This window comes from Equus quagga, chromosome 1 (assembly GCF_021613505.1).
Source record: "Equus quagga isolate Etosha38 chromosome 1, UCLA_HA_Equagga_1.0, whole genome shotgun sequence".
NCBI classification, from domain to species: Eukaryota; Metazoa; Chordata; class Mammalia; order Perissodactyla; family Equidae; genus Equus; species Equus quagga.
Genome location: NC_060267.1, coordinates 56,570,719 through 56,826,441, shown reverse-complemented (window position 1 = coordinate 56,826,441; position 255,723 = coordinate 56,570,719). Strand labels below are relative to the sequence as shown.

General features: G+C 44.6%; 3 protein-coding genes, 1 long non-coding RNA gene and 1 pseudogene across 6 annotated transcripts; 3 read left to right on the top strand and 2 right to left on the bottom strand.

The window, feature by feature from the left end:
- The first annotated feature begins 12,281 nt into the window (after positions 1 to 12,281).
- On the top strand, positions 12,282 to 117,520 carry CACNA2D4 (calcium voltage-gated channel auxiliary subunit alpha2delta 4). Its single transcript, XM_046642079.1, has 38 exons — positions 12,282 to 12,385; positions 15,581 to 15,662; positions 17,511 to 17,627; positions 22,168 to 22,227; positions 23,622 to 23,784; positions 24,158 to 24,289; positions 31,180 to 31,240; positions 31,890 to 32,040; positions 33,797 to 33,871; positions 34,730 to 34,819; positions 34,933 to 35,046; positions 35,517 to 35,595; positions 37,137 to 37,270; positions 39,063 to 39,140; positions 39,908 to 39,988; positions 40,557 to 40,631; positions 43,701 to 43,787; positions 44,332 to 44,403; positions 53,959 to 54,020; positions 55,001 to 55,068; positions 57,257 to 57,302; positions 57,394 to 57,491; positions 59,081 to 59,174; positions 66,858 to 66,953; positions 69,148 to 69,275; positions 75,279 to 75,359; positions 101,961 to 102,022; positions 103,154 to 103,198; positions 103,429 to 103,491; positions 111,046 to 111,116; positions 111,489 to 111,564; positions 112,136 to 112,188; positions 112,539 to 112,594; positions 112,919 to 112,939; positions 113,814 to 113,931; positions 115,877 to 115,989; positions 116,287 to 116,369; positions 117,122 to 117,520. Exons 1-38 carry the CDS (start codon positions 12,282 to 12,284, stop codon positions 117,224 to 117,226), a joined length of 3,294 nt encoding a protein of 1,097 aa, XP_046498035.1. The 3' UTR covers positions 117,227 to 117,520.
- LRTM2 (leucine rich repeats and transmembrane domains 2) lies at positions 78,717 to 120,432 on the bottom strand. Of its 2 annotated transcripts, XM_046642090.1 has the most exons (13): positions 120,349 to 120,432; positions 106,110 to 106,427; positions 104,418 to 104,490; positions 100,673 to 102,222; positions 99,483 to 99,701; positions 97,846 to 97,988; positions 94,636 to 97,646; positions 89,552 to 89,696; positions 87,713 to 87,910; positions 87,067 to 87,207; positions 83,957 to 84,547; positions 80,715 to 81,192; positions 78,717 to 79,772 (listed from the first exon to the last, which is right to left on the bottom strand). In XM_046642090.1, exons 10-12 carry the CDS (start codon positions 87,131 to 87,133, stop codon positions 80,738 to 80,740), a joined length of 1,113 nt encoding a protein of 370 aa, XP_046498046.1. In that variant the 5' UTR covers positions 87,134 to 87,207; positions 87,713 to 87,910; positions 89,552 to 89,696; positions 94,636 to 97,646; positions 97,846 to 97,988; positions 99,483 to 99,701; positions 100,673 to 102,222; positions 104,418 to 104,490; positions 106,110 to 106,427; positions 120,349 to 120,432; the 3' UTR covers positions 78,717 to 79,772; positions 80,715 to 80,737. The 2 variants fall into 2 exon arrangements, with proteins under 2 accessions (XP_046498046.1, XP_046498054.1); XM_046642098.1 differs by lacking the exons at positions 97,846 to 97,988; positions 99,483 to 99,701; positions 100,673 to 102,222; ... (1 more) ...; positions 106,110 to 106,427; positions 120,349 to 120,432 and having other exon boundaries at positions 78,737 to 79,772; positions 94,636 to 94,728; positions 95,993 to 96,771.
- Positions 120,433 to 121,375: 943 nt separating this feature from the next.
- On the bottom strand, positions 121,376 to 241,336 carry ADIPOR2 (adiponectin receptor 2). 2 transcript variants are annotated; one of them, XM_046671474.1, is made up of 9 exons: positions 155,198 to 155,204; positions 150,859 to 150,863; positions 150,084 to 150,089; positions 136,542 to 136,661; positions 132,189 to 132,360; positions 129,146 to 129,332; positions 128,484 to 128,671; positions 126,061 to 126,254; positions 121,376 to 124,263 (listed from the first exon to the last, which is right to left on the bottom strand). In XM_046671474.1, the coding sequence occupies exons 4-9, from the start codon at positions 136,605 to 136,607 to the stop codon at positions 124,135 to 124,137; spliced, it is 936 nt and encodes a 311-aa protein (XP_046527430.1). In that variant the 5' UTR covers positions 136,608 to 136,661; positions 150,084 to 150,089; positions 150,859 to 150,863; positions 155,198 to 155,204; the 3' UTR covers positions 121,376 to 124,134. The 2 variants fall into 2 exon arrangements, with proteins under 2 accessions (XP_046527430.1, XP_046527422.1); XM_046671466.1 differs by lacking the exons at positions 150,084 to 150,089; positions 150,859 to 150,863; positions 155,198 to 155,204 and adding exons at positions 170,454 to 170,709; positions 241,166 to 241,336.
- On the top strand, positions 236,350 to 237,897 carry LOC124243556 (protein SDA1 homolog; annotated as a pseudogene).
- Positions 241,337 to 241,903: 567 nt separating the features above from the next.
- On the top strand, positions 241,904 to 245,076 carry LOC124234909 (uncharacterized). Its single transcript, XR_006887436.1, has 3 exons — positions 241,904 to 242,175; positions 243,410 to 243,572; positions 244,613 to 245,076. It is a non-coding gene; the product is annotated as an uncharacterized LOC124234909 (long non-coding RNA).
- Positions 245,077 to 255,723: the final 10,647 nt, after the last annotated feature.

Genomic DNA, 255,723 nt, shown 5'->3' with positions numbered 1-255,723 from the left:
CTCTCTCTCTCTCTCTCTCTCTCTCTCTCTCTCTCTCTCTCTCTCTCGGGAAATGAGGACACAGCTTCGGCTTAGGAGGATGACCCTCTAGCTGAGAGTAGTTCTAGCTGTGGTTCCCAAAATGCTCTGGGGATTCATCAGAACCAGTAATGCCTTTGTTTCCTCCCCTCCGCCACTCATTCTGCTGCTCCAGAATAGTTGCTGACGCAAGCAGAGGAAAGGCTGCGCAGATGTCACCCACCCCTCCTCCAGGTCTGCGGCTGCAGTCTTCCCAGTGAGACGGGCTGCCTGTGTCGCGGAGCCCAGGCGGGATGACGAGGACAATGACAGGGATGACCATAGCATGTAGGGAGTGAGTGCTTGCTGTGTGCTGGGCAGTGTGAAGCAGGGTCACCTGCATCCTCTCACACCCAGCACCTGCAGGGCAGGTGCCACGGCTCTTCGTTCTGTTGAGGAAATTGAAAGTCAAAAACAATGACTCCAACTCTCATTTACCGCTTGACCTTCTGTGACTTTGTTCCCCAAGGTAGAGACGGGAGCCTGTTCCCCAGTCGTCTGAGGTGTACTCAAGTGCATTGTGAATTGAAACTTTAGCCCGACCAAGGCAAGAACTCGAACTGTCCCACTGGAGGACTGCTGGTCAATGGAATGAGAGTCCACTAACCAGGGCAGGTGCTTGTCACGCAATGTGGAGACCTGATTTGGTTTCTTTACCGGAGTAAATTGACAAAGCTTTGTGCTACTCATGTATTCTCCCTGCTCAGGATGAAGTAGGTGAGAACTTCCTCAGGTCAGTGGGGTTCATTTTAATCTCACATCAGTGCAGTTGGTAAGGCAGTATTTTTCTTACAGATTGCTTCAAGAAAGCCCTGCATATATATCTGATAAGGGTTAATATCCAAAATATATAAAGAATTCATACAACTGAATAGCAAAAAAGTAAGTAATCCAATTTAAAATGGGCAGAGGATCTGAATGGATATTCTTCCAAAGAAGATGTACAATAGCCAACAGGTACATGAAAAGATGCTCAACATCATTAGTCATTAGGGAAATTCAAGTTAAAACCACAAGGAGATATCACCTCATGCCTGTTAGAATAACCATCATCAAAAAGACAAGAGATGACAAATGCTGGTGAGGATGTGGAGGAAAGGGAGCCCTTTGCACAGTTGGTGGGAATGTAAATTGGTGCAGCCACTATGGAAAACAGTGTGGAAAACATTAAATAGAACTACCATGTGATCCAGCAATTCCACTTCTAGGTATTTATCCTGAAGGAAATGAAAACACTAACTCAGAAATATATCTGCACCCTGACGTTCACGGCAGGATTATTCACAACAGCCAAGTCAGGGAAACAACCCAAGTGTCCACTGATGGATGAATGGATAAAGAAGTTGTGATATATGTATATACAATGGAATAATATTCAGCCATAAAAATGAGGAAATCCTACCATTTGTGACAACACAGGTGGATCTTAAAGGCATTATGCTAAGTGAAATAAGTTGGAAAGACAAATATTATGTGATCTCACTTATCTGTGGAATCTAAAAAACAAACCAACCAGAAAACTCAAGAAAAAGAGATCAGATATGTGGTTAACAGAGGTTGTGGGAGAGGGGGAATTGGAGGAAGGTAGTCAAAAGGTACAAACTTCAGGTCCGGCTCAGTGGTGTAGTGGTTGGGTTTGGCGCACTCTGCTTAGGCAACCTTGGTTCATGAGTTTGGATCCCAGTCATGGACCTGCACTACTCACAGGCCATGCTGTGGTGGCAACCCACATACAAAATGTGGAGGAAGATTGGCAACAGATGTTAGCTTAGGGCCAATCTTCCTCAGGAAAAAAAAAAAGATAGAAACTTCCAGTTATAAGGTAAGTAAGCAGTAGGGTTGTGCTGTGCAGCATGATGACTGTAGCTGATACTGCTGTACAACACACAGGGAAGTTGTTGAGAGAGTAGATCCTAAGAGTTCTCATCACAAGGAGAACATTTTTTTCTTTTCTTTTTATTCTCTCTGTATGAGATGATGGATGTTAACTAAACCTATTGTGGTCATCATTTCACAATATAGGTAAGTCAAACCATCATGCTGTATACCTTAAACTTATATATTGATGTATGTCAATTATTTCTCAATAAAACTGGAAAAAAATTTTAAAAAATAAAAAAGAAAGCAAGCCCTGCACAGAGGACCCAGCTCCTGCTGGGTCTCCTCGCTGCATTTTGTCCTGGATAATGCGGACCCTGGATGTCAGCCCCAAGTGGGACTTGACAGGCCCTTCTGGCCCGGAATGCTGTCCCTGGGAAGCTCAGAGTCACAATTTCTGAGCAAGCTTCCAGCGTGGACCAGGTCCGCATCACAGAACGTGGCCCAGCTCTCGAGAAAACCTTCCGCTCCCTGCCAGGGCCAGCCTCTCCACGCCCCAATTGCTTTCCCTTCCACTCCTTCAGCCCGCCGTGGCCTATGGGGCTCTGCACCGGTGCTGCCAGCTGAGCACGCCCGTGTTCCAGCACCTTCTGCCAACACCTTGCTCCAGCTGGCATGGGCCCCAGTTATTCTTCGTGGCGGGGCCAGGTTTTGAGAACCACATTGCCAGGATACAGCTGACCGATTCTAAATTTAAGCTCATGGAATTTTTCAGACACAAGCAGTGGTGTGGCCTGCGGGACTGGCTTCCGCTCCAGTCTTGGCTGTGGGGCCAGGTGCTCGTCCTGACATTCCTGCGGTGGACACCACACATGCCCCTCCTCAGGGCTCTGCCCTTTCGTGGCTGCAGAGGAGCATGTTTAAGGTGAAGAGGACAGCTGATCTCTAGGGACTCTCCCAGGACTCCTTTCTCCTCCACTCTGACCTGCCGGGGCACCCAGAGGTCTCTCCCTGGGGTGCTGCCCGGCCCCTCAGCTTCCCCCCTTCTCCTCCTCAGCCTGGCCTCCCGCCTGCCCTGAAAGGGTTGAAACACTATCAATGGAAGTGACTCAGAGGCTAGTCTTTCTAGTGATGGGATCCTACTGAGCGAGTCTCCTGTGGAGGACAACAGGGCAGTTTCCAAGGGGAACTGACATAGCTTATACTTCTCCACATGGAGAGAGAGCCCTGGACACAGCCCGTTGGCCTGACAGGACGGGAATCGCCAAGCTGACCTCAGGGCCACCTGTCCATCATCTTCGCCCTCTCCTCTGACAAGCCCTTTTACACTGGGTATCGCCTGGGACCATCTTGGCAGACCATGTGCATGTGTTTTATTGTGTGGAATTTCCATTCATCTGTATGTGCCGCATACGATGTGCTTGAATTGGGACTTTGCGCTATGCGGGCATGTGTGTGTGTGTGTGCACTTACTGCCTCCCAACCACGAAGCCCACTGTGCTCCCTGAGGTTGGCACCTTGCTTCTTCCCACGAGGATTTGAATGTCTTGCGTTTGCATGGAACCTCACGTTCTCACATCCACTATCTCGTATGATCCCCTCCGATAAGCACCATATACATTATTGTAAGTAGATGACAAAATCAAGGATAAAGGCTTAGGGTGGCGGGTGATTAGTACCAGGTGGAGACTAGAAGCCAGGTCTTCCGATCCCAGGAGGTGCGGCTCCTTCCCGGGCACCAACTAGGAAGGAAAGCCGGGAAAATGCTCCCAGACATCACGGCCTCGCACCCCGCAGCGGAGTCCTCCTCCAGCCTCCGCCCTTATGTACCCTCGTTTTCTCCTCTGAAGAAGAGGGGGTACACTCCTTGCCAGCTCCCCTTGAAGTGTCCTGGGAGTAAGTCAATCCTTGTATAGGAAGCGAATTTGTGTGCAAGTAATAATAGAGAATGTTTTTGAGTGCCAGATCCTGATTCTGGCTTACCTGCAGAATCTCATTTACTACTTCAGGGAGTGAGGCAGACAAGTTGCCCACACAATACCCATTCTCCTGTTCTTCCTTGATAACAATGCCCAACCCTGGCAAGACATCGTGATTCGTTAGACCAGGTGGGACGATACTTTTCAAATCTTTCCAGCCTACCTTACAGCTCATGGTAACTGTGTGGGCCGCTTTTGGCTGATGGGCCAGAAATATAAGTTTGCTGGTGGAGGGGGTAGTGAGGTTCTGGGGAAAATTTTTGCCTTCATGCTAAGAAAGATCAGAAGCATCTGGCAAGGCCCTTCTCTTTTCCCTTACCTTGAACTCAGACATGATGTTTAGAATGGCAGCAGCCATCTGTGACAATGAGGTGACAAGTCTGAAGATGAATGCAGCATGCTAAGGAGGAAAGGGTGGAAAGGAGGAGCACCTGGACCTCCGTGAGCACCTCAGAGCTGCCGAACCGAGACCAGCAACTGCCCGCTCCAGGCTTCCGGCTGAGTCATTGAGAGCTGGGTTTCCTGGTACCTGCAGCTGACACAGATAGGTTGTGTCATTCCTATTTCACAGAGAAGAAAACGAGATGCCTGGGACCACAGAATATGAAAGAAACAGGCCTAGAGTTCAAAGCCAGACCCTCAGACACCAGAGCCTGAGCTCTCTCATTGCCTGTAGAGCTTGTTAAGCAAATTACTAGTATAAGTGAGATTGCAAGGAGAACGTTTATCCTATTTAAAGGGACAATTACAGGTTAATTACAGACAGTGCTGGAGTCCTCTCCCCGGCCACGGTCACCTGTATAAGCCCTCAGGAGAAGACGTGGGCCTTAGCAGGGCTGAGCAAATGCAAACCCTCTTCAGACACAGGCCATCTGCAGTGGGGCTGAAGGTGAGGGCCACCTCTGGAGGACTCCAGCACCCGGGCTAGTCAAGCCCCTGCAGCCTGCAACGAGGAAGCTGAGGCCCAGAGAGGGGAGCCCTTTGCCCAAAGACATGCCCAGTTCAGGGCAGAACCGAGACAAGGCGCCAGGCCTCCCTCCCCAGGTGGGCACTCTTTCCACCCCCACCACCAGCCGTTTCCAGAGCCCTGTCCTCATGCTACTCGGTCAAGACCTGGACCTAGTTTGAGAAGAGAGCTTTGTGCTCCCCGTCCACGTCCCCGCAGTGAAGCTGCAGTCCGTGGGTGTGCTGGCTGCTTTCTGCGTGGGCAGGGTCACATTGCCACATTGCTCTCATTTCCCTGTTTATTTACTTATTTATTTTTGAGGAAGACTGGCCCTGAGCTAACATCTGTGCCCATCTTCCTCTACTTTATACGTGGGACGCCTACCACAGCATGGCTTGGTGAGTGGTATGTAGGTTGGTGCCCGGGATCCGAACCGGTGAACCCTGGGCTGCCGAAGGGCTGCGCACAAAGTCGACCACTACACCACCGGACCGGCCCCGCATTTCCCTGTTTATATATGGGGGTCCTGGGGCCCACCATGACGTGTCAGAGCTGGGAGTACACCATCCTGGCTCATTGCAAGCCCTTACTTAGTGGTTACATGAGGGAATTCCTGGCTTGTGGCTGCCGCCTCTCAGCAAGCACTTCCTCGCGTCTTCCCTCTCAAAGCCTGTTCCTTGAAGCTTGACTCTGCTCTTGAGGCCTCTCCGCACTCCTGCTGGGGCTGTCACGTGGGGGGGATGCGGAGAGCGGTGGAAATTCACCAAGTGCTTTACCATCGAGTCCTCGCCCAGCGCTTCAAGTCCCTCAGCTCCTCTTCCAGGTTCCTCCTGCCTCAGTACCCCTCCCCCCCAGACACACACACGCACGCACACACACACAACACACGCAAGCGCACGCTCACACACCCTTCCTCTAACAAGCTACCTTCAAGGTGTTTATAGACCCAACGGGTCCCCAAGGGGCCCTCTCTGGGCAGCCAGCTCTAATTAGCCCAGTGCCCTCTGCCCTGGGACTTTGCTCTGCCTCCGTCTCTCCTGGCAGAAGGGACAAATTGGAGCCTGACGTCCCTCAGGTGACTGCATCAGCTTGATGCCAGGCTGATGCTCACGTTGTCACCTACGTCCAAGCTGTGTTTCTTTGTGGTCAGTGGGGCTGGTGTGTGTGTGAGGTTGGAGGAGATACGTGTGAATTACACCATAGCATTTTGCTTAATGGCCTTATTTCTCCCTTCCTCTTCCCTTGTTAAGAGTAAAAATTGGCTGAGCCATGATTAAAGGCATTAGGAACACTTATTCTCCTTTTCAAAGCTCTAGAATCCAGCCAGAACTAGTATTTTGCAGCAATGGATGTTTTAAAAATGGGAAGGAGCCCCTGGGATACAGAGCAGGGGTCCAGACTCCTGGCTATGCCCAGGGCAGCTATAGCTGCCTCCTCTCCCCCCCCCCCCCACTTTTTTTTTTTTATTATTATTTTAAAGATTGGCACGTGAGCTAACAACTGTTGCCAATCTTTTTTTTTCCTGCTTTTTCTCCCCAAACCCCCCCAGTACGCAGTTATATATTTTTTTAGTTGTGGGTCCTTCTCATTGTGGCATGTGGGATGCCACCTCAGCATGGCCTGACGAGCGGTGCCATGTCCGCATCCAGGATCCGAACCGGTGAAACCCTGGGCCACCGAAGCAGAGCACGCGAACTTAACCACTCGGCCACGGGGCTGACCCCCCCCCCCCCCCACTTTTTTTTTAATATTGGTAAAAAAAAAAAGAATCACATAACATGAAATCTACCATCCTAACCATTTCCAGTGTATAGTTTGGCAGTGTTAAGTACATTCACATTATCTTGTGACCAGTCTCCAGAGCTCTTGCAACACTGAAACGCTCCACAGTACCCGTTAGACAGCAACTCCTCGTTCCCCACCCCTGGCCCAGCAACTGCCTTTCTACTTTCTCTCGATGAATTTGACTGCTCTAGGTACCTAATAGAAATGGAATCATATAGCTTTATCTTTTTGTGACTGGTTTATTTCACTTAGCTTGACGTCCTCAAGGTGCATCCATGTTGTAGCTTGTGGCAGAATCTCCTTCCTTTTGGGGCTGGATAATATTCCATTGCATGGATAATACCACGTTTTGCTTATCCATTCATTCTTCCGTGAACATTGGGTTGCTTCCACCTTTTGGTTATTGTGAATAGTGCTGCTGTGAACATGGGTGTATTAGTACTGTAGGTGCCCTTTGTAATGTCTTGTCATTTGAAGACGAAATGAGCCACCCATGACACATTTGCAAAATGAAGGAGAAAAGAAATGCCTTTGCATGGCACTGTGGCAGTTCCCAGACTCAGCACAGAGCCCTGGGGAACCTGTTCAAAGGCCCTGGTTGGGGGGGGGGGGGGGCACCACGGAGCAAGAGGTAGGACTTGGCCTGAGTCCTCACCTCACCTCCGATCAGAGCAACTCCACTTCCACAGCGTATTCATTCCACACATAGTCACCTCCTTGTGCTGGGCGCTGTTTCAGGGCCCAGAACGGACCACAGGCCCTGCCCTCACAGAGCTTACACTTGAGCGGAGGGGAAAGAAGATGAACCCAAGACAGAGGGCAAATCCTGTTGAGGGTGTGTTTATGGCAACGAATAAGGAAAAGAAGGTGCTGGGAAGAGGGATGTGAAATGTCAGGGGCAGGTAAAATTTAGATCCTGTGGCCAGGGAAGGCTTCCCTCATTGAAAAGTTGACTTAAAAAATACAAACGTAGAAATGCATTTGAAAAATAGAAATGTAATTCACGTACCATAAAATCCACATGCCATACAATTGCACATTAAAGTGTACAATTCATTGGTTTTCAGTGTATTCACAAAGTCGTGCATCGCCACCACTATCTAATTGCAGAACATTTTCACCATAAAAGGTGACTTTTTGAGTAAAGATCTTACGCTGGATGTCTTCCATCTGCTCCTCCGTCTACCTGCCCACCCCTGGCCCTGGGAGGAGGACTGGGCTGGAGCGCATTGAGGCTCCTTCCCTCAGCCTTCGGTCCACTCTAACAGCCGGGAGCCCCCACAGGGGGTCAGCGGGAGGGGGAGAGGGGCTGGGGCCTCTACTCCTGCAGCCCCCTCTGCAGCCCCCTCTGGGTGGGGGCAGGAGTGGGACCACCACGGGCTGGCTGCATCCTGAGGCTGCTGTCCCCCTAGAACCACTGTCTCCACGCAGCTCACTCTCTTTCCGAGTTCCAGCGACTTTCCCTCCCCCTCGTCCTGTCAGGCCCAGGGATTGGGTCCCTGCTCATTGCAGCGCAGGATACCCCAGTGTCCCTGTGTCTTCCTCCATATACTCTGTCCAGACCTCTGTAAATAGTCCCTTTATTAAACTCTTTTCAAGTCACCCAATATAAGCATGCCGTCTCTTCATGCCAGGGCCCCTGACTGACAGAGACCTGGTGGAAAAGAAAGAGCTCGCCCCCAGCGGGCAGCAGCGCAAGCAGAGCCGGGGCAGGGGGGCAGGGGCGTGCTGGAAACTCAAAGGCCCTGAGCTGGGCGCAGGCCTGCCATGCTCAAGGAATAGCAAGATGCCACTGTCGGGGGGCCATGAGTAAGGGCAGGCAGAGGAGACAGGCCTGGAAGGCAGCCAGCTCCAGCTCACGGAGAGCCTTGTGGCTGTGGTGGAAATTTGGCCTTTACTCTAGGTAGGATGGGCAGGCACTGCAGGCCTCCGAGCACAGAAGTGATGTGGTCTGATTACGCTCTAGAAAGAGCCCTTGGTTGCCGTGTTAGGAACAGACTGGAAGGGGAGAGCAGAGGCAAGGAGGCTAGTCGTCGGACAGAGGCCCAGCAGGAGCTGGGCGGGAGGCTCACAGTGGGATGATGGGAGGAAATTTCTTTTCAAAGGTGTGGATGTAGAGAAAACACTAGGGTCACCCAGGGCTTAGGGGCAGCCGAGTTGTCACCTCCTTTCAGGTCACAGGAGAGAAGTGGTCACTGCTGGAGCTGTGAGGCTGTGTCTGTGAGGGTGTTTCTGGATGAGATTTACATTTAGATCAACAGACTTGAGTAAAGTACACTGCCCTCCTTAATGTGGGGGGGCCTCATCCAATCAGTTCAGGGCCTGAAAAGAACACAGGTTGACCTCTGCTATGAGTAAGGAAGAATTCCTCCTACCTGACAGCCTTTGAGCTGGGATGTTGGTGTTTTCCTTCCTTTGCACCAAATTGAAACATGACAGTTTTCCCTGGGTCTCAAGCCTGCCAGCCTCTGGCCTGGAACCACCCCACCCACTCTCCTGGGTCTCCAGCTTGCCCACTGCAGAGCTTCCGGTGCGTCAGCCTCCTTAATTGTGTGAGCCAATGCCGTATAATAAAGCTCTTTCTCTCTCTCCACGTGTCCTGTTGGTTCTGTTTCTCTGTAGAGCCCTGAGCACTACAGGGAGAGTGGAGCCGGGGCCCCCGAAGAGGCCCGGCGGTGTGGGTTGGAGAGCTCGGCCAGCCCCAGGACCTTGCTCTCTTCCCCACCATGCTAGCTCCAGGCACCTCGCCCCCAGGGCCTGGTGAGGGGCTCGCCCCAAGCAGATGCCCCAGGGAAGTGGGTTAGGTTGGATTAAATCGTCAGGCGTTTGAGATGAAAGACTGACCCAGAGACAGCCGGAGTCCTCCTCCCCTCAAAGCCCTGACAGACCACGCAGCTTCCCTCCCACCCAGCGGGAGCGACAGCCTCCCTGGCCTGCAGCGGAGGGGGGCGCCCCTGAAGGTTCTGAGTTTCCAAGGTCTCTCTTAAGGACTGAAAATTCCTTAGCTCTAGGCTCTGCTCCCACGTTTCACTCTATTCCTGCGAAGAAATCCCTTCTCTGAAGTCCTCTGCCCTGCCCTCCTCCCCCGGCTCCTTCCACAAGCCCCAGTGCTTCATGGTGGACCCCGGTCAGAGGGGCCGCGGTCCGCAGATGCCAGAGCTGACCAGGCAACGACGCGGACATAGCAAACTCGATTCTGAGTTGTTGAAAAGGTGTTTTCTCAGAACAGCTGGTGAGGGCACGTGTGGGGTGCGGTGCCTCGGTAGGTCTGCAAAAAGACAGGCTATTACTTTACCCACCATTCTAACATCAGTATTTGTCATTCCAAGCACTTGGAAGGCTTCCTCAGCAGGTCTACGGGGCTGGGGGGACCCGGCCACCACGGTGTCAGTGACATGCGCAAAATGGGCACGGAGAGAGCTTTCTGAGCGGCGCCCGTGCCCAACACCCAGGAGGAGTCAGGCCTGCCGGGAGCAGGCGCTGAATGGCAGGAGCGGGTCTGGGGCTCAGGAGCTTGTGTCATTGGGGGTGGTCATCCCTACTAGGAAAAGAATACAAACTACAAATACAAAAATAGATGTAAAAGTGAAAATTTATTTAGGATGAAAAAAATCACTCCAAATTGCAAATTTTAAAAAGTTGATGAACACCACACACATCACAAAATCTAGAAAAATTACATATTCTTTTTATTTATTAATTGCCCCACACACCTCTGTAGTACTTTTTCTAAATTTGGTATGATTTGTAATCCTCAAAAATTTACCTGAAATTAACGCAGGTACAGGAACAATTCAGACGCCTTTAAAAATCACTGCCGGGCCAGCCCTGCTGGCCTCGTGGTTAAGTTTGGCGTGCTCTGCTTCAGCAGCCTGGGTTCGGTTCCCAGGTGGGGACTTACACCACTCGTCTGTCAGTGGCCATGCTGTGATGGTGGCTCACATACAAAAAGAGGAAGATTGGCAGCAGATGTTAGTTCAGGGTGAATCTTCCTCAGGAAAAAAAAAATCCCTGCCACGTTGTATTGAGCCACATAATTGTGTAACCAGATTCCTCTGATGCTACAACGTTGACTTACTGAAGAGTGTGGGGGGGAGTTTGCCACTAGAACACTTGCCTCTCCAGGCATTTCTCTGTGCAGGTGGCCATTCTGCTTGCCATTTTGCTGGAACCAGCAGGTTGCGTCAGGCCGCAGTGCATCGGGCACTCGGAGCAGCACCCTGGCTGGGGTGGAAACTGTGACGTCACCCCCAGTGCTCAGGTGGTACTATTACCACTTTGGGCCCACAAACACAAGAATTTTTATCGAATTCTGTTTTTCATAATTCCTGTCAGCAGGGAGGCCCGTGCGTGGCGAGTTAAGCCGCACACTGGACATGGACTCCTTCCCCCACGGGAGAGCCCCGTCCGGGCCAGGCCATCGTGGGAACCCAGCCCCCTGCCGGCAGGTCTGCGGACGAGCTTCTGGCTCTGTCTTCCAGACTTTCCTTTGCCCTCCCCTCCCACATGCTCCCAGCTAAGGCGCTGCAGGACCCTCACTTGGGTCAAGGCCAGGTGCTGCCCCTGGGCTCCTGATGCGGGCGACTCGCACTGGGTGATGCGGGTTCCCGGAAACCAGTCCCACACCAGGATGGCTGGAGATGACTTGTCCATGCAAGGAAGCGACGGTGAGCTGTGGAAATTATCCCACTGAGCCCACATTAAATGCTTACCCCCCTCAGCTTCCCCTTAGCTGGATCCTCCAAATGCCCACAGCCACTCAAACATCACCCAGCCAGGGGAGATGGGACAGAAGAAGCTGGAACAGAGAGAGCCAGAGGCCTTAGCCAGCCGTGGTGGGACTCACACTATGGCGTGTATTAGGAACATGCTATGCGAGGGAGGGGCCCTGCGGCTTCCCTGGCTTCACCGCAAATGAGTCCAGAGCCTAGAACCAGGAGCAGGTGAGGTGTGGGGGCCCTGGGATGTACACACGGTTTCTGACCTGGCCAAAGGCAGCAGGACTGGAGACATGAGCCAGAGTGAGTCAGCTCTGTCCCCTAGCCTCCCTGTGCCTCCAGGGCCCTGAAAGTAGGGATGATGACCCCAACCTCCCAGGACTGTATGTTTAAAGAGAGGATGTGTAATGGCGCTTAGTAATGTGGAGTGAGGGACAAACAGCTGTTGTCCTGGGTCCAGCCTCACAACGTGCACAGCGTCCTCCTGCCCTCGGGCCGGAAGGAGCAGGCCTCCAGGAACAGGTCTGCCTCTTTAATGCAGGGGGTGTGCTCCTACCCCCAACGGAAGGAGCCAAGCCCAGTGTCCTGAAATGGGGGTAATCCTGCTGAGGTCACCCTGACAGCCCCCCTCCCTGCAGTCAGGCGGGGATTAGAAGAGAGGCCAGTGGATTAACGGGCTCATTTTGTCACCACCTCCCCGGGCGCACCGGCAGCCCCTCCTGGAGCCTGCTCATCGGCAGGGCGGAGAGCAGCCCCCTCACCCAGGGCCCTGTCCCAGGATCCGCCTGAGCGCCAGGGGACCCCAGGCTAGCCAGCACCTGCAAGGCGCAAGGCGTGGGGACCCCCCAAGGATCCAAGCGACAGGCAGACAGGGCTCGTGTCTGAGGCTGCTCTTTCCTCTGCCGCTCCCGGTCCCAGCGCGGGCATCCTGCAGGGACTCCCCGGGCTCCACCAGACACCAGGTCCGCCCACGGCAGGATGCGCTGGGCCTCCCTGCCGAAGACCGCTGTCATGCTGTGGCTGCTGCTGTCCAGCACCTCCCCGTCCCCCGCGTGGGGGCAGGCCGAGATTCCTCTGGAAATGTAAGCATCAAGTTCAGCCCCCACCCCGGAAACCCTTTTGCCCCCCGCCCCCCGCAGACCTAACGCTCTCCTCCTCCTCCTCCTCCGACTTCCCTTCAGGCTCTCTCCTGGGGGCTCCGCTGCCCACTCTCCCTCTCTCGCTGTGAAGACCTTTGCTGTACCCTCCTCTCTTCCCCAGAGCGCCCCCAGTTTGGAGTCCCGCGCGCCCCCCGGACGCCCGACGGTTTCAGGCCGAGCTGTGCTCAGGGCCCGCTCCCGGCGGGACGCTCCTGGGGAGGATCGCTGCGGTCATGCGACCGGGAGCGGGAGCCGTGCTGGCTCTAAATGATCATCGCGGCTCCCCGAGGATTTGTTAGGAAGTTTGGGTTTTGACAATCTGAAAGAGTGAAGCAGTTCTAAACCCACAAAATGGCTCCTGCAACCAGGAACTGGGAACACTGACACGTTGGTAGCCTGAATCTTCCCGTTCTGCGCCTTTCTGCCTCCTTCCAGGCCCGGTTCTACGTCCTGTCATTAAGACCAGCTCCAGGAAAGGATCTGGTATCAGTCATTTACACTTTGGTATAAATTTAAATTACTGTGTGACCCCTCTGGGGTGTTTGGCTTTTAGTCCTTAGCTCTGTGGCGCTATTAAAGAAACTTCCAACCCGTGGGGAGCAGAGCACTCCAGACAAAAGAGGGTTATCTACTCAGTCCATCTCTGAGTCCAGCATGACAGGCCACCAGACCAACGGTAACCTCCCATCCTAGTGGAAGTGGGGATCAGGGAGCCTGAGCGATTGCAGTGTGTGTTCTCAGCCTTGCTGAGCAGCATCGTTTCCATCTAGTTGCACAGCCTCTGCTTTTTTATATGCCTGGCGCTGTGTTAGGTGCCTTACACAGGATGCCTGGGGTCCACACAGACATGCAGGGGTGGGTAACAGCACCCCCCGTTCTGCAGCTGAGGAAATAGCTCAGAGAGGTTGGGCAGCTTCGCCAAGTTCCCGCAGCCAGTAAACGGAAGTGCCGGAATTTGAGCTCCAGTCAGCCTGACCGCGGCTGACCGTCCCCAACTGCCAGCGTGAGACTGCCCGCTGCTGAGGGGGGGATGATTTGCATGCCTGGAGCACACACCAATGGGAAAAGGTGAACTCTGGGCACAGCCTGAGTGCCGAGCAGAGGTGGCTGGGATCCAGGGCTTCCCTGGGGAGAGCCACAGAGGGGACCACCTACACAAAACCTTGAAGGAGTCGGCTGGGATTGACGGCCCACAAACAGCCCACAGCCACCGCCCCCCAACCCCCTTAACCCAGGCCCTTAACCGCCCCCCCAACTGGATCCTTCTCAGTTTTTCCCACCCCAAAGACTCCGAACCTCTCTGCTGTCAAGCCGGCCCTCCCTCCCACTCAGCCCCCGCCTCGCCCCGCCCTGGGCCCTACTGTCCTCCCAAATCTGCCCTGCCAAGCTCACCGGAGTCTCGTTGCCAGATTCTGTGGATGCTTCCGGCCTCCTCTCCCTGGACTCTTGTTTTAGATGCCAGCCTCCCCCTTTTCCTTGGATCTCAGCGCCTCAACTTCTGTAGCGCTGTGCCCTCCTGGGTCTCCCGGGCGCCCGCTACCTTTCATCTTTCTCAGGGCTCCCTTCCCTCTGCCTGCCCCTGAGATTGTTGGTGCTCCCCAGGGCTTGTCATCCCCTCAGATCTTCTCAGGCTATGCGCTCTCATTGAGAGAGCCCATCTACCCTCAGAATTTCAACCCCCGACCCATGTACTAATGACTCTCAGCCCTGCCTCTGCCTGTTAGACTCAGACATCCGTGCGTGGCCTGTGGATAGCTCTTCCTAAACATCATCTGTTCAAGTTTGTGTCTTTCAAGACGCAGAGATTGGTGCCTTCTAGAGTTGTGCAGTACACAACCTGGCCAGCGCACCCTCCCCCATAGCGCTGCAGCAGGAACCTCCCATTCTGCGTCCCAGGCTGCACCATGACCTTGCGCCCTCCCCGACATGCTCCCCCTGAGCTTCCTGATCGTCTTAGGTTTATCCATCACACCGCCTTCAGCTCAACTGCCCAAGCTAGAAACCTGGAAGTCATCTTTGACCCCTCCGAGCTCTTCTCTTCTCTCTGCCTGGAATTCTCTTTGTCCGGCTAGACCCTTCCAAACTTCCAACACTGCATCCAGACCCCGCCTCTCCCGGGAAGCCGTCCCTCACCACCGCTGCCCCTCCAGGGCTTTGCTGGCGACCCAGCCAACGCGTCCTATGCTCCCTGTATGGGAAGGGCTGTCCCTCAAGGGGGCCTTCACAGAGGTCAGGACCCCAGTGTGGCCCCAGCACTGTGTGCAGGCCCGGCTCGCGGGAGGCCGCAGTAAACACTGACTGAGGGACTGACTGAACGCCGACCTTGACACGGCCACACACGCAAACTCCTTTTGCTCCAGCTACAGAGGCTCAGACAGTCCTTTATGCCCACCGCAGGCGCCTGCCGGCCCGCCCAGATGGCGAGAACTCAGTGCCCTTTGGGGGTCGGACGAGAGGTCAAGTATCCCCGCTGGGCAGCCTGCACCAGGGTGGGGGCCCTCATGCCCAGCCGGCCCCTGACCCAGCGGGAACAGCTCAGAGCCTTTCCTCTGCCCGCCTGCCCCACGCTGCCTCTGAGGTTTCAGCAGAGGACTCAGCGCCCACGGTGGCCCTGAGCAGGACATTCTGGAGGCAACAACCCGTGGAGGAGCTGCAGCCGTGCCCAGGCAGCACTCGCATCCGTGCCCCGGGTACTCCCTGCCCTGTGCTGGCGTGGGCACAGCCTCTTCCCCTCCTTCGCTCCTCTCCGTTCTCCACCCACAAACCGCAGCCCCTGGGGGCCTGGGGTCAGGCTTTGGTTTGGGGCTCGTTGACCCTGCCCCTGTGCCTCAGCGGGAGACCCAGCCCAGGGTGTCGTGTGCACACAGAGCAGCCGCTGGGCCCCGGTCCTCCGAGTCCCCTGCACTGGCCGGGGGGACAGTAGCTCTTTGTGTTTTCTGGGTATCCGTCAGTGTGTATGTGTTCGTGTGTGTACATCTATGTATATACACGCATATCTGTATATATTATGTGGGTCTCTGTTTGTGGGTGTTTGTGTGTGTGTGTGCATCAGTGGGTGTCTGAGTATAGACACCTGTCTTCTGTGTGCATATCTGTGTGCATCTGTGCAAGTGTCTCTGTATCTGTGTGTGTGTACAGGGTGAAGCTGTGGGCAGACACCTTCGGTGGGGACCTGTATAAGACTGTGACCAAATACTCAGGCTCGCTCCTGCTGCAGAAGGTCAGTAACCCCTTCCGGGGAGCTCACAGGGGTCAGAGGGCAGTCAGCAGGGAGTCAGGTGGCCCTTCCAGAAGAGAATCCCCAAAAGGCCGTGAGGGGTCTTGGAGATCATCTAATCCAATCTCCTCACTCTCAGATGGGCAGACTGAGACCCAGGGAGGAGAACAACTTGCCCAAGTCACAGAGCAAGTCAGTGGGGGCAGTACAGAGGGGTGGCCAAGAGCGCGGTGTCAGCTCAGATCCCTGGGAAGCTGATGCCGAGATGGAATAGACAGGCAAGAGACTCATTAGGGGGCATTGGGACTGTGAAGAACAAAGGGGAGAGGGAACCGGAGCCAGCAGACTGGGATGCAGGCCTGACACCTGTGAACAGGGAGGGGAAGGCAGGAGGGGCAGGCAAGAGGGGCCTCAGGTGGCCAGGCCAGCCGTGTTGAGAGCCCTGTGGGGGCTGCTCAGGCAGGAAAAGCAGGTGATGGGCCTGTGGAAAGCAAGAAAGCAGGGAGAAATTTCCTTACCTCCAGTCTCAGGACCCCCAGCATGTCCGGGGGGACTGGAGACCCAAATGGGACCCTCGCCAAGGTCTGAGCCCATGCCTGGCTCCTGGGCAGGAACAGGACAATGCGCCAAGCCCCTCGCCCCATTTATTAACTGCTTTCTTTGCAGACTGACACCTAGCCTGTCCTCTTACTAGATTATAAACAACCTCATTTTCCTCCAACATTTATAACTCTCAGACCAGATTTAATAACAGCTTGCCATTCTCTACCATTATCATTTGCTCAGAGCCTTATATTCAGAATTTAATTCTCACCACAACTTCATGACATGAGTATGATCTTCACCATTTTCTAAACATTGCTAAAAGTAAGTCTCAGGCATTTCCACCTACAGGTGACCCCACTGCAGCCACTGCCTCTGCCCCAACCCCCACAGCTCCTCTGCATGGAGGGGGTGGGAGAAGCCAGGGTGGGCCGCCACAGGTGACTGTAGCAATGACAGATCACACCCCCTTCCACCCACACGGCGCTCCTCCACTGCAGACACCATTCCATCCCATCTTCCCATCATGCCCTGCAGCCCAGGTGAGGAAGGTGGAGCAGTAATCATGCAGCCGTTTTGTGTACAGTATTCTCTATGCATTCTAGAGTGCTCTCTAAAGCCATGCAAATGTCACATCTTACACATGAGAAAACTGACTAACTCCCTAAGGTCACATGGCCAGTAGGTTGCTGAACTGGGTCACTGGATGTTGATTATAGACACACTCTGTGAGAGATTGTCTCCCACAGGCCCGGAGAAGAAACTGGAACCCAGCTCTCAACTCTCCTGGGCTGGTGGGCAGTTTGTCAGGTGGTGTCAACTCCTGCAGCCACTGAGCTCTGCCTGGACAGGGAGACTCGAGGCTCACGTGGATGCAAGCAGGGCACACTGATACCACGAGGCGTCGGCAAAGATGAACTGATGTCTCATAGTCCATGTGAGCCGCCCCAGAGAGGCTGCATGACTGCACAAAGAACATGGAAGTCTGGGAAACCTTGCCCATCCCAGGTCCCTGGTTCACTGGCTGTGTGACCTTGGTCAAGTTCATTGACCTCTCTGAGCCTCAGTCTACTCCCTCTTAAGGCTATTAACTTCAATGTGTCCAGAGTCCCTGGAACAGAGAGGACATTTGATAAAAGACAACTATTATTGTTAGTGGAGGAGATGATACGTGGCAGGAAGAGCTGTCCTTGCCCCTGGTTGAGTAGACAGGGTTTCACTAGTGTGAGTGCTCTAGCTGAGAGGACAGAGGCCATGCGTAATCACATCCGAGACACAGGTGACCATCTCTCCCACTTCCCTGAATAGAAATACAAGGATGTGGAGCCCAGTCTGAAGATCAAGGAGGTGGATGGCCTGGAGCTGGTGAGGAAGTTCTCAGAGGCCATGGAGACCATGCTGCGCAGGAAAGTGGAGGCTGTCAAGGTGCTCCAGGGCCTATGATCTGTGGGGGGACTCCTCCTCGGCTCCCATGACAGCAAAATGACCCTCACTGATGAGTCACCCTCCCACCCACATCATCCTTTTTGCTACCTCGCAAACGCCTGCCTGTATCCCCATGAGCCAAAAGATCCTTGCAAAGGAGGAAATGGTGGGAAGCAACGGAGACGGGAGAGGCAGGCACTTGAGCTCTGCCGTAGGGAGAGACGCCCCACACAGTAGGCTCAACCTACAGCGTTGAGAGGGACTGGACTCTGCATCACCACCTCATAGTCAGTGACTGGTACAGAGTGAGGGCTTAGGAGTCACCTGCTGAATGAGCGGATGGTTGGACGGGTGGGTGGTGGATGGGTGGGAGTATAGCTGGATAGAGAGCATGCAAGGCAAGGCTCCCTCCCTCTGCTCTCCCTTCTCTCCTCTGTCCTTTTCTCCTTCCCCTCCTCCTCCCCTTCTGCCATACGACCCAGCTTCGTGGTACCCAAGTGCTCTGCGGGCTGCCCAGGCAGCAGAGGTGCTCACAGTGGTGGGCCTCACGCTCAGCTGATTCTGTCACTGCACCTCCACCAAGCCTGGCTTGCCCTGGTAGAATCAGAACATGACACTTCCTTGGCATACCTGTGGGGACCTGGCTGGTTGGAGAGACACAGTTCCTGCCCCACCCAGATAGACATCTGGCCATCCAAGATCAATATTGTCCCCAAAAGGACTCCCTTTGGGCAGCCAGGAGAACAAGAGAGAGGACATGGGGCCGGGGTGGTAGACCGCGCAGGGGAGGCTGAGGCCAGCGCTGAGGTCGGGGTGGGCTGGCTGAGGTGTTGGGAAGGCAAGCTGCAGCCTGCCGTGTGCCTGCCTGTCTCCCCATCTTCCCCATCGAAGCCCACAGCCTGGGAGGAATCTAGGGTCAAAGTCGCTGGGGCCTTCTTTCCCAGGCGTTACAATTGGCAGCCTCTTTTCTCCAGGCTTAGGGGCAAGGGATCTTAGCATCAGGAAGCAACAAGAAGATACTTAGGGACAGGAGGGCCCATCCTGGGCCACAGCAGGAGGGCACTGACCTCACACACAACCTGCACCAGCAAACACCTGCCTCAGTCTGCAATGCTGGTTAAACCACCTCCCCGGGCAGAGCACAGGCACTGGGATGCAGGAATGGACCACTGCAGGTGCTGGTGCTTGTGATACTAGAGCACAGGGACTCTTGGCACATACCCAGAGGCCAGGGCTCTGGGCTCCCCAGGCTCCTTCCCATGGCTTCAACTGCAGAAAGCACCCAAAGGAGCACTTGCTCTGCCGACCTCCAAACGCCAGTCCCCGCTCCCTGCTGGGGGTCCTGTGGGGCCACAGCCACTGACCCTTATTTGGGGGTCCCATGGAGAAACTGCCTGCAAAGCAGATCTAACATCATCTTTGCTCTGTGACATTTCTTCATCACATCCTGGGACTTGGGGGTTGGGAGGGGGAAGGCAAGGATTTTCTACCCAATTTACAGTTGCACAAATAGAGACCCGGAGAGCCTCAGTGGCTTGCCCCCTGACAAAGCCAGAAAAGGAGCTCAGGTCTTCTTTTTTCGCCCCCACATTTATTGAGGTACAATTGGTAATCAAAAATTATATATATTTAAGGTGTACAACCTAATGACCGTATGATATGGTACATACACATTGTGAAATATTCACCCAACCAAGCCAACCAACACACCCATCACCTCACACAGTTACCATTTTCCTATTTATATATTTGTGTGTGTGTGGTGAGAACACTCAAGATCTATCCCCTTAGCACATTTCAAGTACACCATACAATATTGTCAACTAAAGTCACATTGCTGTACAATTGAAACTTTGTACCCCTGACCAACATCTGCCCATTTTGCCCTGCCCCCAGGCCCTGGGAACCACCACTCTACTCTCTGTTTCTTTGAGTTTTACTAGTTTAGATTTCACATAGAAGTTAGGTCAGGAGGTATTTATTTGTCTACATCTGGCTTATTTCACTTAATGTCTTCCAGATTCATCCATGTGGTTACAAATGAAAGGATTTCCTTCTTTTTTTAAGACTGAATAATATCCCATTATATATATGTGTGTGTTTGTGTGTGTATATATATATATGTATCTCACATATCCATTCATCTGTTGGACAGTTAGGCTGTTTCTGTATCTTGGCTGTTGTGAATAATGCTACAATGAACTTGGGAGTACAGATATCTTTTCAAGATGCTAATGTCATTTCCTTTGGATATATACCCTGAAGTGTGATTGCCAGATCACATGGTGGTTGTATTTTTAACATTTTTTGAGGAACCTCCATACTGATTTCCATAGTGGCTGCATCAATTTACATTCCCACCAACAGTGCACAAGGGTTCCCTTTGCTCCACATCCTCGCCAGCACTTATTTCTTGTCTTTTTGATAGTAGCCATCCTAACAGCTGTGAGGTTATATCTCATTGTGGTTTTGATTTGCATTTCCCTGATGATTAGTGATGTTGAGCACCTTTTCATATATCTGTTGGTCATTTGTATGTCTTCTTTGGAGAAATGTCTATTTAGGTCCTTCACCCACTTTTAAAATCCGGTTGTTTTTTTGCCATTGAATTGTGGGTGTTTCTTACATATTTTGGATATTAATCCCTTATCAGATATATGGTTTGCAAATGTTTTCTCCCGGCCCATAGGTTGCCTTTTCGTTCTGTTGATTGTTTCCTTTGCTGTGCAGAAGATTTTTAGTTTGTTGTATTTGTCTGTTTTTGCTTTTGTTACCTATGCATTTGGTACTATATCCAAAAAAAGACCAATGGCAAGAAGGTTTTTCCATATGTTTCCTTCTAGTAGTTTTGTGGTTTCAGGTCTTACGTTTAAGTCTTTAATCCATTTTGAGTTGATTTTTCTATACGATGTGAAATATGGGTCCGATTTAATTCTTCTGCATACAGATATCCATTTATTGAAGGGGCTATCATGTCCCCATTGTGTGTTCTTGGTACTCTTGCTGAAGATCAATTGACTGTAGATGTGTGAATTTATTTCTGGGCTCTCACTTCTGTTCCATTGTCCTATGTGTCTGTTGTTATGCCACTAACATGCTGCTTTGATTACTATAGCTTTGTAATATAGTTTGAAACTAGGAAATGTGATGTCTCTAGCTTTGTTCTTCTTGCCCAAGATTGCTTCGTGGTTCCATATGAATTTTAAGATTGTTTTTTTCTATATCTGTAAAGAAAGCCCTTGGAATTTTGGTAGGGATTGCATTGAATCTGTATGTCACTTTGGGTGGTATGGACATTTTAACAATACTAATTCTTCCAATCCATGAACATGGGATGTCTTTCCATTATGTGTTTCCTTTAATTTCCTTACTTCCCATGATGCTCTTTGATGTGGCCTCCTTTTTTACTTCTAATTGTGGTAAATCCACATAATATAAAATTTACCATTTTGAAGTGTATGATTCAGTGGCATTAAGTACATTCACAATGTTGTGCAATTATCATCACTATCTAGTTCCAGAACTTTCGTCACCCTCAAACAGAAACCATGTACCCATTAAACAGTGACCCTCATTTCCTCCTCCCGCGAATTCCTGGCAACCACCCATCTGCTCTCTGTCAATGGGTTTTCTTATTCTGGATATTTCACATAAATGGAATCATATAATATGTGGCTCTCTGTATCTGGATTCTTTTACTTAGCATAATGTTTTCGAAGTTCATCCCCATTTGAATATGTATCAGAATGTCTTTCCTTTTTATAGCTGAATAATATTTCATTGTATGGATATCCTACACTTTGTTTATTCATTCATCTGTTGATGGACATTTGGGTTCTCGCCATCTTATGGCTACCGAATATATACATATTGAATAATATGTATACACACACACAAACATTTTAATAGACTTTTTATTTTTTAGAGCAGTTTTATGTTCACAAGAAAATTCAGAGGAAAGTACAGAGAGTTCCCACATACCCCCTACCCCCATAGTACACAGCCTCCCCAGCTATCAACTTTCTGCACCAGAGTGGTACATTTGTTATAATCCAAGAACCTACAGCGACCCATCATTATCATCCGAAGTCCGCAGTTTAGAGTTCCCTCTTGGTGTTGTACATTCCATGGGTTTTGGCAAATGTATAAGGGCATGTATCCACCATCGTTGTATCATACAGAATAGTTTCGCTGACCTAAAAATCTTTTGTGTTCCATCTGTTCATCCATCCCCCCCCCACAAACCTCTGGAAACCATTGGTCTTTTTACCATCTCCATAGTTTTGCCTTTTCCATAACATCACGTAGCTGGAATTGTACAGTTTGTAGACTTTTCAGATTGGCCTTTTCACAGATTATTAGCCTTTACACTTGGCAATCCGCATTTACCTTTTGGTCATTGTGTATAGTGCTGCTATGAACATTTGTGCACAAGTTCTTGTCTGAGTCCCCGTTTTCAGTTCTTGTGGAGTGGAATTTATTGAGGACCCCCTTGCCTCCTTTTGCCAATTCAGTCTCCCCTTTGTGTTCCTTCCCTCAGAATCTGGTAGAGGCTGCCGAGGAGGCTGACCTGAACCACGAATTCAACGAATCTCTGGTGGTGAGTCCTCCTGCTCCTGGAGATGCTGCTGAGAGGTGTCATGATTCGTCTCCCAACCTGACCAAGGGCCAGGGCCACCTGAGTGCAGGATAAGGAGGGGCGGGGGGAGGCACCATGCGATCTTTTAACGTGCACAAGATTTGTATGAACCTACAATAGTTTGATACCGAAATGCTCTCAAGTCTTTTCAGGAGGGATTTCCAGACCAGGTAGGAGAGACAATTCCCAAGACCTGGGGCGCAGAGGGGCATAAAGTGGCCATCGGCTCATTCCGTAGACATTTACTAGCCAACCGCAGTGCGCTAACCTCTGCATAGATAGGAAGTCAAGAAGCTCATAGACCAAATAACTTTAGTACAAGGCGTGTAGCGAGTCCGTAGGATGGGTGGACAGAGTGTCACAAGCACCCAGAAGGGAAGGGAGGAGCACTCAGAAAGCCCTGCAGACGGGGTGGCCGCGTTGGGGCAGGCCTGGGCCGAGGGGCATTTGAGCAGACGAAAGTGAGGAGAAGGGGTTTCTAGACTGAGGGAGAAGAAAAGACACTGAAATAAGCAAACACAAGATTAACCGAGGAAGTTACAAGTGGTCAGCTCTGTGTGTCCAGGGGATGGTGAAGCGGAAAGTGACCATAGAAAGGTAGGAATGTGGCCTTTATTCAGCCCAGAACGGTGCATATTGAGCAGGGAAGGGACAGACCAGATTTGTGCTTTAGAAAGTGTTGTGACACGGGGCAGGACATAGGGGGGCCTGGGGGAGCTGCAAAGGTTAGGGTTAGTGAACCAGGCTGTGTGGAGGGAGTAGGGAGAGGGGAAGAGGGTCTGGTTATGACTCCAAGGGTGGTAATCCAAACAGACCCCCCAACACTGCGGAAGAGCCAGAGACCAGACGGCTGGCTCCACAGCGGGCACGGGCCCTGCCTGAGGCCTGGGCCGCAGGCTGTATCTTGAATAGAGCAGGCTCATCGCTCAGCGACCCACCGTTCTGGGTCCCTAGGAGCCCTGCCACCCTGGAAGAAATTGGTGATGCTGATGAGGCTGCCTCTGTCTCTTCATCTCTCCTTGAATCTTTGTCCACCTGTCTGTCCCCAACTCTGGCTGTGTCCACACATGCTAAACAAAGTGGAGAACAGAAGCAATAATCTAGACAATTTTTACATCAATAACCAATCGAATCAACCCTCCACTCCAATTGTCTGGCTGTGTATTTTCCCCTGGATCATGTGGATCACTGCCTGAGTTCTCCCCAGACGGTGCTTGTATGGACACTGTCAGTCTGTCTGACCCGTCTCTCATGTTTGAGTCCTCTGATTTGTGCCATTTCTCCTTCTCTCTCTCCCTCTGCGGGTCCCTTGTGCCTGCGCTGTCTCTGTCTGGCTCATCCCCTTCTGCTCCTAGTTTGACTATTACAACTCCGTCCTCATCAATGAGAGGGACGAGAATGGCAACTACGTGGAGCTGGGGGCTGAGTTTGTCCTCGAGTCCAACGCGCACTTCAGCAACCTGCTGGTGAACACCTCCATCAGCAGCGTGCAGCTGCCCACCAACGTGTACAACAAAGGTAGCTCCCGACCCGCCCTCGGCCTGCCACACTCTCTTGACCACTGGGAAGTTGCTAGGGTGGTGCTGGTGGATTTTAATGACTTGCCTCCATTTTCCTGAGAAGCCCTGCACGGTGGTAAACTGATTCTCCAACCTCCTTGACTGAGGAGGAGAAGAAAAATTATTTACACAAACCTCGGGGAGAAAACTGTGTTCCCGGATTAGAGGACATGAGTGTGGCTCTCTGAGTGAGATGTAGAGGAAAGTTGTAAACTAACCCGCTGCAGGCTGGGGGTGTATGTGTGTGTGTGTATATTCAACAGGTGAAGAATTGGTCACTGTCGCTTCTGATTTAGTTTCTCCTGCATTTCTTCTGTAATGTCACCCTTTAGACCCAGATATTTTAAATGGAGTCTACATGTCTGAAGCCTTGAACCCTGTTTTTGTGGAGAACTTCCAGAGAGACCCAACATTGACCTGGCAATATTTTGGCAGCTCAACTGGATTCTTCAGGATCTATCCAGGTAGAGACATTGGCAGGTTTCTCCGTGATTCTCTGGGCTTCTTCTCTGGGAATAAGGCAATAGGGCATTGAAGATGGACCCTGGCACTCAAACCCCCAGTGAATGGGCTGGCTCTTCTCTCCAAAAGCACCTCCAACCCACACTTTGACACTCTTCACAACATGATGTACACATTTTCAGTAAATAGCTGTTGAATGAATGAATGAATGAAAACATTGAACACCATGGTAACCAGCCAATAAATGCCCACGTTGAACCCCCGTCCTATGAAATCATCATGGAAGATGCAAAGGAGGATAAAACAATTCTTAAGAAGTTTACATCCCGATTGGAGTAATGAGGCACGCTCACTTGAAGTGTTCGACAGCAATGTAGGAAATGTCACAGGTTACTATAAGGTTACTGGCCAACCTAATAGATGGAGTAGGGAAAGCTCCCTTGTCCGCTAAGAAAAATAGAAAACCAAAACATCTACCACTATGTTTGCAAGAGTTCTACCTTTTTTTTACTTCTCACTTAAAGTAATTTACCTCCACGTTTCACTCCAACCCTATTTTAGCACACTGTCCAGAAGGTCTTAAAGCTGCCCTGTTTTTCTGAAACAGGAAATCAGAAAGGTCCTGAAGGACCCCTCTGTGTCCCCAGACTGGAAAAGCTAGTCTCTCTCTAGGAGTACAAAGGGGCCTTGGAGCCCGTGGAGGTCCCTTGTTAGGTGCTCCTGCTTGTGGCTCTGCCCAGATCCACAACCAGCCATTGGTTCTTTTTCTGTTCTCTGGAGCCTCAGTGAACAAGGTCATCCCTCCTCCATGTAACAGTCCTTCAGATGCCTGAAGACAGCGCACATGGCCCTCAAGTCTCTCCAGGACAGAATTCCTGTCAATATCCTACCTCATGAGGGCTTCCAGAGGCGTCAACTTTGTGTGCAAGCAACACAATCCAGGTGTGAGCCCTTCAGTTCTCACGACCACACCCACATTTATAGACGTGCATCCGCCCTCAGGGCACGCTGCTGGCTTGGCCACAACCCCTGATCATGAGGCACCGTCCCCACAGGCTCGTGCCAGCCCGATTGTGTTTATTTTATTTTATTTTTAATTTCATTTATAACATAATAAATGCCTGTATGTACATCACCAACACAAAGACTAGAATATTCCCAAACTTCTCTCTACCTGTATGTTCCTCCTCTGCCCCACTTCTCACCCCCAGTCCCTCCACTGACCAGGTGATAGCTATCCTGAAGTCTGAGTTTATCGCTATTTGGATCTTTTGACTATTTGTTTAGTTTTTTAGTTTTATTTTATATTTACACACGTACACACAGGCACATGTCTGTTTAAACAATATATTGTTTTGTTTTGCTTGTTTTTGAAATTTATAAAGTTAGTTTCGTATATAGACTTTTAGAACTTGTTTTTTCATTCAGTATTATACTCTGAAGATTCATCTGGGTTGTCACATATGTATCTTGTCATTTTTGTTACTGTATCATGTTTTTGGGGTCAATATATCTGTTTATCCATCCTCCTGATCTTATCTGGGTTATTACAGTTTTTGTTTTCCTTCCTTGTTTTTTACTTTTATGAACAATGTTGCTGTGAACATTCTTAGACACTTCTCCTGAGATACATTATAATGGACTCGTCCATTTCATAGCATGTGGCACAATTTCTTTGTATTATTTCATTGTATGGATGTACCACATTTTGCTTATCCGTTCAGCTGTTGATGGTTACTTGGGTTGCTTCCACTTTTCAGCTATTGTGAATAGCGTTGTTAAGAACATAGGTATACAAATATCTCTTTGAGACCTTGCTTTCAATTCTTTGGGGTATGTACCTAGAATTGGAATTCCTGGATCATATGATAATTCTATTTGTGCGTGTGTGCGTGTGAGGAAGATTGGCCCTGAGCTGACATCTGTTACCAGTCTTCCTCTTCTTGCTTGAGGAAGATTGTTGCTGAGCTAAGATCTATGCCAGTCGTCATCTATTTTGTATGTGGGACGCCACCACAGCATGACTTGATGAGTGGTGTATAGGCCCCCGCCTGGCAATGTGAACCTGCAAACCCCAGGCCACCAAAGTGGAGTGCACAAACTTAACCACTACACCACCAGGCCGGCCCCTGATAAGTCTTCTTTTTTTTTTTTAAAGATTGGCACCTAAGCTAACAACTATTGCTAATCTTCTTTTTTTTTTCTTCCTCTCCCCAAAGCCCCCCAGTACATAGTTGTATATTCTAGTTGTGTGTGCCTCTGGTTGTGGCATGTGGGATGCCGCCTCAGCGTGGCCTGACGAGTGGTGCCATGTCCAGGCCCAGGATCCAAACCGCGAAACCCTGGGCCACCGAAGCGGAGCATGTGAACTTAACCACTTGGCCACGGGGCTGGCCCTGATAATTCTATTTTTAATTTTGGGGGGCATCTGCCATACTGTCTTCCATAGAGGCTGCACTGTTTTACATTCCCACCACCAACAGTGCACAAGGGTTCAAATTTCTCCATATCCTCATTTTTTGGGTTTTTTTTTTATAGTAGCCATCCTAATGGATATGAGGTGATATCTCATTGCGGTTTTGATTTGCGTTTCCCTAGTGATTGGTGATGTTGAGCATCTTTTCATGTGCCTATTGGCCATTTGTAGATCTTCTTTAGAGAAACGCCTATTCATGCTCTTTGCCTATTTTTGAATTAGATTGTTTGTTTTGTTGTTGAGTTGTAGGAGTTCTTTATATATTCTGGATATTAACGTCTTTTTAGATATATGATTTGCAAATATTTTCTTCCATTCCACAGGTTGTCTTTTCACTGTTGATTGTGTCCTTTGATACACAGAAGTTTTTAATTTTGATGTAATTCAAATCATCTATTTCTTCTTTTATTGCCTGTGTTGTTGGTGTCATGGTAGTGTTTTAATTATCATTTGCTTCTAAATATTTTTAAATTTTCCTGTGATTTCTTCTTTGAGCTTTCATTTAAAAGTTATTTAAAAAATAAATTTTTTACATATTTGAAATATATTTTAAAAATACATTATAGAATACATTCAAATTTATAGGTATTTTATAATTATCTTTTTATTATAAATTCCTAATTTAATTGCTTTGCAGTCAGAGAACATGGTGTATGTGGTACTGATTATGTGAAATTAGTTGAGATTTATTTTCATAGCCTAGTATGTCATCAAGTTTTGGAAATATTCCATGTGTGCTTGAGAAGAATCTGTGTGCTCTAATTGTTAGATGAAAAATTCTGCACACGTCATCAGATAGTAGGGGAGGAAGACAAATTCTCTACCCTCTACGTCCTTCTGGCTGGCATAAGAATTAAACTGACGTGAGACAGAATAACAGAAAATCAAACAAAGCTTTATAATGTGTACATGGAGAAACCCAGGAAAACCGAGCAACTCACCAGAATGGCCGAAGACACCACCTTAAATACTATTGCAGCTAAGGACAAAGGAGGATGTTGAGGGTAGTGGTCGAGGCTTCAAAGTTAGGAAGGCAATTTACATGGAGATGGAAATGCAAATGTTTGTTAACTAAGTGTGTGCTGGGCCTTCTGTAGACAACGTTATCTTATGGTATTAGCTCCTTCCTAGAGCGGGCCTTCCATCTTAAATTCGTTTAGGCGGTTAGGGGGGAAGGTCAAAGTTTCTTTCAGAGTCTTTTGTTCTTAAGAGTAATCAAGGCAAAGAGAGACGTTTGGGGTGGGCACTTCTGATCCTTCACAAGATCAAGCTTGGTCATTATATTGTTTGGATTTTCTACGTCTTTGCTGATTTTATGTCTGCTTAACCCATGTTAGTCCTACAACACTTTTTATTTTAAGTCTATTTTGTCTGATATTTATAGAGTGATACCAATATACTCTTGGCTAGTATTTGCCTGATATATATATTTTCCATCCTTTTACTTCCAACTTTCTATGTCATTTTGTTTTAGCTCTATGTCTTGAAAATAGCTTCTAGCTTTTTAATTTTCATCCAAACCAACAATCTTTTTTACTAGATAAGCACATTTAGATTTATTATATTGATATATTTGAACATGCTATTATCTTATTTTTTAAATTTCTACTTGTCCCACTGTATTTATATTTCCTTTATCTCCTTTTTTGATAAATCGCCCCCTCCCCCGTTATTTCTCTTTCTTTTCTATCAGTTTGGAACTTATCGATGTGTTTCTGTTCTTTAAGTAATTACTCCTTCAATTTTCTCAGGCATATTTATCACATGAAGTTGTCAAATAATAAATTAAATGATATCTTTACCCTCCTCCCAATCCACAAAGGAATTTAGAATCCTGAGCTTACAGCCCTTCCCCCACCCTGACTTCCATTGTATTGTCATCTAAACCTCCCCTCTGCTATCCCCATGAATTAGATACTATTCCTGTTATCTGACACGGACATTGCTTGTTTGGAATTAGCTTATCTTTCTTTCAAGCATCTCATGCTGTTCTCTCCTGGAGCCTTTTCTTTCTTCTTGAAGTAGATCCTCCCAGAGTTCTTTACTGTAGGTCTCTCAGTGGTAAACTGCTTCAGTTCATGCTTTTTTACAAATGTTTTCTTTCATCCTCATTCTTTTTTTGTTTGTTTATTTGTTTCTTTTTGTGAGGAAGATTGGCCCTGAGCTAACATCTGTTTCCAACCTTCCTCTTTGTGCTTGAGGAAGATGGTCCCTGAGTGAGCATCTGTGCCAATTTCCTTTTACTTTATGTGGGACGCCGCCACAGCGTGGCTTCACGCGTGGCACTAAGTCTGCACCTGGGATCCCAACCCGTGAACCCGAATTCAGAGTGCACGAATGTAACTGCTTTGCCACCAGACTGGCCCGTTGTCCTCAATCTTGAATGGCAGTTTTGCTGGGAATGCGTTTCTAAATTATTTTCCCTCAACACTTTGAAACTGTTTTTCCACTGTCTTCTGGCTTCCCTTAATCTGCCAGCAGTTTCACCGCTGCTCCTTTGGCAGTGTTCTAGCTTTTCTGGCTGCTTTCAGGGTATTCATTTATCTATTTATTTGCCTTTGGAGTTCTGCAGTTTCACTGCTGTGTTTCCATATGTGGATATCTTTTTATTTATCCTGCTTAGGATATACTGTGCTTCCTGGATCTGTGGATTTGTATTTCTTTTATCAGTTCTAGAACATTTGCCAACATTATCTCTGTAACCGTTGTCTTTCTTCTGTGCCCTTCCTTTTCTCTTTCTACATCTCTGGTCAGACATATGTTAGACCGTCTCATTCTAGCCTCCACAGGATTCTGGATAAATCCTTCAAACGCATGCATTTTCTCTTTACCTGTGAATAATCCACTAAGCATTTATTTTTTTCAACTTAGACACTTTTTCATTTCTGAAAGTCCCATATTTTTAAGGCTATTTCTTCATTCCTAATCATGTTTGTCATATATGCTTCCTTGTGCTTCCTCCAACATAGCTCTCCTACATTTTGGTTTTGGCAGTTTCAACACCTGTAGTCCTTGGGAGGGTACATCTTAAGGCCCTTGCTTCTGCTGCGTGCCTCTCACGTGGGCCTGTTTCCAATGCATGGTAGTCTCCGTTTGGGAGGCCGAGCTACTTGTAATCTGTGGCAGTCCTGCAGGCCTGACCTGGGAAAGCTTCCCCTCAAGAGGATTCCCTTCTGTCTCTGCTTGGAGTTGAGGGTACTCCCACCAGCACCAGCAAAGCCCTCGTCTAAGGTGCTGGTTCAGACTCGGTTTCTCCTCCCCAGTGCTGTTCTAAGGATCAAATCCCACAACCGTGCTGCTATAGGAATGTGGCCCTAGGAAGGCCCCACTTCTCACAGCCACCGGCAGGCCTGCGTCAGAGCCGTGTTGCTCTAGCTACCCCCACACCACCTCCGCCCGTGGTTCTGGTCCTGCTTCCGCCTCCCAGACCTTGGCTCTAGGCTGCCCTGGCCCCTGCCTCTCATCCTTGGAACTCTGCTCCCACTTGTTTCGTTTTGGGGGCATGATCCCTAAAAACCCCTCCTACTTTGAGAGACCAGCAGGGCCTCAAAGGGTGCATCTCATCTCAAGTCCAGCTGCTGTGGAACACGAAGGTCCCTTGGAGCTTCTAGACATTCATGATATTGCCACAATTTTTATTCTAGCCCAGACACACTGTATTACAATTTACCTGCTATTTTTAATCTTCTTTTGAATCCACTCTTCCTCCTCATTAAAGCCTTTTCATATAGAGATTCTATGGTGGATCATGTCAGTGTTATCTATGCGTTGAGTGCATTTATCCGAGTTTGTTGATTAGACGCATAGGACAAAATCTGCCCCAGCGCCCTGCTGGTGAGTCAAGGCAGGACCTTTCATCCGCATCCATTCATTCTTTCCTTCATGTCAAAAGCATTTATGGAACATCATCTCTGCTGGGTGCTGTGTCAGACGCTGTGCTGGCTACTGGGAATCCCTAACTCAAGGGGCTTACGGTCTTAGAGCCAACAGGAGGATTGTGAGCACTAAGGAGCTTACCCTGACTGGAGGCAGGTGGGCTGAAGTCAGAGTGCCTGGCTCTCCCTCCACTTTGTCCCTGCGCTGCTGGATGGTAACGGATGTTAAAAGTCCCACCTCCCTGAGGCTTCCCCTTCCTAACTCGATGAGTCCCACATAGCACGCGTGGAGAGCCCACCTGTGAAAGTAACTCTAACTCGGTCTGGGCGGTTTGGGTGGTGAGTGTCCCCCCATAAGCTGCCACCCTCTTTGCCTGCTGCCTCAGTTTACAGGGAGTCATCTTATGGTCCTACATGCTGTTGCCCACGTCCTCAGCTGGGCCTGCTCCGGGGTTGTGGCCAACCCGGACGTCAGCACCCAGCCAGGGGCTCTGGAGTGGCCTCTCTGAGCTAGTGAAAGAACCAGCCTTCTCCTCCCCAGGCATCAAGTGGACGCCTGATGAGAACGGAGTCATTGCCTTCGACTGCCGGAACCGCGGCTGGTAAGAGCTCCCAGGGGAGATGTCTCTGGTGCTAGATTCTCTCATATCGCCTTGGCTTTTGCTGCTTCTCCTCTAGTCCCTGCCCTGTACCCCCATCCGAGGATCTCAGGTGTGTAGCACCTTAACCCAATACGAGAGTTGGAAGAGTTGCCAACTGCATTCCTCCCTTCCCCCCACAGCTGCCTTGCTCCAGGACTGTCTTTCCTGACCCAAACCTCCTTCCAAGACATCGACCTGTCTCCAACTCAACCCTCTACCAGGCTCTCCTCTCCCCCAAAACCCCTCCTCTGACAGATTTGCAACAGAATCTGAGGGTGGAATCCAGCTCTCTCCCTTCCTGCTGCCAGCCACTCGGGGCTGTCAGCTGGTATAAAAGAAAGAGGAGAAAGGTTACCACTGGCGCTTGACCTTTCTCCCACCTGACAGGCCCATTAGATGGGCACATTCACAGCTATTGCCCCCAAAATGGTTTCAGAACTATGCTGAGTGGCTATGGGACGTCGTGAGTCCTGGCATCACTGGGGCATGGACTGCGCTTTGAATGTACCTGAGCCAGAATCTGACTAGACATAAGTGGAGATGCTTGGTCAGGTGGTTGTGCTGGCTTTGGTTTCCCCATTGTTGGCCTGCCCCTCTCTCTCTGCTGAAGGTACATACAAGCCGCTACTTCTCCCAAGGACATAGTGATTGTGGTGGACACGAGCGGTAGCATGAAGGGGCTGCGCATGACCATTGCCAAGCACACCATCACCACCATCTTGGACACGCTGGGAGAGAATGACTTTGTTAATATCATCGCAGTAAGTGTGCCTTCCTGTTCTAGAAGTGTCTCACTTGTTCTAGAAAAAAACTTCCTTCTGCCTGCGCTAGGATGTTGTATACTTACAATCACTTTGACGCTTCATACTGTAGAAGGATTCTCTCCTCCAAAACTGGGGCTCCTAACCTAGGGTCTGACCAAGGCTGGGCTTTAAGAGGTCCATAAAGTTCCTGAAATTATATATAAAATGTATGCCCACTTTTCTGAGTCCATAGATTTCATCAATTTCGTCAGATGAGTCCGAGGCCTAAGAAAGATCAAGCACCACTGGCCCCGAGTAAATACATAGCTAATCCCCATCATGTGCTCTTGACTGGCACCCATCACTGGAACAGCCTCCCCACTCTGCTGTGGGATGAGTGACCCCTGGCTTCTGCTTTACAAAAGTCCCAGTTTCCCTACTGCCTCATCCCACCCAAATCCAGACCCATCAAGAGAAAGGGGGAGGTAGTGGCGAAGGCCTGGAAAGGGGCCAGCAGACCCTGGTCCTGCTTTTAGAGCAGCTCTTCCTGAGGCAGGCTGCACCTGCACCTGGAAAGGCAATAAGTGCAGGGATAACGCAGAAAGAAATGAGAGAGACAAGTTAGGAGAATGCTTTAAAATGGGATGAAAGAGCGAGCCAGTGCAGCCCTCCAAGGAGGCAGAGTTGACAGCCACCTTGGGCGCATCATTTTGAAGGCCACCTGATCGAAAACTCCACCACCAACCAGCCTGTTTCACTCATCTTGAGTGCGATTTACTTGTCTAGTAAAGAAATACCAAGGCAAGATGGTCTAACTTCAAAACGGTCATCCTGGAGCTGTGAGAATAGCCCCTTTGTCCTTGAGCTGCCCCCTGGGGCCCACGTTGCTTACGCACCTGCATCACTCCTGGACTCCTCCCTCCCTACCTCAATCTCCTCGCCATCCCTGGGCCCAACCTGCAGCAGCAACAGGGCAGCCACAAGCACAGGTCCCGGCCTCCACAAGGGTGGGAGCGTGCTCCTGCTCCGCCCTCCCGCCAGCCCTCGCTCAGGCTCCACCCGGCTTCTCCAGCTGGTTGGGGGTAGCAATTAGGGGAAGCATTCACTCCCATTGTTTCTCCCACAACACCCCAACGTTCCCCCCAGAACACACATGCAGTTCTACCGTGACTCCCCCACCACCTCCCCTTCTCTCCCTCTCTTATTTAAGCAGAAGTAGATTAAGGACGCCTTCAAGATTCGAATTTTAACTGTGGGGAAGTGGAGTGATTAAGAAAAAGGGGGCAGTAATAATTTGTTTTTCTTCCCACTCCCATCCCCTGTTGATAGCTAAAGGACCTTCTTCATAAATTAAGAGCAAAGAGAAAAAAATGCACAAGTTTCTAATCTTCAGACCCATGCATTAGGGAGGGGTCTGCACATGGAAGGCTCTGGAATTCCCATTGAAGGCACTCTGGTCTTGGAGGCAGAGAGCAAAGGAATTCTCTTGGAAACTTCTGGTTCTCTGTGTGCTCCATGAGATGGACACCACTCAGCCAGCACCTTAGAAAATGCCTGAGACCAGGATTTGAGGGGAGGTTTTGAAGTTAAGGTCCTGCTGTTCTCTGTACTCCCTTCTCTCCACTCAGAAAATTTGCCCCAAGCATGGGGTAACCCAAATAATATTGGATATGTGCCTTGGTGACCCTAATCCTGACACCCTGAGAGTTGCCTGAGCTTCGTCCCTGGGCTTGACTTTCCACGCTGACCATCTGTTCTCCCCTCTCGGAACCAGTACAGTGACCACATCCACTACATTGAGCCTTGCTTTAGAGGGATCCTCGTCCAGGCAGATCGTGACAACCGCGAGGTGAGTGTCCATCGGGGCCTGTGATTCTGAGCCCCTGCCCTGGTTGGGATGGTGGGAAGCTGTCTGTGCAGACCCCTGATGGCCCCTTCTACTTATTGGCATGGCACTTGGAACAGGGGCAAAGCAGGTCTGCAGTTGCCCGAGCAAACAGCAAGCAAAGAGACCTTCCGTCTGAGGGGAAGCTTGCTTATTCAGAACTAGTTTTTCCCTCTGTGGATTATCCAGGCCTCAGTTTCCCCCTTTGCCTCCTCTGTGGGCCTTTCCACTATGTCAGTCTTCATGAGAAGCTTCCCGAAAGGGAGAGAAATTGAAACCCATTGGGCTGAGTCCTTTTCAAAGGCCAAGGAGGAGAGGATGTGGCTTCTTTTTTTAAAAAAAAGTTTGAGTTTGCGTGTCACAGATCCTTCCCTCTGTGACTGGGGAATTTGGGCTTGGCTTCCGCTTGAAGCCAAGCCCCTGGTGGGTCCCTAGAGCCCCTTGTGGCCCCTGCAGTTTCTGCTCTGAAATTCCCACCTTGGGGTAAAGGGCTGGGATGCTGAGGATGCTGGGACCCGGGCAGCTGGGTGTTGGCCTGGACGGTCCTCCCGCTCTGGTTGGGCTCACACTGGGTGTTTCCTGCCGGCAGTGGGGATGGATTTGCACTGAGCCACTCACTCTCTTGGTTTATCTTGAGGGTGTTTGAGAAATGTCTGTTGTAGGGGTCCAGCCGTGAAATTAGCTGGGTCATGGGAAGATGGAGCCTGCAATCATGTCCTTCTGGGAAAATAGCTGTAAACAGCCTCAGAAATCAAGACTAAAGATGAAGCTTTCCGGCCCACTTGACTGACTGACCTTCCTCTAATTTCTTACCCATGACAGCATTTCAAACAGCTGGTGGATGAGCTGATGGTCAAAGGTGTGGGGGTCGTGAACCAAGCCCTGACTGAAGCCTTCCAGATCCTGAATCAGGTACCCACACCTGACGAAGCCCAGGATGAGTGAAGCCGTTAGGAGACAAGGTGGAGGTCCCGGGAGGGGCAGTTCGTGGCCGGTAGTCATGGCGCCCCCCCTTCCCCACACAGTTCCAAGAGGCCAGGCAAGGAAGCCTCTGCAACCAGGCCATCATGCTGATCTCCGACGGGGCCGTGGAGGACTATGAGCCTGTGTTTGAGAAGTATAACTGGCCCGACCGCAAGGTTACTTCTGCTGGGGGCGAGAGGGGAGGCGAAGGGTCCAAGGGGATGTTCTTGCACTGCCGTGGATGGGATGGCCCAGAAAAGCAGGCCTGCTCTGAGTTCAAGTGCTCTGCCTCATTAGCCCCATTAGTAAATTCCGAGAGCATGTCCCCAATTGGTGCCACATAAACATGGTGGCCCTGGGCACAGGGGCTCCTGTGAGAGGGCTCAGATGAGAGAATGGAAGGTGGCGGTGAGACGTGGAAACTGCGGACTATGACCTCCATCCTGTGCCTGCCCCAATTCCCATGGCCCCCCCAAGTCCTGCTGCTGCCTGGCCCTCGGGGTCCTTTCTAGTCCAACAGGGTGAAAGTGGAGCATCCAAAGACAGCAGAGCGCTGGGCCTGACACCTAAGACTCAGAGACGACCTGTTGACCCACTCACGGCCGGGAACCACGGCTGCTGAGTCAATCTGCGTCCTGTGCATTAGGTCCGAGTTTTCACTTACCTCATCGGGAGAGAAGTGACTTTCGCTGACCGCATGAGGTGGATCGCGTGCAATAACAAAGGTAGGTGTCTAGAGCAGAACGCCTGAGCACGGTGGGACGCGTTACCCACCTGGCCCAAGCTGCAGACTGGTAGCTTCTGCCTGGGGCCTTGCAGAGGAGCAGCGCTGTGTCGAGGATGACAGTATCCGGCCCCGCTTCTTACTTGGAAAAAGCGAGATACGATGTAGAGTGCTCCACAGAGCCCGAGGCAGCGCTCGATTACTCCTGCGGGGGCTCCAAGTCATAAAGTCACCTGAAATGAAACTTAGAGGGCGTCTGTGCAGTGTTTGCAGAAGAGAGAGCCGGCTCCCCAAATCAACCTTTTACAAACCGCAATCTAGAAAACAGAGTGAGGCAGGGGTGGGACCCACATTTTAAATGAAAGTTCTCTCATGCCCATTGACTCTGGTTCTGCTCCCAGACGAAAAGCAGAGGGTCACCATTTTCTTTAGGACATCGATCTGTGTGCTAACAGTTGTCTCTGTCTCTGGCCAGAAGCCAAGCCCTGGGCCTCATGGTGCCGTCTCAGGCCCTCTTGATCCAACCAAAATTAATTAAGCCGAAATCTACCGTGTGCCTGACAACATGTCCAGGCGCTGGGGAGTCAGCTGTGGTGGAGACAGACTCAGTCTTGCTCTTGCTACTGTCCGCAGGGGGAAAAACAGGGGAGCCATCAATGACCATATCATCCGAGGTGCACTGGGGGCTCTGACTGCACAGAGAGCTGGGACAGCACTGGGAGAGGCTCTTCCCCACTTAGGGGTGGCAGGGAAGGCTTCCTGAAGGAGGGGGTGTGCAAGCTGAGACATAAAGGACTGGTAGGAGTCAGCCAGACATAGAGCACAGGGAAGGGAGTTGCAGACAGAAGGAATAGCATGGTCAAAGGGTCTGAGATAAGAAGCATGCTGAGAACTGACAGCTGTTCCATTTTACTGGAGTGTGGAGTGAATGTTTTGTGGGAGGTGATGAGCAACGAGACAGAGAGGTAAACGTGCTACATCATCCATTGCCTTGTAAACCATCCACTCTTTTAAATCTCGCCATGGCTACAGTGAAGAGGCTGTGGCACCCTCCCCGTAACTGAGGAAGGACAGTGGTCAGAGGAAGGAGGTAGGGGGTTGCGAACTGCTGTCTTAGACGGGGCTCACTGAAACGGACCCTGAGACAGAGCTGCCTGCGGGCGGGAAAGCTCCTGGAAGACAGCCCTGTAAGGAAGTGAGGGGGGCAGTCTTGCAAGAGGGGGAAGCTGACCCACAAGGCCCTTGCAATTGAGGCCTTGCTGCTCCCATGGCAGCTCTGGAGCGGGGAGGGCCCCTCAGAGTTCTCCCAAGTTGAGACAGGGTCTGGGCCTTTGTAGCCAACATCAGCGCCACTGGCCTCCAGCTGTCCCCTGGGAAACAGATAGCCCTGTAGGAAGCAGCTCCTGGTGGCCCAGAGCAGTTCTCAGTGAGGGGCCCCGATGTGAGCCATGAGCAGCTGGGGGAGAGGGTGTGGGTCCTGCAAAGGGGTTCCAAGAGGAACACCGAGCGTCCCACAACCATGTGGCCCTTCCCCACCGCCAGGCTACTACACACAGGTCTCCACGCTGGCAGACGCCCAGGAGAACGTGATGGAGTACCTGCACGTCCTCAGCCGCCCCATGGTCATCAACCACGACCATGACATCACCTGGACGGAAGCCTACATGGACAGCAAGGTGGGGCCCTGACCCCCTCCAGAGCTGGGGACCCCAGGGAGTCAGAGGTGACTTCCTGGGCCAAGAGAGGGGTGAGCAGAGCACCTCCTCAGGAAAGGTTGTGAAGCAGATGGGCACCCTCAGCCCACTAGCAGGTCCACTGCCTCTACGCTGCCCCAAAGGCCCAGAAACCCCGTGAGCAGACCTGCGGGGCCGCCCTCTGTGGAGCTCCTCTGCTCCAGACTTGTCCTGCCTCCTTCCTGTTGTCTTCACCTCCCTCATAGTCCTGCTTCCTCACCTTTACGGGAAGAAAGGAGTCTGACTAGTAGTTCGAGACACTATAGCTTCATCAAGTGTCCCCTTCCTGGGCCCCTGCACTGTCAGAGAGACTGCCTGTAGACGGCAATGACTTACACAAAGGGAAGACATCAAAGGTAGAATGTTGAGATGAGACGAGATGTTTTTGGGCAAGAGGGACCTGCCTGGCACTTCTCAAATCACATTGCATACACAGCCACCTGCTTCAATGATGATGTGTCAGACGGGGATTAAGAGAGACCTGAAAATAGTGACTTAAGTAAGAGAGAAGTGTATTTCTCTCTCAGGTAAAAGAAGTCTAGAAGTGGCTGGCCCAGAGCTGATGAGGAGCTCCCTGGTCATCAGGAACTCAGACCGTTTCCTGCTGTCCCTTTGGCCAGCACTCTCCTGGTCCAAGTGGCTAGTGGAACTCTAGTCAACTGAAACTACTCACTTTCAGAAAACCTTACTTCTGAACTCTAAATTGAAAGGTCAGATGAGGAAGGGGAAAGAGAGTTGATGGTTAATGTCTAATGCATAGAAACAATATTGTCCTATAATTATGTTATATGATAAATATCACTACAAAGGCAATTATATTACAGTATATTAATGTAGAAAAGCAACATGTCGTACACCTTAAATTTATACAATGTTAAACGTCAAATGCACTCAATTTAAACAAATGTTCTCCGCTCTCTGTAAAGCCTGCTGTGGGCTTCCGTGGCTCAGCGGCCACCTTTAGCGGGTCCTGGTGAAGTCTGGCCTTCTCACACACACCGGCACACACCGCTCGTCAGGGCCTCCCTTCTGATAAAGCGGGGTGCGCGTGGGAAGCCCCCTACAAGGGCGCTGAAGGAGCTGGCACAGTGAGATGCAGCAGTCCTGGAGGAGGGCCATCTCGGAGGCCAGGAGTGATCCAGCTCTGGCGTTCTGAGTGGTGGGTCTGTGCCCTGTGTGTGTTAGGGGTGACCCCCAGGCCAGCGACAAGTGCACCAAGGCCTGCCCTTGCACTGTGATTCCTCACGCATGTGGTGTGTTTGCGGGTGGCTCTGTGTCAATGTCCCTCTCCCTCTTAAGTGGCCTGGGCTGCATTTTGTGCCAACCATGGGTCCTTAGCAGAGATTTCTGGAAAAACTCTTGCTGTGCTAAACCTCTTTGTTTCTGGGCATGCAGGGATGGGCCTGTTCCATGAGTTCGCGCTCATCCTTGGTGTGGCCAAGACCAGAGGGCTCAGTGAGCATGCTTGGGAGCTGGGCGCCGGGCTCTGGGGTGCCGAGACTCTCCCCAGCTTGGGACTTTCCTTGCTAAGTGACATCAGCCTGTCCCCCTCTCCAGCCCACCTCTCTCCTCCAGCATTTCTGCCAGCAATCCTTTTGCAGAGAAGGGAAACCTTGTTTGGGGTTTCTTCCTCCCATTGGGTGATGACACTGAGTAGTAGTTGGCATCAGCGACTGTGGGTCCTCTGCACTGTGGACTCTGAGCCCTCCGTCCTTTGCTCTTTCTTTCCTGACAGCTCCTCACCTCGCAGGCACAGAACGTGATGCTCCTCACCACCGTGGCCATGCCAGTCTTCAGCAAGAAGAACGAAACGGTGAGAGGCCACTCCCTGAGAAGCTGCAGCAGGGATCAGATCTTGGGGCCACCGGCCGGCATCTTTAGACCAATGCTTCTTGACTTGGCTGGGCATCAGATCCACCTTGGGAAGGCTGTAAATGCAGATTCCAGGCGCTATGCCTGAGGAGCCACATCAGAACCTCTTGGTCGGGAGGGGTTGGGGTGAGGGGTGGGGTGGGGGTCGGGACTTCCCAAAGCTCCCCCAGTGATTCTGCTCACCAGCCTGGGGGCGTCCCGCTGCTCTGCGCTTGGGGCCACTGCTTCAGGGATACAGGGCTCAAGGGGCTGCCTCCCAGCCTTCCTGCAACACCACACTTCACCCACCAGGGCGGGCAGTCTCTAACTTGTTCGTAAAGTCCTCTAGCGAGCTTTGCATCCTCATCTGGTCAGGAAAGGTTTCCCGACAGCCCTGTGTGTTTCAGGGCGCCCGCAGAGAAGAGTCCCTGGGATTCTGATCCATCAGCCTCTGCTATGAAAATTAATATTTCATTCAACTTTGTATTTCATTTAAATATTACAACTTAAATATTAATACTGGACATTAATCTTCCCAGTAGCTGCGATTACTCCCAGGGCATCTTCTGGGAGGTTCTAGATTTTTTCCCAGGGAGCTCAGCCTAAAATCTAACTGCAGAGGAAGGATCACATGAGGCCCCTCCTGGGCTCTAAGAAGGCAGAGGGTCCAGTCGGGCCCTGTGCAGGGGGAAGCCAGGTCTCCCCCGACCCTGGTGTTTCTCCTTCCAGCGATCCCATGGCATTCTCCTGGGTGTGGTGGGCTCTGATGTGGCCCTGAGAGAGCTGATGAAGCTGGCGCCACGGTACAAGGTGAGCCTGGGTCAGGAGCCTGAGCAGGGTTCACAGGCAGCCAAGGAGCCACCCCACCAGGCTCAGGAGCCCCTCTGCAGGCAGTGCAGCTAAGCCCCGTGCAGGCCAGGGCCCCACCATCCCACCCCTGGAGAAGTGCAGGCACTGAGCATGGGAACAGGGGCTTGGACTCCTGGGACCCTTTGTCACCACCAGCACTGCCTTGCTTTGTGAACTTTAGCAAGTTCTTTCCCTTCCTGGTGCCTCAGTTTCTCAATGTGCTCTGCCATGCCGTGCAGTCCTGTTTTGGGAGTAAGTGAGATGATCCCATCAAAGCACCTGGAGTGTGTGGTGGGAAAGAGGCCAGGTGGTGATTGGTATTGTTACGGTTGCCGTAAAGGCAGAATTTGGAAAGGAATTCCAAATTAGTAGCTGGAAGCACGGCACTTGCTCAGTTATATTGCTATGTGAAAAACTCACTGCTGTGAGCTGCCATCTTTAACCATCCTGTGGTCCCCAACCCCTTCCCAAGTCCAGTTCTCCAATATACGCAACAAGTCTAATGCCCCCCAACCCCTGTCTTTGGCAGCTCGGAGTGCATGGATATGCCTTTTTGAACACTAACAATGGCTACATCCTCTCACATCCTGACCTCCGACCCCTGGTAGGTAAAGATCTTATTTGCCTTGGAATCCTAAGTATAAGGGATTTGGGGGTAATTCATAAAACAGTTAAATTTGGCTCCATTTAAGAACCCAATGGGTAATATGAGAAAAAAATTAAGGCGTAGTCCCTGATTTGAAATTGCTTATAATCTAGCGGGAGAGACAAGGCAAAAATACACGGACAAATTGATGAACCGTCTGGAGAGGATGTAGTGAAGTAAGCAGTTTTCTCTGTAGGACATAGCCGTACGCTCCTGTCACTGCCTCAATTGCTCTACACTCCCTCTTGGAGTCTGACAGTGGTATCAACTCCAGGGGCCCACCCCAGGGGGTATGAACACTGTCGAGTTAATAAAAATGTCAGGGGAGGAATCTCATGGCGGGAGGCAGCAGAGCTGAGGCTCCTCACAGTTTGTCTTAGGATGTGTTCCCAAGCGCTCATCCCTCCTTCCTAGCTCCCTCCGTCCTGATACAGGGGCTGAGGACATTTCCAAATGCATTTAACTATACAACCAATGGCCAAGAGACAGTTGCATCATTTTTATCTAAAAATTCTGCCTCCAGGGCTAAGGGCTCCCTGCTGCCTCTGGTCATGGCATTGGCCACTGTTCATGGCGATAATGGCCACACCTCTCAGTGTGATTGTTGGGGGCAGTGGAGAAAGGGAAGTTAAAGTCCTAGAGGAATTTAGCCCTTTTCCCTCTACCAGACTCACGCTGAATTGAAGACGGCACCTGAGGACAGTGGCTAGCAGAGCACCTTTCCGAGAACCTATTCAGGGGCTCGTCTGCCCCAGATGCCACTTGGAGAGATCAGTCTAAGCCACATTCCACTCTGTTTAGTTCAGATAGATACTGAGTGTCCACAAGGCAACTGATTGAGCTATTTAGGGCAAAATATAGGGGTTCTGAGTAGAGAGAGATCAGAGAACACTGGAAACCACTCTGTCTTCCCAATTCAGACTCTGCTGGGCAAGTATCTGCTCCTATAATGGGTCATTGACCTATACCAGTGGGTTCTGTTGGGGGCAGCCCCAGTGCCAACAAAATTACTCACTAGAGAAATAATAAATATGTGATCCTGGCGCTGACTTGTACAAATACGGGGCACTGATCAGAAACCTATCTGTCTCCATCTATGTAATCTGGAAGAATACAAGGCTTCAACCAATCAATTCATATTGTGGACCTACCATGTACCTACTCTTATAATGCTCTGAAGAATACTATAAACAGAAGTTATAGTTTAATTAAGGAAATAGATGACACACAAAGAGACCTACACAAATGAAACAATTAGAGAATAATACCATGCAGAACATTATTACATAACGAAAGATACAGTAAACCCAACATAACGAGATTCCTAAGGAAAGCACTATTAATTTATGATAGACATTATGGAAAACACTAGTAGAGTTAAAAAAACGAAAAATAATAGAGGATATGCCTAGTAATAAATTGAAAGAGGGTCAAGAGGCATAGTTTTGGCCTGAAATCTTTCTATGTCAGTGCTCAAGTAGGCTAATTAACAAGTAAAATTTTGGTTTTAATTAGAGGAGCTAAAGATGATCTTTCAGGTATCATCAGGAATTAGGAAATGGTAATGAATGAAGAATGTCACACGTCACTCAAAAGAAACACATCGAGTGTAAGAGACAGCAGGTCAGTGCTGTTTGTCACGAGTATGGACATCAATAAGGCCAAGGATGGGAACGTCATCCAAGCGTGAGTGAGGAGAAAAAGAGAAGGATGAGAGGGGGACACTGTTGTGGCAGTTATACTACACATCTCGTGGCCAGGCAAGAATAAGGATACTTTCTTGGGGGGAAAAAACCTGGCAGAAGCAAGATACACAGTGATAGAGGACTTCAGCCATTCGAGCATCTGCAGGGGCCCCATTCTGCTAAAAAGTAGACCCTCTGATTAAGTTCTTAACTTACCTGATGATAAAACTATCCTCTTTCCTCTTTTCATAAGATTGCTAAACTTAACCTGGGAATGCCTAATAGTGGCTAACTTGATGATATCTGTCTTAGCATCAGAGAAAGAGACAGAAACAGAGAGAGAATGAGAAGTCAGGACCAGAAAATAATAATAACATTCAAAGAGTGTTGACTAATGGCTCTGTGTCAAGCTGGAGGGAGGTCTTTATTAGGCACTGCAGAATCTGGCTGTCCTTGGCTCTACCTCATTCAGAAAGTCTATCAACAAGATGAAAACACAGAAGGCAGATGCCACAAAGTCTGGAAGGTATGGCTAGTACAAGTGAGAAAATTAGTATTCAGAAGGTATTCTTCTAAAACAATGGGCTGAAACATATTAGGGATGCATGGAAAGCTCTGCAAAATACTTGATGCTCAAGTATAAGATTATGAAGACGTAATTTAACAGTGCATCACATGAGGAAGGCCAAGGGGATTCCATTGACTGAAAACTCCATTTGAGCTGCCGGGGCAGAGTAGCCGTCCAGGAAGTCCAGCAGAATCAGAGGCAGCAGTCAGAGCTCTATGATATTTTGGTCCATACAAGTCAAACCCTGCACCACACTAGTCAGACCCCATCTGAAACGTTGACTTTGTCCTGGGCACTCTGTTTTGGGAGTGACATTGACAAAGGAAAGCATTTTCCAAGGGAGCCGAGGCATCTGCAAACTGGAAATGTCTAGCTTGAAGAAGCAAAGTCTTAGGAGTGACAAGCACCTTTGAAAATCTCAAGGGTTGTCAGGTGGAGGACGTTCTGTGTAGCTCCAGAAAGAACCAAGACCAACGGGTAAAGTCACAGGGAGACAGACTTCAGCTCGGTGTGAGGAGGCGCTTCCTGGAGGGGAGAGCTGTCCGCAGCTGTGACGAGCTGACTGCAAAGTAGAGGCTCCCCATCGCGAGGACGACACTCAGACCCACAGAGCACCTGTCACAAGCTCTGGCAAGGGAAGCTCTGCCTCGGGCAGAAGCGTGGCCAGATAACCTTGATTTTAAGGGTACACCTGAGAGGCTTTAGAGACAAGAGGAAACTTGAGCAGGCCCTTATGCTGACCTCGTGTTTCTCTTCCTGACCTGCCCGTTCCAGTACAGAGAGGGAAAGAAACTGAAGCCCAAGCCTAACTACAACAGCGTGGATCTCTCTGAAGTGGAGTGGGAGGACCGAGCGGAAACCGTGAGTCGGGGAGAGGAGCTGCTTTGGCTCGACAGCCAATGCACTGGTCAGCTGCGTGGCTGTAAGCTCTTAAATCACTCTATTCCTCTCAGTCAGAGCCTTTCCAAGCCCAAGCCAGAAGCAACTTCTATAATGGGCAATTCTTTCAACAACTTTAAAAATACAACCCTGTCTTCCTGAATCATAAGGATTACTGAGGCTGAATGAGGTCATGTCTATAAGCTACAGAGTTTGAGTTCTAGTGATGTTTTAGTCTGGCTTTTGGTGTTAGTAGCTCATCCTAGAGGAAATTGTGTCTCAGTAATATGACACTATGTGCCCTCATGCATCAGTCCATGTTGGAGGATTATCTTGTGAATGTTTAGAGTTACAAGCTAAAGGGAACCCAGATTAGGTCTATGGGTCCTCCCAGTATTCTGCTCAGAGAAAAAAGGGGAAAACCAAAAGCATCCCTCGGCATCACCTCCAATCTGGTCAGTAAAGCCCAGTGCCCTCCACCCCAGTGCGAGCCAAGGAACTAACGCTGTTATCTTTCCTCTTGAAGCTGAGAGCAGCCATGATCAATGGGGAAACAGGCTCTTTCTCTTTGGACGTGAAGGTTCCGCTGGACAAAGGGGTAAGGTGCTGGAGAGAGTCAGGGTCTGGTCCCAGGAGGCAGCATCACAGTTAGTTGAGCTTTGGGGTGGTGACAAGGGACTTGGACTTACCTGATTAGAGCTTAAGACTTGAATGCTTGCTGCAGCGCAGAGAGCTGGATTGGAGGGCACATCCCAGTGCGCATCAGCCCCAGGGAGGCATCTGGCCGACGAGCCACCACACACGTCAGTGCTTGCTCTTCGGAAGCTACTGAGCCGGGCAGCGGGTTAGCCCGAGTCACTTACAGCTCTTCTTTCTTCCTTAGGCTACCTGCTATCTGGCCCTTTTGTTGTTTATGATGGAAAGGGGAAAAGCGACAGTTGATTTTGCAAATTATTAGCAGCTCTTGTAAAACATGATATATCGGGAAAAGTGGAAAATAATTGCTATTCCCTGTAGCTGATTTTCATCTACTGTAACCACAGACAATCAAGAATCGATGCCCTCACTGATACAACTCGTCTTCACAGACAAGCACATAATGATGATATAAAAAATCATTTCATCTTCTCATTTAAAAGGTTCCAATGCATTCATACGGAATTTGCAATGTCCCTTGACATATTTACAAATGTCACCTCCTCCCTAAAAGCCACCCCCACCTCCTCCTCCTGTTGCCCATCTGCCTCAGCTAAAAGAACACGGGCATCTGTCTGCAACAATTAGACCCAAGTTCTTCCACAAACACAGACCTCCGTGGAAGCCAAACAAGAAAGCACAAGGAAGGAAAAGCAATTCATTGCATTCCTTTTAGACGCATGCGCTGATTCTCACTGGGACCAGTGTCTGCCTGCCCTTTATAAGCTCTGGGCTGAGAAGGGCCTCCTTTAGGCAGACTAGGCAATAGCAGTGATGCAAGGCCAGCAGCTCCTTCTCCTGATCCAAAAAAGGGGAGGTTTCTTCCACACACCTCTGCCTTTACCCTAACCAGACTCCTACTCACATGCACAAAGGAGCCTTCAGCTAGCCCGGCCCTGCCAGAGCATTTAAGGTAGGACTTGTTTTCACGCTATAATGAAAAATTTAACCTGCACTTGGCACACAGCATCTTCAGGACGTTTGGGCGTGGCTGTACTTTATCAGATTCAGAGAGCGGATGCAGCCAGTGTGGTTTGTCTTCCCATCTTTCCTCTCAGTGCCCAGAGTTCTCCTGCTGCCTTCACGTGTCCCAAAGCTACCAAGGGAGAACCCTCACCAGATCCAAGCAGTCCAAACTTCTCCCAAAACCTCTGCCCATTCCTTCGAAATTTGTCATCGCTGCTAATAAGCCACCCAGGTTAAATTTACCATTTAGCAAAGGCTTCCTGGCACGTGGGTGCTTTAACAGAAAGAAGTAGGGTGACAGTGGTCATGATCGTGACCGTGATGGATATGTCATAACACATAGGTGTTCACGCCTTACTCCTGCTACTAGTAATAATAGTAATTGCAATAATAATGGCAGCTAACATTTATGAGAAACTAGACTAAGCTCTTTATAAGTATCCACTCAGTTAACACTCACAACCCTATGATGCAGGTACTAGCCTATCCCCATTTACAGATGAGGAAATTCAGAGGCAAAACTTGCCCAAGGTTGCCTAGATGATGAATTGCAAAGCCCACAAGTGTCTGATTCTACACCACACACTTTTAGCCATTATTGTATAAGGCCTTTCTGTAGGACTGGCCCTGAGTTCTTAACTCACTCACCAGCCTTAGAGATTCCCAGGAGTGTCTTCAGAACAGCATATCTATTCCATCTTTGAAAGTCCTTGCCTTCTCCTCTCCATCTTCCCCACTGTATCATACTCGGCCCTCTTTAACTGGTCATCTCTTTACTCTCACGCCCGGAAGCTACCGTGCCTGGACCGTGTGTAGGACGCTGTGGTGGGATAAAAGCCATACGGAGGGGTCCAGCCTCTCACGGCTCTGATCCACTGTGATGCTTCTCCCCCAATGTTGCTACATTTTGTTCACTACCACCCGCTCTGTCTCCCCTACGTGTCCTCCTTTTTCAACAGTCACATTCGGTCCCGTGGTTTTCTTGCCTGCCAGGCTATCCCAGTGGTGCCCTTCACCTGACAAGCTTGTTCCTCAGTAGAAACACTCTTCAGGTCTAGGCCAAGGGAGGCTTTCTTAAAGCATTGTGGGAATATCTGTTAGCATTCCAGCCATCCTCCTGGCAGCTGATAACCTGTTTTGTTGTTTTCTCCAGAGGATTTTACAGGCATCCTTATTTTCCACAGATCAATCCAGACCTTTCTCCATCTCCACTAAAGTCCAGACAGGCAACAATGGTGGCATTACCAAGGACAGTAGGAGCAACCCCAGCATAATTTAGAGCAGGACTCACAAACTCAAAAACCTTTAGGGCCAGATAGGCCATGTTCAGAAATGTGAGTGAGGGGAGCAGACAAGCCTTGGTACTGGGGTGCTGGGAGCTGTGGAGGACTGGAGAGCACACGGGCTGTCTAAAGGAGCCAGTTAGGAATCCTTATGTTTAAATGTGTGCAACTAATTCCAAAGGCAGTAACAACACACTCTGGGCTGACAGGTAGGATATCAAACTTGTAAGCAGTCCAGCTTTGGCCTGCACGCCTAGATGGCAGGCTGTTTGCCCCAAAATGTGGACCAGTAACAGGCATCATAATTTCTAACCCATCAGTACCATCCTGGTCAGATATCCTGGGACATGTTTAAAAGAACAAACCAGAAAATCAAAGTATCCTGGAGAATCTTCTCCAGGACGCTTTTTATCATTTTCGCGCTGTTTGATGGTTTAGAACAAATAATTAGCAATGAACGAGGGAGAGCGGTAGACAGCGTGTTCTGTGCTAGCCTTCGGGTGCTGACTTGGGTGCACAGGGTGCACACACACGCACACACCAGCAGCTGGCACGGCAGTTAGAGCAGCTTCCCCCGTATTCCTCCAGCGCCTTCTAATCCCTGTGCACTGGGTTTGGGGAGGTGACATCACAGTGCTCTGTGGCACGCTCTCATTCTCTTCTCTTTCTCCCTCTTTCTCTCTCTCCCTCTTTCTCTCTCTCTCTCTCAGCCTCTCTCTCTCTCTCTCTCTCTCTCTCTCTCACACACACACACACTCCTTCTTTTTCTGGCAAAGGTAGGCGATCTATTGAAAGGGGAGATTGTTCCTACACCTCTTTACTCACCTTCCAAACCTCTCCAGCTCTCTTTCTCCTAACAGGGTTCAGGAACACCTTCTCTTTCTCTCCTTCTTTCTTCCTTTTGCTTCACCTTAAAGTTCTCAAAGTTCTGATTCCAGTCGTGAGGGAGTAGCTTGCATTAGACTAACCCTCCGGTAGATAACAATTATAAACCTTGACAAAATAGAAAAACAAACATTTAAAGGCATGTGAAATAGACTAAAAGCCGTCAGAAACAAGGATCTAAGGGGTTTCAACCCTTGAATCAAGAGAACTGCACTGGGTGAGAGACACGTTTACGTGGTTTGTTCCCTGAAGGGCACGCCCCAGTCCATTTGGAATGGAACAGCTAGAATTCAAGCAGAAAGCTGTAGTTACCATCTTGAGGCATCAGAGAACAGAATCTGGGCTCCCAGAGTGCCCAAAAATGAGGGGAGGGACTCTAGAAATGGATCTACAGGTGTGCCAGCCCCAACATATATATACAAAGTCCTCTGAAATTCTGGGCTTCCCTCCAAACTGCAAACACACAGGGAGACTCGAAGTACCCAGTAGAAAGCAACAATTGGAAAGATGAAAATCGGAACAAGGATTTCCGCTACTGCCTATGGTAGTGGGGACAATTGAAAGCCAAATTCTAAGCCACACCAAGGTGGAGAGGCTTGGTAAACACCTCAGGAGTTCCTTTGAAACACAGAAGAGCTACACTTTAGGAGTAAAGACTATGACCAAGACCAAGGGATACACCCCAGACTTAAAGACAACATTGAAACAGACTCACCCTAACAAAAATGTAAATCTAAGCCTCCACAGACTCAAGGTGATCAGCCAATCTTTTACCTGCTGGTTAAAACAGAAATCATCCCTCTTCAGAGGAAGGCAAAGTACCTACAACCCATTCTTCACAATAGCCAGTACAATAAAAATTATAAGACACACGAAGAAACAGGAAAATGTGATGCATGGTTAAGAGAAAAAACAGTCTTAGAAACTGACCCAGCGATGACCCAGCTATTAGAATTAAAAGAAGGACTTTAAAGCAGATATGAGAAATATGCACAAGGAATTAAAGGAAAAGACAGTCACAGTGAGCAACTAGGAGAATCTCAGCAGAGAAGTGGTTAGGATTTGACCAAACAAGCAGAACCACTACAAGTGATATTAATATAGGGTTTTATTCTAGGGGTTAGACCTTATGAAATTGTGGGCGCTGGTGAAGAAGTCTACAGAAGGCTGGCGTCTCGGCATCTAGTGGTGAGGTTGACGTCATCGTAGGGCAGCAGGGCCAGCAGTTGAGAAGGGAAGCTGGATGAGATGTGGGGAAAAGCAAGGATAACCTAGACCCCATGAGAAAAAACAGGAACCCACGAGGACAAACTAAAAACCACATCTGTCTCTCACTACCTCCAAACACAATGATGTGGGTGACCTACAGAAGGAGCCAGTGCCCTTCACATGGAGCTGCCCACTCACTGGGCTCAGATCTCAGAGAAACCAAAGGAAGAGATCCAGTGGCAGCTGAGGGAGCTTTGATTCTGGCTGCTGCCCCATGCCAAGAAGGTAAGACAACAGATGAGAGCAAGCTGCAGCTGCAGATACACTTCAGTAAAGTGGCTGCTACTTCTCTTCTGCCTTATGACCTCATGCAAACTTCTCTTCTGGCCAACCCTAACATGGAACCATACAGGGAAATGAGTCCAGAAATGCAGTACTAGCTTAGTTAATTTGACACAATATAAAACCACCATAAGAACCAAATGGAAATTCTAAAACTAAAGAGTACAACATCTGAAATGAAATTTTTACTGGGTAGGCTTAACAGCAGGTTGGAGAAAAAAGAGAGACAGTGAACTCGAAGATAGATGAATAGAAATTATCCAATCTGAAGAACAGAAAGAAACTTTTGAAAAAAAATTATCCCTGTTACCTGTGGTCTAACATATGCCCTTGGAGTTCCAGAAGGAATGGAGCAGAAAGAAAGTATTTGAAAAATAGTGCCAAAAATGTCCTGAATATGGTGAAAACCATCAACCAACAGAGGTAGGAATCTCAGTAAACCGCAATCAGGATCAAAAGAAAACCATGCCTTGGCGTACCACGGTGCACCTGCCGAAAAAGCAAAGACAAGGGGAAAATCTTAAAGGAGCAAGAGGAAATCAATAATAGATGACGGCTGACTTCTCACCAAAAACAACAAAATAATATTTTTAAGATGCCAAAAGAAGAAAAACCTGTCAACCCAAAATTCTATATAGAGAGAAAATATCCTTCCAAAAAGAGGTGAAGTAAAGACGTTTTCTGATAAAATAGAAAAGCGTTCATCACCATCCAACCTGCACTACAAGAAATGCTGAAGGAAGTTCTTTAGGCTGAAGAAAAATGACACAGATGGGGGCCGGCCCCGAGGCCGAGTGGTCAAATTCGCACGCTCCACTTTGGCGGCCTGGGGTTTCACCAGTTCGGATCCTGGGCGGGGACCTAGCACGCTCATCAGGCCATGCTGAGGCAGCGTCCCACATAGCCGCAGCTAGAATATACAACTATGTCCTGGGGGGCTTTGGGGAGAAAAAGAAGAAAAAAAAGGAGACTGGCAACAGATGTCAGCTCAGGTACCAATCTTTAAAAAAAAAAAAAAAGACAGATGAATACTCAGATCTGAGTTTCCATACATGGGGAAATGAACAGCACTAAAAATGGTAAATATGTGGGTTAATATAAGACTTCACTTATTCTTTTTAACTTCTCAAAAAGACGACTGACTATTTAAAGTAAAAATTTTGACATTGTACTGTAAGGTTTATAATGTACGCAAGTGTAAGAGGTATGGCAACGACGGCACATGGTGGGTTTATCCCAAGAATGTAAGGCTATCTGACACTGAAAAAACTCAATCAATCAATCGAATTCACTACAGTAACAGAATAAAGGAGAAACACCACATGGTCATTTCAATGGATGCTGAAAGAACATTTGACAAAATGTCACTGAGAACAGAAGGAAACCGCTTCAATGTGATAAAAGTCATCGATGAAAAAACTAACTTTTAATGGTAAAATATTGAACACTTTCTCCCTAAGACTGTGAACAAGGGCAGAATGCCTGCTTTTACCACTTCCGTTCAACATCTCACTGGACCTTGCAAGGACCTACCCTTGCAATAAAGCAATGAAATAAAATAAAAGGCACAAAAATTAGACAGAAAGACATAAAACTGTCCTCATTCCCAGACAAAGTGATTGTTTATGTAGAAAATGCCAAGATCTGCAAAACAACTACTAGAACTAATAGACAAATTTAGCAAATTCACAGAGCACAAGGTCAATATTGTTAAAACCAATTGTATTTCCACATATAGCAGAAAACAATTGGAAAATGAAACTATTTTTAAGTTCTAAGTTCAATAGCATCAAACAATGTAAAATACATAAAGTAAAATAAAAACATAAAAGTTTTAAGAATAAATTTAACAAAGACATATATGACACTACACTGAAAACTCTGTAACACTGCAGGAAGAATGTCAAAGAAAAACTAAACAAGTAGAAAGCTGTAACCATGCTTCTGGATTGTAAGGTCAATATTGCTCACATGTCTGTTCTCCCCAAACTGATCTACAGGTCCAACGCAATCCCAAGCAAAATTTGCATAGACTTCTTCTAGATACAGGAGAAGAAGGTAAACAGAAGAAGCTGATTCTAAAATTTACAGGAAAATGCAAAGAACCTAAAATGGCCAAAACTACCTTGAAAAAGAACTAATTTGGATGATCCCCACCACCTGATTTCAAAACTAACTAGAAAGCTCCAGTAAGCAAGCAGAGTGGTATTGACATAGCAATAGACAAAGGGGTAGAGAATCTGGAAATAAATTCACATATTGCCAACTGATTTTCAATAAAGACGCCTTGGCAAGTAACGGAGAAAGAAAAATCTTTTTGAGAAATAGTGCTGGAACAACTGAAGAAACGTGTGAAAAAAATAAATGCTGAGCCGTATCTCACACCACACACACAAATTAATTTGAGATGGATCCCAGCCCTCAACGTAAAAGCTGGAACTATAGGCTTCTACAGGAAAACATAAGAGAAAGGTCTTCACAACCTGAGCTTGTGCAAAGATTTCTTAGACAAAAAACCAAAAGCACTAAACATAAAATAAAATTTGATAAATTGGATTTCATCAAAAGCAAAGTTTCTGCTCATCAAAGGCACCATTAAGAAAATTTGAAAAGCAAGGTACGAACTTTATGCAGAATACATAAAGAACTCCTACAGATTACTAACAAAATGATTAACAACCCAGTAAAAAACGGGCAAAATGCTTGAGCAGACACTTCACAAACAAAGATGTACACGTGGCCAACAAGCAGGGGAAATATGCTTACCATCCTTAGTCATCAGGGAAATGCAAACTAAAACTACAGTGACATTCTATTTCACACCCTCTATGCTGGCTAAAATTTAAAAGGCTGATAACACCAAATTCTGGCAAAGATATAAAGAAATTGGAACTTGTACATTGCCAGTGGAAGTATAATAAAATGACTTTGCAAAATTGTTGGCAGTTTGCCTTTATAGGCAAACATACATTTAGCACACAACCCAGCAATCCCATTCGTAAGTATTTATTAAGAGAATGAAAACATACGTCCACAAGAAGACTTGTTCAAGGATATTTATAGCAGCTTTGTTCATTATAAGCCCCAATCTGGAAACACCCTGGATGCCCACTGACAGGTGAAAGTAAAGGAAAACTAGCGCATCCTCACATTGGAGTACCACTCGGCAATAGAAGGAGAAATACTCCTGCACACTCAACAACATAGACAGATCGCACAGACATTACGTTAAGCAAAAGAAGTCAGACGCAAAAGAATACATACCATAAGAACAGGCAAAACCGATCCATGATAGAATTCAGAACACAGTTCGCCCATGGAGGGGCGGGGCGGGAATGACTGGAAGGAAACAGAGATTTTAGAGGATGCAAACATTGCATATCTTGATTGGGGAAGGTAATTATGTGGCTGTATATGTTTATCAAGACTACTGGAATGGTACACTCAAGATCGGACTATTTTGCCTTTTTCTTTAATTTGAAAAAATGGAAAAATTTAAAAGACGGCCCCCAAATCCGACACTCAAATCAGCCCCACCTTGGAGCATGGGGCTCCCAAGGCCATCACCGCCCTTGCTGGCTCCCAACTGCCCATGACTACTGTGAGGAGAGAAATTGGAGAGAGGATCTGACTGAAGCAGGGGAGGTGGGAGGGCATCACATGGGATGAGGCCGGTGCTAGAGAATCATTCACTTGGGTTTGCTCTAAAGGCGGTTTCCTATAGAAAACATCTTTTTGCTACCCTCTCACCCTGTGTCCCTTCCAACATCTCCAGCTTCCAAAATGGAAGAAGAAAAGACGGAGAGACGTGAAGGTGATTTGAACAGCCCCTATGCCAATTACCACATGTGGCTTTCCCAGTGATGTATGCTTGTGTCTGCCAATAGGACAATCCATAGAGCTTCAGAGCCCAGAGCAAATACTGCTCTTCCCTATGCCCACCCACGTGCATTAAACCACACTCACACCCTCACAGCAAGCTGATGTAGGAGATGCCATTGTTAATCCTGATTTACAGGTGAGAACATTGATGCCTAGAAAAGTGAAGTAACTCACCCCAGAGCACACAGCTCATCAGCAGCCGAGCCGGGCTTAAATCCAGCCGTCCGACACCCAGCCCATGCCCTCAGCCACTGTCTGCACCATCTGGTACCCTAGCCCATACAAATCCAACACCCAAAAGATGGCAGCTTTGAAAGGAAAAAGAAGTTGTGAAGGGTGACTTGGCCCTGGGAAGGGTTTAGTGGAGGGTCGGTGCCCCCAACGCTCCCTCGGCCACACTGAAGAGAGGAGAAGGTTGTGGGGAGGTCGTGCACATATGAGCTCCAGAAGCTTTGAGTACAAACTGGCAGCCTCCTCTCTGGTCCCATCCGAACCCTAGAGTCACTGTCAACACTGCACTGTCCAAACACAGCAGTCTCCAGCCACAATGGAAATCTAAACTCCCATTGACTAAACTTTGAAAAGTCCCTTCCTCAGTTGCACACTTCAAGTGCTCAACGACCGCATGTGGCTAGTGGCCACTGTGTGGGACAGCGCAGGTCTCGGCCTTGGTCCTTTAGTCCAGGCAACCCCCAGGGCTGCCTTCTGCTGGGCCTGGGGGTGATGTGCCCCTGGGTGTCAACAAGACGAGGCGTGTGGTGATCGTCGAGCTGGTGAGAAGGGAGGGAAGTGCACAGAGGTGACGAGACCATGAGGGCTTTGTGGGGGCAGGCAGGTGGCATGGGCAGGTGCTCGTCTCCAGCCAGCCCTTGTCCTTTCTGGTCTTTCAGAGGAGAGCCCTTTTCCTGGCCAATGACTACTTCTTCACGGACATCAGCGACACTCCTTTCAGGTGAGGGGCCTGTTTTTGTTGGCAGGGGGAGGGGTGGGGGGAGCAAGACTACCAACAACTCAGAGTAGAAAAAGATCCAGGTCCGCATTCAGGAAATTTGGTGTCTAGACCTGCTTTGCCAGTGTAGCCTAGTGTGCAGGTTCTGGAGCCAAACTTCTAGGGCTTGAACCCCAACTCCACGACTTACAGGCTGTGTAACCTTAGTCAAGCTACTTAATCTCTCTGTGCCTTAGATGTCTCCTCTTTAAAATGGGGGTAATAATAGTAGCAGCTTCTTGACAGTACTGTGAGGATTAAATGAGATAATCTACTTAAAACTTTTAAAACAATGCAATTGTAAGATGAAAAATCAAACTTGAAGATCTCTTAGGTTCCTTCCAACTGTGTAAATATTCAACTCTAAGCACTATGCAGATTAGGAAACAGAGAGCCTTTATCTCTGAATTACCTCGTTCCTCAGTGAAGGGGTTCCGGGCCCTGACTGCTCAGGAGAACCCCTGAGGAGTATGGAAAGCAGCCAATGCCCAGGCCCCTTCCAGAGCAGCTGACCCAGAGCTCCCGGGCGGCCCAGGCGCCAGCATCTTTAACAGCTCCCTGGGTGGCTCAGACGTTTAGGGAAGGTTCAAAAGCCATGTGTCACCAGGAGAGACAGGGAGGCACGGGGGACTCCCCAGGCCAAAAAGGATGAGGCTGTTGGTAGGACCCTGTGAGACCCGGGGTCCCTGAGAGGTCACGATGTGTCTTGATTAAAACGGGGGCTGGGGGAGCTCATGGCCTGTAGAATTTCCAAGGTCCTTCTCAGGAACAAGGGCTGATGAAACAGTAGAAACGCTGCCTCAGTTCTGGAGGGGACAACCCCCGAGGCCAGGGCAGAACCGGAGCGTGTTGTGCCCGCCGAGGCGTGCAGAGCGCGGGAGGAGGGACGAGGGAGCGGGCGGGGGCGGCGCGGGCGGTGAGCGCGCTGCTCTGCTCTCCCGCAGTCTGGGCGTGGTGCTCTCCCGGGGCCACGGAGAACACATCCTTCTGGGGAACACGTCTGTGGAAGAAGGTGGGTTGACGCCAGGTCCTGGTGGAGAGTTCAGAGGACAGAGTGGATTCTCCTGGGATCGTGGGCGGGCAGAGCTGGTTTGACGCCTCCCACGTCCCCGGCTTGAGAGCAGACTCTCAGAGCAGGGCTGCCTGGCAAGGAGCAGTCTGTGTGTCCCAGGTACCCTGAGCATCCAGGACCTGCCAGTCAGTCGGCAAAACGGCAAAGCCTAAGACTTGGCGAGCATGCACCGTCAGGTTCTGGAAGGCTCTGCCGGCCAGGGGGACGGGCCTCAAGGGGGTGTGTCTCTGATCAAGGCTGATTCTACCTGTCGGAAGACTACCGACGGCTGAGCCGGAAGGCAGGGAAGAGTAAGGGAGCAGATCTGCACTAGTCGGCTAGGCGGCCGTAGCAAAGTGCTGCAGACTGTGTAGCTTGAACAACAGAAATGCCTCATCTCACGGTCCTGGAAGGAGGCTCTTGTGTGTCCTGGTAGCCCTGGGTGTCCGTGGCTTGCAGCTGCGGCTCTTCAGCCTTTGCCTCCGTCATCACATGGCTTCTCCCCTCCTGTGTCTCTATTTCCCCCCCCTCTTACAAGGACACCAGGCGTGTTGGATTAGGGCCCACCCTAGTGACCTCATCTTAACTTGATTACATCTGCCAAGACCCTATTTCCAAACAAGGTCACATTCACAGTAAGACTTCAGCATATCTTTTGGGGGGACACAATTCAACCCATAACAGGGGGCTTCTGGGAAGTGAAGCTGAGCCGGGTGGTGGGAAATGGTGGGGGAGGATGGGAGAGGGGGGCCCCATCCTCCCTAACCCCACCTGCTCATGGCTTGCAGCGACCTGAGCACCTTGAGAGAGCAAAACCTATATCGAGAGCTCAGGGACATCTCAGGAAGTCCCTGGAAGATGTGGCCACAATTCTATTTAATGCTCCCATTCTGTCTGTTCTTTACCATCCCTTGAGTGCGTTTCATCTCTCCATCGCTCTGCCACCACTCTAGACATTGGCACCTCTCTCCTGGACAACCACTGCAGCCTCCAACTAGTCTCCCTGCGTCTCCCTTCCTCTGAACTTCTGCCAGAGGGATCTTTCTAGAAAGGCCAAATCGGACTGTGTTACTGCTAAGGACCTTTCACGGCCTTCCACACCTCTTCCCTCTTCACATGCCGAACCCGCCCTGACCTGCTCTCCTCTCCAGCCCTCCCCCTTCAGGTCACTTTCCGGGAGTTGTCCCCCCTTCCCCACCCAGGCTGGGTAGGTCCCCAGCTACGTGCTTCCACATAACCGCTGCACTTGCCCTTTTGCAGCCTGTGCCCATGACACTGGAACACTCTCCTTCCCTGCCCCCCACTGTCCCCAAAACAATCAGCCCCCAGGCCCCCCTGATGCCTTCTTCCTTCCTCTACCCGGATATTCCCACGTCACATTGCTGCAGGGGGCAGAGGCTGCTGTCCCTGACCCACTTCTGTGAGTGAGACCCACCAGTGACCCAGGGGCTTGGAAGCATGGACCTGACTGGGCTTCCTGGGTTTCCTGTGGGGAATGGAGCATCACCCTTTTGCTATTTGCCTTGTGTCTGTGTCAATTCAGTACCCCTTTTAATGACTCCACAGATGCCCCCTTGGCCTTTCCGTCATCCTTTCCTTCAATTCAGTGAACCTTCATTGAGCATTTATTTATTTTTTAGCACTGAGTAGGTGCTCACTTGGGCATTTGTTCATTCATACATTCAATCAACAAACACATACTGAGCATATGGTCAGTGTAGGCGCCATGCTGGGCATGAGGCTACAGAGATTACACCAAACAGACATGGCCCATCTCTGGGCTCGTCTTTTGACTGGCCATTTAGCTTAGTGGAGAACAATGAAGACAATGAAGCTGACATCACTGGTTTCCAAGTATTAGCTCCTTGGGGGGAGATCCTAATCGGTGGGGTTTGGATATGAGGCAACGGGAAGAAAAGGCATTTCAGGAGCAACGCGGACAAAGGCATGGCATATGCAGACCCCATACTCCATGGATCATACAATAGGACCCCAGCACCATCCTATTGGTGAGTCCGACTCTGAGTGAGAACAAGGGAGAATGAGACCTCCTCTCCCCCGAGGACGCTTCCTGGCAGTTTATGAACAGTCCAGGCGCACATCCTCGCACAGTGGTGAGCACCGTGCCGAGTGTGAACTCTGGTTTCAGGCCTGCACGACTTGCTTCACCCAGATCTGACCCTGGCCAGTGACTGGTAAGTGGGAGAGTTGCTGCCCGGGGGGAGTGGAGAATGGGAGGGAGAAAGGGGGGATTTTCGAGGTAACGTTGACTCCCCTGAGCTCCAGGATCTACTGCACCACGGATATCGACCCCGACCACCGGAAGCTCAGCCAGCTAGAGGCCGTGGTCCGCTTCCTGACGGGGGAGGACCCAGACCTGGAGTGTGAGTGCCGCCTGCCCCTTTGGACTTTTCCTTGGGGGTCCCACAGCTCAGGACTTTGCAGGGAGGGCGGGCTGGGGGCGGCTGCCCTGCAGCCCTGTCTCTGGAGCTCACTGGTGGCTTAGGGAGAACAGGCACAGCCCGATCCACTGTGGGGCCGAGCTGGTGACGAGGCGTTCCTGGGGCTGTGGCAGCATACGTGTAACCCCACGTCAGGGACTGGGGGCTCTTTAAGCCTCTGTCACCCAAGCACTGCCAAGGTTCCAGAGAGCAGCTCGCACAGTGTAAGGTCATCAGCCTGCCCATCAGACACCCCCTAGCAGTGGGCCCCGGAGCCTGTAGCTGATGCTCTGCACCCCAGAGTCCTCATCCCTGCAGAGGAGGGTGTTTGACCGGACGGCCTCTTGCAGCCTGTGCTCTGTGAGTGTTTCTGATGCCTGGGTCTCAGGCTAACCTGGAAGTCCGCTACACTAATGCAACTGGTGAAACCACCGGGCCACACCCTCAGCGTGTCCTTCTCCTTCGTCTTTGGAAGAAGGAGCCAGTCATCCTGTCACATAAATGTCACCCTCGAGAGAGGACCCGCCTCCCCTGCTGGCCCGACAGGGCACTCATTTGTTCATTCATTCATTCCATCAACAAGTCTGTGCTGAGCACGGACTCTGTGCCAGCCCTGGGGCAGGCGCTGAGGCCACAGAGATGCCCCAGACGAGGCCCTCACTCAGAGAGCTTGTAATCTGGTGGAGAAGCCACATGATAAAGAAGCAAGCACCTGTGTGTAGATGTAGGTTATCAGGAATTGTGATAAGTCCCATGAACAAGGTGATGTCTGGGGAAAAAAATGGGGCCTGCGTTAAACGGATGGTCAGGGAAGGCCACCTCTGTCAGGAGGTGTCACTTAAGCTGAGGACAAAAAAGAGCCACCCAAGTGGCTTCGTGAGTATGGGATCTCATTTGGGGGCGATGAAAACATTGTGGAACTAGACAGAGGTGATGGCTACACGTCACTGTGAATGGACTAGATGCCCTTGAATTATAAACGCGAGAGCGGTTGGTTTTATATTATATGTTATATGAATTTCACCTCAATAAAAATAAATAAATTTTTTAAAGAGAGAGAAGGAAAAGAAAGAGCCACTCATGCAAAGAGAAGGGAAAAGAGCATCCACATCAAGGGAACAGTATGTGTAGGGGCTCTGAGGCGAAGTCACACCCACAGAATTGGCAAAAGGCCGATGTGTTGTGAGGGCGACGATTGGGAAGCAGTGTGATGAGAGTTGAGCTGGAGGGCGGGCTGGGCACGGATCGAACTCTGATGTTACTGAGGGGTTCTCCTACTTTACAGAACGGTAGAACTGGAAAGAGCCTTAGAAACCATTCAGTTCTACTCATGTGTGTTTGGGGTGGAGGAAATAAAGGATGAAAGAGGTGAGGTGACTTCCTCAAGCTCTCAAAGATGGTTATTTGTGTTCCAGACATGCATTCATAAGGACACCTTGTTCCCTGAAGTGCAGGGTTCCTGAGAAGGAACCTGGCTGTGTTCCTAACCGTGGAGGAGCTGAGTGGGCTGGTCTCCTTTATTCTGCCCCCAGGTGACGAGGAGCTGGTGCAGGAGGCATTGTTTGACGCAGTGGTGACGGCGCCCATGGAAGCCTACTGGACTGCACTGGCTCTCAACATCTCTGAGTAGGTACCAGGTGGGGCTGACGGTGCCGAGGAGGGAAACCCAGGATTCCCTTGGCTGAGTCAGGGTCCCTTCCACTACCTGGCCAGCGGCTCAGGGGACCACCCACATCCTCTGGCCTAAGATGAACAGTGACAGTGACAAGGGTGGGAAGATGTCAGCGGAGCGAGAAGGACCTTCACACAGCCCCTGTAAAGCAGGGCTTGGCGAAGCTTCCGCACGCACACATGCTGCTGCCCTCTCTCCCCTCTGCAAAAGCTCCAGGGCAGGCCCCCTGGCCCGGCACAGGTCCGAATCCCCCATCCCCACTGTAGCAGCCCCATCCCAACAACCCCTCTCCCAAGGGTGGGCCCTAGCTTGGGCCAGCTGGGCTAGTGAGAGCCCATTAGCCAAAGTACCCTGGAGACAGCAGCTCCAGAGGACTGGGGCCTTGTTTCCAGCAGGAAAGGTCAAGACACCATGAAGGACAAACTTGCCCTCAGTGTTTCCCAGCGTCTCAGACTGCCTCCCTCCCTTTGCGGATCCTTACCTGGCGCCATCATGTTTAGTGGCCAGATGGAAAGAAGAGATGAATGATGTGTGTGTGTGTGTGTCCTCACATGAGTGCTGAGAGGGCGTAAGATATTAATGAGGTTAGGAATAGAGTGGACCACAGCTTGTTCCTGAACAGGGAGTGTCAACAACAGCATGAAGATGTTAAACCTCTCCTAGACATGCAGTAAGGTGATTAATGCTATCCTAGTGAAAACACCAGCAGAATTGTATAGGAACAATCACCTATTTAAAAAAGCAAGAGGCAGAACGCTGTGCGTGGTATGCATCATATCTGTTAAAAGAGGGAAGAAGCATGTATGTGTACATATATATAAAATATCTCTGGAAGGCTAAATAGGAAACAGTGCTCACCAACTGCTTCAGTTAGAAAAATGGGTAACTGAAAGAGAGATGGAAGGGACACTTTCACTGTATAACTTTTTGGTACAATTTTGAACCATGTGAATGTATTACCTGTTCACAGTTAAATAAAACTAAAGTACAGGAAGGACAAGAGTACAAGGTGCCAGGCACTGTTCTAAGTACTTAGCGTATGCTAACCCATTTGATTCTCACAACAATCCTACAGTATAGGTACTATCAGTGTCCCCATTTTACAGATGAGGAAACCAAGGCAGAGTGAGACATCCAACCTGCCCAAGGTCATATTAATGTTAACAACATATTAATAAAGCTAAGGGGGAAAATCATATAATCATCTCCATAGGTGCAGAAAAGATATCTGAACAAATATTCACATCCATTCATGTTTTTAACAACCACTGAATAAAATGAAAATTGACCTAAACCTGAAAGTCAACATCATAATAGGGCCAGGGGCTCTCTCAGTAAAGACAGGAGCAAGACACATGCCCAGTTTGCCTCCTGCTGTTTAACAAGGTCGGGAGGTGGTAGTCAGTGCAATCAAAAGAGGGAACACACCTAGAGGCCATGAGAATTGGAAAGAAAGAAATGTTATCTCTGTTTAAAAGATGATATGATTATATAACTGGAAATCACAAGAGAATTAATAGGAAAACTAAACGGTAAGAGAATTCAGTGAAGTAGCAGTTTATAATATCAACATTCAAAAGTTCATAACCTTTATGTATACAAATAAAAGCCAGATAGAAGATATAATGTGAGGAGGCCTATTTAGGAGAGAAAAAAATGTATATATATATAACAAAATACCTAAGCATAAACCATAAGAAGTGTCCAAAAGCTTACATAGGGAAAGTTATAAAACACTCCTGAAAGACACAAAAGTAGACTTGAATGAATGGAGAGATATTTAGTGTTTTTGGTTAGGAAGACTCAACATCACAAAGATATGAATTCCTCCTAAGTTAGTTTATAAATTTAATGCAATCACAATAAAAATGCTATCAATATTTTTCGGGGTCCGGATAAGTCAATTATAAAGCTCATTTGGAAGAATAGGCAAGAACAGCCAGGAAAACCTTGAAAAAGAAAAGCAATGAAGGAAGGTTGGTTCTACCAAGATATTAAAACATATTACAAAATCTCTACAATTTATAAAGTGTGGTATTGACCCTTGAAGAGAGAGGCAGACCGAGGGAACAGAATAGAAAATCTAGAAATTCATCTAAATGCACGTGGAAATTTAGTATATGGCGAAGGCATCGTGTCGAATCTGTGAGGGAGCGATGGGTTGGAAGCCATATGGGGAATGATAACATCGTATTCCTTCATCACACGGTACACCTGGATCAGGGCCAAATGGCTCGAAGATAAAAGTGAAACTGTGTGAGCGCTAAGAAGACACAGGAATCACTGGCTGTAAAATGTAGGTGTGGGGAGACCCCTCCCACTGACTCCTCCAGTCCAGAAGCCATGAAGAAATGACTGATAAATTTAACAACAGAAAAATTTTTATTTGGCAAAAATAAAAACTTGAGCAGGGTGAAAGAGAAATGACAGACTGGAAAAATGTTTGCAACTTATAAAACAAATAAAAGGCTGCCATCCCTACAGTGCGTCTTCAGGACAGATAAAGAGCTTCAGAAATAGCTAAGGAAAAAACCAGCCTCTTTATAGGAAGGATGATTGAGAGATATGGAGAGTCCATAGAGAATACATGCAAATAGTCCCTTAAATATATGAACAAATGCTCAATCTCGCTCATAATAAAGGGAATGCAAATTAAAACTATACAGAGCTTGTCGCTCACTCGATAGGTCACCACTGCAGTTTGTTGCTGTGCACATTTGGCGAGGCTGCGGAGAACCAGGCACTCTTGTATATTGTGGGTAGGAATACAAAATGTTTCAGAGCATATGGAGGAGAATTTGACAATATTTAACAAAACTACATATACATTTACACTTTGACCCAGCAGTCCCACTTTTAGGAGAATTTATCCTAAATATTCACAGGCAAAAATAGGAAAAGACATACACAGGAGCTATTCATTATAACACTATTTATAACAGTAAAGGATTGGAAATAAAGGAAATGTCCATCAGTAGGAGCGTAGTTAAATAAACCGTGGTAGATCCATATGGTGGGATCCTACATAGCTGTAAAAGATGAGAAAAATCCCTACATACTGCTATGGAATGGTCTCAGCAATGGAGAAAAGTGTGTATAATACCCCCAGTGTTATCTAAAAAGGAGGGAATGCAAATGTGTTTTCACAGTTACTTACGTATATATAAACATATACATTTATAGTTTTTAATGGAACCATAAACAAGCAAACAAAAAAGCTTACCTACAGGCCGAGTGAAGGAAGAGGGGGGATGGGGGCAGAGGCAGACTCTTCGAAATGCGCCTGATTTTGGCTATCTGACTCTGGAACCGTGTCGCTTTGTATCATTACAAAACAAAACTAAATTCTAAAAAATCACGTCTAAAAAACGAAAGCAAAGGAAACAAACTTAGCTGTGTATCAAGTTCATGAAATAACCATATATAGGGGAATTCCTTAAAGGGACTTTGAAACAAAGATCTATAAACACTAAACAAATAAAATCTGAAACTGCTCAATAATCACGTTGCTAGAAACAACATTGGCACTGTTATTCTCAAATTTATCAATATAGATAGAGAAAATAGTATTATGTTAATGTTATTATGAACCAAGATTTTCAGCAAAAGAGAAAAGAGATGCAAATTTTAAAAATCAAAGTCTAGGTATATGCTAAGGATGAATTGGAAATATCCGTTTGAACTCGTGATGTATTTTCTCTTGAAGAAACAAAAAGGGCACCCTAGCTCTGTCCCCTGAAAGGACCGATCTCACTGAACACCCTAGACCCAGATCATGGACTAGCAAAGTCCACATTAAGAAACCCTCGTTAGGGACCCCGTGGCGTAGTGGTTAAGTTTGGTGTGCTCTCCTTTGATGGCCTGGGTTCACAGGTTCGGATCCTGGTGCAGACCGACACAACTTGTCAGCCACACTGTGGCAGCAACCCATATGTAAAGTGGAGGAAGATGGGCACAGATGTTAGCTCAGGGCAAATCTTCCTCAGCAAAAAAAAAAAAGTCCTCATTAACATGACTCTAGTGAGTGACCTTTGGAGAATTGGAGAAATGTCTCAGCCCAGGAAGGGGGCAGGAAATGTACAAATGAGCCAGGAGCATCTTGTCATATCAGGAAGCAAGAAGTTACTAAAGACTAAGGAGTTTGTGTCAACGGGACCCCAGAGCCAACCTGCAGAGGCTCTCACTGGCCAACCGTGGGACAATCAGAGCAGCACAAATAATAATGACTGCAATGGCTTAAAACACGTTAAATATGCTAAAATCCTGTGTTTATGATAATACCGAAAAAAACTCTCATTGGTCATCTTTGGAAGATGTTAGGAAACCAACTCATTATTCTAAAAACTGGTAAATAAACAGAAAGATTCAATTATTTATCCTGCCTCTCCTGGGCCGCCGAAGTGGAGCACACCAACCTTAACCACTAGGCCACAGGGACGGCCCACCAATGGCACTTTTCAGAGTAAATAAATCTAAAATTTGTGTGGAACCACAGGAGACCCTGAAGAGGCACAGCTATCTGGAGAAAGAACAAAGCTGGAGGTATCACGCTCCCTGATCTCAGCCTCTTTGTGTTGTGGTATATGTGTAATGAAATACTACTCAGCTGTAGAAAAAGAATGAAATCGTGCTATTTGCAGCAACATGGATGGACCTAGAGGGTATTGTGATAAGTTAAATAAGTCAGACAGAGAAAGACGAACACCTTATGATTTCACTCATATGTGGAATCTAAAAACAAAATAAATGAACAAACAAGACAAAACAGAGCCAGACGCATAGATACAGAAAACAGACTGGTGGTTACCAGAGGGGAAAGGGCTTCAAGGGGAGCAGAATGGATGCGGGTGATCAGGAGGTACAAACTTCTAGTTATAGAATGAATAGGTCATGGGAACGAGACGTGCACCATGAGGAATATAGTCACTAATATTGTATTAACTTTGTACGGTGATGGATGCTAAATAGGCTTGTGGTGGTGATCGTTTCGTAACGTACATAGACGTTGAATCACTATGTTGTACACCTGAAACTAATATCATATTGTATGTCAATTAAAAAATATTTTTAATTCCAATGGCATTTTTCACAGAAATAGAACAAACAATCCTAAAATTTGTATGGAACCACAAAAGGCCTGACTAGCCAAAGCAGTCTTCAGCAAGAAAAACAAAGCTGGAGGCATCGCACTTCCTAATTTCAAACTACATTATAAAGCTATAGTAATCAAACCAGTATGGCACTGGCATAAAATCAGACACATGGATCAATGGAACCGAAGAGAGCCCAGCAATAAGCCCATACATACATGATCAATTAATTTATGACAAAGGAGCCAAGAATATACAAGGAGGAAAGGACAGTGTCTTCAATAAATGGTGTTGGGAAAACTGGACAGCCACATGCACAGCAGTGAAACTGGACCGCTAACACCATACACAAAAATCAACTCGAAATGAATTAAAGACTTGAAGGTAAGACCTGAGGCCATAAAACTCCTAGAAGAAAACATGGCAGATAAGCTCATTGACATAAGTCATGGCAATGATTTTTTGGATTTGACGTCAAAAACAAAGGCAACAAAAGTGATAATAAACAAGTGGGATTACATCAAACCAAAACAGTTCTACATAGCAAAGGACCATCAACAAAATGACAAGGCAATCTACTGAATGGTAGAAGATACTTATAACTTATTTATCTGCAAGGGGTTAATATCCAAATATAGAAAGAACTCGTATAACTTAACAGCAAAAAACCAAACAATCCAATTAAAAAGTGGTCAGAGTACCTGAATAGACATTTTTTTTAAAGGAGACATGCAAAGGTCAACAGGTACATGAAAAGGGTCTCAGCATCACTAATCATCAGGGAAATGCAATCAAAACCAGAATGGTACATCACCTCACACCTGTCAGAATGGTTGTTATAAAAAAGACAAGAGATAACAAGTGCTGGCAAGGATGTGGAGAAAAGGGAATTCTGGTGCACTGTTGGTGGGAATGTAAAGTGGTGCAGTCACTAAGGAAAACAGTATGGATGTTCCTCAAAAAATTAAAAATATGGGTGGGCCTGGTGGCATAGTGGTTAAGTTCACATGCTGCACTTTGGCGGCCCAGGGTTCGCCGGTTCGGATCCCAGGTGCAGACATGGCACCACTTGTCAAGCCATGCTGTGGTAGGCGTCCCGCAAATAAAGTAGAGGAAGATGGGCAAGGATGTTAGCTCAGGGCCAGGCTTCCTCAGCAAAAAGAGGAGGATTGGCAGCAGATGTTAGCTCAGGGCTAATCTTCCTAAAAATAAATAAATAAATAAATAAAACCATCATATGATCCAGCAATTCCACTTCTGAGTATAAATCTAAAGGAAAGGAAAACTGGGTGTGGAAGAGATATCTGTGCTCCCATGTTCATTGCAGCATTACTCACAACAGCCAAGGTATGGAAACATACCTTGCTAAGTGTCCATCAATGGATGAATGGATAAAGAAGATGTGGTGTGTGGATATATATATACACACTCGCACAATAGAATGCTATTCAGCCATAAGAAAGAAGGAAATGCTGCATGTGTGACAACATGGATGGACCTTGGGGGCATTATACTAAGTGAAATAAGCCAGAGAAAGACAAATACTGCATGGTGTCATTTATATGGGGGATCTAAAAAAAAAAGTCAAACTCGGAAACAGAGGGGAAAAGAGGGTGCCAGGGGCTGGGGGTGGGGGAATAGGGAGAGGTGGTAAAAGGATACAAACTTTCAAATATGAGCTGAATAAGGTCTGAGGATCTAACGCAGAACATGGTGACTATAGATGATAACACCGTATTGTATATTGAAATTTGCTAAGGTAGTAGAACTGAAATGTTCTCACCAAAAAAAAAAAGATAACTGTGTGAGGTGGTGGATGTGTTAATTAATTAGATGGGGGAATCCTTTCACAGTGTATACGTGTATCAAATCACCACAACATACACTTTAAATATCTTACAATTTTATATATCAACTATACCTAAATAAAGCTGAAATTTAAAAAAATTTTAAATGAAGAAGTGATGACATCCACCCTGGTGCCATTGTCATAGCAGCATGGCTTTGAGACTGTGAGAAAAATTAGTCACACTTCAGCTAGCTAATAATTTTTCCCCCAAATCTGGGCAGCAAGTTTGCGTCCCTGGCTCCCTCGGCTCCTCGGGGAACGGGCGCGCTCGCAGGGCTGTCACACCGCCAGGCTCTGCACGTGTGGTCAGGGCAAGTCAGAGCTCGGGAGAGCCCAAGACAGTTTCTCTTCCTGAGTTCTGTCTGTCTCCCAGAGCCAGACACCCCCAAAGCCTAGTAGACAGGTTAGGAGTTAGATCTGAAAAATAGAGGCAGAGGCCCGGGGACCCTGTTAACAAGGGGAGGTGCTGGCGGCGGGGGAGCCAGTGGACCTGCTGTCGGTGAAGGCGGTGCTCCCGGCGGACGGTGAGCGCGCTGTGCAGCCCCGGGGGGCCAGCCTGCCCAGATCCGGCCCGAGTCCGAGGGGCCTGCTGCCAGGGCAGGCTCGGCAGACCCTGCAGGCCTTCCCCGACTCCCTGAGCCCTCTTCCTGGCCTGCACTGCCTGGGTGCTGATGATCCCTGCTCTGTCTGCCCCACAGTGAATCGGAGCACGGCGTGGACGTGGCCTTCCTGGGCACCCGGGCCGGCCTCCTCAGAAGCAGCTTGTTCGTGGGCTCCGAGAAGGTCTCCGACAAGTGAGTCCCGCTGGGCACCCTGGGGAGGGGGTGTCTGCAGGCGTGTTCCTGTGGCCTGTGGGCGGGCAGAGACTTGGACTCCAGCAGGGCAGGAAGCGTGATGGGGTGAGGTTTACAGATTGGGAGAGTCAGAAAAGTAACCCTGGAGGTGTCCCCAGGAGGGGAGGGATGACAGCCCATCAGGGAGGAGAGCAGCCCAGACCTTGAAGCTGGGAGAGTTGATCAGGGATTCACTCCCACAGAGAGACACACAGAAATTGTTTTCCCCCGTGACTGGTCTCTGTGTAACAGGCTAAATCTTCTGGCCGTGTCCCCTCCTTTTGTCAACAACTTTCCCCATGCCCTAAACCAACAGTTCTCAACTGCGGGAGATTTTGCCACCTACCCCAGGGACATTTGGCAATGTCTAGAGACATTTTTGATCGTCACAACTGAGGGAAGGGGGTTTGGCTCCTGGCATCTGGTGAGTAGAGGCCGGGGATGCTGCCAAACGTCCAGCACACAGGACAGCCCCTACAATGATTGTCAGGCCGAAATGTCAGTAGTGCTGAGATTGAGAAATCTCGCTCTAAACAAAGCCCTGATTCTGGAAGAATCCTGTGACACCCAAGGACCAGCCCACCCAGGTATCCTCCTGCCAGAGAGTGCTGTGGCTAAGGGAGGGAGCCAGAGAAGGGTGCTGGGGGCGGGCAGCAGAGCCACCTGCCACTCTGCAAACCAGGAGACTCAAACAGTAGGGGCCAAGAGCCACCTGGAGGAGAACAGCCAGGGGGCTCCTGAGCGGACTGGACCCTGCCGTCCTGGCCTCCCACCCACTCAGTGCTCCTCTGGCTAAGTCCAAGCACGCTCAGCCAGGGGGCGCCATCTTTGAGCTGCTTCCAGGACTCTGTGATGGATCCATGCTTGCTAGAAAGCTGAGGCTTTCTAGGAAAACAAAATAAGTTGCTCTTCCCTCTCCCCACCTCCCCTCGGTCCCTGAGGGGTGGAAACAGAGGAAATCACGCTGTTTTACTGACCCTTTCCATGGCCCTGGTGGGGACAGGCCTGATCCAGTGCCTCAGCTGTGGATTCGCCTGAAGGCCTTGAACGGCCTTCCTGCCTGGCTCACCACCCACTCGTCCGTCCTCATCCCCTTCAACTTCCACCCCCACCAGAAAATCACACATCTGTGTCCTGTCTGGCCAAGGCAGACACACCTGCCCTGTGAAGGGTGAAAGCGTTCTCGGTGTCCCCCGCACCCTCTCTAAAAGGCTCTAAGAATGGAAGAGAATAGAAAATGATGCATTACTCTGTGCACTAAAGTCCTTAAAGCCATTGCCTAGAATGAGTAAGTCTGAGTGGTAAAATACAGACAAATCTGCCCTCCTTTATTTTAGTAGTATAACAATCTCGACACAGACAGGCCTTCCTGAGAATGAACACAGCCACCACAAATGGCTGCACGGGTGGTGCACAGCTCCAGAGGGCTCCCTTCACCTAGATCAGGACGTGCCTGCAGCCCAGGAACCGTGCAACAAGGCAGGTCTGCTTCTGGAATCAGTGTCAGCCAAACACTCTTAGAATCAAACCTCCATTCTCCACCTTGTGGGTTATCCACAAGTAACTTTTTTAATCCCCTGCCAGCTTCTCCCTGCCTCCCACTCTGCTTCTGGATGACACCCCCTTCTGGCGACTGCTGTGTGTTCAGGGAGCGCAAAACCATAATTAGCAAGGTACAGCTGCTCAAAAAAACAAAACTCAGAATGCATTCTAAAACCTAGAGGAGCTGACCTCTGAGGTAACCACCCCGGGGGGGGATTATGCCCCTCTCTTGGTGCAGTGACTACAGTCTCCTCTCTCAGTCACCCCAAGGAGCCAGACAAAAAGAAATCAGGCTAGATCCAAAAGAAATACACCCTACAGGCAAGAGTCTACATGAAGATGGAGGGGATTCTTTCGTCAATAGGCCCTATACCTCTTCTAGCCACTAATGTGCCATCAGCTGCAGCAGCGTTGGAGTCTAGAAAAGGCAAAATGGCTGGAGATCATTTTCTGGGGCACTAGCAGTTTAGGGGCTAATATTTTCTATCTGCAACTCTACCAAAGCAGAGAAATATGGCTCTCTTGGCCCAGCAGGACGACCTTGTGTAAAAAAGAAAAAGAGATGAACGTGTTCCCAGATTTGAGGGGAAGTACCAAACCTTTCTCCTTGTAGGAAGTTCCTGACTCCTGAAGATGAGGCCAGCGTGTTCACCATGGACCGCTTCCCTCTGTGGTACCGCCAGGCTGCTGAGCAGCCTCCTGGCAGCTTTGTCTTCAACCTCCGCTCTGCAGAGGGACCAGGTAAGCCACCCCTGCGCCCTGGGGCTGGGCAGGACCAGGGCACCTGCCTCCCGCTGTACTCTCAGTGGGGAACAGGAATGAGTTATGGGACAGACCATCCAGAGCCCTGGGCTCCCTTCCTCCCTTCCCTCCTGCACACATGAGCACCTCGAGCAGGCTCGCTTATGCCTTTCCACATGGCTGGTCTCTACCCTGAATATCGGGCAGATCATTTTATTCCCCAGCCAGCAGTCAAGGTTGGCATTTAAAATTCTGACATGGAACAAAGGAAAGAGATTTGACCCAAAAATCAAGAAGAGCTGGATTCTAGCCCAAATTCCAAATAGGAGGATATTGGAAGAGTTGATCTCTAAGATTCTTCTATTTCTAAACATCAGAGTGTCTTTGAAAGTTCCTTAAACCATCCAGATGAAAGCGATAGACTTTATAGCCTCGAGGTCTGCTGTCCTTAGAGTCCACTGCCTCACCTCGGCTCTTCCCAAACAGAGAAAGCAGCCCAGTCTCCAGCCACCTGGAGTCCCCCGGGAGCCACACCCTGAGCTTCTGGCCTGCTCCTCGGGAATGCCTGGTACTAATGGGGCACCTCCTGGCTGGCAAGCCACCAAGGGTTCAAAGGGTAGGAGCAGGGAGCCAGGATGGGGCCCCATGGACCACACCAGCAAATCCCTACTAGGCCAAAGATCAGGAAGGGTTTCAGCGCTGCGGGCACCTAACTCCGAACCCCCAGCCTAACTCTGAAAAATGGACATCCCCCCCGGCAAAAAGATTAAGTGACTTTAACAGAGCACCAATGAAACTGCAAAATGTTTAGAACAGACAGGGATCTTGGAGGGTAAATCACCCTCTTGGTTTACAATTGAAGAGACTGCAGTCCAGACAGGCTGAGGGACTTGTCCAGGGGTCTAAGAGTTTGGGGCAGAGCTAGCTTGCCACCAGGTCACCTCTGGGGGAGCCTGACCCCAGAACAGTGGCGCAAGAGGGCGTAGAAAGTATCCACATCCAGGTGGGAGTAAGCCAGTGAGGAGGGAGAGCAGGCAGGAGAGGAAGCATCTGAAATGAGAGGGGCCGGCTGGGAGTCAGCTTGGAACGAAGAGTTGTACTTCCCCTTCAAGACGTCCCTCCACCAAAACCCTTCCAGCCACCACTTCTACCAAAAATGCCCTCAAGCTTCCTGATGGAGAAGTGCCCTGAGCTGACAGCTGGGGAGGCCAGGCCCCAGAGGCTCCTCCTTGGGGCTCCAGGCAGCAAGGCGGGGTCCCCCTCTGTGCCCTCTCGATGCCTTCTTCACCTTGTGCTTCAGCCCAGCTCTCCATCCCACGCCTGTTCCCTCCACCCCATGTACCACTAATATGCTTTACAAAACATTTTTCACATATAACTCACTTAATCTGCACAATCCCATAAGAAAATGTTTCGTTCTTTTGTGCGTGGCTGTCCAGTTTTCCCAACACCATTTATTGAAGAGATTTCCTTTCTCCATTGTATGTTCTTGGCTCATTTGTAAAAAATTAGCTGTCTATATATGTGTGGGTTTACCTCTGGGCTCTCAGTTCTATTCCATTGGTGTGTGTGTCTGTTTCTCTGCAAGTACCATTGGTTACTGTAGCTTCGTAGGATATTTTGAAATCAGGGAGTGTGATGCCTCCAGCTTTGTTCTTTTTTCTCAGGATTGCTTTAGCTATTCGGGGTCTTTCTTTGTTCCATCTAAATTTTAGGATTCGTTGGTTGAATGTCATTGGGATTTTGATAGGGATTACACTGAATCCATATATTGCTTGAGGTAATATGGACATTTGAAATATGTTAATTCTTCCAGTCCATGAGCATGGAGTATCTTTCCACTCTTTTGTGTCTTCTACTTCTTTCAGTAATGTCTTATAGCTTTTAGTGTACAGGTCTTTCATCCCCTTGGTTAAATTTATTCCCAGGCATTTTATTCTTTTTTTTGTGATTGTAAATGGGCTTGTTTTCTTGATTTCTCTTTCTGCCACTTCGTTGTTAGTGTATAGAAATGCAACTGATTTTTATATGTTGATTTTGTATCCTGCAACTTTATTGTATTCATTTATTATTTCTAATAGTTTTTTGGTGGATTCTTTAGGGATTTCTATACATAAAATCATGTCATCTGCAAATAGAGACAGTTTTACTTCTTCCTTTCCAATTTGGATCCCTTTTATTTCTTTTTCTTGCCTAATTGCTCTGGCTAGCACTTCCAATGTTATGTTGAATAGGAGTGGTGAGAGTGGGCATCCTTGTCTTGTTCCTGTTCTTAGAGGGATGGCTTTCAGTTTTTGCCCATTGAGTATGATGTTGGCTGTGGGTTTGTCAAATATGGCCTTTATTATGTTGAGGTACTTTCCTTCTACACCCAATTTATGGAGAGTTTTCATCATAAATGGATGTTGACTCACTATTTTACACCATACACAAAAATTAACTCAAAATGAATTAAAAACTTGAATGTAAGACCTGAAACCATAAAACTCCTAGAAGAAAATATCGGCAGTACACTCTTTGACATCAGTCTTACCAGTAACTTTTGGAATATGTTTCCTCAGGCAAGGAAAACAAAAGCGAAAATAAACAAATGGGACTGCATCAAACTAAAAGCCTCTGCACAGCAAAGGAAACCACCAACAAAACAAAAAGACAACCTACCAACTGAGAGAAGATGTTTGAAAATCATATATCCAATAAGGGGTTATTATCCAAAAAATATAAAGAATTCATACAACTCAACAACAAAAAAAAAACAACTTGATTAAAAAACGGGCAGAGGATCTGAATAGACATTTTTCCAAAGAAGATATTCAGATGGCCAACAGGTACATGAAAAGATGTTCAACATTACTAATTATTAGGGAAATGCAAATCAAAACTACAATGAGCTATCACCTCATGTCCTCCAGAATGGCTATTACTAAAAACACAAGAAATAACAAGTGTTAGAGAGGATGTGGAGAAAGGGAACCCTCACACACTGCTGGGAGGAATGTAAATTGGTGCAGCCACTATGGAAAACAGTATGGAGAGTCCTCAGAAAATTAAGACTAGAACTACCATGATTTAGCTATGCCACTTCTGGGTATTTATCAAAAGACACAAAAACACTAATTCACAAAGATGTACACACCTTCTTGTTCATCGCAGCATTGTTTACAATAGCCAAGACTTGGAAGCAACCCAAGTGCCCATCAACAGATGAATAGATAAAGATGTGGTACATATATACAATGGAATACTACTCAGCCATAGAAAAGATGAAATCTTGCCAATTGCGACAACTTGGATGGACCTTGAGGGTATTATGCTAAGCAAAATGTCAAACAAAAAAAGACAAATACCATATGATTTCACTCATATGTGGAAGATAGATACACAAACACACATAGATACAGAGAACAGACTGGTAGTTACCAGAGAGGAAGAGAGTGAGGGGAAAGCACCTTTACCCCTTTGGGTAAAGGGAGTCATTTGTCTGATGATGGATGGAAACCAGGCTTTTGGTGGTAAACACAATGTAGTGTACACAGAAGTAGAATTATAATGACGCACAGCTGAAATCTATATAATGTTATAAACCAGAGTCCTCGATAAAAAAAAAAAAGTATTCTTCTTACCCCTCTTCTTAACACGGGGGCAATCTGAGGGTCAGAGAGGTTCTGTGGCCTGGCCAGGATCACACAGCTAGGGAGCCACAGAGGCAGGCTAAACCCAAGGTCTGCCCACCAAAGTCCAGGGTTTTTACTGCACTGAGTGTCGGGCAGGGAGGGGAGGGCAGAGGCAAGTGCTGTCATTCCAGCGAAACCCCACCAGGGAGGTTCTCAAAGCCAGGGTGAAGGACCCTTGCCAGCCGACCTTGCCCACCCCGAGCCAGAAAGGTGGTTCTTCCTTTGGGGAACCATCTATAATAGTGCAAAGGGCTCCCCACAGAGGGGCTCCTGCAGCATCGCGGGGAGGTTCTCTGGGGTGAGGCCCTGTCCCTGCCCCTGCTCGCGGAGACAGGCTCCTTCCTGCCTCCCCGTTACCGCGATGGGGCTGTGGGCTGCTTGGGAGCTCTTTGTGGCGGTGAGGTAGGAGGGCAGGTGGGTGGGGAACTGAGCCACAAAGAGAGAGGGAGGCTGGCAACTCCAGCAGGGGACGGCTGGGTAGGGAGGCAGGAGCTGGCTCTCTGTTCACACCCTCGCTTACTGGCTTAGCTGAGGCATATGCTTAGAGACACGTGGACACCTCTGCACACTCCCATTCTCCCCCAAGAAAGAAAATAACAATTTCATTTTAATGAGGGCGGGGTCGGGGGACCCTGAGGAGGCCGGGAGTCTGCTCCAAGGGGTGGAGGTTTCCCTCTGCCTCTCCAGGCTGACTCTTGCCCTTTGCCTGGGGCCTGGTGGGCTGAGTTCTGCCCACGCGATGCTGTCTTTTGCAGTCGGTGCCTGAAAACCCGCCAGCACAGAGCAGAGTCTCACCAATGCCCAGGTGGCTCAGGCCTGTTACTCCTGCTTTCACAGCCCCCCTTCCTGGGCCAGCCCCTGGGCCCTGCCCCCACCCCAGCACTTGGAAGGGTGCTCATCCACCCCAAGTGCTGCACCAGGTAGCTGCTAGGTGACCCAGGCGCTGAAATTCCTGACGTCCCCAGAAACTGCATCATCAGGGCCTTCGCTTGGGTGCTTCCTACAAGCCTGTGTCCATTGGAGCACACGTACGATGGCAGTTCTCCCAGCAGGCAGCCCGCGGGCCTGGAGAATACTGCAGGGGCTCAGCCACATCAGTATCTTCTAGATGCTCCCAGAAGCAAGGTCAGGAAGCCAACTTCTGTGTCCGTTGTGGTCCCTTGCAGCTTCATCGTGGCAAATTCCTAGAGTCAAGGACAACCTTTCTCCTAGAATCAGATTAATTTAGATTTCTGTGAGATATTTGATTACAGCGAGGTGTGATGGGTAATCTTAGCTAAATAGTGGATACAGGAAACCAGTGGTTAATTTAAGTTCCATCACAACTGACACTGTAGTAATCTCCACATGAGATTCTCATGACCTGTTTGATTCCAGCAACATTCGCTGTAAAGTTCTAACAAGATAGTGCTGATAAAATCTTGCCCCTTTCTTGGAATTGTAGTAATGGAACTTTACCTGTAGACAAGAGTGCTTTGAAATCTAATCCAGGTCCATGGACTGATGAAAATTAAGAAGCCCAAGGTCACATACTAGCCTGCACCAGCTCAGAGCCAGAAAGCTCTGTTTTAACGTAGGGCTGAAACTGCCGTCCAAATTCTGCATCTCTAGGGGACTGATTCTCCTAAAAGAGGTGGAAAAGCAACTCAAGCAAGCCCCTTGCCCTTCTGGAGCCTGGCAGAGTGCCCCAGAAGGGCAGTGAACAGCTGGACAGCAGGCAAAAGTCATGGTGGGTTGTGTCGGGTTGGCCACCAATGATCAGGATTTATGGTGTGCCTTGGATGTGTCAGACGCCAGCCAGCCTTCTGTGCCTGATGCAGCCCTGGTGTCTGGCTTCCTGAAGGGGCTGTCAGTGTCACTCTGACTCATGTGACAGATGAAGGACAACCCAGGGTCAGCCACCACCAAGTCCTGGAATGCAGCCTCTCTGCTCAAAAGGATCGTTTGACAAAACACAAGTCTTCTGGGTGGGACGGGTCACAGCAAGGTCCCTGAGCATAAGGTTGGCAGCCGCAGACAGATGTGCTGCCTTGACAAAGAGCAAACTCACAGTGTCCTGGTGGCACTGCCAGCACTGTGTTGTCCAGGTGTCCAGGGACCTGGGTGTCTGTATCTGGCAGGTTCAGAGCTGCACAGAAAGGTGGGCAGCGCCTGACACTTGGGAGGCGCTCTGCCAAGACCAGCAGTTGACAGCACAGAGACAACGTCCCCAAAGCCCACCCACCCAAGGGGCGTCCTCCCCTGGCACTTACACTGGTCCTCTCGGCCTCCCCCAGCCACCGCACTCCCCGATGCTGAGAAAGTGACTCAGCAACTTTTGTTTCCTCAGAAAGTCCAGGCGAGCCGGTGGCAGTAACTGCGAGCACAGCTGTAGCCGTGACAGTGGACGAGAAGACAGCCATCGCTGCAGGTAGGGGCCGCCTTTTGTGTCGCTGAGCCCGGGAGTGAGTCAATGCCAGGAGGAATGCACACAGGAATAGCAGGAGGAGCCCTGCCTGTGGTCTGCAGGGGCCTCAGTCCTCCAGCTGTAAGTTTTCCCAGGTGAAATGTGGGACCAAGGAGGAACGGAGTCTTCCCAAGGCACTGTGTTTATAAAACCCTAAAACCTTAGACCTAAAAGAATTTATGAAGAGAGTGAATGAAGCCCAGAGAGGTTAAGAGTTCTGCTCAAGGTCACACAGGACAGAGACTACAATCCAGACCTCCTTTCCACCCCTCTGCATGCTACCTTCGTCTTCCGTCACCATGGGTCTCATGCCCCAGTGAAGAGAGAACTGAGCTTATGACTCAGGCCCTAAGTAAGAGCTCAGTATGTGTGTTCAGTCCATGCCAGGCACCTCGGGAACTGCTTCCCGCGTGCATTCCCATTTAGCTCTCTGGGTGATCCGATGGCGCCAATACTCTTGGCTCCATTTTACAGATGAGGAAACTGAGACACAGAATAGTTATCTGCCCAAAGTCCTGCAGCTAATAATCGATGAGGCTAGACTTTGAACCCGGATCACCTCTCTCTAAGGCCCAGCTTCACTACTCTGTATTGCAATCTGCCTCAAATGTGACGAGAGCATCCCGTGACCCTCACGAGCTGCCCCTGACTTTGTACCTTCTTGGAGCCTACGAAAGTCCTTGGCATGTGTCTCACTGTCTGGGAGGTGTCAGGCCTGTGCAGTGAAGCGCTCCTCATCCTGGTCTCAGCTTCCAGGTCTTAGACCCGGCTGTGTCCTGAAAAGTTGTGCGATCCGGTGGGCATCAGGCATCAGCCGTGGTGGATCCTTGAATCAGCCCCTGTCTTGCTCGCCCAGGGGCCCCCAGCCAGGGCAGGACGCCTACAGCTGGCGTGGGGCAGGGCAGGCAGGCCCAGGGTGCCTTCTCCCTCCTGGCTGACTTCCGGGCGAAGGGGATGGAAGAAGCAGGCTGGAGTCAGGCAGAGACTGTCCGACTCTGTCTTCCTGCCTCAAGGAGGGCACAGGGCCATCCTGAGCCAGGCTCACGGGCTTCTTTTCCACCCTGGGATGAGAGGTAGGAGAGAAGGACTCTGTCTAACGGCTAGATGCCTTCGTCAGGAAGCACTGGCCTCCTTGCTGCCTTCAGGATGCAGCTCTGGAGGGGACCCATGCCCTCCCCGCTGCCTTTGTTCCCTAGCCCGTGGCATGCTAATTCCAGACCCACATCTAGGCCAAAGTTTGACCCCAGGCTTTGCTTCCTAGAGACTGTTCTGTGGTCCCAGCTGAGTCTGTACCTGTCCTGCCCTCTCCATGACGTGGGCCTTCTCAGCATCTGTGCCCCTGAAAGTCTAGGAAAGAGAAGGGGCCGGGGGTCAGGCTGCTGGCTGCGCTCTCCTGCACTCTCCAATTGTTTGATATCATTTTTAACTCAGAGCTGAATTGGAGCCATGAGGGGTTGCCATAGAAACTGTGTCCTGGTGCCTCTGGTTTAACTCACTGCAGACAACCGCTCTGATGCTCTGGGGCACATGCATGTGACAGGAAAAGGATGAGCCGCTGGAGACTTCATACTTCAATTTTTTTTTTTTTTTTGGTCTCTTTTTGTAATCTCCTCTCCTTGGCCTACGGCTCAGCCTCCCTGATCCGGAGCCAGCAGGGGCTTGTAGCTCAAGGTGGGTAGGCAGCTTGTTTGCTGTCCTGGGAGCAGCTTCCCTTGGACAGTGGTGGCACTGTGTGCATGTGAGCTCCAGGACTGAGTGAGCACAGTGTCTGGTGGGCAGGCCGCACATGTGATCTGCGCACTGAGCAAAGGGGAGAAGATGGGAGAAGGACACTCGGACCAGCTAAGGGGTAGCTCCGGGCCAGGCAGGTGTGTATCTATTGCCACGAGTTCTTGTGGAAGGACAGATGAATGAGAAGGATCATCTTAGTCTCTAAGCAGGTGATTTATCAGCAGTTTATGCAAGATTTCTAATCTGCAAGTGTGTTTCTCTAGCACATGTCTTGCAGTACGCGTGTGCCCCTGTATGAAGGCCTTCGTGCGGTGGGCCTGCTCTCTGGAGCTGCCTGAGGGCTGCTCCTTCGAGTTCCTATGCTGCAAATGGGCGTGGCCATGAGACCTCTGTGTCTGCCCATGGCACAGTGACTTGAATAACATATCTGTGTGCGCCCCAGGCCTGCGCCAGGCTGGTGAGGCCTGCCCTCTGCTCCCGCAGTGGGCTCAGGGAACAGTGGTCTCTCAGGTCTGCTAGAACTCTTGGGGCTACAGGAGGGCAGCACCCCACAATTATCACCACCTAGGAAAGGAGAACAGCCCAGTTCTGCCGGGAGTCCGGCTGAACTCCAGGAATGGGGACCCTGATGGCTCAGGTCTCCCTGGGGTTTGCTCCTGGCTCACTAGAGTGTCATCCAAAGGAAGGCTCCAGGAAAGGAGAAAATTTCACCTTGGTCTCTGAAGACTAATGAACCATCAGTCCAGACCTGGTCAGTCAGAGGCCAGTCTCGGCCTAGGGGTGGGTCCCTCGGGCATGGGACGGACAAACAACCCCAGAGGTCTTGCTCTGCCACTCATCCCCTTTCCTGTCCCCTCATCTCAGCCCTCCAGTTCATAATTCTGATGCCTCACCTCGTGAGCCCTGTGAAGGATCATAAGCCGAGTGTCATCTGCCTGTTCCTAAGGTCAATCTCGAAAGTGCACGATGGTAATAGGTTAACCGGGGCTCCTCCTTCCTGTCAGCAAAGCCCACCAACCTCACCAAGGCTGATAAAAGCCGGTCAGCAGAGGAGCTCCCCAGACTGCTTTTAGGGAGCCCTCCGCAGTTCCCATTGCACAGTGGGGTCCTCTGGGCAAACGCATGCCTTCCTCCCGCACGGGCCCGTCTGTGTGTGACTGCCAGGGTGGGTTCTTTCCCGTCAGGGGGGACGAGCGCCCAAGGCCTGGAGCAGTGATGGGCTCCAGCTCCCCTTCTTCACCCCACGAGCCCCACTGCTCCCCGTGACACCAGCCTGAAGCTCGCGTATCCGTGCTGTCAGGCCAGCAGGTGGGTGAGCCTGCTGCAGCTGCAGAACCGTGCGAATCCAGAACTCGGCCCTCCTCTTCTCTCCCGGCGGTGCCCCACGGCAAGTGTCGGGAGGGAGGTCCTTTGTCTGTCTTATGGAGCTCTGGGCATTGGGGTGACATCTGGCAGCACTTCGAGCAGCTGACTGGGGAGGCGAGGTGGCAGGAAGCCACTCTCCCAGCACCCACATCCCCTCCCCGCCCAAGGAAACTAGGAAGTACATAGGAAAATACAGTCTTTATTGGTCTTCTGAAACAACAAACCAGAAATATAATTTTGCCTTTAAAAATCTTCTGTCTCAGGCTGAAGACACCACCATTGACAACACCCACCCCGTCCCCATTCCCTTTAAGAAATCCCTGGGTCTGGTATCAGCCGGCAAGCCGACAGAGGCAGACTGTGCCCCGCCTCGGGAGGCAGGTTCAGCAGCCTGTGCCGGGGCTCCCTCTGTCTGCCCCCTCCCGCCTCACGCCCTCAGCCACGTGCTCCTCTGTGAGGTGGAAGGGTCGAGGGCTGCGAGGCGAGCTGGGCCTGCCCTGTCCTGCTCTGTCCTTCCCTCAGACTCTTGGCCTCAGTGTTCTGGTGGCCTCTTCCTAAGCCCCCTGTGCCCCCTGACTTAGAGCCAGAAACCAGCCTGATGCCTCCTGACCCTCTGTAAGCCACGGGAAAACCCGTGTCCAGCGGAGGAAGACTTCGTGTCACCCGAGATCAGACTCACGAGGAGGGCAGCCCTAGAGAAGGAGACTAGGGACCCCGAAGGCTTGCTCAGCCCTCTTCTCAGCCGCCGCCTTGTGCAGCCCTGCACGCAGGTCTCTCCGTCCCTTTGGTGTAGGTTACAGGGAAAGAGCAGACAGGACCTCTGGCCCTGTCTGGTTTGGCCCCTAGTCCAGGTGCAATTAGAAAACCTGGGAAGCCAGACTGAGCAGACAAAACCTTGGGAAAGGGCCCCCCATTACTGAAGGCTCGGAGCAGAATGCGGCATCCTTTCCCTGTTCCCAGGGTCTGTTGGGGATATGTTGGCAGGCAGTGAGCTTCAGTGAGGGCCACCTGCATTCCCAAGATGCCACCAACCACAGAGCATGACCCAGTCCCCGCCCCGGGGTCACAGGCCCGGAAATGCTGAAGATGGAGGGGTGAGAGGTACAGAGCAACGGTTCTTGGGTTGCAGGTTATAGGAGTGAAACTGGTGGTTGTCCCCACGGGGCTTGGCAGTGACGATGTCCTCAGGCAGCATGGAAGAAACGCCCAGTGGTAGGTGGCTGGGTTCTCAGGAGGCTGCCATCCGCCCATGCTGCAGCTTCAAGGCCTCGGGCTGCGTCCCTGGAAAACCCAGCAGGGGAGGAGTGAGAGGGTTACCATGGTGACGGGCAGGCGCATCCCGCAGCAGCACTGCGGAGCACCTCCAAGGAACCTTTATGCTGTGGGTTTGGGTTTCTTCCCGTTGACTTGAGAAGATTGCAGTACACAGCGAAAGGCTCTGCGGTCTGAGGGCTAGTGATCCAAGGGGACACACGTCCCTGCTCCTCAGCTCCCATGCCCTTATCTCCATGTGACTCTGTGTCAGGGGGAGGTGTGATTATTTTCAATCAATGTGACTGCACTGGTGATGCTGTGAGTCTGTGAGAGTGGATTAGTGACTCCAGGAGCAGTGTGATCTGTAGCAGATATCGGGACAGAATGGCTTCAGCCCAGGCAGTATGTGCTAATCACAGCGCTGTGTTTCTAAGTGCTGGGTCCGGACACCTTGGCTGGTGTGATTGCACATTACTACCAGCAGGTGAAAGCTGGACACAACTGTCACACTGAAGGGCGGTTAAGAATATCTTCCTGGCTCAGAAGAGAGTCACCAAAATCGACCCTGGCCGCCATATCACTCCCTCCCCACCCTCTAAATGCAGACGAGGTGGGGTTGAGCAAGAGGCAGGGAGAGTCCCCCAGCTGGACTACGCTCAGGGCAGGAAGGCAACAGGGGAATGCTCAGTGCAGAAGCCCCTGCTTGCACACACATCCTTTCTGCCCTATGGCCAGGAGCTTAGGGAGATCCCCCAGGTGTGCCAAAGATTTGGTGGCCCCGAGACGAGCATCAGCGGGAACCTTCAGCACAGTGTGGCTTCTGCAGGGACTTGGAAGTCCATGGAGTAAGCCACACTGTGTGGCTTGTGTGCTGCAGAGCTGGGGAGGAAGGTGGAAGTGGGGGCTGCGAAGGGGGCAGGCCAGCCCTAATGGAAGCGATCCCTGTCGTGTTCTCCCCACTCTTCCTACCTGCGCCAGGTGGGGCTGGGCTCTCACGCCACAGAAGAGATCTGCTTCTGGTCTTCGTGCTCTCCCTCTGGGTCCCCCATCAGGGGCTGGCGCTTTTTGAGCTCCCGGTGGTACTTGGCCATGAGAGAGGCGTAGATGCAGCCATAGGCAGCAGCCACCACCATCATGATGCAGACGATGCCGCAGACGACCCCTGCGATGATTACCGTGCCGATGGCCCGCCGCACGCTCACTGGCCGGTACCTCTGCTTCTGGGGGCAGGCTGTGCTGGGCTCGGGCTCGGGCTCGGCCCCTGGCTTGGGCTTAGCAGGTTCTGGGCTAGCCTTGGTGCAGGGTGGCCCAGGGATATCCAGCCCAGCTGAGCTATTCTCATCCTCCAACTGGGAGCAGTAGTTGAACATCTCCATGGGGACGACCCGCATGTCCTTCCCCCTTAGCTCCTTGGGTAGGGTGCAGGCAAGCTGGTCCAGGCGCCCCCCTGTATCCAGGGGAGAAAAAAAGGAGGGGCTGACCACACATCCAGAACCTGGACTCCCTCTCCCCACCCCCAGGTCTCTGAAACAGAAGGCCCAGAAGGTCTAGTTTCTATCAGCAATGCAGACAGTCCTGGAATCACGTGGATGGGAGAGGAAGGGAGGAGGGAGACTAGCATTTATTGAGCCAAGTACCCCGGTAGGTGAGGCGCATATCTCACGTCACCTAATCCATGCAGAAGCCATATAAGATGGATATTGTCATTATTGCCATTTTATAGAGAAGTACACAACCATTTCAGTCAAGCCTGCTCTCTCCAGAGTCAAACTGAGCCACACGAGGGAGACAGTGCTGATAGGTGGAGGCTCGGGAAGGAGCTGTCAGCGCAGAGAGAGAGCCAAGAGCCCTGCTCAGACTACGGCTCTGCCCCGCTCCTTGACCCTCGGTCTGCCTGCTCCCCCTCTCTGTGAACCCGGGGCACCATTCTCAGCACAGCATCTCACGCCTCCGGGGTTCTTCCGTCTCACAAAAAGAACACAAGTCACATCTGTTGCACAGCCCCCACTCCTCCACGCAGGACCTTTTGATTGCCTAAGAGTACCTCCTGGGAATAGGGAGGAAAGAGGTTGGGCGAGAATGTTTTTCTTTTCCTCTCTAAGAGCAATCCAGTGGCCCCATCGGCACCCCAACCACAGCATCTCTGAGTATAGAGGCATCTTGGGAGGGAATCCTAAAGACTCGTGAGGGCAAAGGAGAGGGGGCCAGTGCTGATGAGGGGTGTGGGCAGCAAGGTGCACAGGCTCACCACGGCCATGGTGAAGGTGGACTCGACCGTGGGGGGAAGTAGATGCAGAACACGGGGGGGTGCTACGGAGAATAGGCTGCCTAGACGTCCCCTAGAGGGTCACAGTCGGATACTGGCCCTGTGTCCGCTTCCAGTGAAATCGAGATGCGGGCAATAGACCCCTGCTGGGTGCACTCAGCTCCTGCCGCTCCGTCTCTGCCAGTTCCCCCTCCTGGCCCAGCTGCCGCAAGTCTCCTCATACAATAGACATCACTCTTTTCCTGAGATGCTGATGAAAACATCCCAGGATTTTTTTCTTTTTGAAGGAGTGCAAGGTTGAAAACAACTCTACTATTGGAAAGTTCTGAAAATATACATTTCCATTCTATGCCCTTTTGTGCTGAGAATTTAGTTCCTGATAAGTGTGTAAAAGGGCAAGGACAGTCCTCAGGGACAACACGTTGGTCTGGTCTGAAGATGCTTGGCCTCTAGGCCCCTGTGCCCTGACCGCCTAGGTGACCTAACGTCCAGTCAGAGCGTCCAGGGCCGCTTCGTGGAGGCAGGAGCTGGTGCTGAGATGGGGCAACCCCATCTTCCTGCTCCAGAGACCTGAGGCGGAATCCTGGCTGTGTCATCTTGTGCAGATTATTTAACTTATTTAATTGTGTATGAGTCTTGCTTTTCTTGGCTGTAAAATAAGAAGGACTATCTCAGTTAGCTGCTGTAAGCGTTAAAATAGATAACGTACATGAAGAGATATTTGTAAACTGGAGACTATACAAGTATTAGTATTTCCCCACTCAAAAACTGGGAGAAATTATCATAGTGACTGTTTTGTGGCACTTTATAGTTTGTAAAATATTTTTAATTAACTAACACATGAGAATGTCATCCAGATAATTGAGATTGTGGCCGGATATGAAACAAAAGGAGCAAGACTGATGAAAAGCATTAGCATTCTGTTCCCACTGATTCATTCATTCAGCAAATAGTCATTGAGCGTCTACCAAATTGTGTCTTATTACGTCCATTTAATATTATGACTACCACTAGCAAAGGAACAAATAAATGAAGAAGTTTGAGGACTTACTTTACGCTGAGTACTTCTCAAGACACTCTACATGTATGATCTATTTACTCTTCATAATGATTCTATGAGGTAGATATTAGTGTTCTCCCTATTTTACAGATGAGGGCACTGCCACAGAGAGGCTAATCAACTTTCTCAAGATCACACAGCTAGTAACTGGCAGAGCCACGAGTCAAACCCAGATCTGGCCCTTTTAACCACTATGCTTACTTCGTTTTCCTCCTTTTCCATCCATTTCATTTAATCCCGTCATAGGTCATTGTAGAACTTCCCCCAGGTTAATGAAAGGGGAAAGGGACAGAGAGTAAAACCAAAGCTATTTGACTGCTTATGAAAAGCTTTGCTAACAAAACTTCTGGGAAGAGGGAATTGAGATCATCATCAAAATGAAAATTTTGTTTTATCTGTAGATTTAAACTCTGTTCTACCCTCCTGAAACAGTGGATATTTAAAAGATCGCTGTATGATTCCGAAGAGCAAGGGCGGGTTTCTTCTTCCTTCTACCGTGCCAGGGCAGCCCAGAGGCATACCTGGTGGGAAGGAAAGAAAAATGATACCATGTCTCTAAGTTCCCTCATGAAACCTACAAAAGCGAGATGAAGTTACTGTGAGTCAGTATGAGAGAAAAACTGCCGAGAAAGGAGGCGGAGAGCAGGGAGGGCGCAAAGAGGCAAAAGGAGAGCAGTGGGGAGGAGAGAGAGCCGCCCCTACCCACCCCCCACCCCCATCGTTTGGAGGCGAGGCCAGGATTCTTCCAGCCCAGCTGGTGGAGAGGTAGGGCCCGCCTTCTCCCCCCGAGCTCAGCCCGGAGTCAGAGCCCAGCCTCTAGGAAATGTGTTGGGCCCAGATGGTCCTCCCAATTCCTCACACCCAAGCAGGGCTGACTGTGCTCACCTCGGTAGGAGAACCACTCCATCCAGTGCTTGAAATCACGCAGGCTACAGTCACACTCCCAGGGGTTGTCCCCAACCTGCAGCAGCTGCAGGCTCACTAGGGGTTCAAATGTCAGCCGGTCCAGGTTCTGCAGGCGGTTGGAGCGAAGTGATAAGGAGCGCAGCGCCGGGAGCCCATCGAAGAGGCCAGGGGGCAGCTGGGCCAGGCCGTTGATGGACAGGTCCAGGTGGCGGAGCCGGGGGCAGTGCTGCAGCAGGTCCCTGTCCAGGGTCCTGATGCTGTTATTGCGCAGCTGCAGCTCCGTCAGATTTGTCAGGTCCCCGAAAATGGAGCTGGGCAGCTGGTCCAGGAAGTTGTTGGATAGGTCCAGCCGCTGCAGGCTGGATAGATTAGCGAACGCCCAGCTTGGCAGGACACTCAGCTTGTTGTTCAAGAGCAAGAGGGTTCGGGTGGCAGCAGGCAAGTCCGGGGGCACCATGGTGAGGCCTAGCCCACTACAATCTACCTCCAGGCTGCGGCTGTCACATTTACAGGAGAAAGGGCAGGCAGGGAGGGCCTCCACAGCATACAGGGTGACCCAGCAGGTGATCCCTGGAGGGATGGGGGTAGGAGGGCAGACAGGTGGAAAGAAAGCAACAGGCTGAGGGTAACCACCTCCCGCTTCTATCCCCACCTTTCTAGTTCATGCCATAATGGCCTCTTGGCTTTATCTCCTTTGGCTCAAGCCACAATCAATGCACAAACATTTACTGACCACATAAGAAGATAATTAACCTGAAACGCTTCTATATTGACATCACACACGGTCAGCAGGGCTCCTTGCCTCTCAGCACCTCTGACAAAGAAATCACTTTAGTGGAGTATGATCCTACAGAATGGCAGGCCTGAGTCCAGAGGACAAGCAGTGCTGGTCCACAAAGATGCCTCAGCTCGTGGGGCCTCCCACAGTTCATCTCCTATGGGAGCTTGGGCCCCACTGACACCAGATGTGTTAACAAAATAAAGGATGTAAGGATGTCAGAGAAACCTGCTCCCGTGTTCCTCTCCCAGTGTCACTGCCAGGAGAAAGTCTCTTTCCAAAAGAAAATGGCCATGCTGCTGCTTCCTTCCCCTCTCACCCCGACCCTCGGCCTGGAGCTGCATCAGGCTGAGACGTGCCATGCATGACGGGGGGAGAGCACAGAGAGGCACACCTACCCCTGCCTCCTGTGACCTCCTGAGCACTGTCAGAGCTGTATGAACCTCACGTCAGATCTCCAAGATGGGGCCAGTAACTTAGTGTGAGGACTGGGAGCCCAGGCCCCCTTGGGGTCCCCCTCCAGAGACCACTGTGGAAATGATGAGGATAAGATGCACAATTCCACTTCCATGTTGGAGAATACCTGGGCACGAGCCACTGCAAATCACGGGGCCCAAGACAAGTTCCATATTTGTTCTAATTCTAAAGCCATCCATGCCCTTAGCCGGGGCTCCTGTTGCTAGGCGTGGCTGCAGGATGGATCCGTTAACAGCATTCCTTTCCAGGACCCTCTGCCCAGGACCCCTCTAAGTAGCAAGCACAGGGCCCAGCCTGTGGAGGGGCTGGGGGTAGCAGCCCTCAGAACAATCATGACAGAGCAGCTCATTTCATTGTCCAGGGGCCCTTTCTCAGAGTGACCTCAAAACCCCCCTTTACTGTCCTGCTGAGTATCAGAGAAGTCTGCTCACTGTGAAAGGGAAAAGGGATGAGCTCAAAATAGTTCAACGCCCCCAAGCCCAGAGGAAAGACCCAGCTGGAGGAGTATTGGGGAAGTTCAGACCCAGCTCATGGCCCCGTTGGCCCCACCCGGAGAGGCAGCAGCCACTCCCACCTGGTGCCCGGATGGGATAGTCTTGAGTCTCTGTCTGATCGGTGTCTGGTTGTCTGGTGTCCCAAAGGACAGAGCCTGAAGGGACAGGATGGCACTGTACCCCTCCTCTGTCTGGAGGATCGATGACAGCTGAGACACACTGCAAGGCTGACACCTGGGCCTCTTTGTTCTCAAGGGGAAATGAGCACAGGCATGGCCATGGAAGCCAATTGGAGGCCATTCCTGACCACGTGGGGTGGCCGCTGCTGTCCCTCACTCTCTCACCCTCTGAGCCCGTCTGTTGCCAGGTCAGCCTGCCCCACTACCCCCGCCACGCCACTTAAAAATCAACATTCTTCAGACTTCACTTTGCCTGGAAGAAAATTCAACCCATCCAGCTTCCTGCAAAAGGGACAACATAGCTGGAAGCCAGTGCCCCCACCCCTGAGAAATTCAGGGTGGCATCAAAGCTCTAGTGACAAGAAAACATCATCCTGTATTGCGAGGTGTTGAGTGATTCTAGAATGAGGTTGAAAGGGGATCTGAGTTGCTCTGGGATCAGCCACTCTCATGTGGTGAATAATTCAGGCTGCTTATGTTGTGGGGCAGCTGTCTCACAGAGCTGACTGTGGCAGGGAGAAGTCAGGCAGAATCATGTCCCTCTGGACCATTTCTTACTCTTACCGTGTAGCCTTGGGCAAACCAGTCCTTACTGACCTCATCCCTTTATCTCATATAAAGAAAATTCTCAGGGCTTCTTTCACCCTAGCAACTTATAGGTTTCCTTACAGGAAACAGAGGGCTCAGTTTCCCCATATGCAGAAGAAGGAGTTGGACCGAATCCCTAAGGTCTCTTCCAGCACCGCATCCCAAGGGCACACCAGTTCCCTCCATTTCAGATTTGGGAAGACTGTGCATAAGGAGGTCTCAGGTTCACCTTGCCGAAGGTCGAGGTGAGACAAGAGGGGATTTTGAGCAACAGGGCTTGCAGGAGCTGGGACTGCTGGGGGTGGGGGCAAACCTCCTAGGGACAAGAACAGCCCTACCTAGGGAGACACAACCGCCTGCCATGGCCTCCAGCTCCCAATCTAACCACTAAAGCTCTCAGCAGCTGCCACAGGTGCCAGTCCCGTGGGCAGGACTATAGCGGGTAAGCCCTGGTTTCCCAGAACCAGGCCTTAGGCATCCCGGGCAGCTCTGTCTTAGGCCTTCCCGCAGACCCGGAGGCTTCGCTCACGCTGTGCCCTCCCCACCGCCCTGACCCCCATCCGCTGTACTCACAGGAGATGTGCCTCCACTGCACGGCCAGCCTGGTCTTCTGCTCGGGGCCACTGCCCGGGGCCAGCATGGTGAATGCCACGGCTCTCACGGCCTGCACCTCTCGGGAGAGAGGAGCCCCTTGGTATGTGCTACCTGTCAGTCCTGAGAGAGAGCGAGGGAGAGAGACAGCATGCGCGCTGAGCGGAAGCAGGCATTCGAGGCCCTGTTCCAGCCCAGGGGTTAGGGAGAGGGCCCTGGTGTCTCTTTACACTCCTCAGCATTTCCTCTTCTGTTCTCAGCTATGATTCCCTGGGTGTGGGGGGAGAAGAGGAATGAGGCGACAGAGAAGCCAGGAAACCCTCAACTTCCTGCGGGGCCTGGGGTGGTGTAGAGGAGCCCCTGGCCTGGGGCACAGTGCTGAGCTCTGGGCTGTGGATGCAGGAATTGCTGCCACGGCCTCTCCCGTGCCCCCCCCCCCCCCCCCCCCCCCCCCCCCACCTCCTCTTGTTGCCTCCCTGTTGTGTTGATCTCTAAGACGTTTTTGGAGCGATATGGCTCCTCTGTGTCTGGGCTTCCCCCACGTCACAGGAGGGGAAATTGACGATGCGTCTCCTATCAGCACTGAGGCCACAGCAACACTGTCCCCCAGTCCCACTGCTGCTCTTACCATGGCCCCCGAGGCGGCAGAGACCAGGCCCTCCGCAGAGTCCGCTGGCCAGTGGGGTGCGAGGCCCAGGCCCCGCTCTCGCTGCTGGGTGGCTCCCTGCTTCCCCTCCACCTTCTCCTGAGAGGTGAGTTGCAAGGCTCCGACTTCGGCCCTCCGGTTCATAAGACTCATCAGCTCAAGGGGTTCATGCTGCAGCAGCTGCCCACGCAGGAGACAGGGACACGGAGGAGAGGGTGAGTGCGGAGCAGGAGGGCTGCAAGCAGGCCGGGGGTGCAGAGAGCAGCTTGCTCTTCTAGCGGGCTCAGAGGGGGGCCTCGTCCTTTCTAGGGTCTTGAGGACCTGCCCTGCCCCACCCAATGACTCGTAAGTGGACACGGGCCCTCCTCTGGTTCCAGTTCCTTCCAGATATGGCCAAGGGCCCTTAGACAGAAGCCACAGCCTCTCCTGTCGCAGCCCTACCCCACCGGAGGGGTAGGAAAGGGGAGTGTCATGGCTTCCACTGCAGCTGGCACAGGACAAGGCAGGGAATGGGATGGGGGGTTGGGGGAAACTGACGATGGCGCAGCCCCTCCAGCTCCCAGAGGGCACGGTAGCCATCAGCCCCCTGCTCCAGGCTGGCTCCCAGAGTCCGACCTTCCTTGGTTGCCACATTCGTCCCTGGGTGATTCTTGGTTGCCCTCTCCCCCCAGCACCCCCCACCACCCCAGGCCTGTTTAAGTCTGGGAGCCTGAAGAGCTGGTGGCAGAGCTGAGCAGACAGCTGAGGAGGTGGAAGGAGCTGCTGGAAAGCTAGTGTGTTCAGCTCTGAAATCTCAGCCTCTGTGAAGTGGGGCTCCCTCAGGCATTTGGGGTCCTGCTGCAGCTCTTGGTGTCTCTCGTTGCCTCCCTCTCCCCCCACCCTTGGTTACAGCAGGGGCACAGAGCCCAGTTAGAACACAGCAGCCCCCAGGGACCTTCCACTGTGCTCCCGGCAAGGGCAGCCTGCTCAGGAGGGAGGGCGCTGTCTGTTGCTCTTGGCTTTCTCTTTCCTCTCCCTGCTTCTCCTCCGGATGGCTCCAGGTTGTGAAGGCCTCGTAGGGACTGGCAGAAAGAGCCGCAGAAGGGGGCACAGACTTGGGGTATGGGGAGCAGCCTGGTCCCCACACTGCCTTCTGGGTGGTGCCTGAGGCCCTGGGCCAAGGCGTGGAGGAGACCCTCAGAGCAATCAGGGTCACTCTCCAGCTGTGACCCAGGGCCAGGCCCCAGCAGGCTCCTGCCTCAGATGCCCAGTCTGTCGGGAAGGACTCTGGGTTCAAAATGCTGTCTTACCACTCCCTAGCTGTGCAACCTTAAACAAACCACGTAAACTCTCTGGGCCTCAGTTTTCTTATCTATAAAAGTGAGAACCATAGTACTTAGAGGGTGGAATTTCTGAGGATCAATCTAGTTAAGGGGAGAGAGTTGACATTTGCTGTATTTAGTACACGCCGCCTTAGAAGCTAATGCAGGTGACTGCCCAGGCTGGACGGCAGCCGTGAAAGACAGGAGGAAACCTCAGTTCCTTCCTCCGTGGGAGTGCCCGCAGCTTACAGCAGGCCTATGTAACATCTCTCTCCTGGTCCCGCTGACCTCACACATGGGTCTTTTCTCTGTTCCTGAGCACACGGCAGCATTCCTGAGCCCGAGCCAGGCCTGGGCACCTTCACGTGATGCTCATTGTGGGGCATGCACACACACGCAGCCGTCACAGACCTCTACCACAGAGGACAGTGTTCACCCTCCCTGTATCCCTTCGGCCCAGACTCTCAGAACAGTCTCTTACTCCAGCAGGAGCCCTCACGTCAGAACTCACAGCACTCACACAGATTTAGGCAGGTCAGCAGCTACCCAAGGCACAGAGACAAAGACCAACTTGCCAAGGTCACACGGAAGGTCAGGGAAGGGGTTGCAGTCTTCTGAGCCAGCTGCTCATCCACTCCCTGGTGACTGTCACCCAGCAATGGCACCTGTGGGGAGACATTTATGTGTGCACAGAGCAAGGTGCACAAACAGGCTCCCAGACACGTGCTTGGAGCTCCCAAAACAGCACGTGGTGCAAACACACCCCGACAGAGAGCATGCAGCTAGGCACGTGCTTACACACACACGCACACATGTGTGCGCACACGCACGCCCTGCCGACAGCCCTCCAGCACTCCTCCTCAGATGCCAACACTCAGGCAGCAGAGTGACATGCCCGGCAGGTCCCAATGCCCCCAGGAGACAGATGCATGGGGACACTCCAGCCTAGAAGGAAGGTCTGGAGAAAACCCTACAGAGCAGTCCCTAACCCAGGACATTTTTCTATACTCAGACTCGTCCTGGGCCTGGAGGCCGAATCCTGGCTTCCGCTCCTCTTCTTTCTAGCTTCCTATCGGGAGGCAGGTGGCAGAGAATCCCTTGCCCCCAAGCCCAGGCCCTATTTCCACCCGAGCCTCCTCCTCTCTTTCAAGTAGGCTCCTCTTTTCCACCCCACCAACCTTCCCCAGCCTCAGTGTCACCCCTATGTAGTGATCCCAGGGGTTGATCACAAGCACCAGTCAGTGGGGAAAATGGCCTTGAGTGTGGGTCCTGATGCCCCTTCCCAGCCTTGAACCATGTCACTTGAACAAAACAGATCAGGCAAGTCGCCATGATGCAAACCCAAAGGCATCATCTTGCCTTGGTGGCAGGACATTATTGGCCCTGGTATCTCTGGAGGCATACAATGACAACAACGCCCTGCACACCCATGGGAATGTAGCCTGTGCTCCCTGGGGACCTGACCCTGCCTCCTTGGGCACCCTTATGGGGATGTGGGGTTCGAGCCCACCACGTCCTAGCTCCTTGGCCCTCTGCCCACCAGCCCACCTCCAACCAGAAGCCCCCTTCATGCCCCCAGAAGCGTCCAGCTTCATTAGGAGAGCGGGTGACCTACATTAGGAAGCTGGGAGAGCAACTGCAGCAGCAGGCACTGGCTGGCTGTTGGAATAAATTAACACCGTCTGGGAGGGATGTCCCCACCCAGGGTCGAGAATAGGGGACAAAAAAGTGTTGGGGGGCTCCTGACAGAAAGATCTCCTGTCTCCAAGTCCCACAGCCTCATGGCTCTGGATGCTGGCCCTGCTCCCAGTCTTCATGGGGCTTTTTGTCCCAGGCCGAGGGACAGGGACAGGGAGAAAAGGGGTGGGCCCCAACAGGGTCCCTGGGCCTCCTTCACTGGCTGCTGAGAGAATCAGGATTGGAGGATGGGGCTGAGGGGCTAACAGCAGTCAGGTGAGGAGCACCCCCAACAACCAGAAACAGAGGGCTCCGTGCCCTAGCTCTTTGCTACTCAAATTATGGTCCACGGACCAGCAACACAGGCCTCATCTGGGAACTTCTCAGAAACGCGGAATCTCTGGGCCCCAGCCCAGGCGAACTGAATCAGAATCTGCATTTTAACAAGATCCCCAGGCAATTCATATAACACATTCACATCTGAGAAGCACTGGGCAAGATCACTTCTCTCCCGCAGACCCTGGACCTGCAGGAGGCCCTGCTGGTCAGTCTCTGGAGGCAGGCACCACCTGGGATGGCAGGACCTGGGCAGAGGGTGAGGACACTGACAGCAGCACCACCTTCAGGAGGCTCTAAGCGGAGAAACAGTTATCACAGCCACAAACACCTGTGCCATGTTCTCAGTCTTCATAACCTCTCTCTGAGGTTAGTATTATTATTAACACCATTTTGCAGATGGAGGAAACTGAGGCACAGGAAATTAAGTAACTTGCCTCAGGTCAGGCCATGGAAGAATGCAGCTTTGGACCCAAGTGGTCTGGAGACAAAGCTACTAACTCAGCTGCCTTTGTAGGCTTCTAGGTCTGTCAAAAAGAGAGATGCAACCTTTCCTTTGCACATCCCTTCACAGTTAATGCAGCATTTCCTCAGCCATTATCTCGCTGGATCTGAGAAGACAGGTGTCCTTATCCCCCTCCTACTGATGAAGAAACAAGCCAGGTCTCCCCTCCCAAGCACCCCTCTTTCCAGTAATATCACAGATGCAGTGCGAGAAGGTCCCAGGAGGCCAAGATCTTATCAGGGGAGTGAAAAGGGCTTTCTAGAAACCCTTCTGGTGGCAGCTGGGTGCTAAGGTGAGGAGGGTGGGATGCGAGCTCCGGGGAAGCCGGGGGTGGGAGGTAGTGATGGAACAGGAGGCAGCGATAGGAGCAGAAGGCTCCGTGTGCTCCTGCTGAGCTGAGTGGGCACGACAGAGACCCAGGGGATGGGAGCTGCTCCCCTGGGGGAGAGCCTCCCTCAGCCCCAGGGCGAGGAGCAGTCTGCCAGGCTCTCATTCCCTGCAAGCCCTCAGGTCAGGGTGGCCTGGAGCCCTTCTGCCCCTTCCGTTCCTCCTACAAATGGAGGCTCACCCTCCAAGCTGGATCGCTCGGTTTCCAGCTAGAAACCTCCAACAGACCCACCACGGGCCTGATTCCATGCCCTTCCTCTGACACTTCTCTGTCATGTCCATGCCCCAACTCATGTGTCCAAGCCTCACAGCCAGTTGAAGCCCATTGTGCCTTGACCTGGGGGTGCCTGACCCCTGGGACACAATGCTGGCCCTGCCGTGCACACCCTGCCCTGGTATCTCCCTTTAGTCCAGTGTCCCTGACTCAAGACCAGGCCTCTGCACCCCTCAGCATCAGAGACTCACAGGACTTCGAAGCAAAAAGGGCCTCCCCAGGCTCCCCCGCACCCTCTCCACTCTGCAGAGAGGCAAAGGCCACAGGCTGCAGAGAGGCAGCGCCAGGATTGGGGCCACTTCTTGGGGCTGCAAGGACAGTGTCCTACCCCCCAGCAGTGGGGAGAGGGACCTGGACAGGGGGCAGCCCAGCCGAGCTCCATGTGGTGGGGACTGTGGGGGACTGGCATAGCTGTCTAGGCTGGGCTCTCCCCCTGCTGCCACCGGCCTGGCCATCCAGGCCTTCCAGGAAACATTCTCCATCTCTTCCCTGCCCGTCCCCCCATGACACACACTGCCCAGGCAGCACGGAAGCCGGCTTTCCAAACCTCTATATTTGTACTTGGAACAGACAAACCCTCCTGCTTCTTTTTTAAACGCATGCCCCATTCTCACCCCCAGCCTCCTGCACTCCCATTTCCTTGTCAAATATTCCCAATCCCAAAGAGACCCTCCGGGAAGTGGCACAGAGAAGCCCCCTGCGTCACTCCTCCCAGGAGCCGCTCTCCCTCCGATGTGAACGAGCTAAGCCTGCTCACTGAGGCGGAGGATCTGAGCTCAGGGTGGAGGCCCAGGCAGGTGGGGGCGAGGAGGCCTGTTCTGGGCAAAGGAGGTGGGGAACTGCCTCTGCCAGAACTCCTTCCTCCCCTCCTGGCCCCGGAGCTGCTCAGACACCCAACCCTTACATAAAACCCCACCCCTGCTGCCTCCCTGAGCTGCCCACTCCACCCAAAGCGACCCTGACATGGCCCCTCAGCTTCGGTGCCTGGGAAATGGAGACAGGGTTTGCTCATCCTGGGCCCCAGACACGGCTTCCAGCCAAACCCTGAAGAAACCAGAGCGGTAGCTTAAGAAATCTCCCTCCTCCTCCTGCCACCCCCGGGCTGGCTTTCCTGGTCTCCCTTTTTTGGCAGTGCCAGAGCCTGTGCCAGTGGGAAGGTGGGGTGGGAAGCTGCTGTGGGTTTCCCTCCAGGCTGGACTTCCCCCGCCCATCTCCACGTGCTCAGCTCCCCTCCCCTCCCCCAGCTGATGTAGTTATCTAAGCTGCCGGGTGTCAATCTGAGTTACACCAAGGCGATGCCCAACACATCCTGACAGCCAGGTGCCAGCCTCACCACCAACCACCCCTGGAAACAAGGACAGCTCAGCTTAGGGAGAAGACAGAGCAGCCGAATGGAACTGAGCTGGGAGGTCGGGCTCCTGGTCACACTGCCCTCTCTCCAGCATTGTCAGAATGGGCCTCGGGGCTGCTAAGAGCAACTGTCCTGCTCCAGCTTGGGGTGTCCATGCCCCACTAGGTCAGGAAGCCAGGTAGGCATGACCTGGCTGCATCCCACCTGCTCCCCTTAACCTGAGTCCACAACCCCTACCAAGGCTTCCTGACTCATTTATAGATAGAGGACCAGTGTGTAGCTGGGGGACCCCCTGAGCGAGTTCTCACAAGCCTGGTTCCCCCACTCCCCACCCCTAGCCCAAGTGGGCTGGGAGCAGGCCTCAGGCTTGCCAAGGAAGAGCTGCAAGGCTCTTCTCTCTGCGCCGCTCCCAGCCACGCCCCCACCAGGGAGCTTCGCCCCAGGCTGCATGGACCCATGTCCAGCTGGGAAGGCTCCTCTGCACACTTGTCCAAGGACAGCCACCTGAAGACCAGCAACCCCACGCTGAGGGCATCCTGTAAAGAAGCTGGGACCCCAAGGTCTACTCCCATGCCTCAGACAGCACAGTCCTGCAGCCTGCCACCTCCATCCCAAGCCATCCTCTGTACCAGCCCTGTCACCAGCACCCGCTTTCCCGCAGCACCCAAGTTCCTCAGGCTGTCTGTGCTGAGCCGGGCACGCAGACGGCACAGGGCTCTTGGCTGGCTCTCCCATGCTGCAGGGACTGGTTTCTATGCCACCCAGGCCTGTCATCTGGCACTGGCACTGTCCTCCTCTCCGCTTCCTTCCCTAGCTACCCCCTCCCCAGCAGAATCCCAGTTCATGTCCCCAACACTGTGAGGTCAGAGTTTCCTGTGTCCTGTGTCTTTGGGCTGCTCAGATGTCCAGTCCTGAGCGCCTCCCCAGCCCCAGCAGTTGCCCCCACACAGGAGACAACAGCAGCTCTCTGTGCAGGGCAAAGAGATCCAGCAAAGATGAGCCCCCGGTCCCCATGCCCAGCCCCCCGCACCCTCACTAGCCCTTCATTCCTTCCCTCCAGTGCACAGCACTCACCTTTCTTCGCCCTGACCGCAAGCTCCTTAAATCAAGTAGCTCTGAACCGTCCAGTGAGCCCCTCCTGGGATTCCTGGAGCAATCCAGACAGCACTGCCAAGCAGAGTGCAGTGGGCACTGAGACCCCCGGTCCACTGGGAGCAGGGAGCTGGCATGCAGCATACAGCACGGGGAGATGGAATGCCTGCCGCTGCCGCGCTGCCAGGGGACGGGGCTGCTGGGTCAATAACAAACTGAGAAGGAAAGAGGGAGGGACAGAGGGAGACAGATAGGAGAGGGGATAAAGGGGAAAGGAGGAGAGAGCGCGCGTGTGCGCGAGCAAAGAGACGGAGCAGTGGAGCGACAGCTGGGGGTACATCTGTGATGACAGCGACAGTAGCGCACGCAGGCGGAGGCGCGCACACAGGCACACACACCAGCGCGCTCGCGGCCGGCCTGGAGGGCAGCGTCACCCTTGAAATGCTCACATTCCGGTGGAAAAAGGCGCCTGTGGCTTAATCGCCTCCAACTCCAGGGAGGGAAGCCGTGTTACAGGCACCTCCGTCTTCCTTCCCCAGCTCCCCCAGCTCCCCCTGCCCTGCTGTGGCCCCTCCTCTGTCTCTCTCCCGCGTGTCCCCTTCCCTTTGGGAAAAGAGGGGCAGGACCCAGAGGGCAGAGAGGGCCCCTGGGAAGCTGGGTCTGTCTCCTTTCAGAGATACATGGGGCAGCATCTCCTGTCCTGCCTGTGGAGGAGGGAAAACTGAGCCTGCCCTTTGTCAGAGGGATTTATTCCCAAGAGGGTAATTGGAAGGGTGTAGAGGGGGCCCATCTGCCTGGCAGTCCTCCAGAAAGGGGCCCTGAGCCACACACAGCTACTGTCACATGGTCACGCAGAGGTCACTGAGGCTCAGTGACCCCAGACCAGGGCTATTTAGGGGAGCGAAATGCCAGGCTGCGCAGGCTGGGCACCTGGGGGCCTGCTGGAGCTGGTTGACGGGTTGTCTGTAGTGCCCTGGGGGGAGCCCTGGAGGAACCCCCACCTCACCAGGCTCGGCTTCTGGAGCTCCTTGCTCTTATCTATATGGGGGGGGGGGTGGAATGCAAAGGGAAGAGACTGGTATTCAAGAGCTCAGAGGCCTCTTTACTAACGAGTCAGGACAAAGTAGCTGGAGAAATTGATATTCCAAGAGTTGGCCAGTATCTGATCCGAAGACAAGGAAGCCAGGACTGAGGCAGAGGAGGAGCCCCGGCCTGGAGCACTGACCCCTAAATGACCCTTCCTTGCATCTCTTAAAACCTGCCTGACAAACAGAAGGCGTGGCGTGTTGGCAGTATGTCACGGGTACCCCAGTGTCCCTCTTCCATTTCGTCTGCTTACCTCAGGGGATTCATCGTCAGGACCCGGGGTGTGGACTGAGAAACCCCCTTGACTCAGGACTTCCCTGGCAGGATGCTCCTACACCCTCCTTTCTGTCTGCTCTGCTGGGCGACACAGCAGCGGAGGGCTTGGTCTGCTGTCCCAGGAGGAGAGAGCATCTTACCTCCCGGGAACTCCCTGCCTCTCACCCTACACAGATGCCACTTGCATCCTACCCTTCAAGCTCAGTGCTCAGCTGCCCCTAAACACACTTCTGCTTCCCCAGCTCCAGGAAAGCAGGCCCTTCCCTGAGTCCGGAGCACTCTCCTCACCCATGGGTAGTGTCCCCCTGCTTAAAACTCAACCAGAAAGCCCCCTCCTTTATGCAGTTTCCCTGGCTAGGCCATGGACTTGACCGTCTCCTTTTCTGATCTATGGCCCTTTTGGGGGCCACTCTTGTGGTTCTTATCACAGAACGTGTATGGCAGCTCTCGGTGGTATGGTTCCCCTCCTTTCCTATACGGCAAGCTGTCCCGGAAGAGGGCCCTGCCTCCCCACACCCCAGTGCCTGCTTGTCAGCTGAGTGAGGACGGGAAGGGCAGAAAGAGCCCAAGCCTAGGCATCAGGGCACCCAGATTCTGGACTCCGTTGCTCATTAACTAGCTGCCAGCTAGTTAATTAACTCAACGGCCCCGGCCTTGGGTTGCTGTCCTGTAGATGAGGAGGTGGAATGATGGAGATCAGGGCCCCTTCCGTCACTGGCGCCCTGTGACCCAGCCGTTCCCTAAGCACCCACCAGTCCCCTGGCCTTTGTAATGAAAGACGGCCCTCCTAGCCTGGCAGCTCTGCGTCCAGTTAAACACACGGTGTCCAGGCTGCGTGTCAAGGTGGAGAAGGAGGAAGGACAACGTACAGATGAGAGCTGGGGAGTAAAAGCTGGAGTTTCTGAGCCCTTGGGAGCGTGGCCCCCTACAGGGACCATTTCTCTGTGTGTGTGCATGTGAGTGTGCATGCACAGCTGTTTTGTTTTGCTGTCTGGGACGACAAAGCAGCACGGAGGTGACAGCCGGGACGCAGAGCAGAGAGGTACATCTTGATGAGCCGTCTGCCTCCTGTGGCCTTATTGAGGCTCTTTGTTAGGTTGTCTGCCAGCCGAGGAGATCTTAAAGAAACCCTGCTTTGGAGGAAGGTCATTGTGGAGAGGCAGGTGAGAGAGGGAGGGCAGGAGGAAGCCCAGCGGAGGGAGGCTGGGTGAGAGGGAGGGGGCCAACAGGAGGAAGGGGATCTGAGATTTCTCCTCCTCCATCAGATTGTGGCAAGTCCCCTGGGGACCAAGGCCAGGATCTAAAACAAGGACCCACCATGCACAGACATGAGGGGGAGGTCTCTTGATAACCCCCAGAGGAAAAGCCCGAGAGGCCAGGGGCCTCACATTCCTGGGGCCCCTTTGATGGATTTCTCTTCCTCCCGAGTTCTGAGCCTGTCAGCACACATGGTAGCGTGAGGTACCATCTCCTGCGCACACAGGCTTACAGGAGGTGCTGTAGGGGGTGCGGCCAGCCTCATGCTCCCCACAGCTGGAGGTCCAGCGAGGCTCTGACAATAGCCGGCGAATGGGGATCCGAGGGCAGCCCCGGCGGGTGTCCCAGGAGTGAAGGCTGGGCTCTCTTTGTGTCTGGGGTGGAAAAGCACAATTTGGGTTGTGAGGCAGGAGTTGAAGAGAAGGGTTCGAAATGATTAAAGACGCGGCAGAACACAGTCAATTTGTTGTGAAAGGTGCCCCCACGCTCCTCACTGCCCTCCCCATTCTACACCAGCCCTGTTCTCAGCGTCCAACAGCTCTTACCATGAGGAAGTTCTTCTTTGTGTCTCACCTAGGTTCCCCGTTTCTTAGTGGATTCCCTCCTAGGTCTTCGAGGGAATCAGAGCACAGCTGAATCTCTAGGCTCTCAAGTCGAGCATCTGTAGGAGGGCAGGGCTCCGTATGGGAGAAGCGAGTACAGCCAGGTCTCGAATCCTGGAGGGAAGGGACAGAGAGATCTTGCAGAATTTGCCTCCCAGTCAAGTGGCTGACTCAATGGAAGTCACGAGTATTTATTTATTTAGCTCAAAAAATATTTATTGGGGCCCACTATGTGCTAGGTACTATTCTAGGTGCTAGAGATCAGAACTCAACCTCCTTGCCTACTGTCAGCCCCCATTCTAATGGGGTGAGACAGACAATAAAGGAGGATAAGACAAATAAATCTTGTTGCTTAGAAAATAAAAAGAGTGATGAGCTAGAGAATGCACGGCAAAGGCGAGGACTGCTCTATCCGGGGTCAGGGCTGGGAGATGACATTTGGGCTGAGATCTGACGGTAAGAAGGAGCCAGCCATGTAAAGGTCTAGGGAAAGGTCATTCCAGGAAGGAGGACAGCTGATGCAGATGCCCTCGGGCGGGGACCAGCCTTAGCATGATTGAAGCAGAAAGTGATTCAGGTTGAAATCAGGGAGATCAGCAGGGCCAGCTGCTCTGGAGTCTTATAGGCCAGATTACTAAGGAGTTGAGATTTTGTTCCAAGAGCAGTGGGAAGGCACTGGAAGGTTTTAGGCAAGGGAGTGACATGATCTGATCTTTAGAAGGGTCACTCTGGTGGTTATGAGACTGCGTAGGGCCCTATGGCATATCCAGGCGAGAGGGATGCTGATTTGGCCCAGGGTGGTAGCAGTGGAGGTAGAGAAATGGGCAGATTTATGAAGTTTTGGAATAAGGTCTGTAGAACTTGGATGGGATGAGGGAAAATTATAGCAATTAGGTAGAAAATGTGCCCCTAAATGGGGAAGTCTCAAGGAGGGTCAAGTTTGGGGAAGAAAGTCCAGAATCAGGTTTTGAACATGGGAAGTTTGAAATGCCTATTGGTGACACAATGGAGCTGTCAGTAGGCAGCTGGAATCTCCTAAGTTTGCAGAGGATCCCCAGAACGTAAAGCACCCAGGCCTTGCCTTGCAGGACTTCTAGTCCAGCCATGAGATGGAACTTGGCAGCAGAGAGTCTGCTTTGTGCCCCGCTGCTCCCATTTTCACCCAAGAGCCTCCAAAACCTGTTTCACTAGAGAAGAGTTAACTTCCACCCTCTCAAGACTCCCTGTGTTAGAATCAGAGAATTTCTTCCAGCTCGGAGAGCCCACGATTCTACGAGACTTGATGCTGAGCAATCAAGCGGAGGGGCAGCCTGGCTTTGGGGCTATTCTGGGAGCTCATTGACAATGGAGGCTAAAGACAGGGGTGAATAAACTCTTAAATCCCAAAGACTTGATCATTCTAAGCATTGATGTGACTACTCTCTGACAGTTTCCAGAAGGTTCCTCTCTTCCACGCAGCCGTTTTCTACAGGTGAAAGAAATCTGTCTAAGTTGACTATCAAGGGTGGCTTTATTTATTTATTTTTTAAAGATTGGCACCTGAGCTAACAACTGTTGCCAATCTTCTGTTTTTTCTGCTTTTTCTTCCCAAGTGCCCCCAGTACATACTTGTATATTTTAGTTGTGGGTCCCTCTAGTTGTGGCATGTGGGATGCCACCTCAGCGCAGCCTGATGAGCCGTTCGTGCCCGGGATCCGAACCAGCGAAACCCTGGGCCGCAGAAGCAGAGCGCACAAACTTAACCACTCGGCCAGGGGGCCGGGCCCTCGAGGGTGGTTTTAAAAGGAAGAGTAAGGGGGAGAGACTGGAGGGCCACCTGCAGCCTCTCTAGAGAGAAATGCGAGAGGGAGGAGAGGGGTGTGGCAGCCAGCGCTGGACCCCCAGCACATGCCCCGACCATGATCACGCGCTGAGTCTGTCTCTCGTCTTTGTCATGACTCTAGAAGTGGCTCTACCTGTCCCCTTCCCACCCACTCCTTTCAACTACCTGGACACTGAAGCAGCAAAGCCCCCAGAGAACTCAAATGTCCCCATATTGTAGGACCTATTCAAGAAGGCCAGGCAGAGCTCCAGCCATAGAATTGCTGTAAGATGCCAAGGGAGGGATGGGTCTCTTAGGGCCTTGGTTTCTTTGTCTGTAAATTCAGATGAGCTCTAGAATTCTGTAGTCCAATATGGTGGCCACCAGCCATGTATAGCTACTTAAATTTGAATTAATTAAAATTAAATTAAAAATTTAAAATTCAGGTCCTCGGTCACACTAGCCACAGTTCAAGGGCCTAATGGCCCCGTGTAACTAGTGGCTACTGTATGGGACAGTGCAAATCTAGAACAGCTCCATCATCTCAGAAAGCTCAATCAGACAGCGACGCTTTCCATCAGCGGTTCCCAAAATATGGTCCCTGGACCAGCAGCATCAGCATCACCTGGGAGCACTTTAGAAATGCAAATTCTCAGGCCCTGCACAGACCTATGAATGAGAAACTCTGGGGACTGGGTTCCAACAAACCTTCCAGGTGATCCTGATGCACGCTAAAATTTGAGAGCCAAGACTCTAGTCTAGAATGATATTCTCACGCATTATCTCATCCGAGCCCCCACGGTCTTACATTCATTCTGCCTTTCTAGGGAAAATGTAATCAGGAAACATTTTGCAACTGAGGAAACACATTCAAAGATCACAGCCCTGACAGACCCATGGCTAGAACTCTGGCCCCCTGACTCTGCCCTGGTCTCTCTTTTTTTTCCCTCATCAAACTTTTCTGGGATCGTTCCAAATTGAAAAAACAAAAGCATACAATTCCGTGTCTCTGTGCCAGACTGGAACTCTAGTCTCTTTTAGAAGAACCAGTTGCATCTCAGGAAGTCAGAATGATTGTGAGGGAAAATCTCTCCAATGGATGGTCACTGAGGTGACGGTTGAATGTCTCATGAACGTGGCATAGTGGCTAGGGACCCAGATCCATCTCCACTTTCCAGAGGAGGGAACAGAAGCCCCAGAGGGAAGTGCTGTCCATGCCTCTCGGCTCCTTCCTTCAGGCCTAGAGAACAGAGAGGTGAAGAGCCTTAGAGACAGACCCTGTGCGTCCTGGTTCTGTAGTTAGGGGCTAGAGGACTTCGGCCAGACATGTAATCTCTGTGAGGCCTCATTTCCTCAGCCGTGACGTCCGAATAAAGTAACAGAGCCCATCTGCTGTGAGGATGCAATAAGCTCATGGATGTAAGGGTGCCTGGCACTCAACACCTTTGCGACATTATTACACCAGACAGTAGGACGTCAGCCTGGTATTTTCATGCTTTTTCTTTTCAATATAACCTGCCTTTTCTTTCTATTCTTTAGCTCCAGATTTCTCTTAGCATGTGAGCACCATCTTGGGTTCTCCAAGCCTATTTGGGAACCAAAGAAGCATGGGTGGCCCTTGTAAGTGGCGTCATCAAAAGAGTAGTTTTTGTGGGCTGGTAGCGTCTCTAGTTTTCTGGAACTTACCTGCAAACGTGGGTAAATCTGATCGTGACTTTCAGGAAGGAAAGAGCCTTCTTACAAAGTAGGGGAGACCTTGAGCAGGAATTGGGTGCAAGAGAGGTTGTTATGTCAGGCTTAACATCTAGGAAGCCCCATGAGTGGCCCAGCCTGCAGTGGCCTAAGTTCCAGTCTCAGCCACCGCTTGGGTCATGCGACCTTGAACAAATGTCTCTGCCTCTCCGCCTCTGTTTTCCTTCTGTGGGACAGGGGAGAATGGTCTCCCCAGGGCACCTGCCTTGACGTCCCGACATCCGAGGATATGGCGTCCTCACTGTTCTCTGGAACCTGGGCCTTACCTTCCTCTTGGGGCATTTCCTGGTGCTGTTTGCTGTGGAGAGACAGAAGCCATCAGTCTCCCCCTCCCGGAACCTCAGTTCACAGGCTGCCGTCTGACTCAGCTCCCCATCCGCTCTCTGCCCGGGTGCTCTCTCTCCCCTCAGTTCCTGCTGATGCACCTCCTCTCTCTAACTTGAATCTATTTTTCTCTCTCATTGTCTCTTCCCTCCCACCACCCTCTCCCCAAAAACACATGGTCTTGCTGCCCTCTTCCCACTTCCTTGCAGCGGTGGGCGTCCAAATGAGGCTGGAGTTCCTGCAGCGCACGTTCTGGGCAGCGACACAGCAGGTGGGTGCGATGGTGCCGGGCCAGGTCAGGGCTGGAGGACACGCCAGCATCTCCGGGGGAGGAGGGGCTGCCCCACTGCCTCTCAGCCAGCCTCCTGGGCTCTCAGTCAGCTCTCCTGGGTCCCTTCCTTCCTTCTCTCCTTTCTTGGTTCCCCATGCCTTTGCTGCCTCCTTACTCCAGTACTCTCTCTCAGCTCAGACCTAGGGGCAAAAGGCAGGACACAGTGTCCCCTCTGCATTTCACTCCATCTCTGCTGCCCTAAAGCCACCACACAGCCCCACCCGCCCTGCCCCACAGGTCCCTCCAGCCAAGATCCAAGCCATGACTGCGGTCCGGGCCACCGAGAGCTCTGCCTTGCCATAGTCCTTCCCATTCCGCCTCTTCCTTTCCCGCCTCTGCTCCCCCGGTGCCCTCCAACTCAGCTGTTCCTGGCTTCCTGGGTATCCTCACCATCCTCCACAAGGGCCTCCAGCCCCAAATCTGTCCCCACGGCACTAAGCCTCCGCTGTTCCGTGGCCCCCGTTCACTTGTTGTTGCGTCCTCACTTTGAGCAGGTTTAGGGAACCATAGAATGAAGACGGAAGGCATGGGAGGGGAGGGGCACCAGCCCTGGAACCTGGAGTCATCATGCAGGATGACAAAGAACAGGAGCCTCCGGAGAGGCCTCATGAAGCCACCCCACGAGGCTTCCAGCGATGCACTGACCTCCTCCCCTCCCCCATGGGCTGCAGGGGCCGTGGCTCCCTCCGAGGAGGCTGATCCTGTGTGCTTGGGCTGCTGCCAGCCAGCAAGGGTCCTGCTTCTCAGTGACCTGACCCCACTGACACACACCCCACATACATACAATACATGCACCCATACACACATCACGCACCACACAAATACCTACACATACAACACAGGCATACCACACACACGCCACATATGCCATACTCAGACACACATCAAACATATATACACTGCACACACGTGCACACACAAGTATACCATAAACACACATCCACCATTCCCTACACAGAAATACACAATGCAGATGTACCACACACTCAACACTCAGACACGCTGACAACCACATATCTCCCACACATTCACACAGGCTACACAATTCACAGTTTCTCCTCTTCCTTCCAGTGTAGCCCTGTGGATGGGCCTTGCCCAAAGAGCTGCCAGGACAATGTAAGTTCCTCCGCGTGTGAAGAGCGTGGAAGCGGGAACCGTGGGCCCTTCGACCCATGTGCTCTCGATGGGCCAGCTCCCCTCCTCCCCTGCAGTGCTGGGCTCCACAGAGGGTACCTTTCCACTGGACATCGAGACCTGCCTTCCCAAACCATCAGGACAGGCAGGAGACCCAGGGGTCAGTGGTCGGGCCTGGCCATGACCTCCCTCCTTTCTGGGTTTCTTCCCAGGACCTGGACTGCTTTGTCATCGACAACAATGGGTTCATTCTGATCTCAGAGATGTCCCAGGAGGTAAGGTCTTGGGGAAATGGAATTAGGGAGGAGTCTAGTCACCCAACAGCCATGTCAGTCAAAGAAAGGGCTGACGGCCCCAGGAAGCAATCCTGGGTTAGAGCCAATCGGAGTAAAAGGCCTGAAGAAAATGGAGTTTCTCCTTGAAACCAGAGTCATCCTAGCAAGGTTACAAAATTCAGACACATTTCAACTCAGATGAGCAGAGACAATGTTACTTCCTTATTTGTTGGTAACTAACTGGTCTTCTCCTGTGGTTGGTGGGGAAATTGTCCACACGATGAGGAGAGGCTGGGCAGAGCTGCATCTCAGGGACCCATGTTTTCGGTGCTGTGCTGTGCTGCCCTCTGGCCTGGCCTTTGGGGGGCCTCCCAGAGTCCTAAGCACCCTCCCACTGTTCATCGTCTCACTCCCTTCTGTTGCCTTCACCCGCCCTCGCTTGGGCCACTCAGGCTGCTATAAGAAAATACCACAGACGGGGCAGCTTCTAAACAACGGGAATTTATTCCTTGTGGGCTGGAGGCCAGGTGTCTGAGATCAGGGTGGCATCATGCTCGGGTGAGGGCCCTCTTCCAGGTCACAGACTTCTCCTTGTGTCCTCACGTGGTGGAGGGGACCAGGGAGCTCTCTGGAGTCTCTTTTATAAGGACACAAATCCCGTTCCTGAGGGCTTTGCTTGCATGGCCTGATCACCCCCCTTACGGTCGCCATGTGGGTGAGGTGTCAACATGTGAATTCGGGTGAGGCACTCAGACCAGAGCACCGTCCCCTCCCACCTTCGTGGGGCCCAGAAGGGCCAGGCCTTCCTCACTGTGTGTCCTCTTCCTGTCTGGACATGCCTTGTGGAAAACTCTACTCTAACCCACCAAGCTTGGCCCTCCCTTTGCTAGAGGGGAAATAAAAGAATGGAGGCACTCCTTTCTCACCTCATAGCTGACGGCACACCTAACTCTCCCTCAGGCTCATGGATGCCCCCGGCCTCTGCATGTGCTCAGAAAGCTATTAGAGAAAGAACAATCATAATTTTGTATTTGCTGAGCCCCAAACTACAAGGCAAGCTCAGAAACTTGGGTTATTTTCTTTCCCATGTTAACCTTGTGGGTACGAGGCAGAGTGTCACCCTAATCCAGGGAAATTTTAACTCCTTCATTCTCAGTTTCAAAATTTCAATTTCATATAATTTTCATGAGTCATGAAATAGTATTAATCTTTTGATTTTTTCCCAACCATTTCAAAGTAGAAAAGCACTCTTAGCTCAGGGGCTGACATCAGTCCCTGGTGAGCCAGATTTGGCCCCAGGGCCCTTGTTGGCTGACTCCTGCTCAAGGCAGCTGGGCCAGCCTTGCAGGGAGTGGGCCCAGGAGGGAAACCAACCGGCTCGGGGCCACTTCAGGAGAGGCAGTCCCCCAAGGGGCCCTGTGCATAACCCATTAGGGCCACTCTGGTCCTCTTCCACCCAGACCACATTTGCTCACGTGTCTTCACAGCCGTGATGTCACTTGGTACAAATATGGATAATATATGGTAACAAACAGTTACTCAGAGACATATTTTATAAATATGGTTTTTAAAAACTTAGCTTATTTACCCTTATTTTCTCAACTATTATATTATCTTTTTGCATGGTGTGTAGTTTTAAAAGCCATCCCTCATCTTATGTAAAGGAAATAAAATTTAATCTTCATAATAGGGTCAGGGCCTCCCAGGGACTCCTGCAGAGCCTGAAGTTCCCCTGGCCCCCAACACACCCCTGCGCCCCGCCCTCACACCGCAAGGCGCCCAGGGAGGCGGGCCTTCCCTCATCATCCCTGCTGATGCTCTTAGTCTCATTTTTATGCCAGGGAACAAACTGAGACTCTGCAAGTTTAGGTTATTAACCCCAAAACTCACAGCTACAGAAAAGCCAGACTTCGAACCTAGAAATATAGGTGGAGAGCAGCAATAGCGAGCGAGGGATATCCAGGAAAGACTCGTGCTGAGGGAAACCAAGCTGGGAGAGCACTGGTTTTGCTGGGACTCCAGAATGCGTGGGGCAGGGCTGGTGGCCCCAGGGAGACTGGCCTTCTCTGGAGGGCGTGGAGGCTGCAAGTCCTGGCTCCTGGACAGCCATTCTCCCACCGAGCCCCTACTGCGGACCAGGGAAGAGTTCATTCACTTTGCTACACTTGGTCCATCTTTCAGAATCAGGACCTAGGCCTCCAGGAGCTGAGCTGCAAGGCTGGGGCCGAGGCTCAGCTCTCCTCCTCACTCTGACCTCTGACCCCACGACCTGAGCTGCGTCAGGTTATGAGAGGCACACAGGGAATGACAGCCAGACCAGAGACACCAGCGGTATAAGCAGCCCCCACACGGTGCCTGATCCTCAGGAGACACTAATAACTGTGGGGAATTGAACCAGCCTGAAAGCAAGGCCTGGAAGCAGCGGGCACTGGCATGGAAGGTGGGTGGAAGGCTGGGTGGTAGGAAGCCTGGTGCTAATGCTGCTATTTCAGCTGTCCGTCCATCCATTTTGGCTTTATTTTTTTTTTAACTCATTCATTCAACAACTCTGTAGTAGGTATCCATTGCTGCGTAACAAATTACCCCAAAAAGTGGTGGCTTAAAACCACAAGACTTACCATCTCACAGCTTCTGTGGGTGAGGAATCTGTGTGTGGCCTCGCTGGGTGATTCTGGGTCTCTCACTTAAGGTATCAGCCAGGGCTGCAGTCACTTCGTGGCTGACTAGAGAGAGGTCAGTGTCCAAGCTCACTCCCATGGGTGCTGGCAGGACTCAGGTGCCACATGGGCCTCTCCACAGGACAGCTCCCTCCAGGGCTGCTCGCTTCATCCAAGTGAGCAAGCCAGGAAGGCCCAGCGAGAGCGTGAGAGCAAGACGGGAGGCACAGTCTTGAGAATCTGATCTCAGGAGAGACTTCCCATCACTCTGACCACATTCTGTTCACGAGAAGCAAGTTACCAGGCTCAGTCCATGCTCAAGGGGCAGGGCTTCTGGAAGGGCACGACTATAAAGAGGCTGGGGCCCGTGTGAACTCCTTCAGAGTCATCCCACCACAAACTCCTACCCACCTACCCAAACCTGCCCCCTCCCCCAGCACACCCAAGTGCTATCAAGGGCAACGTGACCTGGCCACTCCCCCAACCCCTTCATTCCTCCCCCCCCCCCCCCCCCTTTTATCCCTAGGCCTCAGAGCGTGGTGGGGGAGCCAGTAGCAGCAACAGCAGCATCTGGGAGCTTGATAGAAATGCAAGTTGTCAGGCCCCACACCAGACCTAGGGAATCAGAAACTCTGGGGGTGGGGCCCCCCATCTGTGCTGTAAGAAGCCCTCCTGTGAGTCTGATGTGTGAGGAACTCTGAGGACCACTGCCTGGGCCTTAGTGTCAGTGGCTATTAGTCTGGATGCGCTTGCTCCACTGGGCTAATGTGTCAGAAGGTCCAGGCTACTTGTCCCTGCCGAGGTCCATCCAGGGTCCTGGGGAGGGAAACCTGTCACAGATCCAGATCCAAAGATTCTTCCCAAAGTCCTTCCCAGCCCTTCCTCAGCAAGGCCCCTGCTCAGCCAACTGTCCAGTGCAGGAGCCCCAGGGCCCCGTCTGCAGCCTGCCCGAGGAAGGGGCTTGGCTCTCTCCTGATCCTGGTGGGTGTTCCAGGCCTGCTTGTCAGGCGTTTGGCCCCACTGGGCCTCTCTTCCAGCCTGGGCCTCATTCTTAGAATAAAGAACTACAAACGACAGGATTACAGCCTTCTATCTGGGGCCTAGAAAGAGAGCAGATGGCTGGGGCCAGAATAGTGACAACAGCTCCCTGGGTCTTTGTAACGTTTACAGTGGCTCCCTCACCCTGGATCCGGGGACTCTAGGTCCCGTCATTTGCCTGTGGGTAGCTCCCACACATGGGAGCTTCAAAACGGACCTCAAAGAGGGAGTGGAGCCCAGAAAATCAGACTCCCCACCCAGGCAACTTTCCCTGAGGGACTTGGATCTCTCAGAGGGCACAGCACCCGCCCTAGCTCCCCGCTCCCCGCCCAGCCTGCAGAGCCAGGGCTGGCAAGGCCCTCAGATGAGGGCAACGCTTTCTGCCCTCACAGGTCCTCTGGTCTGCGCTCGAGCCTCAGCTACTGTCTCCTTCCGCCCTCCTTCACCTCCCTGCCTCCTTGTACCCCTGCCCAAGCCTTTGTCTCCTCTCCCACTCAGCACGGCGGCCTCCCCTCGTTGCTCCCCGTGCTGTGTGGGGGGTGCAGGAGAAACCTCCGTGCGCCCTGCTGCACGGGCTCCTGACCTGGCTCCTCCAGCCCCCAGTCCTCCCAGCCTGCCTCAGCATGTCCCTGCCCCCTGGGCTCTGGCAGCAGCCCTCCGCTGCCTTCACCGGACCCGGTGCCTCTCCCCAGAGCACCGTGCGCGTGCCCACTCCCCCACGCTCTTGCTGACCCCCCGTGGGGCCAAAGGCTCTTGTCAATACACTGGGCAGTTCAGAGCAGTCAAGTGATGCTGCACACTAGGAAGGAATGGAAGGCAACAGGTCCCCCTAGGAGCCACCCACAGTGAGTTTACTCAGGTACCTCATTTAATCCTCACACCCCTCAAGAAGATGCGTTACCCCATTTTTAGAGAAGAAACTGAGGCTGTCCCTAGGTAAGGAGGCCGTGTGATATTTGCTCCATTCCGTCACCAGAGTCAGGAGCGCCCCCACCCACCCTCTGGTCCCCCTCCTCTCTGGGGACAGCAGCCTCAACCAGGCATGCAAATTAGCCATGCCCAGGGGCTGCCGCCTGGCCAGCAGGATGCTCATCAATTCTGCTTTCTTCACTGCTCCTGCCCAGCTGCTTCCTGCTCCTGACTCCTCGGCGGGACCCCACCTCACTCCCGCCTCATCACAGGCTGGAAACTCAGGGAGCTCAGGCCCCTTTCATCCAGCCCCAGAGCTCAGGCAGCCCAGTGGACCATTGCTTGTTTGTGGGTCACCCACAGCGAAGGCAGAGCCCTGCCCTGGCGACAGCAAGCTGGATGGCAGGTAGAGCTGCAGCCCCTGGTGGTGCCGTGGCTGCCTGCAGGCTCCAGTGCCCGTGCTGGGCTGGGCTTTGGGTGCCACCTCGCGTTCCATCTGGGGGTCCTGAACTGACAGGGTACCCGAGGTTGAGTGTTTGGACCTTGGCTCTGCAGGGTCAAGAACTGATCAATTTACCTATTTGAGGCACTGATTCACTCTGATAAAGTTCCAGTGAAACTATCAGCTAGCAACTGTGTTCTACTGTCAGGACTGAAGTCCCCACTGAAGTGTCCTAAACAAATTAAAGGTTTAATCTCTCACATAAAAGAATGGATGAAGCCAGTCCAGGCCTGGTTGGTATGACGGTCACCAGATGTCCCCATCCTCAGGACCACAACATGGCTATAGGAACTCCTGCCTCCTTGTCCACTTTCCAGACAAGAAGAAAGGGGAGGGCAACAGCTATGAATGAGGTCCCCCTCCTGCAGTCATCTCCCTTTAAAAAGAGTCCCGGAAGTCCCACCCAGTGACTTTTCTCACATTTCATTGGCTGGCCCCAGCTGCTGGGGAGTCTAGGAAATGTAGTCTTGTAGCTGAGCACACTGCTACTATAGTGAAAGTCAGAGTTGCCTCACTGAAGAAGTGGGGATGGGGCGTCTCTGCCAAAGTGACACATCCTAGAAAATCAAGCCGTGCATGCACAGCGAAGCATACATTTTTTCCAGTGTCCGGGAGTTTGTCTTCCTGTCAGGGACCTCCCTTCTCAGAATCAAGTGTCTGAACAACAGCGTTGTTGGTGAATAAGCCTAGAATAGGAAAGAGAAGGGGACAGCCTCGTGGCAATCCGGGCCAGCCGCATCAGGAGCTTCAGTTCCCCCCTGCACTTTTCCCAGGGAGCAGAGTACTCGGAGCGTTCGTTCATTCCCTCGTGCGCTGCTCACATGTGCCTTCAGCAAATATGCACGGAATCGCAACCATGGGCTGGACCCGTGTGGTCTCTGGGGAGCAGCGGGGGGGATTTCTGCCCGCCAGGATCTCGCTGTCTGGGAATGCAGGAACGCACACACGCATAACTGGAATGGCAAAAAGCCGGCCCCAGCTGAGAGGGATGGCTGGAGCTGACGGACTTCAGGGGGCTTCAGGGCTGCACCGTGGACAACAGGCAGGATGGATGCCTCTCCCCTTCCCGCTTGCCCGTCTGTCCCTGGAATGCCCTCAGCTCCTCCCTGCTGCCCCCTGTGCTGTCCACTGCCCTCTTCAGGCCTCCCAGTCAGGACAGATGGCCTTCCGGGCAGAGAGCAGAGCTCAGGCAATATCTCATGATGAATATCTCGTGGCTCCAACTCTCGATTCTCTGCTGTGTGCTTTTGTCATTGGCCTGTCAGTTTCAGAGGCAGAGGAAGGAGGCATTAATTCTGACTGGAAAGGTGAGAAAAGAAAGACTTCTCGGAGGATGGTGAGCAGGAAAGCTCCTTGGAGTGAGGACTGAGGAAGGGTAATCTAGGTGGGGAGAGCCAAGGCCGAGAGCGGCTCCTTGTCTTCCTGGCCTCCACTGACCAAATACCTACTGTGTGGCAAGCATCTGGCATGTGCTATCCCTAATCATTCTAACAACCGGCCCTCGGCCACACAGCAGGCAGTGGCGGAGCCAGGATTTGAATCAAAATCCAACACCTAAATTGAAGCTCTTTCTGCTCTGCTATGGAGAAAGCGCAGAAGAAGAGGCCAGGGCAAGCAGGGAGGACAGCGTGGGAGTGAGGCTGAGGCTGGCGCGGGCCTGAGGCTGAGAAGCGGAGGGACTCGGAGGAGACTGCCCGGCTCGTGGCCCTAGGGGTCATGTTTTGTTCTTTAGGGAACAAAGAAGAGAGTGACTGGATCCCAGCTGTGTTTGAGGAAGACTATTCTGGCAGCAGTGCATGCGGACTGGGAGAGCCCTCAGGAGGGTGGAGTGGGCAGCTGAGGGGACGAGGGCTCGGGTTAAGTCACTGTCATGGAGTGGGAATGGTGCATGGCAAACCCACAGGGCACACTGATACTTGGATATAGTGGGTGGGGGGAATCAAAGGCGGCTCCGGGGCCCCAGCCTCCCCGGCGGAGCGATGAGGATCTGCAGGAGACGGAGCGCTGCTTCTGAACCTTCGACCACAACCCACAGAAAGAAATGCAGTTTAGATCGGATCCAGCGCTCGCCCACACACACTCCCGAACACACGACACATACAACAAATCAAGTTTCAGAAAACCCTGTTTAACCTTACTGCACGGTTCTCACTGAATTGTTCAAAGGAATTCTGGACCCTTAAAAAAATCTGATTGCCACCCCTTGACTGATTTCATAGCCAACTAATGGATTATAACAGTTTAAAAAGCTCTGAGAGAGAGTGTGGCAGGGAGCAGGTTAAAGGAGGGATGGTGGAATGGGTTCAGCTTGATTATGTTGAAGGGCTTCTGCTGGGAAAACCCAATTGGCAGCTGAAGTCTGGAGCTCAGAAATGAGCCCTGGGCTGAGGCGGGAAGTGTGCAAGTCCTCGCTCCACTGCTCTCTCTCCCTCCCTCTCGCCCTCACAGGTGGGAAGATTTCTGGGGGAGGTGGATGGTGCCCTTATGACCCAGCTGCTCAGCATGGGGGTGTTCAGCCAGTAAGTGGGACACGCTTCTCCCCTGTCTGAATACACACAGAAAAGGCAGGATCTGATGCTAAATGGTCCGGACAGATCTCGGAATCCTGACCTCAAAAACCCCCAGCGAAAGCCCCAAAGAGCTCCAAAAGCAACCTTTCTGAAGCCAGGGACTTGACGTGAGGTGGAGAGGGGCCTCAGTCGTGTGGGCCCCTGGAGCAAAGTGCAGAAATGTAGTTCTCAGCACCTGCCGTCTGCTGACCTGCCCGTCCTAACTCACGCCCCCGCGAGTCCCCGTGAATGAGACCCTGCTGCACACTTCCCCTGGGGCAGGGGCAGGGGCAGGGCACAGGGGATAGTCTGGACTCGCTGTTTCCTGTTTCTGATTTTCAGAGTGACCATGTATGACTACCAGGCCATGTGCAAGCTCCAGAATCACCATCCCAGCACTGCCCGGCCCCTGGTCAGTGTGAGTGTCACCCCAGACCTTTCTTCCACCAGACGGCAAGCCCCCTGCTGTCCTAAAATGAGGTCACTTGGTCCCTGTTCTCACCCAGCCTCTGGCCATCTGGCCCTCTCTGACTTCTTCCTGCCTCCCTGCTCTCTGCACTTGGCCTTCTCCCACCCTAGGTCCAGAGGTGTTATCTTTAGGGCTTCAGGGGAATTGTTCTGGCAGCTCATGAAATAACAGGGCCTCTGGTAGAGAAAGTAGACTGTAGCCCCTCTCTTGCTTTGTTCCTAACCTCACCTCTTGGTGCTGTCACACAAGTCATCAGGGATCCTAGAAATGTCGCGGAGTGCCTCATGCACATGAGGGCTTGACCGGCCTTCTCGATGGGTATTGTCCAACCCCCAGGCGTTTGCCCTGCAGTAGGAATTTCCCAGATAACTCAGCTTTCCAACCCTCCCCTGCTGGGAAGGGGTGGGAGGTAGTGGCAGCAGGAGCAGGGAGCCGTGGGGGTTGTAGTATGTAATGTTGATGCCAAGGGGAGCACTGTCACCCAGGCCTTGGGATTAATGGTGTGTCCTTTCCTTGCCAGCCCGTCTCCGCCCTCCTGACTGCTACCAGGTGGCTGGTGAATGAGCTCCTGCTGTGAGTGAGGGGCTGAAGCTGGGGGCTGGGGCAGAGCTGGGGAGGGGCTCACACAGGTGTGGCTTATGAGGGAGCCCTTTGAGCACGAGCTGCCTGAGGTCCCCACAACCCAGGAGGAGGCAGGCAAGATCCCCGAGTGGAACTGGCCATGCACAGATGGCACCTCCTCCCTACACCCTGCTGCCAGGGAGCCCTCTCTGCTCATCCAGGAGCCTCCAGCAGGGCAGAGGGTATCCTGGATGAGAGGGGCTGGAGCGGGCACCATCTGGGGGCTCTGGCACTCCAGCCCGCTCAGGGACCTGGGTGGGGAGGGCAAGCAGGACTCCGAGATTCAGTTCTGTGTCTGACAGGTTCCTGCTGGAGTGGAGCGCCTGGGGTTCCTGGCATGTGGACAGGGGTGCTGAGGGTGAGTAGACGCGACTGCATAACTGAGGGTTTACTATCAATGCCATTTCAGTCAGCTAATTGGACACCTGTCACCTCTGGGTGGATGACAGAGGGGATGGGGGACTCTGGAGAGTTCATTGCTCATATCTCACCCTGCTTGGCCTTCTCTCATCACCTTCCCTTTACTCCTGGCTCCCTGCATCTGTGTGTGTGACATCATACCATCTCGGGATACCACTGCTCCATGTGACATCATTCATTCCATGTGACATCAACACCCTGTGACATCATGACCTCATGTGACATCATGCCCACCCTCTGCTGGGCCTCATGTCCTGGACAGCCAAAGCTGTCTTCCATCACTGTAAGTAGCATCCACTGAGGAGCCCCCAGTGGGTTGGTGGGAGCCACAGAGCTGCAAAGGGCCTGTCCTCAGCTCTCCATCCCAGGATGCATCCAAGAAGGGCTGCGCTCTCTTCATCCTGGGACACCCCTGACCCAGAGGCCCTCTCCCAATTTAAAGCCCCATTCTTAGTGGGTAGCCCAGATCTCATCTCACACAAGTATAGTTATACCCCAGGGAAAATAAAACAGGCCAGCTGTCTCCTCGGGTGAGAATGTTTACGATTCCAAGAGGAAAATGGTGATGTGGTCCAGGGGTTGGGACACGTGAGATGAGCTGCCCCCAGGTCTCCTCACAGAGGAGGAAACAGCAGCGCCTCCAGCTCAGGCACCCTCACTCGACTTGAGAAACGTCACCTGTCCACAGTGAAGGGGAGGGCGAGAGGATTAAGGGGCTGATGTCTCCCCCAAGCCAGCCCTTGGCATTCCCACTGCCTCTGCTCTCCTCTCAGACCCTGCATATCGGTGCTGACACCTGCCCCTCCCCAGCTTGCAGAGGGTGGAAGGAAGTGGCTTTCCCAAGGTCACTGGGTGACAGTGTCCATCACACACCACTGATACCCAAGGCCTCTGAAGCCCAAGCTGCTGCCCCTTCCACTGTGGTGCACTCTGCTCCTTTCCCTTCCCTGTCCTTCTCTCACCCCACCCCTCCTTTACAAGTCCTGAAAACTTTCTGACAAAGGAGCCATCTGCAAAAGACTAGAAGGTGCTTCACTGGTAGTGCCCACACCCACCCCGGAAGTGTTGAAGCTGAGATCCTCACGGGCACGGACTTCTAAGGCCCTTCCAATTCCCGTGATGCTCTTTCTCCCATCTGTGCCTCTGTCTCCCCATAGCCCACAAGCACAAGAAACAGGACACGCTGCAGCCCTGTGACACGGAGTACCCCGTGTTTGTGCACCAGATGGCCATCCGGGAGACCAACGGGGTCATCGAGTGTGGGGCCTGCCAGAAGTAAGACCCGAGGCAGCTCTGCCTGTCCTCAGCCTTGGGGTGGGGCTTTGTCACTGACAGGGAGCCGTGTTTAAAGTGGGGAGAAAGGGGGGGCTCTCAGTGAAAGGGCTTTGTTTCAGACTTTCCTCAGTGGAGGAAACACAGGCTGAGGCAGAGGGTATGAAGTGAGCTGGCCAGCTGGGGACAGTGGATGGCGGGTGTGCTGGGCAGGGAACTAGGGAGAGGTGGTCCTGAGGCCAGATCCTGTGTCAGCAGATCCACCCCCACCTCAGGCCCCAAAGCCACCCCAGACAGAAAAAATGATCCCACAGTTCGGTGTCTGTCTCACACCCGCTTAGGCAGAGGCCAGCCCTCAGCAGCTCCATTCCATCAGGCAAGCCCTCGGAAGGCAACGGTAGATTTAAGAAAGAAACAAGTCAGCTCTCCCTTAGAAACCTGTCCACGCAGAGAAGCAGGAGAGCTCGAGCATGGCCTCAGCAGTGGGTGGGGTGGAGGAGGGTTCCTAGCATTGTCAGACCACCCCTGGCATCTCTACTCCTAGGCCTGGAGCCTGTGTGGGGTCCCAGCTCAGACTCAGGCCTTCTCCCGCTAGATCCGGCCAGCTCTGCCAAGCCCTGGGACAGGGAGCCAGGGAGGCCAGACTAAAAGTCCTCTCCTGCTGACTCCCACCCCCAACTCGGGGACCTCCCCACCGGGAGTTCTGTCCTGGGCCGGGAGGCAGTGGCCTCCTCTGGGGTGTCCCCTGGCCAGCCCTGCCATTCACCAGGGCCTTCCCAGGATGGCCCTGAGCTCCTGAGGCCTCTGCCCTTGCCATCAGACAGAGCCAGCTTTCCACCTCTTACACTAGTGTGCGGTGTTGGGAGGACACTAACCTCACAACAGTGGTTTTCTTGGGGCTATTGTTATTTGCACACTTACCTTAAATCCTTCTTGTGAGGGTAAACTAAATGGTGTGTTGTAAAGCAAAGACTTTAGAATAGACTGATCTGAGTTAAAAACAGGCTCTGCTGCTTCCTAGCTGTGTAACCTTGGGGAAGTTATTTAACCCCTTCTAGCCTGTTTTCTCATCTACAAGAAGGGAATAATACCAACTTCATATGGTGTGGGGAAGGTTAAACATACACCTGTGCTTGTGTACATGTGTGTATGTGTGTGTGTGTAAAATCATGCCTCCTGGAGGAGATGCTCAGTGGGCGGCAGCTGCTGTTATGTAATGCACCGGGCCTTGTGCCTGACAGGCTTCCCATGCTAACCCCTTACTGCCTGGCTCTTCCACAGGACTCCTGGGCAGTGCGCAGGGGCACTGTGCCACCTTGTGGCCAAGCCTGAGCATTGCATGTTCCCCACGTGGCCTGCCCCCACTGCCCCCACGGCAGTTGCCCAAAGCAGGGATAACCACACCTCCCTATTTGCTTGAGACAGTCTTGATTTATGCCAGTTGTCCCTGCATATATTAATAACAACTCCTTTCACTCTTAAAAATGTCCTGGTTTGGGGGCCGGCCTGGTGGCATAGCGGTTAAGTTTGCACACTCCACTTTGGCGGCCTGGGGTTCGCAGGTCCGGATCCCAGGTGCGGACCTAGCACCGCTCATCAAGCCATGCTGTGGCAACATCCCACATAAAATAGAGGAAGACTGCCATAGATGTTAGCTCAGGGCCAATCTTCCTCACCAAAAAAAAGTCCTGGTTTGGTCTTCCTTGCCTTCTCCATTCTGCTAGGAAAGGAGCAGTGCAACTGCAAAGGCTTGTGGGTAAAATAAGCCAATAGGATGAGTCAGTTGCCCAGGATTGTTCCTCTACTTGCCCCTAATCTGACCAGCCTCATTCCTTCCCCTGCCACCCCAACTCCACACTAGTAAGTGTCCAGAAGTTCTTTCCCTAGAAGCCCAGTGTCAAGCCCGCCATGGAGAAGTTCCACGAACCCACCTCTCTCTTTACTGCAGGATCTTTGTGATGCAACAGATTCCCAATAGCAACCTTCTCCTCCTGGTGACAGACACCACCTGTGACTGTAGCATCTTCCCGCTCATCCTGCAGGAGGCTACCGAAGTCAAATATATCCTTCCAGTCCTCCAGAGGACGGGGGGAGGGCTGGGTGGACATGGAGGGGATGTCATTGAGGGGCTCAGATTTTGAGACAGAGGCCTGCCTTCCTCACCCCCACCAGCCCACCCTCCCCCACATCATTATTTGTTCTCCAATCCTTCTCCCAGGCCCCTTGGTGCTGCCTCCTGACCCCAGAAGCCACTTGCAAGGCAGCAGGTCCCACCAGGGTAGGTTCTTCCAGAACTTAAGTCTCCAGAATCACTTCCTGTTGTGAGGTATTCATTCGCCTTAACAGTGAATTCTGCACATAACGCCTCTGTCAAGTGTGACAGGATGCGTTCCCAGAAGCTCCGCCGGCGACCAGGTTCCTGCCACGCCTTCCATCCAGAGGTAGGGACTCGGCGGGGTGAGGAGTGGGCCTTGGCCTTCATCCTGGGTCCTCAGCTCTGTGACTGTCTGTGCACTGGCAGATATGATGCGTCTGGACACTTATGAAGGCAGCAGTACTTGTGCACCTCCTTGGAACATATCCAAACACACGCATTCACGTTTAGGCCCCCGTGTCATTCAAGTACCAAGGCAACCCGGATCCCAGGGTGCCTCTATAAAGAGGTCCACGTTTCCCAGGGTTTGGGCCCTCAGTGAATTAAAACACAGCTTCCTCCTATTGTCCTCATTGCAGCTGCGCTTCACTTTGAATGATCTGAGCAAATAGGAGGAAACCTTATGTGCATATTACTAATGGTGAGCCCCCACCACGCGGCAGGCCCTGAACTGGGCGCTTTATACCCAGTATCATTGTTGCTGGATATGGCTGCCACAAGTAACTCACATCAAAGTGCTCCCAGAGTCAATGGCTTTCCTGAAGTCATTTTAAGAGGATGACCTCACACGCACTCCAAGATGGAGGGCAAGCAGAGGCTTGAGCCCGGCTCTTGAGCTGAGTGTACAGCCTCTACTTTCCCCTAAAAGGTGAGGGTAGAGGAAAGGTGGCAGAGCTTCACTTTCTGGGACTTACCCATTTCCCCAGAGTTTGGGCCCTTATTGGTCCCAGAGACCTTCCTCCCTACTCCTTACCTCCTCTGGCTGGGATGGTTACCTTATCTTGAATGCTGCCCCTCATCTCTGCTCTGGGTTCGCAGGAGAATGCCCAGGACTGTGGCGGCACTTCAGACACCTCAGCTTCATTCACCCTGCTCCTGCTGCCTCTGTGTGCCTGGGTGCTACCACCCCAGCTGCTGTGGTGACACCCACCCAGTCTGACTCCTGTTTTGACAAGGTGATCCATCCAGAGACATTCTAAAGAGTCAGCAACTGATGTGGGATTCAGCTCACTACAGTTGGGTTACATGTGGGTCAATGCTCATCTCTTTCTTGGGCTAATGGTCACTGCCTCCTGAGATTGCTGGATGAAACCAGAAACCACTTCCCCAAGACCTTCCAGGGTTCCTGGTACCATCCACCCCAAGTATCAATGGGCATCCTCCCATCCTTCCTACCTCCTCTTCGGGAGTCCAGCATGAGCTCAACTTGGACCAAGACAAAAGAATTTAGTTGCATCTATTCTCCAGAAGTCCAGACCCAGCCAAAGAAAGGGTCAGCTGTTTCTAAGGAACCTGTTCATTCAGTTGAATCCGAGGACTTAAAGGTACTAAGAGGGAGCAGTAGAATGAGGCCAAGGGCAGAAGTGAGGTGAAGGCAAGAACATGTGCCCCCCTGAAACAGAGCTTCCTCAAAGTGAGATGCATGGTGGAGGCAGCTCAGTTTCCTAGCTGCTGCTCAGAGATCTAACTGTGTGTGTGTGAGAGAGAGTGAGGAGAAAAAGGCAAGAAAGTGAATAGTAATGGGAAAGACCCAGAATAGGAAAAGGTATTAAATCCTTTTACATCAACATGGCTGTATGTGATGTCTGCAAACTGTTGCTATTAAAAACCTTCTAAAAACATCTTTGTAAAGCCCTAAGTTAAAGGAACTTTTGCATGTCTCTAAGAAAAAGCCAAGAGAATGAAACATCCAGCCGCTGCACTGGAAGATGATGCAAGTCCAGGGGCGGTGGGAGGAATAGCTGCAGCCAAGCAGAGAGGTCCCTGGGAAGGGCGGTCCTTCACAGTGGTATGGTGACGGGTCTCCTGAGGGCTGGTTCCAGATGCCCAGGGAGGTCTAGGTCGCATGGTGGTCCTTTTCTGGCCACTAATCTACAAAACGAGCACCTGATTTTGTCCCTGGGGTTGGAACGTTTGAGAACATTCCAATTTCCAAAGCAGAGTCCACCAGAAAGAGAGCTATATCTGGGAACTCACTATCCACATTCACACCTCCCCCAGGGTCTCGAGGCCCTGGGACTGCCTCCTCCCTCCCCCTCAGACCTGGCTCCTGAGAGACGGCCATCTCCACTGTGAAGGCAGAACTGTGTAGACATTCTGGGGTGACCCCAGATCTTTAAGCTTAACCACTGAGGAGGTCCAGCCAAGCCCCATGATAAGCGTGGATGGTGTGCAGGGCCTCGGGGACCCGTCTAGCCCTTCACACCTCACAGTACAAGTTTCCCACCAGCAAATGGCCCGACTTCTCTCTAGAGTAGGCCAGCTCTGTAAAACACACTCATTATGATATCTGTAAAGCGCCTTACAGCATCGATTATACGATGTTACTTTCATTACCATTTAAGTCTCACAACAACCCTGTGAGGGAAGCAGTAACAGACTGTTTCCAGCTGAAGAAGTCGAGCCTCAGAGGAGAGAAGGGATTGACTCAGCCAGCTTAAGCAGCACAGTAACGCTAGGAAGAGCTAAGGTTTACACGGACCAAGTCAATAACAGGCATTAACTTCCTGAATCCTCACAACAACCCTCTGAAGTAGGTACTATTATCAACCCCACATTATAGACCAGGAAACTGAAGCACAGTTACAAAATTGGCTCCAAATCATTGGAAGAGTATTATGAGGTTTGAATGTGATATTCCTATAACGTGCCTGAAACTGTCTGGCATCTAGAAAGCACTAATGACACATTAACTACTGTCATCATTTGAACTTGTTTCATGGAGGAGGGACAAAGAACTTACAGTCTGGATGCCAGAGCAACAGCAAGGTCACAGGTGAGTGAGAGAGCAGCGGGGAGCTGTTTCCCCAGCCCCTCTGCCTGCCATAGCTCAAAAGACCTCATCGTTGGCAGGCAGGGCAGCAGGGCACTTCTTAACAGGTGCTCCAGCCCTTCCCTGCAAGGGCCCATGGCCACCCACGTGCCTTTCTGAGGCACTGATAAATGTTCTGGCCTCCAACAGCATCTGACCTTAACTACTGACTCCTGAACACCGCCTGCTTGTCTCTCTAGGACAGGAATCCAGTGTTGTCTTTTGAAAAGGCTCTTCCCCACCCAACCAGAGAGAACATTTGCAGGCAAACTTATCAACCAGCTTGATCACATAATTTACAAACCAAGCTTAGGAAGTGCTGGGGCAGCTCCCAGCCTTGTTGTGTCTGTTTCATCCCTCTGCCTCTGCATGGCCAGGAGTGAACTATAAAATCTGGAAATCCCTTTCAGAACCAATGGAAGGAAAAACCATTTCTGACAAACTAACCTTGTTCTTTACCTGGGAGAGCAGAATATTCCTTTGATTCAGAGGTCAGAACTATTCTTCCTCTTTCTACTTTTAACAGAACCACCAAAGGACAGCAGGTGGCAGCCTGGCTCAAACTAAAGAGCCATCATCTTGATTTCAGAGAAGCAAAGTTAAAATGAAGGTCATTTAATAAATGACAAGATTCTGGGAGACAGAATCTTGAAATTCCTTTTCTTATAAATGTTGCAAGCCTTTGGATAACCAAGAACTCAAGGCTACCAGGGGAATATATTAACTACTAAATCCACCTAATAATTTTGTTTTAATAGAAGTACTTTCAGGTTAAAATGTTTCAACAATCACTGCATAATGCTAAGTGAAGTTTTGGTTCAGGAGGGCAAGAGAGTGGACATATCTTAAAGTCAGAAAAGTACATTTGGGAGAGAGGGTTGCAGACCACAAAAGGGAGGATTTAGAGCAAGAGTTTGGCAGAAACGCCAATCACTATGGAAAGTTTGAGAAATGTTGATCTGTAAGAGCCACAGCATCTCAGTGAAAGATGCAAAGGCTATTTTATAAGCCCCATTTTAACAGGTGAGAATGCAGAGGCTAGGGAAATAAATGACTTCTGGCCTTTGTCACCTGGCAAGTGGCAGAACTGAGCTCTGAACCTCACTCTTTCTAGGTCAGCATAGCGGCCCAGGGATGGTAGGTGGGCATCCCCCAGCTGGAGTCCCTGCTTCCTGGGCTTCCCCGATCCCCGCTCTGTGCCGTCACAAGCAGAGGTTACAAGAGCCACACTGACCTTGTTTTCACCAAGTCCAATAGTTGAAGGCAGAAAGCTTCATACATTAGGACACAGGGAGTGGGGGTCAACAGTCCATGCACACTGAGGGAAGGAAAATACAGAATGTGCTATAACTGAAGCAAAATATGCTTGAGACAAGGATATTTTTTCTGGAATAATTTTAAAGCAACATCACCCAAAGGCTTCTCTAGAGCACCCAGAGCCCTAGCATTTTATAAAGTCAAAATTCAAACTTGTCCTCATTTATTTCCAATATCCACAGACATCACCTGAGAAAGGGAGCACATAGACAGCTTTTAGCAAAAAACTAGAAAAAACCCAGTGGGTTATTTGTATGTCTCAGCTTATTCTTCATTGAGTGAATGCAATCCAGTGGTCTATACCTGGATAAGTTATAGGGAAACCCTAAAGTTCTACCTATCCTTAAAAATGAGAAATCAGAACGGACGTATTATCCAAATACTGGAAATTCCCCTGGAAAAACTAAATTTACCTAAGGCAAAAGGACTGGGACTCTTCTCCTTCCTTAAATCACATACAAGGGTTAACAAACCCCAAAACCTTTAAGTCAATATAATGAGGCAATTTAATCTGAATTTTCTTCTTAGAGTGCTGGCAAGAGTCCGATTTTGCCCTTCTAAGCTTGTTTCCTCATCCATGAAATGAGAGTGAAATAATACTGATCAGTTCATAGCGTGGTGGTTATGATTATATGAGATATCAAGAGTCCTTTAACACATCCCTTTGCATATGGTGTTCATTACATTATTTTTATTATTTTTACACACCTAATAGTAAATTAGGAACCGCCTTTTGGAGTTAGCTCTCCCCTCCATTCTAACCCTGGTCCCAGTTATGATGAAAGCATAAGGAAGGTTGGGAAGAGTGAATTGGGCATAAGCACTCTGATTTGTGCCTTCAGATTGGGAAGTTTTTGAGAATTTCTTAAGCTTCAAGTAAGAAGTGCCAAAAGCTATTGGGAGGTAAACTGAGACAGTAAAAAAATACACAACAAAAGTTCATATTCCATTTGGTTCTTTTTATTAGAAGTTGAGAATACAGCAAGTAGGGAAATTTCATGGTGAATGGAACCGTCACACAGATGCCTTTCTGGAACCCCAAGCTTGTATGATCCCCAAAAATGTGCTTTGTGGCTTCAGCAATTTATAAAGGGAAAGGGGGAAATACTGAAAAAGGCCACTATTTAATGGTGAAAGAATGAAGCTGTGGAGGTCCTAACCACCTAACCAGCCTGGGGCCAAAAAAGGAAATTAAAAATCTGCACAGAGCAAGCAAGCCTCTGAGTGCTGAGAGTAAGGCGTTCAGGCGCCAGCCTGGTGAGAGTTCTCAGCGAGCACTGTCAGACCAAGTGCACAGTGAGGCTGTTGGTAGTGAGCTGCACATAGACAACACACACAAACGGGCACACGCACACAGGCACGCGCACACACACACTCTAAAAAGGAAGATTTTTACTGGATTATACATCATTGCTATTTTCATTTTTCCTAAGGGTTTGTGCTATGTTGAACCAGATTCAGCTCCTCCTTTGGGTGTGGGGTGGTGACTGGGCCCAGAGACTGCCACTTCTGTTGGTAGTGTTACAGGGCTGCATCTTATACCCTGTGTCCCAAAGTGCATGACCAAAGAGCAAGTCTGGCTTCTGATATGTGCTGTTGTTTCCAAGAAACTAAGTGAGCATCCTTTCAGATGGCCACTGTCCAGCTGACTGTGTTTTCTCAAAGGGAGTAATACTGTTCGTTACTCTGTCAGGCACTACAGTAGTTCAGCCACTGAGTCTTTTGCTGGGTCCACCTAGCACCCGGGGCAGTGACCTCATCCAGAACCAAAATCCTCTTAAGTTCTTTCCAAGTTCTACGACAGATTCTTTCTTCCTGGTTCCCAGCTTTTGCTGAGACTGGAAGGGGAGAGAAGGGAGAAAAATAACCAAGAAAACTCTATACCGAATAAATAGGAGACCCGTCCCATATTCTCAAACACCCACTTGAGAAAGTCAGTTCCCAAGCTTAGGGCCTTGATGTTTAATCCTAATATTCCCAATCCCCAGGATGTAATTTAATCACCTGAAGTCTTAGATGACAGTAAGTAGCCTAAGAATCCACTGCTATTTTGCTGATTCACCTATGAGCCAAGCTCGGAATTCTATCAACCAGATCCCCCTCACCACTCTCCCTGACACCATAAACGGACACACCTCTGCGACATGAGCAATCTTTTTTTTTCACTTCTAGCAGGTCTTTAAACATAGAGCTTTAAGGATTCTACCAGACTCCCTGGCAATAACATACAATTTCCTTTTAAAACTTCCCACTACGCTATCCCTAAAAACTGGGGTTCAAGGAATGCTGACAACTCCATGGTGGGTACTGGACCCTGCTTTACAAGATTTCTCCTGGCTTTCTCGTCCAATGAGAGCTGAGGTATTGCTCACACCTAGACTTACCAAGACAGTGTACCAGAGGTGAAACTCATCTTTCCTAATCCAAAGGAAGTGTTCTCCTAACCTATGAAATGAGCTCAGGAGACCCCTGGACAAGTCAGGATCTCTTCTGCGGCTGGCTCCATGTCAAGAGCTGTGATGCCAGGGAAAGATCAATCTTTATTCCCAGGAGGAAGAAGGGTACATAGGGCAGTGATTCTAACAGAGGGAAAGTTCCAGAGCTCCATATGAAGGATATGGAAAACTCTCACATCCCTACAATCAGATAAAAATCATAACAAACTTGTGAACAGGATGCCAGGAAGTACTCAGATCAGCACATGTGCTAACATTTCCAGAGCTCCTCCTACTGTCTCCACCACCCCTTTGCAACATAACTGACTTTCCCAAGTCGGTGGCTCTGCTCCTTCGAAAGGTTCACTATCAGAGCAGGTAACAAGTGAGTCTCTCAAATGACCCCTTACCTAGAGCCTTTATCTAACATATCCTGGTAGCCGTTCAGGTGCTGCTTCCACTGGGAAAACACACGCCACTTCCTTCAACCTGAGGATCCCAAAGGCTCTCGGGCATGAGAGTGGCCATGTGATCACTGGGCGGGGGCTGTACTCTCTGCCCCACCAGGGTCCAAGGAATGTCAGCCTTTAGAAGGCACCTTGGTGCACCAAGGCATTATACATTCTGGGGCTATCACCTGATCCTCCTATAGTCACTTTGTGCAAAATTGAAACAGTGTGTGGTACTTGCATGTTTCATTCTATACAAAAATTCTCCCTCCCTCCCCTACCCCTATATTTTAAACATTTATATAAATTCTTATTTAAACAGTAAATTAGAAATCTTATTTACATTAATTTCTTTGTTCTCCCAAAAGAGCATCTAAAATCACACTCCCACCTCTTAATAGGATATAAATGTTCACCTAAATTGGTTTGTATTATTGTTTTAAGGAGAGAGAAAGGGAGAAGAACAAACTGCCTGTAAACTGTTTCCCCATCTTCTACAAAGAAATATGATACGGATCAGAAGCCAGTTTGCCAAGGGTCTTACAGAGTTCTCAATTGGTAGATCCCAAGAATAAGTCAGGGTTTGGGCCATTTCTCCTTTTCTCCAAATTGATGCACTCCATCCTTTGAGGTATGATTTATTTTTGTTTTTCTCTTCTCAGTTGTGTACCACGTGGAGCCCCTGGGGCGTCACAAAGCCCATGAGGCTGTCAAAGTTTTGGGGCTCCTCTGGCACTGACATCAATGGCCAGTAAGGGAGGCCAGCAGGCGCTGCCGGCCCTGGTTCAGGGTCACACAGTCCCTGGCTACGAGTAGGTATCACAGTGCATCCTCTTCACTGCAGCCTCCGCCAATCATGAAACGGAACTCCTGGAGGTTTGAGACACCATGGAAGTGAACGAAAGCGCCAGCAACCACAAAGATGTGAAACAGCTGATGAGAGTGAAACTGGAGGCAAAGAAAAAGGGAGAGGGGTAGAGAAAGCCATACATTACTAAAAGAACACTAAAGATTCTTAAGATCGTTTATGCTGAGCAGAGGCAGGGAATGGATGTGACAGAGTTCAAATTTGAGGCGTCCACAGATCTGGGAACATCTATTAGGCATATCACATTCTGCTGAATGCAAGGTTGGCTGCCCCCAAAGAAATCAAGGTGCTGCCAGTAAGTTCTTAACCTGGAAATGTGCTGGAGTATCTGGTGAACCCAGGGGCAAATGACATACACAGACTCTCTTGCCGACAGACCACAAAAGCCCCACGGATTCCCTGATGCCTAGCAGTGGGCCATGGTTAGACATAGGGCTGCCTTTCCTCATTGCTGATGGTCGTTTTTGATGTGGACTAAAGCACTAAAGCTATGGTCATTTAAATGTTGCTCTCTGTTAGAAACACTGAAGGGACTTCCAGGATTGGGTGGAAGGTTAAAACATGGGGGCTAGAGTTTCCTTCAGCTCTATGACTCTGGAATTACATGAACAACATACTCTATCAAAAGACTAGGAAAGCAGGGCTTTTTTCACTTCCTTCTCAAGTCAGAAGCTGGTCTACAGGCATGTGTTATTATTTCTGATTTAATCTGTTCTGTTGATTGCTAGTTCGTATCTTAAAAGGGGTTATCAATTGCTCAGTGCACCAAACATCATTTTCAAAAATTACACTTTTCTCTCATTATAGTTTCAAAATGAACAAGTACAGTGGCAAAACAGCATTTATCAAGGGAAAGACAGTGATTTTAGAAATGTAAACAAGGAGGATCTGAAAATCATGTCCCAAAAGATGTTTCCTAGGAAACCAAAGGGGATTCGTTCTCCCAAAAAGGGGGGAAAAGTAAAAAGCTCTCCACATCAATGTCAAAATTATGATGAGGCAATCTCAGAAAGATAAATTAGTCAATCTGAAGCTCAAAAGATTGCCTAAATTTACAATATCTTCATGTTACAGATAGCTAAACTAAACTTTAAAGGGACTACATAATCAGCTTAGTCTACAATAATCAGCAACAGGCTAAGGAACAGAATTGTAAAGGTCACACTTCACTTCAAACCACACTCCAACAGTGTACTATTAAAAATGTTTCAGGCCATCTTCAGTTATCAAATTTTCATCTACCGGCCCCCTTATATTTTCTTTTCCCCTTCTCTTACCATTAATCACAATCCAGTTATCTCTACGTCCTCGTCCAACCAGAAGTACTCAATTTCTCATTACAAATCACTGAATTTTGGTATCAAAAAGGACTCTGGTAAAAATCTGGTCTATTACCCTAATTTCATAAACGAGGAAACCGAGACAAAGCATGACTAGATGCCTTGCCTGTACAGTGCAGCATACAGGAGCACAGACTCTTGATATCAGCCAAGCTTGATGCAAATTCCACTCCTACTACTTAACAGCCAGGCACGTTAGACAAGTTACCTAATCTCTCTAAGCCTCATTTCCTAATCTGTAAAATGAAACCTTAATAACAGGTGTTACACCTCCTAGGGCCAATGCATTAAATGAGGTAATCTGTGTGAAGTGTTCACTCAGTACTGCACCGGGCACCTAGTAAGCGCTCAATAAATACTAGTTATTATTGTGCTGATTGTCCAGAGAAACAGAACTAATGAAGGAGAGTTAGGACTAGAGTACAGCTCTCTCAATTTTGAGTCTAAAACTTTTTCAATTATTTCACTTCCCAGTCTGCCAGTAACCCTCTAACAGGCATATATGTATCCACATTAACTACTCCTGATCATACTTACCCAGATGTCACACTTGCCAGGAAAGAAGCGCTCAGGGATGCGGGCAGCATACAGGGCAGCTCCCGTGATATAGAGGCTGGCCATCAGCATCAACCAGCCGATCTGTCCTATGGTAGCAGCCTTCAGGAATCCCTCCGAGATGACATAGTGCAAAGTAGGAATGATTCCACTCAGGCCTAGGCCCAAAAACACTCCTATGAATCACAAGAAAAGATTAAGTAAAAATGCATGAGAAATAAGGAAGAATTCACTATTACAGCACAGTACTGGTAATTCTGTAAACTGAATCATTAAAATAGGATGAAACATTAGCTTCTTGTTTGAAAGGAAAAAGAAGGTTCTTCAAACTCTGGGATACTGCTACACAAGAAAGCACAGCTATGTTCTAAAAGATGGAGCTATTTATAATCACAAGGATTCTCCTGCTGAGAGAGGCTTAGCTTAACAAGTCAGTAGTCCTCGAAGGACTTAGAATTATGTTGCTAAGCGTTTTAGGAATAGGCAGCCTTAGGAGTTTGTTTAAACGTCCCTACATGCTGCCTCAATATACAGATTACGATACAGAGTAATTTTACATATTTTATCTTCCCTCTGAAGCAACAGACATTCCTAGGGTGGGAGTGGGGTGGAATGAGAGAGAGACAAGCTTCCAAAAGTACCAATCAGGTACAGAAGTCTATCAGAATCACGACACCACAACCCTACTGCCTTCAGAATCATCTACAGCAGTGGTTTTCAAACTTCTAGATATCACCTAGGTTATAAGATCAACGAAGTGAGTCTGGATCAGCATTTTTTTTAATGAACTAGAGTAAAATAAAAAATACCAGACTGTGTCACAAGTGGAGGGTTAAGAACTAGTTTGTAAAAGTTTTCTAATTTATATATATGTGAATTTATGCGTATATACATGTGTTTAGGGGTGTAAGAGAAAATGTCATGATCAAAAAAGTTTGGAGGTAACTGATCTAAAACCACTTTGAAATCTGTTGTCAACCAAAGCACCACAGGAACTTAGCACAGCAGCCAGTAACTGCTCCTGCATTTTAACACAAAGAGTTAAGAATGACCTTTGCAAAACAAACTGTCATTTGGTAAGCTTTCTCAAAAGACAAGGAACCTATTATTTGCTTTGGACATTACCAAATAAGCTCCTGGTATGCAACAATATATCTATGCACGTATGCATACTCATAAATAAAATGGGCATTTACAAGAGGAAGGGAGAACGGCAATGTTCATCTCACAAAAGAAAGGAATCAAGCAGACCTAAATAAAAACTACTGCCTACCTCTACTCCTCACTAAAGAAACATCATCACGATCCTGTGCTTTCACTTATTCTTTTCCGCTACATGCTAAGCAAAGGCTGCTAATGGTCTTGCTTATCATTGTCTAAGGCAAAGGCTCGGGAACTTGGTTCTTCTGATGTGTATAAATAGCAGGATGTTCAGCTCTACTCAGCAAAGATGTTCTTATCTCACGCGCTCAGGCAGGCTTAACACCACAGTTCAATACACTACTGAAAGTCAACCCTGACCACTGCTCATGTGCTCATATAAACACTTAAAAAGGGAAGAGGGTAGTGTTATAATAGTGGTCATTAACATGAAGTTAATTCTAACCTGTAATCTTTTAGGTAACCGCAGATGAACCATGGCTTAGATTTTAATACTAAATGGCTTTTTTTAAAACAAGGTTGAAAGGAAAAATATTCCTTTTAATACTTCTTGTTCATTCTCAGTAGGCACTGCGTTTGTTGCTGGGGAGAGAAAATTGAAGACACAGCCCTGGCCACAAGGAGTTGCCAGTCCAGTGGGAGACAAAACATGTCTCTGTTAACACCATACTCCTACAGGAAGGCTCAACCTAGGCCCCCAGAGGCTTTTGGCTTTTCACAGGCTCTCCAGTTAAACAGGCATTATCCTAACAATAAAGAGCCTCTCTATCTATATCAGAAGAGATGTATGGTGCCCACTGTAGTAGAACACAACCAGTATGAAGTCTTATTCACCTAAGCAGATTACACATTTTAAAATAAAAATACAAAACAAAAAATGACAACACAAAACCCAATCACTACAAAAAGTACACGCCAAGCTGAGAGAGTAAGAAGAATCTTGTTCATTTTACAAAGTTTACAGAGCCACTGCCTTACGGACAGGGTATGACCATAAACTCAAGTAAACTACACTGCCCAAAATACTCATCAGCTCATACAGCTCACCACTGCCCCTCCACTCTAACAGTTTAAGATAACTAATGAACAACAGTACATTAAAAGCCCCTCAAGAATAGGAACTGTGATTTATTCATCTCTGCATCACAAGTACATAGCATAATGCTTGGCAAATGGCAGACCTTTAATAATAAATGACTGGTAAATAAGTGAATGTCCAGCGGAAAACATCCATGTGCTCTTACCTGCTCTTACTCCTCGATACTGAGGGGTGGCAAACATGTCCCACTGAGAGACTATAATGGCTGCGATGCCCAGCACACAGATGACAATCAAGTAGATGAAGCAAGGTTGTGGGTTACAGTAGAAAGAATAATAAAGCCAAGGAACGAAACTTCCCATAATCAGAAGAGCAATACCAGAGTAATCCAGCCTAAGATAGGGAAAAAAAATCCATTTAATGTTAATAATTATTGCCCACTATAGGTTCTAATTAATCCCCCATGACATGAGGTAGCAATAACAGCTAAGAGGCAAACTGGGATGCTTGCTTTAATTTTTAAAGAAAGTTCCCATCAGATGGTATCAAGAATTCTGCCAACTCTGCTGGATGTTTTTCCCTAACCCACTGACTCTTAAATCACTGATCAAAATATGGTCTTTAAACGGGGCCGGCCCCGTGGGTGAGTGGTTAAGTTTGTCACTCTGCTTCGGCGGCCCAGGGTTTCACCAGTTTGGATCCTGGGTGCGGACATGGCACCACTCACCAAGCCATGCTGAGGCGGCGTCCCACATGCCACAACTAGAGAGAGCCACAACTAAAAATACACAACTATGTTCCGGGGGGCTTTGGGGAGAAAAAGGAAAAATAAAATCTTAAAAAAAAATGGTCTTTAACGATACTTACTTAGAGAAGATTCGGGAGACCCCTTCTGAGTGGCAGTAGACTGTGTGGAAGAGCCATGAAAAAGAAAGGCAGAGAATGGCCCCCAAGAAGAATAATCCAAAGACCACCTTCTCTTGCAGAGGGGCCACAAAAGAGATGTTCGGGCGAAACATATAGAAGATCCCGAGGCACAGGAAGAACACACAACCTAAGAAGAGAGCACAGGGGAGAGAAGAGATCATCCTTCTGAAGAAACAGTGTTATACGTTATGTTTTCAATCCTTCACAATGAGAACGATGTTTGAATTGAAAGTTCCATGAGAAAAATTTGCCAAATAACCAAAGCTTACCCAAAATTCTCATATACTGCAAACATTGCTGGTATCATATAGTCCTCAGCTTCATAAACTGATATACAGAATAACTTATTTATCCAAGAGTATAATCCAAAAAGAAACCAGGCAATGCTGCTACTCCTTAGAAGACTAAATCAGTCCACTTCTACCTCTACATCTAGTAAGAAATTTCCTTTATAAAGTTTTTGGCACATTATGTTGAAGCCCAGCTTTCAAAGGTCCCATTCTGCATTTGCTTTTGCAATGAGTTCCAATACCTCCAAACTGTGCCAACAAGTACAGCTTTCCTCCACCGACAACTGTCAAGGAACATTATGCTTCTCTGGTCCTCACCAGTTGGCCCAAAACTTCAAGAATTAAGGACAGTAAAATGCCTATTCAGGCTATTTCATAACTGGTTTTTAAACTGTGCTTCACAGTAAGATAACATATTTTTATTTGCTTATAGAAGGGCCACTTAACAGAAGGAAGGCACAGAAATTAAGAAGTTAGACATCTGCTAAGTGATTCTGTTTGATCCATTTAATAAAACATTTACCCTGAATTGGAAGTCAGCAATGAACTTGATTTGATTCTCTATTCTACTCTCACTATACTAGCAGGCAGGAACTTGGGGGCACAGTGAAAACCAAAGTAAGAAATACAAGCCAAATGGGTAAGGCCAGAAACTATTCAGTGTATTCAAAAGGCTGTGTAACCATCACCACTATTTAATCCAGAATATTTTCATCACCTCCAAAAGAAGCCCTACACCTATTACAGACACCTTCCATTCTCCACTATCCCCTAGCCCTCAACAACCACTAATCTACTTTCTGTCTCTATGGATTTTACCATTCTGGGCACTCCATGTACAGTAGTCCCCCCTTATACATGGGCAATAAGTTCCAAGACCCCAGTGGATGACTGAAATCATGGATAGTACGAACTCTATGTATACTGTGTTTTTTCCTATACATACATACCTATGATAAAGTTTAATTTATCAATTAGCCACAGTAAGAGATTAACAACAACTAAAAATTAAATAGAACAATTATTAACAAGTATACTTTAATAAAAGTTACGTGAATGTGGTCTCCCTCTATCCTTCTTCCTGTGATGATGTGAGATGATAAAATGCCTACATGGTAAGAAGAAATGAGGTGAATGATGCAGGCATTGCGATATTAGGCTACTGGCTGACCTTCTGACAATAGTCAGAAGGAGTATCATCTGCTTCCAGACCATGCTTGACAGCAGGTAACGGAAACCACAGAAACTTAAACCATGAATAAGGGGGAGAGACTACTGTATATGGATCATACAATAATATGTGGCCTTTTGTGTCTGGCTTCTTCCACTTAGCATAATATTTTCAAGGCTCACCATGTTGTAGCATGTATCAATACTTCAACCCTTTTTATGGCCAAATAATATTTCACTGTATGGATATACCATATTTTATTTATCCATTCATCAGTTAATAGATATCTGAGTTGTTTCTACTTTTTAGCTACTATGAATAATGTTGCTGAACACATTCATATACATGTTTTTGTGTGAACATGTTCTCAAGTCTCTTGAGTATATATATCTAAGGAGCAGAACTGCGGATAAATCTAACTTTCTGAGGAACTGTCAAGCTGTTTTTCATAGGGGTACCATTTTACATTCCTACCAACAATGTGCGAGAGTTCTAATTTTTCCACATCCTTGCCGAGACTTGTTATTTTCTTGATTATTGCCATTCTAGTGAGTGTGAAGCGGTATCTCATTGCATTTCCCAAAATGACTAATGATGAGCATCTTTTCATGTGTTTATTGGCCATTTATAGATCTTCTTTAGGGAAATGTCTGTTCAGATACTTTTCCCATTTTTTAAATTGGGTTGTCTTTTTACTGCCTATTTCTAAGAGTTCTTTACTAGCCTCTTATCAGATATAGGATTTGGAAATATTTTCTACCATTCTGTGAGTTATCTTTTCACTTTCTTGATAATGTCCTTTGACATACAGAACTTTTTAATTTTGGTGAAACCCAATTTAGCTACTTTTCCATTGGTTGGTTGTGCTTTAGGGGTTAATTCTAAGAAACTGTCATGTAATCCAAAGTCACAAAGATTTACATCTATGTTTTCTCCCAATGGCTTTATAGTTTTAGTTCTTATGTTTAGGCTTTGATCCATTTTGAGTTAATTTTTGTATATGGTGTGAGGTAGGGGTCCAACTTCAGTTTTTTACATGTAGTTAGTTTTCCCCAATATCATTTGTTGAGAAGACTATTCTTCCCCTCAGTGTATTCTTTCTTTGATATACAATCGTGATGGAAAATTATATTATAGATCGCATTCTACTTCAAGCTAAATCAAAATTTAATTGTAGATATTCTAAGTAATGACTGAAAAACCAGCTTACTCCTACTAAATAACGACCATCCTCTCAGTACTCATTTAAATATTATACCACATTTTATATGGCATCTTTTCTTTAGCCTAGTTCAAGGACACTGAAAATCTAGTAGAGAAAAATATGACTTAGCTGTAATAGAATCATAGTGCAAGCTAGGATAATCACAGAGTAAACCAGTGCGAAATTGCATCATTAGAAATCAAGAGAACAAAATATCAAATCCCAAATACATTTTTTAAGTTCTGCCCTTACTCTCAAATACATGAAAAAAGGGAATAAAGTGAATCACCAATTCATTACACCATTGATATTACACACCTAAGAGATGGGTCCAGATGTTGCCTGTCTCTGTGTGTATTCTGAAAATGCTCTTAAAACAGGCCCGGAAAGAAGGCATAGGGGGCCGGTGTCCATGTAAAAGGAAGTCGTTATCCTTGAGCCAGTCTGGTAGTACATCATGAGGGATTACTCGCCATCGACCTTCCCAAACCTGGAAGAAGAAGAATGTCAATTTACCAAGACTGGCCTCATACAACTCTCTTACCACAGTGTCTTACAATGATAAAAATAACTTATTTTTAGAAAGAAAAATACATTTAAAATGTATAATGTCCTATATTCTAAGTTTTTTTTAAATGGGGACATTTCTCAGGAAAAGGAAAGAGTAAATGAACTTAAAGAACATGCCCTAAAAGAGCGGTTTCAAGCTTTGTTTTAGTCTGGCTAAAGGTAGGATGAGCGGTCCAAAGTCCCACCCATACAGATTCCCCTCCTTCATCCTCCACAACAGATTTTCTCTCTGAAAAGCCCTGTGATATTAAATATGATCATTTTTATACTTAATATTCCTGTTGGTGTAAAAAGCATACAGAATCACACTTTAACGCCTTCTGCTAAAATCTCTCCCTCTCCCTTCTCTTCTTACTACAGCAAATATGACGAAGTAGAAAAGAAAGTGCATAGGAGTCAGAAATCTTGGATCTCTACCATTAACTAGTTGAATAAGCTTTAATTAGTCACAAAACTGCCAAGCCTAAGTTTTCTCACTCATAAAATGAGGATAACAGTGCTTTGACTGTTTCATAAGGAAGCTATGAGAATCAAATGAAATGACCCAAAGCACTTCATAAGTAAGTCAGCAAATCCTAGCACCCACCCTGACCATCCCCAGAGGCTATTATCTGTCTGAGAGTTAATGACTAATCCACCCTCCTCATGCTGGAGAGATGGCAAAGCAGCTCAGCCTTAACTGCCTTCCCAGTCCCTTCATCCTCCCTTTCTCCCCTTTTTCTTCCCTTCCCCATCAGACCCTAAAAGAAAAGGGAGCAGGAGTTTGGTATTTCCTCCTTAAAAAGTCTGTCAACCTCTGCACTCTGTTCTTTTACGCCTCTCAACCCAGAGAGCTCACATCACAGGATCACTTAATCCTAAACTAACTTGCTTCTGCTAGCTAGAAAGATGTAAGGAAAAATGCCAGGAACATGGTCTACCTACAGGCTTCAGCTTCAGACAACGATCCCACCCCCACCCCCCCCCCCCCCCGGGATCTTGTGACAAACAACAAGGCTTGGCTCTCTGTCTACTATGCAGAAAGATTGTCACTTATTTGCCAGTTACTATGCCCATTCCTTTTGCTCCACAACACTTTCCTGTTTTCTGCTCTCCTTAATCCTTCCTTATTGACATTTGTAAAACAACTGATCCTCTGTGTAACTCCAAAGGAAGTGGGGACTAACAATTTAAGAGCAGAAGTGGCCCTCTTAATACTCTATTAAAACTAACTCACTCTCTGCCCTGCCCCCTTCCTCTCACAACCTTTCAACTCAAAACTTGAGACCTGTGGTTACTGGTGCTAATCTGGCCATTCCATGCTTGTTCCCAACATACAATACAATAAAATAATACCAAAAAGTTAATCTAGATTTTTAATGTCTATTGATAATAGTACTACCACTTGTAAAATCAGCTGTTTGAGATCTTCCATAGGACTTTCTGGAGAGAAAGAGAGACACACCAAGATAACGAATTTCTTCTAATTTCAACTTGGGAAAAGATAGTTATTGTTGGGATTAGCCTTATAAGATGCTGCCACTCTGTTTTACTTTGGGAGAACTTTATTTTCTAAAGGGAGAGGAAGACAGAAATTAATCCTTACATCCTCAAGGTAGTTCACAATGTACCAACAGCTCCACCATGACCATATCAAAAGTGCCACTGTGTTACCACACACAGCCAAAACAGTTAAATGCTCCCTTTTTATAGTCAGAAAGAATATGTGGAATTTCTTATTAGTTATATATGCATATAATGTCAGAGTGATTTTTCCCCATTGTTTTTAAACAAACATTCTACTACTCTAAAAACTGAGCCAAGGAGTTGTACTTTCATAATTATACTGCAATTAGTGTTATGTTCAAGAGACACTGCATTCTCATTCTCAACTTAGAGTCAAGCCAAATGCCAATGCAAACCCCCTGGGAAAAAAGAAGAGGAGCACAGCTTGGCCAAAGATAAAGACACTGCCTAAATCAAACACCTTGTCACTGACCCGTTAGGTTTGTATTAGACCATACAATACACAAAACATAATTAAAAAAAAAAAACTACCCACAGTACACCTCCCATTCCCACACGAGCCTGGCTATGCTGGTAAAACAACAACAATTATAGGCTAGAAAAAAAGAGAGACCAAGATCAAATCTGTATACTCTATAAAGACTAAGTAATTTTATTTCCCCTATTCCTATAAGAAAAGCTTTTCCAAAAGGGAAAGTACACCAGCAAGGTCACAGGACACTTCTTTTTAAACTGTCTCTGTTTACTTGCTACCAATCCAAGAAAACGAATCCTCGCGTCACTAGATATAGCCAGTTTTCAATTATGGTCAGTTGCACTGCCATACCAGGGTGGGACAACCCTGGAGAACACGTTGTAACAAGGAAGCCTCTTCACTTTGCTCTCAGACAAATTGCTAGGGGATGATAAGGGAATGGTAATAGTTTTTTTGCCCACTCTTTTTTCTTCAGTAAATCAGTTTGGAGCAAACAAATGCCCCATTTACTCTGCCATTAGCCATTAAATTGAAAGTCTCATTTGCTTTATTTTTTACTTTCATTAAAGGAGAACAAAAAGGCAGTTAAATTAGCTACAGTACCCCATTGATCTATAAATATTAAAAATCCCTAATGGCCCAGACACTAAATATTCAACTTTTGAGAGATCTAACATCAAATTTGATGTATCCCTTTATGCTAATTCTCCTGGAACAGTGATCACTAGAATGGATCTATTGTTTTGCTTGGCTTTTTCTTCACCAACTTTCAAACACTAAAAAGTTTCCTGGGCTCTAAGTAGACCCACAGATGTTTATACCTCTCCTCCACCACTCCTCACCCGTCCTTTTATCTCAGAAGCGATGTCTATATTCAGATTACAATGTTCTCTTCTCAGCCTCTGGTCCAAAGTATAATATTCTAAGTCAGCTTGCCCCAGTTATTTCTAGTGTCACTGTGAATGTAGGAAAACCTAAATTTAGTTTTCAGGATCTAAAACCATGTGCATAAAAAGTCTTGGTTTCATAAAACCCATGACAAAACTAAGAGTCACAAAAATTTCTCTCTAAATGATCAAGTGTTCTCCAGAAATGTTTAACAAATGAATTTATATACACATACACACATAGACAGATTGACTTATGGTGACTTTAGATCATACTTGCCAGGACCCCTACTGATCAGATTAATCAAGTGACAATAAATTTGCCAGTGTCCCTGACTATTCTCTTTTATTTCTTACTTTTTATTTTGGTGAGGAAGACTGGCTCTGAGCTAACATCTGTTGCCAATCTTCCTCTTTTTGCTTGAGGAAGACTGTCACTGAGCTAACATCTGTGCCAATCTTCCTTTACTTTGTACAGGGATGCTACCACAGCATGGCTTGATGATAGGTGTGTAGGTCCGCACCCGGGATGCAAACCCGCGAACTCGAGGCTGCTGAAGCGGAGTGCGTGAACTTAACCACTGTGCCACCAGGCTGGCTCCACCTGACTACTTTCTCTAAGAAAACAACCCTTAGCATTTTAGGGAGATGGGAAAAAAAAAATCCCCACAATAGGTCCTAATGAATCAGATAATGAATTGGAAGAAAAACCTTACAGACAAAAAGTGTACCAGCTAAACTCTTCAGTTTAGCACACTAGATATTTAGCACACTAGATGTGCATGAAAACTGGGAAATTTCTATCTGAAGAGTAGTGTGATCACCCACAGAATCCTTAGAAAGAGGAGCGCGTACGCCATCACCAACAGCAGAACAGATTCCAGGGGCTTGAGATGGCACTGTAGTACCTCCAGGCACCAACCACCCCCAATTTTGTTCATCCTGTCTTATATGAACTATCAACAAGACATCTACTCTGTTAACCTAGATCAAGAAAGACTTGTTTCCCAGCTGGATATTCTAGTTTTATCAAAATTTTATCACAGCTGCTGCAGGCAAATGAATGTGTTTTGAAGAGGGTTAAAGTCATGAGATTGCTCTGTCTCCATTTTGCCACAAACTATCCATCCACAAAGCAAACCAAAGGTTACAGTACTACCACTCTCCTTAAAGGTTTCTGTTTGGGAAGGGTTAAATATATAGCATGGAAATGACAAGAAAGTGCCTTCTTACCTTACAAACAAACTCTTCCATTCTTTCCATAGCATGATGGGCTTGTAAGAGAGGGGACATGCCCATAAAACCTTCATCTTCCTGAGAAGCTTCACCATTGCACTCATGTTCCTCAGAGCTCTGTAAGGCAATCACAGAAAGAGTCAACAACAGAGACCAGGAGTCAAATGAAACAATCATACACTTTCCTGCAAGAATTATAATGAAATTCTCTAAGGTCAAAACAAGGCCTCTGATAAGTAAAGTCAGTTTATTATAGAATTATGAGTATTAAAAATAAAGAAAAGTTACTTAATTCTTCTCTGACAGACAAATGAGCTACAACAGTACTCCTATGTTTGTTTCAGTAGCAAATTCCTGGGGTGGCCTGAATGGTTTGTTTCTTGTTTTAAGAATCATATTCACAGACCACATAATATTATATATATAAAGGTGTGAAATTACTAAGGAGATAATCTCCAAGATCCCCACCTGGTACATATAAAATAATCAATCATAATACAATGTGGGAAGTGCTCTAGGGGAAAAGAAGGAAAGGAGCAAAGAATACTTACTAAATTCTTTCTTTTTTTTTTCCTGAGGAAAATTTGCCCTGAGCGAACATCTGTTGCTAATCCTTCTCTTTTTTTTTTGCTTGAAGAAGATTAGCCCCAAGCCAACATCTGTGCTAATCTTTCTCTATTTCGCATGTGGGTCACCACCACAGCATGGGTGATGAGTGGTGTATGTCTGCACTCGGGATCCAAACCTGTGAACCCAGGCTGCTGAGAGGGAGCACGCCAAACTTAACCACTAGGTCATGGGGCCGGCCCCTACAAAATTCTTAAGATACGTCAAGCATAAAGGAAAGGACTTTATACAGGCCATCTAACTTAATCCTGATGATCACCTTATTAGATAAGTATTCTTATCCCCACTTAACATATAAAGAACATTAGGCAAAGGGGTTAAATAAATTGCCAAAGTTTAGTTAAAACTAGTAAAGTGGAAAAGTAAAAATCCAACACCCATTGTCTTCCCACATTCTTGAGGAAACAATCAACTTGTCTGGGGAAATGGAGGAATAAATGACAATCTGGTTAGACCTTAAGGGATAAATCACTAAAATTAAAATTTCTGTTTCCAGATCAAGTTTCATACTAGTTTAGACAGACAGATATTGCGAGAAGGGCAATGGACTAGAAGTCAGGAGACCCACATAGTAAGCCTGGTTCTACCACTAACAGCTACGGAACTTTCTACAGCTTCTAAAGCTTTCTGAGCCTCAATTTTCTCCTCATTTCCTCTAAAAGGAGGAGTGTAAACTAAACAGTCTCTACAATCTTCTCCACTCTCTAAACTTCTTGATTCTGTAATTCTTTGAAAAAGGACAGCCTAAGAGAGCTGTAATTCCACATCTAAGAGTCTAGTAGATAAACTACTGCTAACGTGCCTGCCTGAAGAAAGGAACTGATCCTCTGCCTCCCATCAGAAAACTAACTAGTAAGGAGGAACATGCAAAGGCCATAGCTAACCTGTCACACTTGAATCTGAGCAAGTTTAAAAACAAATCCTAACATTTTATTTTCCTATTCTTCACTTTTCAAGAAAACTAGAGACTATAAGCAGCATGCAAAATATATTACACACCCAATTTCAAGTTTTAAAAAATTATGTTCTCCAAAAGAACTCTCTCAAATCTGCTTCTCTACTATTCTTACCAATAAAACACCCTCCCTTCTTCACTTACCTAAATTTACCTATCTACCCTGCAATGCCCAGCCTATCACATTTCTTGTGTAAAACTCTTTCTTAACTACCCTAGCCTAGTGTTTCTCAGCCTTTCCCTCATGGCTGCCACTTTCCCCACTGCCTTCCCAGGAGCATTTTCAGATTGCTTTCTCCCATCCCTATGAAATTTGAATTAACACAGATATACTATCTGTCTGTTTATGTACTGTGGCTCTTTGGAGGCCTACAAACCATTGTTTTTCACTCCCTCCAAACAAGCAGCAATTTCACCAGAGAATGTATGCCCTACCTAACCCTAACAACTGCCTCCTCTTCTGAAATTCTTTAGCACTTAAACTCTATACCCCTTATTTGATGACTAATAATCTGATTACAGCTCTTGTTTGACTGACTTACACTGTTTAATTTTTTTTTTTCCAGGAAGATTAGCCCTGAGCTAACTCCTGCCAAACCTCCTCTTTTTGCCAAGGAGGACGGGCCCTGAGCTAACATCCGTGCCCATCTTCCTCTACTTTATATCTGGGATGCCTGCCACAGCATGGCTTGCCGAGCAGTGCCATGTCTGCACCCGGGATTCAAACTGGCAAACCCTGGGCTGCCGAAGCAGAACGCACGCATTTAACTGCTGAGCCACCCAGCTGGCCCCTAATTAATGTTTGATAAAATTTTACTTTTTTAGTGTATCATTTCCGAAAATAAATTTTAAGTGTTGATGTTTGTCTTCTCCCCCATGGCTCCCAAAACAGCTCTGTGCAATATTTAATACACTTACATAGTGGCTAAATTAACTAATGCTTTAAAAGATTTTCAACAAAAAATTTAAAAAGACCGTCTCTAAGTAAACATAAAAAAAATGATAAAATTCCATTAAAAATCAACTATATGAAAACTGAAAATAGACAACTTGAAATGATTAGCAGACTGATTTTAAAGTATAAAATATAAACTTACATATAAAATATAAAATAGGTCAAATATTTATGTATGTTCAACATGTATCTGATTCTTCACAAAGAGAAACAGAAACAGGATTCAATCTTGATTCTTATATGAAGAAATGTCAGCAGTTTCCAATAAAACTACAAATAAGTACATAAAACAGAACCACTGTTAAACGTTTCCAGTACTATCATAAGTAAAACCTGATTAAGTTGCAATCTGAAATATCAAAGAGATTTCTTACAATCAATTTTGAATATAAGGCTAAAAGTGCCTTTGGATCCATAGAAGACTGCTGATAGGAAAAGGTAAGCCAGCCTCACTGGCAAAAGAAAGGAGATCTCACATAGTTAATCTTAAAGACTCAGATAAGGAAAAATGAGGATAGGGTGCCTCTCTCAGTAGGCACTCACCACTACAGACGTCTACAGGAAGGAGAGATGAATGGTTCAGCGTCCGAATCATAGAGACGAAAAAGGGACAATGACACTGCTGTTGGGGAAGGAACAGCTTTGTGTCTTCAGCAGTGCTAATACAGGTTTATTGAAAGAAAAGAGAAGTACATTCAGAATGCAGCATATATGGTCTGGGTTGATCACAAATTAGGGGCCAAAAACACTGTTTATTCATTTAGTCAAATATTTTTTAGGAAAAGGTGGCTTTCCATAATGGATTAAGAGTGAGATTCAAGCCAGACAAAACTTGACTACTGATAAATTCTGTAATCTTTCACAAGATTACATACAACCTCTCTAAGCATCAGTTTCCTTATCTGTAAATGATTTTAACAATACTGTACCTATACTGCAGATCTGTTTTAAGGATCAAAGGTAATGAACAAAAAGAAACTATCACAGGGCCTAGGACTCAGAAGGCGATAAATAAACGACGGTCTTTATCATTCTAATGATGGGCTAGGTACTGAGAACATTACAGTAGGCATCACGATCTAGTGGAGGAGACATGCACGTAAGCAAGTAACTACAGCAATGAGCTAATGAACAGGATGAGAAAGGTCTGATGCAAAGAGAAAAGGGAAAACAGTGAACTTTGGCACTGGTGGGAAGTTTTCCAGAAAGGTAACATCTGAACTAAGCCCTGAAAAATGTGTAAGAGTTCAACAGATATGACAGGGGAAAGGCATGACAGGTAAAGGTAATAGCATGTATCCAAAAACAGAGAGGAAAGAAAAAGCATGACACAAAGAATATGTAGTTTAGCATGGCTGCAGCAAAAAGTAAATGTGACGTGAGGCTAAAAAAGGTGAGTACAGAAACAATCCAAATGTCCATCAACAGATGAATAACAAACAAAATGTGGCATATACATACAATAGAATATGACTCAGTCATAAAAAGGAATGAAGTTCAGATACATGCTACCACGTGGATGAACCTTGAGAACACTAAGCTAAGTAAAATGCGCCACATACAATAGGGCAAACACTGTACAATTCCATTTATATGAAATATCTACAACAGGCAAATTCATAGAGACAGAGTGTAGATTAGAGGTTACCAAGGACGAGGCTGGGAGGAGGAGGGAATGGGGAGTTATTCCTTGATAGGTATAGTTTCTGTTTGGGATGATGAAAATTTCTGGAAATAATGGTAATGGCTGCAAAATATTGTGACTGTAATTAGTGCCACTTAACTGTACACTTAAAAACAGTTAGAATGGCAAATTTTCTGTTAAATATTTTACCACAATAAAAAAATAATTTAAAAAGAAGGTAAAGAGACCCACAGCAGCATTACTCATAATAGTCAAAAACCAAAAACAACCCTATTGTCTATCAGTAAGAAAACAGATAAACAAGTGTGATATATTTATATGACAGAATACTACTTAGTAATAAACAAGAACTGCTGACATGCAAAACAATATGGCTAAGTAACAAAAACACGCTGAGTGAAAGAAGACATCATAAAGAGAGTGTGTGCTGTAGGATTCCATTTCTATTAAGTTCAGCAACAAGCAAAACAAATCTATTGCAGTAGAGGCCAGAACACGGTCACCTGTGGGAATGGGTGTGAGGTGGGGAGGGGGCTAACTGGACAAGGGCATGACAGACGTTTCCGAAGCAACAGAACCTGAATCTTGATTCGTGTGGTAGTCATACATATGTAGCATCATCGTACTAGATATTTAAGATTTGGGTATTTTACTGTGTTAAATTATTCCTCAATAAAATGATTTTGTGTAAATCATCCCTCAATAAAATGCTTTTAAAAAAAACAGGAGGGGGAGGAATGGAGGTGCAGTTAGGTAGGAACAGCTCTTTAAAGGCTTTTGATACTAAGGGGCTTTAGGCTTTATCTTGTAGGCAAAGCTAAGCATTTAAATTATGTGAGATCAGGCCAAGCTGAGCATTACTAAATTTGAATTTAGAAACTATCACTTTGGCAACAGAGAGAAGGCCACAAATGAAGAAGAGAAACAGGAAAGGAAAGAAACAAATTAAGAAAATACTTAAAAAGTCTAAAGCAGTTCTTCTCAACTAGGGGTAATTTTGCCTTCTCCTCAGTCCTCTATCCTCCCCTCAGACATCTGGCAATATCTGGAGTCATTTTTACTTGTCACAAGTCGAGGGAATGCTACTGGCATCTAGTAGGTAAGGCCCAAGATGCTGTTAAAATCCTACAATGCAAAGGACAGCTCCCCACAACAAAGAACTATCTGGCCAAATGTGAATTGTGGTCAAGAAACTCGGCTCTAAAGAAATGATGAGAGACAGGGACTTTACATCCCAAATTATATATGCCATGGTCCCGTATTATGTGTTCACATCAGAGAAAAAAATATTTTATCAGATGCTCCACTGTGAAAGATGCTAATAATATGAGCTACTTACTATTAAATAGTTACTAGTAACACCAAGGCAAAATAGTAGGCATTCAAAAAATTTAAAAAGTATTACTTGAGCAGCTACCATTTTACAGATGAGGAATCTGAGCTTAAATGATTTCTTCAAGGTCAAACGCTTAGAAAACATCTGAGTGAGAAGTTCAACTCAGGTCCATATAGTTTCAAAGTTCATGCTCTATTCTTTCCATTCAATTATTTTCTAGATATGAAACTGCCTAATTTTGTGGGTAACAGACATTTGGCCAAAAGGCCACAACACACAGAGGCAGATCTTGTTTCGCATGGTAGTGCAGATAGCAAAAATGACTGTGCAAGCCAAAATCAGGTAAAGCAATCTTAATAAACAATGGGGAAAATGACTATTCCATGACCTTAAAGAAATTGTCAAAACATTAAAAACTGTCAGTTTTAAATGTACATGGAAATTTTAAAAAAATAGTAAAACTAGTATTTATTTAGTATGCTCTATTTTAAAACAGAAACATTGAGAATTGTTAATTTGTAAAAAAAAAAAAAAAAAAAAGTACCAATAGTAATTTGAATAGTGCTTGCCGCCTTCTTGTATAACTTACAACACAGAGTGAGCATCTTTTCTCTGCTTTGGCAAACTGTCATACTCCTTTCTAAGTTTGGATCAGCTTTCAACATTTTATTCTTTGTGCTTTCAACGTCATGAAATATCTTTAAGAGTCCCTTAGACTTTTTTGCCTGCATCACTTCTCTGGACATCCTCATTCTTTTTGTCATTTTACTCACTGACATTGACAAGTCTGCCTTCACTAAGCTCCTCTGGCTGCATCTCTAAACTCTTCAATGGTGGCAGTGTCAACACTCCCACAGTCAGCTATTGCGTCTGTAACTCCATTTGTGTTTGATTTGACTTTCACTTTCAGCATTATCATTTTCATTTCTTTGCTTCACTTCAATTTTTGTTAGCCAATTCTCTCTTCATTTCTGTAAAAGGTCAGATGGGTTTATCACTGGAAAGCAACCCAACTATACACTTGGTACTCTTGTACATTAAATGAATAACAGATGCACCATAGCCAATCAGTCCCTGACAGCCTTTCCAAAGACGTGATGTGACTGGCTACTAATCATGATGCACGTCTATTATTTGCACAGTGATCTATGCACTGAAGAGCTAGCAGAGAAGTTTGTACTTTATGCAATTATTCACAGTAAATACGCCACGGTAACTGGAAGTTGAATCATATTGTTGAGGGACTGGTATTATTTAACTAATCCATGATAACTGAAACTCATGCATACCGGAAACTTGCAAAGCTTTACAGCTGCCTGTATTCATCTGCTCATCTTTTAGAACTTCCCTTTCTACCCCAAATGGTTCTTCCAAAAAAGCTAATCTCAATCCAAGAGAATGCAAGCCCACATGTAAGGCAAGAATTTCACTGTAGATTACACTTCTAAGATGTTTTTTAGTTTTTTTAGTCATTTTTTTGTTAATAGATACCACCAACAGTAATAATTCCATCTCTGGTGGTTATGAGGCAGAATGCGATCAGTGGTCAGAAATACATATCCAGTAGAGATAAATACTTCCATCCATCCTGACACGTCAGCAAAATGTCTACATTTTTATCAAAGAATGTTTCCTTCAGAAGTGCAAAGTATCAACATGTCTGTTGATTTATCAAGGATTATCCCCAATTCCCACCCTCCTGTAACACAATACTCAGAAATACGTCCAAAAAAAATCCAATGTCTAACATACTAGACCATAATTAGCTATTTAATGTGTTCCAGCATTATGGAGCTGTTAATTAGGGATCTACAGGGAGTGGGTGGTGGTAACTACAACTCCCTGGGTTAGACATGGGATAACAAGTAGGAATAAAGGGGTAGAGTCAAACACTGGCTAGAACACAGGATAAAAAAACGCTTTCTCTAGGGTACACAGGCAAGTTGATAGCTATGCCACAAAATGATGATTTGGTAAGCCTATGCTGGGCACTATATATAAAATAGTCTCTGTATTCCAATATTAACTCTAAAGAACTACCTTGTCATGAGTCAAGATTACTTTCAACTTCTCATCCAGCGACCACTAAACCATAGTATCCAAAGATCTCTCTTTCAACAGTAACTGCACTGTATTAAGATGATCACATACAAGTGTTAAATACATGCTATGTTCTGCCTCTGTTGTCATATCTCTGACCCTCATCAAAACAAATTATGAAGAGAAACAGAACATCGTGAAAGACTAACAATTAAAACCAAAGGTCCCTAAAATAAAGGCATAAAATTTAATTCCTGAAGGCTTTCAATGAATAAATCACTATATTACACTTACAGAGAGGTCAATGCTCTGAAGGAAGTACAAAGTCATTTTTAGATGTTTTCTCCTCCTACACTCAGTGAAGTCCATCTTGAGAAGACTATGTTAAAGCTGGTTATATTTCAAAATACAATGATATCTGATATGATGATCTATCCAAAGCGCATCCTAAAATGACAATTCTCAAGAGTATATTTTTCCTTTGGAAAGATACACAACGATAATGATAAAGATGAATAGCCTTTAAGATCAGTCTAATATGAAAATAATTTGTGAATCTACTGGGCATTTATCTGTTTTAGCCCAACTCAATTCAACAGAGTAATTCAGTTTAAAAAGTATTTGTTAGGGGCCGGGCTGGTGGCACAGTGGTAAGTTCGCACATTCCACTTTGGCGGCCTGGGGTTCGTTGGTTCAGATCCTGGGCTCGGACATGGCACCGCTTGGCAACCCATGCTGTGGCAGGCGTCCCACACATATAAAGTAGAGGAACATGGGCACGGACTCAGGGCCAGTCTTCCTCAGCAAAAAGAGGAGGATTGGCAGTGGATGTTAGCTCAGGGCTAATCTTCCTCAAAAAAAAAAATTCATTAAAAGGATTTTTTTTTAAAGATTGGCAACTAAGCTGACATCTGTTGCCAATCTGTTTTTTTTCCTTCCTCCTCCTTCTTCTCCCCAAAGCCCCCCAGTACACAGTTGTATATTCTAGTTGTGAGTGCCTCTGGTTGTTCTATGTGGGACACTACCTCAGCATGGCTTGATGAGCAGTACCATGTCCACACCCAGGATCTGAACTGGCGAGACCCCAAGACGCCAAAGTGGAGCATGTGAACTTAACCACTCAGCCACAGGGCAGGTCCCCTAAAAAGATTTTTTAAAAGATGAGAAAAATATAGTCTCTGTCTTCCATGGGCTTACAACCTACTAATGGGCTGAATAAATGAGTATAATAGAAATAAGGTATAGCTAGCTTAAAGCTAGGAAGCATAGAGCTCAGGGAAGGTTGGATGAGGAATAGAACTTCGGAAAGATGAAATAAAAGAGAATAGTCAAAAGGGGAAAGCAAAAGTTTCATTTTGAGGAAAAGAGACTAGTTCAGTGCAGCTGAAACTTAGGACGCATTTACAGGAGTATAGCAAGACATAAATTATATATTTAAATACTAATTGAAGTCAACACAGTACCACAGAGATCCACAATCATAATACCATCCACAGTGAGAAGATAAAGGTTAAAGAAATGACAAAATACCCAGGGCTAGGGGCAATAAATCTTGGGTGAAAATTTGTCTACCTTTACAGATGTTACCGAGAACTGAGACCTGAATTCACAAGCTTAATTATGAGGACTAAGATCCAAGGCTCCTATATCAACATGACTTTATCATTTGTTCCAGGAAATTCTTGCCCAAGAAGGTAAGGATACAAACCATTAAATAGCTTTAGGAACGTCCCCAAAACAACAGATTCCTCAACCAGACCCTTAGTACAATAAATTGCTCAACTAAACAAACCTGCTAGCTTATCAAACAAATATTTAATCATCGAGACTCTCTCCACCAATCCTAAACTATCATATCACAAACTGTGCCCAATGCCAACGTGACTTGTGTTGAAAGACCTGCCTTAAACCACTAGAACCCAGAGCCCAAAACCCTATAAATAACTGTCAATGTCTCCTTTCTAAAACACTACTAGGACTCTTTAGGGCCATGTTCACTCTTACTGCAGTAAGTAATAAATTTAGCTTAATTTGATCAACACGTGATTTTGCTAGTCTTTTTGGAAAGCTGTCAGGTTGAATCCAGCCCTAAATTTAGAAATCTATATGTCATAAGAGCGTTAGCAAGCTGATATAGCTAAATTAAGGTGTCTACAAAAAAATGACAGCTCAAAGAGTAGGCATTGGTGAATGTGTCTGTTATAGTCCAATAGAGTAAGTACAGTATCTAATCTATAGGAACATTCATTTTGGCCTTCCTAGAAATATATATACCCTTAGCCTGTACAGACTAGTTATCGCTACCAAAGCTTGATGGAAAAGAGCTTTAAAATCACCCTTTTTTTAAATTCTTACATAGCAACTCTAATCTTAACTGAATTTCCTAAGCAGGCTTCCTCAAGAAAAGAAACTGAAGTGATCAGCAGACAGGAGTCTATTTACAAGTTAGCTTTTTTATGATAAACTAATATAGAGTGGCTTTCCTATGAGTTTGGTTAAAGTAAATCAGTTCAACAGAATAATCCCTAGGTTGAATGAATAAAAGTTGGCTCCTAATCCCCAATTTATGAAGAAAAATCTGTAGCAGAGGAAAAGCAGGACAACCAAGAAGGCTGCTCTCTTTATTCAACTTAATACCTTGAAAATTCAGAGATGTGAAATAAAGCCATAAAACTAAAAATCAGGGCAACCTGGTTTGAAATGCCTTGTGTTTTTTTTCTAAAGAGCTTATAAAATGCTTAACTATATACTTCAGTAGATACAGTTAAAAGAGCCCAGGCTTTAGAGTCAGAGGCCCAGAAGCAATGGCCTATTCATTTCAATCAATACACAACATTACACATTTCAAAAAGAATTTTGGATGATGGAAGAATATTGGACCAGGAGTCTAGAGCTCTGGATTTTAGGCCCCAACTGCCTAGGCTTACTTGCTACCAAACCTTCCACTCCCTTGTACCCTTGATCCTTCATTCTAGCTATGCTGAACATTTTGCACGTTCAGACATCATTACATATCAATGTATATTCAATACACGTTAGCTATTATCATTACTACTAGTCTCTAAAAAGCATCAGGCTATTTATTACTTCTGAGTGTTCACATCTGCTATTCCCTTTGCCTAGATGCCCTTTAGTCCTTTCTCTTAGCTAACTCTGAAACTCAAGTTTTACCTCTCCAGATCTCCGCCTGTAGGTAGAGTTGCTCCCATAGCACCCTATGCAAACAATCACACAGCACTTACCACAAATGTACTGATTTACTTGTCTATCTCTCCAACCAGACTGTAAGCTGCGTAAGGGCAGAAACTATATCTTATCTTTGTATTACCAGAGGACCAATACATGGTTTAAAAAAACCTAAAAGATATCTGTAACGAATAAATGCGTGCATGCATGCATCTTTACTAAACTAAATGACTCTTGGTATTCCTTCCACTCTGACATTCCAGGAACCAAGTCCGGGTACTTGAAAGAAGCTGGTATTTAATAGAAATTAGGAAGTCAGAAGGAAAAGCTGGTAAGGGAGGGAATAGGCTAAATTAGTTCAATTTGAAAGGGTTAAATGTCCAATAAAGAGGTCAGCACTAATATGACAGATTTAGAAATCACCTTTGTGAAAACTGCTGAAATCGAAGGTAGTTGAGATATATGGATAAGTTCAGGACGTGTTTATCAGGATTTACTGCAATTACTTGAGCACTATCATAAAGGAAGGACAAGGTAACAATTACTATTTACTGTGCACTAACTACATGTCAAACACTGTACTAAATGTTTTTACAAATTAAATAATCAAATCCTCAGAACAACCTTTTGAGATGAGTATTTCTATCCCTATTTTATAATGTGGAAATCTAGATTGAGTGAAGTAAATGAGGAGAGAGAAGCTAAGGGAAGTTACATAGTTCTAAGTGGCACCTTGATTCCCAACCTAATGACATCTTACATGTAGGTCCTTCCTACTATGTTTCAAATCCATGTAGGTGCTATAGTGATTTACAAAATACAAATTCTCTTAAGATGAACTGAATTCATAGTCACTTTCTATCATTTAGTTTTTTCAAACTAATATTAAAAATATGACTATCATGTAGAGGGTCTGTTAAATGTTTCTGACACTTAAAGGAGGAAAGGGGTCATTTCCTGACCCAGCAATTCCACTCCTACATGTATAGCTAAGAGAAATGCATCTATACGTTCATCAGAAGACAAGTACTAGAATATTCACAGAGACACTATTCCTAATAGCCCCAAATTGGAAATAATCCAGATAGCCTTCAACAAGAGAATGAATAAACAAAATGTAGTACAGTCACGTAAACAAATACTATAGAGCGGTGAAAATGAACACTCTACAGCTACACTAAGTAAATACAGATAAATTTCACAAACCTAATGCTGAGTAAAGAAGTCAGATAAAAAGAGTACATATTGAATGGTTCCAATGACATAAAGTACAAACACAGGCAAAACGATGCCATTAGAAGTCAGGAAAACAGTTACCTTTGGGGGAGGGAGCACTAAGGGGACATCTAGGAGTGTTGGTTATGCAGGTGTGTCCAGTTTATGAAAACTTATCACCCTATCCACTTATGATACATGCACTTTTCTGCATGCATTTTATACTTCAATGAGATTTCTGGGGTTTTTTTCTTTTAAGGATCCTCCCACTCAAAAACGTTAGGAAATAACGCTGTAGAAGAGACCAGGGATTCAAATCCGGGTATCTCTGAACCCAAAACCCGTTTTTTCCCTTTTACCAAAGTGCTTCCTTTGAGATTATCCACTGGCACACAGAAATAACTTCACTATATAAAACCAAACATGACATAAGTGACATAAGTAGCCATTAAATAGGGCTGTTCAATCAAAGACTCCTAAGGGACTGATCTATGAAAAAACTAATTATGACCCTCATTCATCTTTTATCCTCTAATAAAAAGTGTTAAAACTATAGCGGGAGGACCAGAGAAATTTGGAGATTGAGAAAACCTTAGGTATCACCTAGTGCAACAACTTCATTTCAATATGAAGAAAATGAGGTCCAAAGAAATTAAGAAAATTGGCCAAAGTCACACAGCTGTTTGGCAACAGGGCCAGAGCTAAAACTCAAGTTCAATCACTCATTCATTTCTTTACTTAAATATTTATTGAGCAAATACAATATTCCCAGACTATTTTAGGTGTTGTCGATAGACATTACGTTCAGGTGAGTGGAGACAAACAATAACCACATCAATCTTTTTTTTTCAGATTTTTAAATTTTTTTCCTTTTTCTCCCCAAAGCCCCCCGGTACATAGCTGTATATTCTTAGTTGTGGGTCCTTCTCGTTGTGGCATGTGGGACGCCACCTTAGTGTGGCTCCATGAGCGGAGCCACATCTGGGCCCAGGATTCGAACCAATGAAACACTAGGCCACCTGCAGTGGAGCACGTGAACTTAACCACTAGGCCACGGGGCCGGCCCCTCTTTTTCTTTTTTTAAAAAAGATGATTACAAAGTCTAATAAGAATGATAATATAAAAACAGGAATCTGATTAACTTTGTCCTTTCGATGGGACAGTGCCTTTCTAAGGTGAAATTTAAGCAAGTCCTTTCTTTTTGACACAAATATACACCCCTCCGATGATGTGCTACATCTGACATTTATTAAGTACCTTCCACGTACCAGGCATTGTTCTCACTGCTTTACATGTACTAACTTATCTTATTCTCACTACAACCCTGCAAGACAAGGTACATACTACTAGATACTCCATTTACAGAAGAGGACACACTCAGCTCTTCTAGGCCTAGCCTTACCCTGCTGGAAATTCCATCAGTCTGGAACCTATACATATGTATTATAAAAAGGAGAAGACTGTAATCATTGGTCCTCGACTTATAAGTGTGCCCCAGAATCATGTCGGGGAGCTTGTGAAAAACAGAGATGCCTATTCCAGAGATTTTAATTTTAAGTATTTGATTTCCAGTCCAGTACTTTTTTCTTTTTCTTTTTTTTCTTTTGAGGAAGATTAGCCCTGAGCTAACATCCACCATCAATCCTCCTCTTTTTGCTGAGGAAGACTGGCCCTGAGCTAACATCCGTGCCCATCCTTCTCTACTTTATATGTGGGATGCCTGCCACAGCATGGTCTGACAAGCGGTGCCAAGTCTGCACCTGGGATGTGAACCAGTGAACCCAGGGCCTCCGAAGCAGAGTGTGTGAACTTAATCACTGTGCCACCAGGCCAGCCCCTCAGTACTCTTTCTTAAATGAGCATTTTGCTTAACAAGGAACCAAACAGATTAACCTCTCCATCACCTCAAATAAAGGAATTCTACACAGAGAAACTGAATGTAACTGTGCACACAGGTTATTTCATTTGATGCCACCTGAGAGTCAATTCCACAATTACAGTGGATCACTATCACCTATCACAGGATCTCTTTTTTCCACAATTTTGACCATGTCTGGAAATAAGGTCCTTTAAAATGTATTAAAGGCAAAAAACCACTGAACTTGCCAAATCATACTTTTGACAATAAACCAATGAAAAGAAAATCCAGCCCCCATGAAGAGAAAAAGCAAAGGATCCTCCAAAACAAGTCCTAGTGTACAACTCATATCAATTCAATGCAGCCTCAGTTTCCTCATCTGTAAAACAGAGATACTACTAACACCTATTCCACAAAGGCTACTTTAGGAATGAATGAGATGATATTTGCAAAAGAGCTTAGAAAATTGCCTCATACATTATAAAGGCTCAATAAACATGAGCTAGCGTTATTCTTCTGATAAATAATAAGAATGAATTTATTCCATTATAGATTAAGTAAGTATGTTAATTAAGTTTTCCCTGAACACTGAAACAGCATTACCCTAATGTTCTCTTCCTGTACATCTCTTTAAGGAAACAACTTAAGGCAATTTAGACATAGAACTCTAAATTGGCTGCTGCTAAGTTCATTCAACAACCATGTATTATATGCCCACCATGAATGAAAGACTGGGCTAGAATCTGAGGATGAAGTGAACAAAAGACAAAATTCATTCCACCAAGGAACATAGAGCCTACAAGCAAAAATAATTATTAAACATCTAATCATATGAATACATAATTATAAGCTGTGATATGTACTGTGATGGAAAATAAAAGGTTGATTAAAGATAACTGTGGGGAAGCTGATACAGAACGGGAACAGAGAATTTGAGAAAGGTTTCCGAGGAAGTGGTACTTAACCTGAATACTAAAGGATGAGCAGCAGTTAGCCAGAGGTGTGGATATAAGAACACTCCAAGCAGAGGAAACAGCCATGTTTGAAGGCTCTGAAGCTGGAGAGAGCCCAGCCTATTTAAGGGAGTGAAATAAGGCCAGTGTGGTTGCCCCTCACGGAAGAAGGAAGAGAATGTTCCAAAATAAGGTCAGAGAGATAGGCAGAGGTGAGATCACGCAGAGTACTGTAGGCTATGGAAAGGAGTGAGGATTTTATCCTAAGTGCAATGGGAAGCAAACAAAGAATTTCTAAAAATGGGAATGGCATAACAAACTCTGCATTTTTCAGAGCTCTCTTTAGCAACTGTGTGAAGAATATATTGGACAGGAACAAGAAACAAAACAGAAAGTCCTGTTCGGAGGGCTAGCCCAATCTTCCAGACGGAAGATGACAGTGGCTTAGACTAAAGTAGTGACAGTATAGATGAAAAGAAATGGACTGTTAGAAATTGAATGAACACAAGGTGAGTTCTATAATAGGTGTGAATTTAGCTTCTACTTCCAAAGTCATCAAAGAGGTTAAATAATTGGAATCCTTAGCCACAGCTAACCGAGGCAGGTCACCTGATAAAAGCTCAGGAGTCATCTGTGACCAAATGAGATACTACTTCACACCCACTAAGACAGCTATACTCAAAAAGACAGACAAAAACAAGTGTTGGCCAGAATGTAGAGAAAAGTGGGACCCTCAAACACTGCTGGAAGGTATGCAAAATGGTACGGCTGCTGCGGAAAACAGTCTGGCAGTTCCTCAAAACGTTAAGCAGAGTTAACAAACGGCCCAGAAAAATCACTCCCATGTATATCCAAGAGAAATGAACACATATGCCCACACATGAATATTCACCGCAACGTTATTGACAACAGCCAAACAGTGGAAACAACACAAATGTCCATCAATTGATTTTGGATAAATAAAATATAGTATTATCCATACAAAGGAGAATTATTCAGCCATTAAAAGGGAATGAAAGGGTTGGCCCCGTGGTAGAGTGGTTAAGTTCAGCGCTCAGCTTCAGAGGCCCAGGGTTTTGCCAGTTTGAATCTTGTGCGCAGACAGGGAACTGCTCGTCAGGACACACTGAGGTGGTGTCCTACATGCCACAACTAGAAGGACCCACAACTAAAAATACACAACTATGTACCAGGGGGCTTTGGGGAAAAAAAGGAAAAATAAAATCTTTAAAAGGGAAGGAAGTTCTGATACATGCTACAACATACATGAACCTTGAAAACATTAAGCTAAGTAAAAGAGGAAGTCACAAAACACCACATATTGTATGATTCCATCTATATAGAACGTTCAGAATAGGCAAATTCGTAAAGAGAGAAAGTAGATTAGAAGTTGCCTAGGGGACCAGACCCATGGCCGAGTGGTTAAGTTCGCACTCTGCTTCAGTGGCCCAGGGTTTCAATGGTTCAGATCCTGGGCGCGGACATGGCACCTCTCATCAGGCCATGCTGAGGCGACGTCCCACATAGCACAACCAGAAGGACCTACAACTCGAATACACAACTAGGTACTGGGAGGCTTTGGGGAGAAAAAGAAGAAAAAAGAAAAAAAGAAGATTGGCAACAGATGTTAGCTTAGGTACCAGTATTTAAAAAAAAAGTTGCCTAGGATTCAGAGAGTGGGGATAGGGAGTGATAGCTAATGAGTAAGAGGTTTCTTTTGGGGTGATAAAAATGTTCTAAACTTAGATTGTTGTGATGGTTGCAGAATTCTGTGAACATACTAAAACCCTTCAATTTTACAGTTTAAATTGGTGAATTTTATATGTGAATTACCTCAATATTTTTTTCTAAACAGTCAACTGTGAGTAAATGGGACATTTTCCTTTAACAAACAGCAAATAAATCTAACTTTATTTCCCAAAGATTCCTCAGAGGACGTATAGTGACTGGTCCCTTTGCAAAGCATTTTCCTGAGAAGTTTTTAATACATTAACTATCTTCAATAAAATAGAACTGCATAACTTTAGGTGTTAGTTTTTTGGGGGATTTTTTGGTGAGGAGTACTGGCCCCGAGCTAACAACTGTTGCCAATCTTCCTTTTTTTTCCTCCTACCCAAAGCCCCAGTACATAGTTATATATTCTAGTTATACATCCTTCTAGTTCTGCTTTGTGGGACGCCACCTCAGCATGGCTTGATGAGCGGTATATAGGTCCATGCCCAGGATCGAAACCAACAAACTCCAGGCATTGAAGCGGAATGCGTGAACTTCACCACCATGCCACCTGGCTGGCCCCAAGGCACTAGTTTTCAAACAGTAGTGAGTATCTTAATCACTTGTGAAGTTTTTAAAAAATACATACATTCAGGACCCAAAGATTCTAATTCAGTAGGTCTGGAATGAAATTCTGGTATTTGTATTTATTTTCGTTAAAGGGCCATATGTGATCAAATAACACTCCTAATAGGTTCACTGATTTAAAGGAACCTGCTGGTAAACACTTGTACAAAAAGACATATCACTCTGTAACAGATATAACTACCTTTAAACCTTATTTTTATAAATTCAGAATTTCACTTAACTTGTTTTTAATTAGAAAAAAAAAAAGACACTCCCCCATTGCCTTTCCTATTACACTTTTATCCTTAATGAACGACTGGCATTCAATGCAACTAGAGAGCCTAAGAGAAACTACCATCATATTTTTAAAAAGTCTACGCAATCTAGTTAAGTTCTACATCTTCAGAAAAAGAAGGAAAAAATACTCAAAGAAAGTGATGCAGAATCATTAGAAATGTGACAGACTGCACTACGATACATCAGGTTTATTTATTTTCAAAATAAAGAGAAAATCCATTAAAAGGTTAGAATGCATCTGAGAAGCAAAATTATCCTGGCCTAACAGAAAATGAGGTGTGCAATAACAATTCTATCAAAAAACAAGTACCAACACTGAATCTAACCTCTGGGCTCAACAGAAATACTCAGGGGCAGAAGTTGGAATTGAGAAACATGAAGTCAGTGTGGTGCCAATTCTCACAAAGGCAGCTCTTTTGAGCAGAAAAAGCAGTCAGAAGGCTTAGCACATGCTCTCATTTAGTCATGTGACCTTGGACAAATAACTCTAAGCTTTCTAAATCTTACTTTCATCTACTTTCAAAAAGAGATCATATTTGTTCTTCCTATTTCAGAGTGCAGTTTTGAGAAGCAAATGGACAATATCTGTGAAAGTGCTACATACAAATTTAAGGCATCATCAGAATTACATAGAAGGATACACTCTACTTGCTAATAGTTCACATACTTCCGCTTCAAAACTGGAAATTACAAGAAATGAATTCTTTCTCCAAAACCAAACAAAAACTCAGTATATAGAACTCTTCAAGTCACTTGAAGATTTAATATTTTCTTTTTCAGTCTCAAAATTTCAGTTTTCTCTAACTCTATCCTCCTTATTCTATTCTTTTCTAGCTCCCATGATTATTCTATACTAACAACCCTGAAATTAGCAGCAAGGAACAGAACTGTGTACAGATTAAATATAGAACCGAAGTTGCAATGAATGGAGAAGGGCCAAGGAAAGACTACAACAAAAGACAAGTTTTCATTGTTAAATGATCCAATAAGTTTTCTACTGAAACCACTTCCCAAGTAGTAGTACATACAGAAACCACCTCCTCTTTTTCAGCAAAGAACTTCCACTCCAAAGAGAAACAAAACACAAAAAAACACATTTTCAATAGAAAAGAACAGTTTCTTCATCAGTAAATTGAAAAAGGTAAACAAGATGGTTTCAGAAAGCCTTTCAGCTCTAAGATTCCACCATCTATGGATAAGATCCTCTCGTTGCTTGATTCCTCACAGAAAATCTGTTAAAACAGACGGGAAGAAAGAAATGGTTCTTTTGTTAAGGCTGTTGGCTTTTGGATTAGCTCTAAGAGTAAAGTAAAATCAAATACAGGTTTTCAGGGCAATATAATGAGTTCACTCATAAGGATGAAAAAAATCACATTCACTTGATTATTTGTTAGTGGGAAAAAAATACAAATACCATATTTGGTAGACTCCACTCTCTCAAGTGAAGATGGTAAACAAAAATAGAAAAACACAGACAATTAATGGAAATCTGATACCAAAGGGACTGGGTGGACAAATTCTCAACTAAATAAACATATTTTACTATCTCATAGCTAAAATGTGATAACTAATATTCTAAAGAGAACTTTGTTGCCATTTTTAATCTCAGTCAAATTGGCTAGCCTAAAATTCCTTCAAGCTTTAAAATTCTTTCGATTCAATAAGCACGTGCATCAATTCTAAATACAGTTAAGAAACAGTGGTACATTAAAATCACATAGTGATAGTCACTACCTACTCAAAATCTCTCTTAAGGTGACAAATGAGAATCTCAAATCTCACATTCTACAACAGAATTCTTGATTTCCCTCCTTTAAACCTGCTCCTTACCAATCTTGGTTTTAGCTCAGTTAAAATATCCCACAATCGTCCTCGATTCCTCTTTTCCTCACTCTCCACATCTAATCCATTAGGAAGTCCTGCTGGCTTGACCTCCAAAATATACCCAGAATCCATCCACTTCTCACCTTTTCTGCTGCTACTACCACCCTGTTTCAAGCCAATGGTATCTCTCACCTATAATATTCCAATAGGCTCCTGTCCTCATTCTATCTTTTCACAACCCATTCTCCACATCCAGAGTGACCTCTGTAAAATCACCACTCTCTCCCTCCTATTTAAAGACCCCAGAGGCTGCCCATTTTACAGCAGACTTTATTAAAATAAAATCTAAACTCCTTCTACATGCCTACATGATCTGGTCCCTCCCTGGCCTACTTGCCTGGTCTCATTTCACTCTTCCTTCTTATTCCTTCTGCTCTAATTGCACTGCCTTTCTCTCAGGTCTTTTTGGAAAAAAAAAAAAAAGGGAGGAGGAAGAGAAACAGAAAAACCTATCCCTACCTTTGCAGCTCTGCACTAGCTTGTTTCCTCTACTTGGACACACTCTTCCCCCAGGTCTTTGCTGATTCCTTATCATTCAGGCCTCACCTCAAACATGCTCTCTCCTTAGAGAGGCTTTCCTTTACCACTGTATCTAAAGAATCGGGGTTGGGTCGAGGGAGCACTGGGTGGGTAACAGGCAGAGCACAGATTTTTAGGGCAGTGAAACTACTCTACATAATACCATAATGATGGATATACGTCATTACACATTTGTCCAAACCCACAGAACAGACAACATCATGAGTGAACTGTAATGTAAACTATGGACTTTGGGTGATTATGATGTGTCAGTATAGTTCATCAATTATAAACAAATGTACCACTCTGGTAGCAGATGTTGATAGTGGGGGAGGCCATGCATGTGTGAGGGCAGGGGGTATGTGGGAAATCTCTGCCGTTTCTCCTCAATTATGCTGTGAACCTAAAAATGCTCTAAAAAAAATTAATCCTTAACAAAAAATAAAAATTTTATAAAAGCACCTAACTACCCCATTACCTTAGCATACTTTTTTCCTCATAGCACTTATCACTGTCTGTAAGTATCTTATTCATTTACGTGTCTCAGGGGTTTGTTGCCTGTGTCTTCTCCACCTCTGCACTTGGCACCACACAGGCAAGAATCATGGCTCTTATTCACCACCATACTCCTAGCACTTAGAAAGGCACCTGGCCCAGAGACTGTGTTCCACCCTTCAGGCTGTGCACAGCACAGCTTAAGACAGATCATTTACATGGATTACAATTTGATGGAATCTCTTGGAGACCTGCAAAATGATAGCCAGGAGTTAGATAAATAGAAGAACCCAGACCTTCCAACTGTCAACCCAGTATTCTGTGCTCTAAGTAGAAAATTCTCCACCATCAGACTCAGCACTGAGAATTTCTATTATGAAGTACATAACCTACGTAGACCCTGGGATGGGGAATGCTTTTTTCCTTTAGAAATTGTGGCAGATCATACATTAAAGTTCTCAATTATTCACTCACTCCTTGACATAAAGGAATACAATCCCCAACCCACTGTCTTTGGACCTGGCCACATAACTACTTTGGCTAATGCAACGCAGGCAGATATAACATCCATCACACATAAGCAGAAACTTTACATGCAAATGTGTAATTCGGCTTGTTTTCTGGGACCTTTGCAATTTGCCATGAAAACATGTCCCAGACAGCCCCCTTCAGCCTGTGTCCCGGAATGAGAAGACACATGTGGCAGACCTGCAGTAGACTGGCAACCTGGAGCAGTCACACCTGACTTACAGCCATCATAAAAGGTGAGTGTATATTGTTGTAAGTCACTGAGCTTTTGGAGGATTTAGTTCCTGCAGCAAAAGCTGACTAACACAAGAACATAGTTTTTGGTACACTAAGATATTCACCTAACTCTAAGTTTCAGTGTATATGATTTTACAAGTTGTAATGATATAAATACTATTTTATCTTCTTTTTTTAACATTACTTAATATGCATATTATGAATGTTTTTAGAGATAAGGAAAATTACCAGAACATCTGTCTGCACTGAAGATACTTGTTTTATGATTCATAATTCACATTTTGATATTTAAATATCACGAAAGTATGGGGGCCTGGAATTGGCCATGCCAAGATACGTCTCTTTGGCATGAGGATTATTTGGGACAGGAAAGGAGGCTCTCAGGAGTGGAACTTGCTTGCCTTTTGTTAAGAGACATTTACATTGTAAAGGAAATCTCCATCTGTAAAGGTCCCTCCCTCTCTGTACCAGAAAGAAGAAAGGGGATGACCTTATCTCTAGAAACTCTTAATCAATGAGGAAGGCAAGAACTTAAATCTGCATTTGTTTATTGTGCTTGTCTGATAACCTCCTGTAACTGACTCCCCCCACCCCCAACATCCTCCTTTGTCTTTAGCTGGATATGATATTTAAGTGGGGACTTCGGCCATTTTGGCAAGTTGCTCAGCTTGCCTGACCTCTCCCATGTAGACGTGTTATAAAGCTTTGTTTAATTTTCTCCTGCTATTCTGTCTCATGTGAATTTAATTCATTCTCCAGCCAGACGAACCCAGAGAGGGTAGAGGAAATGTCTTCCTCCCCTACAAAAGTACGCAGAGCATGGATTCCAAGTATAAGTCCACAGAATCCAGGAAAAATTCTTGACAAATCTAGAGAGTTAGAACATAGTAGGCTTTAAAGTCCTCCACTTTTAGTCTTAAGTATTCCTTTTGTAGTCCAAAAATATGTAAAAAATAAATACATCTACACATGTGTCATCAGTAGACTGCAAAATGTACTCATTTAAGAAGGAATAAGCAAAGAGTTAAAGATTTTATGTAATTCTAATTGTTATTCTGCATGGGAAATCAGAAAGTTTTAAAATAATTTCAGCACACAGAAAACACACTTGGAAAAAAATTCACTTGTTTGAAACATCTTTTTACACAAAAGAGAAGGAAGTGCTTACTACACATGTCATGAATACCTTATCACCTGCTATTTACAATTTGATCTACTCCAATGTCTGGTTTCTGTTCCCACCTCTCCACCAAAATAACTCTTGCTAAATTCACCAACCAAATCCAATGGTTACTTCTCTATCCCGTTTGTCCATGACCTCTTTAGCAGATGCAAACAAATCACTGCTCCCTCCCCTCCTTCTTGAAACACTTTCTTGGCTTTTGTGATGTAATACTTTCCTAGTTTTTCCTCCTATCTCACAGGTTTCTCTTTCTTAGCTTTCTCTACTTGCTTTCTCTTGATGAAATGCCGTATGAATGATGGTGTTCTTCAGGGTGGGTCCTTCTCTTTTCCCTCTCTTCACTCTTCACCTCTTAAGTAACCATAACCATTTCAATATTTTTGAATATCATCTATATTGCTGCTACTTCCTAAATGATTATTTCCAGCACAGACCTCTCTTTGGAATTCCACACTCATACCAACTACTTTCTTGATCTATCCACTAAGATATCTCACAAGCATTTCATATTTAACATGGCCAAAAGTAAACTCTTGATCCTCTCACCTAAACCTGCTTCACCTCCAAACTCAAACTCTACTTTTTCCCGTCTCACAATATATCATACCTCCATCAATCCAGTTATTCACATCATGTCTCAGAGTCATTCTTGTTATTTCCTTCTTCCTTAACCAATCACATCCAATCCACCAGCAAATTCTTTCAAGTCTACCTTCAACACATAGCTCAAATTGATCTACCTCTAGCCAACTCCACCATCACCATCAACTCAGACTGAGTTACTCTCATGAATTTCTGTAGCAGTCTTCTGACTCATCTCCAAGTTTCCCTTCCCCACAACTGCCCCCATAATCTACTTCACATAAGAGCCAAGAAGTGATCTTTTCAGAATGCAAGTAAGAGCTTATCACCCTCCTACTTAAAATGTTCCAATGGCTTCCAATGCACTTTCTCCACATCATGGTCTCTGTAGACCTCCTCACCTAAATATTCTGTCTACCTCAACTCTTACCATCCTCCTCCTATCCACTGACCACAATTCTTAAATATGCCAAGTTCTTTTCAGACTCAAGACCTTACACACACTACTCCTGCTGGTGAAATGCCCTACACACAATCCCTCCTTTCCTCTTCCCCTGCTTTCAACCAGCCTTTACTAAGCATTCAGTTACAGGCTCACTTTTAGAAACTGTGAGAGGTATTACTTTCTTTATCACCATCAGTTCTTTAAATTGGATATGAGTATATTTCAGAATAGTTCAATGTGTACATTCTGAAAACTCGAGAACATTTCTTAATAGCAACAAATTGACAAAAATGTAGAATCCCGAGTGACGTCAGCATCATGGCAGAGTTAGTCTCTCCACACTAAGATACAACAAAACGGACATTCATCAAAACAACAGAGAACATTCACACAACATACCAGATGTCTGAGACATCCATGCAGACATACATCTGAAGATGGAGGTGCGCAAACACCCCAGGAGGCAGTGGAAGGAGATAAGGGGATCTCCTCTCCATCTCAAAAGGCAGCAACCTTGGACGCGGCGGCCAGTGTGCAACTGTGAGAGGAGAGGGGGAAAGGGCAGCCTTCCCTGGGAATGCCTTTGCTCTTGCAATTGTCTCCCAGCCTGTGGGAATGCTCCACACTGAGGAGACTAAGCAATCACAGGGGCATCTTCACCAAACCGAGCAGCCCAGGAGGGCAGAGAACAAATGCAGACATGGAGTATCGGAGAAAATGCACACAAAAGAAAGCACCACCCACACCACAGTATCTGCGTAAAGCAGCAGTGGCCAGCAGGCAAACACAGACTGGTCCTGTCAGCACAGCTTCCAAAGGACAGGCACAGCTGCCAGGGATCGCAGTGGGCTCAGAATACAGAGCTCCTGCCCCTACTCCAGTGGCAGCAGGTGGAATCTGCAACCAGATACTTGTGCCATGTGATGGCACAAGTCCAACCCATCAAAGAGCGTCAACACTCCAGACCAGGACAATGACAAGTACCCAGAAATCAATCCTAAAGTCACAGAAATTTCCACTCTAAATGACAAAGAATTCAAAATAGTTATCACAACAAAATCAGTTACACAAAACTCAGAATGACAGCTCAATGAAATCAGGAATAAAATTAATAAACAGAGGAAATTCTTCACAAAAAGAGATTGCAACTATTAAAAAAATCAAAAGTGTTGGAGAAGAAAAACACAATGGATGAGATAAAGAAGAATCTGGAGTCCTTAAATAACAGAGCTGATATTACAGAGGACAGAATTAGTAATTTAGAGACAGAAATATAGAAATGTTTCACATGAAGGAGGAGAGAGAACTAAGACTAAAAAGAAATGAAGAAATTCTCCAAAAGGCAGCTGACTCAATTACGAAATGCAACATAAGGATTATAGGTATTCCAGAGGGAAAAGAAAGGGAGAAAGGTGCAGAGAGCTTGTTCAAAGAAATAATAGCTGAGAACTTCCCAAACCTGGGGAAGGAGCTGGAATTAGAAGTAGTGAAGCTAAGAGAACATCTAATAACATCAATGTAAAAAGACCAACTACAAGGCATATAGTAGTAAAACTGAAAAAAGTCACTGACAAAGGAAAAATATCAAGGGGACCAAGGCAGAAGAGAATAATCTACAAAGGAACCCCTAGCAGGCTGTCAGTGAATTTCTCAGCAGAAACCTTACAGGCTAGGAGAGAGTGCGATGATATATTCAAAATTCTGAAAGAAAAAATTTCAGCCAAGAATACTCTTATCCAGTAAAAATATCCTTCAGATATGATGGAGAAATAAAACCTTTCCCAGATAAACAAAAGCTGATGGAGTTCATTGCGCAAGACCCCTCCCTACAAGAAATGATCAAGAAGGTCCTTATATCTGGCAAAAAAAAAAAGGGGGGCGCGGGGGAAAGTTTACAAAGCCTTGAGCAAGGAGATAAATACACAGACAAAATCAGAAAACTGCAGCTCTATATCAGAACAGGTTAGCAAACAATAACATTAAAGGTAAAGGGAAGGAAAATATAAAAAATGAATATAATCACTTCATTTTAACCACAAACTCACAACACAAAATAGAATAAGTTGTAACAATAACTTAGACAGGGAAGAGGAAAAGGATGGAACCTGATTTGACTAAGGAAATAAGAGGATATCAGAAAATAGACTATCTCATCTACGAGATCTTTTATGCAAACCTCACAGCAACCACTAAACTGAAAACTAGAACAGAGACATAAATGATAAGTAAAGCAAAACTGAGAAAATCATCACAGAATAGAGAACCACCAAACAGAATTGGCAGTTGGAAATACATGAGACAAGAAACAAGGGAAACACAGAACAACCAGAAAACAAATGATAAAATGGCAGTATTAAAGCCTCATATATCAATAATCACTCTAAATGTAAATGGACTGAATTCTCCAGTCAAAAGACCCAGTGGCAGGATGGATTAAAAAGCAAGACCCAACAATATGCTGCCTCCAGGAAACACAGCTCAGCTCTAAAGACAAACATAGGCTCAGAGTGAAGGGATGTCAGACGATACTCCAAGCTAATGGCAAACAAAAGAAAGCAGGTGTTGTCATACTTCTCTCAGACAAAGTAGACTTCAAGATAAAAAACACAATGATAGACAAACAGGGGCAGTACATAATGATAAAAGAGACACTCTATCAAGAGGACATAAAACTTATGAATATATATACACCTAACACAGGAGTGCCAAAGTACATAAAGCAACTATTAACAGACCTAAAAGGAGAAATTAATAGCAACACAATAACAGTAGGCGACATCAACATACCACTTACATCAATGGACAGATAATCCAGACAGAAAGTCAACAAGGAAATAGTGGAATTAAAAGAAAAACCAGACCAGATGTACTTAATAGATATATACAGAACACTCCAACCAAAAACAGCAGAATACACAGTCTTCTCAAGTGCACACAGAACATTTTCAAAGATAGATCATATGTTGGGAAACAAGGCAAGCCTCTATAAATTTAAGAAGATCATATCAAGCATCTTTTCCAACCACGACACCATGAAACTAGAAATTAACTACAAGAAAAAAATTGGGAAAGTGACAAATACATGGACACTAAACAACATGCTACTGAACAACCAATGGATCACTAAAGAAATCAGAGGAGAAATCAAAAAATATCTGGAGACAAATGAAAATGAAAACATACCAGACCAACTCATATGGGATACAGTAAAAGTGGTCCTAAGAGGGAAATTCATAGCAATACAGGCCCACCTTAACAGACAACAACAATCTCAAATGAGCAATCTTAAACTACACCTAACACAACGGGTAAAAGAAGAGCAAACAAAGCCCAAAGTCGGCAGAAGGAGGGAAATAATGAAAATTAGAGCAGGAATAAATGAAACCAAACCAAAACAAAACAAAACAGTAGAAAGGATCAACAAAACTAAGAGCTGGTTCTTTCTTGTTTGGTTGTTTTTGAGGAAGATTAACCCTGAGCTAACTACTGCCAATCCTCCTCTTTTTGCTGAGGAAGACTGGCCCTGAGCTAACATCCATGCCCATCTTCCTCTACTTTATACGTGGGACGCCTACCACAGCATGGCTTTTGCCAAGCAGTGCCATGTTTGCACCCAGGATCTGAACTGGCGAACCCCGGGCCACCGAGAAGCGGAATGTGAGCACTTAACCACTGTGCCACCAGGTCGGCCCCTAAGAGCTGGTTCTTTGAGAAGATAAACAAAATTGACAAACCCTTAGCCAGATTCACTAAGAAAAAAAGAGAAAGCTCAAATAAATAAAATTAGAAATGAAAGAGGAGAAATTACAATGGATATCACACAAATACAAAGGATTATAAGATAATACTATGAAAAACTATATGTCAACAAATTGGATAATCTAGAAGAAACGGATAAATTCCCAAAACTGAACCAAGGAGAAACAGAGAATCTGAATAGACCAATCACAAGTAAAGAGATTGAAACAATAATCAAAAACCTCCCCAAAAATAGAAGTCCAGGATCAGAAGGATTCTCTGGAGAACTGAACCAAGCATTCAAAGAAGATTTATTATGTATCCTTCTCAAACTATTACAAAAAATTGACAAAGACAGAACACTTCCTAACACATTTTAGGAGGCCAACATCACCCTGATCCCAAAGCCAAACAAGGACAACACATGGAAGGAAAATTACAGGCTACTATTGCTGATGAACACAGATGCAGACATCCTCAACAAAATATTGGCAAACTGAATACAGCAATACATTAAAAAGTCATACACCATGATCAAGTGGGATTTATACCAGGGACACAGGGATGGTACAACATCTGCAAAGCAATCAATATGATACTCCACATTAACAAAGTGAGGAACAAAAACCACATGGTCATCTCAATAGCTGCAAAGAAAGCATTTGACAAGATCCAACATCCAATTATGATAAAAACGCTCAATAAAATGAGTATAGAGTGAAAGTACCTCAAGATAATAAAGGCCATACATGACAAATCCACAGCCAACATCATACTCCATGAGGAAAAATCAAAAGCTACTCCTCTGAGAGCAGGAACAAGACAAGGGTGACCACTCTCACCACTCCTATTCAACATAGTACTGGAGGTTTTGGCCAGAGAAATTAGGCAAGAAAAAGACAGAAAAGGCATCCAAATTGGAAAGGAAGAAGTTAAACTCTCACTGTTTGCAGATGACATGATTTTATATATAGAAAACCCTAAAGAATCCATCAGAAAACTATTAGAAATAATCAACAACTACAGCAAAGTTACACATTACAAAATCAACTTAGAAAAATCAGTGGCATTTCTCTAATAACGAACTAACAGAAAGAGAACTCAAGAATATAATCCCATTTACAACTGCAACATAAAGAATAAAATATCTAGGAATAAATTTAACCAAGGAGGTGAAAGACCTATACAATGAAAACTGTAAGATATTATTGAAAGAAATCAACAAAGACATAAAAAAATTGAAAGATATTTCATGTATATGTATTAGAAGAATAAACATGGTTAAAATGTCCATACTCCCTAAAGCAATCTACAGAGTCAATGCAATCTCAATCAGAATCCCAATGACATTCTTCATGGAAACAGCACAAAGAATCCTAAAATTTACATGGGGCAAGAAAAGACCCCAAATAGCTAAAGCAATCTTGAGAAAAACGGACAAAGCTGGAGGCATCACAATCCCTGACTTCAAGATATACTACAGAGCTATAGTAATCAAAACAGCATGGTACTCAGTACAAAAACAGACACACAAATCAACGAACAGAACTGAAAGCTCAGAAATAAAACTACACATTTACAGACAGCTAATCTTCAACAAAGGAGCTAAAAATCTGCAATGGAGAAAGGAAAGTCTCTTCAGTAAATGGTGTTGGGAAAACTGGACAGCCACATGCAAAAGAATGAAAGTAGACCATTATCTTACACCGTACACAAAAATTAACTCAAAATCAAGACATGAAATCATAAAACTCCTAGAAGAAAATACAGGCAGTACACTCTTTGACATTGGTCTTAGAAGGTTCTTTTCGAATACCATGTCTACTCAGGCAAGGAAACAAAAGAATAAACAAATGGACCTTCATCAGACTAAAGAGCTTCTACAAGGCGAAGGAACCAAGGAACAAAACAAAAAAGACAACCCACCAACTGGGAGAAAATGTTTGCAAATCATGTATCTGACAAGACGTTAATCTGCAAAATATGTAAGAACTCACCAACTGAACAACAAAAGAACAAACAACCCAATCAAAAAATGGGCAGAGGATATGAACAGACATCTTTTCAAAGAAGATATACAGATGCCCAAAAGGCACAGGAAAGAATGTTCAACATCATTGATCATTAGGGAAACACAAACCAAATGGCTATAATCACCGAGACAAAAAACAACAAATGTTGGAAAGGATGTGGAGAAACAGGAACACTCATACACTGTTGGTGGGAATGCAAACTAGTGCAGCCATTATGGAAAACAGTATGGAGATTTCTCAAAAAATGAAAAATAGAACTACCATACAACCCAGCTATCTCACTACTGGGTATTTAGCCAAAAAACTTGAAATCAAAGATTCAAAGTTATTTATGCACCCCTATGTTCGCTACAGCATTATTCAAAATAGCTAAGACGTGGAAGCAGCCCAAGTGCTCAACGAATGATGAACGGATAAAGAAGATGTGGTATATATATACAATGGAATACTATTCAGCCATTAAAAAAAGACAAAATTGCCCCATTTGCAACATGGATGGACCGTGAGGATGTTATGTTAAGTAAAATAAGCCAGACAAAGAAAGATAAACACCATATGATTTCATTCATATATGGAAGATAAACACATGGACAAAGAGAACAGATTAGTGGTTACCAGAATGGAAAGGGGTTGGGGGGTGGGCAAAAGGGGTGAAGGAGCACATACACATGGTGACTGTCAAACAATAATGTACAACTGTAATCTCACAAGGTTATAAACTATTATGACCTCAATAAAATTTAAAAAATGTAGACTCTCATAACTGGGATGGAACACAGAAATCATCTACTGTCCCAATACTTACATGACAAAAATAAATTCAGAGAAATTAGATGATAGGTTTTCTGACCCTGTGTTCAAGAACCTGGTCAACCCTCTTCCACTTCTGTTTATTATATTTCCACTTCTTTAAGATAACCCCAGTCAGAAAAAACAATCCTAAAATTCATATGGAATGACAAAGGACCCCAAATAGTCCAAATAGTCTTGAGAAGGAACAACAAAGCTGGGGGCATCACATTTCCTGAATTCAACACATACAACAAAGCTACAGTAATCAAACAGTATGGTAGTGTTTTTAAAGACAAACATATAGACCAATGAAACACAATAGAGCCCAGAGATAAACTCATACATATTGAGTCAAATGATCCTTGGCAAGAGTGGTTAAGACTATACAATGAAGAAAGGATAGTCTCTTCAATGAACGGTTTTGGGAAAACTGGATATCCATACACAGAAGAATGAAATTGGATCCTTATCCTACACCATCCACAAAAACCAGTTCAAAACAACTTAACTCAAAAAAACTTAAATGTAAGATCTGAAACTATAAATCTCCTAGAAGAAAACATAGAAGAAAAGCTTCATAACATTGGTCTTAGCAATGATTTCTTGGATATGACACCAAAAGCACAAACAATAAAAGCAAAATTAGATAAGTGGGACTAGCCACACTAAAAAGCTCCTGAACACCAAAACAGAGTGGAAAAGTAACCTACAGAATAAGAGAAAATATCTGCAAACCATGTCATCCAGAAGTCCCTAAAAAACATTTTCCATGTCTAATGCTTTGTTTCTAAGTTGTGCTTGCCTATAGGAACCAAGGCAGAACATTGCCAGATGGCCAAATTGCAGAATCGGTCCAAACCAGAAAGGTCCCAGATGGTGACGGTGTGCCATGTGCAAAAGGAAACATGCAAAAGGTACCATGTGCAAGAATGGAAGATCTGCGGATGCCCCAAATGCCCCCTCCCCCTTCACATCCCTTAAGAATCTTGCTCACCTTCCCTTCAGAGAGTAGATGTTTTAGAGCACGACCTCTGCCTCCTCCATTCATTGATCAATGAATAAAGTTTCTGCTCTGCTCCTCCCAAGTGGGTCTCATTCTACCAGCATGAGCAGCTCAGGGCAAAGGCCCACTTGTGAGTCACCAGTCCCTTAGGGCTTGGTAACACATATATCTAATAAGGGGTTAGTATCTAAAATATATAAGTAATTCCTATAACTCGATAGCAAAAAAATAAATAACCCAATTAAAAAAAATGGACTTGAATAGACATTTTTCCAAAAACATACAAATAGCCAACAGGTATATGAAAAAGATGCACAACATCACTAACATCTGAGAAATGCAAATCAAAACTATAATGAAATACCACGTCACATCTGTTGGGATGGCCATTATCAAAAAAGAAAATATTAAGTGTTGACAAAGATGTGGAGAAATCAGAACACCTGTGCACTGTTGATGGGAATATAAAATTGTGCAGCTGCTATGGAAAGCAGTAGAGAAGTTCCTCAAAAAACTGGAAATAGGGGCCGGCTCCATGGCCGAGTGGTTAAGTTCACACGCTCCACTGCAGTGGCCCAGGGTTCGGATCCTGGGCGCGGACATGGCACCACTGGTCAGGCCACGTTGAGGCCACATCCCACATCCCACAACGAGAAGGACCTGCAACTAAGATATACAACTATGTACCGGGGGGTGGGGGGGGGGGGCGCTTGGGAAATAAAGCAGAAAAAAAAAGAAAAGAAAAGAAAAGAAAAAAAGATTGGCAACAGTTGTTAGCCCAGGTGCCAATCTTAAAAAAAAAAAAAAAAAAAAAAAACTGGAAATAGAACTACCTACCATATGACCCAGTAATCCCACTTCTGGGTATTTACCCAGAAGAACTTAAAACAGTATCTTGAAGAGATATTTGCAGCATTATTCACAATAGCCAAGAGGTGGAAACAACCTAAACGTCCATCAACGGACAAACAGATTAAGACAATGTGACATTTACATACAATGGAACGTTATTTAGCCTTAAAAAAGAAGTCTTGTCATACACTACAAGATGGACAAACCTTGAGGATATTACACTAAGTGAAATAAGGCACTTAGAAGGACAGATACTGCATGATTCCACTTATATGAGGTAAACAAACTCACAGAAGGAGAAAGTAGAATGGTGGTTGCCGGGGTGGGGTGTGGGAAAACAGGGGAGTCGCTATTCCAGTCATGCAAGATGAAATGTTCTACAATGTGCACATAGTTAACCAAAATGTACCATACACTTAAAAACTTGTTAAGAGGGTAGATTTCATGTTATGTGTTTAACACAACAAAAAGAAAAAAAATCATAACCCCAGTCACTCATCCAAATCTAGTGATAGTTCTCATTAGTTGAGTAACAGCTGCTTAGGCCTTAGTAGCAACTGAGGGAAACTCAGCTTGCTTAGCCCATATAGGGAAGTCTTAGCTGCGAGAACATATTACTGCAAAATTGCAACAAGAAAGCAAAATCCTAAATGTGGAAGGAAGTTCTTGCCCTAGGTATCTGTCCAACTTCTTTTTAAACGGTAATGCTGGTTTAAAAGCCAAGTGACACTATACTTAGTGTAGGCAAACAGTTTTTTCCAATCCTAAAAACTACTAATCTGTCCTACATATGTGTGGACACATACAAGCACAAGCACACAAATCATCTTCACTGTAACACATCCAACCAAGAGTATAAACTTGATTTATAAAATGTTACAAAGAATAAAAGAAGAAATAACATCAAATTTCTTGCCACAATAGCCTATATTGCTACAATGCTCTGGTGAAATTCTCATAAAAGGTCTGAAACGACAAGACAACCCTCTGGGGAACTCAAACTGACACCACTATTACCACACAATAAACATATGTTTTAGGATAGTAAAGATGCAGTTCCAAGTAGAGGCTTTCAAAATGCTTTTAACTACAATCCATAGTAACAAACGTACACATTATTCCTATCTATATACATATACATATCTATATAAAAGCAATTTCCCCAAGTAACATAGGGTAAATGTATATCACTACACACACGCACCTCAATATCTGTTTTGCTATTTAGCTTTTTAAACACTGCTTACAGTACCGAAATTAATTTCACAAACCACTAACAGGCACAATTTACAGTTTGAGAAACAGTGTACTAGAGGCACAACATTGAACACATGCCACCTGATTCCAATGTACCAAAGCACAGATCAAAATGTCTATGACAATGACTTTCTGATGCTGTTCACAGATATTTATACCTTTGCTCTCTAGGTATAGCTGCTTGAATAATTTAAAAACAGCTCTTTTCTCTGGGAAATGAAAGGAAAGATTAAATCTCCCTTCTGTTCCCAGAATTCTACTAACTCCAAATGTAAACGCTGGAGATAAACCATATCTGAAGAAGTAGATCCAGCATGCAATTAGAAATTCTCCAAAAATATAAACGATAACGTCATAACTAAAGCATGATTGAATTATAAATGTTATATGGTAACTACAAAAACCCATTTCCTTTCTCAAACAAGATAAAAGATTAAATACGATTTTAAGTGTCAGCAGAAAAGGCATAACAATAAAATCAAATAATCCCTAGCTAATTTAAGAATAAGAGACTTCAGGGGCTGACCCCGTGGCCGAGTGGTTAAGTTCATGCACTCCACTTCCACAGCCCAGGGTTTCGCTGGTTCGCATCCCGGGCACAGACATGGCACCGCTGGTCAGGCCATGCTGAGGCAGCTCCCACAACAGCACAATCAGAGGCACTCACAACTAGAATATACATGTACTAGGGGGCTTTGGGGAGAAGAAGAAGAAAGAAAAAGAAAAAAAAGAGATTGGCAACAGATGTTAGCTCAGGTGCCAATCTCTTAAAAGAAAAAATGAGACTTTCAAATTATCCTGAACAAAAACTTACGAGTGCTCAGGTTCCTTTTCCAAACCTCATTCTCTCTCCAGCAATGTCCCCACGCTTTTTTTTTTTTTTTTTAATATCTTCCCTCCAACTGCATCCCCATACATTTTTGTTCTACTAACCATCCTTCAACTTCAACTTACTTTTTTATGAGGGGAAGAAAGAACAGATGCCTCTAAAACAGGCTCCAAATCTCCTTGGTGGTTGTCATTATCACCTCCCTTTGTACCATCAAGTTGGTGCCCTTTTCTGAGCCTTATATCTGGCTCTGGAGTCCTGCTGCACCCCAATCGGTTTTCTGCTGTCTCATTCATGGGATATTCAAGCCTTTCTGACAAAGAGGTCTTTCTTCTGTCCCTTCTTCTTGGGAGGATGGACTTTCAGGATAGTGAGTGGACCCTAAGGAGAGAAAAAGTTTGAATTAACATATTTTAAATAAACACATTAAATGAGTGCTAGGAGATAAGATAGGTTATATTATTATACACTCAAACAATAGAATACTCAGTAGTCATTAAATCCAACCAAACAATAACGTATAAAAAACCCATATTTGCTGATAGTAAAGATTGTTAAAATCTATTTTTTTTATTTTTCTGCTGAGGAAGATTAGTCCTGAGCTAACATCGTTGCCAATCTTCCTCACTGTTGGTTATTTTTTCTGCTTGAGGAAGATTACCTTGAGCTAACATCTGTGCCAATCTTCCTCTACTTTATATGTGGGTTGCCACCAAAGCATGGCTGACGAGTGGCGTAGGTCTGCGCCCAGGATCAAATCCATGAACCTGGGCCACTGAAGCAGAGCATGCTGAGCCCAACCACTACACCACTAAAATCTACTTTTAAATGAAAGAAGCAGGATACAAGACAACATGCATAATATGTTCCCACTTGCATGTTATAAAAATATATAGTCATATATAAGTATATATGCATAGAATAATTATTGGAAAATATTCAAAACTATGCTCTTGATACAGAAGTATAGAGCCCAGGGTCTGGAATGAGAAGATTTACTTTTCATTTTGTTCTGCATGAATTTTTTTTACCATATATCATATACTATTTTTTCAATTAAAAACATACCTAACTGCAGAAAGAATATATGTGGATTTTACACATTATAGCGGGGATTTATATATCCAATCTCATTTAAATATCACAATGACACACATTATTTTTATTTCTACATCACAGGTGAGGAAACCAAAATTCACCATACTTTGTATGAAATAAATAGGACAAAGTCTCTGACTTGTTTAGCACATATTATTGGTAATGTTTTGCATTTAAATTGCTTATGTCTGAGATGTCAATATTTTTGTGTGGTTTCGAACTCTAACTAGACTACCCTGGAAGGCAAGGAACTCAGAACCAGAACATACTCCTTTTATATCCCTGTGAGTTCCCAGAAAGTGCGATGCACATAAACGTTTAATGAATACTTGATAGATTATATTTAAATGTTCTTGAGTGGTAAAAACACTTTCATAAATCATCAATATCTCTCCAAACTGGACTGCAGTATTTAAGTTTCCTAAGAATTTGATTATTTCAAGTCCTCGGCCCTCCACCTCTTAACTCATAGTACAAAAGCTTATTTTAGACATTTAGTTACCTATCCAAATAAGGTGATTATTACAGCCAATCCAACTAGAAATACTAAAACAGTAAGAAGCCAGGGTACATGTTATGCTCATAAATCCCATGAGATTCAAAGCTCTTACCGGGGCAAAGGAGGAGTAGGGTAAAGTAGGAGGGCTGGATAGCATAAAAAGAAAGTAAAAGGTATATTTAGTGGTAAACAGACTAAGAATTAGCCCAAGAATTAGAATTAGCCAACTGTTAGTATCATACATGATGTGAGTTTGCTGCAGGATTTCTCGAAGGGCTTTCAAAGTTTTCAGAGCAAGAACAAACGCAAATCTTTAAGGATCACCAAACCTGGGCATGTGCCTATCACATAAGGGCCTGAGCAAGTATATTATGATACTGAGATTATAAACTATGCTATTAATGCCCAAACTGGAAAGAGAATACAATGCTAATGATTTATATTCATTTATTTACAGCTCACAAAGCTATTTCCCACCCACCACTTCCTTTTGTTTCAGGGAAGAGGGACCTAACATTTATTGTGGATCGACAAAGTTAAATTCTGTACCAGAGAATTTACATGTGCTATCTCACATAATCCTTATATACAGCCCTCTGAAGTATTTTATCCCTCATTTAACAGATGTGGAAACTGAGGCTCAGAGATTAGGTAACTTATTCAGGTCATTAGTCTATAAAGCTGGGATTTGTACCCAGGTCTTCTTTCTGGCCCTCATGAAGTTCATGTGCTTTCTAATAGCCCCAAAAAATTAAGACTAGGAAAAAAAGATAAGAACCTGAACCCTAATGCCATTTGGTTTACACAGCAAGTAAAGTACAGAATCAGAACCATTATTCTCAAACTGTACCAAGTAGAATAAAGCTTTCTGCAAAGTAGCCTTGAAATATGAACATACTAAACTTCTCCTAAGCAAGAGCTTATGTATGAGGGAGTCTTGCTCATTTATGAGAATATAAATGGAATGCTCTATTAGAATTTTTTTTGTAATCCTCAACACAGAAAAACAAAGCAAATGACAAGAAATAAGTTTTCCCAAAGAATTTGTAAAGGATTCTCCTTAAAATAAAAAGAAATAAGAAAATCAATTTCCAGGCAAGGCTTGAGATCAATACATTCCTATCAACAATGTTTTCTAAATTTACAAGTACAACAAAAGAAGAATGAACAAAATAAGGCGCTGTAAAACCTTCAATCAAAAACATTTAATTATAGTAAGTTCAGCACACTCTGCTCTAGCAGTCGAGGTTCACAGTTTGGAATCCGGGTACAGATCTACACCACTCATCAAGCCATGCTGTGGTGGCGTCAAAATACAACACAGAGGAAGATGGGCACAGATGTCAGCTCAGGGCCACTCTTCCTCAAGCAAAAAGAGGAAGATTGGTAACAGGGTTAGCTCAGGGCCAATCTTCCTCACCAAAAAAAACCATATATATATACACTCACTACTTTACATATACTTAAGCAGGAAAGCCTACCAATATATTTTAGAGTTTCAACAATAAAAGTGTAGAAAGCAAGCATTTATGTCAACCCTCAGGTTCCCCAAAGATTTAACAAAATACCCCAATACTAGAACAGTTAAGAGAACTGTCATTTACTATATATTCTTGCTTAGTTATATCTACCTAATGATAAAATGAATTCCTACTAGGATGCCATGACTTGAAACCAAAAGCAATCAATTCTATGCCACAACTAGAAGGACCTGCAACTAAGATATACAACTATGGGGGGGGGGGGGGGATAAAGCAGGAAAAAAAGAAGATTGGCAACAGTTGTTAGCTCAGGTGCCAATCATTAAAAAAAAAAAAAAAGCAATCGATTCTAATAGTGTAAGGTAAAGTTAGAGGTAAAGTAAAGGTGTCCTTTATCACCACCATTATTTAATTCTCTCCTGGAGATTTTATAGAATTAAACAAGAAAAAATGAGGAATATACAACTATAACTATTTATAGATTATATGACACTTTAGCTATAAAACCCAAAAGAACTGAAAAAAATAATTAAAAAATTCATCAAAGTGATTGGATATAAAATTAATACATAGATATCAATAGCCTTCATCCTAGAAGTCCACAATATTTGGTTATTATGGAAGAAACTAATATATCATAATAGAAAAAAAGATACAATACTTCAAAACAAATCTTAAAATGCTACTGAAGATCTACAAAAATTCCTAGGACTAATAAGTGAGTTCAGCAAGGTCAACAGAATATCAACACAACTATTAATCATATTTCTATATGCTAAAAATAAACTTTTGGAAACTGAAATTTAAAACAGTATCATTTAGAATTAGTCCAAAGAAATTTAAATACGTAAGTATACACTTAACAAAATACGTACACAATCTGTTTGCTGAAAATTACAAAATGCTGCTGAAAGAAATCAAAGATCTAAACAAACAGCAACATATCATCTTCATGGACTGGAAGACTCAATACAGTGAAGACGTCAAGTCTCCCCAAATTGTGCGATAGGTTTAATGCAATTCCCATCAAGATCCTAGCAAGGATTTTTGTAGCTAGAGACTAGCTTCTTCTAAAATTTATATTGAAGGCACAGGCCCTAGAATAGCTGAAACAATCTTTAAAAATAACAAGTGGAAAGAATCCCTCTAATATGAAGACCCACTATATAGCTACAACAGTCAAGACAGCGTGGTCCTGGCAGAGGAGAAGACACATAGATTGACAGAACAGAATAGAGAACCAAAAAAAGACACACTAATATGCCCAACTCTTATTTTATAACAGGCAAAAGCACTTCAATGGAAGCAGGATAGCCTTTTGAACAAATGGTGATAGAACAACTGAAAATCCATAGGCCAAAAAAAAAAGAAGTTCCACCTAAACCTCACACCTTATACGAAAAGTAACTCAAAATGGATCATGGACTTAAATGTAAAATGCAAAATAAAACTTTTATAAAAAACATAGGAGAAAATCTTCAGGATCTAGAGCTATGCAAAGAATATTGAGACTTGACACCAAAAGCATAATCCACAGTAGGAAAAAACGATAAAACAGACTTCACCATATTAAGAAGTTGAAAAGACAAGTTGCAGACTGAGAGAAAATATTTGTAAATCACATATCCAACAAAAGACTATTACCTAAACTATATAAAGGACTTTCAAAATTCAATAGTACAAAAACTAATACTCTAAGGGCTGGCCAGGTGGCCTAGCTTAGTTAAGTTCACGCACTCTCCTTCAGCAGCCCTAGGTGCACCAACCTATGCACCACTCACCAAGCCATGCTGTGGCAGGCATCCTGCATATAAAACAGAGGAAGATGGGCACAGATATTAGCTCAGGGCCAATCTTCCTCAGCAAAAAAGAGGAAGATAAGTGGCAGATGTTAGCTCAGGGTTAATCTTCCTCAAAAACTTTTTAAATAAATAAGCTAACACTCCAACTAGAAAAAAGACAATATGAACAGACATTTCACCAAAGAGGATACACAGATGGCAAATAATCACAAGAAAAGATGTTCAATATCATTAGCCATTAGGGAAATGAAAATTAAGACCACAATGAGCTACCACTACAAACCTAATCAGAACAGCTAACATAAACAACAGCAACAACAGAATGACTTCTGGCATGATAGCGTGAGGAGCTCTGCAGACCTGCTCCCCAATGAAAATGATGAAAACTATTTTAAAAACCTCCAATAAAAGCCTCCAGAGGGGCCGGCACCATGGCCAAGTGGTTAAAGTTCCCCGCACTCCACTTCAGCAGCCCAGGGTCACAGGTTCAGATCCCAGGGGCAGATCTGCTCCACTCATCAGCCACGCTGTGGAGGCATCCCGCACACAAAATAGAGGAACACTGGCACAGATGTTAGCTCAGCACAGATGTTAGCTAATCTTCTTCAAGCAAAAACAGAGGATGACTGACAACGGATGTTAGCTTAGGGTGAATCTTTCTCACCAAAAAGAAACCCTCCCTAGAAACAGTTCTAAAGGCAACAAATAAAGAAACAACCGGGAATATCTACAAAAATTCACTAAGAAAATAAAGTGACTGTGGTATCTGAACCAAGATGCCTCTCTTCTTCCCAGCCCCCTCCCAACTCAGGAGCAGAGACTCTACTCCAGACCCTTGCAGTCAAAAACACAGGGCTCCCTCTGCCCCCAGCACCCAGATGGAGGGGTTTCTTCCCCAGAGGAACAGGACATCAGTATTTCTCATCCTGCCTCAGCCACCTGTTGCTGAGGCTTAAGTCTCAGATAAGTAGGTTTAGAAGTAGGGGGTCCTTTCTTCCTACCAGCCCCACTTGTGGAACTGAGGCACTACCTTGACCATGGTATGCTGAGAATACCAGGGCACTGATCATTTTTGATCCGGCTCATGAGGTAGTAGTTCTACACCAGGAAAAGCCAGAGGACTCGAGGCCACTGCCCACTGCCCCACCAAGCACTGATCTAATGTGGGGCTGTCACTCAGAGAGAACTTGCTTTTGTCCCCATCCTCTTATCCCTAGAGCCCTGGTTCAGAGATTTTGCCTGGGAGGAGACAGGGCCTAATCTCTTCTCAAAGGACCAACCTTTATTTGCAACACAGGGTGAAGAAGTTCAAGCCTAATGGCTTTCTACAGAACGATGGAAGTTGTGCTGAAAGGCAAATGGGTGGAGAAAGAAGATACAGGCCAAACTACAGGCAGGTTAGTTTGCAGAAGATGACCAGGGAATAAGACAGCTGGGAGGAACCCTCCTGTTGGCAGAACAAAAATTAAACACTAACCTCAGAAACTATTCCTTCAAAGGAACCAGAATTTGATGGGATTCATCTGTAGAACAATTTATAGGGCAGGGCTTTCTTAAAATCAATAGCAAAATCAGCTGGCCATTAGTGGCAATTAGTGTAGTCAGGGCAAGAGAGCAAGAGAGCCCAATCAAAAATACTATCATCCCAGAGTAACTGTCAGCATATCCAAAACTACATCTCCCTAAGGAACAATATCAGAAGCCGAACACTGGAGAGGAACACACTTTACTAAAACAATCCAGTCAGTCACTGAACAAATTAACAAGCAAATAACAGTAAGAAGCCTGGGGGGGGGGGGGGGGGGGGGAGGCCTCAGTACCCATGATAGCGGCTCACCAGGAGATTGACAAAAGGGAAGCCACATTGTAGACAAGAAACCGTATTCTAACTTTAAATGACCTGTGATTAACCCAGACATGCTCTGTAGATTTTATAGCCCCTCTCAGCTGCTATAAATTGATAACTTTGTTCTTTTGAGTTCCTTAGGAATGTGATGACCCCTGGGCAAAGTCCATGCTGACAGCCATCATCAAGGACAATTGAGAGATCAGGTATAGGTCTCTGATGCACATCCAGCAAAACAAAGGACTATCAGGAACTAAGATCAGATGTCTACCCGCACTGGGAGAGCAGATGCCTCCCCTACCCGAGACCAGCCCCCTATTTAGGAGGCATGCCAACAAACAGGAAAGTATATCCATACACCGGAAAAAAACAGGCAACAAGGTGATTAAAAGGTATAAACTTTCGCATATAAGATAAGTAAGGCCTGGAGATGCACGGTACAGCATAGGGACTATAGTTAATAATACTGTGTTGTGTGATGTGGATTAAGGCTGCCCCAGCTAGAGAAGCCCAAGGTGACCTGGCCTACATGCCAAACTATACGACCCAGTGGACTTTTTTTATGGTATGAATTAGGACTGCCCCAGGGAGAGAAGCCCAGGGCATCCTCACCTACATGCCGATCTATATGGCCAGATTCGTATCTAAAGTTATATGACCGCACAATAACCAGACCCCATCTGCACTGAAATCATTTAATGACTTTTTACATCATCTTTTCTTTTCTCCAGTAAAAATAAGTCACGTACCCATGCCTTATAAAATTAGCCCTAACCCTCAACTCGGGGCAGCAGCAGGAGCTCTGACTGCCCGTGGGTCCTGTCCCCACGCACCAGCTGTGCCTGCCCATGGGTCCTGTCCCCATGCCAGCGGGGGCAGCAGAAGCGGCGGCAGCAGAAGCTCTGACTGCCCATGGGTCCTATCCCCATGCTATTCTATTCTCTAAATAAAAGAGCACTACTGCCAGATCTTAAGAGTCTAAGAAATCTTTCTTTTCACCCTCGGCTCACCGACCCCGCATCATTTCGTACTTGAAAGTTGCTAGGAGAGTAGATCTTAAAAGTTCTCACGACAAAGAAAAAAACTTGTAATAGCAACAGATTTTCACATATTAAGGTTATATAGGGTATCTTCTGGTTCAAAGCTAATTCGGCTTGAACTAAAGAAGGCTGACTTACGGCCTCTCAAACATACATTGTGCATCTATCTGCCCTAACCATTAAAGAATATACTCCCTTGGAAACGCATACTTCCCCTCATACACCCTATGGCCCTATCAGTAAGGCTCATACTAGTCCATTTCCAACATCAGGGTCATGTTGACCTACTAATTTGCAACTCAATACCTCTTTGAAACTTTGATGAATATGTATCCTGCACATGTTTAATGTGTGTCCTCTGTTCTAAAAAGGTGTAAGACTGTACTGAAAACCATGCTTCTCCAGAACACTTTCTTCCTTTGTGGAAATTGCCTTCCCAGGTTATAATCCTCACCCTGGCTCATGTAAAACTCACCTTATCTCTCTTATCTACAGAATGGTAATTGGTTATTTTGTGCCGACAGTAACTGTGTAGAAAAAAAAAAGGCAACAGAAAATACCCCTGAGAGAGACCAATGTCAGTTCTATCAGAAAAAGACTTTAAAGTAGCCATTATAAATAGGTTCACACCTGTGAAGGAAGCCAGTCATAAAATAAGTCACAGGGATGTAATGTATACCAAAGGGAATATAGTCTATAACATCATAACAACTTTGTATGGTGACAGATGGTAACTAGACACATCATAGTGATCATTTTGTAATGCCTAAAAATATTGAATCACTATGTTGTACACCTGAAACTAACAATTCTGTATGATACACTACTACAATTTAAAAAAAAGAGGCAAAGGAAGGCATGATAATGTCACATCAGATTGAGAATATCAATAAAGACAGAGAAATTAGAAAAAAAACTAAATGGAAATTATGGAGTTGGAAAGTAGAATACCTAAAATTTAAAAATCATTAGAAGGGCTCAACAGTAGAACTGCAGAAGAAAAAATAATCAAACTTTGAGAGAGACTGAAAAGAGATTATGCAAGCCACAAAAGAGAGTAAAAACAAGGAAGTAAAATGATGACTCTCAGACGTATGTGGGAAATCATTAATTACACCAACATGTGCATAATGGAAGTAGCAAGAGCAGAGGAAAGAGTAGAAAGAGATATTTAAAGAAATAACATTGTTGTATGGTTCGGCTCCAAAATTTATTTGGTTCCTTTCAATACTTTCTCTGTGTTAAAACAGTAATTTTGTTCATGTATCATTTTCCTGATTTCCTTTAGTTCTTTGAACATATTTAAGACAGTTCTTTTTTTTTTTTTAAAGATTGGCACCTGAGCTAACAACTGTTCCCAATCTTTTTTTTTCCTTCTTCTTTTTCTCCCCAAAGCCCCTCTGTAGATAGTTGTATATTTTAGTTGTGGGTCCTTCTAGTTGTGGCATGTGGGACACCGCCTCAGCATGGCCTGATGAGCAATGCCATGTCTGCACCCAGGATCCAAACTGGCGAAACCCTGGGCCTTGGTTTTTTCCAACTTCCTCATATACACACCTGCATCTCAACATCTTAATTTCCCAAAGAGTCTCACCCCATCTTCTCTTAGGGCCTTAGATGGGCTATTGCTTGCCTGTAATCACTTGCCCCAGGCGTCTACAGGTCTCTAATACCCCTGCACCTTTTATGAGCCATGCCTGCCACTTTCTGCCACTTCTCCCAGCCTAAGATTCATGTTCTGCTACTAATACCCAACTGAGCCTGAACCCCAGTTAGGCAAAACAGAGACTAGTCCTTTAATCAAACCCCAGACAGGTTAGACTATCGCAAGTAGGGTCTGCTCAGCTCCCTCTGATTCGAAGTAAATGGCAACTGGGCTGCAGTCTCCTCCAAACCCGGATCCTGCCACTCCAGGGACAGGATAGGCCAAGTCAAAACATGACTCAAGAAAGTGACGTCAGCAACATGGCGGAGTGAGCGGTTTTCTTTGTCTCTCCCCCTTCGAACTACAACTAAATGGACATTCATCAATCAACAGAGGATACTCACACAGCACCTCAGGATGCCTAAGAGACCCACACTGCTATACATCAGAAGATGGATGGATTATCCCCGGGGAGGAGGTGGAGATAGGTGAGAACTCTCCAGCCCCCAGACAGCTCAGTATGGCAAGCGACTGCTCTCCTAGCTGAAGGCCTCATAGCAGCACCCTGGCCCTGAGGGTGGGCATGGCCCTCGGTGCAACTGTGGAAACAACTGCAGCCCTGAGCCCCCCATGATTGCTCTTTGGTCCAGTGAGAAAATCCACAGTCCCACCATGGCCCCAGGGAGAGACTCAGCTCAGCCCTAGTGAAGAGGACCTGCCTACCAAGCACACAGGCTGGTGAGACCCAGGAGCAGACACAGCACAGCTGCGAGTCCAGGAGAACAAACCCCCAGATGCCTAAAATGCCATAGCTCTGCGATGGTTTGGATGGGGCAAGTGAGATGCAAAGGGACTGTGGGAGAAGGTGGTGACAACCCTGAGCTGCAGTGTGATCACTCCCAGATCCAGTGGGAAAGTCCACATTCCCACTGCGGCCCCAGGGAGTGACTCAGGCTCCATCCCAGTGGGGAGGCCCCACACACCAAGCACAAAGGCTAGTGTGACCTAGGAACAGACGAGGGTGTACCTGCAGCCCAGGCAAAAGTGGCCCCAGCTACCACAAATGTGCATGGTATCACAGCAGCCCTGAAAGGGCAGTACAACTGGCGGGACTATGGGAGCAGATGGCAGAAGCCCTGAGCCCCTGTGTGGATCACTCTCTCGACTAGTGGGGGAATTGACAATCCCATCATGGTCCCACGGAGTGGCACAGGCTCAGATCCAGTGGGGAGGCCCCACCCACTAAGGGCAACAGCTAGTGCAACCAAGGACCAGACGGTGGCCAAGCTGCGAGTCCAGGCAAACAAGTTCCCAGCTGCCTCGAAAACCCATAACACAGCTACAGTCCCTAACGGGGCAGCGCATCTAGGCCAGTCAGTGGGAGAAGGCGGCAGCAACACAGAGCCCCCGTGTGATTGTTCCTACACTTGGTGGGAGACCCCACAGGGCAATTGTGATCCCAAGGAGTGGAAGAGGCTCAGCTGATGGAGATCCTGGTGCACACAGATTACGCAGCTCCTGTCCCATCCCCTCAGTGTCACCAAGTGGAAGCTGTCACCAAATTCTATCTCTATGCGAAGGCACAAACCCACATCATCAAACAGTATGAAAAAATATATTAAATCTCCAGAACAGAAGGAAAATGACAGTGGCCCAGAAATCAATGATGAGGACACAGAAATCTATAAGCTAAATGGCAAAGAATTCAAAATAGCTATCATTTAAAAACTCAGAGTTAAAAGAGAACACAAGTTCAACAGCTATATAACAAAAGAGCTCAAAACTATAAAAGAACCAATAAGAAATGTTGGAGATGAAAAACACAATGGATGAGATAAAGAAAAATCTGGACTCCCTGAACAGTAGTAGGGCTGATATTATGGAGGACAGAATTAGCAGTCTGGAGGACAGGAGTATAGAAATGCTTCAGATACAGGAGGAAAGAGAATTAAGACTGAAAAGAAATGAAGAAACTCTCTGAGAACTATCTGACTCAATTAGGAAATGTAACATAAGGATTATAGGTATCCAAGAGGGAGAAGAGAGGAGAATGGAGCAGAAACCATGTTAAAAGAAATAATAGCTAAGAACTTCCCATACCTGGGGAGATAGCTAGAAATCCATGTGACAGAAGCAAAGAGATCTCCAAACTTTACCAATGTAAAAAGACTAACTCCAAGGCATATAGTGGTAACGCTGGTAAAAGTCAAGGACAAAGAAAAAGTGTTAGGGGCAGCAAGGATGAAGAACATAACCTACAAAGGAACACCTATCAGGTTGTCAGGGGTTTTCTCAGCAGAAACCTTACAAGTTAGGAAAGAGTGGAATGATATATTCAAAATTCTGAAAGACAAAAGCTTTCAGCCAGGAACACTCTATCCAGCAAATATATCCTTCAAATATGATGGAGAAATAAAAACTTTTCCAGATAAACAACAGTTAAGGGAGTTCATTGCCAAAAAACTCAGCCTACAAGAAATCCTCAAGAAGGCCCTCATACATGGGGAAAAAAAAAGAGAGAGAAAGGGGTTACAAAACCCAGAGCAAGGAGTTAAGTAGAAACACAAAATCAGAAAATTGCAGCCCTCCAAAAGAACAGTTTAGCAAATACTTAATTATAACATTAAAGATAAATGGAAGGAAAACACCAAGAATAAATATAATCTTGTCATTTTAACACATACTCACAAGATGAAATAAGATGTCACAATGACAATTTAGAAGAGGAAGAGGAAACGGATGGAACAGGCTTAGTCTAAGAACATAACAGGCTATCAAAAAATGGACTATCTCATCTATAATTTTTCTTTAGTTTTGTTTTGTTTGAGGCAGACTAGCCCTGAGCTAACTACTGCCAATCCTCTGCTTTTTGCTGAGGAAGACTGGCGCTGAGCTACCAACCATGCCCATCTTCCTCTACTTTGTACATGGGACACCTACCACAGCATGGCTTTTGCCAAGCAGTGCCATGTCCACACCCAGGATCTGAACCGGCGAACCCCAGGCTGCCAAGAAGCGGAATGTGTAAACTTACCCACTGTGCCACTGGACCGGCCCCTCATCTATAATGTTTTATACAAGCCACATGGTAACCACTAACCAAATAATTAGAACAGAAACACAAGTTATAAATAAGGGGAAAACTAAGAAAACCAGCATAGAAAACTACCTAACTGAACTAGTAGTCCAAAATACATCGGATGAGAAACAAAGGAAATGGAGGAGAACCGGAAAACGCGCAATAAAATGGCAGTATTAGGCCCTCATATGTCAATAATCACTCTAAACGTAAATGGATTGAATTCTCCAATCAAAAGACACAGAGTGGCAAGAGGATTAAAAAAACAAGACCCAAAAATATGCTGCCTCCTGGAAACACATCTCAGCCCCAAAGACAAACATAGACTCAGAGTGAAAAGACGGAAGACAATACTCCAAGCTATTGGTGAATAAAAGAAAGCAGGTGTCATCATACTCATATCAGACAAAGTAGACCTCAAGACAAAAAAAGGTAAAGACAGACAGAGATAGCATAAAATGATAAAAGGGACACTCCACCAAGATGACGTAACACTTATAAACATATATGCATCCAACACAGGAGCACCAATGTACATAAAGCAACTATTAACAAATCTAATAGGAGATATTAACAACAATACAATAGTAATAAGGGACCTCAGCACCCCACTTACACCAATGGAGAGATCATCCAGACAGAAGTCAACAAGGAAATTATAGAATTAAATGAAAACCTAGACCAGATGGACTTAATAGACATATATAGAACACTCCATCCAAAAAAAGCAGGTTACACATTCTTCTCAACTGCGCATGGAACATTCTCAAGAACAGATCATATGTTGGGAAACAAAGCAAGCCTCTATAAATTTAAGAAGACTGAAATAATATCAAGCATCTTTTCCAACAATAATGCTATGAAACTAGAAATCAATTACAAGAAAAATCTGGGAAAGGAGCAAAGATGTGGAGCTTAAACAACATGCTACTGAACAACCAATGGATCAGTGAAGAAATAAAAGGAGAAATCAAACATTATCTGGAGACAAGTGAAAATGAAAACACACCATACCAACTCATTCAGGATGCAGCAAAAGTGGTCCTAAGAAGGAAATTCATTGCAATACAGGCTCACATCAACAAACAAGAATAATCTCAAATAAGCAATCTCAAACCACACCTAACAGAATTGGAAAAAGAAGAACAAACGAAGCCCAAAGTCAGTAGAAGGAGAGAAATAATAAAACTTAAGGCAGAAATAAATGAAATTGAAACAAAAGACAGTATAAAGGATCAATGAAACCAAGAGCTGGTTCTTAAAAAGATAAACAAAATTGACAAACCCTTAGCCAGATTCACTAAGAAAAAAAAAGAAAGCTCAAATAAATAAAATTAGAAATGAAAGAGGAGAAATTACAATGGATACCACAGAAATACAAAGGATTGTAAGAGAATACTATGAAAAACTATATGTCAACAAATTGGACAATCTAGAAGAAATGGATAAATTCCCAAAACTGAACCAAGAAGAAAGAGAGAATCTGAATAGACCAATCACAAGTAAAGAGATTGAAATAATAATCAAAAACCTCCCCAAAAATAAAAGTCCAGGACCAGACAGCTTCTCTGGAGAATGCTACCCAAGATTCGAAGAAGACTTAATACCTATCCTTCTCAAACTCTTGCAGAAAATTGAGGAAGACGGAACACTTCCTAACACATTCTACAAGGCCAAAATCACCCTTATCCCAAAGCCAAACAAGGAGAACACATGGAAGGAAAATTACAGACCAATATCACTGATGAACACAGATGCAGACATCCTCCACAAAATACAGGCAAACTGAATACAGCAATACATTAAAAAGATCATACATGATGATCAAATGGGATTTATACCAGGGACACAGGGATGGTTCAACAATCGCAAATCAATTGATGTGATACTCCACATTAACAAAATGAGGAACAAAAACCATGAGATCATCTCAATATCACAAAGAAAGCATTTGACAAGATCCAACAGCCATTTATGATAAAAACAATCAATAAGATGAGTATAGAAGGAAAGTACTTCAACATAATAAAGGCCATATATAACAAACCCACAGCCAACATCATACTCAATGGGGGAAAAGTGAAAGCCATCCCTCCGAGAACAGGAACAAGACAAGGGTGACCACTCTCACCACTCCTATTCAACATAGTACTGGAGGTTTTGGCCAGAGCAATTAGGCAAGAAAAAGAAAAGGCATCCAAATTGGAAAAGCAGCAGCTAAATTCTCACTGTTTGCAGACAACATGATTTTATATGTAGAAAACCCTAAAAAAATCCATCGGAAAGCTACTAGAAATAATCAACAACTACAGCAAAGTTACATGTTACAAAATCAACTTAGAAAAATCAGTTGCACTTCTATACTCTAATAACGAACTAACAGAGAACTCAAGAATATAATCCCATTTACAAGTGCAACATAAAGAATAAAATATCTAGGAATAAATTTAACCAAGGAGGTGAAAGACCCATACAATGAAAACTATAAGATATTATTGAAAGAAATCAACGAAGACATAAAGAAATGGAAAGATATTCCATGCACATGGACTGGAAGAATTAACATAGTCAAAACGTCCATACTACCTAAAGCAATCTACAAATTCAATGCAATCTCAAACATAACCCCAATGATATTCTTCATGGAAACAGAACAAAGAATCTTAAAATTCACATGGGGCAACAAAGACCCCAAATTGCTAAAGCAGTCCTGAGAAAAAAGAACAAAACTGGAGGCATCACAATCCCTGACTTTTAAATATACTACAAAGCTATAGTAATAAAAACAGCATGGTACTGGTACAAAAACAGGCATACAGATCAATGGAACAGAAGTGAAAGCTCAGAAATAAAACCACACATTTACAGACAGCTAATCTTCGACAGAGGAGCTAAGAACATACAAAGGAGGAAGGAAAGGTTCCTCAATAAATGGTGCTGGGAAAACTGGACAGCCACATGTAAAAGAGTGAAAGTAGACAATTTTCTTACGCCATTCACAAAAATCAACTCAAAATGGATCAAAGACTTGAAGGTAAGACCTGAAACCATAAAACTTCCAGAAGATACTATAGGCAGTACACTCTGACATCAGTTTTAAAGGATCTTTTTGGACACCATACCTTCTCGGACAAGGGAAACAAAAGAAAAAATAAACAAGTGGGACTTCATCAGACTAAAGAGCTTCTACAAGGCAAGGGAAACCAGGATTGAGACGAAAAGACAACCCACCAACTGGGAAAAAATATTTGCAAATCATATATCCAACAAAGGGTTAATCTCCATAATATATAAAGAACTCACACAACTCAACAACCAAAAATCAAACAACCTGATCAAAAAATGGGCAGGGGATATGAACAGACATTTCTCCAAAGAAGATATATGGATGGCCAATAGGCATATGAAAAGACGCTCATCAACACTGATCATCAAGGAAATGCAAATCAAAACTACACTAAGATATCACCTTACACCTGTTAGAATGGCTATAATAACCAAGACAAAAAATAACAAACGTTGGAGACGTTGTGGAGAAAAGGGAACACTCATACGCTGCTGGTGGGAATGCAAACTGGTTCAGCCACTATGGAAAACAGTATGGAGATTTCTCAAAAATCTAAAAATAGAAATAGCATACGACCCGGCTATCGCACTACTGGGTATCTACCCAAAGAACGTGAAATCAGCAATTCAAAGAGACTTATGCACCCCTATGTTCACTGCAGCATTACTCACAATAGCCAAGACATAGAAGCAACCTAAGTGCCCAAAAACTCATGACTAGATAAAGATACAGTATATTTATACAATGCAATACTACTCATCCATAAAAAAACAAAATCGTCCCATTCACAACAACATGGAGGGACGGTGAGGGTATTATGTTAAGCGAAATAAGCCAGATAGAGGAAGACAAACACTGTATGATTTCACTCATATGTGGAAAATAAACAAACACATGGACAAAGAGAACTATTTCGTGGTTACCAGGGGGAAGGGGTGGGAGGTGGGCATAAAGGGTGAAGGGGCGCACCTCTAAGATGACTGACAAACAATGATGTACAACTGAAATTTCACAATGTTATAAACTACCATAACCTCAATTAAAAAAAAAAAAGACTCAATTTCCTACTATTTTAAATGTGATCTTTCCTTGATGGGCGTTCACTGCGTTGCTGTAGAATCTTTCACAGTTCAGCCAGTCTCTAGTTTTTTGGTTTAAATTTGTTTTCATGTTTCAGAAGGGGGCAGGGAGAGGACCTGGAGCTTCCTACTGTGCCTTTTGATAACATCGTAAACAAACTGATTTTTAAGTTCATATGGAAAAAGTAACAAGAATAAAGCTAGGAAAATTCTTAGAAGTAAGACAAATTGAGGGAGGAGGATAGGAGACTGTCCTACCAGATATAAAGACATTACAAAACAGTTTAAAGTGTATACTAGTAAATGCATTAACGGATCAATGAAATTAACTAGAAGGGTCCAGAAACAGACCCAAATACCTACATAAATTTAGTGCAGAAAAAATGGCTTACTCAATAAGAGGTATAGGGATAACTGGGTAATTACCAAGGAAAAAATAAAATTGGTTTCCTTATTCAAACTCTACATCAAAATGAACCGCAAATGAATCAAAGATACAAATTCAAAAAATAAAGGCATCCAACAAGAAAAAACATAGGGGAGAAATAATTTTTTAATAATTTCCAAGAGAGGGTGTACTACATAAATATGAGGCAAAACCCAGAATGCACAAACGACTGATAAATTCAACTATACTAAAATGAAAAGTTTCTGCATGGCATTTCCAACATATAACCTGAGAAATAATTTACAACTCATATAATACCCAAGGGGTAAATTTCTTTAATATGTAAGAGTGGCTAAAATTAAATATTTCTCATGTTTTTATATTTCCAGTATTTAAGTTAAAAAAAGCAAGATGGTATGTTTCTATAAAAGACCTCAGGAAGCTGAAGAAGGGGACTGGATGAGTGAAAACAAGCACTGGAAGAACACTTACTTTGTACTGTCATATCCTTTAGATGATTTGAATTTCGTACTCCATGTGCTATCTATTCCAAGGTAAACAGAAAATGATTTTTTTAATTCTAAAGATTAACAAATAATGAAAACAGTGCCAAGCACTAAGTATAAATGCTTTTATTACAAAAATCATTACGTTTAAGCAAACTTTTAAGGATTTCCAAGCATCTTATCCCATATAAAACAGGAAACTAAGCATTCCTTTCTGAACTTTAATATAAACGATCCTATAACCTACACTGAACATTAATTTAAGAAACATGACTAGTGGTCTCATCCTTCACACATATACGACGATAGTTTGAAAAAAATAAAAAGGCTGATCATGAAATAACTCCAAAAGTCACATTTCTTAACGTAATAAAGAGGAATTAAATCATTTTATCCCCTTATTCTTGTATACAGCATAGCCTGTTCATCACATACAGCTCTCTGAAGCCAGACATTTATATACAGTTAGAAATCACCAAAAATGACTAATTTCTAGTTGTAACAACTTGAAATAACTCAAATTAATAATAGTCTGTGGAAATTTGAGTTACATATTTCACAGAATTTGAGCTACTGCCTGCCAAAGCTACTTAAAGTCTCTCACACAAGCAATTTTTAAAAAATAGTTCTCAAAGTGCTATGTTTTGCAAATGCCTTTAGGATTGCCATGATCTCCCTAAATAAGAAAATAAACCCTTGACTAAACCCTTCAATTCCCAATTCTTCACAAGGGAAAACAAAAAACAAAACTTGCCAATCTCGAAATAAAGAAGGTTGCCATCACACTAGTCTTACTTCTATACGTTCCATTCAGAAGCTTGAATTACTGTATGTCTTGAATGCTTTCTTCCATTAAGTGCCTGTCTTACAGATGGGGGACCTGCGCCTCAGAGGGCAAGAATTAACTATAGAAACAAGTGGTAAAACTTAGATCCAAACCTCCTAACTGTGACTCCCAATTTCAAGTTCAACAACTACAATACTTGTCTTGGCAGGGAAAGTTTAAACTCTCAGAAACTTAACCTATTCAGTTCATCTTTATCTATCATTACGTTATGTATCATATCTACATTCACCAAAGGGTTGCTCCAGTTTAAAAACATTTACCTTGGAATAAAGAGCTCTAGCCCTCAAGAAAATCACTTTAACAGCACACACAGTGATTCCATCAAATCTGACATTTATTATTTTATAACAATCTTGAAGGCTTTTAAGTTCTAAAAAGGTTATTTGTCCCAAAAGCACACTTTTTGGCACACTATGAATTCCCTACATGTTTTTCTAGTAGTTATACATCTGTCAGGTGGACACTGAATTGAACTGTTTATTTGCCTTATGTTTTCCTGTTTAATGATTTAAGGCTTTACCCTTCCAAGTTACATTCTGCAACTTGCTGATGCAGCGATCACCTAATTTGCTAACACTAGATTTACATGCCTTAGTAGGCAATATTGCTAAAGAATCTCCTCCCTCTTCCCAAATCCCCATATCCAATCCGTTAGCCAATACTATGGATTTTACCTGCATAATAGCTCTCAAATTCTTTCCATTTCTCTTCGTCTTCCCTGTCACTATCTTAGGCCAGGCTATCAATCTCTCTGACCAAGAATACTTTGATAGTCCTCTGACTGCTCCCCCATCTCTACTCTCACACCTGCAAACCTCTGTACCACAGCCGAAGAGCTCTCTCTCAAACAGAAAAAGCCTATCGAGGACTCTGCTAAAAATCCCTCTAGTAGATTTTATTCCTTGTGCAAAGGAACACCAAAATCTTTACCATAATCTCCACAGGGCCTTTCGATTTGGTCCCCATCAACCTCTCCAGCTTAACTCATACAGCTCCCTAACCTATTCAGTATTCTTCTGATCCTTGTCTATACCAATCTTGATGAGTATCAGGACCCAGAAATAGACCTGGTCTCTCAAGTCACCTTTTCTGGAAACTCGTATCTAACATAGCATTATCTCACCCTCCATACCAGTCACTAATATCACTTTACACTGTTTAATTTCCTTCATGGTGCTTAACACTCTGAAATCATACTATTTACTTGTTTTCCTTTTTATTATCTATCTTCCCCCACTAAACCATCAGTTCCTTCAGTATCAAACCTTGTCTGTCATGCTCACCATACATATCTAAAACAGTATCTGTTACTTAGTATATACTCTCAAAATTTATTTAAGGAACAAAACAAAGCTTCCATTAAAAATTCCTTATGGACTCAATTATGTCCTCCCCAAATTCATCTATTAAAGTCCTAAGCCCATGTATTTTAGAATGTGACTGTACTTGAAGACAGGGCCACCAAAGAGGTAATTAAGTTCATAACGGTAGGGCCCTTTTCCAATATAATGGGTATTCTTGTAAGAAGACAAAGAGACACGAGGGATGCACAGGCACAGAAGAAAGGCCATGTGAAGACACAGCAAGAAGGCAGTCATCTGCAAACCAGGAAGAGAGGCCTCAGGAGAAATCAAACCTGCCAACACCTTGATGCTGGACCTCTAGCCTCCAGAATTGTTGGAAAACAAATTTCTGCTGTTTTTAAGTCACCCAGTCTGTGGTATTTTATGGCAGTCCTAGCAAACTAAAAATTTGCCTTTCAACAAAATAGCACATTATTTTAGCACTTTTCTTCAGAAATAACCGGAAATTACTTACACCTCAATGTTGATCTCTAGCAGCAGACATCATCATGGCCTTCATATAGTCATTTACTGTTTAATTTTTAACCATCTAATACGCAATTTGGGGAAACTGCTTCAAGAGCATATGTGACTAAGGTAATAACTAGTCAGGGCTCAGAACACCCTAAAGCAGGAATAACAAACTTTTTCTGTAAAAGTCCAGATAGTAGACATTTAGGCTTTGCAGGCCACAAAAGGTCTGCTACAGCTACTCATATCTGTCATCACAATATAAAATGAGTCATAGACAATAGAGAAGTGAATGGACATGGCTGTATTCCAATGAAACTTTATTTACGGACACTGAAATTTGCCTTTCATATAATTTACATTCATATGTCATGAAACATTACTTTTTAAAACTACTTAAAAATGTAGGGGCAGGCCTAGAGGTTAAGTTCGTGTGCTCGGCTTTGGCAGCCTGGGGCTCACAGGTTCAGATCCCAGGTGCAGACCTAGCACCACTTCTCAAGTCACTCTGGCAGCATCCCACACAAAATATAGGAAGACTGGCACAGATGTTAGCTCAGGGATAGTCTTCCTCAAGCAAAAAGAGGAAGACTGGCAACAGATGTTAGCTCAGGGCCAATCTTCCTCACATACACAAAAAGTAAAAGCCATTCTTGGCTCATGAGTCATAGAAAAACAGGCAAAAGGTTGGGGACTGAAGTTTGCCAACCCTACCCTAAAGCAGTAAGTTTACTTTATACCTCCACTTTTACAGAGAAGGAAATCTCAAGACTTCCCTACAGAGCAACAATTAACACAGCCTCCCAATGCCTCGACTACAAGGATGTTCATCCATCTCTGTCCACAAAACTATGCAAACAGCAGTGGAACAAAAAGTTGTCACAACTTGGGTTTATTCTGTTCTGAACAGCTTCTCTGTTTTTACTAAACCTAAGAAAATTAACATTCTGCAATAAATTATATTTCTTCTCCACACCATAAAGGAGTTGGAAAAAAATTATCTAAACTGGCAGGTCACATGACATGTCCTACTACTAACCTGATGGCGGCTAGTAAACACCAGGAAGCAGATACAGAAGAACCTAAGACCACCAGACTCTGGTTTAATAAAGATTTTCTAAAATAGAGCAAATGACCCTGTAACAAAATTTCCCAAACTACCTGAGGCTCCTACTCTATAACTCTGTTTCCAGGTGACTTCTTTCTTTATATTGTATAACAATGACCACAGCATGGTAATCTTTATTTTAACTCTTAGAAAAAAAAAAGCTCGGTTTGGCTTTTTTTTTTTTTTTTTTTGCCTATTTTCAAACTAAGGTACAAGGGAAACAAAAAAGGCACTTAGAAAAATCTTCCACCTAAGTGAGAAGCTGGTTGTTGGCATCAGAAAAAGGTGACAAAGCATTGCCTTTTAAAAAAGTTATCATAAGGTTATTTCTTCAGAAGAAAATTTTCAACCTACAGGTAAGAAACAGGAAAGCTGTTCCTTCTTTTCTAAGTTTGGCAACCAAGTCAGACCTGAAACTTTTACCCAGGGGTTCCCTTCTTTTCAAAAGAACTGTAAGAAGGAAATTATGTTAAGCAGAATCACGGCCCCTCAAAGAGGTCTACATCCTAACGCCCGGGGCCCATGAATACCTTATGAAACATGGCGAGGGGACTTAGGCTGCAGGTGGAATTCAGGTTACTAATCAGGTGAACAGGGAGATTATCCTGTTGGCCTAACAGAACCCCAACGCTCATTGAAAGCACAAGAGGAAGGCTGAAGATTTAGAGTCAGGGAGAGACGTGACTGCAGAAGAAAGGCACAGAGACCTGCAACACTGCTGGAAGAAAAGGCAAGCGAAGGATTCTCCTGGAGTCTCCAGAAAAGAACTCAGCCCTGCTGATCCTGACTTTAGCCCAGTGAGAGCCTCTGTCGGACCGCTAACCTAAAGAATTGTGAAGTAATAAACGTGTGCTGTTCTTAACCACTAAATCTGTGGCAATTTGTTACTGCCCCAAATGGAAACGAATATATACATAGACTCTGAAACTGAAATAACCAAAAAACACCAAAGGAAAAAAATCTCTGTAAACACTTAATAGAAAAAAAAAAAAACTCTGCTTAATATCACCTCTCAACAATATCAACTTAAAATTAGATACTTCTAGAACCCTGAAGTGATTAAAAGACATGAAAAATGGCACTTGTTTGTGAATTTTTACGCCAAATGTAAAGGAATTTGAAAAATCCTAAGTCCCTAAAGCAAACCAACACAGAAGACTTTGCAAAATGTTTCCAATTCTCCCTCTGGGAAGGACATCTCCAGTCTGTCAAGTTCCACAAGCAGTATCCACAAACAGAAAATGAAATGACAGTGTACCTTTCATACTATACTTCCAAAGTGTACTGGCTCCTAAGGTTCCCATTCTTGCAAACACTGACATATCCGGACTTTCTATTTAATTACCACTTGATGTGTGTATAAGGGGATAATGGAAGCTGAGTTGTCAAAAGGGTGAACTTTACCAGTTATCAACTTATTGCCTCTCCACTCCAAAGTCATCCTTTTTGCCTGCATAATGAAAAGGATCTGGGCCCTTCAAACATTTTCCCCTTGTCAGATGCCACAACATTAAGTTCTGTCACAGAGGGCCCTGCAGAGATGTGCAGGAGAAAAGGGGTTCCTTTTCTGGCACGCTAACTTGGCATGGTCCTGCAGCTTTCCTCATCCTAAGGGTGAATTTTCAGCAAGTTCCAAAAGTTGATGGATTTCCAACAAGTTCTGCCAGCTCAGCACCAGAGCAATTTCTCTGCCATTCAGTGAGGCCCAGACATACCCTCACCAACAAAATCTGGATCTCCAGGCAGAGTGGGAGTAGAGTCTTCCTCGGGTGCTCCATCTCAGCCTTAGGGGCAGTGGCTGCTCCCTTCTATCTACTACTCCTAGAATCTCTAGCAGGCTCTTTGCTTCTTAGTAGACAATTCCTCATTACTCTAACCCCCTGTTATCATTAATAATTCTTTATATTATTTTCCCTGTTTACATTAAGATTCTCTCACTTTACTAGGCTGAAACTTAACACACCATTTAAACACCAACTTAAGATGCTGAAACTACAAAAGGACTGTGGTCTTTCAATTAACACTGTCTACCCATGGTCTTCTCTAGCTGCACAGTTCAAAAACTCAAATTAATCCAAGACTGGGAGAACAAAGCCCCAAATCACTGAAGTTCACAGAAAAGACATGTAACTGTTTTATAAGGCAATAGTCACTCTACATATCTTTGATTTGTTTAAAGAGCAAAAGGTAAGACAGGTGTTTAATCACTGGCTAAGACACTGGTTTCTCAAAATGCAGTCTAAAGACCCCTAGGGTTCCCTAAGATCCTTCCAGGGTATCTACCAGGTCAAAACTATTTTCAAAATAATATTAAGACATTACCTTTATCATTCTCATTCTTTCACAATTGTACAATGGAATTTCCAGAGGCTACATGATGCGTGATATCATAACAGATTTAATACAGAAACAGACAAGAATCCACTATCTTTAAGCTAGACCTTAAACAAATTTGCAAATTTTCCAACTAATTTATTTTGAACAATTCAGTTTTTATAAAAAAAATGTTATTTTTGATAATGTCATAGGTTTATTATTTTTAATTTACATGTATTTTTTTATTTTGCATTTTAATTTCTAACATGGTTAAGAATGAGAGAAAGAGACATGGATGAAGGGAGAGAGAAGAGAGGGAGAGAGGAAGAGTGAGTGTGTGTGTATGTGTGTGCGTACCTCACAAAGAAAAGCAGCAGTTTGGGGTCCTCAATGTTTAAGACTATAAAGGGGCCCTGAGACCAAAAGAGTTTGTAAAGGGGCTAAAAGCCTACAGAAGACAAGAAATGAACTGAGACAGTGGAATATGATTTGGGTTCCTTAAATTTTCATCTAGTCTTTCACCATGTCAAGAAACATCTACATTTTTATGTTTGTAATTTTTTAAGTGATTTAATTTAGTTCAAATTAAAACAAGGTAATGTCTCATCCCTACTTAAAATCCTAAATGACTGCTCATAGCCTTCAGAATAAAGTAAAAACACCTTAGCGAAGCAGACAAGGCATCCAACCTCATTCTCCTTGCTCAGGCACACTGAACTCTAGAGCACCCAATGGACTGGCTCCCGCTTCCCTCCAGGCATCCTCCATGCTGCACTCAGTCTGGAACGTACCTCACCCCAACTCTCATTTTGCTTTCTCCTTTTTCAGAACTCAGGTCAGCCATTCTAAGCTCTTCCAGGAAGCCTCCCAAGCAGAGGTGATGAGCTGAATGTGCTCATGGTTTCCTGTGCACTTACCACTAGGATGGCACCTTCTACCCACTGTTTCCTTACTTATCTGTTGTTCCCACCAGAGTACAAGCAAAAATATAAGGGCAGAGAGTAGTAGCTTAATCATCTTTTAACGCCACAGCCAACTACAGTCCCTGGCACAATAAATTTTCAAATGTCTTCTGAAAGAATTCATGTTTTATTATGACTCTTTGACTTAAGATTCCTATTTCAACTCTACTACTGCTTCTCCCACCAAAAAGAGACCTACTATATAAGTTATTTCTCTCTAAAATTTTTATGACAGTATAAAATCATTACAAAAGAACTTTGCTAAAGAGAATATCTCAACCAAGAAATGTTATTCTTTGAAAACAAGCGACTTGCCCCCCAATATACTTAACAGAGATGGACCTTTTGTTGTTACCAATTAATGCAACTATTATTTCTCATTTGTGACAAAAATATTCCCTTGCTCTTCAAAGGAAATAGGAATCAATCTAAAAATACAGTCCCAGGTCATAAGAGAAAAATACTCCTCAAAATGATGTCATCATTCTACACAGAAAAAAAATCTCTCTCTTAAGTATCACTCCATTAAATATCACTCCATTAATAAACTTGCATGAACTCACCAGACAGTTCTGAGTGGCAGAGTTCATCCACCTCCCCCAAAGGTGAAGGTGGGGAGAAAAGGAAGACCAACTACTAACAATTCAAGACAGGATGGTTTCTGCTAGCTGAGGAATTCACTGAATCACCTATTCAGTATTTTGTTTTTGGAGGCTTTGGAATTCTGCCAGACTCTTTTAAAAAAGAAGTAAGAAAGAGAGGGAAATACAAACTTCCTGCGGAGGGGAAAAAAAGGTTGTTTTGGTTTTCTCTAAAACAAGAAATGACAGAATTAGAGCTTTTATTGTCTCAATATGAGAAGTTAAATTTATAAATAAAAGAGAAAAATACTATAAATTTTTAAGGTGGGACTTTAAGGAAATAATACATCAAAATCAAGTAGTGGTAATATTCTAACATTTACTCCCACCTCTCCTTTAAACCGCCGAATAAGGAAAAAAGAGGGGGCCGGCCCTGTGGCCAAGTGATTAAGTTCACCTGCCCTGCTTAGGTGGCCCAGGGTTTCGCTACTTTGTATCCTGGGTGCAGACATGGCACCACTCAGCAGGCCACACTGAGGCGGCATCCCACATGCCACAACTAGAAGGACTTGCAACCAAAACATGCAACTATATACTGAGGGGATTTGGGGAGAAAAAGGGGGAAAAAAAGAAGCGACTGGCAAGTTGTTAGCTCAGGTGCCAATCTTTAAAAGGAAAACAAAAATAATTATCAACAAAAGTGGACTGACATATGGCAACTCTAATAAGTAATTATCCAAGTCTTAAATTCCAAGTATAAATATGGAGCGGGCAGAAGTAATGCTATTACGAAGTCAATGTGCAGCCAGCCGTGATGGTCTAGTTGTTAAACTTCGGTGCTCTCACTGCTTTGGCGGCCAGGGTTCATTTCCTGGTCGTGGAACCACACCACTTGTCTGTCAATTGCCATGCTGTGGCGGCGGCTCACATAGAAGAACCAGAAGGACTTACAACTAGGATATACAACCATGCACTGGGGCTTTGGGAGGAAAGGAAAAAAAGAGACTGGCAACAGATGTTAGCTCAGGGTGAATCTTTCCCTGTGGATAAAAAAGGAGTCAGTTTGTACAAACTGGGTTTCTTGCTTTAGAAGAAGACTAGTAAACAACTCAGTGGTGTATTCCTTTCCAATATTTCTTTAAGGACTCATCTTCTATTTGGTGAACTTGTAAATTATTATAAACAAAACCACGAAGACAACTAGATACCAACTCTAGAAGGAACTGACTGCATTTGAAACACAATTCACCATAAAACCTACAGCCTGGTATCAAACAATATATTTTCTACAAGACAAATTAATAATACTCTTGCAAAAAATCCCCCACAAGTATCTTGGGTCCTCTCTTTAAGAAAATAACAACTTCAAGAGTGACGTCAGCAACATGACGGTGTGAACTCACCCGGGACTCTCTCCCCTCCAAATTACAACCAAAAAGAGCAACTGCTTCCCAACCAAAAGGAAAATCCTAATAACAGAAATCATCAGAGACCCACAGCAGCCAGGTGATGGGGGGCAGAGAGGCTGGAGCTGCCCGCCCTCGGAGGAGGTGGAACAGGGTAGCATAGAACTTCGTTCCCTCCCCGAGAGACTGGGATCACTGCCGCAGGTGAGGGAAGGAGCCGCGTGACCAGGGGATCATCCAGGAGTCCTACCACCCATGCAGCAGAAACCCTCTAACAGGGGAAAGCTTTCACTTGGGGGGACTGCATCAAGCCAGGGCCCCGGGAAACCAGAGAGTGAGAGCTGATCCGAATCCAGGTCAGCCCGCAAGAAGAACTGCCCCTCATCACTGATCATCAGGGAAATGCAAATCAAAACTACACTAAGATATCACCTTACACCCATTAAAATGACGAAAATAACTAAAACAAATAGTAACAAATGTTGGAGACGTTGTGGAGAAAAAGGAACCCTCATACACTGCTGGTGGGAATGCAAACTGGTACAGCCACTATGGGAAACAGTATGGAGATTCCTCAAAAAATTAAAAATAGAAATATCATACAATCCAGCTATCCCACCACTGGGTATCTATGCAAAGAGCTTGAAGTCAGCAATTCCAAAAGTCCCATGCACCCCAATGTTCATTGCAGCATTATTTACAATAGCCAAGATGTGGAAGCAACCTAAGTCCCCATCAACAGATGAATGGATAAAGAAGATGTGGATTATACATACAATGGAATACTACTCAGCCATAAAAAAAGAACAAAATCGTCCCATTTGCAACAACATGGATGGACCTTGAGGGAATTATGTTAAGTGAAATAAGCCAGACAGAGAAGGACAATCTCTACATGACTCCACTCATATGAGGAATTTAAAAATGTAGACAAAGAGAACGGATTAGCGGCTATCAGGGGAAAGGTGGGGTGGGGGGTGGGCACAAAGGGTGAAGGGGTGCACCTACAACACGATTGACAGACACTGAAGTACAAGTGAAATTTCACAAGATTGTAACATCATTAACTCAAAAAAAATTTTTAAAAAAACTTCAACTACAAAAACTGCATTGAGATATACCCAAACTCTGTGTCTGAGGAATAAGTATTCAGGCACTCTGAAAATCTAACTAATGGAGGCGAAAATTTCAAACAGAAACACACATTATTTAATGCATATTTTCTGGTACCCATTATCTCGTCTATTCTTCACAACAACTGTAAAAACTCAATACTTCCCTCTCGCAGCTAAGGAACCTGAGGCTCAGACATGTTGAGCAGGTTGCTCAAAGTCTCATGGCTGGTAAGTGGAGGAGAGTTCAAACTCAGGTACTTCAGAGTTTTTCCACTCGACCATGATACCCAAGTAGAAATGAAAACAGGCTCACAGTGTGTGCACAGTAACTCTAACCAAATTTTTGAAACAAAAGTAAGGGCACGTGGTTTAACTAGAAATATATTTTCCTAACTCTAAATTTCTGTATTTGAAGCATACCTTTTTTTTTTTCCTGCTTTTTCTCTCCAAATCCCCCAAGAATATAGTTGCATATTTTAATTGTGGGTCCTTCCAGTTGTGGCACGTGGGATGCTGCCTCAGCATGGCCTGACGAGCATGTCCGCACCCAGGATCTGACCCAGCGAAACCCCTGGCCACCGAAGCGGAGTGCACGAACTTAACCACTCGGCTACAGGGCCAGCCTCTGAAGCGTACCTTTTAAAAATCAAATTTAATGACATAAAAAAAGAAAGAAAAAATAACCTAATGCAACAATTCCATTGATATTTAACTTAAAAAAAATTAATGCAGCTCTCAAGAGTTTAAGTACTATGAGGGATATATTCAAGGGCATGCTGGCTCAAGGAAAGCCTCAGTCTCCTCACCTATAAAAAGCATCTGTGGAAGAATCTTACTTAACTACATTAAATGCAAATTTAGATTGTAACATAATAAGCGAAAATGAAGCCTGTGTTAAAACTGTACCCAAGAACTTCAATAAACTATTACATAAAGTTCTGAAGTAATCAAGAACAGAAGATCCAGATAGCAAACACTGATTTCTAAACAACAACAAAAAAACACAGTAGGGAGCTTTACCACCACTTTCTTAAGGGAAACCATTTAGAAGTCAAAAAACAAAGACCTGAAAATTTCACATATAACCAATATTACTTTTGTCTGGATAGCAATACAAAATAAAGAAAACTGCAGTAAACCTCCAATATAACATCCAACAGGATTCTCCAATCCTAATACATAACAAGAACCACCTAAAATGGCTTTGATCCCTTGACTCAATAATGCTACTCTTTGGAACTTCTTGAAATTTATCCTAAAGCAATACAAAAGGGGGAAAAAGCTATACGTACAAGAGTATTTATTATAGAAAGAAAAGAATAGAAGCAATTAACCAATAATAGAGAAACGACAAAATATACAATACATTCTTTTTTTTATCAGAATATTACGTAGCAAATAGAAAAAGTAGGAAGACTTTGTTTATGGTATCTTAAAATTAAAGAGCAAAACAAAATTTCTAAGACAACTAGATAAAAATAAGCTTTACAACTAATAAAAGTGTGCATAAATACAAAAGTTAAAAAGGTAAATTTACCCAAATGAGTGAAAAACTTATGTCCGCACAAAAACTTGCACACAAATGTTTATAGTAGCTTTATTCACAATTACCAAAAGTTGGAAGCAACCAAGATGTTCTTCAATAGGTGAATGGATAAAATGTGGTATGTCCACGCAATGGAACATTATTCAGCAATAAAAAGAAATGAGCTATCAAGCTATGAAAAGAAACTTAATGGAGGAAACTTAGGTGAATACTGCTAAGGGAAAGAAGACAATCTGAAAGGGCTACATACTGTTTCATTCCGACTACAGGACATTCTGGGAAAGGCCAAACTAGGAAGATAGTAAAAAGATCAGTGGTTAACAGGGGTTCAGGGGAGAGAGGGATGAACAGGTGAACACCAGGGATTTTTAGGGCACTGAACCTATTCTGTATGATACTGCAATGGTGGATACATGTCATACATTTGTCAAAACCCACCAAGGTACAACACAAAGATTGAACCCTCCTGTAAACTATGAATTTAGTTAATAACAACATATCAATACTGGCACATCAATTTTAACAAATGTACCATACTAATGCAAAATATTAATACTAGAGGAAACTCAGGGGAAATGAGAGAGGATATAAGGGGACTCTCCATACTTTTCACTCAATTTTTCTAAAAACCTAAAATAACTCAAAAAAAACAAAAAATGTATTAATTTTTTTAAAGAAACGTTTACTAATGGAAAAAAATGAACACAAAAAGCTAAACCATCGGAGTGAAACAGTGAATTAGTGAGTGCTTTTTCTTCTTTTTAAAATTGGTTATTTTGACGTTATATTATTTTTAGCAATAAATCAGTCGGGTTTCCTACAAAGAAAAGAAAAAAATGAAATCCAGTTCCAGCAAATGTCTGTAATAGCCGCCCAGTCCCCAAAGAGAAAAGAAGCAATTCACGGAGCGAGCCTGGTTGGCACAATGGTTAAGGGTGCATGCTCCGCTTCAGGGGCCCAGGGTTTGCAGGTTCGGATCCTGGGTGCAGACGTAGCACCATTTGTCAGGCCATGCTGTGGCAGCATCCCATATTTAAAAAAAAAGTCAGAGGAAGAATGGCACAAATGTTCACTCAGGGACCATCTTCCTCAAGCAAAAAGAGGAAGATGGGCAACACATGTTGGCTCAGGGCCAATCTTCCTCACAAAAAAAAGAAGAAAAGCACTTCAATTTTAGTTTTATTTACATAAAACTGAGCATACATTACCCATCTGAGATTAACTGTTCTTAATTTTAAAAAAAAGGAGTTGGGTAGCAGTTTTCAATTATTACATCACCTACTCGGGGATGAGGGTATGGCATGAGAAATCCATGTAATTGTCACCCAAGATCTGTCTGCTTACTTACTCAGTGGCTGGGAATCACTATTGATTTTGACGGAAAGTAAAAAATGTAAAGTGCAACATGCCTTAGAAAAAATGAGCTCTACTTCTTTTATTCGTCTCTTACTGAATATCACACAATTAAGTTTAAAATTACTACGAAATCATCCATCAGAGTATAACAACTTGAAGACACATATGATGAAAGGGCAACAGTGAAGACAAATGTCCAAATGAGTCTATCATATTTTTCAAAAGCTAAAGACTGGTCTCAACGCAACTTTCAAAAATAATTTGCTTTCTGGGGCCGGCCCAGTGGGGCAGCAGTTAAGTTCAAGTGCTCCACCTCAGCAGCCCGGGGTTTCCCAGTTCAGATCCCAGGTACAGACCTACACACTGCTCACATGCCATGTTGTGGTAGGCATCCCACATATAAAATAGAGGAAGATGGGCATGGATGTGAACTCAGGGCCAATCTTCCTCAGTAAAAAGAGGAGAATTGGTAGCAGATATTAGCTTAGGGCTAATCTTCCTCAAAAAATAAAAATAAATAGTTTACTTTTTTATGGGTATTAATTACACATCAATTTATTAAAAATTCAATATAAAATCAAATCTGAAATCATTCTAAACATTTTATGACCAAAATTATACTACCTGAGTTAACACAATACATTCTCAAGTCATGCATACATCATGAAAAACCTTATAATCTAATTTAAATTTAAAAGTTGTTTAAAAGGGAATCTACAAAGAGTGACACCAAGATGAAGGAACACGAGTTCTCAGCGCTCATCCCCCTACAGAAACAGCAATTTTGAGAACTGCCCATGGACTAGAGTACCTTTCTGGGAACCTGGGAGTCCAGCAGAGCGGTCCTATCAGCCTGTTAGAGCAAGAAATCTGAGAACAGGCTCACTGAAGAGGGTAAGAAGAACAGTTACACTTTACCCCTGTCCCACCTTCCCTAAGGCAGCAAAAGTCAGTACCAAGAGAGAGACCCCCTCAGCCTATGCTTTCTCCCACAGGAGAAAGTGAGAGCAAAATGAGCACCCACTTCCTCAGTCCTATGGAATGCTGCTGAAGAGGCCCATTTCTTTCTTGCTCTACCCAGAACACTGAGGGGATTGGCAGAACAGGGGAAAGGAGAAGGGCTTGTAGCAACCAGGGCAGAGAATTCAAAAAAGGGCTGAAGATTTTACTAACCACTCATGGGCTCCACCAAGAAGCCCACCCACAAACCTCATAGAACACATCACCTGCAGACAACCTCAACTAGCTCACATGTGTCCCCAGGACTCTATGTGCCCCTCTCCCCTGGAGCTGACATGCAAGCCACTGCAGGTCATGGACAAGTGATCACAAAAGCTGGCTCAACTGCTGAATTGGAAGAAGGCACATAACCTTGAAAACTTCACAGCATTGCCCTAGGTAAAATAAATGGAATACTCAGCACCTGGTTGGCTTTGAAGGATCAAGAGAAAGTATACAATTCTAAGACTTCCCCCTAAGGAGGCAACACGAGGAACAAAATGAGAGCATCTGTAGAAAAGGTCTGAGAGACTCCCTCCCATTATTCCTAGCTGAGCTGAATGGTGAAGATGTCTTTCTCTTCTGAAGCCAGGCAGTAATGACTGGAGGAGGTGATTGGTTCCTCAAATGTGAAGACAGCAAACCCAAACTTCAAAGAACACAAAATATCAAGGAAATACGTCACTACCAAAGAAACACAATAATTTTCCAACTGACCCCAAAGAAATGGAGATCCATGAATTGCCTGACAAAGAATGCAAAATAACTGTTTTAAGGAAGCTCAGCAAGCTACAAGAGAGCACAGATAAACAACTCAACAAAATGAGAAAAAAAATATACAAAACAAGAAGTTCAACAAAAAGACAAAAATCCACCCCCCCCCCCAAAAAAACAAAACAATAATTCTGGAGCTAAAGAACACAATGAATGAAATAAAAAATGCAATAGAGAACTTCAACAGCATATTCTATCAAGCACAACAAAGAATCTCTGAGCTCAAACACACATCATTTCACACTATTAACTTAGAGAAGAAAAAAAGAAAAAAATCAAGAAGCATGAAGAAAGCCTAGTGGATTTATGGGACAACATCAAACAAACTAATATATGCATTGTGGGAGTCCTAGAAGAAGAAGGAGAGAAAGGGGCAGAAAGCTTATTTAAAGAAATAATGGCTGAAACTTCCCAAATCATGGGAAGGATACAGACATCCAGATCCTTGAAGCTCAGAGGTCCCAAAACAGGATCAATTCTAAGATTACACACAAAGATACATTACAGTCAAATCTCAAAAGTTAAAGACAAAGTGAGAAGTTTGAAATCAGCAAGAGAAAAGCAACCCGTGACATACGAGAGAAATTTCATAATGCAATAAGTGGACTTCTCAGTGGAAACCTTGCAGGCCAGGAGAGAATGGGAAGACATATTAAAAGTGCTGGAAAAGAAAACTGCCTACCAAGAAGACTTTACCTGGTAAAGCAGTCCTTGAGAAAGAAAGCAGAGCGAAAGACTTTGCCAGACAAACAAAAGCTGAGGGAGTTCATCACTACACCTACCTTACAAAAAACGCTAAAGGGAGTTCTTCAAGTTGAAATAAAGAATACTAATTAGTAACATGAAAACACATGAAATTATAACACTCACTGGCAAAGGCAAGCATATACTCAAATTCAGAATACTCTAATACTATAACAGTGGTAAGTAAATCACTTTTAACTCTAGTATAAAAGGTAAGAGACAAAAGTATTAAAAATAACCACAGCTACAATATTTTGTTAATAAATACACAACATACAACATGTCAGTTGTGACATTAATTAAAACGATATACAACATGGAGAAGTATATAGTTTTTGTATGTGATCAAAGTTAAGTTGTTATCAGCTTAAAATAGACCATTATAACTACAATCAGGCTGGATAATGACATTTTGGTCAACGACGGACCACATATACAACAGTGGTCCCATAAGACTATAATGAAGCTGAAAAATTCCTATTACCTAGTGACATTGTAGCCGCCATGGCGCAATGCATTACTCATGCATTTGTGGTGATGCTGGTGTAAACAAACCTACTGTGCTCCCAGTCATATAAAAGTATAGCACATACAATTATGTGTAGTACACAATATCTGATGACGATAATAAACAACTATGTTACTGGTTTAAGTATTTACCACAGTATACTTTTTATTGTTATTTTAGAGTGTACTCTTTCTACTTAAAAAATTTCACTGTAATAACAGCATGCCATGTCACATTGGCAGCAGCGTCATACATCTCACGTTTGCTGTGCCTCCTGACTGCATCATTTTTCTCTTGTGCTTGATTTAATCTCGTGTTGTTTTGTTCATCATGGCCCCTAAGTGTAAAGTGTACAAAATCTGCTGTGTTGCCAGTAAGAGGCCACATCGAAAGACCAACCTAGAAACAAAATTAAAAGTGATTAACGACTACAAAAGTAGAAAATCAGTGGTTACAGCTCGCCAGTCAAGCACATCCCATCCCAGGCTAATGTGTGTGTTTGTGCTTTAGTTTTCGACAAAAAAGTTTAAAAAGTAAAAAAAATAAAAAAATAAAAAAATAAAAAAAATTAAATTTTAAAAATAGAAAAAAGCTTATAGGATACAGATATAAAGAAAGAAAATATTTTTTGTGTGGCCATACAATATGTTTGTGTTTTAAGCTAAGTGTTATTTAAAGAGTGAAAAGGGGCTGGCCCCATGGCTGAGTGGTTAAGTTCACACGCTCCGCTTCGGCAGCCCAGGGTTTCACCAGTTCGGATCCTGGGCGTGGACATGGCACCACTCATCAGGCCACAGTGAGGCCACAACTAGAAGGACTCACAACTAAAATATATAACTATATACTGAGGGGATTTGGGGAGAAAAAAGCAGAAAGAAAAAAATAAAAGGAGTCAAAAAGTTTATAAAGTAAAAATGTTACAGGACACAAAGGTTAATTTACTATTGAAGAACCATTTTTTTATAAATTCAGTGTAGCCTAAGTGTACAGTGTTTATAAAGTCTACAGTAGTGTACAGTAATGTCCTAGGCCTTCTTCACATTCACTCCTCCCCACTCACTCTCTGACTCATCCAGAGCAACTTCCGCAGTCCAGCAAGCTCCATTAAGAGTCCCATACAGGTATACCATTTTTTATCTTTTATACCATATTTTTACTGTTCCTTTTCTATGTTTAGATACACAAATGCCATTGTGTTACAACTGCTTACAGTATTCAGTTTCGTAACATGCTGGACAGATTTGTAGCCTAGGAGCAATAGGCTATACCTAGATGTGTGGTAGGCTATAGCACCTAGGTTTGTGTGGCTACCATGTATGATGTTCACACAACCACAAAATCGCCTAACAACGCGTTTCTCAGAATCCCTGTCATTAAGCAACACATGACTGTATAACATGTTTTTATATAAGCCTCACAGCAACCACAAAGACGAAACCTATGGTAGATACGCAAAGGGTTAAACAGAAAGATTCAAAGGATAATGCTATTTAAAAATCATTAAATCACAAAGAAAGATGGCAAGAGAGGAAGAATGGAACAAAGGAACTAAAAAACAGAAAACAATTAAAATGGCAACAGTAAGGCCTTACCTATCAATAATTACTTTAAATGTTAATGGATTCAATTCTCCAATCAAAAGACACAGAATAGCTGAATGAATTAAAAAAAAAGATCCAACAATATGCTGCCTACAAGTGATTCACTTTAGCTATAAGGACACACAAAGACTGAAAGTGAAGGGATGGAAAAGATATTTCATGCAAATAGTAAGCAAAAGAGAGCAGGAGTAATTGTATTTGTATCAGACAAAAATAGACTGTCAGTCAAAAACTATGACAAAGGACAAAGAAAGTCATTATATAATGACGAAGGGGTCAATTCATCAAAAGGATATTGTAAATACATATGCACCCAACATCAGAAAACCTAAATATATAAAGCAAATATTAACAAAACTGGAGGGACACCTAGACAGCAATACCCCACTTTCAACAATGGATAGATCATCCAGACAGAAAAGCAACAAAGAAACATAGGGCTTGAATAATATTTTACACCAAATGGACCTAACATATATCTAGAATATTCCATCCAACAGCAGGAAAACACACATTCTTCTCAAACATACACAAAACATTATCCAGGACAGATCATGTATTAGGCCTCAAAATAAGTCTTAACTAATTTAAGAAGACTGAAATTATATCTAGTGTCTTTTCAACTACAATGGTATGAAAACAGAATTCAGGAGCAGGAGGAAAACTGGAAAATTCACAAATATGTGGAAATTAAACACAGGCTCCTAAACAACCAGTGGATCAAAGCAAAATCAAAAAATACTTTGAGACAAAGATGGAAACATAAGATACCAAAACTTCTGGGATGTAGCAAAAGCAGTTCTAAGGGGAAAGTTTAGACCAATTAACACCTACATTGAAAAAAAGAAAAATCTCAAATAAACAATCTAACTTTACACCTCAAAGCACTAAAAAAAGAACAAACTAAGCCCAAAGTTAGCAGAAGGAAGGAAATGACAAAAGAGTGGAGTAGAAATAAATGAAGTAAGAGACTACAAAAACAGTTGAAAAGATCAGTGAAACTAAGACTTTGGTTTTTTATTTTTCAAAACTGACAAACCTTTGGCTAGACTAACCAAGAAAAAGAGAGAAGATTCAAATAAATGACAAAGGAGATGGTACAACTGATACCACAGAAATAAAAAGGATCATAAAAGACTACTATGAACAATTACACAACAAATTGGATAACCTTCAAGAAATGGATACATTCCTAGAATCATACAACTTACCAAAACTGAATCATGAAGAAACAGAAAATCTGAATGGACCCATAACAAACAAGGAGATTGAAAGAGTAATCAAGTAACTTCCAACAACGAAAAGCCCATGACCAAATGGCTTCACTGGTGAATTCTACCAACCACTTAAAGAAGCATTAACGCCAATTCTTCTCAAACTCTTACAAAGCTACAGCAATCAAAACAGTACGGTACTGGCATAAAACAGACATAGATCAATGGACAGAATAGAGAGCCAAAAATAAACCCATGCAACGATGGTCAAATGATCTTCAACAATGATGCCAAAAACACAAAATGCGGAAAGGATAGTCTCTCAAATAAATGGTGCTGGGAAAACTGGATATCCACATGCAAAAGAATGAAAGTGGATCATTATCTCACATCATATACAAAAATCAACTCAAAATAGATTAGACTTAAATGTAAGACCTGAAACTGTAAAACTATTAGAAGACAACATGAGGGAAAAGCTTCTCAACTGTCTGGGCAATGATGTTTTTAGATATAACCCCAAAAGCAAAGGCAATAAAAGCAAAAAGATGGTGGGATTATATCAAACTAAAAAGCTTCTGAACAGCAGAGGAAGCGAACAACAGAGTGAAGAGCCAATCTATGGAAAGAGAGTAGATATTTGCAAACCACACATTTATATCTGAGAAGAGGTTAATACTCAAAATATACAACCAACTCAAACAACTCATTAGCAAAAAAACAAATAACTCAAATTAAAAATAGGCAAAGGAGAGGCAGGCCCAGTGGTGTAGTGGTTAAGTTTGTGTATGTGTGCTCTGCTTTGGGGCCTGGGGTTGGCCAGTTCGGATCCTGGGCACTGACTTATGCACCACTCATCAAGCCATGCTATGATGGCATCCCACATAGAAGAAGTAGAAAGACTTACAACTGGATATACAACTATGTCCTCGGGCTTTGGGGAGAAAAAAAACAAATGGCAAAGCAGGGGCCAGCCCCATGTCCTAGCGGTTAAGGTCCGTGCTCTCCGTTTCAGTGTCCCAGGTTCACAGGTTCAGATCCTGGGCACAGACCTACACCACTCGTCAGCCACGCTGTGGTAGTGACCCACAGATAAAATAGAGGAAGACTGGCACAGATGTTAGCTCAGGGATAATCTTCCTCAGCAAAAAACAACAACAGCAACAAAAAAAAGGCAAAGTACCCAAATACACCCTCCTCCAAAGAAGACATACAAACGGCAACAGGTATATGAAAAGGCACTCAGCATCACTAGTTATCAGGGCAATGCAAATCAAAACCACAATGAGCTATCACCTCACAGCTGTTAGAATAGCTATTATCAAAAAGACAAAAGGTTAAGTGTTGATGAGGATGGGGAGAAAAGGGAACCCTCATACACTGTTGGTGGGAATCTGAATTGCTACAGGTATTATGGAACACAGTATGGAGATTGTGCAAAAAATTAAAAGCAGAATTGTCATATGATCCAGCAATCCCACTTCTGGGTATATATCCAAAGAACTGAAAAGTTATCAGGATCTCAAAAACCTATGTGCATGCCATGTACATTTCCAAGATTATACACAATACACAGTATGCAAACAACCTAAGTGTCCACTGACAGATGAATGGATAAAGAAATTAAGGGAAATATATAATGGAATATTATACAGCATTTAAAAAGAAGGAAATCCTGCCATTTGCAACAAGATGGATAAACTTGGATGACATTATGCAAAGTGAAATAAGCCAGACACAGGTAGACAAATATTGAATGAATTCCCTTATACGTGGAATCTAAAAAAGTCAAACTCATAAAAGCAGAGAGTAGAATGGTGGTTGCCAGGGGCTGGGCAGCGCAGGAGATGAAAGATGTTGGTCAAAGGGTACAAAGTTTCAGTTATGCAGGATTGATAAGTTCTGGAGAGCTAACAGATAGTATGGTGACTACAGTTAGTAATACTGTATTATATACTTGAAATGTGTTGAGAGTAAATCTTCGTGTTCTCACCTGACACATAAAAAAGGTAACTGTGTGAGGTGATGGATATGTTAATTAGCTTGATTTTTATTTGTTAATTAAACCTCAATAAAGCTGGAGGGGTACAGGGAAGGAATCTACAGAGCAGCACTATTCACAATAGTCAAAAGGTTGAAAGAACAAAGAGATAAACAAAATGTGGTATAACCATCAAGTGGAAAATTATTCGGCCAGAAAATGGAATGAAGTTGGTATGCAGCTACAATGGAATACTACTCAGCCATAAAAAGGGATAAAATTCTGATACATGCTACAACATGGATGAATCTTGTAAACATTATGCTAAGTGAAATAAGCCAGACACAGAAGGACAAATACTGAATGATCTCACTTACATGAGGTTCCTAGAATAGGCAAATTCATGGAGACTGTTAAGTAGAATAGAGATTATGGGGTGAGGCTGGGGAGAGTGAGGAGTTGTTTAAGGGATGTAAATTTTCTTTTCAGGATGACAAAAAAGTTCTGGAAACAGCAGCAACATTGTGAATGTACTTAATGCCACTGAACTGTACACTTAAAAATGGAGGGCTGGCCCAGTGGCACAGCAGCTAAGTTCACATGTTCCGCTTAGGCGGCCCCGGGTTTGCCGGTTCAGATCCCAGGTGCAGACCTATCCACCACTTATCAGGCCAGGCTGTGGTAGGCGTCCCACATAAAGTAGAGGAAGATGGGCACAGACGTTAGCTCAGTCTTCCTCGGCAAAAAGAGGAGGATTGGCAGCAGATGGTAGCCCAGGGCGAATCCTCCTCAAAAAAAGAAAAGAACAGGTTATAATGGTAAATTTTATGATATATAGATTTTACCACAATAAAAAAAAGGAATGAAGTACTGATATATGCTACAACATGGATGAACCTTGAGAACATTATGCTAAGTGAAATAAGTCCTAAGACACAAAAGGCCATACTATTGTATGATTCCATGTATATGACATATCCAAAATATGCAAATCCACTTAGACAGAAAGCAAAATCACCGGCTGCCAGGGGCTGGGGAAAGGGGAAAATGGGCGTGACTGCTTGATGGATACGGGTTTTCCTTTTGGGGTAAGAAAAGTACTAGAACTAGATAGTGGTGACGGTTGCACAATACTGTGAATGTACTTAATGTCAATGAATTGTATACTTTAAAATAGTAAAAATGGTAAATTTTATGTTATGTGAATTTTACCACAATTTTTAAAAAGGCATCTAAAATATTAAAATGCACAATGCTTTACTGTTAGCTTTATCATGGTCTAATTCCTTTCAAATATATGCAAGATAAACAAATTTTTAATAAGATAAGCATAACTTGTCATAATAACCTAGAAACTTACAATCAAGATGTATTGTATATAGTAATAAGAGAACGGATAACTAAAATTTGTAAATAATCAGCCACTCCTCCAAGCCTTCAGGACAAATAAAATTGTTTCAAGTTACAGTTTGCACTCTCTTCCATTCTGTGCTCTCCTCTCCTTGTAGAGTTGCTAATGAACAGCAAGTTGACCAGGAAAGTTTATATGTAGTTAAAGAAACAAAATGCTAAAGACTGAGACAATCTAAAACCGAGATAGTCACATCTTAACTACAACAATATAGAGGGCTTTTAAAGTGTTTCTGCTAAAATAATACTGATTAAATAACCCTTTTGAAGAATTCATCTCCCAAGATATTGAGTAAACTTCACTACTAAGAGGAAAAACCTACTAGTCATACCTGTTTTCTCCCCTAAGCTCTGGTAAGAAAACTCTAATAAGTACAGTGACTATGATTATGTAAAGTCCTAGAGGTTTATGCAATTATCTCTAGAGATGCCTCTCAATTCCCCCAAACAACTAACTAAATCAGCTAGAAACGTACATGAGAATCACAGTGCACTTTCAGAAATGGGGACATGCTGTATATTGGTACAGGCAGTCGCTTAAATGATATATGACACTGTTTCCCTCCACATTTTTTTGCTTGCTCCTTTCCAGTATGCCTTAGGTCTTGTCTAAGGATCCTACGTTAAACGGTACCACCAAACAAGGCTGCATTTCTATCCTCCAAGTTTAGCTTTATTCCCTATTCTTTCATTTACTCACTCATTTGTTCAAGCAACAAAATTACCATACGTGAAGTTTTGTGCTTTCCCCTGCTTTCTTACTGCCAGTTTTACTACAAGGCAATAAACTAGTTATATAGATGACATTTCTTTCTCCTAAGAAATAAGCCGACAGGATAGAATATACAGCAAAATACAGATAATAAGAGGCTTTATGGAACTCTATTATGGAAACTAGTTAACTAACTGAGACCAATTACTGGCGGTAGGATAAGAAAATAACTAGAAGCTATCAGAAGCAACAACTACTCAAAAAAATCTTATAGTAATATATCCCTTCGTATGCCTCTCATTCTAAAAAGAAAAAAAGCACTATAAAACAAATGACTGTCTAACATTCAATGATTTTTAAACTATTAACAATGTATAAACATACCAAGTCAAAAAAGTCCAGAAATTTATCTTTTTCCAAAAACTAATACACAAAGAACACACAAAAGCCGGCATTCAAATATTTATTATAGTATAATATTAGGAATCAAGAAATTCCTAGAACTCAAGAATTATATTAGGAATCAAGAATGAGGACTGGAGTCCTCATAGCCTCTAGCACATTCTAGGGATAATGGGAAGACAGTCTTGACATCCAATATCATTATCTATCATGATGATCTACTGCCAAGACACTCAAAATCAAGTTTTCAAACAGAAATTATGGGTGGAGGAAAATAATTTAGATAAAGCACAAAGAACAAAAGTAGTAAAACAATGAACTGTCCTGCAATACTTAGACAAATGACTGTCTTGCTAACAAGAGTAAAACATAGCAGAAGTATCTGGAACCAGGCTTTAATTTGCTCTAAGATTCTTAACAGGAAAAGGGAGTAAGATGGGAGATGCAAAGTAAGAGTAGCATTGTCTGTTAAGCAGAAGAGTTAAGCTTTATTCTACTTACACAGAAAGTTTTCTTTAGTCAAGATTCCATGAATAGTGTTGTATTACACAGAGCTAAAAAAAACAAACAAACAGAAAAGCTGGTAGGAAGAAATAAGTAACAACGAGGTGCTCTGAGTCTATGAATAGATGTAGAAATCCTACACAAATTTGACATCATCTTCCTCAAGCAGAGCAGATCTAAGGTCTTTTAAAATGTCTGGGTGGCCAGGAGGGGATGATGAGGAAAAAAGAAAATGCTACTATGAGTTTTCCAAATCCTACACCTTCTCTTCAGGTTGCAAGGACCCTCCCTCCCAATATCTAAACTAAATATCCTTTTATTGAGTGATTATTATACCTGCAATGTTTGTTGGAAAAGAGACTCACTTTCCGCATAACATTGTTTAAATATACACTCTCTTTTTTAAAAAAAAATATGTTCTCACAAACTAATTTATGTACAGGCATAGAATGACAATTTTAAATTTGCTAAGGTTATCTTCCCAGAAGACAGTAATACAGTGTGTTCTATAGATGATCGAATATGAAACTATAAAACAACAGAAGTCCAATAGACACTTGACCTCACATGCTCTGGGAGCAGACCCAGGAGTCACTAATTCTGCCCAAAAGAAATGGCGAAGGCTTTATAGTGAGGGGTTGTGAAGCAGAGTAGGGGAGAGGTATTCTGTGCAGAGAAAATAGCTTACATAAGGCAAAGGAATATGAGGTCCGTTCAGAAATTAGAGAAAGAGGGACAGATTCAAGATACACTCAGTCGAGAAAAATCAACATTTAGATGACTGACTGAATGAGGAGGGTCAATGAAGAACAGACAGAAAGAAATCATATGACTCAGGCTTTCTGCTTAGGCAACTAAGCGTAGAGAGGATGCCATTCACTGAGATGAAGGAATGACAAAGGCGAGGAGCAAATTCACAGTGGAACAATAATGAATTTGTTTTTCGAAATCAAGTTTGAAGTGACAGAAATATTCAGTTGGCATCAGGAAACACAAACCTGGAATTCAGAGGAGAGAATGAACTTGAAAATAAAACTGGGTATTAGTAATACAAAAAGTAATACTAACAGTTACTAGCATAACAACAGGAGACAAAATCCTAAAAAGAAAAAGAAAGACTTCTATAAAGGAGTAAGGAGGAGCAAGGATCAAAGTGAAGAATCTGGAATACCAAGTATTAGATGGGGAAGTCAGGACTGAAGCCTCGATCTCTTGACTCCCAAAAGCACTAACAGCAGGTTGCCTTCCTAAAAGGAAAGCAAGGGAAAATTTAAAATTCTTACTTCTTAGACTTCACTTTCCCTTCAAATAGTACTGCATAAGAAAAAGTTACTATGTTGCTTAAAACCACCAAAGTTGCTTAAGTGGTACCTCAAAAGCAATTTTCTCTACCTGAAGAAATCGCTAACTTAACTGTTTGACACTTCTGGTCTAGAAATCTAATTCTATTCCAGGAAAGTATTTTTAAAAAACCAACAGTTTGTATGTTCCATGAGGGCAAGGATTTCTGATTTGTTCACTGCTGAAACCCAAATTGCAACAGATACACAGTAGACACTCAATAAAGGTTTCTTGAATGAATGAATGAATGAATGAATGTCCCACTCTCTAGGAGGGAAAAAAAGGAGAGAAGAAAAGCAATTTAAAGTTACTTATATTGGGGCCAGCCCGGTGGCACAGCGGTTAAGTTCACACATTCCACTTCAGCGGCCCAGGGTTTCCTGGTTCGGATCCCAGGTGTGGGCCTACACACTGCTTATGAAGCCATGCTGTGGCAGACATCCCACATATAAAATAGAGGAAGATGGATGGGTACAGATGTCAGCTCAGGGCCAATCTTCCTCAGCAAAAAGAGGAGGATTGGTGGTAGTTGTTAGCTCAGGAGTAATCTTCCTCAAAAAATAAATTTTTTTAAAAATTTATTTATATCATATTTAATCACAGTTAAACTGGGCTTCTTGCCAAGATAGATTATATTAGTACAATGTATTACTTCACCTCTTTTGTGATTTTAATTTTTACGTTGCCCTCACTTTTCAAAGAACAGGCAAGCTGTGGAAAACAGTATGGCGACTCCTCAAAATAATTAATAGAATTACTGTATGATCCAGCAATTCCACTCCTGGGTACGTACACAAAAGAACTGGAAGCAGGGTCCTGAAGAGACACTTACACACACGTTCCTAACAGCACTACTCACAATAGCTAAAATGTGGAAGCAACTCAAGTGTCTACCAACAGATTAATGGCTAAACAAAATGTGGTCTAGACATACAATATTATTCATCCTCAAAAAGGAAGGAAACTGACACAAGCTACAACCTGGATGAACCTTGAGGACATTATGCTAAGTGAAATAAGTCAATCATACACACACACAAAAATACTATATGATTCTACTTATATGAGGTAGTTAAAGTAGTCAAAACCATAGAGACAGAAAGTAGAATGGGGGAGGAGAGAATGAGGAGTTACTGTTTAATGGTATAGTTTCTGTTTTGCAAGATGAAAAGAGTTCTGCAGATGAATGGCGGTGACGGCTGTACAACACTAATGTACAACATGACTGTACACTTTAAAATGGTTAAAAATGGTTAACATAAATTTTATGTTATATGTAGTTTACAATTTTTTAATTGGGGGGAAAAGCCAATCCCAAAAAGTTACAAACTATATGATTCCATTTATATAACATTCTTGAGAAATGACAAAATATAGAAATAGAGAACAGGTTAGTGGCTGTCAAAAGTTATGGAAGGTGGGGCTGGCCCCGTGGCCAAGTGGTTAAGTTCACACGCTCCGCTGCAGGCGGCCCAGTGTTTCGTTGGTTCGAATCCTGGGCATGGACATGGCACTGCTCATCAAACCACGCTGAGGCAGCATCCCACATGCCACAACTAGAAGGACCCACAACGAAGAATATACAACTATGTACTGGGGGGCTTTGGGGAGAAAGAGGGAAAAAAAAAATCTTAAAAAAAAAAGTGATGGAAGGTGAGGGAATGGGAAGGAAGTGGGTATGACTGTAACACAACACACAACACCATTAAAGATCCTTGGGGTGACTGAATTGTTCTGTACCTTGACTACATCAAAGTCTATATCAGGGTTGTAATGTTGTATTATACATAGATTTGCAAAATTACCATTGGGAGAAACCAGGCAAAAGGTATGGGGAATATCACTGTATTATTTCTTACAAATGCGTGTGGACCTACAATTATCTCAAAAAGAAAAGTTTAATTAAAAAAAGGCAGGCAAGCCCAATTCCACAGTTTTATATCTAATACTCCACACCAGAAATTTCAATGCAAAGAGTGAAAAATCATGCACATAGTTTCCCCAAGAAAACATTCATACCACAATGCTAACAGTACCTGGGTACTACAAATAATTTCAAACAAAAATCTCATCAAATACACTTGACCAAATGATGACAGTGAGAACCATGATAAAAACAACAGTACAGTCGTCCCTTGGTATCCACAGAGGATTGGTAACAAGACATCCACGGATACCGAATGTGCAGATGCTCAAATCCTTTGTATAAAATGGTACAGCAGAAAGAATGCAGTTGGCCCTCAATATCCAGAGATTTCGCACCTGCAGATTCAGTTCAGTTCCTCTGATGTGCGGCTGGTTGAACCTACAGACAGGAAGAGCTGACTGTCTTAGGTTCCTCAAAGTCGACCGATATCTTACACCATACACAAAAGTTAACTCAAAATGGATTAAAGACTTGAATTAAGATCCAAAACCATCAAACTTCTAGAAGAAAACATAGGGAGTACACTCTTTGACATCGGTCTTAGCAGGAGATTTTCAAGTGCCATGTCTAACGAGCCAAGGGAAACAACAGAAAAAATAAACAAATGGGACTACATCAAACTAAAAAGCTTCTGCACAGCAAAGGAAACCATCAACAAGAAGAAAAGACAGCCTAACAACTGGGAGAAGATATTTGCAAACCATATATCTGATAAGGGGTTAATATCCAAAATACACAAAGAACTCATATACCTCAACAATAAAAAATCTAAAGAGCCAATTAAAAAATGGGCAAAAGATCTGAACAGAGACTTCTCCAAAGAAGATATACAGATGGCCACAGGCACATGAAAAGATGTTCAACATCATTAACTATCAGGGAAATATAAATCAAAGCTACAATGAGATGACATCATATCTAGCTCTCATCAGAATGGCTATAATTAACAAGACAGAAAAGAACAAGTGTTGGAGAGGATGTGGAGAGAAGGGAACCCTCATACACTGCTGATGGGAGTGCAAACTGCTGCAGCCACTAAAGAAAACAGTAAGGACATTCCTCAAAAAGTGAAGAATAGATCTACCATAGGATTCAGCTATTCCACTGCTAGGTATTTATCCAAAGAACATGAAAACACCAATGCATAAAGATACATGCACCCCTATGTTCATCGCATCATTATTCACAATAGCCAAGACTTGGAAACAACCTAGGTGCCCATCAAAGGACGAACGGATGAAGAAGACGTGGTATATACACACAACAGAATACTACGCAGTCATAAGAAATGATGAAATCCAGACATCTATGACAACATGGATGGACCTTGAGGGTATTATGCTAAGTGAAATAAGTCAGAGGGAGAAAGTCAAATACCATATGAACTCACTCATAAGTAGAGGATAAAAACAACAACAAACACACATATAAACAGAGACTGGATTGGTGGTTATCAGAGGGGAAGGAGGGAGGAAGGGAGGAAGGCAAAAGGCATAATTGGGCACGCCTGTGGCGCAGGATGCTAATTAGTCTTTGGGTGGTGAACATGATGTAATGAACACAGAAATCAAAATATATAACAATGTACACCTGAAATGTATACAATGTTACCGCAAAAAAAAAGAAACAAAGAATTACCATGACTCAGCAATTCCACTCCTAACTATATACCCAAAATAATTAAAAGCAGGGACTCAGACACTTGAACACCAAGATTCCCAATAGCCAAAACGTGGAAACAATGCAATGTCCATGGACATGTGAATGGATAAACAAAATGTGGTATAAACATACAATGAAATAGTATTCAGCTATAAAAGGGAAGTTCAGATTCATGCTACAACAGGTAAACACAGAGGTTATCAGGGCTGAGGGGGAAGGAGTAATGGGGAGAAACTGCTAATGGTTAGAGTTTTTGTTTTAGGTAATGGAAAAGTTTTGGAATAGATACTGGTGATGGTTATACAACACTGTGAATGCACTTAATGCTACTGAAATGTAAACTTAAAAATGGTCAGAATGATAAAGGGAACATTTTATCACAGTTAAAAAAAACAGTAATAGTTATAACTTATGTAGTGCTTACTATATGCCAGGCACTGTGTCTTTTAAATAACATACAAGAAATAACTCATTTAAAACCCTATGAGATGGGTACTATCAGAATCTTCATTTACAGATAAATAAAACAAGACACAGTTTAACACACAACTAGTAATTGGTGAGGTAGAATCTGAATCCAGTCAATGTCCCTCCTGGTGCTCTTAACCTATGCTTCTTCTGTAACTTTATTAATAAATGGTTAATACCAGCAAAGAAAAGCTCAATTCATTGATCCTTATTTTGAGAATAAAGGAAAAGAAATAAAACTTTCAAAAGTCAAATTACCATTAAAAATTCGGTGAATAAAGGAGACAGAAACATATTTCAAAAACAAGCTCAGGTTAGAGCCCATAGAGTCCACAGCTTATAAAATAAAGAAAAAAGATATTGATACTGGCCCTGATATCAGTTTCCCTGCATTAAACCCAACATATATGGGGTTAAAACCAAAGCACTCATTCCTTCTTACTCCCTGGCTTCCTGGCTCCAGAATCCACTACCCTCCATGGAGACAAATGGCCAAGGACACCCACCTGGATTTGTTAGCTCCTCCTCCTCCCCACCAAGGAGCTACAGCCTGGTGGGAAAGCTGCTGACCAGCAAGGTCACGGGATCCCTCCTCTCTGCAAGTAGTCTCAAGGCCAAACACAGACTGGTGGGAAAGCTCCGACCAGCAAGGCCATAAGCTCCCCCTCCCCTACCTAATACTCCAAATAAAAACCTTTACTTTAGGGGACGGCCCAGTGGCGCAGCAGTTAAGTTCGCACGTTCCGCTTCGGTGGCCAGGGTTCGATGGTTCAGATCCTCGGTGCAGACATGGCGCCCCTTGGCAAGCCATGCTGTGGCAGGCATCCCACATATAAAGTAGAGGAAGATGGGCACGATGTTAGTTCAGGGCCAGTCTTCCTCAGCAAAAAGAGGAGGATTGGCAGCAGATGTTAGCTCAGGGCTAACCTTCCTCAAACAGAAGACTACATCTCAGGAAAATATACATAGTACTATATTGTCTCTTTGTCTAGTAAACTTTTTACTGATGTAAAAAATACATTCAGAAAAGTTCACAAAGTATAAATTTTGTATAACCAGCAAGAAACCACATTCTAATACCCAGAGGACCCCTCTCCCCTATCACTGCACAGCTTTTTAAGTGTTAACCTTAAGAGGCCCAACCCCTTTCCTTGCCAGTTAAAATCTTCCAGCAAGGTTCTCTAAAGACTTAAGCCAGTCAGGGTAACAATACATCTAGTACTTCTTTTGATAGTTATTAAAAAAGAAAAAAAAAAAATAGCTAGTATTCAAAAGAAAATACTGGTTCCAGTGTTGAAATTCCATCCTAAAAAATAATCGCATTCCATTATTAGTAGTTCAGCTTTGTATCCACTATATTCCACTTCACACTGAAGTCCGAAAGAAGAGGCAATGAGGGAGACAACATACCGATACTTCCATGTAGAACATTTTGCACCACTCAGGTTTCCAATCAAGGAAAAGCATGAACCTGATAACAGAAATCTCATTAACCAGGCACCAACTTCAAACACATACTTCAGAGTAGAATGACAGACCACACTGGAATAATTTCAGTATATAACTTTCAAGTCACTTTGAAATTGGCTACTTTCACTTTAGAGGAAGCCAACAAAACCACAGGACATATTTTGCAGCCTGTCCTCTACCACTGAATAATCTAATTATAAAACTAGAAAGTGATGCTACTAAATTTAGACTTCTACACCCTACTCACTGTGTCCCAACTAACACACAGGGACACTGCACCACAAGCCCTTAGAATTTGAAGGCTTAATACCCTAATTTTTAACAACCTCAAAGGTCTACGGCAGATGGCAAGTTAATTTTTAAAAGAGTTAACAATCTCTACTTCATATGTGGCTGTGAGGACTGAATAAACTAATAAAGGCCAAGCACCAAGAATTAACTTAAATCATGTCCTGTGAGGCTGGTGGTAGAACAGGAAAGCATAGACAAAGATCCAGCACCACACAGCTCAAGCAGCGGTGATCACATCTGAAGATTACCAAGTCTCTGATCACAACAAACACTAATGACAAACAGGATTAAAAAGATACCTGAATGTCATCATATCCTAAATTTCTTCATTTCCCTTTGCCATTGGTGGTTGGCAATCAAATCCAATCACAAATTGGAAGAGAGGAGGTATCCACAGTATAAAAAAGAATTAGCAAAGTATAAATTTAACTTTTATAAATGGCTAAAGCCCCTGCTCACAGTCATATGATGAACTGGAAAACTATGGAAATAACAAAATCTATATAAACAATACTTAGTCTTCTTTAAGTAACAAAAAGAATTGAACCCATTACATAATGATTTTGAAATATTTGATGGATTTAATTCTTTATACTACCAAATAAAAATCATTCACTATACTTAAAGCTCTCTGGGAGTGGGGATCTCCTACAAGGGCTTCTTCAAATGTTTAATAATCCTTAATGTCTAGAAATCAAATGTATTTAGGGTGAATCTGTCAAAAGACATCATCTGTTTTGTTCAGTTATCCACAGACAATGGTGATATCCACTGGCTTGCTACAAATCATTATTAATTCAACTTTGACTAATTCACGTTAAATAATTCTTATTCATTTAACTTGACCAAAAAGGATACATTTTCTAATTTCTGCTCATTTCCTGGGGTCTTTACTGGAATCTGCCAAATTCTTTTATATCCTACCTAGTATAAGAAGCTCAGAATTAAATACCGTATTACTAAAATGTTTTAAATAATTACTCTTTACAATTATTACCATGTGACATGTGATGCAACATATCCACGTAAACTATGAGACTAATATACCATTATTTAGTCACCAGAAAGTATTCCTATAAACGTTTCTCCTGAATTTCTGAATTTTTGTTTGTATAACTACTTTTTTTCTTCTCCCCAAAGCCTAGAAGATAGCTGTATATCCTAGTTGTAAGTCATTCTAGCTCTTCCATGCAGGATGCTGCCACCGCATGGCCTGATGAGCGGTGACTAGATCCATGCCCAGGATCCAAACGAGCGAACCCTGGGCCCGCGAAGCAGAGTGCACAAACCCAACCATCTTGCCAAGGGCGGTCCCCTATATAACTTTTACTAACAAGTGTAATGAATTAGCTTTTTTGTTTTAAATAACATAATTAACTACATGATTTGTATTGTTACCTACTGAAGTTTCTCATTTTACAAAAGAGGAAATCAAGAAAAGTAAAGATTCTCCCAAGGAACCTGCAACAACGTACAGCTTATAAACACTTTCACATCTCTCATCTTGCAATCTTTTCAAAAACTCTAACGTAGATGGGACTTGACCAAGGTCATAAAAGTTTAAGGGGTATTTTGGTATAATGAAAAGTACAGTGTACATGGTATCAAAGTACATGAGTCCAAATACCAGTTCCATTGCCTTGTAAATTCTCAGACCGTCACTTAACTTTTCTAGACTAAGCTCTCTCATATCACAAGAAGAAAAATATTATCTACCTCAACGCTACAGAGAGGAATGTATAAGGTACATAAAACATCTTTAGAACACACTCCACTAACTGCATCTACGCACAGGTAAAACCAAGACTCAAATCAAGGCCTTACCTGTAGATACAACCGTTTTTCTGCTTCCCCTTTCACAGGAAAATTTCTCAAAGAAGTGTCTAGAGCTGCCATCTCCATTCGCCAGCCTCATATTCTCATTCCATCTCTTACCTTGTACCTCTCTACATTCTAGCTTCTATTCCCACTGAGACCACACTTAACAAGGTCACCAATGAAATTCTTACTCCAAATCCAGTGGATATATGTCAATAATTCCCAAAGATTTACCTCTGGCTCTAACCGCTCACTGAACTCCAGAATACTACAAAAATCTACCACCAGGGATTTCTCTCACTGGTCACATGCAATCAGCAAGTCCTACTGAAAACACTCTTCAAAACAGTCTTCAAAACACAGCCCAAATCTGCCCGCTTCTCTCCACTATTACTTTCTGTTTCAAGCCACCACCATCTCTCATCTGTTCTAATAACCTATGAAAGTCTCCTTGGTTCCACCTTTATTACCCACTCACCCCCACTCTTATCCTCAGAATCCACTCCTCACACAGCAGTCACAGTGGTCTTTATCAAAAGGCACTCCCTTGCTTAGTGCACTCCAATGGGTTTCTTTTACACCCAGGAACCACTCACCCCGGCTTACAAAACCTTAAATGACTTAGCCACTATCTCCGGCCTCACTGTGTACCACTCTCCCCCTTGCCCACTACATTCCATAGCCACACTGACCTTCTGTCTGCTCCGTGAACACTTCAAAAGCTCAAAAGCTCAGTGCTCATGCTCGTGATCTTCCCGTGGCTGGCTCCTTCTTCACATGCGGATCTCAACTTAAAGGTCATCTACTCAAGGAATCCTTCTCTGACAACACAGTCTAAAGCACCTCCTCAGTCACTCCTTATCACATCACCTTCCAATCTCTTTCATAGCTCTTGTCCCTGATACCTGTATTTCTTTGTTTACTACTGGTCTTTTCCCACTAGACTAAAAGCTCCTGAGAAAAGAGACATTATTTGTCTTCCTTATTTCTATATTCCAAGCCCCTCAAATAGCGAGTGGTGCACAATAGTTGTATTCAGTAAATATTTGCCAGATAAACTAATGGAAAATTACTACTCACACTTAAAGAATAAGTTCAGGGGCAGAAATTAATTTCCTGGACCTCCCCACTCTCCTGACATTAACTTCTTTATTCTTCTCATTTATTAATGTTTCTATTATAGTACCTGTCAAAATTTACTGCATTTATCTGTTTATATGCTTGCCTTCTCCTCCTGAACTGTGAACTTCTTAGGGTCAGGACGTCTTCTTTAGAATCCGTTTTTGTATCCACAACACCAAGCACGGTTTGGGATGCAAAATAAGAGCTCCAGAACCTTTGCTCGATGAGGAGGAGGAGGAGGAGGAGGAGGAGAACAGGTAGCATGCACTGAGTGCTTACTACATGCAAAAAACATTTCCCATGGATATCTCTTTAATCCTTACAACAATCCTGGAAGACAGGTACGACTATTTCCTCCATTTGAGAAATGACCAAACACCCAGAGAGGTTATAAATAACTTGCCTGAGTTAACCATATTAGTAAGTGGTGACCTAATCGACCTACTCAACCTAGTCTGCCTAACACCCAAGTCAATGCTTTTATCCACAACCGTCTATGTTTGTATGAACAATAAGGCTGTTCTCCAATAAATGCCTGATCGAACTTAAATGCCAAAACCAGGAGTTTCAACATTGATAGCACACTACATTGTACTTTACAACAACGCTGAAAATATTAATAAAATGTCAAGAAATGGGAAAGAACATGGAGCCTTGCTGCATACCAGAAGCAATAAAACGACTGATTATAACCGCAACTCTTCCCAAACACTCACAACATTTCTGAGCATAAAAATGTCAAAAAACAAAAGTGATAATTGAAAGAGTATAACAGAGAAGAAGCAACATGTGGATTTTTAAGGCAGGCATTCTCAAGTCTTCATGTTCACAACATCTTAACTGCTATAAGCACAAGAAACATTTCAAATCAGTTTATTTCTTAAAGATTATTTTGAAGATATAAAGATAGGCAACACTTTGTATTATTTACACTACTTTTTCTTCCTAGCGTTAAGTAGGCCAGTTTCTAAGTAAAGTGACACGGACCCTGTTCTAACTTACTGCCCCACCCCACTGACTAACTCTCCTGAGAAGAAACCAAGCAAATCTTATCATCATGTGAAGCAGAGTTGGAGAAAAGCCATGAAAGCCTACCACACTGCTGGTCTCCTGTTGTAGCCATGAGAAAATATCCCATGCTAATTTTCCTGGAAAGATTTCCAAAGTGGTAAAAAAAAGACGCCAAGTGTTATTTGCTGAGCCGCTACTTTAGGCCTTTCCACTAGATATCAAAGTCCACTGTGGCCAGTAAAATCCTTCAGCAAAGTTTGTCAAAATTCACAGAACTGTACATCTAAAGAAGGGTGAATTTACTAAGTGTAAAGTATACCACAATAAATTTGACTTTTTAAAAAGCTGGCAAATACCATAAACATGACCAAAAAAATTTTTTTAATCCTCAATACAAAACATCTGAATTTGTCGTGTCACATCCCCAACAGTACAGTCAAGTTCTAAGACTTTAAAAAACAGTAAGTTGGAAGGAGACACTGAACTTTCTCTGAGGTTTTTAAGTTTTAGGACTGCTAGTTCAAAAGTGCGATATGGCCATCTCAGAAAGTGTAACAAATTTGTCCTTCAAGAACTTGAAATATCCCAACTGCATTCAGTTCAAAGTAAGTCACTCTATCCATCAAAATAAGTCACTCTACACCATCACAAAGTACCCTTATGAAGGAGCTACATGTAATATGGCAGTTTAAAACTATAAGCAGACAAAACCTACATTTTATTATTCAACATGAGAAATCACATCAAATCAAATGCCCCAAACTTAAACCACATGAGTTATAAATCAATACCCTGAAAAGCAGATGTACAAGTAAAATGATCCTATTACTATATTACAGTAAATGAAGATTTTTTTTAAATTTATCTATAGTCTACAAATTACTTCTTTTTTTTTGAAGAAGACTAGCCCTGAGCTAACATCTGCTGCCAATCCTCTTTTTTCTTTTTCTTTCCTTTTTTTTTTTTTTTTTTTTTGCTGAGGAAGACTGGCCCTGAGCTAACATCCATGTCCATCTTCCTCTACTTTATATGCAGGATGCCTACCACAGCATGCCTTGCCAAGTGGTGCTATGTCCACACCCAGGATCCAAACCAGCGAACCCAAGACTGCCCAAGCGGAACGTGCACACTTAATCACTGCGCCACCAGGCCAGTCCCACAAATAACATTTTTAATTTTTGCTTAAACAAAAGCTGTAAGGTCAGTTTCAAGCATGGCAGAGTAATAAAATTAAGATAATCATTTAACAAATATTTATTCTGTGCCAGGCATTGTACTAGGGACTGATGACGATTCAGCAACGAACTATACGTTCCACTTCACAAAAAATTTGTTTCCCTTCTAATACTAATACACAAATCGAATAGTAAAGCTTACATAGTCAAATTATTTCATCCCTAGTGCCTTCAGAAACTCAGTGGAATTTTAACCAAACCCAAACATACATTCTGAGCAACATAACGTAAGCAGAGACAACCACTAACCATGAGGGTATACATTTTAAGGGATAAAAAGGCAATACTCCTCCCTAATCTAAGTAGCCTAGAAAAAGTGACTCAGAAAGTTTAAAACACTTTAAACAGTTCAAAAATTCCAAAACGAACAACTCCAAGAAACAAGTGCCTTTCTTTCCACTCAAATACTTATCAACGAAGAACAGAAAAAAATTCCAAGTCTTACAACCATTCCTACACAGTAGGCTAGGCAAATAATCAACAAGTCGACTCATCTCAAGCTCAAACTAACTTTATTTCTTATTTTCCAATAGCTGAGCTTACGTTTAAGTATTTGTTTCCAAAGTCAAAATAAAATAGTAGTATTATCACTTTATCAACTTACGTTGCCTGCTTAAGGCTTACTTAAGGTTTACCTGCTGGATTTGGTCAGGGACCAATTAAAGAAAGCTTCTTCTCCACATATCCTCTAGGAAGAAAAGGCCTGCTAGCCTTCTCCCATTTGGCAAAGAATCAAATAAGTTCACCACTAATACTATCCAGGTGAACACAGTTTGTGGTAAAAACACATATGCAAATGGTCATACTATGAAAGAGGCTGGAAGAAAAACTGCTGAGACTTTAAAGAAAATTAATCTTCAGGGGAAAAAAGATAACTTGATAACTACTGACAATGTAATTCAGGCCCAGTACCGTATTTGGCAAAGCCAGATACATCTTTCAGATGCATCAAACCCATTAACATTCTTAAGAAATTCATTCCAATGTTAAGAAAAAATTTTACAGCAGGGTACTAGTATAAACCTGAAATTTCAAAGTTGTTATACAATGTAGTTCTAATACAATTGTAACTGTAATATTTTTTATTCACTAGCCTTTTAGTCAGGAATGTTAGGAATAGCCACATTAGAAAGAATCAAAGTTTAAATCCAAATATTAACATCTCTTACACAATGACCAAAAGCATTATTAATTCTTTCCCACGCCAAATTTGAAACAGCTCTAGTCTGCCACATTAATAACTATAAAAATAACTATAAAAAATTTAGTTTTCATAAATCTAAAAAATGATTACAAGGGCAATAAGCCAACCTTTAATTCCATCCCACTTTTAGCAGACAAATGCCTATACGCATTACAGAATTACGTTGCTGTCTCAGACCACCACACCCAACACTACACAAGCTCTTTCATGCTAAATGCACACACTCAAGTCTCCAAAGCCTAAAGGACAATTTTCCTCACCTTTGCACCATGTTTTGGCACCAAGCAACAGAAAACTGTGTGTGAGAACAGAGACAATCTTCTGGGCGGGTGGAGCAGAATCAAGGGCACAGCTGAAAGGAGAGGAGAGACCTGCACTGGGACAGGCGTCAGTCTGGCTGGGAAATGGTAACCACCTGAGGACACACATGAAGTACAGCAGCTCAGCAGGTACAGATATGCTTGTAGGCCAAGTGCATTCAACGAAAACAAGATTTCTCTTTCTAGTCATATTACTCAAGTACTTTCTACTTTCTTCCATGCAAAAAATATTATATTTAATATTGAGTATTAACATTTTAAATTTTTTAACTCTGCTTTTCTACAACTATATCTTCTCATTTGTTGAAAGATCTCTACGTCTCCATTTATATCCATTATTGTGCTTTTTTCCATAAAACTCAAACATACTTTCATGCTTCAAATCTAGAGAAATAAAAATAAGGCATATATAGTCACGCAAATTTATAACCCATTAAAATCCAGTGATAATCTTTTAATTTACATGTTTTTTCCCAAGAAAGTTAGATGAGAACAAATTAAATTCCATCTGACTACTTATTAAAGGATTTCTGCATGCTAGACAACCAATCACTTGACACTGACACTAAAATGTATGGAAATGAAAGGACCCAGAATAATCAAAACTTACGATAAATCTACAGTAATTAAGAAAGTGTAGAATGGGCATAAGGACAGACATATAAATCAACATAACAGAACAGAGTACAGAAAAAGACCCTCTCACATGTGGACAACCGACTTTCAACAAAGGTGCCAAAGTAATTCAATGAATAAAAGATAGTCTAGAAAAACTGGATAGCCATATGCGGGGGGGAGGGAGGGTTGGTGGGGCGAACCTCAACCTTTACCTTACATCATACACAAAAATTAACTTGAATTAAATCATAGACCTAAGGTAACATCTAAAATTATAGGACTTCCAAAAGAAAACACATAGGAAAATGTTCACAACTTTGGGGTAGCTAAATACTTCTTAGGACACAAAAGCACAAAAAGTGATAAACTGGCTTCATCAAAATTAAAAAATGTCTGCTCTTCAAAAGATTCTGTTAAGAAAATGACAGACAAGCCACAGAATAGAACAACATATTCAAAACACACATATTTGACAAAGTACTTGTATCCAGAATATAAAAAGAACTTTTGCAACTCAGTAATAAGAAAAACAATTTTACAGTAATCAAAATGGAAATATGATGAGAATAACAGATTTGGTCTAATTATCAGCAATTACTCAGAGTTTGTCATTATTTCCATACAATATATCCCAAAGTTCTGGAAAACAAATCAAAAAAAGTACCATGGCTGATTCCATTAATGGAAGCAAAACACTTTTCAAGATGGAAATTTAATTTACTGGGTGAGTTCCTGAGGCACGTTTTTGTTGATGAATATTTACAAAAGTGTGGTTAGGCTGGAGCTGGTAATGACTGCAAAAAATTTTAATGCTGTCCCCCTCATTGATGTAGTTTCAATGAACGACTTGTTAAAGCATTTGTATGTAATGATTTCATTAACAGCTGTGGCATATGCAACTGTTTTTCACGTTTGAACATCACTTGAATAAAATGATACTTTAAACTATTCTGTAGAATAAAGGATGTTTGTTTAAACATAAAAAAAATTTTTTTAAAGGGATATAAGAATTGGACAAACACTTCACCTAATAAAAGGATATATAAATGGCCCATAAGCACATGAAAAAAAGCTCAACATCAGCTATCAGAAAAAATGCAAACTAAAACCATAATGAGATACCACGTCACACTGAAGGAACGGCTAAAATTAACAACGCAACGTCAAATATTGATGAGGCCTAGTACACTGATGACAGGAGGATAAACTGATGCAACCACTTCGAAAAACTGTTAACTCTTTAAGAAACTGCCAAACAGACACCATATGACTAAGCTATTCTACTCTCAAGAATTTACTCAAGAAAAATAAAAAGATAAGTCCACAAAAATCTTCTACATGAATGTTCATAACAGCTTTAATGATAGTAGCCCTAAACTGGAAACCTAAACATCAGGTAAATGAATAAACAAACTGTGGTGTGGCAACACCACAATGAATACTACTGAGCAATAAAAATGAACAAACTAGGGGCTGGCCCTAAGTTCGCACACCCCACTTCGGTGGCCCAGGGTTTTGCCGGTTCAGATCCTGGGCGCGGACAAGGCACCGCTCATCAAGCCATGCTGAAGTGGCATCCCACATGCCACAACTAGAAGGACCCACAACTAAAATACACAACTATGTACCAGGGGGCTTTGGGGAGAAAAAGGAAAACTAAAATCTCTTTTTTTTTTTTTGAGGAAGATTAGCCCTAACTGCTGCCAATCCTCTTCTTTTCGCTGAGGAATACCAGCCCTGAGCTAACATCCATGCCCGCCTTCCTCTACTTTATATGTGGGATGCCTACCACAGCATGGCTTGCCAAGTGGTGCCATGTCCACCCCAGGATCCGAACCAGTGAACCCCGGGCCGCCGAAGTGGAATATATGCACTTAACCACTTTGCCACCAGGTCGGCCCAGGAAAAATAAAATCTTTAAAAAAAAAAAAAAGGAACAAACTAGGGGCCAGCCTAATGGCGTAGTGGTTAAGTTCACAGGCTCCACTTCGGTGGCCAGGCGTTCGCTGGTTCTGATCCTGGGCACAGATCTATACATAGCTCATCAAACCATGCTATGGCAGAGTCCCACATACAAAACAGAGGTAGACTGCCATAGACGTTAGCTCAGGGCCGAAAAGAAAAAAGGAACAAACTACTGGTACACATAGCAACACAGATAAATCTCAAAAACATTACACTCAGTAGAAAAAGTCAGACACTAAAGAATACATACTGTATGATTACATTCATATGAAATTCTAAAGAGCAAAATTAATCTATGCAGATCAGTAGTTTCCCTGGGCCAGTTATGGGGGGATAGGGGTGAGTGGACTGATTGCAAAGAGACACAAGGGAGATGATGATAGAAATTTTGTATCTTGATTGGGACGATGGTTACCTGAGTGTATAAATTATCAAAATTCATCTAACTGAACAATTGAGTATATTTTATTGTATGTAAATTATAGTTCAGTAAAGTTAATTTTAAGTGCTAAAAAAAATGACAATGCTAAACTTTATTTACTTAATCCTAGATTCCTGAAAATTTGCGGAAACTACAAATCTGTATGAGCTATCAACCATATTATTATTATTTTGGCCAAATACAGTAGCCTCCTTAAAAAAGCCTCCTTCAATGAATATTCCCTAATTTTATGCTCTCAAAGTAAACACATACTAATTCATAATCATTCTGGTTTCTCCAACCAAAAATCCTTCTTGAGATCCACTTCAGAAGCATAATATTATTGCCTATTACCACAAAAATTTATTTTGTATTTATTTTTTTGTGAGGAAGACTGGCCCTGAACTGCCATTTGTTGCCAGTCTTCCTCTATGTTATGTGGCATGCTGCCACACACGACTTGATGAGTGCTGCTAGGTCAGCGCCCAGGATCCAAACCCATAAACCCCAGGCTGATAAAGCAGAGCGTGAGAAACCAATCACGATGCAATCAGGCCAGCCCCATCACAAAAATTTAGAGGCTCATTTAGAAGTTATCATGTGCCAGATAACGTGAGCTTTTATATATATTCTTATTTAACTTCAAAACACTGCCATTACATAGAGAACATTATCTCTATTTACAAACGAGAAGACTGAAGGTGAGATTGTCTAGATAATTTTCCCCAAGGTTACCAAGTTACAAAATGGAGAAGTTAAGAACTACCCAGCATAAGCCCTCTCCATTACTACAACACTGCCTCCCACAAAGGTAGGTGGTTCATGATGTTCTCTCTTTGAAGGGAAGTGAATTGTTAGTTAAAATTGACTGAAGCCAACCTTGAACCAGGCCAAGTAGGTGACCCTTCACCCATCATCTCATTTAATCCTCCAACAAGCCTTAAGAAATGTGGTCCCATTCTACAGATGAAGAAACTGAGACTCAAGGAGATCAAATAACTCATCAAAGACACAAACTTAAGTGAAAAACCCTGAATTCAAATCAGTATCTGTCTAATGCCAAAGACCATAATTTACCACCATCTTATAGGGAAAGACAAAAATAGCGCATTATAGCCACTGGTCATCGTCATGGTTAAAAAACACTTTTAAAAGAGAAAAGTCTTTATACAATTCTTACAGCCATATTACAACAGTCATTTCCATTTCCAAGATCTACAGTAACCCTTAGTATTGTTTCTGAAACAAAGAACAGTACACAAAAATGCAAATGTACATTATAGGAACAATAGTCCTGAATGTTAGAGAAATCCTGACAAGGCCAAGATATGTAAGTTGTCATATCTACACTGTACCAAAATATGCAAAATACGCAAAGACCTCCTTCCATAAATTACCTGCACTATGACCACACTATTACCTATACCTGGTACTCTACTACCACACTATTATTCCAACTATTTCAGAAATCAAATCTGTCCTGTAGAGTCAACTTTTCAGGCAAAATCAAAACCTGTCTCCATAAGTAAACAGTAATCATCCAGGACCTTATTTCATCCTGCATAATACCCTCTAGAACACAAGTTTGGGTTTTCTTGGTTTTTTTTTTAAAGATTGACACCAGAGCAGATCTGTTTGCCAATCGTCTTTTTTCTTTTTTCTTCTTCTCCCCTTAGCCCCCCAGTACACAGTTGTATATCCTACTTGTAGGTTCTTCTGGTTGTGCTATGTGGGACGCCGCCTCAGCATGGCTTCATGAGCAGTGCCATGTCCATGCCCAGGATCCAAACCCACGAAACCCTGGGCCACCAAATCAGAAAGGGTGAACTTAACCACTCAGCCATGGGGCCGGACCCATAAGTTTGTTTTTTCACAATGCTGGATGGAAGATCCAAGGAAGTGGTTAGCTATGTTTCTACCAAACATTTCAGAAACATTTCTACCAAACATTTCAGAAAGTTAAGACAAGTTTATATAAAGAATTCTCCTAAAATCAAAATTAAGTCTCAAACTTCAGACCATATTTGTGACAACAGCAACTGGATGACTAAACACACGTAAGTATTCTGAAGTTTTAAGTATCAAGACTGAACACTTGCTTATCTAGTTTCCAAAGTCTGTGGCTATTAACCAGCAACACAAAAAAACAGCAACTTGTCTGTTCATCAAAGTATATCCTCAAACTGTCTGCAACCCAGCTTCTATTAAAAAAGTGGCTGAGAAAAATAACATTTGGGTGAGATCTACAAAATATGCTCTGTATCTATTTACTCCTCTAGGTTCTATTTCTGGATCAAGTAATCCACCAATCAAATTACTCTGGCCATGGGGTCAGCTGGTGGCATAGTGGTTAAGTTCCACGCACTCTGCTTCCGTGGCCTGGGCTCACAGGTTTGGATCCTGCATGCGGACTTACACCACTTGTCAGCCATGCTGTGGCGGCAACTCACATATAAAGTGGAGGAAGTCTGGCACAGATATTAGCTCAGGGCTATTCCTCAAGCAAAAAAAAGAGTAAGATTGGCAACGGATGTTAGCTCGGGACTAATCTTCCTCAGCAAAAAAAAAAAAAAAAAAAAGATTATTCTGGCCCAGAAGTCACAGACTTAAACATGTTGAACAGCCTGATGAAAGACAAAATGGCTATTACTGTGCTGAACCAAAAACTGCTTAAAAGATTTACAGTTCAAGTTTTAAAACACACTCTGTTAAACAGTGCTGTGGTAAGTGGCTACGCACACAGAAAATTAAATTAGGAGCCGGGCCCATGGCTGAATGGTTAACTTCACACACTTTGCTTGGGCGGCCCAGAGTTTTGCCGGTTCGGATCCTGGGCACAGACCTAACTCTGCTCGTCAGGCTATGCTGAGACGGTGTCCCACACAGCACAACCAGAAGGACCTGCAACTAGAATATACACTATGTACGGGGGGGTTTAGGAGAAAGAAAAAAAAAAGATTGGCAACAGATGTTAGCGCAGGTGCCAATTTTAAAAAACAAAAAAAATTAAATTAGATCTCTGCCTCACACAACATACAAAAAATAATTTTTTTAGGGGTCAGCCCCGTGGCCAAGTGGTTAAGTTCAGGCGCACTGCTTCAGTGGCCCAGGGTTTCACCAGTTGGGATCCTAGGCATGGACCTCCTCGTACCACTCATCAAGCCATGCTGAGGCGGCATCCCAAATAGCAGAGCCAGAGGACGTACAACTAGAATATACAACTATGTACTGGGGGGTTTTGGGGAGAAGAAGTAGAAGAAAAAGAAAAGACTGGCAACAGATGTTAGCTCAGGTGCCAATCTTAAAGAAATAATAATAATTATTATTTTTTCAGGCAGGATCAAGACCTAAATGTAAAAAAACAAATCTCTAAAACTTTTATAAAAAATATGGCAGACTCTTAACAACCTCGGGGCAAGGAACAGATTTCTTAAATAAGACACAAAGGACACAAACCAACGAGGAAAATAGCGAACAGATTTGATGATCACTTCTATTCAACAAAACAAACTATATAAAAAGTTAACAGACAAGCCACACAGACTAGGAGAAAATATTTGCAATTCACTTAAAAGACATAACCAAAATATGTAACAAACTCCTAAAATCAATTTAAAAAGACAACCCAATGGGGGAGGGGGTGGACAGCCAATTCAAGAAATGGAAACCTGAACAGTCCTGTAATGTTTTGAAAAGATGCTCAATCACATAACTAATCGCAAAATAATAAAAATTAAGATGATGTGATATCATTTCACACTCATCTGATTTGTAAACATTGTAAAAATCTGACTATACCATGGATCATAAGGATTTGGAAACAGGAAACTCTTAAATTCTCATGCTACAAAATGCAAAGTGACACAATTTTGGAGAGCGATTTGGCAATATCTGATAAGAGTTAAAAATTCTCATAATCTCCATAACCTCCAACCCAATAATTCCACTTCTGGATAATTTATCCCAGAGAACTTAATTTCAAACTTAGTAACCACATACACACACACAAACAAAAATTTCACAAAACATTTTGTCCTTACTGCCTGCAATACAACCTGATATTTTTCTAACCTACTTAAATTTCTAAAGCGATTTCATAACCCATTAAGGGCTCCCAACATGGACTCTGAAGAACGTGCCAAAGATCTTAAATATATGCACAAGCATTCCTACTCAGGAATGTTCAATGAGCATTGTTTTTAAAACAGGAAAAACTGGAAACAACCTAAATATCAATATGAAAATAAATTTAAACTGACTGTATTCATATAATGGAATAATGTAACTATACAGCTGATAAAAGTGATGACTATAATTAGGTTGAAACCATAAGAAACTACCCTTTTTCTAGGTCAAAATGGTAAAATAGGGGCCGGACCAGCGTCATAGTGGTTAAGTTCCCACATTCCACTTCGGGAGCCCAAGGTTTGCAGGTTCAGATCCCCGGTGCCGACCTAGCACCACTCGTCAAGGCATGCTGTGGCAGCATCCCACATAAAATAGAGGAAGATTAGCATAGATGTTAGTTTAGGGCTAATCTTCCTCACAAAAAAAAAAAAAGGTAAAATATTAGCAATTTCATATGAATCTAAAAAATATGCTTCATGAAAAACAAGTTACAGAATAGGTAGAATATCCTTTATATGAAGTTTGAAAACATGCAAAGCAATATTATGACTTGTTTTACGAATGCATTTCTATACAGTAACTACATAAAAACAGGTATTAGGAATGACAACACCAAATTCAGGACAACTGTTACTTCTGGGAAGAAACCAAAACGTAATCTAAGAAGGTACTTCAACTGTATGTGAAATATTTTTCTAAAGAAAAAAGGGAAGTACAAGAAAATGTCAAGATTTGATATAGTTGTATGGTGGATGCATGAATGTTAATTATACTGGTCTCTGTATTCTCCTGTATGTTTACAATATTTGAAGGAAAATAAAAATATGTTAGCCAAATAAAACACACACCTGCAGCCTATATTCAAACCAACCCCTATACAAAATTTCTTTCACTGATTTGAAACATCAATGTTTAGTCCTTATCTTTTAACTAGGGCCTCTGACCAAAAAAACTTTTATATAATGCCCAATTTAAATAGTTCCTTAAAATCTGTCAAGAGATTCGTCCATGAAAAATTGGTCTAGTTCCTCCTTCCAGTTTAATGCTATGTATTTTACCATATTTTCATTTTTATCTTTGCTGCCACCTGGGATCAGAATACATGCTTCCTCCTTTTCCTCATTTTTCTTTTATATGTATTTTTTATTACACTTCTGGATCTTTTAAGTTACCAGAAATTCTTTCTGGAATGAAATATGATATAAATAAATTACAAGAAAATAAAAAATAACCCTTCTGTTCCACCATGCTGAAGAGTTTTCACCACCACTACTCCTTCCCTGACCAAAGCATGGGCGTACACGTACAACTAAGCATACATGTTCACTAAACTAAAATTTCAGGACATATGGGATTAAAATGAATAAGCTGCCAGTGAAAAATAATTAGCTAATATACTAACAAAAAAATCATACAAAAGAAAAGGCCTAGATGGCCAAAATTTAATAAGCTAATTAATTCTCTCTTCACAACCATATGCTTGGTATGCTCTGTTTTCCAGTTCATGGCTATTGTGGAAAATACAGAAGTCCAATAAAAAACATAACTATACAAGTCAGCTATAAAGAAAATTCTATTTTTCTGTGGTTTTCCATTAAAAAACTTGAAGTGTCCCTTCCCACAGGTATTTTCCCCATGCCTGATGATATTCTGGCAGTTTCCAGAATTTACCTTCCCTTTTCCTTCTGTCTGGATCCTTACAGTGTTTAAGTAAGACAAGCTATAGTATCATTTAGGCAGCATACATTCCCTCTAACACATGGTATATTCCAAAACAGAAAATTCCAAACCAAGGGTTATATGAAACAAATCCTCTATTTAATCTATTCCTTAACTTCTAAAACTAAATACCAAATGTACTTATTAAATAGGTCAGGTTAATTATTCCTCACAAACAGGTCCTAAGTTATTGATCAGTCTTATTTATCTCATTTTAGAAATAAAGAGGGGGCCAGCCCCGTGGCCGAGTGGTTAAGTTCACACACTCTGCTTCGGCGGCCCAGGGTTTCCCCGGTTCCAATCCTGGGCGCAGACATGGAAAAGGAAAAATAAAATCTTAAAAATAAATAAATAAATAAAGAGAACATACACCAAGGTGGCCATTTTATGCTGCAATTTTTCAAGTTTATATTTCACAAAGACTTTGAAAAGGCTTTTCTTTTTTAAGATTGGCACCAGAGCTAACATCTGTTGCCAATCTTTTTTTTCCTTCTTCTTCTCCCCAAAGCCCCTCAGTACATAGCTGTATGTTCGAGTTGTAGGTCCTTCTGGCTGTGCTATGTGGGATGCCGCCTCAGCATGGCTTGATGAGCAGTGCATGTCCGTGCCCAGGATCCAAATCCCCAAAACCCAGGGCTGCCAAAGCGGAGCATGCAAACTTAACCACTCAGCCACGGGGCCGACCCCTGGAAAGGTTATTTTTAACAAAGTTAAAGCACCTCACTCAACAATATGCCCAAAAGAACACAATCCAATTTAGGTTTTGAAAAGACCATTTACTACTCACCAGCTGCTATATACCAGGATTGCTATTAGATATGAAGAAAGCTGTATGCCCCTTACTCTCAAGAAATAATACATTCTACTGGGCAGTCACCCAGATTCTTTTAACAGAGGAGGCAAAATCATACTGCTTTCAAGGACCAGGTAGCAGCTCTGTCTTAAGGGAATACTAGAAAGAACAACTACAGAATGTATGCCCTCCCAGAGTAATTCTAAATCAACTTCAAAAGAATGTTATCAAAACAAAGCACATCTCCCAGTGAGACAGAATACACTGCAAGAAATATTTAAGTATCAATCAGATAAACAAAGATTTAAAAAAAAGTCAGCAATAGCATGGAGAAGGTAGACCGCCACTTTTCTGGTCAGAGTTTATATTGCTGTGACCTTTCCGGACGGCAGGCTGGTAATATACATCAAAATGAAAAACATGTATTTCCTTCAACCCAGTAATTAGATTCTTAGAAAGTTACCCTAAAGAGTCATTAGTGTGCAACAATTGTACATACTACACCTATGTACAAAATACAAGAAATTTAAACCTAAATATCCAGCAACAGGAACACTAATAAATTATGACACACCCACTCAATAAAATACTAAAGAACTATTTAAAAGAACAGAGTAGATGCAGATGTATTGACCTGGAAAGCTATCCATGCATAGTAATTTTTTTTTTTTTTTAGGTACAGCTTTTTTTTTTTAAAGATTTTATTTTTTCCTTTTTCTCCCCAAAGCCCCCCAGTACATAGTTGTATATTTCTCATTGTGGGTTCTTCTAGTTGTGGTATGTGGGACACTGCCTCAGCGTGGTTTGATGAGCAGTGCCATGTCTGCGCCCAGGATTCGAACCAACGAAACACTGGGACGCCTGCAGCGGAGCGCGCGAACTTAACCACTCGGCCACGGGGCCAGCCCCCATGCATAGTAATTTTTAAAGCTCACTACTACAAGCCAAGATGGAGCCACCTGTGGAGCTCCCAAGTGCTGTTTCCAGTCACACCCGGAAGCATGATTCCAAGCAACAGCTGAGAAGGGTTGGCTGGTGTCAGTGGTATGGGTTTTCTGAGAGCCAGTCAGCAGGCAGTATGTCCAGCAGAAACAAACACTAGCTGCCCAGCAACCTGCAGCAGTTACAGAATTAATAAAGTGGACCCTCTGACTTATACTGAGGAGCTACTACAGCCGTAAAATATCCACTATAAATTCAATATGGAGATTTTCAAATTGCAACCAAATAAACCTAGCAAAAAACTGGCAAGCTGGTGATATTTATGGCACAGATTGGTCACCACTACCCAGAACATCTAGATAACTTTCCTCAAGAGCTGAAAGATCCGCCCTCCCACAATTACGCTGTGTTGAACGTAGATCTTCCAATAACACTGTGACACTGGGTAAAGCTTTCATCTCAGAAGAATCTCATCGATCCATAAGGTTTGCTAGAGCTCTTCTCTGAACTTCTATGCCATATAAGCTTCTGAGATTTATATACTCATTCTGTGACTGATGAGAATAAAAATGCAAACTAGAAGAACAGAGTGAATATACTATTGTAGAATTTCACGTACACATATTAACAGACAGCAATGCAACTGCAGCCAAGATTTCTTCGGAAGGGATGCCTGAACACTACACAAGAAACATCTGAAATGATGCCAAGACTGTCGATGTTATCACAACTGCATGCTTCTCTAAGGTCACCAAGATATTAACTGCTGCCTTGACATTCTTCCTAGGGAGAGAAGAACAAGAGAAACAGGACAGCGACTCAGAACGCTAGTGCAGTATGCCACGGGGAAGAGAGGCTCCAAATACAAAAAAAGGTTGAAAAGGTTATGAAAGTGCTACAGAAACAAAAGAAAAAACTGGAGATGTTTAACTTTTCATATACCCACCTGATTCATGATCCCCAAGATTTTGCAGAAAAACTACTAAAGCGGCTAAAGACCTCTAAGGAGATGCTTGAATTGAAGATGATGCTCACGAACCTTATCTCCAGATTGGTAGGAATTCATGAGCTTTCTAAACTTCCATCCCTCTGTGCAAAGGTTACTGCAGTAGCACCAAAGAAAAGTAACAAGATCCTTCTGTTTGCCACACAAACATCCCAGAGATCATGCCAGTCATGCGCATTCAGTCACTGCTCATAACTTTGACCACCCATCTCGTTATGGACAAGGACTCTGAGGAAGTCATGACAGTAGGAATCAATGCTACGAAAGACACAAGAGCTCAATGACTGAAGAACTTCCTCAAGACCCGCCCAGTATAAAACACACAAAGACAAGAATGCAATGATGTCTGCTAGAACTTTGATTCACTTCTTCCAAACAGTGACTCCTCAAGATAGTGCAGAAGAAATTCTGGCGTAAGACTGCAGAGGCCTCAATAAAACCAAGAGTGCAAGAATGTGGACAATTAGATGCTACAGATTACACTCCAGGAACAGAAGTTCTCCTAAAGTTGAGAAAGAGGAAGAGAATGCTGAGAATGATAAAGATGGGCAGGGAAGTACCAGTGTCAGTGAAGCGGAGGATGCTGACGTGCACCACTCTTATAATGAAGAACAGCAAGAAATCTCCAAGAAGCTAAACAGCTTCCTGGAGCAGCCAGAACGTCCAGTGAAAAAATAAGCATTCCTTTAGAGAAAAGCAGCTGGTGTTAAAAGATAAACTTTTGAAAAAGAGAAAAAGAATGAGGTAACTTCCAACCAAGTTTTCCATTCCAAGGAGAATGCTAAATTCGTATCATGAATATGAAAATTAGTCATTCAAGAATGTTTATTTTCATTAAAAAGTCCAGAAGCACTGTATTTTGAAAACCACCCAAGAAAGCGCACTGCTGAACGACTGGTTTGCTCCTGCTTTTTAAAAACACAACTCTGCAACACAAAAAATGAGCCCTAACATAAACTATAGATTTTAATTAATAACACTGTACCAATACTGCTTCCTCAATTGTTAATAAATATGTCACATTAATGCAAGATGTTGTTAATAAGGAAAAATGGAGGATGGGTGATATGGGAACTTTCTGTACTAGCCACACAAATTTCTATAAATCTAAAAAATAAACACTATTGACTTTTTTTAAAAACCTGCATGGGTGGACAGATTTCTAAATAAATGTATGCATACGTAGACAAAATGGGCTCTAGGGGCCGGCCAAGCCGTTAAGTTGACGCGCTCTGCTTCATCAGCCCAGGGTTCACCGGTTCGGATCCTGGGCGTGGACATAGCACCGCTCATCAAGCCGTGCTGAGGCGGCTTCCCACATAGCAGAGCCAGAAGTACCTACAACTAGAATATACAACTATGTACTGGGGGGCTTTGAGAAGAAGGAAAAAAAAAGAGAGACTGGCAACAGATGTCAGCTCAGGGCTAATCTTAAAAAAAAAAAAAAAAAAAAAAGAGCTCTATATCAAACTGTTAACAGTGGTTTTCTACAAAGAGTGAAACTGGAAAGAAGAGCATAAGCAGGAATTTGTACATTATATGCCTCTGGACTGTCCACACTGAGCAGTACTTTAAGGAGAGGCTCTGCAGGACACTGGGAGCCTGGGTCCCAAAACCAGACTGCATGAATTCAAATCCCAGCTCCACCATTAACTAGCTGATAAACTTGGGCAGTTCATTTCTCTGTGCCTCAGTTTCCTCATCTGTAAATAGGAATAACAGCATGTGTACCCACAGAGCTGCTGCAGGTATTAAATGACTTAATACGTGTAAAGTATTAAACAACTATCTGGTACACAGTAAGTGCTCAATAAATGGTGTTCACCACCACCACCACCACATCATCATCATCATAAAGCATCTATTATTCCTGACTTTTAAAATTTTGACAGGTAAGACAAATCAGGAAAACCTGGCTCATCAAGCCGCTTTCTAGTGAAATCTTTGTTGCAGAAAATGCAAATGTATTCAATAGTCAAAAATAACCTGAGATTTTTTTAAAGCAGATTACAAACCAACAATTAACAATGTAAGCCCATTTATATAAAAACAATCACTAACAGATTCTATATGATAACACAAAAACAAACGCCTGAGTGGTGTGATTCTGTATAATTGTTATTTTCTCCTTTATACTTCTCTGACTCATTTTAATTTTCTACACTGAATATGCATTATTTTTAACAAAATAAAGTAGGAGTCAGCAAACTTTTTCTATTAAGGGCCAGACAGTAAATATTTTCGGCTTTGTAGGTCATATGGGTCTCTGTCCCAACTACTCAACTCTACTGCTGCACTGCCAAAACCACCACAGACAATACCTAGACACACGCATATGGCTATGCCCCAGTAAAAACTTAATTTACACAAACAGGCAGCTTGGCAGGACTTGGCTTGCAAGCTGTAAAGTTTGCTGACCCTTGAAATAAAGAATAAGACAGAATTATTTTCACTATGGAAAATAAAATGTGATTTATACCAAAGAAAGCCCTGAGTCTAGGGATAGAAAAACACATACGAGAGTACTTTTAAGCTCTGGAAATCCTCCCCTACGTCCTACTGCCCCAGTAAGAAGAAAAAATTTGCCAAGTAGCCTAAAGCCTACATAAGAACATATACTGTTGGGTAGGCAGTTACAGATAGAAGCTAAAAGAAATACATCTTTCATATTTAAATCAATTTGAAATTTTCTCAGATTTCATAATAATTCACCACCAAGCAGCTGCCACCACATGTGCAAGTCTCAACTACTGATGAAATGATTTTAGCTACAGATCTTCAGTCAGCACTCTGACAAATCTGTGAGAAAGGATGAAAACATCTATGAACTAACAGCATTTCAAATGAAATTTCTATAAAGTAAAAATTAAGAATGAAAATTATCACTTTGATGAAATGAAAAATCTATGAAATTCTAACAAAATAAGAGTCAGAGGATGGTGAAAGGAGACACAAAAGTGGCCTTTGATATGAGGGCACTTGAACCTTTGAAACTGACAAACTTGATGATCTCCCTCCAAAAACAAAGCTTTGGATTAAAAGAAATTATTTTTAACATTTCATTGGGAAGAGTTTTGCGATCAAATGATTTTAAATGCTATGACAGATTTCTCGGGAATTTTAAATGGTTTCTTTGGAGGAAGGGGTAAGGACTGTTTTTGGAAGAGAGAATGTGAATAACATAAGGCTGAGAAATCGAGTTTAAAAATAAGATTAAAAGACCACTTTACTAAAAAGATGTCAACAACCTGCAATGAAGTCACCATACCCACTAAGATCCCAGTTGGAGATTTAAATCTTTCTACTACAATTCACTGTTGGGCCATCTCATGAAGTTGTCAAATTCCAAAGGGCGAACGTTTAAATCACTTCAAAAGCCAGGAGCAGGAAAAAAGTACCAATCGGTTTCCAATCCAAATTCTGTCATAGTCCTCTAGAACTCACTTAAACCCTCTTATCTGCAGTTTTAAAAGAAGCAAACGCCGACGACGAAAAGCAAAACGGGGCTCGGCAATCAGGACCCAAGGAGCCACCCCCAGCCGGCCGCCCGACGCGCCGCGAGGAAGGAGCGGGCCTGCCTCCGCCGGGACCGCCGCGCCTCCGCGAGGACCCCCGAGCGACGGGAGGGACTGGACGCGCAGCCCAGGGCAGGCTCGCCGGCAGCGAGGACGGCAGCGCCCGCGAGGCGAGCAGGGGCCCCGGACGCGGGCGGGCAGCGGGGGGCGCCAGGCTCCAGTGACAGCGGCTGCAGGAGAGGCATCCAGGCCCCCCGCGGTCGTCCGGGCTGCGAGGCGGCGGGTCAGCGCGGGGGGTTTAGCGGAGGGCTGGGGCGAGGGCGGCCCCGGGCCCGCGCCGGACACTAGCCCCCCAGCCCTCGCCTCCCCGCCGACCGCGGGCTCTGCCCCCTTCCCCCAGGAAATGGCGCTCCGGCTCCTGAGACCCTCACCCAGCTCGTCGCCGCCGCGCCGCTCGTCCCAGAGTCCGCGGGAACCAGGCGGAGGGGAAGGGGAGGAGGGGGGAGCGGAGGAGGGAGGGGACCCAACTCGGTGCGCCGCCGCCGCCGCGACGCCGCGTCTGGAACCGTGCTCGCGCCGCCGCGACCGCCGCCGCCACTGCCGCCGCGTCTTCCCGCCCCTACGGCCGCACGCCGCCGTGACGCTTATCGCACGAGGCACTTCGAACCAATAAGGCCAGGCCTGGTGCGCAGCCGCGCTAGCCAAAGCCGGAAGTTGCCCCTCAGCGCTGTAGAACCCGGGTGCGTCCCGGGAGTTGTGGTTCAGCCAGGCTCTCAACGAAAGCAGTTCGGAGCGTCGGGAAACTGAGCGCGCGCGCTCCACGGCCACTCGCGTAAATCCTGCTCGTTTTTAACTCTCACCGAAAAGGGAAGCAGCTTAAATCAGAAGAGGCAGGGGCAGCCCAGGCTCATGGACGCTCTTCTGAGTCTCTATGGCTACGGATTACACACCTTGGGCCGAAGCCAAAATTTAGAGATTTAGGGTGGATCGTGTGTTTCTGCCAACGGGTAATATATTGCTAGGCATCGTCTTTGAAAGCTTCGGAAATAAATCCGAGGAGTTAGCATTAGCCAACTGTTGCCCAAAACAATAGCGTTTGCCTTTTATTACCTTATTAAGGTATTATGGCCTATGCCCCACTACTTGGAAAAAACAAATGTGAGCCCACTCTTAAAATATATGCAATTCAGAACGATTTTTAACGTGTTTTCAATGTAATGGCAGATCAGAAACTATTTCAGCGTAGAATTCTGTGTCCATTTACCAAGAATGAGTGCTGTTCTACATGTGAAGTTTCAGCTGAGCTCTAACTTCTTAAAAACCAAGAACAGTTTGGTTAGATACTTATTCTCTGTGAAAAGGAAGTATAGGAGTTGGTTGGCGTAGAAAAATGTTTTCTTCACATTCAGTTCTAAGAGGAATTCATCACACTCTGAAGGAGGTAATTGCCCTAACTGTCAAAACCTTGTTATTGATTAAAATAAATCCGTCAGCTTTCAAGAGCGCCTGTGCCCGTGGCTTGTTGTCCTTCCCTCAGACCACAGCAAGTGAAAACAAAGGATGCTGGAAAATCTTCATAGATCTCATATCAAAAAGCCTAGAATCTGACAGATGAGGAAAAACAAACAACAACAAAAAAATAGAAAACTCTCTAGCTGTAATGTAAATTCTAAGAAGTGATTAAAGTTATTAAAATCATAAAGAACATGAATAAGATGGTTTTAATATTAGTATTTTAGAGCTAAGGCCACTCAAGCTTGAAAGAGATAAAATTAGTATAAATAAAATAATAAGGACTAAATTTAGAGAACTAATTCCCTTCAGGGAGTGGTTTACGTTGAAAATAGAAAGGATCTTTTTTAAGTTTACATAATTTGTGAAAGACATAGCTACAATGACTTCTATTTTTTTCCAACTAAAGACATAAAGCTTTTGAGATTGAAATTAAAGAAGACAATCACACACTTCCACAGCGCATCAGAAGCAGAATACAGATTGCAAATTTGACCCAGTATGGCAACTCACATGGGGCAAAGATGAGAAGAATAGAGCCTCAGGCTTAATAAGAAATCTACTAAAGGTGACAGAGCTGTATAAATAAAACAATTAAAAAAGAGATTCTTCAAAGATCTCAAAGGTTTTCTGCATCCTTCTCTGTTACTGATTTTGCTTTGACAAGACAAAGTGTTTTAAGAAGTTTCCTCTGAAACAGTTCATTGTGTGCTAAAACATGTGATAAAGAGCTTTATCATTTTCCCACCAAGATTTTACCTCTCGGTTCTCTGTCACATTGATACCATTCTCAGATCACTACTGCCAATTCCTGTTGCTCACAATGATGAAACAAACCACATCATTTCCTCAAAATGCTCACACGTTCTGTGCTAATGAGGAAGTTTCCACCACCCCTGACCTGAGGGACACTCCCATGAGTCCCACCCACCTCGTTGGCTGGCTTCACTCTATCTGTTACCTAAATGTCACCACTGAATGTTCCAAGGATTTCTCAGTCCTCTCTTCTACTATACTTCAGCTACTAATGTTTATATATGGTCTTCTGACTATCTGTCCAAAAACCAAGAGCACTTCAGTAAAATTGTGTGTCCTCCAGTGTCAGCTTCGGATGTTTAGAGTCTCTGCTGTCTACATTCTTATTGTGTCACACTTCTCCACAGGAGGGTGGAGTCCTTCACCTTCTGCAGCACCAGGAAGAGTCCCTTCCAGCCCTACTCCCCACACTTGTCATCAGTGACACACCAGTGTCTTGGGGCACAGCTGGTCTGATGTAGTCATCTCTACAATTATCAGATGTTGTTGACAAGAAGAACGCATTGCTGGGTGAGTAACATTCCTGATACAGTTGTGGCCATCCCAGAATGAGACTTCAGTGACACTACAATATGTTGCTGAAATGATAATATTGGGCTTGCTCTGGGAACAGACTTAGCCTCTCTTGTGATATGCAAGTCAATCGCCAATAAGAATTAAAGATTTATCTAAAGTGACAAGCAAATCGAGTGCAGCTTTCAAATTCTAAAGGGTAAAAAAATACTCTAGACCTTATTGTGAATTTAAACTTGAGTTTGCAACTGGTTTTTCTTGCTTCTCCTATAAAGAAAAGAGAAATTATTTCATTATTTTTCTAATGAGAAAAATTGCTATTTTTTTTTAAAGATTGGCCCTGAGCTAACATCTGTTGCCAATCTTTTCTTCCTCTTCTTCTTCTTCTCCTTCTCTCCCCTCCCCCCCCTCCTCCCCAAAGCCTCCTAGTACATAGTTGTATATTGTAGTTGTGGTCCTGCTGGTTGTATGGGACGCCACCTCAGCATGGCTTGACAAGTGGTGCCATGTCCACGCCCAGGATCTGAACTGGCGAAACCCTGGGCCACCAAAGCAGAGCACGTGAACTTAACCACTTGGCCACGGGGCCAGCCCCACGATTGCTATTTTTAAGAAGGAAAAAAAGACAAATTATTCTGCTAGTGAAAACTAAAATTAGTAGTCTTCTTTGCAAGAACTGTGTGGCTTTTCAAAAAAAAATTACAAAGGGAAATTAGCTTTATTATTACAAAATGCTTAAAACCAGCCTAGACTCGTCTTTTCTCCCCCAGTATCTATGAGCTTTTGAAATATAAACATTAGAACTGAGAAAAAAATCTGAACAATATGGGAGATGGACCACAAAAAAGATAAACCAAAACAAAGAGCAAGAAATGTCAAATCAGTCCCTGTGATTGGCTCATATACGTGTTGTAGGAGAGGAAAAACTTCCTTCTGCTATCTTAGGTGCTGTGGCTGGCCTAAGAATTAAAATGACATAAGACAGATTAACTGGAGGAAAGCATACAAATGTATTTAATATTTTTATGTGTACACAGGAGTCTTCAGAAGGAAAATGAAGACCCAAAGAAGCCATTAGACCTGAAAGCCTATATACCTTTTTACATAAAGAGTGACAAATTGTGGGGATGCAACAAGACAAAGGGGCTTGGACTAGTTGTGGAACAATGACTAGGAAATACACAGGGGAAACAAATGGAAGATGAGGGTTACTTTAGTAGGTTTGTTTGTTCGACTTCCAGTCTCTGATCATACTAATGTTCTTCTCAGTGATGGACGTTAACTAGACCCATTGTGGTGATCATTTTGCAATACGTACATATATCAAATCATTATGTTGTACATCTGAAACTTATGCAATCTTAAATATCAATTAGATCAATAAAACTGGTAGAAAAAAAAGTTCTCTTCCAGGAAGAGTACAGGAAGGGTACAGAAAGATACAGGGAGGGCACCTTTCTCAGGGGAAATTTTGACCTGCTTTTAGGTAGAAAGGGAGAGGGCAGAGAGCCCTTCCTGCACCTGCTGTTTCTTAGTGCCCTCAGCTCAAAATAATCAATATGCCAAAGCGGCATATTTTGGGGTGGCATGTTCTGAACTCCTTCGTTGTAAAACAAATAGATGCAGCCAGCTAATTGGAATTTGAAGCGTTGAGATTCAGTGGTTGTTGCTTTAAACATAATCTAGTAATCTATATGGCAAAATTAGAGAGAAATATGTAAATACCTGTATTCTCACTTAATTGCAATTAAACTGATATCAAATAGTCATGTGCCACATACCAACGTTTTGATGGATGAGGGACTGCATATACGATGGTGATCCCATGAGACTAGTACCGGATAGCCTAGGTGTGTAGTAGGCTGTACCATCTAGGTGTGTGTAAGTGCACTCTATGACATTCACACAAACACAAAATTGCATAAGGACACGTTTTTCAGAACAACGCATGACTGTAGCTATACAGCTTGCTCCTGCTATCCAAAAGTTTACTTTGCACCACTTCACTTTTAGGAAAGACCTATATTAGTACCTGTTTTCACTAACTGAAACAAATCTGAAGAAGTTTTCTGCTTTTATGAAAAAAGGCAAAAAGTGAAAATAGCATTCAGCATTTGTTTCACAGCGAGCTGTTACAGAGGGTAAGCAGTCAAGCATACTATCATATTTCAAGCCGGCCACATGAACCCTATCAGTCACAGCAGAGATGAATCCCGACCTTCCACATCCAGGCAGGCAGATATGGAAGAAAGCATCTACGTTAGCGACCTGCCTGCCCTCGTGGATTCAGACGATGGTGAGATGTTAATAGATGACCCTTTTCCTCTCCACCCCTGTCTCCTGGACCTCGAGCTACCCCAAGCTTCACACACCATCATTACCACCACCTCTCAGCCCTTCAGTGTGCTCACTGTCTTCTGGATTCTGCTAAGTGAAACTACACTGTAGAGATATTATTTCTACTTCATACAGGTTGTGTATTTATCATACAATTCCTGCTTTTACTATATGTTAGTGTTATTTTAGGCTTTATGGGTTATTTGGTGTGATTTGGTAGGTGATTTTTTGGGTCTGAGAACACTTGAAAATTTTTCCCATGTAAATTAATGGTAATTGCTTGTTCGCTTTACGCCATTTGGGCTTAGGAAAAGTTTCATAGGAACATTCTATTTTGGATGGAGTGGGGAACATGACCGTATTAATAAAAATCACATTAATCTTGGATTTGAAAGTTTCTAGGTGTCAATTTTGTAAACTGAGAGGAATATCATGGCACACTAAATTCCCATTTGTGCCATGTTGTAATCACGTTTCAAACTGAAGATGAAGAACAGTATAAACATTCTCATAATTGCATAAGTTACATTAGTAGCTCCTCAAACACAGGTTAGGTAATATAGCCCTGCGGAATGGGTATAAGACTGAGAACATGATTACCAGCTGTGCTGCTAACTGACTCATTGTTTAACTATGGCCTATGTATTAGTTCTTGTTTAAGCTTTGATATCTTCATCAATAAAATGAAGATGTCTGTTAATACATTTTTCAAATGGACCCAACTTTATGAATGTGCTTGCCAGTGGGAAGAGGTGGAATATAGGTCTGGGAACTAAGAAAGCTTTATCTTTATCAGTAATATTTCATTTCTTCTATATGAAAAAAGATAAAGTAAATGACAAAATGTTTAACATTTATTAATAATCCTGGGTCATGTGTACATGGATGTGTATTAGAGTCTTCTCTGAACATTTTTTGTAGTTTATAAAAATCAGCTTTATTGAAGTATACATACAATAAAATGCACCAAGTTTTTGTGCACAGTTCAAGTGAGGGGTTTTTTTTTCAGCTTTATTGGTGTAAAATGGGCAAATAAAATTGTAAAATGTTAACAGTTTACGACATGGTGATTTGATATACATATACATTATGAAAGAGTTCCCCTCATCAAACTAATCAACGCCTCCATCACCACATGGATTTACCTTTTTTTTTTCTTTTGGTGAGAACATTAAAGTTTTACTCTCTTAGCAAGTTTCAGTTATATGATAGCATTATCAACTATAGTCACCTTGTTATACCTTAGATCCTCAGACCTTATTCATCTTATAACTGAAAGCTTCTATCCTTTTACCCACCTTCCTCTCTTCCCCCACCTCCCAGCCCCTGGCAACCTCTTTTCTACTCTGTGTTTCTACTTTATAGTCTATAAGTTCAACATATTTTTTTGAGACTCCACATGTAAGTGATACTGTGCAGCATCTGTCTTTCTCTGTCTGCCTTATTTCACTTAGCGTAATGCCCTCCAGGTTTATCCATGTTGCAGCAAACGTCAGGATTTTCTTGTTTTCATGACTGAATAATATTTCATTGTGTGTATATGCACCACATTTCCTTGATCCATTCATCCATCAGTGGACACTTAGGTTGTTTCCACACCCTGGCTATTGTGAATAATGCTACAAAGAACACAACAGTGCAGATATCTCTTCAAGATAATGGTTTCGTTTCCTTTGGATATAGAACCAGAGGTGGAATGGCTGAATGATATGGTAGTTCTACTTTTAATTTCTTGAAGAACCTCCATATTGTTTTCCATAGTGGCTGCACCAATTTACATTTCTACTAACAAGTATACAAGGGTTCCCTTTTTGCCACATCCTTGACAGCATTTGTTAGCTCCTATATTTTTTATAATAACCATCCTAACAGGTGTGAGGTTATATCTTATTGTATTTTGATTTGCAGTTCCCTGATAATTAGTGATATTGAGTTTTTCATGTACTTGTTGGCTATTTGTATGTCTTCTTTGAAAAAATATCTATTCAGGTCCTTTGCCCGTTTTTTAATTGGATTGCTTATGTTTTTGCTATTGAGTTGTATGAGTTCCTTCTATATTTTGGGTATTAACCACTTATCAGCTATGTTGTTTACAAATATTTTCTCCCATTTCAGAGATTGCCTTTTCATTTTGTTGATGGTTTCATTTGCTGAGCAGAAGCTTTTAAATTTGATGTTGTCCTACTTGCTTATTTTTGCTTTTATTACCTTTACTTTTGGTGTCAAGTCCAAAACACCCATTGCCAAGACCAGTGTCAAGGAGCTTAGCCCCTATGTTTTCTTCCAGAAGTTTTATGGTTTCAGGTCTTACATTCGAGTCTTTAATCCATTTAAGTTGATTTTTGTGTATGGTGTGAGATAATGGCCCAGTTTCGGTCTTTTGCATGTCGGTATCCAGTTTTCCAACACCATTTGTTGAAGAGACTATCCTTTCTCCACTGTATATTCTTGGCTCCTTTGTCAAAAATTAATTGACCATGTATGTGTAAGTTTATTTCCTGGCTCTCTGTTCTGTTCCATTTATCTATGTGTTTGTCTTTATGCCAATACTATACTGTTTTGATTACTATAGGTTTGTAATATAGTTTGAAATCAGGAAGCATGATGCCTACAGCTTTGTTCTTCTTACTCAAGATTGCTTTGGCTATTTGGTGTCTTTTGTGGTCCCATATACATTTTAGGATTTTTTTTCTATGTCTGTGAAAAATGCCACTGGGATTTTTATTGGGATTGCATTGAATCTGTAGATCACTTTGGGTAGTACAGACATTTTAACAATATTAATTCTTCCAATCCGTGAGCACAGAATATCTTTCTAGTTATTTGTCTTCTTCAGTTTGTTTCATCATGTCTCATAGTTTTCAGTGTGTGGATCTTTTACCTCCTTGGTTAAATTTAGTCTTAAATATTTATTCTCTTTGATGCTATTGTAAATGAGATTGTTTTCTTAATTTCTCCATCTAATAGTTCATTGTTAGTGTATAGAAACACAATTGATTTTTGTATATTGATTTATATCTTGCAAATTTACTGAATTCATTGATTAGTTCTAACAGATTTTTGGTGGCGCCTTTAGGGTTTTCTGTATATAAGATCATGTCATCTGCACATAGAGACAATTTTACTTCTTCCTTTCCAATTTGGACGCCTTTTACTTCTTTTTCTTGCCTAATTGCTCTAAGACTTCCACTACTATTTTGAGTAAAAGTGGCAAGATTGGGCATTCTTGTTTGTACCTGATCTTAGAGGAAAAGCTTTCAGCTTTTTACCGTTGAGTATGATGTTAGCTGAAGGTTTGTCATATGTGAGCTTTATGATGTTAAAGTATGTTCCCTCTACACCAAGTTTGTTGAGAGTTTTTATCATGAAAGGATGCTGAATTCTGTCAAATGCTTTTTCTGCCTCTATTGAGATGATCATATGATTTTTATCCTTCATTTTGTTAATGTGGTGTATCACATTGATTGATTTGCAGATGTTGAGCCATTCTTTCATCCTTGGAATAAATCCCACTTGGTCATGGTGTTTGATCCTTTTAATGTACTATTGAATTTGGTTTGCTAGTATTTTGTTAAGGATTTTTGCATATATGATCATCACTGATATTGGCCTGTAATTTTCTTTTCCTTTAGTGTCCTTGTCTAGTTTTGGTATCAAGGTAATGCTGGTGTCATAAAATGAGCTTGGAAGTGTTCTCTCGATTTTTTGGAAGACTTTGGGAAAGATTGATATGGATCCTTCTTTAGATGTTTTGTTTGGTAGGATTCACTAGTGAATCCATGTGGTCCTGGACTTTTGCTTCTTGGGGAGTTTTTGATTACTGATTCAATCTCCTTACTAGTAATTGATATATTCAGATTTTCTATTTCTTTATTATTCAGTCTTGGTAGGTTGTATGTTTTAGGAATTTATCCATTTCTTCTGATTTGTCCAATGTGTTGGCATATAACTGTTCAGAGTAGTCTCTTATGATCCTCTGTATTTGCGGGGTATCAGATGTAATATCTCCTCTTTCATTACAATTTTATTTATTAAAGTTCTCTCTCTTGGGGGTCGGCCTGGTGGCGCAGCGGTTAAGTGCGCACGTTCCACTTCGGCAGCCTGGGGTTCGCTGGTTCGGATCCTGGGTGCCGACATGGCACCGCTTGGCACTCCATGCTGTGGCAGGCGTCCCACATATAAAGTAGAGGAAGATGGGCACGGATGTTAGCTCAGGGCTGATCTTCCTCAAAAAAAAAAACGTGTATTTTGTTTATCTTTTCTAAAAAAACTCCATTTTATTTATCTTTTCTATTGTCTTTTTAGTCTCTGTTTCATTTATTTTCACTCTGATCTTTGTTATTTTCTTCCTTCTGCTAATTTTGGTCTTCATTTGTTCTTCTTTTTCTAGTTCCTTGAGGTGCAAAGTTAATTTATTTGTGATCTTTCTTTTTTCTTAATATAAGTGTTTATCACTATGAACTTTCCTCTTAGAACTACTTTTGTTGCATCCCATGAGTTTTGGTATGTTTGTTTCCATTTTCATTTACCTCAAGATATTTTTAATTTCTCTTTTGATTTCTTCTTTTACACATTGATTCTTCAGTAGCATATTGTTTAATCTCCACAATTTGTGAATTATCTAGTTTTCTTCTTGTAATTGATTTCCTGTTTCATACCATTGTAGTCAGAAAAGATACTTGATATGATTTACATCTTCTTAAATTTATTAAGATTTGTTTTGTAGCCTAATACATGATCTATCCTGGAGAATGTTCCCTGTGCACTTGAGAAGAATGTGTATTCTGCTATTGTTGGATGGAATGTTCTGTAAATGCCTGTTAGGTCTATTTAATCTACTATATAGTTTAAGTTCAATGTTTCTGTATTGATTTTCTGTCTGGATGATCTATTCATTGTTGAAAGTGGGGTATTGAACTTACCTACTATTACTGTATTCTTGTTTATTTCTCCCTTTGGATCTGTTCATATTTGCTTTATATATTTAGATGCTCTCATATTGGGAGCATAAATATTTACTACTCTTATATCTTCTTGATGAATTGACTCCTTTATCATCACATAATAACCTTTGTCTCTTGTTACTATCTTTGATTTAAAGTCTATTTGGTATTAGTATAGTGACTCTTCTTTCTTTTGGTTTCCGTTTACATGGGATATCTTTATCCATTCTTTCATTTTCAGTCTATGCCTTCAGTGTGTCCTTAAAGCTGAAGTGAGTCTCTTGAGGCAGCATATAGTTGAGTCTTGTTTTTATACATTCAGCCACTCTTTGTCTTTTGATTGGAGAATTTAGTCCATTTACATTTAAAGTAATTACTGAAAGATATGGACTTACTATTGTCATTTCTTTAATTTTTTTCTGTTTGTTTTGTAATACTTTGGTTTCTGTTCCTTTTGTCTCTTTCTTTGTGATTTGATGATTTTCTATCATGGTATGCTTTGAATCATTTCTCTTTATCTTTTGTGTATTTTCTACTGGTTTTTGTCTTGTGGTTACCATGTGGCTTACATAAAACATATTTATAACAATCTGTTTTAAGCTAATAACAACTTCAAACACATACAAAAGCTCTACATTACTATACTCCCCTCACCCATTTTGTGTTTGATATCATAATTTACATCTTTTGACATTGTGCATCCATTTACAAATTATTGTTGTATAGTTATTTTTAATACTTTTGCCTTTTAACTCTCATACTAGAGAATAAGTGGTTTACCACCGCCATTATAACATTAGAATATTCTGAATTTAACTATATACTATGTAACTTACCAATAACTATATAACTTTTACCAGTGAGTTTTATACATTCATATGTTTTCCTGTTACTAATTAGCATCCTTTCATTTTGGCTTGAAGAACTCCCTTTAACATTTCCTGTAAGGTTGGTCTAGTGGTGATGAACTCCTTCAGCTTTTGCTTGTCTGGAAAATGCTCTCTCTCCTTCAGTTCTGAAGGACAACTTTGCTGGGTAGAGTATTCTTGGTTGGCAGGGTTTTTTCTTTCAGCACTTTGAATATATCAAGCCAATCCCTTCTGGCCTACAAATTTTTTGCTAAAAAATCTGCTAAGAGTCTTATAGGGACTCAATGTACATAAGTTGCTTTTCTCTTGCCGCTTTTAAGATTCTCTCCTTGTCTTTAAAAACTTTTGACAATTTAATTATAATGCGTGTTGGTGCAGGTCTCTTTAGATTCATCTTTTTTGGAATGCTCTGGGCTTCCTGGATCTGGATGTCTGTGTCTTTCCCCAGGTTAGGGAAGTTTTCAGCCATTATTTCTTTGTATAAGCTTTCTGCCCCTTTCTCTCCCTCTTCTCTTTCTGGGACCCCTATAAAGTGTATATTGGTCTGCTTGATGGTGTCCCATAAGGTAACCTCACTCTTTTTCATTCTTTTTTCTTTTTGCTCCTCTGATTGGATGAGTCATCTGCCCTGTCTTCTAGTTCACTGATCCTTTCTTCCATTTGATAGCCTTCTGTTGAATCCCTCTATTGAATATTTCAGTTCAGTTATTATAGTCTAAGCTCTGTGATTTCTGTTTGGTACTTTTTAATGTTTTCAAACTCTTTGTTGAAATTCTCACTTTGTTCATGCATTGCTCTCCTGACCTTGGTAAGCATCTTTATGACCATTATTTTGAACTCTCTATTAGGTAAATCACTTATTTCTGTGTCAATAAAATCTGTTTCTGGAGATTTATCTTGTTCTTTTGTTTGAAATATATTCCCCTGTTTCTTCATTTTCCTTGACTCTCTCTGTTGGTTTCTGCACATTAGGTAAAACAGCCACCTCTTCCTGTCTTGACAGACTAGACTTGTGTGGAGATGAACCTCATCAATCACCCTGGCCTGAGCTCCTGGCTGTCTCTCAAACCTTTGTGACTTTGTGATTGTCCAAGCCACCTTCTTTGTCCTTAGTGACTCCCAGTAGTTGAGAGTGTGCCAAGACCCATCAGTGTCCCCAAGGAGAGGATTACATTCAGCACCTAGATACAGGTTAATTGGAAAGCAGACCCCCAGACAGCAGCTGCAGCTAGGGAAGTATGTAATTAAGCTCCTTCCAGGAAGAAACTAGGGGACAGGCATTTTTGCTCTCTCCGTCTGTGCTGGGTCTAGGTGTATCGCCGCAGGGAGGTGCTCATGCACCCATCGAGAACTGCTTCTTTGTCTGCTATCGTCCTGTGAGACTCACAAATGGAAGTCCCATTGGCTATCCTAGCCAGGTGATGCAGGGACCTGTACCTTGGGCAGGAGCTGGAAAAGCTTGGGTGCAGTGTGCATGAGCTCCCTCAAGGGAGATACCGGTAACTTGGAATAGGCCAGAGGGAGATGGCAGGGGAGGTGTCGACCAGTTTCCTTGGTATTTGGGGAGGATCACAGCCAGCCCCTAGATGTATGCTAAATTAGAAGCCTGACCCTCAGGAAGCAGCTTTCAAAGTATGCAATTGGACCCCTTTCAGGGAAAGACTGAGATATGGGCATTTTGCCCGTACCCTCTGCTCTGAGCCCTGGGGATAGCCATGGCAAGTGCTCACACACCCATTAACAACTGCTTCATTTGCTGTGGTTTTGTGGGTCTCATGAATGCAAGCATTGTTGGCTTTCAGAGTAGATGTTTTGGGGGCCCATCCCTCAGGTGGGAGTCTTACAAGTTGAGGCACTAAATGTGGGGTCCAAACCCTTCACTCTTCAGGGAGAAGCTGAGAGCTTCCCCAGAATTGGGAGTTTTTCTCCCAATTGTGTGGCACTGTGCCAGGAGTGGGATTTCTTTTTGGCAAGAGTGTGTCTCAGCCTTTCCTACATTTTGATGTGGACATTTTCTCATTTACCCAATGTGTAGGTAGTGTTTGCATTTCTTTCAGGGGTAATCACTCTGTGTGTAGCTGTACATTCAGTGTGTCCATGAGAGTAGAGGAATTCAGGAGCCATCCAGTTCAAATGAGTTTTGACAAATGTCTACATCCATGGAAGCACCACTTTAATCAAAATATGGAACGTTCCCAACACCCTCCACACAAAATTCCCTCATGCCTCTTTGGAGTCAATAGCCCTCTCCCGACCCTGGCGCAGGCAACCACTGATCTTTCTATCACTATAGATTAGTTTCACCTCTTCTAGAATTTCAAATCAGTCGTGCAATAGTTACTCTCCTGTGTCTGGCTCCTTTCCCTCAGCATAAGGTTTTTGAGATTACTTCATGTCATTGCATCTATCAGTAACTTGCTCCTTTCTACCACAGTTTGTTTACCCATTCATCCATTGATGAATGTTTGAGTAATTTCCAGTTCTTGACTCTTATGAATAAGGCTGCTGTGAATATTCATGTATAAATCTTTGACAGGACCTATGCTTGCATTTCTTTTGGGTAAATACCTAGGAGTGAAATAGCTGGGTCATATGATAAGTTTAGGTTTAACTTTATGAGAAACTGCCAAATTGTTTCCCAGCATGGTTGTGCGATTTTACTCTCTCACCAGCAATGCACGAGACTTCCAGTTGCTCTGTATCCTGACCAACACTTGGTTTGGTCAGATTTTTTATTTAGTTGTTTTAATGGGTCTGTTACTATTAGCTCACTGTAGTTTTAATTAGCATTCTTCAAAGGCAAATGATTTTGAAACTTTTCATATGCTTATTGGCCATTCTTATATTTTCTTTGGTGATGTGTCTATTCAAATATTTTGCCTATTTTTTTAAAAATTGAGTTGTTTCCCTTCTTATTGTCGAGTTGTGAGAGTTCTGTATATATTCTTTCTTTTTTTTTTGAGGAAGATTAGCCCTGAGCTAACATCTGCTGCCAATCCTCCTGTTTTGCTGAGGAAGACTGGCCCTTAGCTAACATCTGTGCCCATCTTTCCCTACTTTAAATGTAGAACACCTACCACAGCATGGCTTGCCAAGCAGTGCCATGTCCATACCCAGGATCCAAACCAGCGAAACCTGGGCCACTGAAGCCTAACACGCACACTTAACCGCTGCACCAGCGGGCCGGCCCCTTTTTTTTTTAAATAAATTTATTTATTTATTTATTTTTGAGGAAGATTAGGCCTGTGTTAACATCTGCTGCCAATCCTCCTTTTTTTGCTGAGGAAGACTGGCCCTGAGCTAACATCCATGCTCATCTTCCTCCACTTTCTTTTATTTGGGACAACTGCCACAGCATGGCCTGCCAAGGGCTGCCATGTCCACATCCGGGATCCGAACCAGCAAACCCCAGGCCGCTGAAGCAGAACGTGAGCACTTAACTGCTGCACCACCAGGCCAGCCCCTCTGTATATATTCTTGCGTACACGTCCTTTGTCAAAATAAAAAGCAAGCAGGGGCTGACCCCGTGGCCGAGTGGTTAAGTTCGCGCGCTCCGCTGCAGGCGGCCCAGTGTTTCGTTAGTTCGAATCCTGGTCGCGGACATGGCACTGCTCGTCAGACCACGCTGAGGCAGCGTCCCACATGCCACAACTAGAAGAACCCACAACGAAGAATACACAACTATGTACCGGGGGGCTTCGGGGAGAAAAATGAAAAAATAAAATCTTTAAAAAAAAAAAAAAAAAGAAAACATTGAAAAAAAATAAAAAATAAAAAGCAAGCAGGAAATAGTTTTTAAGAACGCCACAGTTACATCATATTTCAAAGTTACAAAGGGTTGTTTCCATTTAGTCTGTCATTTGCTGTGAAAATGGAAATAGGAACACAAAAGCTTTCATTACTTTGAAAATACAGAGTAATAAAGCTTTGCATTAGAAAGCTACAGATACTGAAAAAACATGAAATAGAGGTGAAAATCAATAAAGAAACAAATAGTTT

Excerpts from the sequence above, each read along its gene's own strand:
- LRTM2 (XM_046642090.1), bottom strand. The coding sequence starts at position 87,133 with ATGCTGGCCCCGGGCAGTGGCCCCGAGCAGAAGACCAGGCTGGCCGTG. Across the intron at positions 84,548-87,066 it reads GCAGTGGAGGCACATCTCCT|GGATCACCTGCTGGGTCACC; the intron begins GTGAGTACAGCG and ends CCATCCCTCCAG. Across the intron at positions 81,193-83,956 it reads GGAGTGGTTCTCCTACCGAG|GGGGGCGCCTGGACCAGCTT; the intron begins GTGAGCACAGTC and ends CCCTGGATACAG.
- ADIPOR2 (XM_046671466.1), bottom strand. The coding sequence starts at position 170,624 with ATGAATGAGACAGCAGAAAACCGATTGGGGTGCAGCAGGACTCCAGAG. Across the intron at positions 136,662-170,453 it reads TTTCTTCCCCTCATAAAAAA|AGCTCTGAGGAACATGAGTG; the intron begins GTAAGTTGAAGT and ends ATTGCCTTACAG. Across the intron at positions 129,333-132,188 it reads CATCTGGACCCATCTCTTAG|GTTGTGTGTTCTTCCTGTGC; the intron begins GTGTGTAATATC and ends CTCTCTTCTTAG.
- CACNA2D4 (XM_046642079.1), top strand. The coding sequence starts at position 12,282 with ATGCGCTGGGCCTCCCTGCCGAAGACCGCTGTCATGCTGTGGCTGCTG. Across the intron at positions 112,940-113,813 it reads CAAAGCTGTCTTCCATCACT|CCCACAAGCACAAGAAACAG; the intron begins GTAAGTAGCATC and ends GTCTCCCCATAG. Across the intron at positions 115,990-116,286 it reads GGAGGCTACCGAAGTCAAAT|ATAACGCCTCTGTCAAGTGT; the intron begins ATATCCTTCCAG and ends TGAATTCTGCAC.